This window comes from Eutrigla gurnardus (assembly GCF_963514095.1).
Source record: "Eutrigla gurnardus genome assembly, chromosome: 1".
Taxonomy (NCBI): domain Eukaryota; kingdom Metazoa; phylum Chordata; class Actinopteri; order Perciformes; family Triglidae; genus Eutrigla; species Eutrigla gurnardus.
The window spans coordinates 33,116,027-33,404,384 of record NC_139915.1 but is presented as its reverse complement, the minus strand read 5'-3'; the positions used below and the strand labels follow the sequence as shown (position 1 = coordinate 33,404,384).

General features: G+C 44.4%; 13 protein-coding genes across 32 annotated transcripts in view; 7 read left to right on the top strand and 6 right to left on the bottom strand.

The window, feature by feature from the left end:
* The window catches only part of adamtsl5 (ADAMTS like 5), a 23,515-nt gene extending 15,944 nt beyond the window's left edge, over positions 1-7,571 (bottom strand). For all 4 annotated transcript variants that reach the window (XM_084010869.1, XM_084010870.1, XM_084010871.1 and 1 more), the window contains exons 1-3: positions 7,491-7,571; positions 6,942-7,460; positions 1,053-1,131 (exon numbers count right to left, since the gene is read on the bottom strand). In XM_084010869.1, the coding sequence (XP_083866995.1) occupies positions 1,053-1,131; positions 6,942-7,108 (246 nt within the window). In that variant the 5' untranslated portion in view covers positions 7,109-7,460; positions 7,491-7,571. The remainder of the gene's footprint in view (positions 1-1,052; positions 1,132-6,941; positions 7,461-7,490) is intronic.
* Positions 7,572-19,270: 11,699 nt separating this feature from the next.
* Positions 19,271-54,680, bottom strand: crtc3 (CREB regulated transcription coactivator 3). 4 transcript variants are annotated; one of them, XM_084010782.1, is made up of 15 exons: positions 53,383-54,680; positions 50,101-50,208; positions 47,844-47,972; positions 41,863-41,924; positions 33,995-34,057; positions 32,647-32,750; positions 27,638-27,688; positions 27,462-27,547; positions 26,810-26,859; positions 25,940-26,160; positions 24,107-24,342; positions 23,519-23,758; positions 22,952-23,035; positions 20,854-21,061; positions 19,271-20,725 (listed from the first exon to the last, which is right to left on the bottom strand). In XM_084010782.1, exons 1-15 carry the CDS (start codon positions 53,512-53,514, stop codon positions 20,520-20,522), a joined length of 1,980 nt encoding a protein of 659 aa, XP_083866908.1. In that variant the 5' UTR covers positions 53,515-54,680; the 3' UTR covers positions 19,271-20,519. The 4 variants fall into 4 exon arrangements, with proteins under 4 accessions (XP_083866908.1, XP_083866909.1, XP_083866910.1 ...); XM_084010783.1 differs by having other exon boundaries at positions 27,638-27,676; XM_084010784.1 differs by lacking the exon at positions 33,995-34,057.
* A 2,470-nt stretch (positions 54,681-57,150) lies between these two features.
* iqgap1 (IQ motif containing GTPase activating protein 1) lies at positions 57,151-93,466 on the bottom strand. The gene is made up of 37 exons (XM_084010751.1): positions 93,238-93,466; positions 91,891-91,993; positions 81,069-81,225; positions 80,526-80,603; positions 79,428-79,504; positions 78,790-78,857; positions 78,408-78,521; positions 77,217-77,395; positions 76,673-76,760; positions 76,420-76,577; positions 75,974-76,058; positions 75,655-75,818; positions 74,866-75,026; positions 74,662-74,786; positions 73,755-73,918; positions 70,646-70,736; positions 70,400-70,567; positions 69,720-69,862; positions 69,460-69,630; positions 69,288-69,371; positions 68,387-68,458; positions 67,809-67,878; positions 67,119-67,483; positions 66,878-67,041; positions 64,121-64,345; positions 63,383-63,523; positions 63,203-63,287; positions 61,565-61,797; positions 61,348-61,480; positions 61,167-61,269; positions 60,558-60,693; positions 60,384-60,471; positions 59,971-60,180; positions 59,716-59,882; positions 58,235-58,357; positions 58,049-58,157; positions 57,151-57,642 (listed from the first exon to the last, which is right to left on the bottom strand). Exons 1-37 carry the CDS (start codon positions 93,281-93,283, stop codon positions 57,529-57,531), a joined length of 4,962 nt encoding a protein of 1,653 aa, XP_083866877.1. The 5' UTR covers positions 93,284-93,466; the 3' UTR covers positions 57,151-57,528.
* Positions 93,467-95,847: 2,381 nt separating this feature from the next.
* On the top strand, positions 95,848-97,916 carry cartl (cocaine- and amphetamine-regulated transcript-like). Its single transcript, XM_084008626.1, has 3 exons — positions 95,848-96,054; positions 97,024-97,101; positions 97,664-97,916. Exons 1-3 carry the CDS (start codon positions 95,917-95,919, stop codon positions 97,769-97,771), a joined length of 324 nt encoding a protein of 107 aa, XP_083864752.1. The 5' UTR covers positions 95,848-95,916; the 3' UTR covers positions 97,772-97,916.
* A 17,313-nt stretch (positions 97,917-115,229) lies between these two features.
* cart3 (cocaine- and amphetamine-regulated transcript 3) lies at positions 115,230-116,979 on the top strand. The gene is made up of 3 exons (XM_084011578.1): positions 115,230-115,520; positions 116,061-116,144; positions 116,549-116,979. Exons 1-3 carry the CDS (start codon positions 115,323-115,325, stop codon positions 116,654-116,656), a joined length of 390 nt encoding a protein of 129 aa, XP_083867704.1. The 5' UTR covers positions 115,230-115,322; the 3' UTR covers positions 116,657-116,979.
* A 6,899-nt stretch (positions 116,980-123,878) lies between these two features.
* On the bottom strand, positions 123,879-127,570 carry cdkn2aip (CDKN2A interacting protein). Of its 2 annotated transcripts, none has more exons than XM_084005925.1 (4): positions 127,486-127,570; positions 126,854-127,105; positions 125,671-125,795; positions 123,879-125,268 (listed from the first exon to the last, which is right to left on the bottom strand). In XM_084005925.1, exons 2-4 carry the CDS (start codon positions 127,099-127,101, stop codon positions 124,697-124,699), a joined length of 945 nt encoding a protein of 314 aa, XP_083862051.1. In that variant the 5' UTR covers positions 127,102-127,105; positions 127,486-127,570; the 3' UTR covers positions 123,879-124,696. The 2 variants fall into 2 exon arrangements, with proteins under 2 accessions (XP_083862051.1, XP_083862052.1); XM_084005926.1 differs by lacking the exon at positions 127,486-127,570 and adding an exon at positions 127,301-127,406.
* A 267-nt stretch (positions 127,571-127,837) lies between these two features.
* tubgcp4 (tubulin gamma complex component 4) lies at positions 127,838-136,454 on the top strand. The gene is made up of 18 exons (XM_084011565.1): positions 127,838-128,023; positions 128,737-128,865; positions 129,061-129,183; positions 129,264-129,317; positions 129,414-129,470; positions 129,788-129,867; positions 130,350-130,551; positions 130,629-130,794; positions 130,874-130,998; positions 131,070-131,120; positions 131,192-131,297; positions 131,913-132,020; positions 132,735-132,879; positions 132,974-133,151; positions 135,072-135,206; positions 135,406-135,522; positions 135,600-135,739; positions 135,826-136,454. The coding sequence occupies exons 1-18, from the start codon at positions 127,946-127,948 to the stop codon at positions 135,830-135,832; spliced, it is 2,001 nt and encodes a 666-aa protein (XP_083867691.1). The 5' UTR covers positions 127,838-127,945; the 3' UTR covers positions 135,833-136,454.
* Positions 136,455-136,530: 76 nt separating this feature from the next.
* On the bottom strand, positions 136,531-158,255 carry tp53bp1 (tumor protein p53 binding protein, 1). Of its 6 annotated transcripts, none has more exons than XM_084011508.1 (29): positions 158,110-158,255; positions 154,768-154,982; positions 153,231-153,318; positions 153,058-153,142; positions 152,909-152,976; positions 152,689-152,817; positions 152,126-152,180; positions 151,876-152,027; positions 151,262-151,391; positions 151,080-151,174; positions 150,809-150,996; positions 148,805-149,897; positions 147,990-148,106; positions 147,711-147,902; positions 147,518-147,584; positions 146,816-146,908; positions 143,970-144,249; positions 143,429-143,497; positions 143,190-143,345; positions 142,741-142,958; positions 142,287-142,457; positions 140,972-141,369; positions 140,639-140,830; positions 140,281-140,457; positions 138,562-138,759; positions 138,388-138,482; positions 137,861-138,057; positions 136,962-137,098; positions 136,531-136,877 (listed from the first exon to the last, which is right to left on the bottom strand). In XM_084011508.1, the coding sequence occupies exons 2-29, from the start codon at positions 154,945-154,947 to the stop codon at positions 136,663-136,665; spliced, it is 5,235 nt and encodes a 1,744-aa protein (XP_083867634.1). In that variant the 5' UTR covers positions 154,948-154,982; positions 158,110-158,255; the 3' UTR covers positions 136,531-136,662. The 6 variants fall into 6 exon arrangements, with proteins under 6 accessions (XP_083867634.1, XP_083867636.1, XP_083867637.1 ...); XM_084011510.1 differs by having other exon boundaries at positions 146,816-146,905; XM_084011511.1 differs by having other exon boundaries at positions 152,126-152,177.
* A 3,930-nt stretch (positions 158,256-162,185) lies between these two features.
* Positions 162,186-195,104, top strand: map1aa (microtubule-associated protein 1Aa). The gene is made up of 6 exons (XM_084017939.1): positions 162,186-162,287; positions 183,292-183,374; positions 184,336-184,476; positions 184,582-191,560; positions 191,647-191,873; positions 192,126-195,104. The coding sequence occupies exons 4-6, from the start codon at positions 184,744-184,746 to the stop codon at positions 192,279-192,281; spliced, it is 7,200 nt and encodes a 2,399-aa protein (XP_083874065.1). The 5' UTR covers positions 162,186-162,287; positions 183,292-183,374; positions 184,336-184,476; positions 184,582-184,743; the 3' UTR covers positions 192,282-195,104.
* Positions 195,105-196,573: 1,469 nt separating this feature from the next.
* ppip5k1a (diphosphoinositol pentakisphosphate kinase 1a) lies at positions 196,574-225,688 on the bottom strand. Of its 7 annotated transcripts, XM_084010031.1 has the most exons (32): positions 225,603-225,688; positions 221,713-222,225; positions 220,405-220,600; positions 219,992-220,082; positions 219,823-219,908; positions 218,995-219,149; positions 218,458-218,559; positions 217,962-218,123; positions 217,753-217,874; positions 217,566-217,667; positions 217,313-217,399; positions 217,156-217,231; positions 216,945-217,054; positions 215,820-215,905; positions 215,613-215,738; positions 215,344-215,465; positions 214,406-214,588; positions 214,150-214,291; positions 213,523-213,746; positions 213,045-213,172; positions 212,847-212,961; positions 212,650-212,757; positions 211,799-211,927; positions 211,564-211,704; positions 211,142-211,235; positions 207,800-207,925; positions 205,569-205,631; positions 203,069-203,128; positions 202,169-202,348; positions 200,259-200,396; positions 200,062-200,175; positions 196,574-199,371 (listed from the first exon to the last, which is right to left on the bottom strand). In XM_084010031.1, exons 2-32 carry the CDS (start codon positions 221,854-221,856, stop codon positions 198,761-198,763), a joined length of 4,323 nt encoding a protein of 1,440 aa, XP_083866157.1. In that variant the 5' UTR covers positions 221,857-222,225; positions 225,603-225,688; the 3' UTR covers positions 196,574-198,760. The 7 variants fall into 7 exon arrangements, with proteins under 7 accessions (XP_083866157.1, XP_083866153.1, XP_083866154.1 ...); XM_084010027.1 differs by lacking the exon at positions 205,569-205,631; XM_084010028.1 differs by lacking the exon at positions 205,569-205,631 and having other exon boundaries at positions 211,811-211,927.
* An 8,603-nt stretch (positions 225,689-234,291) lies between these two features.
* Positions 234,292-247,403, top strand: LOC311018446 (aggrecan core protein-like). 2 transcript variants are annotated; one of them, XM_084017428.1, is made up of 20 exons: positions 234,292-234,483; positions 237,275-237,369; positions 237,458-237,549; positions 237,708-237,999; positions 238,277-238,451; positions 238,610-238,737; positions 238,843-239,136; positions 239,609-239,911; positions 240,001-240,175; positions 240,258-240,385; positions 240,463-240,756; positions 240,852-240,950; positions 241,037-242,926; positions 243,201-243,278; positions 244,183-244,296; positions 245,667-245,825; positions 245,896-245,978; positions 246,435-246,579; positions 246,720-246,902; positions 246,996-247,403. In XM_084017428.1, exons 2-20 carry the CDS (start codon positions 237,282-237,284, stop codon positions 247,061-247,063), a joined length of 4,788 nt encoding a protein of 1,595 aa, XP_083873554.1. In that variant the 5' UTR covers positions 234,292-234,483; positions 237,275-237,281; the 3' UTR covers positions 247,064-247,403. The 2 variants fall into 2 exon arrangements, with proteins under 2 accessions (XP_083873554.1, XP_083873555.1); XM_084017429.1 differs by lacking the exon at positions 244,183-244,296 and having other exon boundaries at positions 234,293-234,483.
* Positions 247,404-252,175: 4,772 nt separating this feature from the next.
* znf408 (zinc finger protein 408) lies at positions 252,176-261,916 on the top strand. Its single transcript, XM_084024897.1, has 9 exons — positions 252,176-252,415; positions 253,348-253,633; positions 254,930-254,991; positions 255,453-255,679; positions 257,157-257,770; positions 258,242-258,451; positions 258,539-258,662; positions 259,156-259,389; positions 260,842-261,916. The coding sequence occupies exons 2-9, from the start codon at positions 253,352-253,354 to the stop codon at positions 261,504-261,506; spliced, it is 2,418 nt and encodes an 805-aa protein (XP_083881023.1). The 5' UTR covers positions 252,176-252,415; positions 253,348-253,351; the 3' UTR covers positions 261,507-261,916.
* A 10,542-nt stretch (positions 261,917-272,458) lies between these two features.
* LOC311015465 (alpha-2Db adrenergic receptor-like) lies at positions 272,459-276,931 on the top strand (the record flags this gene model as incomplete). The annotated part of the gene is made up of 2 exons (XM_084012711.1): positions 272,459-272,874; positions 275,792-276,931. Exons 1-2 carry the CDS (start codon positions 272,572-272,574, stop codon positions 276,929-276,931), a joined length of 1,443 nt encoding a protein of 480 aa, XP_083868837.1. The 5' UTR covers positions 272,459-272,571.
* Between the last annotated feature and the right edge of the window lie 11,427 nt (positions 276,932-288,358).

Here is a 288,358-nt window from a genome sequence, read left to right as displayed (position 1 = left end):
TGGTCTCAGCGATCTAAAACAACTTCTTATAAAAGTGGCCGTGATTTTTCACTTTCCTCAGCTCCGCCTCCGTCTGGTTACTGCAGCCCGGCCTACAGGAAGTCCGCCTGACGCCGAGACAAACGGCGATGAAAGATGGACGCTGCAGGTTCGATGCCGGGAGGCTGCCGGCTCAGAGGAACGTCACCGCTTCCAAACGCGCTGCACAAACAATCCAATCAGCCGCCAGACCGGCTCAGGTGCACCGCCGCCGCCGGTGTTTATTATCCAAACGAGCTGGACTTTCCTCTCTGGAAGCCGAGAGCACGGCCTCTCGCTGCACAAATGAGCTTAATAGCTAAAACATTCAACTCTGCCAAACGTAAGAAGGATAGGCATGAAGGCAGGAAGGAACAGAGAGGCTGCTGGGAAACGACCTCGGGCCTGGACAGATGGCGACTAAATGACCCCGTGTGGAAACTCAGCGTGGCAGCACAGAAGGCCGACTTAACTCCTTAGAAATCTATCTGACTTCTGTTATAACGAGTCAAATATGTAGATTAATGCTCCATTTAATTTTAATTAAAGGTAAATATTCAGTGCAAACCATCAAAAATCCTAAATGTTGTCCTTTTAATTTGTTATTGTCTTCTATAGTGATTATTTGCATAAAAACAAAATAAGAATTTTTATTTTTATTGGTAAAAAAAATGGTTTCATGTGAAGATAAACGGGTCATTATTCCCTCTCTAATATCTATTTTTACTCTGAAAACATCTGGATTCATTTATTTATTTACTTTTTTTAATAAAAACTTTACAAGATCACGTTTGAACGGATCATGATAACATTATAACCCATTTTACTTACTTTATTTAGTCGAGCATGAACGCATCAGTTAGGATTAGTTGACCAACTAGGTCGAATGCACATTTAAAGTTTTCAGAATCTTCTTCTTACTTTGACACACCAACGATTCATCGATGAGCGGGTTAAAAAGGCTGAGCTTAGCTGTGATTGGCTGATTAAGGTGATGTCACAGGAAGGAGCTGTGGTTGAGGACTAGTACTTACGCTCTGCGGCGAGGACGACAGGCAGGCGGGGGCGACCAGCAGCAGGATGAAGGTCAGCGCCGGGAACGGGGTCAGCTTCCTGCAGGCGAGAGAAAGAGAAGACATCCGTCATCATCATACACACGGAGGGAAGACGCCCGGCGAGGAGAACGGGAGGAAGCAGACAGGAAAGACATCAGAGACACTTCAAACAGCCGAGGTCTTTAGGTCATTGATAATATCCACAAATAAGCCGCCACAGTGCTGTGAACCCCCCGCCAGCAGGAGCCAAGGTCAGGAATGCCCCCCCATCCAGCTAGTATCATTAATCCCCCCCCCCCAACAGTGCTTATTAACTCCCACACAGGCGGAGAGGAAGCAACCGCCCGCCTGACTGACCCCCCTGACCCCCCCGACCTTGTACGATGTGCATCAGCTCGGGACGATGTGGGATTTTAGTGCAGACCAGTCGATCGTGGTGAAATTCCATGATCAGGATTCATCGTAAATATCGTCATGACAACGTTACATTTCTGTATTTATTTACCCATTTACCAAAAGATGTTTCATTAAAAGACGTGTCTTATCTGTCACGCAAAAATAAAAAGGTTGTAGGAGTTTTTAAGAATACTTTGTTGATGATCGGGATAATATTGTGAATCGGATCATTTTGGATCATCATCCCTGACTAGTGTCACACTGAAATAAAGAATCTGATCAGCCTTGACATCCAAACCAGGACCATCTTGGGGATCACACCAGCAAATGGGACCAGGGTTATGGTGGTGCAGCTGAAGACCCCCTACTTCCAGCACCCTCGCTCGGACCAAACTCCTTCATTTTGATCTCAGCTACGCGCCTGTAAAGCTTCACGGCGGCTTCTTCAACGGTAACGACGATCAGTCCAGGTGAAACCTAAACACCTGGCAAAGTGCTCAACCCGCCTCTGAGGTACTTCCTGGTCCAGCAGGTGTCTCCAGGTCCACGTTCTGCCACGATGACTCACAAGCTTCTGTGACCCCGATGACTCCGGGTTGGACCACACACACACCTTCAAACCCCACCTGTGTGTGTGAGTCTGTGTGTCACCCGGCAACTCACAACAATACCAACGCTTGTATCGCCGATCAGACCTCGACGGACAATAAGCCTCCTGCCGCCCCCCCCCCCCCCAGAAGCTTTATCTGTCAGACCGATAGCTGATGGGTTCAGAGATCCATCTGCATGTAGACACATTGAAATCTTCCCAAAGTGAATCCAGGCCCGTTTCCAGGACTCAAGCAATCCGCATTAGAAACCAGTGAGGAGGTCAGACCTTCCGTCGGTCATGCAGCCGAGACGCTGCAAGTAAGATAAAGCATGGCGATGAGGAAGGCCTCCGACGTCAGTCATGATTTATGAGCCCATTACCTCTTTTGGTCGGCGTGACCTTCCTCCTGGATGAATCCCCCCCATGTAAGGCCGGGACCGGGAGCCGAGGTCGCCGAAGGGAAGGGCCGCTCAGCCAAGTGTGACAGATGTGTATCGTTTAATTGGACAGGGGCAACTACCGGACTGGGACCGAGCCAAGAGCCGGCGGAGCGGCTCGGCGTTTAGGACCCAGGGAGATAATAGAGACCAGAACGGACCGAGGGAGATACACGACAGACTGGAAGCACATAAAGAAGAGATTAACTTCCAAATGCAACTGGGGCTTAAATGTTTGAACCTCGGAATGATAATTCATCATAAAAGCGACCCGTAAACGTACGACACGCTGCTGTTGGCAGATCAGAGCCAGGAAGCAGTCAGAGATGGGGCTTTCCAGGAATCACAGGCACTTCTCAGAAGTTGTTTGATGAATCAGAGGGAGGGAAGAGATGATGTTTGCCCCGGAGGCAAAGGAAAAGAAGAGGAGGTAGAGCAAACACAGCAGACCGTCACCACGACCTCAGCGGAGGTCTAATCTGGTAGCACCCATAGACAGCTTTTAACCAGGGAAGGAAGTGACCATATTTGGACAGTGGAAGAGCGACGGGTGGATCTGATGAACACAAGCAGCAGAGCAGCAACTTTACTGGATCTGGATCCATCTGGATCCTGGATCCATCTGGATTCTGGTAATGCAGACGTGATGTTTAGGGTTATGAATGACTCAAAAACAAGTTTCAAAAGTCTCATGATTATGTTTTTTGTCATGAATGGAGACCAACGGAAGCCTGGAACCGCAAAAAAACAAACAAACATTGCAATAAAGTTTCTACAAACAACTTTTACATTCGGATAAAAAAGTTTGTTGATATATATAAATGCAGTGTCGTGATCCATAATCTCTCACTTTCACTTGATCTTTGTCTCCGGCGTTGCAACATGACAAGACAGCAGCTCCCCCCCTCTCTCCCTACAGGGTTCCCCACAGAGGTGAGCAGGGGTCAGGCCGCCTCCTCCTGCTCTCATTAAGACTATAGCTGCACATTAGTGCATAGCTCCGGGGCGGGGAGGGAAACGGCTCTAATCAATACGAGACGCCTTGTTTATTTTCACTGACATTAGTCCTCATGACCGAGGAGGAGGAGGAGGAGGAGGAGGAGGAGGAGGAGGAGGAAACACAAACAACTCTTATCATGAAACAAATCACATAATTAAACCAAAGCTCTTTCATCTGAACACGGCTGCTGTATTATTAAATGTATTTATATCACTATGAAACACTCAGACAACTACTTTAAATGTTAGGTTGAAATATGTAAATGGAATCATTTTCTAATAATATATATATGAACAAACTCCTCTGTAGAAATCTTCAGAATAATAAAAGGAATAAAAATGGAGAGTTTGTTTTTGAGCTGCTGAAGTGGAGGTTTCTGGCTCAGAGAGAAATCAGCCTTTAAAGACAGACTCATGTCGTTGGGATATGAGAGGGAGTTTTGTATCCATAAATCAGAACATAAAGCTAGAAAAGAAAATCCATTTCCTCCTTTTTTCTAGTCAGAAGATGTTGTATAACTGAGACTTTGAGTGATGAACAAACCTCCAGAATATAGAGAGGAATGAAACACATCCTGCATTTAGAAAAAACACTTTGAAGCCGACGTTTTTAACCCGTCTACCTCCCTGACCTCTTGACCCCGAGTTGTACGATGGAGGACGACGCAATCAGAAGAACCTTTGAGTTACATTTGTTATTTATTCAATAATAACCTAGTAGTTCCTTCACTGCCAAAGGAAGAATCACGGCCAACGAGCAACAGTTGAATGGAAATCATTTTCAAAATAAAACAACAAAATTCTGTGTTTTCTTTGTTTTCCGTATCAAAAACGTGAGCCAGAAACCCCCCCCCCCCCAGACAGGCAGACAGACAGACAGACAGACAGACAGACAGACAGGTAGCTCCCACATTCCCACCCTGCACAAATAAACACCGGCTCCCTGCTTGATTATCACGCAATTACACTGTGCACCGGCTCAGAGTGCATCGCAGGTGAGAATGTGACCTTTGACCCGCCGTGAGTCAACACAGCCAGACACCTGACAGAAGATCAACGCTCCTTTAGTTGTCTTTGTGTGGCTCCTTTAAGTGTTGCTCTACGCCCCCCCCACCCTTATTTTAAATTATCCTGCACACCCACCAAGTTTACAAAAAAAGGGGGGGGGGTTTAACCTTTGACCCCGCCGTAGATTGAGCTGTGACCCAGCCCAGCGTCTGGGCGATGCGCCCGGTGGAGGGTGTGATGGTTATATGGAGCGCACCGCTGAATGAGTTGACACGACCCCCTCGACAGATGTTTCAGCCCCCCCCTGACCCCCCCTCTGACCCCGGGGCCCGAAGCCACCATGAATGAAGCGGGCGACAATCGAAGCGCCTCGTTGAGTCGACGAGCCTCTTTGAAGACGAGAGGAGGCTCTTTGTTGCCTCGCCAGCTGCTCCACTCCAAGTTAAACGCCGTTGTTGTGTTGCGTTGCTGCTTTTCTTTTTTTGTTTTGTTGCCAAACTGTCGAGGAGACCTCGGCGCCTGTTGCTCAACTTCGGTTGCTCAACTTCGGTTTCTCTTCCCGCCGTCATACCTCAGAGATTAGGAGATTATCTTTACGCAGCCGCTCCGTCTGCAGCAGGAGCCTCTCGGTGTCATCTACAGTCGCCGTGGCAACAGGAACAGTCGCACGCAAGCTTGATGAACTTTTACATATATAAAAGAAACCAGGCATTGTGGGTAATCGCTTCCTTTAAAACAGGCAGTGGCACGCCAAACACATCACACCCAACACTTACATCAGACATTAGAAATAGTTGCAAATGTCAGTCTCATAATTACACTAATGGTCTAAGTGGCAGAGTCCCAGGATCTGGATCTGGATCTGGATCTGGATCTCCACAAAAAAAACAACAGACAGATGGGTCCATCACGTCTCGTGGAATTTCTCTTTTTTTTTTAAACATCCTGCTGACAGACGGTGAAAACACAGAGCAGTACAGCTCTTATCTGCCTGAACCTTGACTCTGACAGGGAGCAGGACCCGGGTCCACGGAGGTCTGGGACCCGTATCTCCAGGCGGAGTGTCTCTTTCACAACATCTACATGGGGTTTTGATGGGAAACGTAGTCCGTGGAAGCAGTTTCATCATCCTAACTGTATACGACTCCACTGATGAAATAAATACATTCACACCAAACAGGAAGTGGATTGCAAAGACGTGAAATAGACGGGCCCCGTAATGTGAATGATGCAAATATCGTCCACGGCACCAGAATAAGGGTTCTTTAGACGGGGTGAATGATTATTCCTACTGCCCCTGAACCCCTCTCTGTCAACGCACCACCTTGAGTTTTCCCACTAACCCTCCTTTAAAAGAAATGAGTTCTGGATGTTGTTCTCCACATCCAGGGGGGGGGATGACATCATCGCATGTAAGTCCACATTAGCGTGGTGGTTTTGAAGCTATATGCTCAGTGTTCCATGGTAAGCAGATTAAATCTGCTCATGGGGCCGATGGGCTGCTTCCCAAACAAACATTCCTCTGAAGGAGTTATCAGAGCCAAGCCTTCCTCTCCTCCTCCTCCTCCTCCTCCTCCTCAGGCTGACAGCAGAAATCATCTCTCCCGACACATTACATCAAATAAAAACACTGTAGCGGCGAGACGTCAGCATGCATCGCTTCCGCTGAGAGGAGTAATCCTGGCGAAGACGCTGTCAAGGTGAACCTAAGTTTATGATATTGAGAGGAATCCAGTTGGAGCCCCCCCCCCCCCCCCCGTGGCCCCTCGTGGTCCCCCCCCCCCCTGTTTGTGTTCTCCGTGGCGGGGATGGGATTAGATATAATGTGAGCAGGATATTTATAGCCGCTGACATTCAGGAGATAAAAAGGTAGCAGGATGGGTGGAATATCACAGATACTGTATGGCCACACACACACACACACACACACACACACACACACACACACACACACACACACACACACACACACACACACACCACAGGGTTATCTAAACTACTTCAAGTCAAGTTTCTATCATGTAAACGTCAAATTGTGCATGACTTGATCTTTCATTATAAACCTGCAGGTCCTGGGATGAAGTGGACTAAACCACTAAACAAACTGATGGGGGGGGGGGGGGGCTCAACTGTCCCTGGAATGTATCACCTCCCATCCTTCACTGTACTTTGCAGCTCCTTGCAAGCAAAATAACTCAAGGTAAATATTTAAAGCTTCCACAGACCCCCCTCCACCCTACCCCCCCCCCCCCCCCCCCCCCCCTGAAAGCAGCTCCATCTCTGCTCAAACAGTCTCCACTTTAGTAAAGAAACCTGTCTGGATTCCATCACCTCCCATCAAAACCTGCACACTTGTTATAAATCACCTTAATTCACTTCTCATGCAGGCAGCGTCATCAGAGAGAGAGAGAGAGAGAGAGAGACTACAGGTCTTACCTCGTCAGTAGAGAGGAGGGGGGCATGGTGGGTCCTCGTGGACTGGATTCGGGTTCTGTTGCATTCAAGGTGCGGGGTTTAAGTCCCGCGTCACGGTGAGAAAGGTCGCGGCTCAGATGCGCGTCGCATCCCGGCTGCAGGCTCCGACATTTCAGCCGCGACACCATCCATGTCTCCCTACCTCCCTCTCTCTCTCTCTCTCTCTCTCTCTCTCTCCCTCAATCCTAACAGCTGTTAGTCAGTTTCCCAAAAACGCATCACGTCACTTTTGAGTGACGCCCGTAAAAAAAAAAAGTTAAAAAGAAAAGAAAAAATAAATCTCAGTTTGTTCTTTATTCCAGATAGAAATCAGAGTGAGTGTAGTCCTTGGGGGGTCTGGACCCTGTTGGGGTCTACAGGTGATCTGGTCCCGGATATAAAGACGCTCCTTCCTCTCACTGAGAACGGGTCCAATGTGCGCGCAGCAAAGTCCGGCAGAGACTCCGTGCTCTCTCTCTCTCCCTCCCTCTCCCTCTCCCTCTCCCTCTCTCTCTCTCTCTCCCTCTCCACCTGCATTCCTGGGTGAACACGCCTCTCTCCTCCAATCACAGCCCAGCTCCGCTGAAGTCAGAGGTGACGCCACGTTTCCTGCACAGACCACGAAGAGGATTTATTGATCAATTTACAAAAGTTACCAGAAGAAAAGTGATCAAACTATCATTTGGTGAAGTCTTTTCTTTGAATTATATTTTTTTATGTAAAGTTCTTCCAATACATTTTTTAAATTATTATTATTTCTATATATTTAGTTAACTATAAATTTTTTCATATTTTTTCTCTGTACTAATCACTGACTGCATAAGAAGTGGAGTAGTCATGTTGACGCCACCCATCAATTTGTGGAAGGAAGTGACCATATTTGGACTGTGGAGGAGCGACGGGTGGATCTGAGCACCTTTACTGGATCTGGATCCATGTGGATTCTGGTGTGAAGCTGCTAACAAAGTTAGCTTCATAATTAAAGGTCAACTTTACAGCTAAGTGTTAAAGTCATCTTAGTAGCTAACTAGCATTGGTAGCGACCTGTCAATCAGCAGGTAAGCCCCGCCCCCTAAAGCATCCCCTGCTTTCTGGTCTGGTGGACTCTAAATGGACCATAATGTACTAAATGAACATCATGCTGGATTGAAGAAGACTTGAAACTAGAGATTGAGACCATAAACTCATGTTTACAATGTTTACTGAGATAATACATCAAGAGAGAAGTAGGACCATTTTCTCATAGACTTCTATACAACCAGAGAGGAGTCGCCCCCTGGTGGCCAGCAGAGAGAAGTAGGACCATTTTCTCATAGACTTCTATACAACCAGAGAGGAGGTGCCCCCTGGTGGCCAGCAGAGAGAAGTAGGACCATTTTCTCATAGACTTCTATACAACCAGAGAGGAGTCGCCCCCTGGTGGCCAGCAGAGAGAAGTAGGACCATTTTCTCATAGACTTCTATACAACCAGAGAGGAGTCGCCCCCTGGTGGCCAGCAGAGAGAAGTAGGACCATTTTCTCATAGACTTCTATACAACCAGAGAGGAGTTGCCCCCTGGTGGCCAGCAGAGAGAAGTAGGACCATTTTCTCATTGACTTCTATACAACCAGAGAGGAGTCGCCCCCTGGTGGCCAGCAGAGAGAATGCAGGTTTCAGGCAATTTGGAGCAAATGTTGCTGACCGTTATAGAAAATTACGTCATTATTTTAACACAAATCATCTTTTTATTTCAACCTTAGCAAAGTAGACTTGATGCCTAAACCTAACGATCATTTCCATATTTAAAATATGATTTCATGTAAACATTTTAACTTCATGTCAAGCAACTATATAGAGAGAAGTCCTCTAAAGTCCCTGTTAATTATTATATCATATCATTCTAATTATAAGTAATATTATGACCTGCTGCCTGTAACCAAGCAGAGTGCTGCTGCCTGTACGATGCAGATTTATGGGCTGCAGACTCGAGTCCACATTTGTTGGCGAGTAAATCACTCCGTTGGTATTTGTGTGGACGTCAGACGGCATCCGGTGGTCGGCATAATATTTACCCCGGCTACATATATTTACCCCGGCTACATGTACTTATTTACCCCGGCAACATGCACGGATACACATGATAGTTCAAGGTCGCGTGTTGAAACCGAAGCTGTGATGAAAACACTTAAAGGGACCGAGACCCGCTGAAGTGGTTCGGCTGCTCCAGGGTCACGGAGAGGTCACGTGGTTACCGTCGAGTCGTCTCTGTGAACACTTGCGTGTTACTGCCTCATACAACATATACAATTGTATAATGTTTACCGTAGAAGTACATCTTCTCCAGTAAACTACGGTCTAACTATCAGCATCTCAGAAATTCAGTTTGCTGTACAAATAACATAGTAAAACAGTCAGAGATATTGTAGAATTTACAAAAATGTCATAAATTCAGACTTCCTGTACTCAAGTAGAAGTACACATACTTGTGTTCTAAAATACTCTGGTGAAAGTAAAAGTATTTATTCAATTTCTTTACTCAAGTAAAAGTAAAAAAGGACAGGCTGTGAAATCTACTCAAAAGTATCCCTATGAAGGATATTTATACTGGCTTATATACATTTTAACAAGGCAAACTGAATATCGCATCATAAATAAGAAAAATAACAATCCATAAATCTCCTCAAATGCGTTCAAATAAAGTACTTGCTGTGTTATGAAATACATACTAAGCAAAGTACACCCGAGTATACCTGAAAAGACACTGAAGTATTTGTACTGTGCAGAGAGCCGTTGTACTGCAGGTGTAAAGCTGCAGCAGCCTCGCTGGGATATCTCGTAAAGTTAGCGTGACATTCCTTCTTTGATGTCTGCGAGGACACTTCGTCCAGGGAACGGAATCCTCTCATAAAGGCAGCGATAAGGGCTCTCGCATATTTGGGGTTGTTTTTGGTCCGACACTCTGAGACCTTTTACTTCTTCTTGCTGGGTTTTTATTCCCAGATGTGTTGTAGTCAGATGTGAAACAACTGTGATATATCAGGGCCAGGCATGAGGGGGAAATGAGGAGGAATAAAGTAAAAAATGTCAAGAATAAAATCTAATTTCCAGAATTAAGTCGGAATGTTTGATTTATTCCCAGACGTTCTTGAAATGTTAACTTTAATCACATTTCAACTTTATTCTCGAAATGCAACATTAAAAACATTTTCTCCTCCTCATGTTTTTCCCTTATACCTGGCCCTGATACCCTCTCCTCCGATACTCTCTCCCCTGATACACCCTCCCCGATACACCCTCCCCTGATACTTCCTCTCCTGATACTCCCTCTCCTGATACTCCCTCTCCCCTGATACTCCCTCTCCTGATACTCCCTCTCCTGATACTCTCTTCCCTGATACTCCCTCCCCTGATACTCCCTCTCCTGATACTCCCTCCCCTGATACTCTCTTCCCTGATACTCCCTCCCCTGATACTCCCTCTCCTGATACTCCCTCCCCTGATACTCCCTCCCCTGATACTCCCTCTCCTGATACTCCCTCTCCTGATACTCCCTCCCCTGATACTCCCTCCCCTGATACTCCCTCCCCTGATACTCCCTCTCCTGATACTCTCTTCCCCTGATACTCTCTCCCCTGATACTCTCTCCCCTGATACTCCCTCCCCTGAAACTCTCTTCCCCCGATACACCCTCCCCGATACACCCTCCCCTGATACTTCCTCTCCTGATACTCCCTCTCCTGATACTCTCTTCCCCTGATACTCCCTCTCCTGATACTCCCTCCCCTGATACTCTCTTACCCTGATACTCTCTTACCCTGATACTCCCTCTCCCCTGATACTCCCTCTCCTGATACTCTCTACCCCTGATACTCTCTTCCCTGATACTCCCTCTCCTGATACTCCCTCCCCTGATACTCCCTCTCCTGATACTCCCTCCCCTGATACTCTCTCCCCTGATACTCCCTCTCCTGATACTCTCTCCCCTGATACTCTCTCCCCTGATACTCCCTCTCCTGATACTCTCTCCCCTGATACTCCCTCTCCTGATACTCTCTCCCCTGATACTCTCTCCCCTGATACTCCCTCCCCTGATACTCTCTTCCCCTGATACTCCCTCTCCTGATACTCCCTCTCCTGATACTCTCTCCCCTGATACCCCCGTCCTGATACTCTCTACCCTGATACTCTCTCCCCCTGATACTCCCTCTCCTGATACTCTCTACCCTGATACTCTCTACCCCTGATACTCTCTACCCCTGATACTCTCTACCCCTGATATTCTCTACCCTGATACTCCCTCTCCTGATACTCTCTACCCCTGATACTCTCTACCCCTGATACTCCCTCCCCTGATACTCCCTCCCCTGATACTCCCTCCCCTGATCCTCGTAAACAACAGTGTAGTTAGTTGAGCTCAGAAATGCGTCCGTGTCTACCTGTACGTATATAATGATTAGTTAAGTGGTCCCAGGTCTTGGCGCTTGTCTCGGCCTGCAGAGACGTCCCTCCTCCCTTTCCTGACAACACCTCGCCGTTTAGAGCTGCATGTGGTTACCGAGGACCGGAGACTGTTTACAGTAATCATCACATTCTCCCTCTCTCTCTCTCTCTCTCTCTCCCTCTATCACTCTTAAACGTAAATGGGGGAGGGGGGGAGTTACACCTCCTCCTCCTCCACTCCCCTCTCCTTCAGAGGTTTTACTGGGCTTGGCAGCGTGCCAGTGGGAACGGTGGAACCTGATGGGAGGACTGGGTTTCTCACACCGGCGCTGATGAAAGACGGCCGGCGCTGGTGAGAAGAAAACATCACGGCGGCCGGGAGAGGAAGCTCCATGAGACATTAGAAGACGTTTCTGTTCTGAAACCCGGATCAGCAGTTATAGATTATTATGTAAACATTACATCTGGTCAAGAGTGCATTAGGACTTGTTGAAGACACTCAAAGAATAGGAATTTCATGTGATGAAAATCACATGAAAAATGTCTTACTTTCAGAAATGCATTGAAACGTCTCTTTCTGGTCCCGACTCAGAACTTAATGTTAAACAACGACACGATCGGCTAAAGTTTTAAACCTGAAGCTTCTGATTACCGTTCACTCTGCAGCTGTCACTCATTTACACTAACGAGCTCGTTAAGAGCAGCGAGTCACAGCAGGTGGTCGACTACGTAGATTGTTTATGGAGAAGGACTCGCCACTCTGTCGGGTTTTTGTGAACAACAACGGGGGCAAAGTTACAGAGACTCTTTTTTGGACTAAACTCGGTTTCGCCGCCTGACTGCAGGTCACCTGGTCGTCTGAGCACCTGAACCTGGACCTGAATCTGAATCTGAACCTGGACTTGAACCTGAACCTGGACCACAAACTCAGCATTTCTCATGTAAATCAAGTTGTTTGACTTGTTTCCTGTCATGTCCCTCCAACTTCCCCCGTAGTAAATTAGGAAACCTTCTTCTGCAACACTGACATGAAATAATTAATACAATTAATCATTTAACAGGAACAGATGAACAAAGCCCTCCAGTGTGATGTACCTGTCAGCAGGTGCTCAAGTCACATGACTTTTTAAATACTTTTAACTCACTTCACAACAGTTTGGGACTTGACTTCTGAATGTATTTGTCTTGGCACATAAAGACGGTATAAGCATTAAATATGAGTATCATTATATTGGAGGATCCTTTGATCGTATTACTGTGTTTTTTTAATGCACCTGAAAGCAGAACAAGTTAAATCCTTTCACTTTCACTCCCAGAAGGCTAAAAGCGCGTCTGCAGCAGGAAAGCATGCAGGTCTGGGCAACAGACGGGTGATTAAAATCTGGACGTGTAATCAAGCATCGGGGAACGAAGTCGTAATAAAAACATCAGAGCAGCATATCTGAGGTTTCTGATGAACACGTGTGGATGCATCGTCACCAAATCAGTACTGGATTAATCCATTCTGTTCCAGGTGGTTCAGCCCAAAAAGGTAGCAGGGTGTTCTAGTCCAACGCCATCCCAGCATGCATCATGGGTGGCATTTTAAAGTGGATGACCTGGGAGACCCTGCAGGCGCTTCCTGCTTTCATCTCGAGCTGCCGTCCGTCACCGGGGGCGACGCATCGGCGTATACATGGGAGCCGTGTTATGACATGTTTTTGGGATGTTGGATTTGGGATTCACGGCCGGCAGGAAGGTTTGACAGAACGACGGCGTTTCCCCGAGTCATGGAGCCGCGAGAGTCACGAAGCCAAAGTTCCCCCGCGGAGAAAACAACTCATGCTAGAAGCCACTTAAAGCCTCCAGTAAATACCATCCAGAGGGTTTACTGCAAACAAGACCGACGTCTGCAGCAGGAGACCCAACAACTCGGTCTCGTTTGAGCAAAAAACATAAAAAAAAGCTTTACAAAGGAAAAAATTAGCACCACAATCATATAAAATTCATAAAAAGCACAATTAATAAAACGTAATTATAAACTCCCAAATACAATCGGATCAGATGAAAACTGGATTAAAAAAGGTTCATATAATATTCAATCATTTGTAACATAACCCTGGGACAGGTGAGCCACATTTCTGCTGCCATGAAATGCTACACACCGGCCCTTTAAAAGAATTCTTTGAATGAGAATCTTCGAGATTATTATATGACAGATGATTGTCTTGTAAACGTTTAATCGTTAATCCATAAGTGTCTTTGCTCCGAGTGTTGTGGAGGTGAGCTGCAGACCTACACATCTGTAAGATGGGAGACATTCACAGACCTGTAGACCCGTAGACCCGTACCCCCGTAGACCTGTAGACCTGTCAGACTCAGTCTAAACAAGGAGTCTGGATGGGAAACATCTGTCCTGTTCCACCTTCATCTCAGCGCCTCCCCCTCGCGTGTGAAGGCCAGTGAACCTCACACTCGGCCCGCTGGATGTCACTGAGAGTACAATAAATCTCACACACACACACACACACACACACACACACACACACACACACACACACACACACACACACACACACACACACACACACACACACACACACACACACACACAAAAATAACTTCACATCTGAATGACAAACAAAGTCGTGCGTGACTTCGCTCGTTTCCGACAGATGTTCCAAAAGTGAAACGTGCTTCGGACTCGTTGGCCGAGAACAACTCAAACGTACAAAGCATGTAAACAAAAACCGGGAGGGACCGGGTCCAGGTCTACATTCACAAGGCCGACCGCAGACATCCTGTTCTGGGAGCTGGTTTTATCTGAGCCTGATCAGCTCTGGTCCGGCTCCCGTTGTGTTGGATTAAAACTATTTCAGTCGCAACAGCCGCTCCTAAAGATACACAAGCACGATGTCACCGAGGTGTTTTTGTTCTTGAAATCATCTCTTCCTTTTCATGTCACATTATTCATCAAAATTTACTTTACGATGATTTATGATGATCGCTGAACTTTTTATTTTTAGTATAATTTTTTTATTTTTAGTATTATTTATTTTTTGTTACTTATTTTATATTCCTTTTTTACGAATTTATTTTTTTAGTAAACAAGTTGCTTGACCGGATGCTGTTGCTATGACAACAAGTGAAAGCTACCACTAGCATCTTAGCCCAACCGCCCTGATTAATAAACACCCATAAGATGACAGTCCTCATATGTATAAAACCAACAATAAGCATCAACATCATCACCCTAAGGACCTTAATGAGGTTGACGAGGCGTTCGGATGGATTCATTAGAAAAACGTTAGCATCGTAATAAACTGCGCCTTTTTTCTCAGAATGTTGCCCCCCGTCTCTCGGCTCATTTTTTTTTCCCTACAGTGGCACTAATAAGTATTATCAGAATAATATGGAGGAAAACCAACAATATCACTTATTTTGTAGTATCATATCCCAGCTGGGCTACTTAGTTTACGTACTTTTTCTCCCGTCACGTTAAATGTGAACACTAAGGTGAGTATAAGTGCTGTAGGATGAGGACTCATCTTTGTGTTTGGAAACGCGATCTCAAGTAACCCAGAGACTCCGGAGTCCCGAATCCGACAATGCTAGCCGGAACTCTGATCGCATCCTGGATTAGCTTCTGAAGTGCGGAAGTGTTTTTCGGGTCGTTTGAATCGTACAAATAAAAATGCAGATCGTTAAGTAAAGTGTAGTCCGAGCTGGTTATGGTGAGGATCATTTCTGACAAACACAGCGAAAAGGTCGACCAATCAGAGCAGACTGGGCTTTTTGGGGAGGGAGGGGCAGGATGGGAGAGAGGCTGAGAAGAAATAAAGTGTTTTTGGTGCGTTAGAGCACAGAACATGTTCTAGTAGGAACCTGAAATACAAGTATGAACCAGAATAACAGCTCCTTTTAACCCGACTCACACTTTCTTTATTTAATCGATACCAGAAGAGCTCGAGAGTGACGGAGTATTAATAACTTCTTTGTATGTTTTGTTTCTCTCTGTTGTGAGAGTTTTCTCTGCACTGAATAAATATTTAGTTGATCCCAGTCTTTCATTCCATACCAGAACTGAAAACAGGACAACGTGTGCAAATAACACAACACAAGCAGAAATCCAATCTGGAGATGTTTTGGGTTGTAGCAGGTTTCCTCAGAGGGGGCGGAGTCAAAACACACATCAGCAAAACGGAGAGTAGATAGAAAATAGTGAATATCTGATCGAGTCAGTTTGTCGCCCACAGTTTAATTTACTGGTTATTAATGAATGAATATGACCCATGAATGTTTAATGTCTCACTTTAATAACTGAGGAGTTAATATCACTGTGAGAACTTGTGTGCCTGGCTTCCCTGCCTCGTGTTTACTGCTCCGATACATTTGCAGGTTAAAGGTCATCGCTGGGAGTCACACGTGGAAAACAAAAATACAAATAAAAGCAGTTTGCTGCGACGCTGTTAGCCGGCTTAACGGACCTCATTAATTACTTTCAGCTCGGTTCAGTTCTCCTTCAGGTTCCCACCAGCTGGACACACAAGCACCACACACACACACACACACACACACACACACACACACAGACGTACACACAGAGACACACACAGACACACACACACAGACACACACACACACACACACACACACAGACACACACACACACACACACACACACACACACACACACACACACACACACACACACACACACACACACACAGACACACACACACACACACACACACACACACACACACACACACAGACGTACACACAGAGACACACACACACACACACACACACACACAGACACACACACACACACACACACAGACGTACACACAGAGACACACACACACACACACACACACACACACAGACGTACACACACAGACGTACACACACACACACACAGACACACAGAGGAATTTGCGGCTGGCATCCTGACCTGCCCAGACTCACTTTGTGGACCAACTCCAGCTTTCCTTCTGATGACTGTGATTATCTGTTCAGCTGTGTGTGTGTGTGTCTGTGTGTGTGTGTTGTTTTGGGAACTCACTCCCAGATTGCTTTCCGTGTTCGAGGTTTGGCTGGTTTCCAGCGGCCCACACGGTCCATCTGCCAGACTGCGCTGCCCTCACACACTCCTGTGTGTGTGTGTGTGTGTACACAGCGTCAGTGTGTGTGTGTGTGTACACAGCGTCGGTGTGTGTGAACACACAGAATTCCCCCCCGCTGGTCACCAAATGTCACGTTTATAAATGTGGTGTCAAGCATCGGGATTGGCGGCGTAACTCACCGGGGGCCGTCGTGTGGAGGGCAAAGGTCATCTCACATCCTGAGAACGACATACAGCATGCTGGGAAAACGACCAATAAATATGAATCAACATAACGCCAATCTTTCTTTAAAAACGGGCACTCGGTCTGTTCAACCGACCTGAGGCAACTGGTTGAAATTAACCATTTCTTGGTAACATAATTTAAGTATCCATCACAAGTCTCACATGTACATAGAAATATGTTTACATATGTTAATGTGTTGCTACAGTGAAACTGATCTTGATCCTAATAATAATAATAATAATAATAATAATAATAACAACAGACCCTTTCTTCAGGGCAACATCCACTTTGGATGGTGTTGACTGTAGTCAGAGTTCAAGTGTGAACAAACCCAACGTCTCGTCGTCGTTCCTCTGCAGCTCACAAACACAAGGAAGGAATCTGGTAGTAAAGTCTGTCCTCCGTCCATTAATCTCCCAGTAGAAGGTCTGCAGGCCGGTTGGCAGCAGCAGCAGCAGCAATCATCCCATTGTTACCATCTGACTTCCATTTGGATCTTGGCAAATAAACTACACTTGAGTATTACTTCCATCATTTCACCTGGAAGGATTTCCGGGTGCTTCTCTGATGAGCTGGAGCAGCTGGAGCTCCGAGACAAACCCGGATCGGCTCAGAGATCTTTCACTTGAGAGGACAGAAACATGACGGGGATTTTCTCCAAAATATGACATTTTAAAACTGGAGTAAAACATAAACCTCTTAATAAATCACCTCTTATTAAAAAATAAACCTCTTATTAAAAAATAAACCTGTTGTTTGCTGATCAATGAAACCGAAGCGATGGTCAGAACTACAGAGCTGCTTTAAAAACAAATAAACCACCGACTTTGTTGAGAAATAACATGAACGTGGGGGATGTTCTGCTGTCTGGACTCCACCTCTTTGCTGCCATCTACTGGCAGGATCAACCACCACAGAACCTTTAATACACAGTACAGAGTTTTATTGTTTATATTAAATCAGAAAGATAAGCACTATAACATACGTTACAAACCAAGAACATTTTATATCTTGGGGAAAAAAACCCTCAAATGACATAAAAAAAAAAAAAAAAAAGTAGTAACACTAGTGGACAAAAACATTCTTTAAATAACAGAACTGTACATTTTTTTAATATGCAACGAAAAAAAGTAAGAACAGACAGAAGAGGAGACAGAAAAGGACAACGGGCGGTTAGTACCGAACACTGCTAAAGCTAAATGGAGGTGATTACAGGCTACTGCTGGAATATGAAAAGTCAAAATGACAATAAAAGTAAGGCCGCAGAAGGCAAACGTTTAGACAGCGAGGGGAACGAGGAAGGAACCGGACGAGAAGAAGGAAAAACATCAACAACTAAAGTGGCTCCATCGTTCACCCGCAGACTTACAACAGAGCAGCTGAAACATGGAAAACATTTAGAAATCAAATCTCATGACGACCCGACAGCCCTCTTCATTTTGTGGTTGGCATAAAAAATAAAAATAATAAAAAACTCTTTCAGAAAGAACCCACAGTCCAAAACAAGTGCAAGAGTAAAACACCTTCAGACTGAGAAGTCAAACAAACACATGCAGTCAAAAAAACAAACTCACGATAAACGCTCCTCGTTCTCACGTGCGCTGTGGACACTGGACTCATGTAATATTGTGATTTCTAGCTAATTTGATCCCCACGTCGTGCACATCAAGATGAACGCTGCGTCAACCTGTTCAACAGGTTTCTATTTACTTGAAAACAAGTTGCATAGCTAAAAAAAGGAGCCAAGTAAGAAATATGCTCCAAATCTCTCTTTTTTTTCCAGAAAAAATATTAAATATAGCTCTGTGACTTCATTAAAACACTAGGGGGCGCTCAATGCCCTATATGGCAGTTATTACATCATCACATGTAAAATATGAGCTCTTTTACAAAAAAATAAAATCTAAATTAAACACCCGTTGCTGGTGTTTTGAAATGTGTGCATGTGCGGCGACTCAAGCATATTTAAGTCACGTAAAAGTCTCACTTTCCTTCGTAAATGGCTTCATTCAACTTCTTTGGGTTGTCGGGTAGAAAACACAACATTCTTACCAGGTGGAACAAAAGTCTGAGAACCAATTAGTGCAAAAGAGGTTTAAGTGCAATGTTACATGATGTCCGATGTCCACGTGATGACAGTCTGGGGGGGGGGGAGGGGGCAAAGCGCCGTTACAAGTCGGTACAAAATGTAAAATAAAACGTATGCAATGAATGTAAGTATTATAAAAACACAAATGTTAAAGAAAAGTGAAGTTCTTTTTTTTTTAAGTGGATTTTGAAAGTTCTGCTGGGGGGGGGGGGGGGTCCAACCAAATATAGCATTTATACAATATATCATAGAATTGTATCTCTTAATTAGAAATTAAAAAAAATCTATACTCTTAAAGTAATATGTACTTATTAAAATCTCATCTTTGTAAACAGTTTGCCCTTTTTGTTTCTTGTTTGAAAATACATATGGTATCAGATGATATTCAGGCATATTTATATTTTATATATATATATATATATATATATATATATATATATATATATATATATATATATATATATATATATAAATATATATATGTCAATTATCTCAACATTATCTGATACCATATGTAAAGAATTGCATTTAAACAGGTCAAATCTCTAGTCTTCATTTCTACCACGATTGTTCAAGAGCCTGAAGTAGCCACAACGGCATGGCTGGTTTTCACTTCACCTGAAGAAAACTGGGCTTCCAGATGTTTTACCACAGACGTGTCACTGCTCCTGGTCTGCCAGATGTTCTACCAGACATGTCACTGCTCCTGGTCTGCCAGATGTTTACCACAGACGTGTCACTGCTCCTGGTCTGCCAGATGTTCTACCAGACATGTCACTGCTCCTGGGCTTCCAGATGTTTACCACAGACGTGTCACTGCTCCTGGGCTTCCAGATGTTTACCACAGACATGTCACTGCTCCTGGTCTGCCAGATGTTTACCACAGACATGTCACTGCTCCTGGACTGCCAGATGTTTTACCATAGACATGTCACTGCTCCTGGACTGCCAGATGTTTTACCACAGACATGTCACTGCTCCTGGACTGCCAGATGTTTTACCACAGACACGTTACTGCTCCTGGGCTTCCAGATGTTTTACCACAGACATGTCACTGCTCCTGGACTGCCAGATGTTTTACCACAGACACGTCAGTGCTCCTGGACTGCCAGATGTTTTACCACAGACACGTCAGTGCTCCTGGACTGCCAGATGTTTTACCACAGACACAAAGGATCTGGGTTCCCATTTCCCTCATTTACGGGAGCTGTGACCAAAAGGAAATGTGTGTGTGTGTGTGTGTGTGTGTGTTGGCATTCCTGCTGCTCCTCAGCAATTGCAATGGAGTTGCTATGGTGTGTAACCATGGCGATGAGGTTGCCATGGCTTCAGGGGCGCTGTGTGCTGGTGATGAAAGACAGGAGGGGAGAGACGGGATATCTTGTCTTTTTCCGGCTTGAGGAGGGGAGAGCGGTCTGGAGGAGGCGTCTGAGTCTCGGACTGAAAACCTGATCCACCTCCGTTCAAACGACGGCCGAGCGATGCGAGCCGGGGGGGGGGTCTGCATGTAAACAGTGTTTGTTCACACGTCTCCCCTTTAAAAAAGTGTCACTTAGTGGCAGTGAACGCACGCACAGTGGCCCTATAGAGATCGTTTGCATGCATATTCAGATTTGTACACTAGATACTGCAAGTCTGTGTGTGTGTCTGTGTGTGTGTGTGTGTGTGTGTGTGTGTGTTCTCTCTGCTTTCACGAAACACGCGGCGCTCTGTACGTTCAGAGTCTGTCATGGCGGAACGTGTCCTCCACGGACGGGTCGGGCAGCACCATGTCGGGGTCACTGAGCATGCTCAGACCGTCCAGGCTGAGGGGCTCGATGCGCAGCTCGTCCTCCAATGGGAAGCCTCCCTCCGAGTCGAAGCATTCGGGCACCGTGGAGAGTGCGCTGCAGATGTCCTTGGACAGACTGGCGTTGGAGTCGTCTGAGAGAAACAGAGAGACGATGTCGTATTTAAACTGGAGTATCGGTTAAAGTATCTCTGAAGAACAACACACTAACACTACAGTTGACCTGTACGATACCAAAAGCCATTCATCTGCGAGGTCTTACCCGTCAGGATGATGTTGGGCAGTCCTCCGCTGCAGTTGGAGTACAGCATGTTGGACCTCATGTGCATGGGGTCCTGCAGGTTGCCGTGGCTCCCGCCGAGCCCCGAGAGGGCGGCCTGGGAGTAGTAGAGCAGGGAGGAGGAGGGGTCGAAGCAGGGACCCCCCACCGTGGAGCTCATCACGTTCTCCAACAGGTTCAGCTGGTCCAACTAGACGGCAGACAAACCAAGACTCAGGCGTCACGCTGGCAGTTTCTCTGTGTTTCCTCAACAGTCACAGTGCATGGAAAACTTTATCAACACTACAACCGATGACAATGACACATTCTGTTGAGCTCTGACAAAAAAAAAAAACCTGACTGCTAGCCATTGTGTGGGCCAAGTTGTAGACGCAGCCAGCTGGAAGAAAAACCTCGGACTCATGAAGCTCAGCGGAGAGGATTCATCCAAATAAATAGTGAAAGTGTTAATTATTACATTAGAATTTGAGAATGATTATAATCCTCTTTTATGTCTCATAAGTTGTTTGAGATGGTTAATACCGTTTATTACACATTTGGTGCTAAATGTAAAAAAAAAAATATATAAAAATGATCAAAATCCCTTCAAAATCCCACATGAGGACACCAGGGCCCTGAGGAACACCACGAAGAAGTCAGGCTGTGATTTGACATTTAGACATTTCTTCAATCATTGCATAATTAAATAACACATTTATAGTAAAACTGGAGCATTATTCAGTCCTCTTCCAGATAGATGGATCAGTGATAACTGATCCTGAATCAGCCTCTTACAGAACGCCATGGTGTCCAGAACGTGGTCACCTGATCCATACCTTTGCTGTTCAACGTCACGCTATGGACGTGTTGTTTAAACGTGTGTGTGTGTGTGTGTGTGTGTGTGTGTGTGTGTATGTGTGTGTGTGTGTGTGTGTGTGCGTGTGTGTATGTGTGTATGTGTGTGTGTGTGTGTGTATGTGTGTGTGTATGTGTGTATGTGTGTATGTGTGTGTGCGTGTATGTGTGTGTGTGTGTGTGTGTGTGTATGTGTGTGTGTGTGTGTGTGTGTATGTGTGTATGTGTGTGTGTGTGTATGTGTGTGTGTATGTGTGTATGTGTGTATGTGTGTGTGTGTGTGTATGTGTGTGTGTATGTGTGTGTGTGTGTATGTGTGTGTGTGTGTGTGTGTGTGTGTGTGTGTATGTGTGTATGTGTATGTGTGTATGTGTGTGTGTATGTGTGTGTGTGTGTGTGTGTGTGTGTGTGTGTGTGTGTGTATGTGTGTGTGCGTGTGTGTGTGTGTATGTGTGTGTGTATGTGTGTATGTGTGTGTGTGTGTGTGTGTGTCTGTGTGTGCGTGTGTGTGTGTATGTGTGTATGTGTATGTGTGTGTGTGCGTGTGTGTGTGTATGTGTGCGTGTGTGTGTGTATGTGTGTGTGTGTGTGTGTATGTGTGTATGTGTGTGTGTGTGTGTGCGTGTATGTGTGTGTGTGTGTGTGTGTGTGTGTGTGTGTATGTGTGTATGTGTGTATGTGTATGTGTGTGTGTGCGTGTGTGTGTGTATGTGTGTGTGTGTGTGTGTATGTGTGTGTGTATGTGTGTATGTGTGTGTGTGTGTGTGCGTGTATGTGTGTGTGTGTGTGTGTGTGTGTGTGTGTGTGTGTGTGTGTATGTGTATGTGTGTGTGTGCGTGTGTGTGTGTATGTGTGTGTGTGTGTGTGTATGTGTGTGTGTATGTGTGTATGTGTGTATGTGTGTGTGTGTGTGTATGTGTGTGTGTATGTGTGTGTGTGTGTATGTGTGTGTGTGTGTGTGTGTGTGTGTGTGTATGTGTATGTGTGTATGTGTGTGTGTGTGTGTGTATGTGTGTGTGTATGTGTGTATGTGTGTATGTGTGTGTGTGTGTGTATGTGTGTGTGTATGTGTGTGTGTGTGTATGTGTGTGTGTGTGTGTGTGTGTGTGTGTGTGTGTGTGTGTGTGTGTATGTGTGTGTGTGTGTGTGTGTGTGTGTGTGTGTGTGTATGTGTGTGTGTGTGTGTGTGTGTGTGTGTGTGTGTGTATGTGTGTATGTGTATGTGTATGTGTGCGTGTGTGTGTACCTGATAAGGGTGGATCTTGTTCTGGTGATTGGAGAACTGTTGCTCCATGAACGGGTCGTTGAAGAGCGTCGCCATGTTGTTGTGCTGTCGGGGAAGAAAAGACAAAAACATGAAAACCTGTTCCCTGTACACAAGTTGTAAATAACTTTTTATTGTTATTCATTATTATTAAACATCACCTTGGACTATGATCAATAGATGAATAAAAATAAACTTCACTGGTTGACTTCTAATCATTAACGACCCGTTAATGATTCAAACTGAACTATGACATGCTGTCCAACATGAAGGTACTACAGAGGTTTTCTTAGACTTTCTCTGAGTTTTTTTTTTTACAGTGAGGCTGTTTAAAGGAGGATTCTGTCATTCTAATCTAATACAGCGGTTATCTTCCATATCGGCTCCTTTCTCCGACGACCGAGCATTTCAATACGTTCACGGTATTTTTTAGAGCACCTAGACCTGCTGCATAATAAAACTAAAACAGAATATACATATACATATATATATATATATATATATATATATATGTATATATATGTACAGACAGACAGACAGACTTCTTACTTGGCTTGTGTTGAAGTCCAGTGGGATGCTCTGAAGGGGCGAAAGAGGCTGTTGCTGCTGTTGTTGTTGTTGCTGCTGCTGTTGTTGCTGTTGCTGCTGCTGTTGCTGCTGTTGCTGTTGCTGCTGCTGCTGCTGCTGCTGCCGTTGCCGGCCCTGGTCCACTGCATGCTGGGATTGCTGGTAGAGTGGGTAGGGTGGGGGCGGCTCTCTTGGCATGTTGCTGGTATCCAAAGCTACTCCCTACACAGAGACATCCAGCAGGAGTCACTAAAGACTGACTGAAGTGTGTCTATCGTGATGTAACAGAGTCTCAGACTATTCAGATTGATAGAAGCTGCATTTAAAGTGACAACCCTGAGGATTTCCTCCCTTTAGATTAGAAATTAGAAATGTTATACGAGTGAAAACTACAAAACTGCATGTCTTGTTTCCTTTTTCCACTTTTTTGTGTAAATAAAACAATGTAAACTCTTAAAAATGGCAGGTAAACATCCTGGAATCCCTTTTTAAGGAAGGTAACCGCGTCCTCCATGAACATCCCTGTCAGTAAACAGACCCCGTTATCGGGGGGCGTGGCGGCGGGTGTACCTGGGTGATGGGGGACAGCGAGGGCGACATGGTGGGAGACAGCTGCTTGGCCAGGCCTCGGCGCTGCTCGCTGCCGGGAGACAGGGTGAGGGGGCTGATGGGAGCGGGCCGCCGCCGCGGGGAGTTGCTGGACAGACGCAGGGACGAGTTGATGGAGGGGTTGCTGAGCGACGACTGCAGCTGGCAGTTGTTGAGGGACGCCTGGATGGAGGGATTGCTCAGAGAGGAGGAGAGACCTGCACGACGATGAGACATCCATCAGCAAACCAGTGGAAATGTGAATCTCATAAAAGGCAGCTGGAGATACGGGGGGGAGTTATGATGTGGTATGTAGTCTATTTTCCAGCATGCTGGAACACAAAACACTACACTTGATTGTGCGACCGGCGAGGGAGGGAAAGATGCAGAGGGAAGGAAAAGGAGAACGAGGAGAGGGGGAATCTGAGGGGAAAGAAAAGAGCTGATTGTAGCGACAGAAACGGGGTCAGAGTGCCCTCTTTCACTCGGCTGCTCCGCCAAACTAAACGACGCAGCTAAACGGAGAGAGGGAAGGCTGGGTGATCGGATCTCACACGGAGGAAGTCGGACACAGAGAGATCATTCAACGTTTGGTCGAAAACCTGGACTCCTCAAATAACTCAGGATTTTTAAACTACTAGGTCTACAACTCACTAAATGGGACTTTTCTTTTGTCCCGACAGTCAGTAGGGACACGATAAACGTATTTAAATTCAGATAACACACTGAATGACAATGTATACTATGATTAGAGTTGCGTTGCTAGGCAACAACCCCAAAATCCTGCAAGGACACAAATCCCTGTTAGTGACAGTCCCAAAGCAGAGATAGACATTGCTTAAAAACAAACAACTCATGTCTTATTCATTTCCAGTATGACACACACACACACACACACACACACACACACACACACACACACACACACACACACACACACACACACACACACACACACACACACACACACACACACACACACACACACACACACACACACACACACACACACACACACACACACACACACACACACACACACACACAAAGGCACAGAAACAGAGGAGGAAAAAAAAAAAAGAAGCCAAATTTGGATAAAATGTTGGAACAGCTCTTCAGTGACGGTCGGAGGAGAGTGAAGTTGATGTGAGTGAGGTGATCGTCAGGTCAGCTGACGAAACACTTTCATCTTCTTACTTTCCCTTAAAGACACACGTGTGTCTAGAATGTTATCCTATATTTATATCTGATATTTTATCCCAAAAATGTCCCAATTTGGGATCAATAAAGTGCATCTGTCATCTATGAAGACACGAGAGACAGAAGCATTCCTTTCCATGCGTTTACATTCAGTTAACCTTCAGTAATTAGCGTAGCATAGAAGTGCTAACGCTAGTTCATAATGTACTAACGAACTCAGATATTCTAACGTAGAAACGCAATATTCTAGAATGAAACCTCTGCAGGTAACGAGGATCACGATTACACAACGTTTAACCAGAACGAACACCGGATCACCAAAACCAGTCTGAACAGGACACGACCTGCAACCTTTGCATGAGAAGAGCAGAGTCCTATGTTCTACGCTGTGATTGGCCAGTCTGCGCTAGAAGGGCGGGACTTAGTGAAGATGGCGCCATTATTCTACTTTATTATGCTAAGTTAAAGCAACAGAAGTCTATTATCACTTTAGTTTTTTACTTTGCTTCTCCCCCATGAATAATCCCTCATCATGAAAACAAACACAGACCTGTAAACCAGTCTGTGAGGAGTCTTAAGGGTTTACACACTAACACAACGCGGCGCTGCACCCACCCTGGGAGTTGCCGATGCCGAGGTGCATCATGGCGGCCGGCAGGTTGCCGGTGCTGCTGCCCCCGCTGAGGTTGGGGTATCCCCCGCTGTCCTCGGGGTCCAGCGGCGTGGACAGCGGCGAGGTGAAGTGCAGGTTGCTGAGGTCGGGCAGGGAGCCGCTGGTGTTCAACAAGCCCTGGTAGTGGGACAGACCGGGGTTCTGCTCCGGAGACGGGAAAATACTGCAACAACAAACGCACCACAGAAGCCATCGCATTAATGTAACATACATGATTAACGTGGGGTAATTAAACGTCTCTTTGACGACCGTCCACTTGTTCCAGCCTCTCCTCTCTCTACGCCCACTCTTCATTTCCTCCATTATTGTCTCTAATTTCCATTTCTGCTCATATGCTGCATTAACAGATTATGAGCAGCAACAGTGACTCATTGTTGTCCGTCACACAACAAACACACACACACACAAACTGGCACACAGCACAAAACAATCAACAAATGCTTTGCCTCCAAAAACCCCAGACAAACACACTCTCTCTATAAAAGAGATGCCGTGAATAAAAAGAGCTCCGAGCAGTTGAATGCAGGTCATGTTGGTTTTTCTTTTCTATCGACGGGACATCTTTCTAAGAATCTTAAACCTCTTCAGAAGACTGAATTATGCCTGAAGACGTACCGGCAACATAAAAACACGGAGACAATCGCCTCTAAGTCGTCACACCTGAGACTGACGGCCGAGGACTCAGATACGTGATAACTCTTATCTCAGAACGCTTGGAGGTGATGAGAGTGTCATGACATCACATTAATGATGATTCGGCACAATCAAATAACAAAAAAGATAAATGTTTATTTAAATAAAACAAGACTCACTTGATTCCAGGCACTTCACATGATTTTGGCCGTGATGCCAGAGACTGGACCTGCAACAGAATCACAGTTAGATTAAAAACGAGCCGACGCTGCATTTTAAATCGTCAGTTCAGCGTTGCATGGTTTACAGATACTAGAAAAGGATAGAAACTGTACAATAAAGCTACAAAAAGGAGTGCGTTGTTCTTTTGTTTCCCAGATCAACCAATCACACCTCTTTAAAAGGATGTGTCATACCTAACAACCACACTTCCTCACTAAAGCTAACTGGTTTTTTTTCCTAGTTTGACGTCCAAGATTTCCTCTATGAATGTTGTGGTTCTGGAGATTCCGGATCCCAGATGTTAGACTGTGGCCCATCCTCTTCCTCCTCCACACCACCGGGTCACAGCAGGATTTAAAAAAAGGTGTCAAGATCCCCTAATCTGACGAATCGGTTCTAATCGCTGTTCAGTTCCCATCGTGCCAGGACTGGCACCGGGATCCGAAGAAGAAGCCTGGCTCGAGTCTGGATCATTTATCAAACGTAGGTCTCGGATCATGATCTGGATAAAAACACATTCCTGATCCCAGCCCTTTTCACAGTCGGCATGGCAACCACGCAGCCTGCTTCCACAATCAAGCAGGAAGTGATGAAGCGACTTCCTCTCACCTTCTTGGCCTCCCACAGCTGCTTGGGAAGCGGCTTGCTGACGCCTATGAGACTCTCCTCGCTGGTCAGCGTGGGGAAGGAGAACACTGCGGACAACGACGAAGAAGAATTAGTAAAAACGCAGACAGAAAACCAAACGTTGGCCACATCTTAACGAAAGAGAAGGTGCGACTCACCGTTCCCGGAGCCGTCCACCTCCGCCTCGTTCACGCTCGCTGCGTTCCAGCCTCCACCACACAAACAAACAAAGGGAGAACGGGTGATGATTGATGGAGAAATAAAACAAAATAAAAGCTGAGGCGCCTTAGAGGATATCTGATGTCAACCAGCTGTTTGAATCATCCTCTTGGAAAAAGGAACAGGCAATTACTGCGTAGTTTAATAAACACAACAGCTGGGGATCTGGCATGGTGTTATCAGTGAGATGAGGAGGAAGGGAGCTGGGGGGGGGGAGTAAAGAGAGCGCCTTGTTTCATCCTCACGCCACCAAAGAGCTCCTCTCTGTTAACCCCATGCCAGATATACATGCCTCCCTTTAACTGCTCCGTGTCTCACTCTGGGGTTCAGCCACAACACTTCCAGTCCGCTCTGTTACTTATTAGGAAAATATTTGGGGTTTGTCTTGGTGTCTCTTTCAAGTCCATGTCATCACCCAGACTCGGACTCAGCCCACCCAGTTGTTCTCGTTCTCCCCTACAGGCCTCAGCACACTGTGGGCATTCTGGTTTTGGAGTTTATTTGCATGTTTTTGTCATGAGCGTTCATATAAATGCATGATATTTCATATTAACACAGAGGCTCTGTAGTCTGAACCGACCTCGGCGAAGGCAGCGGAGATCCACTCCTTCTGTTCTTGCTTTTCACAATAAAAGCCCCAGACATATACCGTATATACTCGTAACTGTTTTATCAGAGGGAACTCAAAATCACTCGATAAAAGAGCTTTATTATATGATAATTGACCTCAGATGGTGCTCCTCTGGCTCAGTCGGATCGTGGTTGATGTTCCCATCTATCTTTCTTTTTTTTAAAGTGATGCAACTGTTGCAAATCTGCATCGCTGCCGGTCCAAATAGTTATGACACACGTCATTTTTGTTTTGTTATGCGTCACGCCCCTGGTGCGTCAAGGCCTCGCAGCTCATTCATTCTGAGGGGCACATTTTTTCGGCTGCTGCTGTAGCAGATTGAACAATGAGGCGACACGACGGCCGGGCATCATTTACATCTGCTCGCCTTTTGCTCAACTGGGACTGAAAACGGGACAAAGCGGGATGGAAAATGCTCAACATGAGGGTTGTAAATGATAAAAAATAAATAAAAAAAAGAGTCACGGTCTATTCCTAAAGCAATCGTAATGGGATGCCTTTTGGCTGCAGAGGTAACATTAGATCTCTTATGACTGATGTTGCTCATTTTCCACTAACAATTGGCAGCAAAAGCAGATCACAGCAAAACAAGACTGCCTGAACTCCTCTGCTCGGAGTGTTTCCACCCCGGCGCTGTGACTCACAGCCGTAATTTACAGCTAGATGCATCTTTAAATCCGCCGGGTCTCAACGGCACTCGAGAAAACCCACGGAAAGCTTTAGACTTGTCGATGAGACCCGGGGGGGATGTACAGCCTGGAGAGCTATGTGTAGCATGAGCTGGTGGACTATATATGTAGCAAGAAGACCGTAGTGTACGTGATCATGATAATCATCTCTTTATTATTCAGCTTAACTATGACGGCTTTATTCGCGATGTGCTGGCAGACACAAGGGCAGGGCTGAAACAAACGGCAGATTCAATGATATTTCTGATTCTCAGAGCCTTGAGGAAACGAGGCTGCATCCACGCGGCTCCCGAGGCGTCCCTGATCAACGTTAACTTAATCAGACACATGCTGAATAATTGATCAAGTAGTCCTTCCAAGCAAAGAAACCCCCACTGTCTCCCGAAAGGAGAATATTAAATGGTTTTCTCAGTCTCCTGTGATGATAAACAGTATATCTTTCAGTTTCTGCACTGCGGCTTCGGAAGCCTTGAATTTGGCATTTTTGCCACCAGACATGACATGAGACTGAATGTTAACACTCGGAGCGAGAGAGCAACAATCTACAAGTCATTTTCAATGGAAGCCAGCGGCACGAAGCTACAAATAAAACGCACCCGCCATCTTTCTGCTCATCCAGGGCAGAGGTCACGGTTGGCCTGGGGCGTAGATTTACTGAGATCGAGAGCGTTCCTTTTCCTACTCAGCTCCCTCTCTTCACCATCAACCCTCTGGTACGACGCCTGCATCACGGCTGACGCCACACCCAACATCCTGTCCATCTCTCTCGTGAAGAAGACCCCGAGATACTTAGAAAATCCCCTCATCGGGGGCAGAGACTCACACCAGTTTTTCACGGCAGAGAGCCAGTGACCTCCGACTAGGAGGTACTGACCGCCTCACACTCGGCTGTAAACCGACCCCCGGTGTGTGCTGGAGGTCGGGGTCCGAAGGAGCCAACAGAAACCACAACGGGTTTATTCCAGAAAGCTGGGAAGCTCTGAAAACCTCCACCCAATAAACTCATGTTCACTGAGGTAATAAATCAAGTGAGAAGTTGAGTCATTTTGCTAGACTTCTTTTAAACAAATCGGAGGATTCGCCCCCTGATGGCCAGCAGAGAGAATGCAAGTTTTAAGGCGCTTCACTTTCATTTTCAGAACCAAAAGATCGCTGCCTCGACAAAACATCAACGTGGGCTCTGGGAACTTGTGATGTAGGGCTGTAGCGATACACTAATCTCACGATACGATACGATATTCAGCTCACGATACGATATATATCACGATATTCAGTCAACGATATGATTCGATACGATTCGATACACTTACATCATTTTCTGAAAGATTTAAAAGGTACAGTGTGATTTTGGTGACATCTTGTGAGTGTTCCATTTACTTGGATTGAATTAATTGAACTGAAAACTAAAAACGTAAATTACACAAGATGTGTCTGACTGGACAGAGAGTCTACAGCTTGCAAATGCTGGACAAAATGAATCAAAGATGTGTTGAGAAAATTAGTTCCATTTATTGAAACAGTGCAAACTGTATCTTACAAGCCTTTGAAAAGTGCAGTATTACAATTAACAATGGAGAGTTAAAAAGTGCAGCTTTTTTAGCTTGAAACTGAACATATGAGGTAACCAGTCTAGCCACCAGGTAAGTAAACATAGTACCATGGCTTCTCCAAAACATCCAATAATTCAAGTCACTAGGAAAACACAGCTTGCAAACCGCGATGCTTTTGTCTAAGTCGTCACTTTCCTTCTTCCTTTTAAGCCCAAAGTGCTCCCACACGTCTGCTTTTAAGCACGAAGGTGCTGGATTTATATTCGCCGCCATTTTCTTGAATCTCCTCGCTCTGACTCCGCAAACAGGTAGAGGTAGACGTCGGCGTCTGTGCAAAGGGAGTATCTAGACGGGTAACTTGCTCTACAGCGACACTAGTGGCTGGCGGACCAAATCGCTCTTCCTGCAGAGCGAACGGGGGGGTAAACACGGGGGATATGAAAGGGATTTATGTATCGATACTAGCGGCTTAAAAATCTATACTTTATTGGGAAACAAAATATCGATTTATATAGCAGAATCGATAAAATTGCTCAGCCCTATTGTGATGCATCACGAAAAATAATCAATATATTACTTACTACTAATAATAATACACATGAAATACCTGCCATGATGTATTGTTGTAAACAACGACACAGGCACAACATTTCCAACTGGGTCTAAGGTGAGTCACTGGAAGCCGGCAGCGTGCTGTAACTCATGTTTCTGCACCGGGCTCATTCTGTTTGTATTTCAAACTCATACTTGGCTCCCATCTTAAGGCAATATCCTGTTTAAACTTGTTGGCTAAACACAGTGAGGAGTCTCTCAACCGCTTCACACTTCATGACAAACGCCGTCAACACACCGGGCGCTCACATGGAAACAGCTCAGCAGAGCTTTTTGGACCCATTTACTATTCAACTGCACAAAAGGTATACACTTTTTTAAACCAGCCAAAGGTTTGAACTGGATGCGTGCAACCAAGTGGCTTTATGAAACTGAAGAAGCAGCTGGACGGACTGTTTTCTCTGTTAATGAATGACCAGCAGGACAGAAACACAAACACTATAAAGAAGCATGATTACTACGATATTGGGCCCGGTGCAGGAGCAGCACGCTGCAGCTTAAACAAGAAACAATAATGCAAGGCTGCACCTCTTCAACAAAAGCACAATGTGTTTGAGTGGATCCGAGACAGCAATGTCACATCCGGTCTGCAAGACGTGCAGAAATTCAAATATATAGAATATAATCATAAGCAGGGAAGTAAGTACAAAGACACTATGGAATTTGATTCATCCTTTTTAGATAAACATAGTTCAGTATTACGAAAACTGTGACTAAAAATGTTCAGGACAATTTCTTTCCATGACGGATACGAGAGGATGACGAGGCGGCGCCGACGTCATTAAAACACAAACTGCTGACTTGATCAACATGAAATATTCTTGAGAAAAAAAATGTTTCCTGTTCTGCAAATGCCAGTTTCGTTTCAATCAGGACTCCAGCAGAAAAAACATGATCACTTATTTAAAGTGAGGAACTTTTGACTGGTTATGAAACCGTTTAACACCGAAGCCTCGATCTGACTTCATGAGTAAACCAGACCATCAACCAGCAGGTTGGCTGTCTCTATAGAGTTATTCTCAAGGCTCGTCATCTGGTCCCCCCATGGGAGCCAACACACACACCTGGAGGCCCAGGTTGCATTGCTGGGGCCCACTGGAGGGAAAGGGGGGCTCGGGAGAACCAGAACCAGGACTGAGAGGGGCCTACCTTCAGACCAATGACATGGTAAGATTTTATACAATAAAAAAAAGAAAAAGGGGACTCTTCCGCAGCACTAACCACCAAAAATCCACCTCTCAGATAAAGAGGTGTGTACAGGAAGTGGTATAAATTGTGCAGCTATTTATAAAACTTCTATACACAGAGTTTTATAAATTGTGCAGCTATCGTAGAGAGGGACAAGATCCAAGCTGACACGGATTTAAGGACACCTGAATAAAGAAACTGTTTTCTTTAAAGCGAGGTGTGTGTGTGTGTGTGTGTGTGTGTGTGTGTGTGTGTGTGTGTGTGTGTGTGTGTCTCACCATTGCGCTGGGGGAGACCTCGACCCATCTGCTGGTTCGTGCCAAAGGGGTCCTGAGGGTTTGGGTTCATAGCGCTTGTATGGAGAGCAGAGTCTGAGTTGGTTCTGTGTAGGATGAGGAGGAGGAGGAGGAGGAGGAGGAAGAAGAAGATGGAAAATTATGCAAAGCGTTCCAGCACCTTGGACAGAGGCAGAGGATTTCTCCGGGCCGTAACGTCAGTGAGTCATTCTGCTTCCTGTTCTGCCTCCACACAGGCTGCAGTCGTTGGCGTCTCACGCTGACCTCACTGAGAAACATCCTCCCGCTCTGAACGGTCTGAGAGGGAAACACATCTGCAGCTCGCTGAGCCCCAAATCATCACACGCTCGTTATCCATAACTGCACCCATGCAGGGAAACAGGCAAAATATGACTCAAGGTCAAATATCGTTTATAAAGTCTGACAAAATGTTTTGTGAAGATCAAATTTAAATGGGCAGCTAGTGATGAGTTGCACTATACTATATATTTGAGATTTTTTTTTTTTTTTTTTTTTTTTTTTTACAGTTTTAGAACATTTTAAATTACACTTTAAATGTGTAAATGTAAAATATACAAAAATATTAGGCTGTATCACATTTCTGATTACCGGTACCGCATTTAATTCTATATGAAATTTATATTTATTATTTATTTATTTATTTATTTAAAAACACAAAAAGGGCAAAGAAGCATGTGCTCAATTGTAGATTATAATAATAATAATCCACAATTAAAAGCCGGAACCCTATTAATTTACGGTGCTGTGCAATGTGACATATTCAACAGATTTATAAAATAAATTCCTCCACATACCCTCAAGTTAACACAATCAGTACAGTTCATTTTAAACAAAGCAATTATCAATGTCAATCATCTCTGTGTGCACTCAATGGTCAACTTAACTCAACCATTTAAAAAAAAAAAAGACATTCACAAAGACGACACTTGGATGTTAAAAAAGGCTGCAAGTAAGAAAATGAATGAGGAGCGTTGATGTTAGAGCGCCTTGAATCCTAAAGCTGGGTTAGTAAGAGATTGCTTAATGTTTCAGGAGAAAGAGAGAAAAAAAGAATTAATAAATCAACCATAACAGTCTTAAACTGAGATTTGTGGCCTTCTATCTCAGTGCTTCAAAGGAAGAAAGGATGGGGGGATTATTGAGATGTTACGGAGATTTACAACAACGAAAGGATTGAAACCAGGACGCAGTGTAGCCAAGGACAGATTGCAACAAAAAAAAAAAGAAAGAGACAAAGAAGAGAATTGTCGGCGTCTGCGTGAGCGAGGGATGAAGTGGTAAAGACAGAAACGGAGGGGTCAAGGGTCACCTGTTGAGTTGTGATATTAATCTCAAACCAGGCCGTTTTTCCTCAGTCCATGGCTGCTGTTCCCTTCAGAGAGAGAGAGAGAGAGAGAGAGAGAGAGACAGAGGGAAAGAAAGACGACAGACATTTACTGGTTGAAAGTAGAGAGACCCCCTGGACCGTTCCTGCCTTGAAGCTTGTGAAGAAGAAAACATAAATCATAATCAAATAAAGGACGATGAGTTGTTGTGGGAGAAAGAAAAAGAGCTTGGAAAACAGCGTATATACCGGCGTTTATGAGGGGGAATTAAAAGGCTCAAGTTAAAAAGCAGAGCCTCTTGAGTCCACGTTGTATAAAACCTGCAGAGCAGCGTCTCCGTGGAGGAGCAGCACAAGCAGCTCTCTGGGAAAAACACTCCATGTGAAGGGTCATTGTCCAAAGCCTGAATCGATGGAGCGCCAACAATGACCAAGTGGATGTTTCTGAAGCGTTCAGCATTTAAAAAAAAGAAAAAAAGGGGACCTGGACTCTCCCTCAGGCTGAAAGCACACAGAGGTAACCACAGCTCGGTGAATTTCCTGTTGGTGCCAGACCACTTCACTTTTCAGCCGAGGCTTCATTTCTTTTGCTTACGATAACATTTGTACTGAAAACAAACGCAGAGATCTGGGAACACAATGACATCTCCAGGAGACAGACAGAAGACAAGCCCAGATCTCAGCACTTAACTTGGTATTACTGATAGTTATAACAACTTTGAGTACAATGTTGTTATGACTGATGGGAATGTTGGGTTCTTTCCTCCCCTCTGTGTGGATTTGATTATCCATCAGGTACTATATGGACCTGGATATAACCCCATATATTAGGGTTTATTGTGCTTATTTTGGGGGGGAAGTTTACATTATTTGTAACAGCCTGAGTACATCTTTACAAACTGTATGTTTACAGTCCGAGTTGTAGTAAAGAACAGTAGAAGACATCCCGTTGCATCACTCTCCATAGAACATGATCACACCTGTGATGACGGTAGATGGACCGACATTGATAGTCTTTACGACTATTCAAGGTTCAGTCCGTTTCCCCATTCACACACATTCATACGCCTATGGCACAGCCTTCAAAAGGTAACTTTGGGTTCAGTAACTTGCCAAAGGAAACTTCAGCTGGAGGAGCCGGGATTCAAACCACCGACCTTCCAATGGGAGCCACACCTGCCCTGATAGTGCCTTCGAAATTTAGATTATATTACATTCAATTAACTCTGGAATCGTAACAGAAATAGTTTCACTCTCAAATGGATTCATATTTGTTAGCTTCTTAGCCTTCAAAGACACCAGAAATATACAAATCCGACTTGTGCTTGAGGAGCTTTTCCTGATTCATTTTGCAGGTGAAATAATAAGTCGTTTATAGACGGTTTACTGTGTGCTCAAACGACCACCGGGTGGCACCTGTGAGCGATGGTGCACCCCAGGAACTCCTCTCGGGTCCAGACCCTTTCATACATGCACCGCAACCACTGAACTTATCCAGACGTTAGCCAGCGCCAGAGCTGTATGGGAAAATGCAAATATCCAAAATCAGGCCGACTTCATGCTAATCCTGAGCAGAGACGCTTTGGTAAACAATGAAAATGTTGCCATGGAGTTTTGAGCAAAGAAACATTGAGTTTTTGGCTCCAATTCCAAAAAAAAATGGTCTATTTACATATTTCTGCGTTCTATCCTAAACACTCTTGAATTGAATAAAGTGGGTCTGACTGGAAAGCAGAGACTTTCGAGGATCCAGCGACCCCGGTTTCATTCATGTGTGATGATGTTGGTCTCCATAGTAGCCGCTTCAATGTAGCGAGAAACAAACACGTCACCGTATAAAAAAATGAGGTGTTGTGACCTCCAGGATAATCACAGCCTCGTGAAACTTTACGACCACAAACTGGAGACAGAAGACGTTCAGGGGATGCAAGAACTTTCCTTGGTCGGTTTGACAACAAGCAGTTTCCAGAACCAGAAAATGCTCGCTTTTCAAATCAGCGAAAAATGCAATTCTTGCAGATATCTCCATACAGTTTTATGAACCAAATCCCATCCTGACTTCTTCTATGGTGTTCCTCAAGGTCTTGGCTTTGAAGTAGGCTTTTCAATTATGTTTGATCAATTCTCATTAAATGAGACAAAAACAGGTCTATGTTGGTCTCCAAGGGTTCTTTTAAAACATTATACTTGTGTCTTCCTAACGTACCATGTGAGCATGCAATCAATTAAAACCATGAAGGTGCTGGACTAGATTTTCTCGGAGTCCCTCATCAATGAGCAATTCATCGAATAACTACGAACTGATCCCGGGGCCCCGAATCTTCTCAATAAACCAGAAGTAGCACTCAAAGCGAGACTCTGTCACTTCTGATAGATCAAAATAACACATTCCTTCTTCCTGCATATTAAAAAGTTGAGATCATAGGCAATAAACCCCACCCCTTCTAGATTCAGTACACTCGGGAGCCTTTCGCTGCTTCAGCCTTACTTGGTCTGGTATGACCCGCTGCTTGTGTTGGCTAATGTTAGATACAGCTGTTTATCTGACATTACAGTCAGTTCAGCCACTATTGTCACTCGAGGCCACGGTTGCTGTTAAATCAGGAAAAGTTGAACAGTTTTGCTTTTTAAAAACCTTTGAAACACCTTTGCATAAACACGCTACTAAAACCAATGCTATAATAAAGCTAAACGTCCCACATGATGCAGCATTAAAGCCTGGGTCTCTACACAGCCGTGTCCTTTCATATGACATTTGATGAGCCGTAGACAAACTATAAAGCGTTAAATTACCTTAATTAGCCTCTTGGCCTAACACTGTAGGGTGTAATAGCCTTTTCACTCTATATATAGAGATATATAAAGTTGAGCTGTGGCACTCTGCCCAACCAACACCCCCCATGACATAATGATTGGTGTTTTAATCAGTTACTGCCATCAGCCCTTTCCTGCTCGACTCTCTGATGTCGAGAACGTGTCTCTAATCTACGTTGAATTTAAACACGCATTTAATTAAGGATGTCGGCTAACAAGCATGTAGTACACATTTAGAATCCAGGCTCAGCTACTTTAGAGTGGAAACAGACAACTCGGCCTTCCTCGGAGCCCAAAAACCACCAAAGACTGCAAAGAACTTGCATTCTCTTACAGTAACGAGCCTGAATCATAAGATCTGCTCGACTACGTGATGTTTGTGTCAGGTACGACGGTGGTGATTGTTAGTCGTAAAGGCTGTGACTCGGCGGGGGCTGCTGTTGCCACAGTAACATCATCCCTCTTTCGTTCTGTGCTCCTATTGGTCAAAGTGATGGCCGACATTAAAGGAAAGTAATCTAAACACTAACTTTCCTTATCCTATAGTCGTTACACTGGGAAACTATTCATTTTGTAATGATATGTCAAAAAACAGGTGGTTTTGGACGCAAGACTGGTCGAGAACCCAGTTTAATAACTTTGTACAGTAGGGCAGTGATTGGACCACCTGGATGGAGGACCAAAGCCCTCGGAGCATCATCACAATGAGCTCTCTTAAAGAGAATCTATTAAGACCTCTCCTCCCTCCCTCTCCAGGGAACCTCGCTGGACATTTCATCCCTAGGGAGGCTGGTATGGGAATAGCAGGCCAAAAGCTGGGTGAATGGTAGAGGAGGAGGAGGAAGAGGAGGAGGAAGAGGAGGAGGGCGTGGGACTGGATTGAGGCTCTGACCCTGAAACAGATGGTCTAGGATGCCTGGAGGACTCCAGGAACCAATCCCCTACAGGAAACCCTCTTCCCAGAGTACGGCGATGTTCTTTGAGTTACACTTTGGGACCAGAAAGGTGGGTCGTTGGAGATTGTATTCTTTGACATATATGTACAAAAGTACGTTTATTTACATACACATGTGCTCTGCTCATGATTTACAGGCCTTTGTTTATGTTTTTCTAGTCTATTAGGTTGTGATGGTTTGTCTTCTTTAAACAGCGTGTTCATAGAATAAAGTTTGGGCCAAACTGCTCTAGAGGACAGATGGTGGATGTATAAAAAAAATCATGGTTTGACACACTACAGATGGACAAAGTTGGACTCCCAGAATCCAGAGGGATAATAAAAGGAGCCAGACTGCTGGCCACAGAGCGGGTAAAGGCTATGTGAACTACATCCCGGGCAGGCCCTGATGATCCTTCAGCGCCGGCCCACTCTGATCTATGGGAGAACGGGATGCTCGGCGTGAGTCATCTCAATACAAACACGCAGCAGTTAAAACAAATATATAATGTGATCTCCGCCTTCCCAAACACGCACGCTTCCTGCTGCGAGCCCACCGCCGCTGCCGCTCATGGGGCCGGGTGGGCGGCACATAGCCGGCCGCCGCCGTGATTATTAAAGCACCGAAACGGTTAAAGAGGTCCGTGGCTCCTCTCCAGAAGCCGACCAGCTGTAATGTAGTGCAGATGTGGTCGCCGTCGTAAACACTCACCGCCCCGCCCCCCAAGACAGACAAGGAGGGGATCTACCTCTCGCTGCAAGACCATTTAGATGGATGAATACAAAAAAAAGGAAAATTCACCACTTTTTTATGTGGACGTCCAATCAGCGTTGATGGTGCATGTAGTCGTTTCTCAGTGCATGTGCTATGTTGAGTTTCTAACCGCAAAACCTGTTCTTTCTGCTCCCAACGATGTCATGTGACCCGGGAGTGACACAGTTGGAGGTGAGGAAGGACTACAGGTCGCTTCCAGTCTCCGCCTCCGAGTAGCCAGGGGGTGTGGTCTATATAGAACATAGTTAGCATTTAGTTAGCATCTAATGTTCAGTATCTTTGAATTATAATTATCATTCTCAAGTTAAATAACAGAGGTCGACTGATTATTGGTTTGACCCATTAAGCGGCAGCAATAGCACATTTTACAAACGTTTTAGGTATCGATTAACCGGCTTTTTCCTGCTCCAAACTATTATTGTATCGGCCTTTAAATCTCTCTAGTAAATAAAGTAAAGCAAAAACACAGCAAGCTACATTTCCAATAGCAATAATAGCATGTTTTGGATATTCAATCTTATGCATCGATGCCAGAGTACACGGCCGAGCGAGGCCGAGGCCGTGGGGTGCATTAGTGTGAAAGAGGATACGGTCGGCGGGACAGAAACTCGCACGCAATGCATGCTGGGTACACGCAGGCACGGCTGGCACGGCTCCGAGGGCAGGAGAACTCAGTTTTCTGGGTCAATATAGCACACACACTGAGGGGAAATTAATACTTCAATTGACTGCATTTAACCGTCATCGCTGATTGGACGGCCACATAAAAGCTGCACATCTTCCCTTTAAGTCGAGGCAGCGATCAGGAAAATGTTTGGTGTTTTTTTTGTCTCCTCTTGGACCGGTGTCAAAAGATAATTTTATTCAATTGGATTTCCCCAGCAGGCTACTGGGAACCGAGAGCCTCCCTAAAAAGGACTTGACTTGTCTCCGGACTCTGATTCCCCGTCTCCAACAGAGTGTTATGTCTTCATTTGAGACGCTCCGTCAGGAAGCCACAACACAGATTGTGCAAAAAGGAACCTTATTCATTTTGCTCACATATGCAGGTTAGAGGACAAGGACACTTGAATATTAGATATTTCTGTTGTATCATGATTTATGAAATCAAAACGACCCTGACCGTGATACAATGTTGAACTAGATATTTAATTGTGGATTTTAATCTGCCTGGACACCCTGGAATTATGCAACTATTACACATCAAAAAGTGTGTACAACAAATTTGCGCTTGCATGAGAACACGCCTAGAATGATGGCGCCGCTGTGCTGCTCTACGACGGTGCAACACCACTGCAAATTATTTTTAGGGGAAATCCGGGATTGTATTTCTATATGACCTTTGGCTTTAAAATGTTCTGCGCTGCTTTTCTACGACGATAGCGGTTGTTAGAAATGTGAGCTTGTTGTTTCGTCTGTGAGGGCTTCCTGTTCTGATTTCCAGGAGATACCGTCTGCCTCATGTCACACCTCAGCTAACACATCGGCATCCTGCTGCTCCTGCTGCAACATAATCGCCTCTTTTACCCGTTTCTACTCTTTCAAATGCTCAGAGTCGGCTTATTAAGCACGAATCATAAAAGTCTAATTCACTCAAGATATCCCTCCAAGGTCAGACGGCAACCTCCGGGTCTAAAGAGTGAAGCCAACGCCCTTAAACTTGCATTCTCTCCGCTGGCCATCAGGGGGCGACTCCTCTGGTTACAGAAAGAAGTCCGATTGCATGAAAGACACAATTTAAGGCTTCAAAACTGAGAGTATGATGTCACTGGGACTCCGTCCACTTCCTGTATACAGACTTGGTGCCAGATGCCTACATTTTACGAGGGTTTTACCAGCCAGCTTTTTTTTAAACATAGCAGGAGCACAGTGAGTGAGCTACTAAACATAAGCTGAGAGCTTTGGTTTGTCTTGGCTGCACCTTTAAAAAAAAAATACAAGCTATCACATCAGAGCTCTTACATTATCAAAACTAAAGAGCAACTCAAAAGCTAAGAAAACTAAAAACTTCCTTTGAAAGATCGGTGTTGATCCAGCAGCTCTTAAAGCTACGACTAGCAGTAAAAAGGGGAAACTGGTATATCTGCCTCCGACAGTACAGCGAATGAGCCAAAATCCACCGCTGAGGGGGAAGTTCATCCCCGTTACACACTGTGACAACAATCTGCTGCAGGTTGGAGCAGGAGGCTGTAGACTCGGCCTGCAGAGCCTCGACAAGAGCTGATGCCAATCACACAAACAAGGTTTATCTGTAGGGAGGGGTGGAGGAGAAACGTTCAAAAGATGAGCAGATAAACGCTGCGCCATCTCACAAGGTGACATGAAAATATTATTGTCGATTTCTGAAAAGCAAGGGGGAGCTTCCGGTCGTAGCTGTGAAACCACAAAGGAGGACGGCTTCATGTCTGCAGAGAGCGTGTACGGCAAACAATGCAAAACAGGCTCCAGGTTTACTTTACAGCGACCGGAAAATGCTAATTATTGTACAAAAGTACAAATGCTTGTCACACTTTTAGCTGACATGACACTCAAATGTCAAATCGGGAAACGCAGTCTGGAAAGTGAAACACGACATGAACGTCTGCACACACACGCCCACTCGGGGAACGTCTGGCTGCTGTGTGAGGATGTTGTCGGCCGACCTGTTTTTTTTTTTTTGCGCTGTCAACGATGACGGGAGGGCGTGGAGCCTTACTCACGTCTTACAGAGAAAGAGTACGCTGGTGTACGCTGTGGAAGGAAGAGCAGGCAGGGTGACTGGCAGCTGGCCAAAGCCCGCGCTCACACAACACACAAGTGTGGAGAGCAAAAGGGGGAGGAGCTTGGCTGAGCCAGTTTTATCACACTCTTGTAAAACAGCGAGGAAAAAGCCGTCTCTTCTACGTTGAGCTGGGAAGAAGAGCTCCTGCAGCTCACATCAAGGCGAGTGTTTGCATCGTGATTTTGAAGATGCAACGTGGTGCTGTGACAACAACAAGCCCTGAACAGTGGGGCTGCTGCTGCTGCTGGGCATGACCTTTAAAAGCAAAAGACTATCTGTCAAACATGTTTAGGTAGAGGGGGGGGGGGGGGGCAACACAGCACCTGAAACATTTGTGCATGAACAATGAAGGTCAACAACCTCACGTCTGCCCCCTGGACATCCATTAGATTGTAGATATTTCTGTATTTGTCGTTTGATCAAAAATGGCTGGATGTAAAAGAAAAGACAAGAGGCTTGATACAGGAAACGTCAGCTCCTGTTGTGAAATAAGCGAGTTAGGGTGGAAGGAAGGGGAGGAAGACAACGGCCGGTCTGTCAGCAGCACAACAAGAAGCTGGTTTACTCACCTTCTCCAGTTGTTGTCCAGAGGTGGGGACAGGTACACCGCTCCGTAGGGAGAGCTCTCCATGTAGGGTTCAGTTAAGGGAAACACACCAACATCACAGCGACATGCAGCGTTCACATTCAACGGCTCTTTGATTCTGGATATTTACTGGATACGGCATGATACTCATTTACAGTCAAAAAGACCAGAAAGCAGCGTATGCTTTAGGGGGCGGGGCTTCCTTGTGATTGACAGGTCGCTACCACGACATCGTTACAACTTAAACCCGTGTTTTCAGTTCAAAGTTAATTAAGTTAAATAAAATAAATGTCTCATCCTGGCTGCAAAAAAACAAAAAGAAAAAGGAGGAGCTGATGTAACGGTGACTATGTGCAATGAAAATAAGAAATACAATAGGGATCTAAATTAAAAGCCTTTCACATTTGATTGGACTCCTTTAAAAGGGGCGGGGCTTAGAATGTCACTGATAGTTGCAGGTTGATTGGTGGATGTGATGATTTTACTGGTACTCCTACAGGAATGTTGATCGGATCGTGATATAAAAATATATATTTTTGTCATTTATTTGTATATATTGTTAAATAGGTGAACAATATGACTGGGGATCTGATCTAAAACATATATTTATAATTAAATCTCTGCTTACTAAACTACTTTTTTTGTCATTATTAGGGCAGAATCTGGTGAATGTGATTGTATGTGATTTAAGAAGTGAAGTCTTGAAGATTTTGATTTCATGGGAACTTCTGCATTTCAACGTCATCAGAAAACGAAGACGACGTGTCTGTGGTCGGACTCTTTTCTTGTCATTTAAAAATGAAACAAAGACTTCTTCTAACTTCACACGTTCGGCAGCTTGACGTCACATCTCAAGATGATGAGAGTTTAACAAGACGACGGCATTCATATCGTAAAGCACAGTCTCATCAAAGGCCCCGTAGCGGCGACAAGACGAGTGTGAACAATGGAGCGGCCTTTTTTTTCAAATCCTTAATGAAACAATGGCGGCATTATTGGATTTACTACTGGGACGCGGAGGCAGAGTTCCTGGCTTTGTCTGTGGAAGGGCAGGACTCCAGCAGGGCGGCGTTTGGTCCTGACAACAGTCGGCCTTTTAGAGTGTGTTGTTTGTGGGGGGGGGGGGGGGGGCGTCGGGGAGAAAGGGTTGACCAATCAACACTAAACAAAATGAAAGCAGACGCCGAGAGCCACACAAGGACAGCCAGTGTTTTCAGGCCTTGGACAGAATCATTATCAGTGGTGAGTGAGACAGATTTACTGGAGCCCGGCTATCAACCCGTCTCACACAAAACATGTGATACGCCCCTTTTCAAATACACACAACTACGAGGTTCATGTGCTCATTCAGCAACTAGAACAGCAGCAGGGTGAATGCAGAAACTACACGGCACTGATATCACTCAGACATCTCCTACTTCCGTTAACCGATCAGCAGCCACAAACAACTTTTTAAAAAATGGAGCGCTGTGATTGGATGAGCCACACACGGCTCTACCACATGTCCGTGTTGTTTTCCAGGACGCTGTGCTGTTCCTCGTCATCGTCACTTAAAGCACTCTGAGCAGCAGATAACGGTTCCGCTGCCAGGCTTAATTGATTCTGTTCTGTGGAGAAGGCTGCTGGGAACGCCGCTCCCTTTTATCCGTCATTTTATATGATTTCACAAAAAACATAAACACAAACTTTTCAAACTGGGCGGGGTCCTACTCTCGAAGCAGCAACGTTCAAGAAAAATCATTGCGTCGTCGCCTTAGAAGTGAAGAAAAGCAGCACCAGAAGGTGTTTCTCATTAACAGGTGAGATTCTCCACATATTATCCCCATAATTATGAAAATATAAGTAAAACTCTTCAAGTGGCATTAAGGCATACTGGCATCACTTTAGTATTTAAAAAAATGCATGCAACCTTCTTGAGCGAGCGTCCTTTTGAGTGAACGATCTTAAATAAGGTAAATCATATATAATAAAATAAAAGATAAATACAAGTAAAATAAAAGCAACACAATGTAATTCCTGTATTTTTCTTTCGCCCCACTTCTCCATCATAATAACGAGCCTTTTCGGTTCCCTCGTGACGATATTCATGATTATCCCGATACTGGAAATTCACTACAATGAACTTCGTGTGTTGTTTAGTGTTTGTTCCCTTTTCTCCACACCCACGGACACACAAGTCCATTTAACAGGCATAGTATGTTAATCACATCGTCATGTTGCTTATTGCCACTTAACCACAACTTGTTACCGCCAGGTTGCAGATGCAGAATGTTTTTTTTTCATTTGCCAGAATAAACGTTATAATAGTCAAACGCCAGATTTGCATAAAGTCAAACCGGTTTAAGCCGGAACGCCTGACCTTCAAACCTCAGAACTTGAACCTAACTCGAGCCTGTGCTTCCGGATACATTTCTAATAGTTGATTTTAGTTCGAACACTTTTACATCCCTTTGAGAGGGCTTGTTTGTCGGAAAACGGAGGACGTGCAGAGCTAAATTACCCAGGGGCCCCAAAAAACAGAGCTCACTAACATTGACAGGGAAGCGCCTTCTGCAAGACTTTTTCCTCGAGGCGCCACTGAATACATAAAGTATGTCATTATGTTTATGGGGCAGCCTTGAAATAAGAATTTATCCTCCGTCCAGACAGTTAGAATATTTGCACAAGGACTATTAGTGATGCTACGGCATCACATTGTGTGAACATGGGACACAGTGACCCATTTTTTAAAAAAATGCATTTTTGACGGCGCTTCCATATTGTACAATATCAACCCGCATCATTTGTTTTTTTAAATCACACAAACATGCCGCTGTGTGCATGTTTTCACCTTATTAACCACGTCAGCACTGCTTGCTGGAGGCTCGCATTCCTTGGGTTTCGTTACGGCCGATTCCCCTCAAAGCGCTGTCGATTTCTTCCCGTGACGCCACCGTGACCACTTCTTTTGGTCCGGCTGCCGAGGAGACGGGCCGAGACGCTGGGCGAAGACGGTGTGGATTGGATGAAGGGCTAACGGTTATGTCTCGCTTTTCTGGGGGGGGGGGGGGATTCCCAGAAACACACTAAAACTCATTGTGTGAGAAGTTGTTGAATAGCACAAGAACTAAAAATACTCCCAACGTCAGACCTTTTGGATTGTCATACTGAGAGCCGGCCTCGATGATGGGATGAAACTTTGCTTCTTTCATTTCAGGAATAAAAATGTAAAAATCTGTTCTACGCGACTTGCATGCAGTTGTTAAGAACTTGCAGGGTCGTGCGTTTAGCGACGCTCTGACGCATCTATCTGCTAATACTGCAGGAAGGAAGAGTAAGCAGCAAACATACAGAGGGATTCATGGTAAATTAAATATGGTTTTATTTCCTACCACAAATAAACCCGATCGCTATCTGATCAGACCGAACCGAAGCGCCAAGCGTGGACGCTCAGATCTCATATCAAGCGTAACCGCGGCCTAAGTAATCACATTACATCCATATTCTTTCTAATCATTTAGGTTTTTGTGTGCAAGCTACTGCTCACTTTAAATAACTATTGCCATATAAAATAAAGGCATTTTCGGTTTGCGTTATTTTGACACCATTACATATTCCACCAAATGCAATAACGTATACACTTTTATCAGAAAGCCCCTGATTTTATCTGAGTTTCTTGCTTATTTTACCGTTTTTATTTTATTTCTTACGATTTTAATGTTGTCATTCATGTTTTGTTTTTTTTATCATTCACCTTGATATTTTATTTTCTCTCTGCTGGTCAAACTATGTAATGACACCATTCATGAATGATTCTATTGGTAAAGAATATTACGTTTTAGGACTACGTTGCGGTTCTTTCTGCTAACCCAATGGAATAAACAGCTGATGTAGAGCACCGAGTTCATCTACTTAAGATGGATTTCTGCCAAGCAGACCTCTTGTCTCTTGTGGTCAATTTCACACTCGCTATATTCGTACCATGACTGCTGTAAACACACAGGCCTGCTCCGACAAACGTCCATACGCTGTTCTCAAAGGATGCAATTAAATAAATACAGTTCATTCTGGAGGTGAAGAGAGGGCATCGTTCCCTCTGCAGAGCTAAGACAAACGCACTCGTGACTGAGACACCGCGGTGTCCACTCTGACCTGCAGTCCTGTTTATTTTGGCACCAACTACCTCTCCCACCGGTGACCTTTACAGCAATATGACCACATCGTCTATAGGAACACACAGCATGCACACACACACACACACACACACACACACACACACACACACACACACACACACACACGTGTTACCAACACCGCCCACTTCACACTACACGAGCCAACTACAGGATTGCCTCCACCCACGGCACGTACATTACAGCGTGTTCTACATCACAGGAACGTTTAAGAGATCACCTGACCTGATTAAATAATGACCCTGCTGCTCAAGTGCAATTAAAAGGGTCAAACATCCCACTCAGGGTAGGTCACCTCAGTCTACATCCACATCAACGCTGCCCACGCTTCACAAACGCGTAGAAACCAGCGAGCTTCATCGATGATGTCATAGCGCACCGACGGTGTGAGAAACACTCGTGTGGATTTGTGGAATGTTTCCCTCGAAATATGGCATGCATCATAACGGCCGTCGCGTTACGCATCCGTGGTGCTCCGCGGCGGGGACGGGGGACGGACTCTTCTGCAGCATCACACGCCATAGTGACGGGTTCGTCTGTGTCTCACGGCGGGGAATCGACAGATCGGCTTGTTCACATGCCATCATGGATCAGCAACGCAATGGAAATGAAACATATTGGGTGTGAATCCAGATCGGGGATGAAATTCACAAAAAAAAGAACCATATATTACATGTTTTACAGGGATGAAATGACTACTAATAGCTATATTATAGACGTAGGAGAAGAGGAACGATAGAGCATTTTATCACAGATCCAGATAAAAAACACGATACGTTTATCACGGTGAATTTAAAAAAAGAAATCGGTCTTTCTCACTATCATGTAAGTGAAAGTGAAACATAGAGCTGGATTTTTAAAAACAGGATATAAACATATATACATTTTAGTAATATATATTTAATTTGTATCTATAATGTATCTATTCAGGGAGACCTTATGATTGCTAAGATTTTTTTTTTTAAACTAAAAAGGATGTTGCTAAAAAATATTTATTTATAACAAAATGTAAAGTGATTCCAATGTTTTAGTGCCATTTTAAGAGTTTTTCGTACCGCCCCGTGCCCTTATGCTCACACCTACACAGCACTGCTGTAATGTTCAGGACGGTATTTTAAATTGACAGAAGGTAATCCATTACTTTCCAACTTCAAACAGCTACTGAATCATTCTGGACTACGTGAGACGCCGCCGTGATGGATTCCGACACAAAACGCTTGTGTGACAACGTTCACGTTGACTAGAAGGTACAAACCCTGGATTATATACACAACGTGTGACCAAAGCAGCAGCAGGAGGAGACGAAGTGACTCTGGGAACGTGGATTTTAAAGGGTGTAGCTGAGAGCTGTGCAAACACTCACACTTATGTTGCTCACTCTGCATGTCATCACCGCTACAATTAGACCCTTTGGCAGCTTCCTCATAAAAAATAAAACAAATAAAATCACATCTGGTGCTGCACTAACATGCAACACACACACACACACACACACACACACCCCCTGAGTGCGTATTCAGAGGATCTCCTCCTGTCGATGCACCTTTAGGCGTAAGTAAAGCGCACTGCCTCTGCGTCACAATTCAAAACCACCACGATGACTAAAGACGTTCCCGAGGCTACGGCCGCCTGCGCCGCTAAAAGTGTCGTCACACCACACAAGACCAAAAAAAACGCCATGGAAAAAGAAAGAAAGGAAAGGCCAACCACCTGGAAGCCACAACACCCACTTCCTCATCAGCGATTACCCTGAGGTGTCCCACCGTGGGGGGTTTAAGGCTGGGAAGGATATCTGCCGTCCGTGCTTGTCCATGGGTCGGCGGTGGGGGGAGTTGATGCGGTTGCGGTCCCTGTGGACCCTCTCGACCAGCCCATGGTGGCGGGTCCCTCTGGCACAGTCCAGTCCTGATGGAAAGCCACCCTGAAAAAGACACGTCACACGCTGAACATTATCTAGAAAGGTTGGCAGGCGAAGATATTTTATTCCTATTCAAGCCTCAACTCAAGTCTTTTATAAACCACTTTACTGCATTCTACCGAAACAATCACTCGCTATTATCATAGTCATGTGACGGCCGCTGCGTTTAAAAAAAACAAAAGTGTCGACATCACGGGCACAAAAGGTACAATTAAACGCGCCGTTTAGAAACACTGAAAGTACGCCGTGAGTCACGGCCACAAAGACGTTTTCTTTCTCTCGAACGCTTTCAATCCAAAATGCCAGCGTTGAAAGCCACAGTAGTGCATCGGAGCGGAGAAACCGGATGAAAAGACTCAACACTCAGTGTCAAGAGTGAATAGATAGATTAATAGAGCTCTATTTTACAGTTTGCAGTAAATGATGATGTGTAGAAGTGTTACGCAAGAACATTAAAAACACAAAGATGGAGAATGCAGCCTAAACAAATGGACTTCACCAGGTCTGAGTGTTGATGAGATGAATACGTTACATAGATTATTCACAAACACGGACACTTAATTGACTTTTAAAACGGGAGCTACAAACACTCGTTTAATTGCTTGCAGCCGGCCCGCCGGTGTTCCGGTTTAACGAGTGACCGTGTTAACCGGTGACTCATCCCACGGTTGCTCGTAGCGACGGCGGCACCAACAGAACATGCAGGTGTCCTCGTAAAAAAAAAAAAAAAAAGCCTTCAATCACTTATCTACGCTGAGCGTTTTAACGTATGTAAACTACGAGCAACCTATCGGGGCTGAAAGTCACCAGTTAACACGGTCACTCGTTAAACTGGAACACCTGCTGCTGTGAAACCGTCGTGATCCCGTCTGAACTGTGTTGGGATGTCGGTTTGGACAAACGATCGAGCAACAAGCAGACTTTTTAATGCCACTCACAGTTTTAATTCAAAGCATCAACATTTGCATGCATTAGATCACGCCGGCTTTAAATTTGTACTTTTTTCCTTTATGACCACGTTGAACCCACCACACGCTTCACACTTTCACTGCTGCCGATACAGACAACAGCCTCTGACTTTGCATATATGACCCACATTTGATGGATGATCGTGTGCACACTTGCACACGACCTGCAGATCGGAGATTTAGATGAACAAAAATACCAAACAACAGTTCCTGTGAGTTTCAGCGGGCTGCATTAAGAACTCTGCGTGCAGCAAAACCAATGGTTACCATGAAGTGGAATCTAGAAGCCCCCCTCCCTCCCTCCCTCCTTCATGTGGGGGATTGATTTCTGCTTTCTGACCGCAGTGCTGCAATTACTGCTCCGCCTCAAAGGGCCATTCTTTCAAGTTAACAAGAGCACTTTCACCTGGGAGCCTCCGTTTCCCAGCATGCACCACTCCTTAGAGAACGGACAAAGATACAGGCCCTGCACTGCTTGAAGGAGAACTATTGCACTTGAACTTTTTTACTTCTTTCGAGTGTGCAGCTGAGTTATTCTCTCTCCGGAGAGGCCCGTCTGGGCTCCTTAAGGTCCAGTATGGTGGTTTTTAGTTAGACAGTGCTTCGCTAAGTGGGCGCCTTGAGGACGGGCTACGCATGCCACGAGATATAATTGTTATTCATGCATTTTAAATTACCTTTCACCGGGGATTGGACGATATTACTGTATGCCAGGGTAGCATCTCAAATATGTCCTCACTGTAAGTACGATATTTGAGTGAATTCACCCGGTAACATTCCATCACTGATGGTTTAATATGACAATAATATAATAATCCATGTAATAATATCAGGGGCTCTGGGTGCCATGACAAAAATCATTTGTGAACCACGGGACTAGACGACTTTAGAACTGAGGGTTATTGTGCTCGGGCCTTGAAAACCCCTGGAAGAGAAGAAGACCTTGAGTTCAAGGGAGGCGGCGTTCAAACGAAACATTTAGTTTGACATCAAACGTGCTTTTGCCTGAATGAAAAGCGTTTTCACACAAATCTGTAAAGGTTCAGACTGAAACGCTGACAACGAATGCCCCATTTGATCTGAGATTTCTGCTACGTGTCAAAGAGTTTGTGCGTTCTGAATTCCAAGCACGCCGCGGCGTCGAGGCCGTGACGAGTTCTCACCTGGAATTCGGCGCTGGCGTTGCCGATCTGATTGACGTTTGGCAGAGAGCCATAGTACTGCGCCCGGGTTTGAGTCAAACGGAGCTGCTGGACCTTCTGAAACTGCACCTGTCAGTCAAAAAAGAGGGGGACAAAGACAAAACGTGAAGGGTTATGGGTTGTGGACATGAGAAGGACATTCGGGATAGAAAATCTCAAATAAGACATTTCAAACACAACGGGCAGCTTCGGATGGCGAAGCAGCACTCGATGCCACAGCGATCACCTGGCAGCCGACAGACGGCGGCTTGTTCTGCCAAGGTGAAGTAAACCCAGCCAATCGGCAGCTTGTTATCAGGGAAAACAGGCAAATCAGAGGGGGCATTTCTTCCTTGGACCGGCGAAAGGGCAAAATTTGAATCTCAAAGAGTGACCTTATTCGATTTTATCCCCAGAGATTTACAGCAAACGGACAGAGCTCTCTCAAAGAGATTATGAATACGACAAGATATTAAGAGAACGGCTTTATCCTTTGGGTGCAACATTTCTCAGTTTGTGTGGAGTTATACGGTGAAGTGTGGCAGTCACATTCTGGTCATTTCTACCGCTGTTTTTATCTCGTAGGCCAAAACCATCATGTCATCATTAATGATTCTGTTCCTGTCTTTAATTATATAATACCCATTTATATTCCAGCGTATAAGTTATTATATTTCTCTCTTTTTTCCCTGTTTTTCTAGGTTGGTAATTACTCTTTACTTTATGTATCCATTTATTACTTTTTATACCATTTTCATGTTTTTTCATTGGTAATATTTACATTATTATTGTGAATATTAACATTATTATTAAACCCTTACCGTGTATGCACAACAAGCCCAACAGTGAAACCCTCTCATCCAGCCATCACGTTATTAATCTAAAATAAACATAATCACGGTATGTGTGAACCGTGTCAGGCCCGGGCCTCGCCCCGTCCCCGGATCCTGGAGCTCCGTCGGGTTTGTAAGTAATCAGGCCCTCAATGGGCCGGACCCCCCTCCTGTAAGGGTCTGAGGTGGGCCGACCAACCAGTCCCAAAAAATACTAAATACTGAACGCAACAACACAAATCCAGACAAACAAAAACCTCCCTGATGTTTTTCCCCGAAGTGCTTCGCTGCCAGAGGACGAGGCGGCGCTACCCATTATTTTTGTGAATTATTATCATTATTATAGAAATTTGTTATTAGAATTTGTCTCACACAAGCTCAACACCACCTTGTCCACTCATTAACTGGTCTGTAATACACTGTCCCTGTTGTCCTCTTGTTGTTTTGGTAGTCTTAAAAACAACAGTTCCCAAGACGCCGCGGCTATAAATCTGATTACCTTGAAGAGCTGCACCCAAACCTGCCAGCTGACTTCCAGGAGGCAAAAATCACGCCTTCAAATACAACATAAGGGACCCTCAAATGTTCATTTAATTCTCCGTCAACCGATATCCGATCACAACCGTCCCCGCTGGACCGAAACCGAGGGACACGCCTGTCCAGACGCACATATTTCAGACATTAATGTGACTCGTTTGGATGCAACATTCAATTTTCCACACACACACACACACACACACACACACAGAGAGAAGAAGATATTAAAATAAACAAAACTAATCCCCATATAAACCTCTTACTCCAGTGTTGGCGTTGGCTATTGCATAACATCAAACATGCTTTACACGTTTAGGGTTCACGCGGATGCCAACTCGCCGCAGCACAGCGGCCGAGAGAAGGCTGGATCTGTTCATGGACTCGGGGACTACAGAGACCCTCAGGGTGGGGGGGTGGGGGGGTTATACTCGGTTCTTCAGGGTTGCCGGTGTAAATGTTGAGGCTACTTCTAATTCCAGCTGTTTGCTGGCAGCGTGTCCTGTGCCAAGGCGGGCCTCGGCCTCGCTGACTGCACCTTTCAGTCCCTCAGGGTCACTGACAGTTCATACCTTGTGGCAACCTCCATTCAGCGTCGCCTCAAAACCTTGAAAGAAAAAAAGAAAAACCCCGTGCTCCTCGAAAACGGCAACTCAGGCCTCTCCATCCCCATAGAAAGCACACATTGTGAGCCGTTGGCATGAGGATGATAATGTGAAAGGGCCTTTATATCCTCCCAGCGATCGCTAGTTTTATTTCTTGGAATTTGTACTACATGTTTGAAATGGTCGTGAAAAGTTGATTTTTTTTAATCTAAGAAATAACAGGTCCACAAAAAAGCATGGGGATAATTCAATAATAATTATGGAATTATATCATGACGACATCATATATCGAGATATTGTGATACACAATTAAATAACTGAGAAAATCTGATCAAACTTGGTGAAAATCAACTTTGATAAAACTTCAGGGGACTATTTTATGTGTTTATTTGTTCTTCTTCATAAAGCTGCTGATAGCTCCCTGCACTTTTTCGTGTCACGGTCACATTAAAAGGCTCTGTGACTTAAACAGATGCTTTAAAGAACAAAGTTTTGAGTGTTACTCTAAATTCTGACACTTTTTTTTTTTAATGCAGACAAATATCGGTTTAAAATATCGGTTATCGGTCTCCTAGATTAGTAATAAGCGTTATCGGCCCTGTCACGGTCTCAGCGATTAATTTATTCATCCAAAAAATATTAAATTTACAAATACCGACAGTAATTGTTAGTTGCCGCCCCATCATGAAGTTTTTAACGCTACATGCTGCTTAGAAAACAACTTTAAATTGGTGAGCTGAATGTGGCCATAGATGAGAAACGTCAAGGCACACCTGTATTAATGTTACCTGTCCTTCAGCCGCCTTAAATGTGACACAACAAAAGCATCTGACTGTGTCATTTAAAAAAGGAGCACAATAAGGAGCGTGTGCATTAACAGAGCCATCCTCCTGGGCTGGTTTCCACTCCTCTGTGATCCAGGATGTGCATGTTATAAACTCGTGGGAATTCATTAAATACGATGGAATAACAAGGTGCTCATGAAAACAGGCAAACTGTGGCATCACAGGCTGCTTCCTTTTGGGTATTCACAACCAGGGGAAGTTCAGAGGAGCTACTTTCCCCATTTCCTGTTTCAGAAAAATTCATTTAAAAAAAAAAAGGGAAAAAAGTAGGTCTTGCACGGTTAATTACTGCAAATGCACTGAATTTAGAGTCTAAATGCGTTTTTGTTGTCGTTAATTACACTGATGTTGTCTGCAGAGAAGAATCTCAATCAGACTCATCACACACAAGAACAATTATAAACTAGCTGGGGATTAACTAACTAAATAAATGCATGTTTGTTTTACCCTGGAAACGGTGAGGTCGGTCATCAGCTGCTCGAAGGCCCGCGTCTCCTCTGCCTGCTTCTGGTTGTGCAGCGCGATCTTCTCGCTGAACTTCCGGGGGTTTGAGCCACCTGTGCCCGGGGAGCCGGACATGGTGCGGGCCGCAGTTTTACAACTCTCGGGGAGGAGGAAGGAAAGGAAGTGGGGAAGGAGAAAAGGTAGATGTTTCTTGGGGAGGGAAGCCTAGTGTCCAAAGTCTTCCAGTGAGCGCTGCGGTGAAGCCATCGGAGTTTTAAAACACGCAGCACACATCGCTAGCTGGCTAAAAGTTACTCCAAGAAGAACTCTGTTATTGATAAGCCGAGCTAACGCAGCTAAGCTAACGCAGCTAGGCTACCGCAGCTAAGCTAACGCAGCTAGGCTAACGTTAATGTATATAAAAAAGTTGTCTTCCTGTGTCCCCGGACAAGCGGAGCAAACGAAGCCCCCTTCAATTATTTATTTATTTTCACCAACAAATTCAACTAACAACTTTCCGAGCTGAAATAAACGCAGTTGACGACACCACGCAACTTCATTTTGACGCGATTTTCCAGCGAACCACTTGTTTGAATGCGGGGCTAGCCGTGACGTTAGCCGGCATTGCTAACGCGACGCAGAACAGCTGCAGCTACCTAGCCCCCCGAGCTAAGCTGCTGTCAGCGCCATCTCTCAACTAGTGTTGTTGTTATTATTACATTAATTGTGTATTTTTTTTGACACACGCACTTTGACCGACTTGCTTGACCCGGGTTAACATCTAACACACTGAGCGAGCCGTAGCGGATTTAGCGACTGTTTGTTGGAGAGAGACAAAAAAGTTGTTAGCATCGACAGCTAAAAAACGTTAGCAAAGCTTGTTGGGGCAAAGGTTTGCTCGGTAAATTCGTGTTTTCAACAAGTGTCCGCTGGTCTCTGGTTTCGCTTTTAAAAAAATGTCTTGAGTTTGTTTAAACACACAAACTAAAAAAAGGGGGGGTGAAAAGCTCCAAAGCGGACCCGATCCAGGAAACGTAATCCACAATTTCACACTTTAAAAGACTGATATCGCAGCGCTTCTCCGGCGAGTCTCTCTGCGCGTTAATCCACGAGACGAGCGGACAGATTTCAGACAAACTCCCAAAAACGAGTCCAGTCGAGACAAACAAACAAGACGACAAGAAGAAGAAAAAAAAAACGTCGCTGCGGAACCACGATTCCCTTCTGCGATATGTTTTTTTTTAGCCGTCGGTTGACAGGACTCGTATCAGCGACTCAAATCCGCTGCTGGCTTGTTATCCTCCTCGTAACTGCTGCGAGAAAAACATTACCTCGTTAAACGGCGTCGGTACCCGCGGTGACCACAAGGGGGCGACAGAGTCACTGCAGGGTCCCCGATGTTATCAGCTATGGATCAGCTGTTGTATTCAGATGTTTTAAAAGCGATGGAAGCCCATTAATACAAATCTTGTAAATTAGGAGTTGTTTTCTTTTTTTTAAATAATGAGTAAGCATCTCAAAAATAATAAGAAACCTTCTCAAAATACAGTCTTAGTATCTCAAAATAATACCAAACATTCTCAGTGTTTTGACCTAGTGTCTCAGAAATAATGAGAAAACTTCTCAAAATACAGATTTAGTATCTAAAAAAAACATTTCTCAAAATAATGAATTACCTTTATAATATAATGGCTTAAGTGTCTTAAAATCATGTGAAACGTTCTCAATTTTTTTATTTAAAAATAATGAAAAACTTCAAAATAATAATAAAATAATATTATTTTGTGTCTCAAAATAAAGAGAAACCTTAAAATAGTGACTTCATACATCAAAATAATAGGAAGCCTTTTCAAAGTAAAGACTTAGTATCTCAAATACTGAGAACATCTCTTAAAATAATTGGTATCACAAAATTATGGCTTAGTGTCTTAACATAATGTGTATTTTTGACGTAGCATCTCAGTATCTTACAATATTTTGATTTAGTATCTCAAAATAATAGCTCCAAAAAATGTATTTAGTGTAATGAATGTGAAACATTTGCAGTATTTTTAATTTAGTGCTCAAAAATAATGAGTACATTTCTCAAAATAACTAAGTCGTATCTCAAAATAAGTAATAAGTAAGTAATAAGTTCAAAATAGTAAACATTCTCAAAATAATGTGACATTTTCTAAAAAATAATCCCGAGAATCTCAAAATAATGTGGAACTTGATCAGTATGGGAAGGTGCTGCAGAGTGACATCTGCTGGACCACAAGAAGTCGGACTCTGCTCATCCTCACATGCAGGACATCAAATATAAATTATAAAATATAAAAAGGGCAGCTTCTCACTTTCCAACAAAGACAGCATGAAAACCTCAGTATTCATTCATTGTGTTGCACATCCAAATGTTTAGAGCACTGATGGATTCAGAGAAGTCTTCTTCTTCATACGGCTGGAAAGCAAACATCTAAAATACACATTTAGGTGTTTATTTTTAATACTTTTTGCATCTGTGGATTTGTTCTCTAAATTCACCATTAGATTATGCCTCATTTGCATATTTAAACATACAATTCCAGAAAACTTCATGTAAATAATCAACTAGGTTGGTGATATCTTCATATATCAGTCAGATTTATTTATTGTTATAAAAAAACACATTAAGAAAATTGATTAAATCGCTGTATTTTTTTATGGCTGTATTTTCTGATGCAAAGAGATCCTCCTCCTCCTTAAAAACCTCTAATATGTCTCACAAAGCAATTAATTTGAACCCGACTTCATCCAATGTCTTCCATGTCACGTGTGTTTGCACAGATTTAATATCACTTATGTCATTCATCAGCTCAGATTCAGTTTCATATTTCTGAAACTGTATGCAAATTAGCACATATCTGATAAGAGAATGCCTCATTTGCATATTTAAACATATTTCAGACAAATTGTAAATATATATATATATATATATATATGAATAAATAATCAACTGGAGAGTTTTCATGGCAATATGTATTTGTTATTTTATATTTTATTTCAAATTAATTAAAATTAAAACTTTTTTAAACTCAATTTCTTTTGCAATTTTTGTCAAATAAGTCTGCCACCATCTCTTTGCACAGATATCAGAATATTAGAGTTAAGGATGAGTTGAGATCATATTCATAGCAAAATATGTGAAAATTAAAAAAATAAAATAAAAAATTCAAAATAAAATACGGCATCAGTAGCCTCACATCTCAAAGACGCCTTCAAATGCAGCTCAGAAATGTGGCCTTCTCATTCCAGATTCAGAGGTTCCAACGTTTCCCACAATTCATTGCACGCCGGAGACGACTGGATCACCTGATTGGATCAGATGATGCTGCAGAAATACTCAGCCTAAAATATAATAACCAAGCAAATCCTCCATCATGACGTGAAATGAAAAGAATATTATGACCGTTCTCGGATTTAATCATCAGTTATCTCTTCTGTGCCCCGTCTTGTCAACCACAGCTGGTTGCTAGGTAACGAGAGCGCAAACAGGAAATCCTCCATCATGTCAGGGACCGCTCAGTTACTCAGCTACAGTGAGGAAACCCCCAAAATGTAAATATTCATAACTGTGGTCGTTTTTTTTATGATGATATAAATGTTGGATCCATTCATCATTTCTAAGCACGTTCAGAGATGATGTCATCGAGAGGGGGGGGGGGGGGGGGGACTTACACCAGCACTTCGTCATGTCGGCGGAGGAAACCATTATCAGAAACCAAACAGCTAAGAAAGACACAAGACGCCATCTCTTTACATAAAACATACATTTTCTTTTTATATATATATATAATTAATCAAGGCCCATGCACAAAATATTCAGAATATTTAAAGCAAAACATACAAATGTCAAACCTCTGACCTCTAGCCGCAGTTACAGACAATGAAGACCGTAACAATGGACCGATCCATTAAAGCACATATGGTGATCCACATAATAATAATAATAATAAAAAATAATGCACATAAATCTGCATAGGCACGTGAGAGGAGGAAGTGCAGTAGGGAATGTGTGGAGAAGCTGGGCTGGTTCAGGTCTTTCTGCAACCCTCAGTGGGTTTTGTGGTTTAAATCAGTGTCTCTAGCCCTTTTTTCTCTCTTTCTTTATATATAAATGTATATTCATTTCTATTTCCCATAAAATTTCTTGTTGAGCAGGAAAATGAGCAGGTTGACGTTGATGGTTGCCCTGTCGAAGAGCTTCATCACGGCGACGCCTTCATACTGCAGCTGGAGGAGGTCCTGAGGGACGACAGTGTGTTGTTTAGAACAATTCAAAATCTGATTTATAGAAGATTTTATACATTAAAAAACATGGCGAAAGCTGATAATGATTTATGGAGAAATTATACATATATAAAATTATATATACAATATAATATATATATTATATTATATATATTATATAGCAGGTTAGCCAACTAGCCGTCTCTGCTAGTTAGCTAGCTAACTTGCTAATTCCACCATGGTTTATTGCTACGAATGGAGTTGTCTCAGCAACGTGCTTTCCTACGCGGTGATTTAAGTGTTAAATAAGTTGTTAGATACATTTATTCAGGCTCTCCGCGCTTCGTAAGTTCAGGAATCGAGAAGGAAAGAAAGCAGCGTTTGTAGTAAATAAAACCCAAAGTGGTGAAAAAGAGCCGACCTGGTACTCCAGCTGTAACGTCTCCAGGTGGACGCCCATGAACTTGGCCTTCACCTCGAAGACGCCAACGGTCTCTGACGGGGAAATCTCAAAGATAGCGTTCTTGAACCTGAGAGAGAGGGAGGAGCCATCAGGATGGGAAACATCAAGGCGATCAATGAGGACTTGAAAGGAAGCCGGACTCACTGGTTGGGCTGCAGGTCCTCGATGGCGATCAGCACGCCCTTCTCGTGGAGGCGGGACGCCGTGTACTTCTGAGAAACCTGCTTACTCTTCTTGGTCTTGTTGTCTCCGGGTTTCTTTGACAGCCTGAGAGGAAAGTTAAAGGTGCATCATGACATCATCGCGGACAGTAGCGGTGTCGATCCTCAAACCAGAGTCCGTTTACGACGTGTGATCGTGGGGTGTCTAAGGGTCTACTTTCTGTGGAGGGATATCTGGGTAGAAACGCCCATAGACAAGAAGTTGCTTCTGTTAAACTAACACCTGACATAGGAGGACCTCTGCTCTGGTGGTTTAGATCCTGATCCTGACTCCCTACAGTACTCTGGTGGTTTAGATCCTGATCCTGACTCCCTACAGTACTCTGGTGGTTTAGATCCTGATCCTGACTCCCTACAGTACTCTGGTGGTTTAGATCCTGATCCTGACTCCCTACAGTACTCTGGTGGTTTAGATCATGATCCTGACTCCCTACAGTACTCTGGTGGTTTAGATCCTGATCCTGACCCCCTACAGTATTCTGGTGGTTTAGATCCTGATCCTGACTCCCTACAGTACTCTGGTGGTTTAGATCCTGATCCTGACTCCCTACAGTACTCTGGTGGTTTAGATCCTGATCCTGACTCCCTATAGTATTCTGGTGGTTTAGATCATGATCCTGACTCCCTACAGTACTCTGGTGGTTTAGATCCTGATCCTGACTCCCTACAGTATTCTGGTGGTTTAGATCATGATCCTGACTCCCTACAGTACTCTGGTGGTTTAGATCCTGATCCTGACTCCCTATAGTATTCTGGTGGTTTAGATCATGATCCTGACTCCCTACAGTACTCTGGTGGTTTAGATCCTGATCCTGACTCCCTACAGTATTCTGGTGGTTTAGATCATGATCCTGACTCCCTACAGTATTCTGGTGGTTTAGATCCTGATCCTGACCCCCTACAGTATTCTGGTGGTTTAGATCCTGATCCTGACTCCCTACAGTACTCTGGTGGTTTAGATCCTGATCCCTGATCCCCACAGTACTCTGGTGGTTTAGATCCTGATCCCTCACAAATTAAATTAAATTGTATTTATTTTATTAATAACTCACTTCATTGTATTACATTTTATTCTGTCTTCTGATATTCCATGAAACTAGTTTTTATTTCACACCTTTTGACTACTATTATTGTTGTTAAAGCTGATATTTTATTCCATTTTATCTGTTTATTGTATGATTAAAGCTTGTTTAAAACATGATTCCTCTCCTCTCTGTGACTCTGCTGACATTTAAGACTTCCGTCTGCGTTTTAATCACGTATGCATGTGGATTTCCTGCATGACTCACTTTTACAGGCAGACCTGAACCGGCAGACCTGAACATGTAGACCTGAACATGTAGACTTACTCACAGTGAAACCACATCAGATGAAGTGTGTGGAATAAAAGCAAAGGTCACTCACTTGCCCTTGCTGGCCAGGTTGTCCATGCAGGTCTTGATATACTGGTTGTACGAATCAATCTGAACGTTGAAAAAGGTGGTCTTGGAGTTCAGGGCGGCGTTGGTCTGCTGGAGTCTCACCAGCTCGGCTTTCCTCCGCTGGCGATACCGCCTCTGATTCCTGATGTCCTGTAACACACGACGCATCCCGTTCAAGTAGAACTCGGAGAGGGTTTTTTAAAAGCACCTATGCAGACGATGACGTGCTGATCCCGACCTTGGCGATGTCGTTGATGAGGTCCTGGTAGCGGTTCTCGGGGTGGACCTTGCCCAGCTCCGCCAGCCTCTGCAGGTTGCTCTTGATCTTGTCCTTCTTGCCCTGCAGCGTCAGGCTGTCGTCCACCACCGGCTTCACCTGCTTCATCTTCTCGGGGGTCTTGGCGTCTCGGATGGCCCTCCTCTGCATGGCGCGCTGGTACTCCGCTTCCTGTTGCCAGGGAAACCACATGGTTTACACTTATTGTAATAGTGTCGTTATTGTAAATTGCTCGGTCTCTTGAAGACAGACTGCATGCTGGGTACGGCTCGGTCTCCGTCGCTCGCTACAATGTAAAGTGTTACGAAGACAGACGGCATGCTGGGTACGGCTCCGTCTCCCTACAGTACAGGCCCTAAAGTCGTATTCCTGACCTGTTCTGTGCCAGCTGTTGAGTCCAGGATCTCAGTCAGGGTCTCCCCAGGCTGGAACCGGATCACATCCACAATGAGCCTCTTGGTGCTGAAAAACAAACATTTGAAGAAATGGTTAAAGTTTCCGAAAGCAGAACCCCAGAATGGATTCATGACTCTCCAGCGTGGACGTACTTGAGCAGCAGAGTGCGGGCGTCCATCTCAACGTTGGCCTGGCCGGCGACGTCAAACTTGTTGGTGAGCGTGAGCGAAACCTCGGTCTTCCCCATCTGCTCCTTGGTGGGGTCGTCAGGGGGAAGAGGGTTCTCACCTGAACCAGACGGACAGCCAATCAGATCAAAGCATCACGTCATTAAATACTCTTTCATGATTGCTCTCTACGGCTGCAACTATTATTTATTTTTCCAATAATTTTTTTCTAATTTACAATTGATATAAAAATGAATTAACCCCCTAAAAATATAAAGAGATAAATACAGTTATTATTAATTTATTAATAAATAAAATCTCAATATTTTATTCAATCATCTTCTCTTAAAAACAAACATAACAAGATATTTTTCAGTATAAATACTTGATATGAATCTTTTTTTCCCATCAGGAGTTTCTGTGGAGGGAGTAACTCTCTTTGAACTTTAGGTTTTGAGATATTTTACTTGAGCAACAAACTATAAACACACTAAAGAAAGACATTCATGACAGATTAAAGCTATCATATGATATATTGCAGTTTTGTTGTTGGACTGGAACCACAACGACAGAAGAGAGTCTCCCTCCACCCACCGATGAGGGACTCTACAGTGGGGACCTCGCCCAGGTCCTCCAGCAGCTCGTGGATGGGGTCGTTGTGCTCCGGAGCGATGGCGTCCTGGTGGTCCAGCAGCAGCTGACGGGACATACGGCGTGTTAGTCACAAAACCTCTCAAAAACCACCAGAAGGAGGAGACGTGAGGTCCAAACTCACCGTGTGGGTGTTGATGATCTCTCCGATGGAGATGTAGATGACGGGTTTGGTGACGGTCACCAAGTCCGAGTACTGATCCACGTTGAACTTGTCTTCCAGCGAGGGAACGTCACACGCCGCCAGAAAGAAACGCCTGCGATTGGAAAGGCGGGAGAATAAATGTCAGACAGGAAACTGAAGAAAGTGAGGAGTGTTTCCTGTCTCTATGCAGACAGACCTGAACTTCTGGTGGGAGGCGCTGAGATACTCGTTGATGGGGTTGAGGTGGGCGTTGTCTCCCAGGAACATCTTGTTGGAGGCGGCGTGCTGCAGCATCTTGGCGACGGAGCCCAGGTTCCGCCGCTGCTCCGTGGTCAGCTGGCCGCCGGCCGACACCTCGATGATGTCGAAGGCGTCGGGGGCCACGATGGCCGGGTTCATGTAGCGGTAATACAGCAGGTTCCCCACGATCTGGAGCGCCCAAATCAAAATGAGTCAGTCGCTTCAAATTATTATGAGGACGTTTTCATGCTTTTTATAATCATTAGTCGTACTATAATAAACTTTATTTACACTAACATATACAAGCTCTTAAATTTGACACAGAAGGAAACGTTAAAGTTACTACGAGGAACTTTCATTTATGTCGTTTTTGGCGCCCCCTCTGGACAAAGGTGGTAGTGTGTTTCCAAATACTAATCAATTTTGAAAGAAAATATATGTATAAAAGTAATCAAAATAAGTAATTAAAAAATAAATAAAAAAACACAAATGCAACACCAGTCAGTAGTAAAATGGAAAATAATACAAAATAAATCAATAAAAATCAAGTCTGGAATATCAGTGAAACTTAGTTTCCTAAATAAATGAAAAAAAAGTTTCCCAGATTTGTTTGAAGACCCTCGTAAAGAAAACCTTTCCAGTTTTCGGAAATTATGAACATCTCTGATCCGATGAAAAAAAGAAGGAGAGGGAGATTTCGGCGGTCTGGTTTTCTTGTGTAGCTTCATATCGAGGCATCAGAATTAAACTGGAACCGGTTAAAAGTTCCTCACAGTAACTAGAGGTGCTGATACAACCATAAAGATAAATACTGGTATTTCCAGCGCTGAATTATATCAGTAAACACAGAAATGCAAAGAAGCAGACATCAAACCTACGATTATGTTCATTTAACTGAAGTCGTTAGGGACTAAAATGACATCTTTCTATTTTAGAGCTGTATTCAGACGAGGAGGTGCTACCGTAAAGAAGAAACAAGAGAGGAGGAAAGGCTCCTGACCATGTCAGGACACGGGCTTGTGCAGGAAGGAGCAGGAAAGCCACAAGAGAGAAGGCCACGCCCCCAACGCCACAGAGAGGCTGCAGCCGGCCGGCGAGGCGAGGCGGGAAGAGGCGGAGCCACAGCAGGAAAAACAGACAGTGTAAGAAACGGGAGAAGAAAGAAAACTCTTTGAGAAGAGGAGCTGAGTTCTGACTCAGCGGGATTTAAAGGGTCAGTTCACATGATGTGGTGGCTGACTAAGACTAATTAACTAGCTGATTTATTTCTCCACAAGTAATTACACTAAAACATCTCTTTAAATCTCGTGTTTCCCAGAGATATGCTCAGAGGTTTCTTGGAAGTAATCGAGCATGAAGAGGCATAAAAAACAACTGATTAGCTGATTCAATTAAGTAGATTACATGAGACTAATGGAGTTAGGAGGGGAGTAGGAATGTTATCTATGCAGATTCAGGGGCTTTTGTGCTCATAAACAGAGTCAGTATCACAGACTTCCACTCATATGTCAAACTAAAATGATCCGTTTATACGATTCAGTGATTTTGGGTGAAATTACCCTTTAAATAGACGGATACAGTAAAAGAGGCAAACCTTGAGCAGCTCGTCTTCTGTAGCGTCCGGGAACTTCTCATGCAGGGTGTCCTTCAGCACCCTGGAGACGAACCGCATCCCGTATCTGACAGACAGAAACCACACAGACAGGCAGAGTGAGACAGGCAGAGTGAGACAGGCAGAGGGAGACTATCAACGAGGACGCAGCGAGGGACGTACGGGATTTTATCCACCGACACGATGATGGCGGACAGGAACTTGTCGGTGATGGTCTTCATGTTCTTGATGGAGGCCTCCAGTCTGGTCCGGACCTCCTCGTGGGCCATGGCCTGCTCCGGAGTCACGTCGTAGGGCAGCTTACTGTCGAGGAGGACATGGAGGGACCGTTAATGACATCATCACTGAGAACACTTCCGTCATATATTAGTATACACAAGCAGTAAAACACAGCAGCAGTACCGTGTACTCCAACTCCATGAATACCATTAAGTGTCTGAATGATATGTGGTTGTTGCCTATTTTAAATGGATTATAAACTCACGCAAACAAATTTAACTTGATTTGCTTTATTTCTGGCTTCATGTGTTTCATTTATTTCTTTATATTTTACTCTATATTTCATAGATTTCTTCTTTCTTTCTTTTTTAATTGTGTTCAAAACACCTGTGTGTGTTGGTGTACATAAAATAAAGTACATTCAAATATTTTATTGTAACTCCATTATGACAATATGAAAGTTACAGATTCCAATTTAGAGTTTTTTATGAAATCTTACTCAGAAAAATGTTAAATTAACTTATTTATTATTAAAATGTAAAACTTCATTATTATAATGTATAATTAATACTAATATTTATACAAAATGTTTTTACTTTATTTATTAAAATGAACTTTCGACGACAGTATTTACCATCGCTAATAAAAACCAAATGAAGCGTGTTGGATATGGAAGCTCACCTGGCCTCTCCGGTCTGCGTCTCCATCTGGTTCACCCAGCTCTTGTAGATGTCCACCGGGTCCGTCTTGATGTTCAGACTCTTGTCGTCCATGATCTCCTTGACGACGGGAGCGAGGATCTGCCGCAGGGCGTTCTGGCCCCGCGCCCCCCTGTGGAAGCTCACCACCATCTTGATGACCGTCGGGTTTCCCGTCACGATCTCCTTCATCTGGTCCACCTTGGACCTGCAGACGAACCAATCACACTCAGTGAAGAGTCTCCAAATGTTAAAGAAACGCTCATCAGGGGCTGTGAAGGCCAAACCGAGCGGTCTCTAAACGAGATGCCACTCCCATCACCTAGCAACCAGCGGATTAAAATGGAGCCAGAGATCATATTCTCTTCTTTTCATATCATGAAGGAGGATATGCCTCATGATAATATTTCAGTTGATTCAAATCCCATCGTCAGAGACACACTATGAATGTTGGGATGAGTTGTGAAGGATCCGAATCAGGAAATTGCTGCATTTGAAGGAGTGTTTGAGATTAAACAGGCCTTTCACAGCCGCTGTGATGCATCATTGAATGCAGCCTCAGAAGGATGCGGCTGCTCACTAACTACTATACTAACTGCTCACTAACTACTCTACTAACTGCTCACTAATTACTATACTAACTGCTCACTAACTACTATACTAACTGCTCACTAACTACTATACTAACTGCTCACTAACTACTATACTAACTGCTCACTAACTACTAACTGCTCACTAACTACTAACTGCTCACTAACTACTATACTAACTGCTCACTAACTACTATACTAACTGCTCACTAACTACTATACTAACTGCTCACTAACTACTACACTAACTGCTCACTAACTACTATACTAACTGCTCACTAACTACTAACTGCTCACTAACTACTATACTAACTGCTCACTAACTACTAACTGCTCACTAACTACTATACTAACTGCTCACTAACTACTATACTAACTGCTCTCTAACTACTAACTGCTCACTAACTACTATACTAACTGCTCACTAACTACTATACTAACTGCTCACTAACTACTAACTGCTCACTAACTACTACACTAACTGCTCACTAACTACTATACTAACTGCTCACTAACTACTACACTAACTGCTCACTAACTACTATACTAACTGCTCACTAACTACTACACTAACTGCTCACTAACTACTATACTAACTGCTCACTAACTACTAACTGCTCACTAACTACTATACTAACTGCTCACTAACTACTATACTAACTGCTCTCTAACTACTAACTGCTCACTAACTACTATACTAACTGCTCACTAACTACTATACTAACTGCTCACTAACTACTAACTGCTCACTAACTACTACACTAACTGCTCACTAACTACCATACTAACTGCTCACTAACTACTACACTAACTGCTCACTAACTACCATACTAACTGCTCACTAACTACTATACTAACTGCTCACTAACTACTAACTGCTCACTAACTACTATACTAACTGCTCACTAACTACTAACTGCTCACTAACTACTATACTAACTGCTCACTAACTACTAACTGCTCACTAACTACTACACTAACTGCTCACTAACTACCATACTAACTGCTCACTAACTACTATACTAACTGCTCACTAACTACTAACTGCTCACTAACTACTATACTAACTGCTCACTAACTACTAACTGCTCACTAACTACTACACTAACTGCTCACTAACTACTATACTAACTGCTCACTAACTACTATACTAACTGCTCACTAACTACTATACTAACTGCTCACTAACTACTAACTGCTCACTAACTACTATACTAACTGCTCACTAACTACTATACTAACTGCTCACTAACTACTAACTGCTCACTAACTACTAACTGCTCACTAACTACTATACTAACTGCTCACTAACTACTAACTGCTCACTAACTACTAACTGCTCACTAACTACTATACTAACTGCTCACTAACTACTATACTAACTGCTCACTAACTACTACACTAACTGCTCACTAACTACTATACTAACTGCTCACTAACTACTATACTAACTGCTCACTAACTACTAACTGCTCACTAACTACTATACTAACTGCTCACTAACTACTATACTAACTGCTCACTAACTACTATACTAACTGCTCACTAACTACTAAACTAACTGCTCACTAACTACTAACTGCTCACTAACTACTATACTAACTGCTCACTAACTACTATACTAACTGCTCACTAACTACTACACTAACTGCTCACTAACTACTACACTAACTACTATACTAACTGCTCACTAACTACTAACTGCTCACTAACTACTATACTAACTGCTCACTAACTACTATACTAACTGCTCACTAACTACTACACTAACTGCTCACTAACTACTATACTAACTGCTCACTAACTACTAACTGCTCACTAACTACTATACTAACTGCTCACTAACTACTATACTAACTGCTCACTAACTACTAACTGCTCACTAACTACTATACTAACTGCTCACTAACTACTATACTAACTGCTCACTAACTACTAACTGCTCACTAACTACTATACTAACTGCTCACTAACTACTATACTAACTGCTCACTAACTACTAACTGCTCACTAACTACTATACTAACTGCTCACTAACTACTATACTAACTGCTCACTAACTACTATACTAACTCAAACCCCGAACCCTAACTTTCCACATATCTTTTCCAACGCGCTACTTCAAACGTGAGAATGAAAACGGCTCTCACTTGATCTCCTCCTGCAGGGCGGTTTTGAAGAGCTTGGTCAGCAGGTACTCCTCCCTCTGGTTGGAGGCGTAGTTGTACAGCGTGAAGATGACCGAGTCCATGAACTTGGTGGACTTGTTTTGGGGCATCTGGAAGATCAGCTTGGCCAGATAGGTGGGGTTGGTCTGGAAGAGAGGAGAAGCTTAATGCCATGTGTTCAGGTTGATGAGGAGTCTAAAAGAGGTCAGAGATGTGCGGTCACCTGTAACAGGTAGAAGAGGAACTGGTAGGCCTCCAGCTTCACCCTCTTCTCCTTGCTGAGGGCCTTCAGGCCGCCGCGCTGCTTGTTCATCATCATCATGTCGGACAGCTGGCCCTTGTTCTTCTTGGTCAGCTTCTTGCTGTGGGACACCACCTCCTGCAGCGTGATCTTGTTCTTCACCAGCAGGCCGATCTTGATGTCCATCAGGTTCAGGTCGTTCTCCAGCTGCTGGTTGGAGCGGATGTTGGTGACCACCTCCTCGCGGAGCCGCATCAGCTCCAGCTCCTCCTGGAAGTCCTGGTCGCTGTGGTCCAACAGGTGGACGAACTTCCTCACCACCGCCATCGGGGGGTCCTCGGCGCTGACTGTGGGTGGGGGGGGAAGCACGTTTTTGGTTAGGAGGCAAACACGCAGGCTAATCGGTGGTGAAATCTGCAGGAGAGCTAGTTAGCGTTAGCCGTTAGCATCCGGTGGCTATATAACGGAGCTAGCAGCTAATGCTAACGGAGGTTGCACTGAGTTAAATTATGATGCATTCATGCTTTATTCAGTAAAAAAATAAGTAAATTATATAAAGCTATCAGGACTTGATGTATATAAAACGTATATATATATATATATATATATATATATATATATATATATATATATATAATCCTATTAAAAGACCGGTGATGGGATGGTACTCACTCAGCGTCTTGTAGTCGTCTCTGGCCTTGTTGGCTCTAATGAAAGCCTGAATCTTTACGATCTGATTGATCTGGAAAAAACAAAAAGGCAATCACATTGAGACCGGCAATCAACTCGGCTGATCAATAGTCCTCATGATAAACCAGCACTGCAGGAATCCAGGGGACGTGTCGGGGACATTCAAAGCTCTTTTCTTTTAATTAGATTACTCCACAGTTAGTTGTTGTCAAACCCAGATGTTTGGTTGATTTACAACGTTTGTCTTGGTTGCTTCAAATGATCCAAAACCTGATAACCAGAGAAACCCTCCTCCTGGTCCCGAACAGAGCTGCATTGTGGATCTGTGAGGTCTTGTTACTCCCATGGCATTATTTAACTCTCTCCACACGTTTAAAAATACTTCATATGGAACAAAGTGGCCGTTCTGTTTTACTTGGAGAGTAAACTTGTTTATGATGCTTCCTATCTGGACTTGTATCGGCTCTCTTTGACCTCAATGGGACTTTTCTGGTTACATAAGGATTAAAAAAAACACCTAATTTTTGGGCTCAACGAGGTTTGAGGCTGTGAATACTCACGTGGTCTCTGAAGTACTTTAGACGATCCTTGTACTTCTTACGGGCCTGGTACATCCGAACCATGGACTGGATCTGAGAGAGACAAACACAAATACTTTATTCTTTATTTCTACTAGAAGTCTATGAGAAAATGGTCCTACTTCTCTCTGCTGGCCACCAGGGGGCGACTCCTCTCTGGTTGTATAGAAGTCTTTGAGAAAATGGTCCTACTTCTCTCTGCTGGCCACCAGGGGGCGACTCCTCTCTGGTTGTATAGAAGTCTATGAGAAAATGGTCCTACTTCTCTCTGCTGGCCACCAGGGGGCGACTCCTCTCTGGTTGTATAGAAGTCTATGAGAAAATGGTCCTACTTCTCTCTGCTGGCCACCAGGGGGCGACTCCTCTCTGGTTGTATAGAAGTCTATGAGAAAATGGTCCTACTTCTCTCTGCTGGCCACCAGGGGGCGACTCCTCTCTGGTTGTATAGAAGTCTATGAGAAAATGGTCCTACTTCTCTCTGCTGGCCACCAGGGGGCGACTCCTCTGGTTGTATAGAAGTCTATGAGAAAATGGTCCTACTTCTCTCTGCTGGCCACCAGGGGGCGACTCCTCTCTGGTTGTATAGAAGTCTATGAGAAAATGGTCCTACTTCTCTCTGCTGGCCACCAGGGGGCGACTCCTCTCTGGTTGTATAGAAGTCTATGAGAAAATGGTCCTACTTCTCTCTCGATGTATTATCTCAGTAAACATTGTAAACATGAGTTTATGGTCTCAATCTCTAGTTTCAAGTCTTCTTCAATCCAGCATGATGTTCATTTAGTCCATTATGGTCCATTTAGAGTCCACCAGACCAGGAAGCAGGTTTGATCAGCTCCTAACGAGCCGGTTTCTGTGCATCAATGATTAGAATCATGTTTCGTACCTTGACGGCGTCGTCACTGTGGTCTTTCAGATACTCCTTACGCTGTTTGAACTTCTTCCTCTGCTTGTGACCTTTCCAGTGGGCCTGTGGGAGAACGACACAACAGATGATCAGGATAAGTCAGAGTCCTGCCAGCGGACCTCCATGGCGGCCGTGTGCAGGCGGGTCTCACCTGTATGCAGGTCACCGCCGGGTCCTGGGATTTCAGGAAGCTGATCCGCTCCTTTTGGCCGTTTCTCACCAGGTAGCCACGGCAACGAGCTTGCAGCTTGGCAATCAGCGACTCGTTGGCCAACCACAGCTGCTCTCGGTTGTAGGCCGTGGTTACCCCGGAAACCACCGACTGACAGGGAGCACAAAACAGCGTTAAAGCACGGCGTTAAAGCACGGCATTAAAGCACGGGTTAAAAGGCTTAAAGGGGGAGGGGCTACCTGGATGTCGTCCTTGTTGAGCTGGGTGTTGTTCTGCAGGAAGCCCTCTGGCTCCACCCAGGTGCCCTCCTTGGTCTGCAGGTTAAAGTAGTAGTTGTGGCCTCCCTTCACCCAGTGCTTCACCCACTCGCTGCCGTTGTCACCTGGACAGACGACGGCGTCGCAGAGATGACATCATCACAGACAGTTTACATATTTCTGCCCAATGGGGTCCCTGAATAGTGCTGGAACTACAGGAACCGGGTCTGCCTGGAAAGCTGAGACTCTTGTGGATCCAACAAACCCGACTGTGTTCATGAGTGATGATTTTTGTAAATTAGAAGTGTGAGAACTTCTAATGTCGAAATCTACAAATGTCAAAGGTTTTGGACACCTAATCACAGCCGGACTACTTCTGTGGTGTTCCTCAGGGTCTTGGTGTCTAAATGTTTTGACAAATTTACTTATTGTAAGTCGCTTTGGACAAAAGCGTCTGCTAAATGACCTAAATGTAAATGTAAATGTAAATGTGGTATTGTGGAGGGATTTTTGATCATTTTTAGTCTCGAGTGGATAAAAACAAGTTCAATTTAGCATCAAACCTGTGTACTTGAGCATGAGGACCTCAATCATAATGTTCTGAAATAATCGATGATTCGCTGATGATGTCATCAGCTACATCTTTAAAACCGTCTCCTCACCCTCCGCCTTCTTCCCGTCTTTGATCTTGGACAGGTCGTCCTGGTAGGTCTGGGCACATTCTGATGTGACCCCGTACAGTCCAGATCCAGGATTACGCAGAGCGGCCAGGGTCTGAGCCGTATCGCCGCTGTCCACCGCCTCGTTGACCGCCTGGATGGACTGGGCGACTGCAGACACAAGCAGTGGTAACATCAGGATCCCGGGTTACTGTGAATGTGACGTATGAAGTAGGGATGGAGACTCACACTGGAAGGCCTCCTGTGTGTCCTGGTTTGCTTTCAGGACCGCGTCCTGGATCTCGTCCAGCCACAGCACAGCAGACGGGTCCTGGGTCTCCTGGAAGGATGCGGATACGTTCAGAAACCAACCAACTAACATCATGGCTGCCAGGCTTTCAGCTGTTTTATGGTTTGAGTAAGAATAAAACTCCAAAGGTCAGTCTAACAGCTCGATAAATACACACAACAGACCTTAAAAAGACAGATTTCTTTCCTTTACGTCACTTGATTCCATTGGCTCACCAAACCTAAAAACCTCACTGCTGAATTCAACAGATTTATTAAAACCTGCAGTGACACATAACTGCCTCCAGAGGGCGCACTCTGTCTCTGAATAACACTCGGGCAGCTGGAGCTGCCAACTCATTGGGTTTAGGGCCTCTCCCCTCCCGTGTGTCCCGCCTCTTCGGGTTGTGCTTCAGGGTAGACAAGAGCAGGGGTGTGTGTGTGTGTGTGTGTGTGTGTGTGTGTGTGTGTGTGTGTGTGTGTGTGTGTGTGTGAGAGAGTGTGTGAGTGTGTGTGTGTGTGAGTGTGTGTGTGAAAGAGGTGGGCGGGTCCTGCTGATACCCGATCTTGGAGGAAGCCTTCTTATGCGAGGGGAGGAGGGTTGGTGCACCAACATGGGAGCCGTTACTGTACCTGAGTGTGTGTGTGTGTGTGTGTGTGTGTGTGTTCGGGGCGATGTAATTGGTGTTTGTGTGTAGGTGATGAGACTGGGCGCGGTGGAACAGCGGGCGGAGCTCGGCGTGGTTCATCACATGTAGAAGAAGAGAGGAAGTGAAAGCAGGCGGACGTTTGGAATTCAACCTTTTCTGCTGTGTGTGAACTTTTTCTGTTTTCCTTTTTTTCTTTCACTTCCTTAGAGGCCGTGAGCTCATCGTGTGTTTGTAGACACACGTGAGAGGCTTGTAAAACGGTTAACGGGCCCGGTCGGTGCTTCTACACACCGGGGAGAAGCATCTGAAGACGACATGCGGAGGCGGGACTTCCTGCTGCTAATCTGGACTAACTTCTCTGTCTGACTCCAGACCTCCTGTCATCTGTAACCACTGCAAACCGGCCGACATCACAGCTTCTATACTTACAATATAAAAATAAAGTAATGAAAGGTCTGGTTTTATTTATATTATATCAGAGGGATAACGTCAGGAAACTCACATAAGACTTCACACAGACTTGGTGGGGGATTACATACTGCTAATACTAATACAACTACTAATACTTATACTAATACAACTACTAATACTTATACTAATACAACTACTAATACTTATACTAATACTAATTAAATACTAATTACTAACACTAATCCCTTTTGAGTCGACACGGCAGAGTCGGGCCCCTCTAGACCCGTCCCCTCGAGACCCGTCCCCTCTAGACCCGTCCCCATTAGACCCATCCCCATTAGACCACTCTCCTCTAGACCCGCCCCCTCTAGTCCCGCTCCCTTTAGACCCGCCCCCCTCAGCAGGGGGACTCATGGCGTCGGCACCGACCTCCAACAGGAAGCTCACACACCACCATAACTACTTCCTGTCTTCAGCTAATCGCCTCGAACAGCCACACGCACCAATCACCAAGCAGAGACTGGTGTGTGTGTGTGTGTGTGTGTGTGTGTGTGTGTCTGCCCCATTTAATATAATGGTCAGCTTTCTGCCCTTTTATGGCAGCAGAGCCTGTTATTTCCTGTCTCTGTGAAATCGTGTTTTTCTTCCTCTCCCTCCTGTTTCTTTACTGGTGTTTTTTATTTGCGGGTCCCGTTGTGTGACGTCGTGTCCCTGCGTGATGCATTCAGGGGCATTTAACTGCGGCGGCTTGACATTTAAAACAGGGGGGGGGCGGCGGCGGCTTGATAAAGACACTTCCTTTATCTGTGTTTAAAAACAGACTTAAATACACAGAACGGTTCTATTTGCAGAACTTGTTCTGAAGGAACCGAGAGCAAAGCGCTTTAAGCCTCGAAGATCTCACGGCTCCGGCAGTCTGACCTCTGACCTCACCTACAGCAAATAAAAAAACCCCGACCCAAACATGGTTCGTCTCCACGCGACTTCATATGCAAACATGCTGCACGCTACGTCTACAATCAGCGGCCGAACGGCGATAACAGGCAAATGAGACAGGGGGGGGGGGGGAGGGGGGGGGGGGGGGAGACACATGTGAAAGTAGGACATACAGGTCAAACCTCAGAAGAGAGAGAGGAGACAGACAGATAATGAGAGAGACAGAGAGAGAGAGCAGGCAGACAGACAGGAAGTGAGTGGGTTGGAAGATGATGATCTCACTATGACATCATCAGTCTGGTCGGGTCATGTGGGATCAGAGTCACATGGAGGTACAGTGATGTGGATGTTTATCTTCATCTTTCAGAATTCAGCTGGAATACTTTCAGCCCGACAAGAAGAAGTAAATTATTAAAACGTGACGTTCCCTCGTTATATGATTTTATATTGTGATTAAAAACAGGAAGTTGATTGGTGAATTTATATTGTCACAAGCTCTGTTTTCATGGTTTATTCAACCTTTTCTACATTTTCTTTACACAGAAGACTGAATTGTGAATTTTGAGTACCGTTATGTCCCTAATATATATGCACATGTATATATTTATGTGTACATGTACATGTATGGATATGTATGTGTATGTACATGTACATGTATATATTAATGCGTACATGTATGGATATGTATCTTTATGTATGTGTATGTTTATGCTGTATTTTGGAGGCGGGAGCAGAACTCTCATCCAGCGACTTCCTGCCTGAACTCAACCAGATACTGAAACTCAAGCAGCTGCAGATTTTTGGTGCTTCACGTCTTCTTAAAGCAGGAAACAGACGACCTTTAACCTTCACACTGACCTCATTCATCAGAGCCCTGAATCTGCACCTACATGTGCGATCCGTCCTGCCGTCTGCGTGTAACTGGCCAGCTGCTGTTTGCATGACGTGTTTGCATAATGCTCGCCTGAAAGCGGACACAAAGGGAGGGACAGCGAGACGCCAGCCGTGGCGTGGCATCCCGACCTCAGAGCGTCCGTGCATGGCGTGTGTGGCGTGCTGGTTGCTGGTCTTACGTGAGCCTTCTCCCTGCGCGCCTCCAGCAGCTTGTCGTGGTAGTGCTGAGCCACGGACGGGTCCACGTCTGTGAGCTTGGCCGACGGGTTCTGGAGCATGGACAGGGTCTTCGTGGGATCCCCGACATCCAGGGCCTCGTTGATCAGCCCGATGGCAGCGATACCTGCACGGGGGGGGGGGGGTTAAAAGACAATTAATGATTACTTTTTGAATATGAACTACTACAAGCTTTTATATTAGGACTGTGGATGAGTGATTGATCTGTCAATCAGCAGGTAAGCCCCGCCCCCTAAAGCATCCCCTGCTTTCTGGTCTGGTGGACTCTAAATGGACCATAATGTACTAAATGAACATCATGCTGGATTGAAGAAGACTTGAAACTAGAGATTGAGACCATAAACTCATGTTTACAATGTTTACTGAGATAATACATCAAGAGAGAAGTAGGACCATTTTCTCATAGACTTCTATACAACCAGAGAGGAGTCGCCCCCTGGTGGCCAGCAGAGAGAAGTAGGACCATTTTCTCATAGACTTCTATACAACCAGAGAGGAGTCGTCCCCTGGTGGCCAGCAGAGAGAAGTAGGACCATTTTCTCATAGACTTCTATACAACCAGAGAGGAGTCGCCCCCTGGTGGCCAGCAGAGAGAAGTAGGACCATTTTCTCATAGACTTCTATACAACCAGAGAGGAGTCGCCCCCTGCTGGCCAGTAGAGAGAAGTAGGACCATTTTCTCATAGACTTCTATACAACCAGAGAGGAGTCGCCCCCTGGTGGCCAGCAGAGAGAAGTAGGACCATTTTCTCATAGACTTCTATACAACCAGAGAGGAGTCGCCCCCTGGTGGAAGAAGATGTGGTCTATTTAACAGAAATGTGGGGTTTTCCACGCTGGGACTCTTACGTTCGTGCTCCTCCAGCACCGTCTGGTTGACTTGGTCGATGCTGGCTTGGATGTCGTTCCAGGTGAGATAGTCGCAGCCGTCCTCTCTGGCCGCCGCCTTGAGACGCATCAGTTCATCCATGTACCTGAGGAGCAAACACCAGATTAACATGAACATGCAGTGGACCGGGCCGTGTGCGAGTGTGTGTGTGTGTGAGAGCTCACCTCTGTGCGTATTCATCCTCCACGTTGCTGAGTCCGGTGACGGCGCTGGACAGCTGTCTCCAGAGGGCGGCTCGGTCTCCGACGTCCATCGCCTCGTTCATCAGCACCACCGACGACAGCATCTCCACGGCAACCAGCAGCTCCGGGTGGGACAGCGAACCCTGCGGGACACCAAGTTCACCTCGTGTGTCAAAAAGTGAACCACAGAAGACGAGCGGAGGCAAACGTAACGTCGTAACCGATCTGCCTGAACAGAAAAGTATTCTCTGTTGATAATTATCTTCATAACTTTTGACTTTTCCATTTTTTTTTATGTTTTTAATAGAGATGGGATGGAAAACACAAGATTTTCCTGCCAAAATAATTCACATTATTATAACGAGAATCATCAAAACTCTAATTAAACTTATAATGACATTTAAACATACATCACTTTTAGATAAGGAACACATATTTGATATCAAAAGAATAAAATATATTTGATTTATTTTGCATGTCAAAGCCCTTAAAGTTATGAAAAAAAGTCAATGAAACCCTAGCTTTATTTAATTATTGTTGTTATTATTTATTCTCTCTCTTTTGTCATTTAGATAAGATTATTATATTTTGCTTTATAATTCTGCAGATAATTTTGAGTCATATTGTTTGTATAAGAATGTTGTTAAATAAAAAAAAATAGTTTTAATTCTCATGTTAACTCGTCCCGTAAAGCCACACGATCACGTGTTGTTTTTTGTTAAAGACTGAGGCGGCGTGTTGTTGCCGTGTGCATCCCGTTGCCGTGGTTACCTCGGCGCTCTGCTGCTGCAGGCTGGACAGCTCTCTCTGGTAGAGGTCTGCAGCACTCGGGTAGACCTCCGGCAGCTGGGCCTCGTGGTTCATCAGCTCCACCACCGTCTTCTCCGGCACGCCGGCCCTGATGGCGCCGTTGATGCGTTCCACCGCCTTCAACACTGTCACACACACACACACACACACACACACACACACACACACACACACACACACACACACACACACACACACACACACACACACACAGTTAGCTATAAGAGCAGACACACACATGTAGAAATAGGAAAGAAGGCTTTGTGTGTTGTGTGCATACTCTTTAAGTAGCCTTCTGCGATGTCATTGGCCACGTTGACGCCGCTCTGCAGCTCGTCCTTCGTCAGCGCTTCTCCTGGAGACGCCTGATAACGAGGAAGTGACTTTTTTAATATTATTCATTAATATTTAACCAATAGAAAATACACAACCAAACAGATCCCAACCCTGACGGTGACAAAAAAGATATTTTGAGCTTATTATACGGACAAACAATGTCCAAGCACGCCTTATTCAAACAGCGAGGTAATAACTCTACAAACAGAGACAGCATGCAAATCCAGAGGTGGAATCAACACGTGATGTTGTGCAGGATGTGGTGGATGGATGTGGAAATGATCATGAAATCCAGAATGAATGTGGTTTACAGTAGTTCACCCTGCAGGGTGCTCTGTATGTGAAAGGTATTTTCTTTTCATGAACCCACAGCCCAGTCTGATCCCCTACCTGGTCTTTGTTCTCCCGGTCCCCCTGCAGCTGCTTGAGGTACCAGCCTTTGTTCTGGGCCTGCAGGTTCTGGAGACCCATGGCTTTCAGGGCCTCGAACAGCTTGTCCTCGTCGCCGCTCAGCAACGCCTGCTCAGCCGCACTCAAGGCGTTGCTCACTGCGGGGGGGAGGGGGGGAAAGGTCGACATTTCACCGCTGCGCCGTGGCAACCGAATGAACGGTGAATCAGTTCAAAGTGAAGGCGTGACTCACCGTTGACCTTGTTGACGTTGCCCTGGATCTCGGCCTGCGTGAGGAGCTCGTCGTAGATGTCTCGCTCCGCGTCGGCGTTCTCCATTTGCTGTCGGAGCAGAGCGACAACATGGCTTCAGTACACCAGCGGTCAAACATATATCTCTTCTCAGGCTCTCTGTTCTGATTTCAGTCATTAATCAGCTTTGCCTTTTGGCGAAAACAATCTTCTACGTTCTAAACCATAAATCTGACGTTCGTCTCTAACTGCAAGGAAGCGTTGGCAGGACTGCCGAGAGGATGGAGGGATTTAATTCCTCTCCCTGGTCCACCAGCCGCTCCATCATCCATGTTTTTGCCACCTCAGCATTTTATTCTATCCAATGCCAAAAGGTTCTTCTCCTTCAGGCTGTATGTTCAATTCTTTTCTAATCGAAGTGTGGACATCGGCTCATTCCGTTTTTAATTATATGGCCTGTTATGGTCTCCTTCGAGGACAGCGTGCTCCCCCCCCCCCCCCGACACCCGGTCACACGGCGTTCGCCGGAGTCTGAAAGCGTCGTACCCGTTTGCGTGACGTCGCCACCTTGGCTCCCTTGGCCTGGTACAGCGTGTCGTGGTACTGGCGTGCGGAGACGGGGTCCAGGTTCACCAGCATGGCGTTGGGGTTCTGCATGGCGGCCACCGTGCCCTCTGGGACGCCGTGGTCGATGGCCTCGTTGATGGCGATCACGGCGGCGTGCACTGAGGACGGAACAGGAGGCGGTGAGGAGCTGACAATGTTCACATTATACTCCACCTCGTCCGGACTTAAACGTGTTTCCAAAAATGTCAAAATATTCCTAAAGTCTATTCACTTTAAACCGATAAACTAAAACCAGAGATCTGGCTGAAAGGTCGCGACCCTGGAAACAGCACATTACGAAATTGAGTGTGTGGATGGAAGTTTTACTCATGTAGTGGCTGGCTGGCTAGTTAGCTAGCTAGCTTGCTAATTCCACCATGATTTCATGCTACAGTTCCAGAACGTAAAGAGCGGATAAACTACTGGGCTTCGCATCTCTCTTACTATTAACATTCAGCCAGACTTGACTGTTTTAATTGCTCATGACACATAGGCATACCCATTCAATTAGCGTAAGCTAATCGCTAATGCTAACCGCCAATGCTAACCGCCAATGCTAACCGCTAGCATGCCTACTGTTGTTATGAATTATTGTTCGCTAGGTAGGGGCTCTAAAGGGTGTGTTATGGTGACAAATTACAGTATAAACTATTTCAATCAATTGTAAATGTATATGCGTATGCTACCATTAGCATTAGCGCTGTCAATGTGTGTGCTGGCGATTAGCATAAGCGCTTCACAGGCTAACTGAAAGGCTAACGGCTACTGGTCACTAATTGGGTGCTGCAGGAATTATTCTAAGATTTAAAGTGATGAGTTCACTAAAAAAACAGCACCAGAACGCATCAAGTTGGATGCAGTTTGTCGGGGATTTTGATGAATTAACTGCTTTTAACAAAAAAAGATAAATCAATGCCTAAAGTCTTTAGACGGAGTAGAACTGAAGCCGTTATCTTGGGAATTTGGAGGAAAAACCGATGCAGGAAAATATTACAGAAAGGGTTTCTTAGGTAAACAGCTGATGGATCACAAAAAAACTATGATGGCTTCCAGAGGGTTGTGGGTATCAGTTTCATTCTGAACACATCATTCAACTAGATTATATAATCTCTAATCCCCCCCGAGTCTCACATGCAGCCTCGTCCACCGAGAGCTCGTTGGCCAGGATCCCGCCGATCTTGCTGAAGGCGGGCATCTGGATCCCGTACTTCTCCAGCTCACTCTTCATGTTGTTGATCTCCTCCTCTGGGAGACAAGACAGAGCAGAAGGGAACAGATGAATGGAGGAGGAGGAGGAGGAGGAGGACGGATCATTCCTGGCCTCATGTGCGATAATCACATTTGAGCCAAGGAAAAAGCTCACGCAATTACTAAGGACTTCCACATTTGCAGCTCCTCCACACGGTAGCCGGCCGAACAACAATAAATAACCCTCCTCCTCCGTTCGGCGCTGCTTTCAGGGTGCAAACGATGGTGAAAACGCAGGTAGCACCAGACGCGTGTTCAAGCTTACCTGTGAAATCTACTTTTCCATACAGGTCCTGGATCTGGGGGGCCAGGCCGAGCTTGAACAGGTACAGGCTGTAAGAGAGAACGGATGAAGGGAGGCGACGTGAGGAGCAGAGGGGAAACAGATCCTCCTTCTGTACAAACTCAATGACAACAATAAAATCGTAGAAAGACTAATATGTGCAGGAATAATTCAGTTATTCAGTGTATTTATTCTAAGAATGAAGGAGAAGGAAGAGAGCAGCGGAGGACAAGCTGAGTCTGAGTCACGTCTCAACCCGAATCCCATAAATAACGATGAAATATGGTTTTCATTAAACGCTGTCAATGAGTCGTCCAAGCTCTCTGCCGCTACAGCTGAAGCCACTAGAATAAATATATCATTTTTTTCTTTCTTTTTTTAGATGAAGCTCGGGCCTCGGCTCTGTTCCCAGCATCCATTTCACCTGGAGGTGTATTCCTCTATTAAAACCCGGTGGCTTGAGTACCGCTGAATGCCTTTCTGCTGAAAAACTGCACCGTTCACCTCATAAAAAAGCTGGAAAACCTGCTCAGACCACAGCGGGGCGGGGGGGTTATGGGAGCCCTTTGCCATCCAATAAACAAGGAACTTTTCATACAGTAATATCCAGAGGGGCGTACCTGAGTGCGTGTATGCAGTAGATGCAGCGCGGCATGTTCTTCCTGTCGTATATGTCTGTGGTTTCGGGGTAGAAGATCTGAAACACAGAGGGGGGGGGGGTCAGAGCGGCGCGGTGGAACAGCGGCATGTCGTGGCATGTGGGTGCAGGTCGGTCGAGGTCTCCGATGCTTGATGACATCATAGAAACGCCCCACCATCGTTTGACATGAACATGACTTAGACTTTCTGCTAGAGTTGCCAACGGGTGACAACTTCCTGTTGAAGCGGCCAATCAAAACACTTCTCTATTTCTCCGTTCGTGCCAAAGCATTTATGATGTTTCCAACAGAGTTAACGGGACGGAACGTTTTCAGAAAGGCACTTCATGTACGAGGGCTGGAATCACCACCCAACATATTATCACAGCACTAAGTGACCTTTTGCATATATAGTGACTTTTTACCTACAAATGATGGCGTTTTTATATAATATTATGTTTAAAGAAAGTTTTCTCAAACAATTTCAATCATTTTTATTGCAGCTAAATGTGTTTTTATCAACTTCGTGCAATAACACTAATTTCCCACGAGGACACCTGAAAAATAATCATCGCCATCTAGTGGCCAGAAAGGTTTAACTTGAATCCAAAAAAACTTTATTTTAATTCCGAGTAATTAACTCGTTAATTCAGAAAACAGCAAATTTTTTTCTGACCAGTGAATGCAAAAAGCTTCCATACCCATCCAATAAAAATGGGATGTTTTCACGTTCACACAGTCCCTGTTATACGTAGCTACAAATATTAGAATACGTACATTCAGGCTCCCTCATGTGGCTAAAAGGTGTACTGCAGCCATCATGCTAAATTATGTTTGCTGACCTTTTGTATTCATTGCCTTTAAGGGAGGAAATCATGCAAAACTGACTTCTTCAAGGCAAGAAGGCATATTTATATTTCTAGAATTTATTTGCACAAGGAAACTATTTCTCAAGAGGAAACAGAATAAACTTAAGGTTTTACCGACTAGGAACCCCAAGTGGATGTCTGATATTTAACAAAGATAAAGTGTATCTCCACTAGTTGTAATAATTGTATGTCAGAGTTGAGTGATGCTCACCTTCGGCAGCCCCTTCTCCGCCATGGCGTTGAGCCACTGGATGACGTTGTCCGTGTGTCTGAAATGGAGACCGGTCGCCTGAAAGACAAACACCAAACATCAGGAAACAGACGGAACAGAAGGTAAATGACATCACTGCTATATATATATATATTGAAAGTATTTGGTTGCGTTTCCTCTCATTAAAATGTGGTGAGTGAACTGAAGTTCCACTGGTGAGCAGTGATGCTGCATATTTAAATCTAGGGCTTTTATTGTGAAAGGTAAGAACAGACGGAGAGGCTGCTGTTTGTTGGATATTGACATCAGATCTATGCAGATGATAGTGGATATATATCAGATTAAGGTGATGTCATCATCCTCCGGTGTATAAATACACAATATAATAAACTTTATTTGTATCTAACCTTTACAGACAAAGCATAGACACATCTTTAAGATAGTGAAATAAAATCAAAGATAGGATTAAAAGGACAGTACAAGCAACAAATGAATAACTACAAATGTAATGAAATTAACAAATAAAACGATGCGTGTCTTCACCTTGTAGCGCGTCTGCTCGCGGTCGTAGATCTTCTTGAGCGAGACGGTTTTCGGGGCGAAGAAGTTGCCGAGTTTGGCCAGATAGACGCCGTTCCTCAGCCCCTCCTCCAGCTCCGTGGTGGGAGGAAGCTCCTCGTCCAGACAGGCCTCCATCCACCTGCAGGGAGACGCAGCGTCAACATGCATTCAGACTGACATGTGCAGCTCAGCTGGAACCTTCTAGCATTTCATTTTAAAGTAAGACTAGCACTTGGAAGGTGTTGTTTCTGCAGGAGGGCGTCCTGGCTGCAGCCGTGTGGGTGATTGCATTTAAAGGTGTGTTCAGGTTCAATTAGTCGCCCATCGTTTACGCCACACCAAGCGTGACTCTGCCTCTCTATGAACTCGGCCTCCCTTCTTTTAAATCAAGTGACTCAACACAAGTTACCAGAGAGACGATGACATCACATGTGGAGGATTAAAAAAGAAAAAGTGATGCTCAATGGAAGAAAAGCACTTTAGCAACAGCAAAATATCCATTATTAGTTCATTAAAACTCACTGCTTCAACTGTAATTATAGTAATTCAGCCCAAGGTGAGGAGCAGGCTTGAGACTCAAAACGGTGTTACCACGGCAACCTGCAGTAACAACAGAACGGGTGGAGAGTACGGGTTGCAAACATAATGCCACAGACAGCACACAGCCAAACAGGAGTGTGCTGCCGAACGGCTGCTAGCAGCTAACCTGAGCCAGCTCTTCTCCTGCTGATTTCAACACACATTGGTTGTTCACAATGTAGACCCATCAGGGAAATCCCCCGTCATCACCGGGATCCCCCACCGCGATGACATCACACCCTCCCTGTGTGGGACCGACCTGACATTTAATAAGGAGGCACAACGTTGTTGACATAGTTGTGTTTCCACCGGAGCTGCACTGCTTTATTTTAAAGGGAGGGTTTCATCTCAACGCCCAACTGACCCTTCGCTAAGCCCCGCCCCCACGCCGCTACTCCGTGAAGCTGTCAGAGCTAACGTTAGCACGGAGCCCACACTGTCACCAACTGCACTCCCGGAAACAAATATTATCTCATTTTCACAGGATTTCACGTAGAAATGCAACGTTCTGGAAACGTAACGTTCTAGAAACGCAACGTTCTAGAAACGCAATGTTCTAGAAACGCAACGTTCTAGAAACGCAATGTTCTAGAAACGCAACGTTCTAGAAACGCAACGTTCTAGAAACGTACATCTCCTTCCAGCCTCTCTGGGTAACGAGTATCACCGTTACACAACGTTTAACCAGAACTAAGCTACAAATCCACCAAACCAGCCTGAACACGAAGAAAATCTGAAACCTTTGCTTGAGAGTCTCTGGAGTCGGATAGCTGTCGAACCCTGCTGCGCTGTGATTGGCCAGTCTACGTTTAAGGGGCGGGACTTAGGGTAGCAAAAGGGTGGATTATATCTAATAAAAGTCACTGAACAGCATAGATTTGGACTCTTCCACTACTTTTTATTCCACTTGATCTGCACCACGTGTGCTCTTTTCCCTTTAATGTTATTTTTTTAAGATCAGAAATGCCTTTTTTATCGAACGCAGCCTGTTGTTCTTGAATCAACTGTAAACGTCCTACATCTCCCTTTAAGAAAGAACACATGGTTTCCTCCTCTAGGACGGACGCCGGCGCCTCCAAAATATCAGCTTCGAGTATGAAAACCTTGAGTTTATCATCTGGAATTTCACAGTATGGAGTGAGGGCAAACAAGAAAAGGCAAACAAGTCTCTCTCTTCATCTGCTATGAAAACACTCCCGTAACTAAGGTCTTTATCTAGCAACAACAAGGTTAACTTTATCCCCCCCTCTCTTACACACATATTTGTATTAGTAAAGCTTGCAGACTCTTCAGTTCTTGTTCAGGCATCGGGTTTGTACATGAAAACACACTCACACCCACACCAGGCCAGCCATCACGCAGCTGAAACAACTTCCCCGCCAGGAAGTCGTGACACGGGGCTGCAGACAGGCCCGCTATTGAGTCAGAGGAGTGGGCCGAGCCGGGGGGGGGGGGAGCCGGAGCGGAGAAAGGCTCCATAAAGACGGCTCACTAATGGCTCCTTTATCACGGCTACACGCCCGTTTTTCCTGGCGAGCACAAACACAGACACACCCTCCACCTCCAGAACGAACACAGCAGCCATGAATGGGATTTCTTTCTCGCTTTTCTTTTTTTCTTTTTTGGAACTGGATCCAAACCACGGCGGAGAGCAGCCCAGATATGTCGTGTTGTCACAAGTATGACAGCGACGGGCTCGTCTGCAATCGACGAAAAAGCCACAAATATGAAAGCACCGTCTGGAATTACACTAAACAAACAGGAGATGAGAGATATGAAGGCCAATAACAAGCAGCTGTTTGCCGCCTCCAAGTTTACATCCAAAGTTTCAACATTTCATCCCACGTTTGTGTGAAACCACCAAGATTAGAATGTGAATTCTTCAGTTCAAAGCCAAAATATGTTTTGTCACCTTTGACCGTCAAAACATTATCTCCTTTATCTTTGTGTCTTTGTGCAGAAATTCCCTCCAGGCGTTAAGTGAGACGTCACAAGAATTTGGATGGGTGTGAGGTCACAGTAGCCTTGACCTTTGACCTCCAAAGTCGACTCAGTTCACCCTTGAGTGCAGGTGGACATTTGTGCCAACGTTCCCTCCAGGTGTTGCTAAGATGCGTTCACAAGAACGGGACGGACAGACGGACTCACAAAACAAAAAACACGTAATAATTATATTAAAAAAAACTGGCTGCAAATCGATCCAATTACACCGGATATCAATCAAACTAGCCAATTAAAAAAAACTTTACACTGTCTGTATTTGGTTTAGTTTGTTGACAAACAGGCGCAGGACGATATGATGTCATCTTAAATAAAGGGATACATTCTAAAAAGCCGATTCATTTCACTCACAATATGAATTTATGAGTCACGTTAAGAATAAGTTCAGGTGAGGATTCGCTTCGAGGGATAGTATTTACTAAAGAGCCACTAATTTCAGGTACTTATGAATCACCACAGACAGGATGTGTAAACACGCTCCAACGCCCTGTCATTAATGAAGAACAGGGAGGAGCAGCCTCGTATCCATGGCAACAAATCAAATGGAGGGAGCAGAGCCAGAGTGATTAGTTAGCAGCCACCAGCATACCACGTACACTGCAAACATTTCTGGATTCATACAGCAGCGGCTAATATAATATATATTTATTAAATAATATAATATATATATTAAAAATATATATTTAAAAAAATATATATAATAAACATAATAAAAAAAAAATATATATATATACACTTTACATAAAAATATATATAATATCTATAAAAATGTATATCATATTTTTATATAATAAAAAATAAAACGGGATCACAATCTGGACCAACATATATTTTGGGATCGGACTCTGCAGACTGACAGGCCGCATATTTAGACTCGAGCAAACACAGGAAACTGTGGAAACGCCAAGGATCACTATCTCATCCCTCCTGTGTGCCGGCAGGAAGCCAGAGTCAGTGACAGAGGGTCAGAGGTCAGTCTCATAGGAAGAGGTCTGCTACTGACCGCTGTCTCTCCAGGAAGACGCACCGACACCTCGCCGGTCCTCTGATCTCCTGCACGGGTTTAGATCCGCCTCCACTGGGATGACTCATCATTCATTCAACGTTAAAGTCCATGGAGATGAAGAAATGTGTGATTTCAGTTATTACTTCCTCTTTTCCCAGGGTTCACTCTGAGTCACAGTATTTAATAAGCGCTAAGCTTAAACTAACGGACACGCGGCAGGTATTGTCCTCTTGTCTGAGAGTTTCATTGACTCATTGTTGAACCGTTGGACCAGGACGATAAAGAAACAATGGCATCCTGTGTGCAACCCGCTGGCTGGCAGTATGTTGTGTCCACAGTGTTTAAATGAATTAATGTCATTATGTAGTATAGTTAAATACACTAGTTAAATACCACATAAACCCGCTAAGAAGAAGTGAAAATGTTACAGTGGTCACTTCTTTTTCACTCTCCAACCAGAGTCGGTGAGATTAAACGTGTGTTTCCGTCAATGGAGTCCGGTGGCTGTGAGAAGCAACAGAATGTTGGTGAGAAGAGGACGTCGTCATGGTGACGTCACCTGTTGGCTTGTGACCGTATTTGGATGGTGGAGGAGCGACGGGTGGATCAACCTTACTGGATCTGGATCCATGTGGATTCTGGTGTGAAGCTGCTAGCAAAGTTAGCTTCTAGAATTCAAGGTTCAGCTGAGTGTCATCTAGACTAGCTGGAAAAGCAGCACCACAACGTCAAGAAGGCATTCATACCCCCCCCCCCCCCCCCCCCCCTCGTTGTGATGATGAACGGCCGTCTAATTAAAGAAACGTTTGTGCGTCTAACAATCCAGAGCCTAACGTCAGGAAAGTGTTTCTGAACACGGCGCCGTTTCACCAGAACAAAGCTAAAAAGGAAAGGACGGAAGAAAACAAGGACACACACACACACACACACACACACACACACACACACACACACACACACACACACACACACACACACACACACACACACACACACACACACACACACACACACACACACACACACACAGGGACAAAAAAAAAAGATAAGCGAGCCAAGTTGTCCATTACATGCTTTGCTGCAACGCTGGAATCTGTGCACCAAGTGACCTCGTCCTGCCGGCGGTGAAACGAGCCGGCAGCAGCTGGACGGACGCTGAGTCACCGTGGGAGATCCACGCTCGCCGCGTTGGAGATCCGCCGGCGAGAACACGCTGAAAACACGTTTCATGGGCCGACCGCTTCGTGTACGCTGAGGAGAAAAACCTCCAAAACTACATATTATACTGACCTGCAAATCCCAACTCAGTGTATTGGAATCCTGAAGAAAACTGATGACATACGTCATATAAAAGCCTCGAGACTGGGAGAATTCATGTAAGTTAGGAAGGTTTGAAGGTTTGACTCACACAAACAGTCGGAATGAGTTCACAGTTTCCCTTCAAATAGCAAAGACTATACATACTGCAAAACTAAAGGTATGAAAGTATAAACATATGTAGAAAAGAACATGTTGAGGTTTAACTCGGATCCAACAACCCAAAACGATTCGCTTCACTTTTTTTTCCCGTAAACAAAATGCAGAAATAAGTTAATAAATCCCTAAATCTGATAAAAAAGAAAGTCCAAACATCAAGGGGTGGAACGAAAACTTAATATATTAAAGTGAGTCATTCATTTCCAATTAGTGACATTATACTCATGTATTATTATCAGTAACCCTTGCTCTAGTTTCCATTAGGGTTTAGTTTAAGACTGCACAGCACTTTCAATGGTTGTGACCTTTGACCTTTCAGACTGTCCATCATATCTGACCCACGGCATTGACGCTGTGCAAATACCAGCCGGCTGAAGTACGAAGCCGGAATACTAGAAAGCCAAGCAGGTCTGAGATAGTGAGAGTCTGAGCTGACCAGGTGGAGGGGGGAGGGGGGGGGGGGGGGGGGAGTGAAACTGCTGTGTCAGCTCTCTGCTACGGACAGACAGGTTTCATCACCGTGACTGTGACGGTGATCCAAACCGGAAGAGTAACTTGTCACCTCGGGTTTCACAGACGGCCAGGTGAGAGGAGGAGGGGGCGGGGCTTGGAGGAGGCACACCTGGAGGATCAGCCCTGATCCCTCTCCCTCCCTCCCTCTCTCTCTCCTTCATTCCCACGTCCTCCCTCGTTGACTGAGTGAGTCAGAGCGTTTCCCGCCAGGTAAACGCTGACTCATCAGCAGAATAACAGCCTGCAGCGCTGCAGACGTGGACCTCGAAGGCATCGCTGCAACTCCACCATGCTACCTTCTGTACTACTACTGGAGTACCAGTACACACACTAGAAGTACACACACTAGAAGTACTGATTCAACTTCTTCACTCAAGCAGAAGTGAGAAAGTACAGGCTCTGAAATAAATCTCACGTTTTATTAATAATTAAAAAAACTCAAATACATTAAAACTAAAGTAATAAGCCTATTTTTATTATTATTATTATTATTATTATTATTTCTCCATGCACTGTTGTTTTTTTTGCACCATTTGGCTTCCATAACATTAGAACTACATATTTCGGTATTGATTTTCCTACTTTGTCTGTTTGAATCTGGAGATTTCTCCTAAACTCGCTCTGCTGCCACATTGTTGTCGCCGTGGCAACACAGCGTCGCCGCCTGACGTAACGGCGTTGTACACAAGAGTGTGCTGGGAAACTGTTTGAAAACAGGAAATTACAGGCGAGCGGCCGGCGCTGGAGGAGGAACTGGGCTGGTGTCGCTTTGAACCAGATGTGGCAAGACGCTCCTCAACCTGCCGGGACCTTCGACAGTTATGATATTCAAAATGATCGTTCCTGGACAGAAGAAGTCATGATATCATCCCAATAAATCACTTCATCACCATCCTCTTCTTCTTTCTGAATCATAAATCATGTTTTCTTCTAAGTGAGCGTCTCTTCTTTGCTTAATGATAGCGAGCTAGACATCTTTTTAACTCTAATTAACAATTAATAATCTACTCGTACATACCAGTTCTATATATTGTATCTCTATTTATTTATATTTATCCTCTATACAGTTCTCTACACTTCATTTTATTTTACTTGTGGTCTAATCTCAGAGTTTACTTTATCTCTAAGTCTAAGTGGTGTGAGGATACTATACCATTATCTGTATAATGGAAATCCACCACTTGACTGTGAGACTCTGCGTGACGGATTAAAGATAAACCCAGAGATCATCTTTCTGTTTCCTGCGTTCAGATTATCTCGTCGTTGGCGAGGAAGGATCGGGCTCACATAGCTGGAGGAAGGAGCAGCGATGTGTTGAAACACGTCAAACTAAAACGGCGACGAGCCGGAAGCTTCCATCGCTCCGTCTGCAGCTGGAAGGCTGATCCATGGATCACTGTGAGAACAACTCACATCTTTGCATTGACTTGATTGAACGCACCTTTATTCTAGTGTTTCATTTGGAGTGTTTTTACACAGAGATCCCACAATAAAGCCAGAAAGAAGACCCCCCCCCAATATGCCGGAATCACACCTTTCATACTGAACTCTGGTTTGAGCATCCTGGCTTTGAGGAACCAGAGACCACGTCTGCATCGGTGGTAGTGTGAGTATTAAATACAACACCTCAACGACGTTCTTCTGCTCATCGTGCACATTTACACGCATCATAACGTGAAACTTCTCCTGAGCTTTCTAAATCGCCATCAAAACGCCACCTTCTGTTGCGGCTCCCCCCCGTTCACACTGAGGTGGTCTCTCCTGGTCTCTCCTGGTCTCTCCTCTGACCCCCGTCTGTCTCTGGACCTTTTACACCAACGACGTTGTGGGAAAAAGGAGGGATAATCCCACAACGAAAACAATAACATTTTATTTCTAATCTATTCTCATTCAAAATAGCAACTGAATTAAAATAACATGTTTTGCTTGAATCTAAGGATTTGGGTCTTATTGTCGGTTTTGGCTAAATGTAAATTCAAGAAGTGGATTCCCAAGATCATCACTGGAACCAGTAGGTCCAGTAAGGCTGCTACGACGAGACAAAGGAGGTCAAACGATCCCACACGGGACGTAAACAACCCCCCCCCCCCCCCCCCCCCCAAACAATCCTCCACAGTCTGACCATTATCATGTTAGACACTGATGTCAGATCAGCACTCTGCATCTCTAAAGAGCAGGTTTTGGTATCGGGACTGAAAGAAGTCGGTTCAGTGCATCTCTAGTAAAAACGGGGGGTTTGTTTGCAACATGTCTGCTTAGAACTACAAAAAATAAGCAAAAACATTTGACTTCCATAACATCCAAAACACACATTTAGGTGTTTAGTTCACTACTTTATCCATTTCAAAATGCAGAGTTCCCCTAAATTCGTTGAAAGTTATCATTAAATAATGCCTCATTTGCATATTTAAAGTATACTTGGTGGTATCTGTTAGTTGGTTTTTAACTATTCATATCTTTGAAAGGCCAGAACATCCACCAAACGTTACACTTTGCTTCCTATGAAGGTTTTCTAGAGACGGATTTAGACATTTTATCACTAAAATCAAGGAGATAGATTTTGATCCAAATGGCTGTTGCAGGTATTTTATGTTTTATGTGCAGTCGAGCATCGATCCATTAAAACACGAAGCATCGTTGAGGGAAACATGTCCGACCGCATTCCCAGAGGCCGAAGCAGCGAACCGAACGAGTGAGAGGAGGAAAGAAGTTTGCTTCCTCTGGACTACGTCTGCGTTTATTTATATAAAACCAGCCATCATAACGGATTCATCATATTTCACGGAGCGTACCATCTCGTATTTGAAAAGCCAAAAAAGGGACCAACGGGTCACCAAGCATTCAAATGAGGCTCCGATAGAACATGAAAACGAGAGAGATAATAACGTAGTTTGCATCTCAGAGAGAGCGGTGATGTACGAGCCGTCCAGGTGCACAGGTACACTCTCACACCCTGCTGTGCACCTGTCAAGTGCACCTGCATTCCCATCATGCCTCTCTGCATCAACACACACACTCCAAGCATTCCTCCCCCCCCCCTCCAGCGTTCCCCACTTCAAACTCAAAAACAAGCTGCAAATGTTTGTTTTCTCCTAAAGCCCCGAAAATAACTCATTTTGGTGCCCTTGGTCCTGAAAAAGTGAAGCCAATGCCGAAACGCCTTGAACCTCTCGCTAATGTCCATCAGGGGGCAACACCTCTGGTGCAGAATAGAAATGTCGTGACCAATTTCTTCTTCTTCTACGCGGATTACCACCACATGTTGCTAACAGCGACCAAACGACAACGTAGCAGAGTTTATCCACTTCAAACCAGTCGGTGGATTGAGACCTGGATGGAAAACGCCGCTCGTGTGGACATTTATATTTTTGAGTTAGGAGGAACATAATTATTAAATTTTTTATGTTTCCTCTTTTTAGCCCCCCTATTATGTGCTGCCCTGGTTCCTCTTATACCACTCATTAGCCAAAAGGAAGCTAACTCAGTAGCCATTAGCCAAAAGGAAGCTAACTCTGTAGCCATTAGCCAAAAGGATGCTAACTCAGTAGCCATTAGCCAAAAGGAAGCTAACTCAGTAGCCCTTAGCCAAAAGGAAGCTAACTCAGTAGCCATTAGCCAAAAGGAAGCTAACTCTGTAGCCATTAGCCAAAAGGATGCTAACTCAGTCGCCATTAGCCAAAAGGAAGCTAACTCAGTCGCCATTAGCCAAAAGATAACTATATTAAGACATTAAGTTTCAAATCCGCCAAGAGGAAATCAGCTGCACCAGACCGCGACCAAAACTCTTCCTCTGAACAAATCCACCCTGACGTTTGTGATGTGGTGAAAAGGCCGAGTCACGAACACGAAGAACACGAAGAACACGAAGAACACGAAGAACACGAAGAACACGAAGAACACAAAGAACACGAAGAACGCGAAGAACACGAAGAACATGAAGAACACAAAGAACACGAAGAACGGTGACAAAAATAAAACACTTTTTAAATAAATGAGTGTAAAGGTCGAGGTTGACAAACGGGTGCAGACAAAACAACAAGTCATTTCAGAAATTTCCTGAAGGAAACGATCATCATCATCATCATCACTACCATCATCATCATCACCACCACCATCATCATCATCATCATCATGAAGCAAACTACTAATCAGAGTATCGCAGCAGAACGGACTCACACCACTCGTACCGGAACCGGTCGCCATGACAACCGCAGTGTTTCTGTGGCAACAGTGGGAACCACTCATAACTAGAGAGGGTGAAGGAGGGGCTGAGTCACTTCCTGTCTCGCGTGGCGGTCCTTCCTCTTTTGAATCTGAAAGTCTGCAGCGACTTAAAGTCACGTAAAAAAATCTAACATGCACGACTGTCAGGAAACACACACACACACACACACACACACACACACACACACACACACACACACACACACACACACACACACACACACACACACACACACACACACACACACACACACACACACACACACACACACACACACACACACAGACAGACACAGATACACACACACACACACACACACACGTGACAGGCCTCAGCTGCTTCTTCGTAGAGTCCATGACACGGTGGAAGTTACGTCCACATCTGTTTTAGTAAAACGTCTCGTCGAGGAAATGGCGACAATCTCAAAAAGCTCTCAGGAAGTCGTTTCCTTCCATCTTCACCTCTACGAGCTGGATTACATCATATCATAAAACCCTTAAATATTATTTCCAAAAGAAGCCAGAGTTCTGAAACGTTCAACGCCGTCTGATTTCAAACAGCTGGACGAGGATTTAACCAAACATAAGAGATGATAAATGTGTGGAAATGTCAGAGAGGAATACGAGTCAAACCACGTTTCTGTGGGAGCCATCAATCCTTCAATGGAAGCATTTAACAATAAATGGTGGATTAAATAATCCTGTTGACGTCAGATTACTAGAATCTGTCTGCTGGAGGAAACAGAGCTGGTCTGACATCAGCGCTCACTTTTAACCACATTTCAGATCTTTCAGAACCTTTTTTTGGCGTGTAAAGAAGTCGTCACTAAAAACAGATCAGTGACTCAGATCGAGTGAATTTAATCCGGATTAATCCCGACACTACGCAGCAGGGAGGGATTTAAAAAACACATTTGGAGGATTTAGCCACATAATCTTGTGGACAACGATGACGGGCCGTTCCTCGCACCGTCCCACGATGCACCTCTCCCCCAGCCGTCTTACCTTTTGGCTTCCTCCAGGTGACACAGGTACTCGTAGGCCATGTTCTGCTGCCGCTGCTCGTCCATCTCCTCGGCCGTGAGCCGCTCCACGCCGTCCAGCACGGCTGCAACGGGAACGCGACACACACGTGAATCCATGTGGAAAACGACACTTCATTAGTGGTGTGTGTGTGTGTGTGTGTGTGTGTGTGTGTGTGTGTGTGTGTGTGTGTGTGTGTGGCCAGATAACGTGGGTCTGATGAGGCTTTTGTCTGGATATAGCACACACACACAAAAACAATGCAAGGGGGGAGATTCCACGGCAGAGCGGAGCCTCCGATTCATCCCGGCTGCAGGGAAAGTTTTCTCCCAGATTATGGAGGGGGGAGGGGGGGAGGAGGGGGGAGGGAGGGGGGGGAGGGAGGGGAGGAGGGGGGGAGGAGGGGGGGCCGATACACAAGGAGGCCTCAGTCCAGCCTCCTGCTGTCATCAGAGAGGTGGGAGAGTTCATCATCAACAGGTAAATCCTGATCGCAACAGAAACATTACCCCTCATATGCATTTAAAATAACATTATATACACACACACACACACACACACACACACACACACACACACACACAGACACACACACACACACACACACACACACACACACAGACACACACACACAGACACACACACACAGACACACACACACACACACACACACACAGACACACACACAGACACAGACACGCGCGCGCGCACACACACACACACACACACACAGACACACACACACACACACACACACACAGACACACACACACACACACACACAGACAGACACACACACACACACACACACACAGACACACACACAGACACACACATACACACACACACACACACACACAGACACACACACACACACACACATACACACACACACACAGACACACACACAGACACACACACAGACACACACACACACACACAGACACACACACACACACACACACACACCAGCACAGCAATCTAACTTCAAGTTGTTTTTTAAACCTATGGGCGGTGTCTATATGAAGAACACTAATATATGTGGAAGAAGAAGAATAAAGTGTAACCTCTAACCTCTACCCCCCCCCGCCTCGCGATACATTCTTATAAAGACGCGGAAGTGATAATTAAGCTGCAGCCATGCTGTGAGAAACGAAGCGCGAGCGCTTTGGTCACAAATCAAACTTTGTCTCAAGTTTTTTTTTTTTTTTTGTGTTTTTAGGAGGGGTGCGCTTGCAGAGTTGCCCCCCCCTCCCCGCCCGAGCAGAATGAAGGCAAGCCGCCCGCCTGGCATCTCAAGGTGAGCAGAAACAACGAGTGTGAACTTACAGCCATATCTCGGCCGGAGCCCGTCTGCCTCGTCAGAAGTTGACATCCTCCTCTTGAGAAGAAAAAAACTCAGCGACTCTTAAAAACAACAGCGTTGACGTACTTTCCCCCGAACTCTCTGGAAGTTTAAAAGCAGCCGACAGAACCCGGGAAGACCTCTCGGTCCTCTTGTTCCTCCTCTGCGCTGCTCGAGCGGAGACTTTTCTTCTTCTTCAGACCTCACTGATGTCACTGGGTGTGTTCTTCCTAATCCTGAAGTATGCGTTTCAGGAAACGGAGCTCGGCAGCCTCCAGGGCGGGCGCAAACTGCTGCCGCAGCGACCCCTGCGGGTCGACGCGGGGACTTTGTTTTAAAGCGAAACCTGGAGGAAAAACAATAAAAAAAAAAAGGTTTTAAATAAATATTTATATATAATATATTGATCATTCTCTCTCCTCTGTTTTATTCATTATTTTTATTTAATATATTTTTATATAAAAATAAATTAAATAATTCTTACATTATCTTATTTGTATGCGCTGTATATGATTTCCTAAAATAATTATGTGGATAATTTAAAAAAAAGGTTTTAAATATATATTTATTTGTGTGTCATTCTCTCTCCTCTGTTTCATTTTATTATTTTTATCTAACCTTTTTTATATATATAAAAAAGTCTTGTATTTATTTATTTGTATGCGCTGTATGTGAAAATTATTTTGTGTATTTTACAGTTTATAGTGGGGATTAGAATTTGTTTTAAGTCAAACCTGGAGGAAAAAAGTTTTAAATAAATAATATTTTTGTGATAATTTTCTCTCCTGTTTTATGTAATCGTTTTTATAAAAATAAAATACAACTTTTTTATTTGTACCTGTATTCATCTGAAAGGTGAAAAATAGTCCTGCATAATATTTTATGCTGAATACAAAAATGTAATTAAATATTGCTCAGTTATTTTTAACATTTTCAGTAGACTACATGCTGGCAGGGGAGAGAGTGTCTTAAATGTATTAAAACATTAATCATAAGTAAGAATCACGATTCATCCGATTAAATGCATTAATATCGATTATTGGTGAAGCCAAAACTATTCATTGTATTTATTTATTTTAGCAGATCAATTTAGTAGAATCTATAGGACTGACAATCGATTCATCGATTAATCGAATGAATCGTTACACCTCTAATCACCACCTGGTTTCTTCTGGTTAGCACAGTTACATTCAATTGTTCTTTTATCTCGTGGTATCACATATAAACTCAGTTTGATTTGTTTTGTTCTAAACTTCATGAACAAACAGAAGCAGCCACTCGGTGACCTTGAGTTAAGATTACAATCAAAATGGTAAAGTTTTTACAAAAAACAACTTACATAATTATTTAGAAAAAAATACGTTTTTCTCCCCATCACAGGTTGAAATGGGCTTCCATAGTACAATGAAACCATGACAACCATGACTGTATAAAACACGGACATCCGTCAGATTCTGATCCGCCCGTCGCTCCTCCACACACCAAATATGGTAATTTCCATTCACTGGTGGCAAAAAGATGACGACGGCCAAAATCCAAGATGGGGACGGTTAAAACGAAAAACTGGAGGCTTCGAGACCAGTGTCCACAAAGTAACAGGTGACGTCACCATGACGACGTCCACTCCGTGTAAACGTCTGTGAGCCAGCCTCGAGTGGCCATTTGAGGAACTGCAGCCGTCATTATCTTGTTGTATCTACATGGGCCTATTCTAAATGTTTCTATATATAATTTTCTGAATATTGTTATTTAATAGGATCTATTGATCTGATCTAACGACTAGAGATCAGTAATAGTGTGACACATTTGGAGGTATTAATGTCAGTTTATTTTCCTGTCATGGCAAGACCATTTTAACTTTCTTTACTTATATCTTGAAATATATCACAATAAAATATTCTCCCACTCAAACTGTGTGATTGTATGAGTTATATGTAAGACCGTCAGGATTATATCGATACTGTCCTGCTTCAGATATTTTTGGAGATTATCAATCTGTTTTTTAATTATTTCCACAACATGTTGTGCCTTTTTTTCTTAAATTGAAACTAAACTGTTTTTTTTATGATTAATTGTACTATGACTTTTATGGCCTAATAAACTATTATTTTCTCATGATATATTTTTCTAATTTTACTGAAAAAATACACTAGAATTGTTTTTATTAACTTTTATTCACATGCTATATCTCTATGCTTTCTAGTTGTGTAATATATTTTTTTTCTGTATGACAATTTCTAGTCATTTTGACATGTTTGAAATAAAAATCAAAGTAGAAAGTACAAAGTATCCCTATGACATTTCAGTCAGTACTTCTACTTTTACCAGTCTTTTTGAAGCTTAATTATTAATCATGATTGACAGATTGATGACAGGTAATGTATGGATTAACTGAGTGTATGAGCAGTTCATGGTGCCATCCCTACCTGACAGAATGTCACGTGACCAGGTGGCTCCTGTGTGTTTTCTTTCTCAGCATTAAACTGAAAAAAGAAGATGAAGGGTTCATCCAGCCGTGACAGCCTGTCGGGGCGGGGCTTCACGGAGTGGATAAAAGAGGGGAGCAGGTCCGGTGGGTGGAAAGAGAATCTCCTGGACCCTGCTGTGACCCCTCTCTGCTCCTCCAGACCTGCTCCTCCTCCTCCTCCTCCTCCTCCAGCACCATGGACAGCTCCGGGACGCTGCTCGGACTGCTGCTCGCCGGCCTGCTGGCCGTCACGTGTCACGCTCAGGTGACCCAGGAAGTCTCCGCGGAGGACTTCGGGGCGGACAAACCCGAACCGGCCGCGGACCGAGACCTGGTCAGTACCGAACCTCTGGTCTCCTCGGGGATTCAAAGGGTTTCATTGACACCTTTCAATCCCTGATGCTGAATTAATATATATGAATAGTTCAAAATGAATATATATATTATATCTCGTTAGTTCAGCTTCAGTGCAACTCATAGAACTTGCAAAAAGTATTTGTGTTTTTATTACACAAACAGTTTAAAGGGTGATTCTACGTAAATAGTGTTTTAAAGAAAAGTCCACAGTTGATCACTAATATTTGTTGTATTACAAGTTTTCTATGTTTAAATATACAAATGAGGCATTATGTTATCATGTATTTGTTCATTTTCAGAGCAGAAATCTGAACGTTGAAAAAGTCAGGTTTAAAATTCTTGTTTCATTGTGTTGACATGTTAGAGTGAAAGGTTTTTACATAGAGATATCTTTTGGTTTCACTTCATAAATCTGGAAAAAAAAACTGTCAACAGTCATTAAAAAAATGTATTTTCTCCATGTTTTTAGTAATAAAATGTATAAATGGGTGATATATGAACAAACCCCTAAAAACCTTCAGAATAATAAAAGGAATGAAAGAGAACGACACTAAAGGTGAACAGGGTAAACAAAACTAATAGATATCAGCATAAAACTTCTCCAGTTGATTATTTACATTAAGACAAATTTGTTTTGGATTACAGGTTGTCTGAAATGTTATGAGGAATATGCAAATGAGGCAGCATCTAATGGTAATTTGAATTTAGGAAAAGAAAATACAGACATAGCAGTAAAATAAACACCTAAATGTGTATTTTGGATGTTTTCTTTGGTCTGACAGAAGAAATAGAAATGTTGTTTTTTTAACATTGTTACGTTCTTTATTCATATTTATTTCCTTCACAGTGATTTGACCTTCTAGTGGACAGAATATTTTACATGATAAGATCTCTGGTTTGACCCGTTCTCCTTGTTTGTGTTGTTCTGATGGTCCGATGGGAGCAGATGGAAGCTCTGGAGGCTCTGCTGGGTCGGATGCGTAGTCGGGTTTCCTCCACCGAGAAGAGAGGAAGCATCCCGCTGGTAACTTCTCCTTCTTCTCTCCGTCCACGTAACGCAGTATTCACACATGATGGGAAGAAGCAGAATGTCATTTGGTCATTCTCATTTCACAGAAGCTCCACTGCTGTTTAATTAAACCCGTTAGTGAAAGATAGCCGCCGGTTAATTAAAAGATAACAAGAAAAGGAACAGCAACACTTCTTTCTACTCGGTTCAATTACAGGCCAATCAAGATCACTGCCCAACTCTAATTAGCTTAGAGAGAGAGAAGGCATTTCACTTCTATAATATAATAAGACAGAACCAGCTAACGAGCAGGACTTCATTATTTCACCCGAAAAAGAGAAGGTTTAACGCCAAACACTCGTCAAATAAATCAGGAATGAACTGAAAATGGAATTAATCAAAGTCATTAAAGGGACTTTAATCAATGAATTAACTGATTTCACACATTCAGAAATACAAATCCATTCAAAGGAATGCAAAGAGAGCGTGGTTATATATTATTATAACATCATCGTACCTTTTATTTGTGAATGGAATCTGGGTTCTATGTGAGTAACGTGGCTCCGCCCCCTTTCAGTGTGGGATGGGCGACCGCTGCGCCATGAGGTTCGGGCCTCGCATCGGGAAGCTGTGCGACTGCGGCCGAGGAGCCAACTGCAACTCCTACCTGCTCAAGTGCATCTGAAGACCCGACGACCTTCACGACCTCGGCAGACTTCCCATGATCCATCACACCGTTCACGTTGTTGTCGAGCATGCGTTTTTTGTATCGCTGACGTATTATTTGCTGTCGAATGTAAATCTTTCATGTTCAATAAATGCATTTATAGATGGGATTTCTTTCTCCGTGTTTGTGTTCAATTTCATCGATGAAACAATATTTAAATGCATCCTAAACTAAGCCCCGCCCCCGAGCTGTCAGAGCTAACTGACTAAATATGGTCTAACTTTGGGAAAGAAGCCAAACAGGTAACAAGTATCGCTGTTATACAACATTTAGTCTCCAAATCCATAAAAACCTGCCTGGAAATGAAGCCGGAGAGTCAGAGCTGGCTGATGCTACGCTGTGATTGGCCAGTCTGTGTTCAAGGGGCGGGACTTAGCTAAAGATCAACATCTTCAAGCTGTTACTTGTTGGGCTTTAGCCTATGGCGGCCGGTTTCCTGTCTGAGTAATAATTGGAATTTAATATAGTAAACAATAACAACTGTGGCAAATTTGTTTATCATCCTCGTTCACATATATAAAATATAACTTGTGACTTAAATGGGAAGTGTATTTATATTTATATTATGGGAGCTGTCCAGCACTGACATACATCAGAGGTCACATGAAGGTTTTCATTGTTTCCATGACAACAGAGGCTTTTTATTCTAACGTCATTCTAATTCTAATCGTTTACATTTCGTGTATTTAGCAGACGCTTTGTCGGAAGAAAGAAACCACAACATATCATCACCGATAAAGTAAGAGCGAAAAAATAGAAACAAGAACAGGGCCGGCCCAAGCCTTTTGGGGGCCCTAAGCAGAATTTGATTTGGGGCCCCCCTCCCACCACCGCGGAGTCACCTGCGCTTGTTGATTATTGACACAAATATAATGTTGCTTATATAATGTATTAATACAGTGAAGGATTATGAGCTAGTGTTCCCCCTGGGCACAGACGCATAAAGACCCCCCCATCCTATTTGTACAAAAGTGGGTTTGGTAGATATGATTTCCTGTATTCTGGTGCATTTTGGGGATGACCAGCTGGAGAATGGTAATACCTAAATTTGTTCAGATTCATAGCCTAAAAACCTCCACACACGATTGGGTCAGGGGGCCCCAAGCAGCCGCTTAGTTCACTTATTCCTCGGGGCCGGCCCTGTAGTCCTCATCTGAGTAAAGTAGAAGCTGGGGGGGGGGGGGGTTGTTAGCTTTAAAACAGCTGCCTGTTACGTCTGGGAAACTAAAACAAACAGTTAATGTGAAATATGAGCTAAAAGATCATCACAGTGTTGATGAGTGGAACTTCTCTGTCATTATTTATATCACAGTCGACAATTTAGAACAATTTTAAAAGGCTAAAACATACAAACACCACTTTTTTCTCTCTAATTGTTCTGGAAACTCTTTCAGGAAGTGACCTTTGTTAAAGTTTAAACCACACACAGAGTCCTTTCACAGCTGTGACTGAATGAAAGCGAGGCATCCAGCTGTGACCAAAAAAAAAAAAAGCTTGTTCCAAAATAATTCAAGCACATCCGGCTCGCCCCACATGTGGCCGCCGGCAGATACCAGCTTTACATTTGGTCCCAGACGTTAATCCGCCGAGCCGTGGAGACTGAAGAGCTGGTTTAAAGGTCTGCTGGTGTTTCAGGGGACGAGATAGAAGATCGACGTTTCCCTCGTTGAACGCCTGGAGCCATTTAGACAGCATTAAATACAGCAGTGGATGAAAAGTGTCTTTGTTGTGGAATTCTGCTCGGCTCCAGCTCTGTTGTTGTTGTATATCACATATAGTTTCAGTGATGTCTTATATAATACGCCACAGGATTTGTATCTAATAATGTACTTACATGACATACACCGTTGCCAAGTTGTCATATTTTAGTTTTCACACACAATCCTCTGTTTATTCCTATTGAAATGCATCAGTAATCACCGTTGATCAGGTGCAATGATTACATTATGTTTCCCAATTCATGCATAACATTTAGTTATTAACCGTTTTGAGCTATACAAGACAATTATTCCAACTTTATGGACGACTCTGTATTTACATTTACATTCTGCAGGTGCAAAGATTTGTTGCATTTCAGTTCATGGAAAATAAAACGTGACTGAATTGGTAGTATATAGGAATAAAAACAATATAATAACACATATAAAACATTTTCACTGTTAAAAGTTAAACTTTAATGTGCAGGAGTGATGCTTTCTTGTGTGATGCTTCCTTGCTGCTTTTGCTGCAGCCAGAAGCCCAGTGAAGTGTCTCCACCCTGTATGATATTTAATAATGTCATTGAGATGAAAGCCGTCTAAAGTCGGAGCTCTCCCATCGATGCCGCTGAAAGCAACAATCAGCCCCGGTGTTTGAACAAGCGGCTCTGTTGAAGCAGCTGGCGTTTCCTGGCAGGTCATGTGACGCCAGATGTTATTACAAGATAGTAAACTATGAAGAGCATGAACAAGCATATATAAGTATGACAGCCGGACTTAGTGATTACACTGTGGATGTTCAATGTATTTATCTCTTCCATTCATATTCAAAATGATTTCTGTTGTTTAAATGTTGATGTTAAACTGAAAATCTACACTCGGCCCGACAATAACTATACATCGTTTATGAGCAGTGATGGAAGAAGTACAACAATATTTAATATAATAATTTAATAAAAAAGTTAACAATAAGGTGACCATATTAATAATAATGGTGAATATAGTAAAATGATGATAATAATAATGGCAGAAATAATATTAGAAATCTGATTACTACGATAATAATAACAGCAGCAGTGGACAAAATAACAGAATATTATGTGGATTGTCTCTAAAGGGAGTGTGTGGATGATTCTGAGCTTCACACACACACACACACACACACACACACACACACACACACACACACACACACACACACACACACACACACACACACACACACACACTTTGGTGGTTCCTGATCACTTTTTGAGGATGGGTATTGATCGTTGGAGGTCTTTATTTTTCCCAAGAGATACAGAGATGAATGGAGCAATTACTGTTTGAGATCCTCCATTACTTCCATGGGAGCGACGGACTCAGACAGACAGGCAGACAGACAGGCAGAGAGTCATTTAGTGAGCGCCCAGAGGGTCAGCTGTTAACCTTTGACCCTGGGATGAAACACTTATTATTGATTAGAAATTTGGTCCCAAAAAAATGAGCTTACATTTAATTGTACCCTGTGATGAAGAAGAAACAGTGAACCAAATCTTCCCAATTTAATTATTTATCAGGAAATAAACATGAATGTGGTCCAAATCATTCTGTTTTATTATAAAACTTTAATACAATTGATCTGACAAGAGTAGATCTGTTTAACCGCCTAATGTTGGAATTGGAAAGAAGAAGATTTGTTCAATGTGCCGTCTCAATGACATCAACTGTGCTCCTAGTTTTATGTAATGTCTGTTTTAATGGGGAGCATCAATATTCTTCTAATAATATTTTTAATAAAAAGGGAAACAAATGAAAAACATTTTTTAAAACAAAGAATGTGTCTATTCACATTTATTTATTTTGTCTTCTCCTAATTGCTCTCCATTGACATTTTGTTCACACACTTAGAGGAAAAGGTTGCCACCTTCCACGTGGTTGACCAATCAGTGTTGATGATAAATGAAGCAACACGTTGCTCTGTGCTGCTGTATTGACCCAGAAAGCTGAGACATTTGCTTCATTTCACTACATTTAACCAGGCGACAACTTCCGGATCTGAAGAGTGAAGCCGATGCTCAAGTGCCTCAAACTCACATTCTCTCTGCCGGCCACCAGGGGGCGACTCCTCTGGTTGCAGAAAGAACTCTGATTGTATAGAAGGAAGTATAGAAGCACAAGATAGTTAACGATCTGGGGGTTGTCCATGTTTATCGTGTTAAACACTTTACTTCACTTCATGAAAGTTAATTTGAACATGGATGTACTTAGCTCCGCCCCTCTCACTTCTGGTTGCAACAAAACAAAATGACAGTGAAATGCCAAACTCAAGGTTTCAAAACCGAAGCCCACGGATCAGGGAGGGACATCGACCAGGTTTAACGTCATCTGAAATGACATGCATGTATGAACAATGTCATGTTTTCTGCTGACTCATCAGAACGTCTTCATGTATCAACAGCAACGTCCGACACTCATTCCTCACAGGATCCCATGAAATGGGATTTCATTACACCGAGGTACCAATTAGACCACGCGGTGATACGGCTCTCTTCTTGTTAATTAGTGACGCACCAAACTCATTATTCGTTACTGAACAAATCTAAACACAATCTTGCTCTATCTCTCCCCAGTGAAAGAGCTGATCAATACTATGGATCCTCTGTGATGACTCATACAGACAAGATGTTTGCATGTAATATAAAGACAACATAATGGTTTAAACCCCCTTTATGGCAAACACTGGATAATGAAGCATCAATCAAGTACAATAGATTTTTTTCCTGCCATGAAATGTGCGTATTATTATAAAATCAAAGACGACTGACGCCCAAAATTTAACCCTAACCCTAACCCGTATATTGTACTGATACCAAAGTAATAGTAAATAGTAAAGTAATAATAAATATCAGGTATGAAGCAGCTTACATGGCATTGTTGCCCATTACTAACTTTCAGGTTGTCAGAAATCCTAGTGAAGCTAAAGCCGAAGTGCCTTACACTTGCATTCTCTCTGCAAGAGAATGCAAGAGGAATATGTGGGATCTGTTTCGAGAGATGTAAGTGGGTGAATCCAAGTGAAACTAAAAGTGTCAAGAACATGATTTCTGCTAAATCTGTGTATTTTTTCAGTTTTAAAGTAAGTAAAAGTCAGGTGACTTTCGGTTCTTCATTGAGCTTGTGTGTTTCTAAATCACATTAAAGCTCCGGACGTCGAGGCAAACTAAAACAGCGGCTCCATTCAGATTCTGCGAGCTCCGAAGCTTATGAAAAGCATCCATCATGCATCTCTCCGGGCAAAACGCATAATTGGGTGCTCCGTTCTCGATACAAACATTTTCCAACGTCGAGCTAACGCAGCGAGGATGGAAATCCTTTAGATGGAGATGTAATTCAAACGTAACTCCGGGCTAAAAAATGTTTAGCTTGTGAACAAGAAGGAAGATTACTCTTATCAGGATAACCTGCAGGGACGGAGGGTAATGAGATTCCTGCAGCCTAAACACTCCTAAACGACAAGGATGGATCAAATGCAGAGGTCAGAGTTCATGTACGTACCTGTGTGGATGAGACTGAGTGGCTGATGAGGGTTGAGGAGGACCAGGTGTGGAGATGGAGGCTCAGCTGATCAGAGAGTTAATGATCAGGAGAACCCAGGATCCTTAAAGGGGAGACTCGCGGCAGCATTGTTTGTCTGCTAACAAATTCCATTTACCCTTAAAATTCAGTTTTTTCATCACTTCGACCTGAATTGAACTTCATTAGTCAGCTCTTAAAATGTCCTTCAGCCTCTATGTTTACAGATCTGGATCTGACACTCAAACAAACAAATGATAATAGACTGAATAATAAAGGGAAAAAGGTCATATGTAAGGGTCGAATGTAGAGAGATTGCTATGTAATTGCACAGCTTCACCTTTAACCTTTACTGAGAGAGGTGCAATAAGTGAAAACACCTTGTCATTGTCTCTGATTCTGGGACGATGTCACTGAAGTCTTTTTTTGTTTGCTTGCTTCTTTTGTTCTGTTTCGGTTGATTTAGTTGCTTTTGTGAATTCATCTTTTAGCAATCTGATGTAGTATTATTATTATTATTATTATTATTATTATTATTATTATTATTATTATTATCATTATTATTATTATTATTATTATTATTATTATTATTATCATTATTATTATTATTATTATTATTATTATTATTATTATTATTATTATTATTATTATTATCATTATTATTATTATTATTATTATTATTATCATATGCCAGAACTGTAGGTGCATTCTGTTCCCATGGCTCTAAGTTGTTTCTTGGCTTCGCCAGGAGATGGCGCTGTTTCGTCACAAATCCCCACTGAAGCTCTGTGTTCCAGCTCCTGCTGTGTGGAGGCTCTGGTCCTGCTGGTTCCCCTCTAATCATCTGATCATCGGACCACCTGGGGGCGTCGGGTGAGGGGAAGCAGGGCCGAGAACCAGCAGGATCCTGAAACCATCACGAACCAGGACGGTTTGTTTCCCTTCCAGTCAAACATTTCAGCAGGTGATTTCACTAATTAGTCCTCTGAAATCACACGACAGCGTTTGAGATGAGCGGAAACACTTTGATCTCCGGATCACACGTCTGTTGATTTGCATATTAACCGCGTGACTCTCCAGAGGAAGGCAGCGCAACATGGTCGAAAGCTCCGGAACAGCTTCTAAAGTGGACATTGTGTAGTGAGACTGTTTTCTCAATTACCCTCGACGATTTTAAAGATCGGAAAACAAGTCGTACAAAGTGATGAGTGGTAAGAAACTGTACGTAAAGTTTCTCTTTAATACCAAATAACAGGTTGGCGACTACGACGGCAGCCATATTAAAAAGTAAAAGCGACACATCTGTTATATGGTTAAAAACATTTTAGTCACCACCTTGACATTTTCTAAAAGCAGTGATGAAGAACGCGGCTCATCATCACTTCCTGCAGTCTGAATAATCAAAGGTCATTTTCACGTTTTGTCATGAGTTCGATTCTGCGACTGTTTCTGTTAATTCTGTTCCAGTTGGACAGAGAACAGCCAGAGATTAAAGACGGCCACTCGTGACCTTTGGACCCGGACTAATTTCCCCCACGGAGACATTACTCCAGTTTGACTGTCGAGCAGAACGACGTTCCGTCGCTCCGCCAGCAAACAGAGAACCAGCTGAGTGACTAATGTGAGTCATTACAACGACTCCAATAACCGCTGCTTAATTATTTAGGAGCCGTGATTAGTTTTGGATGCTCGTTGAAGAAAACGTTAGATTATCGCTACATGTTTAGTGGTTGTTAATGTCACATGACCACATCATCTGTTTAGATTACATTTTTTTGGTAATGAATTAAACTGCGTAACTCTTAGTGGCACCTGTATATGAGAAGGATGCTTCGAGTTCAGCGTTTTGTGGAAGGAAGTGACCATATTTGGACTGCGGAAGAGCGACGGGTGGATCTGATTTACACAAGCAGCAACCTTACTGGATCTGGATCCATGTGGATTCTGGTGTGATGCTGCTAACAAAGTTAGCTTCTAAAATTCAAGGTTCAACAGCTAAATGCTAAAGTCATCTTAGTAGCTAATTTGCATTGGTAGAGTAGTTGTGACCTGTCAATCAGCAGGTAGCCCCGCCCCCTTTCTTGTCTGTTGGACTCTAAATGGATCATAATGTACTAAATGAACAATGTTTACTGAGATAACACACCAAGAGAGAAGTAGGACCATTTTCTCATAGACTTCTATACAACCAGAGAGGAGTCGCCCCCTGGTGGCCAGCAGAGAGAAGTAGGACCATTTTCTCATAGACTTCTATACAACCAGAGAGGAGTCGCCCCCTGGTGGCCAGCAGAGAGAAGTAGGACCTTTTTCTCATAGACTTCTATACAACCAGAGAGGAGTCGCCCCCTGGTGGCCAGCAGAGAGAAGTAGGACCATTTTCTCATAGACTTCTATACAACCAGAGAGGAGTCGCCCCCTGGTGGCCAGCAGAGAGAAGTAGGACCATTTTCTCATAGACTTCTATACAACCAGAGAGGAGTCGCCCCCTGGTGGACAGCAGAGAGAAGTAGGACCATTTTCTCATAGACTTCTATACAACCAGAGAGGAGTCGCCCCCTGGTGGCCAGCAGAGAGAAGTAGGACCATTTTCTCATAGACTTCTATACAACCAGAGAGGAGTCGCCCCCTGGTGGCCAGCAGAGAGAAATAGGACCATTTTCTCATAGACTTCTATACAACCAGAGAGGAGTCGCCCCCTGGTGGCCAGCAGAGAGAAGTAGGACCATTTTCTCATAGACTTCTATACAACCAGAGAGGAGTCGCCCCCTGGTGGCCAGCAGAGAGAAGTAGGACCATTTTCTCATAGACTTCTATACAACCAGAGAGGAGTCGCCCCCTGGTGGCCAGCAGAGAGAAGTAGGACCATTTTCTCATAGACTTCTATACAACCAGAGAGGAGTCGCCCCCTGGTGGCCAGCAGAGAGAAGTAGGACCATTTTCTCATAGACTTCTATACAACCAGAGAGGAGTCGCCCCCTGGTGGCCAGCAGAGAGAAGTAGGACCATTTTCTCATAGACTTCTATACAACCAGAGAGGAGTCGCCCCCTGGTGGACAGCAGAGAGAAGTAGGACCATTTTCTCATAGACTTCTATACAACCAGAGAGGAGTCGCCCCCTGGTGGCCAGCAGAGAGAAGTAGGACCATTTTCTCATAGACTTCTATACAACCAGAGAGGAGTCGCCCCCTGGTGGCCAGCAGAGAGAAGTAGGACCATTTTCTCATAGACTTCTATACAACCAGAGAGGAGTCGCCCCCTGGTGGTCAGCAGAGAATGCAGGTTTAAGGCACATCAGCATTAGCTTCCGTTCACTGGACAGCCAAAATGCTGAACTCGAGGCTTCAAAACTGTAGTCCACAAACCACTGTGTGACATCACCATGACTACGTCCAGTTCTTATACACAGTCTATTATTTCAACGTAAACTAATTTATCGATTTTGAATTTGCTGAAACAAATAACACTTTGACAGCAGAGGGTGTTTCTATCAGTCAGACTGCCGTAAACACAACATCCTCGGATTGAATCCACACTGTTATTTGGTCTTGAATCTGGGCCGTCTAATAAATGTAATCTACTGTTGAAAACTTCTTCTTCATTTCTCTCCCTGTCTGACCTCACACACCGGGAGCTTAAAAACTGTGAAATGAACACCGGATCTGAAATTCCAATAGGCCCATTTTCATATCTTTCATGTGTAAATGTTAACATTAACATTTAGGCGAGGAACGCTGCAGAATGGTTAAGCAGCAAGAACTATTTCGTAAAGGAGAAGGCAACGATTGATAACGCTCCTGTCTTTGAAAAATGCTTCTCCTCTGGCGGACTTCACACCACAAAACTATAACAAATATCTCATTTCAGTGTCAGTAATTTGTTTTTCACGTTGCTGCCTTTCTCTGGCTGTGAAACAAAGAGCTTTGAATCTTTTAATAAAACAAAAAGCAGCTTTTTTTTATGTATACCACCAAGCTGGTCATTAAGCATCACTGATTGCCTCCATTGATTCCGGAGTGATGCTGTTAGGCTATTCGTCTTTATGTCATTTATGAAATGCGTTTCCTCCCAAAAATGGTCCCAACAGTGGAGCCTGCTCAGGTTCTCTTGTGGTGAAAAATATTAAATTACTATAGAAATTGAACACAGTGAAGAATTTATTTATTTACCTCCTCATAAAAAATGAAGCCTGGTTACTATTTCCAGCCTGCTTCTACCTTGTTCTTCCATGTGACCTGCCTTGTCACTTCGAGTTTCACAATATGGCTGTGAAAAGTCTGGAAAAGTTCAGACATTATTGATTTTCTTTTCAGCCCCTCTTCCCATCGAGAGTGGCAAGCATGGACTTAGTTTCTACCTGCGACGGCTTCAGAAACTTCAGATTGCTATTGATTGAAGCCTCAGTCACATTAGAGACATTCAAGATGCCACAAGGATTCAATCATTCATCTGTTTGTTATGTAACATAAAGCAAATTGTGCCCGTCTGTCTGAGGAACTTAAACCACTTTCACACTGTGTTTTTCACAGTGATGGACAAAAAACAAGATGGCAACAGCCAGAATGCTGCAATAGAGGCTTTCAATAGAGTCGACAAACCCTAAACACAGCCAACGGTTGATATCCATGTCTTTCATGATGTTTAAAAGTAGCTGTTTCTCCTTCTGACCAGAAATGTGGGCTTTTTCTTTTGGGATTGTATCTCTTGCATGTGTCGGCTAGTTTTCCATAAACTAGCAAGAGGCCGCCATGTCTTAATCAGATGCTAGGTTCATAAATGGAAGGCCTAATTTGGAATATCCAAATGGAATAGGCAGTTCACACGACTGATATCACATTCAGAATAACATAACAGTGTAAACATAATCGACTTTTCCTCTAATGCCATCATGAGGTCAAAATTGTAATTGTTTCCCATACTGGTTTATGACTACATGCCTGCAAAACTAATGGCATTCCCGTCAGCATCACATGTACATGCCTACCCGTAATTAGCTGAATATTAGCGTGCTAAGACACTAGATACTAAGAGTCATCCACATTCATCACAATCATCCAATTTCACTGCTACGCAGACGACACCCGGCTCTACCTGTCCACCAAAAACCCACATCCATGCTTCCTCCCTCTTGACTCTGACTTTACTTGATTCAACTGTAAGGTGTCCTTAAATGTTTAGAAAGGCACCCATGAATAACATGTATTACTATTAATAAGATGATGAAGTTTGACCCAAATCCCAAAGCAAATTAAGTGTCCTCACTCTGAAAGTCATTGGTCCCCACAAAGATAGCTGCACAAGCATCTTCACACACGTGCAGAGATGAGGAGAAATTCTTCATCATTGCTGCAAAAAAGAAAAAAAAACTGTCACCAGACTGTTTCTCCACACTGCAATTACCAGCACAGAGAGCAGCGTGCATTATTTAGGAACAACTGTAAGCCGTGTAGGCAGACAGAACCAGAAAAGGTCTCGAACCGGCAACCCTTAATTACCTCCCAGTGACGCACCGGAGCGCCCCTGAAGTGTATGTTATTTACCGAGCCAGTAGAATTCAGATCTGAGCCCCTTTTCTTCCTTTTTAATGAATGAACAGCTTATTATTCAGAGCAAAATGTCATTATTATTATTATTTCTCTTCTTTGATATTCTGCTCTTTAAACATTCTTGTCTTTCAGTTTCATGAAAGTTGAATTATTAATCCCAGCAAGGGGAAGATCAAAGCTGCTTCATCATCGCCTTTAAACGTTCCAGCAACCTGACAGACGGCTTTAAAAAAGTAAAAACGGACTCCTGCAGCCCACGCCGGAAACGTGTGCCGGGGGGCAACCGTTCAGGGGCTTAGCGTTAGGATTCAAACAGTAAAAGCAACTTTATTAATCATCTCCTCACACCCACAGATGAAGCAGATGCCCCCCCCCCCCCCCCCCCTCCCTTACATGTTAATGATGCAGATTGTCTCAAACAAACCAGGAGATATCTGGCAGATCAAGTGAAGGATTCATCGTGACAGGAGGCGATCGGCAGCTGCTCCAGTGCATTAATTGTGCCGGGAGGAGTTTTATCTACAAATCTGGTTAAGAGTGAAGGAGGCATGTTGTGAAGTCTAGAAAAAAACCTGAAGATTATGTTTCGAGGCTGACCTGCCGGACGTTTAACGCCTGGTGCGTTCTTTTCGGTCAGGTCAAATCGGAGTGTTGTTTTTATTGTTCAAGGTCATCGATGTGGAAAACATCGCCGGCGGTTCAGTTAGTCGGTAAATCAGAGAGAGGATGACGAGCCTCCCGCTGCGTTAAACACACCTCGTTACAGCTGGACGCTCCGCTGATTGACTCCAGTCTGCTCTCATCGTCACAAACCTCACAGCCGCACACTCGGCCTTTAACATGGGTTTCTCATGGAAAAATCTCTTACTTCCTGTTAGTGTCTGTCTTTGTGTATGAATATCAATCAAACTTACAAGCTTTCCTCGTTGACAAGATGAATAAAAGACAACAGCGTTAGTTTATGAAGGATGTCTCATAGCAAGACAGACTTTATTAGTCCCAGCATTTAAGTTAAATTATAACATCATCTAACAAAAGCTGCAAAAAAGTGAAGTCACTAACCAACAGGTTCACAAGTCAATTTCCAAATCAAGTATCGAGTCAAGCCCCGGATCAAGACTGACAAGTCTCTAGTCAAGTCCCAGGTTCAGACAGACAAGTCTCAAGAAGTCTCTAGTCAAGTCCCAGGTTCAGACAGACAAGTCTGAAGTCAAGTCCAATGTCAAGACTTGATGAGTTTCAAGTCAAGTCCCGGGTCAAGACTTGACATTTCTCAAGAAAAGAGTGACAAGACTCAAGTCAAGTCGCGAATCCGGACTGACAAGTCCCAAGTCAAGTCCCATGTTAAGAACTTTGAGTTTCGAGTCTTGTCTTTCAAGTCATACTGCGATCTGGCGACTTGTTGGGCATGAATATCGTTGACGTTGATGATGAAGGGAATGAACTGATTTGGGGTACACTTTGTAAATAACATACTTTATCATCTTTGAACTTGGGGAAAGTGTCGAGAAGTCAAAAAGCTCAAGTCCGAGTTCCATCACAAGTCAATAGTTAGGTCTTTGTCGACATCCATGCGCCTGATGTGTCCAACTAATAGAGAAATCCTCTTTTCTGGAGGCAAAGGTCACGTTATGTATGGAAGACACCTGAAACCACACAGCGAGTTGTTCAGGATGAGAAGCAGGAAGCTGCCATGGAAGTTGGCGTGGACGTTGCCGTGGAAGCTGTCGTGGAAGTTGCCGTGGAAGTTGCCGTGGAAGCTGCTGTGGAAACTGCCGTGGAAGTTGCCGTGGAAGTTGCTGTTGAAGCTGTCGTGGAAGTTGCCGTGGAAGTTGCCGTGGAAGCTGCCGTGGAAGCTGCCGTGGAAACTGCCGTGGAAGTTGCCGTGGAAGCTGCCGTGGAAGTTGCCGTGGAAGCTGCCGTGGAAGTTGCCGTGGAAGTTGCCGTGGAAGCTGCCGTGGAAGTTGCCGTGGAGGTTGCCGTGGAAGTTGCCGTGGAAGTTGCCGTGGAAGCTGCCGTGGAAGTTGCCGCGGAAGTTGCCGTGGAAGTTGCTGTGGAAGCTGCCGTGGAAGTTGCCAGGGACGTTGCCAGGGACGTTGCCGTGGACGTTGCTGTGGAAGCTGTCGTGGAAGTTGCCATGGAAGTTGCCGTGGAAGTTGCCGTGGAAGTTGCTGTGGAAGTTGCCGTGGAAGTTGCCGTAGAAACTGCGTCCTCACATCGATGAGTCACTCGGCCGTGAAAGTGGATGAGACGGATCCTGCTGGAGTCCAACTCGGAGCCGTTAAAGACACGGCTTTACATCATTCACCGGGACAGGACTGATGCTCGTTTAATTGAGCTCTTATTTCACAAGGATGACTTGTCAAGATATACACCAATTATTGATGAGTCACCACAGGAACTAACACCCCGACCCCCGACGGCTCCTCGCCGTCTGTCGACCAATCAAAGACCAGCACTGGGAGGACACAGCAGGGCTCAGATGTAATCCTCATATATGTCATCTCCCTTTTCTTCCCTCCTCCTCAAGTCTCCGTTTGGTGTGTTTTTAATAAACACTCTCTGCTAACAAGACGGCTCAGCAACAGTCGGTACGGTTGGCGGTGTGATTAAGGCTGAAAGGAGGCGTCGCTCTGCCTCTTGAGGCATCCATAACCACCTCATTTACCCCCAAAACCAGATATCAAGCCTGCTTCTAGGGAAAGGTTGTGATTATGCTCCAGAGATGTGATGGAGAGATGGATAGTAACTTATAGATATTCTATTCTTTGTGCATGAGGCTCATAGTATAAAAGCACTTACTTTATGTTAAATGGAATGATTGGACACAGCTTCAGAAAATACCACCTTAAGTAATTTGGGATTTAGGATCTTTCAAATAAAGATCGATATGAACCAGAAAAATCCCTTATTTATCCATATTCTCCTACACATGTTGACCATAGACTGGTATATATGGATGAAATAAAAGGTAAAGGATTGCTCGTTGCTTATCACCTGACTTGCAGCATTCAAAAACATTTAATTCCCTTTTTTTATCTGGGGATCTATCGGTGTCATTCTTCATTGAAAACAATTGATTTTAGGAAGCAAACAACATCAAAACACTAAATATGGAAGAAATGCTGTTCAGACCTCCAGCAGAGTTCAGACGCTTTGAGAATCTGTGAAAAGGAGCTTTGAAGCTGCTCCGGAGGCTCATTAGCAAACTTAGCATTGTTGTTGTTTTTTTAACGGACTCTCCATCTGCATCTGATTTTTGATTTTTGATCATTCTTGAAAGCACAGAGAGAGCACATGACTCCTCCGAGGCTTGATGTTCTCTGCGATCGTGTGTATTGATGCGTCAGCTGAAAAATATTAGCGTATCATATGACGACAAAAATCCAGTTTTCTGTGTTGTGGATGTTTTTGTTTAATTTGACCTTTCCTGTTGTCATGGTGACCAACTGGAATGTAAATGATTGTTTCACACTTTTGCTTCACAGTTAGAAGTTCTGTTTGAGTCCACTTTGTCTTCGTGTTATTTCCATTAGAGCAGGGCTTTCTTCTGGGTTCATGCAGGTTAGGCTACATGGAAATTTTGGAAAATTGTATTTTTTTGTTTTGTTTTTTGCCAATAACTCTCCTGCTGCGTCTGACATTTTTTTTTCTTCCTCCAGTTAAATAGAATCTCTAAAATTGCCTGTAGGTATGAATGTGGTTTCATTATAATTCTTTGTCGGTTTCTGCAAAGGTGTAAAAGAGGACTCTTTGTTCCCGTGTTTTTCTGAATATTAATCAAAAAGTTTTAATGACTCATGAAGACGTGCGTATCTGCAGATGTTTGACGACCGTCCTCGCTGGTGGAACGGATCGACAGATCAATAAACTCTTTCGGAGGGACAAAGCTGCAAACTCTTCTTTCTCTTCGTGTTTGGACTCCGCTGCCTTCAGGGCAACAACTCCAAATTATTTTTTGCTAAAAATAGAAAAACATCATCAAGAAAGAGAGCTGACAAAACCCAGAAAGCCTCAACTCCATTCATTGTATTTCTCCAGTGTTAACGCGGCTTTAATCTCTGTGATTATATGAACAATGAGGGGAATAACGTCTTATTATTACATATTATGTGAAGTTCATTCGGTGATGAACCCGCAGAAACCCGATTCTGCAGCTCCCTTCAGTTCTGTAAGGAGTGTTTTTTAGCATCTTCCAACTCGTTGTTTTGGTTCACTCTCACGGCTCTCATTAACCTCGTCTTTAAGCCCCGTCGCCGGGGAAACATGTTTTCATCGTACATTTCTTCATCCTAAACACGTTGAAAGTTGAAGTTTGGTCTGAACAAGTGACGTAACGTATCAAGCGACTGTTGAAAGTTACGTGGTATAATAACAATTGGGTCCAAAAATCAACACAGGACTTTCACACAGGAGACCCCTACTTCTATCACGTGACGTGAAAAGTCAATGTTGACTTTATGCTTGTTTCACAAAGTTCTTCTACGCTTGTACGTAACGTTAGAATGTCCACTGGGTGGTTGTTATTTTTTATGGTAGTTCTTTTGTTGCGTTACATTGCGTTGTAACGTTGCATTGTTACGTTGCGTTGTTATGTTGCGTTGTGACGTTGTTTTGTTGCATTTTTATGTTTTTACGTTGCGTTGTTATGTTGCGTTGTTATGTTGTGTTGTTATGTTGTGTTGTTGTGTTTTTATGTTTTTACGCTGCGTTACGTTGTTGTGTTACGTTGTTGTGTTACGTTGTTGCGTTATGTTGTTGCATTACGTTGTTGCATTACGTTGTTGCGTTACGTTGTTGCGTTACGTTACGTTGTTGCATTATGTTATGCTGTTGTGTTGTTACTTTGCGTTGTCACGTTATGTTTTTACGCTGCGTTGTTATGTTGCATTACGTTGCGTTACGTTGTTGCGTTACGTTGTTGCGTTACGTTGTTGCGTTACGTTGTTGCGTTACGTTGTTGCATTACGTTGTTGCATTAAGTTGTTGCGTTACGTTGCTTTACGTTGCGTTGCGTTGCGTTACGTTGCGTTACGTTGCGTAACGTTGCGTTACGTTGCGTTACGTTGTTGCGTTACGTTGTTGCGTTACGTTGTTGCGTTACGTTGTTGCGTTGCGTTGTTGCGTTGCGTTGTTGCGTTGCATTTTTATGTTACATTGTTAGGTTGCGTTGTTATGTTACATTTTTACGTTTCCTTGTTACCTTGTTGCGTTACCTTGTTTTGTTAACTTCTTATTTTACTTTGTTACGTTACGTTGTTGTCGATATACAACGTATCTGTGTTTGCTGAAACGTACAATGCAAACATCTTTTCTGGCGGCTCCGACGGTTCACGTCCTGCTCAGCACCAGACACAGTTAGTTGGAGTTGGTGAAGACCAAACCGGAACAAAAACAAGAGTGAAAAAGAGTGAATATTGGTGTTTCATGCATCAAGTCATCATCAGCTCCATATGAATGCTAGCGTTGCTCTGCTGGATGTGTGATGTGAGTCAGTGTTATGTCAAGCAATCGGGGGTTCACAATCTGCAGAGAGATCGGAGCCGGGGGGGCGTCTCCTGCAGAACTAAGCTGACCCAACAGAGTCTTGGCCGGTTGTTGTGAATGAAATGGTAAATCGGCGTCTCGGTCATTAAAAGTGTGGAGAGAGAGAAACATGAGTCATGCAGCCTGGAGCCCAATCAAAGCCTCCTCCGGATCCCAGAACAGCGACGCCGATGAAGAATATCTTCACAGAAATATAAATATGCGTTGCATTGTTCCGGTGGTTTCCATTAGAGGTCAAACGGTGAATTAAACACTAAAAGGGAGTATTGATGTTTGCTTCCGTTTGCTGCATCACCAACATGATTTAAATCTCTGATTTGATCTTCATGGTAATTACTCCTTTAATTTGCAGGTTAATTACGATGTTAGAGTTTGATTGCTCGCACACAAACAATTAGATAATTGTTTTTTCAAACACTCCAAGTGAGAGAAGTGTCCAAGAAGCTGTTATTTTAAATGAATATGTGAGTGTTTGTTAATGAAATGACCCGCTGCACGTGAGTGCTTCAACAAAACACCATTTCCTTTTCAATATAGTGGCTGGAAATAACAAATACAAATAGCAAAAAAACAGAAATAAAAAAGTGGATTCTAAAACGACTTTCAAAGTGATAAAAGCTGAGTTTTATATGGATGGGAGGTTTATCTGCTTTGGTATCACTGAAGACAGAACAAAAGGAGCATTTGGCTTCTTTTTTTTCTTTTTTTTCTTGATCATTTGCAGAAAAATGGACTAAACTGAGTCATCAAGTTGAAAAAGCGGCAAAAACGCCATTCTGGGGTGAGAATGGATAAATAATGTCAATATAGATTTGCAACCAAATTAGTCAATCTTGTAAAGTAACATATCCAGACATCAATATGTAATCTAATGGCTGGAATATAATTAAACCCCCCTTCCAATTAACGAGTAATCCATTACTTTCTAAGTATGGAAGCTGCTGCTTCTGTTGTTGTTGACTTTTTTTTGCTTCTCTTCTTTTTTTTTGGCAGATTTTGCCCAGCAACTTTTACGCGATGACTCACCCGAGGCAGCTGTTACGCATGACGGAGAGAAAAAAGGAAAAGCACAGGATGAGGTGGAGCGAGCCGATGGAAGGAGTCACATAAAAAGGTGTTTTTGCGCGCGGGGACGGGATCTTTTTTTGAGACGCATAAGAAGAAACAATGACGCGCATCGGGACCACGACCACCAGGCAGACCGGGACCGGGACCGGGGCGCTGCTCTGCGCCATGCTGCTGCTGCAGGTGTCCAGCGCGACCGGAGCCGACCTGCTGGACGCCGAGTCCGGGGAGGAGCTGAGCCCCAGAGCGCTGCGGGACTTCTACCCGAAAGGTCCGAACCTGACCAGCGAGAAGCAGCTGGTAAGACCTGCTCACTGAAAACAATAAAATAATATCCAAAATAATAATAAATAAACAGACGATGCAACTTCTAATATGTTCAACAAACCTTCAAATATTCTTTTGCGCCTCACTTTGACTTCCAGTTTGTTGTGTTGAACATTTTTAGTGAATGTCGACTTAAAATAAACCAAACTCCATTCAAAAAAGCGTGAATTTAAGATTCACTTCTGTGCAGGTTTAGGTCAGAAAACTACAAAACATTTGATTGTTTGATGTTTGAACGCAAGGAGATTGTATTTGTATATCACCTGTCAACATCAAGGTCATTCAACCTGCTTTACATGAAACATTTTAAACATTTAAAGCATTAAGAAACTGGTTATAAAATAATTATAATAAATAATATATATAATAAAAAAAGCAAATAAAACAAAATAATGCATATTATAAGCTAATTCAAGTTGATTGAATTCATGTATATAATTCCTTTGTTATAAGCTATAACACAATTTGACATGTATATTTTTTATCAAATTTAATGTTGTCTGTCTTCTGCAGCTCGGAGCTCTGCAGGAAGTTCTGGAGAAGCTGCAAGCCAAACGTCTGCCGTCATGGGAGAAGAAATTTGGCCAAGTCCCCACGGTATTGTTGCTGTGTGGTTGCTGTTTAGTTGCTGTGTGGTTGCTGTGTGGTTGCTGTGTGGTTGCTGTGTGTGTGGTTGCTGTGTGTGGTTGCTGTATGTGTGGTTGCTGTGTGTGTGGTTGCTGTGTGTGGTTGCCGTATGTGGTTGCTGTGTGTGGTTGCTGTATGTGGTTGCTGTTTGTGTGGTTGCTGTATGTGGTTGCTGTATGTGGTTGCTGTGTGTGGTTGCTGTATGTGGTTGCTGTGTGTGGTTGCTGTATGTGGTTGCTGTATGTGGTTGCTGTGTTTGGTTGCTGTGGTGTTGCTGTGTGGTTGCTGTGGTGTTGCTGTGGTGTTGATGCATTGATGATGATGTAGGGAAATGAACGTTGCCTCTGCTGTTGCCCCCCCACCCCCACCTCCAGTGTGACGTCGGCGAGCAGTGCGCCGTGAGGAAAGGTGCTCGGATCGGCAAGATGTGCGACTGTCCCCGGGGAGCTTTCTGCAACTTTTTCCTGCTGAAGTGCTTATGAGCCCGGAGGTGGATGTACAGAGCTGCTGGGGAGGAGAAGATCAACCGTCACTCGATTCCTTTGTAATTACTGTCATATTTTTATGATACAGCTGAGGAGCAGGTGAGATCTAAGATTACAAAGTGTAAATTTAAATTATAATCACAGAAAAATAAACTCCAAGTGAAATATTCAATAAACCTTGTTGTGACGTCGCTGAACACACTGTAACGTTTACAGCAATATCTTGGGATTATTAGTGATTCTTCGTCTGCAGGGCAAATCCAAAAAAATGTTGTCTTTTGATCTTCAACTTGTTTGTTTCTGATGAAAGTTTGTGTATGAAATCATCATCATCATGTAATAATAATACTAATAAATATAATTATTGTTTTGTAAAGCAGTGGAGTGAGCACTTATTGTTGTCATGTAAACTTTTGTATGAAATGATGTGAAGGAGTTCAGTCAATACAATTTGTGATGTCACACCTGGGGGGGGAAAGATGGGGGGGGGGGGGGGGTCAGACTGACCTCATAACTATTACATATGGAATTATATTGAAGCTTTAGGTTTGGTTTCAACATAAACGCAACAATGGTTTTACTTTTTTAGGATTACTTGAACATTAAGGATTGACTTTGACCAGAAAGCAGGGGATGCTTTAGGGGGCGGGGCTTACCTGCTGATTGACAGGTCGCTACCACAAGTTTTCATCTGACAACTTTAACCTTTTCAATGTGTTTTCACTTCATGATAGTTATATTATAATATTGGGATAAGGGAACAAAATGCCCAAATAATGCTAATTAGAATCATTTAAATAATATGTTTGAGGTCAGTTTGAACCACAAATAAATAAATAGTTTTTTTCTTCTCCACTTCAGCAGCTTTTAGATAAACCAAACTGTACACTTTCATTCCTCTCAATATTCTGAAGGTTTAACAGAGCGGTCTGTATTTCATAGTCTGATTTATACAACAATGTATTACTCAAAACATGGCAAATCTTTATTTTTTATTGGCTGCTGACAGTATTTTCTGATTTATGGAGTGATACAGAGAGTAATTCAAAATTGTGGTATTACTTCTTTTATTGAAGCGAGGGATCTGAATGCTTCCTCCATCACTTCTATGTGACCTTCTCACATTTCACTGAACTGAACAAAACAACCACAAGAACAACAATAAGATTCATCCAATAAACTCCTGTCATCCTCGTCATCGTCTTCATCACTGAGCTGACGTTTTATTCAGATATGGAGCCCCCTGTGGTTTTTCTGCAGCCTTCGTGTTCCACATCACTGTGTTCGTCACCAAGCCACCCATCACTTCCTGTCAGCAGTCGTCAATAATGCAGAGTTGTTGACTTAGTCTAGCCTTTCTTGGCAGTGTGTGTGTGTGTGTGTGTGTGTGTGTGTGTGTTAGTGCAGTCGATCAAACTAATCACACCATTTTACTGTTTTCCTGAAAAAGCCATCGCCTTCATTAATATTTCACTGGCTGTTTGCAGAGATGTTTCTCGGAGGATAATTTCTGCCTTTTTCACTCATGATTTTGTGTCCAAGTGATTAATGGGGACAAATATTTTTTAAACTGGTTCTGGGCAACAAAAAGTGTGTTTTTTATGTTTCCCCTGGCAAGCTCAGGTTGTTATGATAAGAGCAAAGTCCCTACTGAGAAATAAATATTAGGGGTGAGTATTGGCAAGAAACTCACGATACGATACGTATCACGATACTTTAGTCACGATTCGATACTATATCGCAATATTGCAATGTAAATGAAGATGAAAACACAAGTACCTGTATATGTACATCAGATGATATTGATCAGAGGACAAATTGAGTCAAAACTATTTCATTCAAAACAGCCTCTCCATTTTATTACAGTTTTTCTCCATTGGTTTGGCTCTTTTCTTGAAACAGAAATTACATTCTCAAAACAACATGGACAAATCTCCAAACCACTTGGCAATTGTCCACAACAGAATTGCATTTCTCATTCATTAATCAAATTGCAATTGTCTTAGTACATGTCTCAATATCTCATTACATCTTTGCAAATGATTAAGTACAGGTAGCCTACATTTAGCACAATTTCCAGGTGAATAGATCTTGTTGATCTAAACTGATTGTCGATTCTCAGTCGAATGGTTGTTCTCTTCAAAACATGTCAGCATCATTTCATTGTGTAAGTCATCACTTGCACAATAGTCTGATCAATTGTCAAAATTAGTCAAGAACATAATACCATGAATACCATATATGAATCTCTTGGAACATTTGATAAATTGAGTACAGTCATTGACAGTCAGGTGAAACTAGAACTTGACTAACGAAGGAGGAGTTTCACTCATCTCAGATGACCAATCAAACCGTATGTTTAGTTACCTGACAGGTGCTGTCTATGATTGTGAATGCTGCCAAACATATACAGTATATATATAAAGGTTGACCAGGACCAGTACCATTTCTGGCCAAGCAAATGAACAAGGGCAACTGCCTGCTCCATGAAGAAGAAGAGGAAGAGGAAGAGGAGTAAGGGTGCGTGGGGGTGGAATAGGGGGAAGAGGCCGAGTAGCACGAAGACACCATGTTGTCCCGGATGAAATTCGGGCCACAATTATAGACCATGTTGTCAACCACCGTCTCACAATGGTGGAGGCAGGTCGCAGAGTGCAGCCTAATGTGCCTCGCTCTACAGTCTCCTCCATCATCCAAACCTTTCACAGGGAAAACAGGTCTGTACTCATATCAGTCAATAATTGAATTATATGTTGTATACTGTAGGACTGGACACTGTGCATAAAGCAAGAAATGTGCATTTACCTATTCATTTAGTGTGTGTGTGTGTGTGTGTGTGTGTGTGTGTGTGTGTGTTATAGCCCTGCAGTAATGTACCTCAATGGGATACAGTAGTATTCCAGTCACTGCTCAGTGATGCATTAGAATAATGGTAAAAAGTAAAGCAACAATACAATTTCATTGGTAACTCATTCTGTAAGAAATACATAAGACATACATTACGAATGGAGTGTTGTCTTTTGAATTCTATGTTGAATGACAACCTGGCACGGGTGGCTACTCTTACCGTAAAATCCTATTTTTTTTTTCAGTTTTACACACAATTGTATTCTGTTAGCTAGACAAAAGAACGAGTACAGTAACCATTGTCAATGAAGGACTGGACTAAGACTTAGTGATGGACATGAGGGATATTTCAATGGTCCTCTGCCATAGTGACAAACCGTCTAAACATTTTGACTTGCAGTGGTTACACAATGCCAAAGGGATGATGCATTTTGGGGGCACTGACTATTTATATGAGAAAGGAATTTAGATTTTGACACATGAGCGAACTGTTTTGGGAGAGATATGAGCTTTTGCAGGTGAGCCATGGTGTTGTGCTGAACCATCCAGGTTATTTTGGCAAAAGCACCAAGAGTGTTGAGAACGTCCGGTCTGTTTCGAGAAATGAGCCAAAGCAATTGAGAAGGATCTTTTGTCTTTTGGGGGCACTGACTATTTATATGGGAAAGGAATTTAGTTTTGAAGCATGAGTGAACTGTTTTGGGAGAGATATGAGCTTTTGCAAGTGAACTATGGTGTTGTGCTGAACTGTAAGACTGTTTTGCCAAATGATCTTAGAGTTTTGAGAATGTAATTTCTGTTTCAAGAAATGAGCCAAACCAATGGAGAAAAACTGTAATTCCGATGAAATTCACTGGAATAAATATTGAAAATAAAATGAAAAAGGATAAAGTACTGCATTCACAACGCGTCTAAACATGAATCTTTTTTTTTTTAAATCGATCTTTGGAGTTGAAAAATCTATATTGTATTGGGGGGCAAAGTATCGCGATATATTGCTGTATCGATATTTTTACCCCAAATAAATATAATTAACTCAATGGTATAAGGGACTATGTTTCCTGGGTTTTGCTGCAGCCAGTGGATATACTTCCTTTTTCGGTGCACTCTGATTGTTCACAGTCTGATTAAGAACTTGAGAGATGACGTCTACAACCGGATTGTTTCACAAGTTTCAGGACCATCAGACACCCAGACAACTATATAACTGTTGATCTGACCAATATACTATCTGTCTTAGTTCCCGGACGGCAATCCTTCGTCCAGACAGCGAGTTTGTCACGAGGATTTGTTATTGATTTTTTTCAGGGAATTGCCGCTAATTCCCATAAAGATTGCATGTGTGGATAAGGGCCCTTTGTCACTGGCTGAGACAGTTCAAAACCTGCAGCAATCATCGATCGGGATAAATGTTGTTTGTGTGTGATAATTTGACGGGGAGGTAAAGAATGACAGATAGTCATCAGAAACAGGAGGAGAGAAAGGAGGCTGATTGAGAGCGTGACGGATGGCAACTCGGAGTCGGTGACGAATGATACAGTCTGAAATGGAGATTGCTTTCTGAGAACGACATTGTTGGGTCTAAACCGCTCAATACATCAGCAGCAGACAGAGCTGGAGGCCGCCACGTTGATTTACAGCGCTTGAACGCGGCGCTCTACCTGAGATTACATTGCTCTTCTTGTGTGTCATTACGGTACAAACTCCATGTAATGTGATGAAGGCGGGGATTCCTATTATCGCTGCTCATAATGTAAATCATATAAATGCTTTGGATTCCAGTTGGTGAGTTGTTGAATGTTTTACCTCTCTCCCCCTATTTCTGTGACTTCTTCTCTCCCTGTTACTCTGCAGTTGCTGGTGGACTACCAGGGTGGCCACTGACCCCCATTGATGTCACTATGAAAGAAATGCTGCTAAAGTTCCCTCTTGGATGCCCCCAGTATAGATAAAACATGAAGTGTCCTATAGGGTGACCTTCCAAAAGAGAAAACATATTAAAAAGTCTACTTGGATGCCCTCCCAGAAGAGAAAACATGATAAAGTTCCTTCTAGGGCGTCCTTCCAGTGGAGAAAACATGATAAAGTTCCTTCTAGGGCGTCCTTCCAGTGGAGAAAACATGATAAAGTTCCTTCTAGGGCGTCCTTCCAGTGGAGAAAACATGATAAAGTTCCTTCTAGGGCGTCCTCCCAGTGGAGAAAACATGATAAAGTTCCTTCTAGGGTGTCCTTCCAGTGGAGAAAACATGATAAAGTTCCTTCTAGGGCGTCCTTCGGGTGGAGAAAACATGATAAAGTTCCTTCTAGGGTGTCCTTCCAGTGGAGAAAACATGATAAAGTTCCTTCTAGGGTGTCCTCCCAGTGGAGAAAACATGATAAAGTTCCTTCTAGGGCGTCCTTCGGGTGGAGAAAACATGATAAAGTTCCTTCTAGGGTGTCCTTCCAGTGGAGAAAACATGATAAAGTTCCTTCTTGGGTGTCCTCCCAGTGGAGAAAACATGATAAAGTTCCTTCCAGGGTGTCCTTCCAGTGGAGAAAACATGATAAAGTTCCTTCTAGGGTGTCCTCCCAGTGGAGAAAACATGATAAAGTTCCTTCTAGGGCGTCCTCCCAGTGGAGAAAACATGATAAAGTTCCTTCTAGGGCGTCCTTCCAGTGGAGAAAACATGATAAAGTTCCTTCTAGGGCGTCCTTCCAGTGGAGAAAACATGATAAAGTTCCTTCTAGGGCGTCCTCCCAGTGGAGAAAACATGATAAAGTTCCTTCTAGGGCGTCCTTCGGGTGGAGAAAACATGATAAAGTTCCTTCTAGGGTGTCCTCCCAGTGGAGAAAACATGATAAAGTTCCTTCTAGGGTGTCCTTCCAGTGGAGAAAACATGATAAAGTTCCTTCTAGGGAGACCAACAGAGTACCACAAAGATGGTGGTTTGTGATATTTCGACAGTGCGTTACAATAGTGATCTCCTCAAGTAAGTAATTTTACCCTGATGTATTACTACTTTTACTTAAGTAATAGACCTGAATACTTCTTCCACCACTGGCATTTACATGAAGTGCTCCGACTGATGGATCGACAAATAAAGGGTTCTGCTTTATATAACTCAATATTCCGCTCAATATAGTGAAAAAGCAAAAGGTCAAACAAAATCATTTTCTACATTTTATTTTTATCGTCTTAAATGTTAAACTGGCAAAGTATCTCTCTCTCTCTCTCTCTCTCTCCAGTCCAACCGTGAAGATCAAATTCACATACAAGTACTGATGTCTCAGTACAGCAGAAACAGGAGGACGAGGAGAAACAGGAGGAAGAGGAGGCTGATATGGAGAAATTATACAGTGACTAGAAAAGGAGAGGCACTAATCATGGCAGCACAAGGCTGGGGTCTACCACACCAGACGGGACCCCAGGTACACATATATATATATATATATATATATATATATATATATATATCTCCTGTCACAGAGTGCCAACCTTTAGCTGGTGCAGGATTTGTACAATCCCAGAGTATGATCCACGTAGCAGCAGCATCCAGACTCAGCTGACCCTCATGCCTGGACCACGTTAGGGATCACATCGGCTCATGTTGGCGTCTAATGAAGCGGACAGAACGGCGGTGCAGTCGTGTGAATGGAGTCCGGTGAACTGTGGTAATGAGGCCCGAGGCGTCCCGCTGATGTAAACAATGGTTTCTACTGCGAGGTCAAAAGGGAATGTCACTCAAATCCCAGAGTTTGTGATTATTTATTTATGTATTGGCACAGCTATGTAACCGAAATGAGTCATGAACTCGCCAATTACCGCTAATTAGATGTAGTATGTGACACAATTCATCGGATTCAATAGTTTTCTCTAGGCGTACTAGTCAGAAATCCCCAGTGTGATGTGGATAATTAAAATAAAATCCTTATGTCACCAAACAGCAACCAAATAAACGTGGTTTAATCATGTTTATTTAAAAATATATATAGAAACAGGACCACTGGAGTAAACACACATACAGGAACAGTGTGGTACCTCACACTTCAATGCAACCCTGTTCACCTTCAACCCAAACCGGGAAATAAAACAAAACCACGCATCACAACAACACGTTACCATCATACATAACTGTACACGCTGTATCCAACTGGGTTCAAAAATCCTCTAAATAAAATGTCAACATCGTGTGGCTTCTCAGTGTTGTTGTTTTTTAATCAGTTCAGTTAAATAATGAAATAAAACATAATTATAACGGTTATGACAGGTACTGTAAATGGTCAAGTAGTCAGTCAGTCTCTGTAGCATTACTTAAAAAATCAAAAATCAAGCTGGAAAATAAGAATTAAAACATGGCTGCCACTAAATAACTTCAATGACGTCCTGTCCTACTTCTTTAACAAACTGAGTTCAATCCCAACCTTTAACAGAAACAATGCAATGGTTAATGAGAACATTTGTAACAACAACAAAAAAAAAAAAGAGAGAAAATTGTTAAAAATTGACATCTGACATCCAATAGTCACTTATGGCTGTAAAAACGTTCAAAATAAAGAAAGAATATTTCTATACATCATATTTAGGTATATGTTGTGTTTAATTGGTAAAATCCTAAATGCAAATCAATCATGTTTAGAGAAATTTAGTTACAGCATTAGTTTACCATCTGTTTACCAAATTCTGAACTCTGGTAACGTAACGGGTGATTATCAGGTTATTGGTTTGTTCCATGTGACCTTTGTCTCCCTGTAACTGAGCCAAGCCATGAAGTAAGGGGGGTTTGGACTGCACCAAGTCACACTAGTGAAATCACCAGATACGAAACCCACCACGACAGGAATGAACAAAGGGGGGAAATGTTTACACGCTACTTTAATATGACGTTGTTGTGACAAATAATCAGTACGATCCGTGGACTTTTATCCATCCTCTTGTTTTAATCGCTTGTTTTTATTAAAATGGCACATGCTCCGACTCCAGTCCCCTCACTGTGTTTCTGAGCTGCATTATTTTGGTGATGGACCACCAGATGTTTTCACTGACATTACGATACCAAAGTATTGTGTTTGATGATCTATGTCACGCAATGATTCCCAAGTCTGGGAAGACAGTCTGGTCCCGACACGGTCATCAGTCCCTTCAGTAGCTCCATGAAGTCGATGTCACTCCCTGTGTTTGCTCCCAGAAGCCCTTGCAGCAACTCGGCCGCTCTACGAGGAACCCTGCTGCTCGTCCTCAAACGGGAAGCTGAGCGCCGGAGGGAAGCCCTGATTCCGAGGCTGTTCGTCCAACAACATCAAATCCTCCACATCTCTCCCCTTGAACCTCCGTCTGCAGATCTTTACTGTCACTTTGCGCCCCTGAAAGACCTTCAGGGCCTCTTTGGAAGCCATGGCTTTGGCGGCGGACTCGTCGCGGCCGTATCCTGTCCCCATGTAAACAGTCTGGCAGCGGATCTCACACACGTGGCCTTCCTTCTGCGTGCGAGCCGCCGGGAGGCCAGCGATGTCCTTCAGCGGCACAAACACCGAGGTCAAGCTCTCTTTGCACGACTCCACGCAGCTACGGAGGATTTCAAAATGGTCCAAGTTGGGACCGAAGCCGCCCGCCGACACCAGCTTCCAGGCCACCGCCTTGTAGAGGCGGTTGAAGAAGGGCTGGCGCTCCGCCGGAGCCTGCGGAAGAGGTCCCGATTTCTGACTCACGGACCACGACGCCGCTCTGCCCGCGTGCTCATTAGCTCCGCATTTGGCTCTTTTCACAGAGCCGTCGGCATCACCCTCTGCAAAAGAAGACACGACAGGCAGGACAGTGATGGCTGCACAAAGAAAGACAATTTAATGAGGACTCCAGTCTCAGGTGTGGGTGTGGAAAGAAAGGCAACTATGTGGAGGCAATTACACCGAGACCCTGCTGTAAAGGAAAATATCACTGAGACACGTCGGTGGTCCACATAAAGACACACAAAATCCTTCCTCTGACAAAACTTATCCATAGCTCACTCACATCAATTATGAAGGCTATTCAAGGTGACCAGATCCTCTTAAATAACGTGTTTAAATCAGCTCAAATCCAAATAACAAAACAGCATTTTACCATAAGACAGATTTTCAGTTAATCATAAAACTCCTTCTGTCTGATAATAAACAGCAGTCTGCTTTATTATTTAAAAATAGTTCATTACCACCAGTGGAAGTCCGCTTTCCTCGGGCCAGAATTCCATCTTTGGTGGTTTTGTAAACCGGGGCATCCAAGACCACGATCCCCTCACCCATCTCCTTGATCTTGTCCATCACAGCCTGTGGATAGCTGAAAGGGGAGAACAGGTTTTTATCTCCTGCTTTCCCGCGTTTATTATTCTCTGCTCTGTCTTCTTCTTCTTCTTCTTGTTTAACGGCGGTGCCAACTATCGTTAAAGGTGCATTACCGCCGCCGACTATAATGGAGTGTGAACCAGAGTACTCTTCCCATTAACTAAGAAAAAAAGAAAGAAAATGTAATAAATAAAACATAGATAATATACACCAACATAAAATGAATAAATAAATCAATTAGATTCACTTCATTTATCCAGTTTCTCGTAAAAACTCAAGTACGGTCTTCCTTCTTAAGACTTATTGTCCTCCGAGACGTTTCTTCCTTAAACATTCCCTGTTTCTGATGTTCAGCTGTTTCTTCTCCTAAATTACAGTCACATGATCCTGACATGTTTCCCTATAAGGTGCATTGTACTATTCAAGCCTGTATGCCATAATCTCAGTCATGGCTACTTTGTTCTCTGGATTTCCTTATTTCCATTCTTTAACTTTATTTTGTACAGATGGCGTCCTCTCTGCTCATCCTCCCGTTTAGTGCCTGAGGGTTCAGGTCTGTCCCGCGGTCAAATCATGACGTACACGAGGGCTCGCTCGAGGACTTCTTGAGCCCTTCATGCTCACTTTCCCTAAGTCAGCTGACTTTGCCTGAGGGAATTACCCACAGTTCATAGCGTTGCGACGTGGGTTACCAGAAAGCCCGGAGGAATAAAAAAAAAAAAAGAAGGTAAACAAAGACGGACCTGGTTTAATGATCAACAGTTATTTTAATTTAGCTTAGAGAAGCCATCTTAAAACAAGTAAATAAATGATTTGACAGGTCTGGTCTGGGATGATACGAGTCTGGAAGACGTTCAGGCTGTAAAACATGTGATAGATAATATATTTAGTGTCATCAAAGTAAAGTGACATGCTGAGATCTGTCCTATTTCTACCATTTCAAGCCCTCACAGCCTCTCACACTCACCCATCTACCAGGTGAGGTCAGGTAAGTCCCCGAGGGGTCAGGGCTTTGACCTGAGGGGGGACACTGGGATGTGTCCTGGTTTTTACCTGCAGCCGAGGAACACGTGATTGGCCCAGACCATGGACATGGAGAGCAGTCTGTCCAGGCTGCTGCTGGGGACCCCGGGCTCCACCGTGGGGAAAGCCTCCATGTTCCTCAGGATGAACTCCCTCCGAGCCACCCACTGCTTGTTGGTCTCACAGTAGCTCCTGCAGGTGTCGACCCACTGGGCCAGGTGCGGGTTCTGGTCCAGGTACTCCGAAACCACGTCCCCTTCGCTTCTCTCCCCCGCCATCCCCCTGCAACAACGATACCTTAACTATAGTTGTGTTGACGTTTATATACACACACACACACACACACACACACACACACACACACACACACACACACACACACAGCTGGTGTTTTGCTTTTGTCGCTAACAAACAGTAGCGTCAGATAAATTAAGCTAATGTTGTTTTTTGTTTTACTTTTTGACTTTAGCAACTCACAGTTAAGTTTAGCCCAAACGGCTAGCCGAGTAACGACAACAAGCTCACGCTGGAAGCCACGCTGGCGACTAAAACACGCTATCACATGTAATACTGACACTAACGCGAGTCACGTGCTATCTGTAGTTCGTACAGTCTACATGTGAGGTACCGTTAATCATATTTAACTAGTAACTACGACATACCGAGCTGTCTCCGTTGCGAGGTGTTGCTAACTAGCTACATGACCGAGTGATGACGCAGGATTGACGCGTCGACGCTGCCTTTTTTCCCCCTTCTCCTTTTTTTGCGGGGGGAACTACATTTCCCATAAGCGCTCGAACTTTACTTTATATAAAAAAAACAACAGCGGATGCTTTATTTTTGTCTCGTAGCTCAGAATAACAATACACACTTTTGTGACATTAAAAAAAGCAACGACAAGCGACTCTGTTACGTTACACCCATGGTTACTGTTGGTTAGCAACCGCGCGTGCCCCCCAGAAGCCCCTCCCCTCCATGATGCTTTGCGTCGTTACGTAGTCAAGCTGCGACACAAGCGCGGGCGGCGGTCTGTTTGTGTTTTGGTTGCCGTTTTCCAAACTCCCGAAGAGATGCTCACGGCTGTATCTCACCGTTTAATCGATTAGAAACCGATCGATCAACATGATTCACGAGCTGCTGCTGGCGCTGAGCGGATATCCGGGGACCATCTTCACCTGGAACAAACGGACAGGTTTACAGGTACATTTACCCCGACGACACAGCGGTTCACTTTCAACGTGGACGTCATGGAGTTAGCTAGCTAGAATACGTTTTTACACCTTTTATTTAAAAAACAAAACACCGAGCCTCACCGAACACATAGACATTATATTACTTTATTGCTGGCGTTTAGTTTAACGTTTGTGCTAGCATAAATTATCTATCTATCTATCTATCTATCTATCTATCTATCTATCTATCTATCTATCTATCTATCTATCTAATATGCAAATGAAGAAACATATAAAAGTGAATAGTTGTTAAAAAAAATGGGGTAGAGATAATAAAGTAAAGCCTATAAATCGAGTTAATAATAAATGTGACATCTTACATACAAGCAGACATGGGAGGATGTAAAAAAACATCATTGAACATATTCAATATGTTAAACATCCTTTTTTTTTATGAAGAACAAATATTCTTAAATAAGTTCTCACTGCATAAATACATGATAACTAAATAAAAAATGTTTTTGTATCCTATATTTTAAAATAATTAACTTCAAGACACTTGTGACAATATTTACGAAATTCACCACGATCAATTATTGTGTTTTATCCCTACCCATACTTAAAATGCTCACATACAAACAACCCTACATGAATGTGTATATAGTTAACGTTTCACACGGTATTCCTTGACCTCATTCCTTGTTTTGGATCTGAAATAATGTTCCTCCGTTCCTCCCTCAGGTGTCCCAGGATCTGCCCTTCCTTCACCCCAGTGAGACCAGCGTCCTCAACCGGCTCTCCAAACTGGGCTCAGACTACATCCGTTTTACAGAGTTCATAGAGCTCCACACCGGCCATGTGCACCAACAGGTGAGTCGAGTCACCTCGATGCCATAGAACCATTTTAGAGACGCACACTTTACCTGAATACTAGCTGTTCAGTCAACGTCCGTATCAGGTCAGATCTTTACTTTTCGTTATGTTTCAGGAAGATATACAGAGTTTGTTGACTTCCCGATTCTCTGTTAATAAAAATGATAAATCATGCTTTTTTTTTATCTTCAGGAACATCACACGAACCAGCCCAACCAGACGGGACTTCATGGGATTTACTTGCGGGCTTTCTGCACAGGGCTGGACTCCACCCTGCAGCCGTACCGGCAGGCCCTGCTGGACCTCGAACAGGAGGTAAAACCACGTCGCACACATAAACCAACACATGGTGACGCTCGATGCTCATTTATCTTGTGTGTGTTTGTGTGTTTCAGTTCCTTGGAGATCCACATCTGACAATATCTCATGTGAATTATAAGCTTGATCAGGTAACGCACTGATTCAACTACGTAAGAGATTATTTTAAGATGTATTTAATGGAAAGTCTCTCTACATTTTGATGGATGTTTGTATTTTCCTTTCAGTTCCAGCTGCTGTTTCCGTCTGTGATGGTGGTAGTGGAGTCAATAAAATCACAGAAGGTAAGGATTGTTTATCCAAGTGTTTCACCCAGTGATGTAAGTCCAGTGTTGAGGACTAATTGGTCAACAAGAATATTATGACAGACCTCCACACATATTGGAGTCCTGGTTGAAATGCAAACCAGAACCCTTGTTGCACTTTTCAATCACATTTGATTTGCTATTGTTAAAGGGTCCAGCTCATCTCTCATTGTAATTCATACGAACCAAAAGAAGACACGTTATGTAAAAGCAGAGGAAGGACCGAGACTTACCTAATGGAGCAGCAGGATAACAGCAGTGACATCTGTGCTCCTTGTCTTGTCTTGTGTGTTCAGATCCACGGCTGTCAGATCCTGGAGACGGTCTACAAGCACAGTTGTGGGGGGCTTCCTCCCGTACGCATGGCCCTAGAAAAGTAAGTGGGCTCCCTTTCAGGGAAGACTTGAATCCACGTCAGGGTGAGCTCTGCTATATACTTGTCTAGCAGCTTGTTCTCCAGATGTTTAGATGTTAATCTCAGCTGTTTATAAGATGCATTTATTGACACTTCTTTTGATTGTGGAATCTCAGCTCCCAACCTGATTGGTTAACTGTTTGACTTTGTCACCACTGCATTTAATAAACGAAGGGCTACAGCGTTCATGTAACGCCTCAAACCTCCAGCAGTTCAACAATAAAAGGACTCAGCATTAAACTAGATCAACCTGTAGAACAAACAGGATAAAAGGTAGAAAAAATGGCTCCACGCTCAATATCTTCTGTTCTGGTGTTGGTTGCTGAAGTCAAGATTGATATCCCATTTCATAGCTGAACCTCATAATTCATATGTTGGAGTTTTACCAGGTGGAGCTTAGATATAGACGTCTTTGTGATGATGTGGTTTCCTACACGCTGCAGGATTCTGGCCGTGTGCCACGGTGTGATGTACAAGCAGCTGGCGGCCTGGATGCTGCACGGTCTGCTGCTGGACCAAAGCGAGGAGTTCTTCGTGAAGCAGGGGCCCAGCGCCGGAGGAGCCGCCGCCAACCAGGAGGAGGAGGAGGAGGACCTGGGGCTGGGAGGCCTGAGTGGGAAACAGCTCCGGGAACTGCAGGACCTGGTGAGAAGAAGACTCCGACGGGTCAGTATGTTGTACGGCCGAGGCGTCCCGCCTGACTCGTGTGTGTCGCGGTGCAGAGGCTGATCGAGGAGGAGAACATGCTCGCTCCGTCCCTGCAGCAGTTCTCCCTGCGGACGGAGATGCTGCCGTCCTACATCCCCATCCGAGTCGCAGAGAAGATCCTGTTCGTCGGGGAGTCCGTCCAGATGTTTGAGAACCACAACCACAGCCCGTCCAGAGCTGGTAGCGTATCTGTGAGCTCAGCACATTCTTGTATTTCCATCACAGAGAGGATGCGACCGGTGGTTTGTGTTCCCGCCAGGCTCCATCCTGAAGCACCAGGAGGACTCGTTTGCTGCCGAGCTGCACAGACTCAAGCAGCAGCCTCTGTTCAGCCTGGTGGATTTTGAGAACATGATCGACCGCATCAGGAGCACCGTGGCGGAGGTGAGCGTGGTTATGCTGCGTTCTTTGAACCCTGTTTCTCCACACTAACATGTGACGTCTCATCTCTGCAGCATCTCTGGACGCTGATGGTGGAGGAGTCGGATCTGCTGGAGCAGCTCAAGGTATTCAGACTGGGCTTCGTTGGGATTATGAGTCAGAGCAACACGTGTTGATGTTTGCTGTCTTCATCCAGATCATCAAGGACTTCTACCTGCTGGGTCGAGGCGAGCTCTACCAGGTGTTCATTGACCTGGCTCAGCACATGTTGAAGACGCCGCCCACAGCCGTCACCGAGCACGGTACCTTTACAGTTCACTAAGCTGACCTCAGGTCTGGGGAGTTTATGTGCTTACGCTGTTACTATTTCACAGAGCATTCACACTCCAACAACCACAAGGATGAGACTTAATATGATTATGATTAGGACTTTTTTCTACTCTTTAAAAAAATATAATAACATTACAAAAATATATATACTATACTATGACATTTCAGGTTATTTGAAGACATAAAATGACTGTTTATGACATTTTTAATTAAATATTTATGACATACAAAAATAAAACAATTATTATGTAATTTCTATGACCTTCTATATTATGACTTTTTTCAACTTTTTTATGATAAACTATAACATTACTTTTCTTTTACATATTAGTTTTTTTTTGTCATTCTATGACTTTCTATGAGATTTTTATGAAGTACTATACGATGACTATTTATGGCATTTTATAGCATACTGTATGGACTTTTTATAACATCTATTTTAATTAGATTTATTATTGTTTCTCTTAACCTGTTATAATACAACAGCAGCAGCGTGGCTCCATCTCCATCACAACGTTGTGTTTGTCTGCATCACGTCTGCAGTCGTCTTCAGTAGTTTCCATGAAACCGTGTGTTCTGGTCCACAGACGTGAACGTGGCCTTCCAGCAGGCCGCTCACAAGGTTCTCCTGGACGACGACAACCTGCTGCCTCTGCTGCACCTCACCGTCGACTACCAGGGCAAAGACAGCAAAGGTGTGCTGCAGAGCTTCCTGCATGTTCTCTGTTTGGATCCTGTTCAGGAACCTGAAGGAGGAAACCTCCTGATGATGATGATGATGGCCTCCTTTAGTCGGTGTTTGGCGCCATCCAGTGGTTTTATGGTCAAACTGCAACAAAATATAGAGAAAGCTCTTATGTAGTTTCTTTTGACTGAATTGCTGATTGAAAGCATCTTCTAGCTCGACATTTAATTAACTACATATTTGAGTAGCTGCAGCGTTTCTCTGGTTAACATCATGATACATTTAAATATATTGGGTTTATTGTTTTTGGACTGTTGATCAGACAAAACAATAAGAAAATGACACATAAGGCTCAAGGAATCTGTTTTAATTAAATTTTACATTTTTGTTCATACCCTGAATACAGGATAAGCGGTAGACAATGGATGGATGGATGGATGGATTTTTGTTCATATTATTTTGAAAAACAGTGGTAAAATGCTAGAATATCAAACAATTAGATTTTTTACCACAACATGCTCTACCTCCCCATGTCTACCTCCTAGGGGTTAGAAGGAAAGATGATTTTAAACTATCATTGCATCAGGATGCTCAATACTGGACAATTTGACTGACAAATCATGAATCGGGTACTTAAATGTGTCATAAGTATGTTTGCAGCCTTATTTCTAGATAACACACACTTAATTAATGGTTGTTGTCTCTTTTTGGTGTTTTTTCCCAGATGCGACAGGACCCCGAGACGGAGCCACGCCTCCACAAGAGACCTCGCCCCGTGAGGCCCCGCCCACAGGTTGGGCGGCTCTCGGCCTCACCTACAAGGTTCAGTGGCCGCTGCACATCCTCTTCACTCCCGCCATCTTGGAGAAGTGTGTGCCGGCGCTGACTGCGTTTCCTCAGTCGTCTCGTTCGTGTGTTTGTGTTGAGTACGGCTGCTGAGCGTCCTCTCCTCTGTGTGTGCAGGTACAACGTTGTGTTCAGGTACCTGCTGAGTGTGCGGCGGGTGCAGTCGCAGCTGCAGCATTGCTGGGCGTTACAAATGCAGAGGAAGCACCTCAAGTCCAGCCAGACGGACGCCGTTAAGTGGAGGCTACGCAACCACATGGCCTTCCTGATCGACAACCTGCAGTACTACTTACAGGTAAGAGTACAGGAGAGGAGGCATCAGGAGTCAGGGAGGGAGGTACTAGATAGGCAGATACTAGGTAGGGCTGTAGGTGGATACTAGGTAGGTAAGTAGATACTAGGTAGGTAGATACTAGGTAGGTAGGTAGGTAGATACTAGGTAGGTAGATACTAGGTAGGTAGGTAAATACTAGGTAGGTAAGTAGATACTAGGTAGGTAGGTAGGTAAATACTAGGTAGGTAGGTAGGTAGATACTAGGTAGGTAGGTAAATACTAGGTAGGTAGGTAGGTAGGTAAATACTAGGTAGGTAGGTAGGTAGGTAGATACTAGGTAGGTAGGTAAATACTAGGTAGGTAAATACTAGGTAGGTAGGTAGGTAGGTAAATACTAGGTAGGTAGGTAGGTAGGTAGATACTAGGTAGGTAGGTAAATACTAGGTAGGTAAATACTAGGTAGGTAGGTAGGTAGGTAAATACTAGGTAGGGCTGTAGGTGGATACTAGGTAGGTAAGTAGATACTAGGTAGGTAGATACTAGGTAGGTAGGTAGATACTAGGTAGGTAGATACTAGGTAGGTAGGTAAATACTAGGTAGGGCTGTAGGTGGATACTAGGTAGGTAAGTAGATACTAGGTAGGTAGATACTAGGTAGGTAGGTAAATTCTAGGTAGGTAGGTAGATACTAGGTAGGTAGGTAAATACTAGGTAGGTAGGTAGGTAGATACTAGGTAGGTAGGTAAATACTAGGTAGGTAGGTAAATACTAGGTAGGTAGGTAGGTAAATACTAGGTAGGTAGGTAGGTAGGTAGATACTAGGTAGGTAGGTAAATACTAGGTAGGTAGGTAGGTAAATACTAGGTAGGTAGGTAGGTAAATACTAGGTAGGGCTGTAGGTGGATACTAGGTAGGTAAGTAGATACTAGGTAGGTAGATACTAGGTAGGTAGGTAGGTAGATACTAGGTAGGTAGATACTAGGCAGGTAGGTAAATACTAGGTAGCGCTGTAGGTGGATACTAGGTAGGTAAGTAGATACTAGGTAGGTAGATACTAGGTAGGTAGGTAAATACTAGGTAGGTAAGTAGATACTAGGTAGGTAGGTAGGTAAATACTAGGTAGGTAGGTAGGTAGGTAAATACTAGGTAGGTAGGTAGATACTAGGTAGGTAGGTAGATACTAGGTAGGTAGGTAGGTAGGTAAATACTAGGTAGGTAGGTAGGTAGATACTAGGTAGGTAGGTAAATACTAGGTAGGTAGGTAGGTAAATACTAGGTAGGTAGGTAGGTAGGTAGGTAGGTAGGTAGGTAGATACTAGGTAGGTAGGTAAATACTAGGTAGGTAGGTAGGTAAATACTAGGTAGGTAGGTAGGTAGGTAGATACTAGGTAGGTAGGTAAATACTAGGTAGGTAGGTAAATACTAGGTAGTTAGGTAGGTAGGTAAATACTAGGTAGGTAGGTAAATACTAGGTAGGTAGGTAGGTAGGTAGATACTAGGTAGGTAGGTAGATACTAGGTAGGTAGGTAGATACTAGGTAGTTAGGTAGGTAGGTAAATACTAGGTAGGTAGGTAAATACTAGGTAGGTAGGTAGGTAGGTAGATACTAGGTAGGTAGGTAGATACTAGGTAGGTAGGTAGGTAAATACTAGGTAGGTAGGTAGGTAAATACTAGGTAGGTAGGTAGTTAGGTCGGTAGGTAGATACTAGGTAAGCAGGTAGGTAGATAGATGGGTGGGTAGGCCATGGGTGTCAGTATTTCACTACGTTTTTAGTAACGGCTACATCTTTATGTGACGGTTGCTCTCGTGTTATTGGAGGACTTGAACAATGTCTCAAAGACGATCATTAAAATTGTGCCTCTACTATTGTTGCCACTAACTTTAGGTCCAGATGTTAGGGCTAATGGTCCACATGTACTTATGTTGTTGCGTGTCTCCAGGTGGACGTGTTGGAGTCTCAGTTCTCACAGCTGCTTCAGCAGATCAACTCCACCAGAGACTTCGAGAGCATCAGACTGGCCCACGACCACTTCCTCAGCAACCTGCTGGCCCAGTCCTTCATCCTCCTGAAGCCGGTACGATCCCTGAGCCCATGTTTTCACTTTACAACCTACTATACTGGGACTTCTCCCCCACATACTATACTTATTTTCTTCATGAAAAAAGTCACAGTAGGCTATAGTATGTCAAAGAAAGTAATTGTATAGCGTGTTGAAAATTCATGAACATCGTTACCAAAGGTTTGCTATAAATCATAGTATATACATGTCGTAGGTCTTCCACTGTCTGAACGAGATCCTGGAGCTGTGTCAGACCTTCTGCTCGCTGGTCAGTCAGAGCGTGGCGTCGCTGGACGAGAGGGGAAGCGCTCAGCTGGACATCCTGGTCAAGGTGGAGTCTCCTTTCTGCCCATTCGCCTCCCGTCACAGTAGATACACATTTAGTAACAGACACGTTTTCCATCTCAGGGCTTCAGACGACAGTCTTCCCTTCTGTTTAAAATCCTGTCGAGCGTGAGGAACCATCAGATAAACTCCGACCTGGCTCAGCTGTTACTGCGACTGGACTACAACAAGTACTACACCCAGGCTGGAGGCACGCTGGGCAGGTAGGACGCTCAGTACGACCACGTCTTCTTCTTGGCTTGAAATTCTGATCGTTGCGTCTCAAATCTAAAAACTTGTTTCTTTTCAGTATTTAAGACGAGCTTAACGAATGAAGATCTAAGCTACACTGAACAGAAGAAACATCGGTCTCCTCGTTTCCTAAGCAAAGTTAACCTGCCTGTTAAATGACATTTAAAAGGTGTCGGATTTCACACACTCCCATTTTTTTTACATATGGATGGGATTTTTGTTTGTGGAGCTCACAGCGCTGAATAATTATTTTCTTTCCAGACACAGTAACAGATTTCAGTGGAACTATTTCTTCAGTAGAAAGTAGTTCCGGTGATGGCTGTTCAGTCAGAAGTGGCTCTTTTGTAATATTTAATTTCAGAACTGTCTATATGTTTAAAATTAAGGCATAGAACATTTTAAGGAAGTCTGTTTCTATGCTGAGAGTGAGATTTATACCACTAGCCGTTATGCTAAGCTAATGAGTGCTATGAAAGAGCTAGAAATCTAATAAGTACGTGTTTTTCCTTTGGAGTACTCGAGTAGTTTCCCTGCAACACTTTTACCGTAGTTCAAACTTATTTAACCCGATTGGTAACAGAATTATTGTTTAAATAATCAAACGTACCTCGGGATGTCGCTGTGAACTTTACAAACGAACCCCATTCACTGACTCTTTCAACCTCAGCAGGAAAGTGTCACGTCCTTGTATAAACTGTAAAAAATGTAAACCTTGCTGCATGTACGATGTTCTGTGGACGAAAATAAACTTGAATCGTTTTAAAATGAAACAAGAGTCACAATTTATTATCCCATAAAAACAGACGGGGTAAAGTTATATACAGCAGAGGCATGCAACAGAACTAATGCTGAACATTGAACGTGGTCGAAGGCATTTTGCACGTGTGGAGTTGGATTATGAGGAGGAGGAGGTGGTGGTGGAGGAGAGGGAGGAGTAGTCGTGGCGGTACTGAGGCTTGCTGTGGAAGCCCAGGCGCTCCCCACGGATCACACTCTGGATGAGCCACTCGGGAGACACCAGGGGAACCTCCTGTGATGTCACGTTCTTCTCTACCAATGGCGGACAGGCACAGTCTGTCACCACTACGTCATACTTGCCAGCAGGAATGTCTGCGGGGGGGAATGACATGTCAGTCACAAACGTTCCAGCACCATATTTGGACATTGTGTCATGGGGGCGGGTCCTTCCCGTACCTGAGGAGTCTTTGTCCACCTGGAACTGTCTGACAGAAGAGCCTCCCCCCATGGTGAGCAGCTGGGCCCACAAGTCCACCGGCTTCTGGAAGACCAGCAGGACCCGCAGAGCCTTGAAGGGGCTGCAGCGTGGATGCCTGAGTGGAGAGGAACAAGGGAACGACTGAGCACCAATAATAATGATATTTCATATTGTTAGATATATAGTTTCCAGAGGGGCCGGTTCTCCGTTGCATGGTTATGTCAGGTGGTCATAGAGCTTAAAGAAGTCATAGTACAGTATGTTGTAGGAGGAGAAAAAAGCCATTTAATTAGTATGGGATTTAAAAAAAGTAAAATGTCAAAAATATTAAAGTGTAGTACGCTGTAAAAAGCCATAATAAGTTCATTAAATTGTGGGAAAACAGCATAGTATACCGTAAGCCGTAGAAAATGTTAAAATCTCATAAAAAGACATTGTATGTCATTAAAAAAGTTGTTAAAATATCATAGTATAATATAGTATGTCAAAAAATATCATGAAACAGGCATAAAAAGTCATAGTAGAGTATAGTATGTATAAAAAAAAGTCCCAAAAAGTAATATGTCGGTGTGTAGAGTAGTATATCATATAAAAAGCCAGTGTAGTACTCCAGAATATACTAAAACTAAAAAAAAATACTAAAACTACAGGTTATGGTATAACTTCATAAACATATCAACACAAAATAATTTTAAAATCTACAGTATAATTAACCATAAAAATGTCACAGCATAGTACGTCTAAGAAAATATCTCAGTATAGTATGCTGTAGATAAGTAAAAATATTATCTATATAATATAATTCTATACTACACGGTCATAACGAGAGAACAACCAGAGACTGTTTCTAACAAGAGGAGGAGCAGTCGGGGCTCACCACTCCACCATGGCCTCGTCGGGCCCCACGCCGGCCGGCAGCAGGTAGTTCCTGTAGTTCAGCAGCTTGTTCTCTTTGCAGCAGTCTCGCACCCAGATGTGGGAGACGCACGGCACGCCGCTCGCCAAGCACAGCAGGTACTTCCTGGTACGGCAGTGCTGGTCCGCGATCAGCAGGCTCTGGTAGGCCGCCTTGCACTTTAATTTAAGAAATGTTTGCATTTTAAAATCAGGCATTAAATGAGGAAAACTTAGTGCACATTTAGATCAAAGTCGTCACATAAACTATTGAATGTGTATTTTTATGTGTTTTATCGACGTGCTATATTATATATAGCTCAGGCTCAAAATGTATCAGAAATTGTGTTTTTACCTGAAGTTGATTAAAGTATAGGATTGAATATTAAACAGTGATATTCAGTGAGAGCCATATGAATGTGAGAACAATAAAACAGTAGTGATGACCTGATGGAGTAATACTAGATTACAACAGTGACTGATTCTAGCTGATTATTCTGAGACTCTCACCTGCTCCTCGTTGAAGTCGGGCAGGATGAAGCCTCCACCCGCCTGCAGCTGGGACTCGGTGTACACTTTGTTATACGGACCCGTCTGCACGTAGTCTGTTATGAGGAAATAAAAACACATAGAATCATCATCTCCCATCGAAGCGACGCCGGCTCTCATGAGACTCTTCCTCACCGTCCTCCTCCTCCTCCTCGTCCTCGCTGTGCTTGTTGGTCAGCCGGTCGATCTCCGACGAGGCGGTCAGCATGAAGGCGAAGCCCATGAACAGGGTGGTGTTCTGGGGCAGCGGGCCGTGGGTCTCGGCCACGTCGCCCGGCTGAGCCGGGAGCTCGCTGCCGCTGCCGGACGTGTTGCACACTCCTGGCCGCTGAGCTGCAGGAGGAGAGACGGCAACACGGAGGGGTCAAAGTCAGAGTTCTGGAATAAACAGGGTCGGTCACCCGAATCACACAAACATGTCACCTCAAACCAAGGAGAAAGAGAGAGACAGGTAGAGGTAGAGAGAGACAGGTAGAGATAGAGAGAGACAGGTAGAGATAGAGAGAGACAGGTAGAGGTAGAGAGAGACAGGTAGAGGTAGAGAGAGCCATGTAGAAATAGACAGGTAGAGGTAGAAAGAGACAGGTAGAGGTAGGTAGAGAGAGAGAGAGAGAGAGAGAGACAGGTAGAGGTAGAAAGAGACAGGTAGAGGTAGAAAGAGACAGGTAGAGGTAGAAAGAGACAGGTAGAGGTAGAAAGAGACAGGTAGAGGTAGGTAGAGGTAGGTAGAGAGAGAGAGAGAGAGAGAGAGAGACAGGTAGAGGTAGAAAGAGACAGGTAGAGGTAGGTAGAGAGAGAGAGAGAGAGAGAGAGACAGGTAGAGGTAGAGAGAGACATGTAGAAATAGACAGGTAGAGGTAGAGAGAGACAGGTAGAAAGACAGGTAGAGGTAGAGAGAGACAGGTAGAAAGAGACAGGTAGAGGTAGAGAGACACAGGTAGAGAGAGACAGGTAGATGTAGAAAGAGACAGGTAGAGGTAGAGAGAGACAGGTAGAGGTAGAGAGAGACAGGTAGAGGTAGAGAGAGACAGGTAGAGGTAGAAAGAGTCAGGTAGAGGTAGAGAGAGACAGGTAGAGGTAGAGAGAGACAGGTAGAGGTAGAGAGAGACAGGTAGAGGTAGAGAGAGAGACAGGTAGAGGTAGAGAGAGAGACAGGTAGAGGTAGAGAGAGACAGGTAGAGGTAGAGAGAGACAGGTAGAAAGAGAGAGCAATATAGAGAGAGAGAGAGAGCGACAGCATTGCCCCATGAAAGTGGAGGTGAGACAGGTGATTCGGCTGATCCAGACCATCACATAGATACCGATGAGCAAATCCACCCGTGACTCTCCAGAAGAAGCCCCTCCCTCCACCGTGACCATCACCATGGTAATACTGGTCATTAATTACCAGGTCGGCCTCAGCAGCAGCAGCAGCAGCAGGAAGGCCACGCCCTGTCCTAATGTCTGAACTAAGCTCATACAAACGTTACTGAGGAGGAGACGCTCCATCACTTCATCAACATGGAGGACAATGAGTGGACGTGAACAACATTTTACAAAACGTTAAAACAAAAAAACACGAGTAAAATCATCACAACAGGTTAAAAATCATTCTAAAATCATTTAAAATGTGCTTTTTACACATGATACGATATTATGTTTAAAAATCTAAAACTAAATTTAGGCTATGTTGATGTTTATAAAAACGTAGACGACTTAAAAAAATACATGAAATATACGAAAAACCTGGTAAAAAAACCTTAAAATCTCAATTCCTGATGTTAAAAGACACGAGAAAAGGACAAAATGGAAGCCCCTCCCCCTTCCCCCTCTCCGTTCGATGATGTCACGGTTTCGGCGAGCGTGTCTCCGTACCGGCTCGGCCGCCCGAGCCCCGGCGGCCTCTCTTGGCCGGCGTCCGGCTGTCGTCGGAGCTCATCAGCTTCCTCTTGCCGGAGGGGCCGGGGGTCCGGGGGCTGCCGGAGGAGCGGTTGGGGGTGTTCTGGCCCTCGGGGGCCCCTCGACGCCTCCTCTTCCCCTCCACCAGGTTATCTGGAAGGAGGACACCAACACCGCGCTGGATTAAAGAGGGCCACCAGACTGCATTAACAAAACCACTCATTTTAGCTCTAAGAAGACAGGAGGCTCTATGGAAAAGCACTTCATTACACCTTAAAAAAACATCCAAACTGTCCCTTTAAGAGAACAAGGCCGGCGGGGGCGGGGCTCTCACCGAGGCTGATGTCGGAGGCCTTGGCCAGGGGGATGGAGGGCTCGTAGGGCCCGAGGCTGTGCTGCTCCCTCAGCTTGTTGCCCTGCTCCAGAGACAGGATCACCGCCGTCCGGTTGTACCACTGCATGCCGCCGTCCTTCTCCACGCTGTAGAACAGATCCTGGCCCTCGGTTTTGTGGCCCCGCACCACACCTGCAGACAGACAGGAGACTCTCAGGATCCTTGTTTAGCATTCTCAGAATCTCTGCCCCGAGCATCGGACTGGATGTGATGCCTTTGATGAAGTCCCATAGTAAAATAACCTGAAATACATAGATCTGGCTGGAAGCTCACCGATGCTGAAGTACTCGTCTTCCAGCAGAGCGGTGACCTCCGTCTCCAGGGGGATGGGGTCACACAGCAGGATGTCCTTCCCCGCCACCTCGCACTCGTAGCCGTCGTCGAAGCGCAGGCGGAATCTCCCCTCGCCGGCGTCCTTGATGATGCGCCCGGAGTAGAAGTAGCCGTTGGACGACCACTTGGCCACCACCCTCAGGCCCACGAAGCTGCTGCCGGCCGAGTTGGCCTCCTCCGGCGACGAGCGGAGGGAGTCGGAGTGGCCGGGCAGCTCGCCGTCCGTGGGGCTGGCCGGGAGGCGCGGCGGGACCAGGCGGGTGAAGGGCTCGTCCTCGGAGGACGAGTGCGGCTGGCCGTGAGCGCCGAGCCTCTGCAGCGAGCCGACGCCTCCTCCCCTTAGAGCGCCAAACGCAGAGTCGATCAGACGGTGATTTAAAGGGTAAGAACTTTCCTCCACTTCTATCCAGATCCATTTAAATATAAAGACGTGATCAGCTGGATGGCTGAGTCCCAGGAAACGGATCAGATGGGTTGTGCTTGCCAGCCTTCGATACATAATTACTTTTTTTAGATTATTTTGGCCGTGTTAACTCAAACTGCATACATATTGGCAAGGCTGGGAGGTTTTCTTTGGCTTGAATACACTGCGTAGAATAATTACAGACACTGGCCCTTTAATCGAGCCGAAACGACCTTTCAATACGATCCATCTACCATATGGTGAAACCGGATCGACAGGACTTTTATTTGATCGTGGGAGATTATCTCACAGTAATATCGATGGATGTCGTGATATTATTGATTATATTTGGTTGGGACCAGCTGAGAATTCGTCAAACTTAGTTTTTTTCCAGGAAGAATATAACATCGGACTGTTAGCACTGTTAGCTGCGAGCCGCCGGCTCAGCCGCTGCCTTGTTGAAAGCCATTAATAGGCCTATAGATATGGTCGGACCTTTAAGAACATCAACGTCTCCTTTGAAACCCATTAAAACCACAATTTTTGGGCGAAAATCATGCATCTATTCTATCAAGCCCTGGCTTCAAATAGTAGATTTGTTACTATATATTATTATATTCTTCATAAAAATTCAAAAAAGGTTTAAAAAATGCACGTTTCTTTGGCGAAACTAAATGTGATGGATGTGTTTTCGCTAGTTTATGAAATTTAAAAGCAGGAAACGGGTTAAAACATCACGACTAAAGTGAATCATGAAGATTAAGTCGATAGATTAGTGAAAAGTGAAAAGTAAAGTGTTACTGGAGCTTCTCCCCGTGGTTTCTACCTGGCTGAGCCTCCCCGAGGACTCACCTGGACATCGAGGAGCGGGACGGGGGCCGGCCCCTTCTAGCCCTTCCTCTGGGGGTCAGCGGGGCGAAGGCCCGGGACCCCAGGTTGCTGTAGCCTCTGCTCATCGTGACCACTGACCCTGCCCTTTGACCCCTGTGACCCCTCTGTTGCTGCCCGCCTCCCCTCCTGGGACTGCAGACACACAGAGGGGACGAATGGATCCGGTCAGGTTGCACAGGCACCGATCTGGGGCCGCTCTCAGAGTCAAAGGCACCCGCAACCCCAGATCCATGCCTGCCAGCAACGTGAACCTGGAGCAGGCAGGGATCAGCGAATCACTGACAGATTAGGGTGTTAGAAAGTCAAAGAAGCTGAAGGAGTGATCGGCATGCAGCTAGTGAAGGCAGACGAAGCAGAAGAGGTTTTACTGGCAGGACCGAGGAGAGCTAGTGAGCGTTTCGATCGGCGGCGGTACCTGAACGGTACGGCTCCCCGGCTGGGCGGCATGATGAAGTCCGGCCTGGTGAAGCCGCTGCTGCTGGTTCCCCCGGAGCTGTGCTGCAGGCTGGAGGCCTTGGACGACAGGGAGCTGATGTCAGCCAGGTCGCCGGAGGTCAAGGAGCTGCTGCCGGTACGGCACGGGGAGATGTCGCCGTCCAACACCTGGCAGTCCACCACCGGCTCGTCGTTCTCCTGGCAACGCCAACAAACAGCATGTCAACGCCAACACATCCACCCGTAGAACATGCCAGAAAACATACAAAAAGGTGTTACTGTTGATTTATTTTGCGTTAAACTGAGAAGGTGCTTCTAATATTTGGTCTAACAAAGCTAGTAATTGGGGGATTTTTAACGTCTTGTCTGAGAATGTCCAAATATTGACATTTTTGTGTCTAATGGGGACAATAAACATTTCGGGCTCACCTCTCTGACTTTGCGGTCCACCTCCTTGCCGTCCTCATAATAAACGTCCGTGATGATGCGGGTGACGGTGGTCCGCACTTCCTGGATGGTGCGTACGTGTCTGCGGTGGGCGGGGGGCGCCGTGGCTTTCCTGAAGGACGGAGACTCTGGTTCACCCTTGAAAAGACAGAATCCAAGCGTCAGTGTTGTATAGGAGTACGGAGCGTCGTCCCTCCTCATGAACACGTGCATGTCCCTACCCGGCCGGCTGGGGAACGCAGCCCTGGTGCATCGAAGCTGGTCTGCTGGGAGACCGTCCGCTGACGGGGCTGAGACACACAGGACACAGCCATCAACACCCGCCGCCATGCCGGCCATCACTCTGGCCTCACTTCTCACAAATAAACGTATCAAACACAAACTCAGCTGCTTGTTGGAGTAGAAGACGTTAAAGGGCCAGTTCGGATGCTTTGAAGTGAGGTTGTAAGGAGGTAATTATCGATATTTGATGCATTAACCAGCCGTTTAAAAACTGCAATAACACAACCAAACTAAGCGATGGAGGCGGCGTTGGACCAGCAGCCTCTCAGAAAGTCAGGTGATCATACAAACACCACCTCAAAACTACCTCTTTAAACATTTAAAGCCGTTTTAACGCGGTTTGAAATACAAATTCCAAGACCTGAGATGATATTTAAAACCCCCAGAATCAACCAAACATATTTGGGACTTTGTGATATTAAATCAAAGTCAAATAAACTGTTGACTCTAATAAAAGATTAGCATTATGAAGCGACTCACCTTGTTGGACGGAGTGGAGGCGACGGCGTTGTCGAGGGTCTGCTGGGGAGCCTTCTGTCTGGCATTGGTCCTGTTGGTGGCGGGCGGCGGCCCCGGAGCTTGAAGCGGTCCTCCTCGCCTCTCCTCGGACTGGCTGGCGGGACCGGGAGGATCCTTACGGGTCTCCTGCGGTGCTGCTGACGCTTCCTGCTGGGAAGGCTCTGATTGGCTGTTGGGCAGGCTGTTGCATCCCAGCGAGGACGCCGGGGAGCTCCTCTGTGGTGAAGCGAACAGATCCCCTCTGGAAAAGTGGAAACGTTTTGTTTTCAGCAGCTACAAAACGTACTTGGTGATATGGAGAAAATCAAATATCACAATATATTTTTTTACCAAATAACTGATATTGTAGACAATAGAGAACCATCAATAATTTGGATAGAAGTGGGAAAAGATCAATAATAAAAGGATATCGATATCAATTTATTGGCCGGCCCTACCTCGGGACAAAAGCTTTGTCCACAGATTTCTTTCAAAATGTAACAACTTTGTACATTTTGGGAGAAAAATAGAATAAAAGTCAATGAGGGTTTGCTCAACGTTTTTTCATATTCATCCACTCACTGCCCACAGCAACATCTGTGGGTTATCTTTAGTAATCGGGTCATTGTTTCAGAGAGAAGTAGGACCATTTTCTCATAGACTTCTATACAACCAGAGAGGAGTCGCCCCCTGGTGGCCAGCAGAGAGAAGTAGGACCATTTTCTCATAGACTTCTATACAACCAGAGAGGAGTCGCCCCCTGGTGGCCAGCAGAGAGAAGTAGGACCATTTTCTCATAGACTTCTATACAACCAGAGAGGAGTCGCCCCCTGGTGGCCAGCAGAGAGAAGTAGGACCATTTTCTCATAGACTTCTATACAACCAGAGAGGAGTCGCCCCCTGGTGGCCAGCAGAGAGAAGTAGGACCATTTTCTCATAGACTTCTATACAACCAGAGAGGAGTCGCCCCCTGGTGGCCAGCAGAGAGAAGTAGGACCATTTTCTCATAGACTTCTATACAACCAGAGAGGAGTCGCCCCCTGGTGGCCAGTAGAGAGAAGTAGGACCATTTTCTCATAGACTTCTATACAACCAGAGAGGAGTCGCCCCCTGGTGGCCAGCAGAGAGAAGTAGGACCATTTTCTCATAGACTTCTATACAACCAGAGAGGAGTCGCCCCCTGGTGGCCAGCAGAGAGAAGTAGGACCATTTTATCATAGACTTCTATACAACCAGAGAGGAGTCGCCCCCTGGTGGCCAGCAGAGAGAAGTAGGACCATTTTCTCACAGACTTCTATACAACCAGAGAGGAGTCGCCCCCTGGTGGCCAGCAGAGAGAAGTAGGACCATTTTCTCATAGACTTCTATACAACCAGAGAGGAGTCGCCCCCTGGTGGCCAGCAGAGAGAAGTAGGACCATTTTCTCATAGACTTCTATACAACCAGAGAGGAGTCGCCCCCTGGTGGCCAGCAGAGAGAATGCAACTTTAAGGCACTTCACAACTAGAGGATGCCACACTTGATGACTGTAAAAAGTATAAAACAAAACTCCCTCCATAAATAGTTTGGCTCCAGACTTTTAATCTGGTTAGTCTCTTATTTCTACTGACATTCTTTAAACTGCAAGAAACAAGTGGATTAAAGAGAGAATTCAGCTGCAGACTGAAAACATTTTTGTCAAACAACCTCCCTTTATCCAAGTTGGAGGACAAAACTACACCTCATCGCTCCTCGTGTCCCAGGAGAATATGTGAAAAATAACCATCCATCACCCCTGCAGACTCCCAAAGTAGGCCTCTCTCTCCCTCTCTCTCTCCCTCTCTCTCCACACGAGCAGCCAAAGTAGACCCATTTCTGTCTACTGAAATACATTACAACAGGGAAAAGCTATTCACAGTCATGTGCAGCTCCTGCAGGTCAGATTGCTGCAATCTAAGGAGAAAAGTGTCTACACAAATAAAATTAACCTTCCTCACAGCATCTTTTACAGCAGGTAACAAAAAGTCACCAAAGTCAGAGGAGATGAACTCCTACCAACGGTTTCATTTAAAGACTGCAGAGCAAACACTGCTGTGAGCATATGGCAGGTTTTTCCCTCCCAGACGTCTTTTATGTCATAAATCAGATGTAATCTTGGCAGCTGTTTTAGATTTAGATTATTTCAATTTAAAAGTTGTTTGTTTGTCGTCTTGTTGGGAGACCTAAAAAAAACCCCCACATTTTCAGACTTTTTACAATTCTGCATCATCATGACGTTATTTTGGCTTCATTTTAATCAGTTTATTGCAATTAATGCATAAATGTTCTTTGCTTTCGGTGTGAACACATTACCTTTAAATGCTCATTAGTTTTAGCCACATTTTTTGTCATTTTCATCCTTCATAGCTTTAGTCAGCCAAACACAAAAGCATGGTGCAGTGTGACAGAAGCAAGGGGAAGAGAAGGTGGAAGTTTTTATTTTTAACTACGTTCTAGTCTAGTCAACAATACTGCATGTTGGTAAAGTCAGTGTTTAATGACGTTGGATTAATCTTAGACATATTTCATTGGAGTTGTCATTATCAGAATGAAGACACATCTGGGTTCATTTGGTTAAAATATTAGTGGAGACAAATTCTGCCATTTCTACTACGTTTATGTTGCATGTCTGCTCTGCCCTCATGCATGTCCATGTTTTATTTGTCTTTGCTTTTATTGGATCTCCAATCATGTATAAAAAGGCTAATTCTGGCACATTTCCAATCATGTTAATTGACGTGCACTGTCCCTGTTCAAATAAACTAAACTCATCCTCACGTGTCTTGCTCTGCAGCGGAGAGTGTGTTTACCTGACAGGTGTGGTGTTGCCTGCAGCCTGGACGTCCTCCTTCGCCTCCTGCGGTCTGTGCACCTGTCTGACTCGACTGAACACAGACGGGCTGCTGGGACACCAAACGTTAGTGTGAGACACCAATCCAGTGGAAATTGATTGGAAATCGACTACAAAATGTTAGTCGGGTCTATTTTTAGAGAGAGGGAGATAGCTGGCTGATGCTGCAGCTTTTTGTAGCTCGTGTGATAAATAACAGGAAGCTGTCTGTCTTTCTCCCCTGGAGTAAACATGAAACGTTTACTTTAATCTGCAGGCAACTGCTGATAATTAGCTGAAGAGAAAGAGACAGTACTTAGATAGATAGACATAGATAGAAATGATCATCTCAAACATAACTCAACATACACACAGAAATGTATAAATATATATCTGATCATCCACACTGATGCATCACAATCCTCTAGATGAATGAACAGAAACATTGTTTTCCAGTTCCACCGCGAGTGCAGGTGCACTTTTCATCAGTCAGACTTTAAATAACGGTCCATAAATCCGACAGCTGACTGAGCTCAGACAACAAAGACATTTGTAATCATCTCAAAACCTCCGCAGAGGCCGATGAATGTCCTCCATCTGCTTTTCATTCCCCAGAAATTGAATAAAAAGCCACTTATGAAAGAATTCAGTTAATGTGCATGAACAGAGTGTGCCAGGTTACCTGGTTACAGCCTTGGCAACAGTGGTAACCTTGACGACGGCTGCATCCTCTTCAGACAGCGTTGGCTCTGGGGTGGGATAGAAATTAGAAATGTATTACTGGGAGGGCGATGAGTACGTCCCACGTCATCACCAAGACGATGAAGACGAAGGGTTCAACGCCATGTAAGCGTGAGGAAGGGGGGGGGGCTCACTCTGCAGGCTGAAGCGGTCCGAGCTGCCCTCCTCCACGGGGGTCACCAGCTTCATCCTCAGACTCAGCTTCCCGTCGCCCTTTTCCGTCGTGTCATCCCCGCTTTCCCCCGACATGATGTCGCTGGCCGCCATCGCCGCGTCTGCCGAGACATCGCCCGCCACGCCGGACTTTTCAGAAAAGGAAGTGATCTCTGGGAGGAGAACAAAAAGAGGAATGAGATGACGCTACGCTCCTCGACATTCAGTGGACGAGTGGTGGAACCGGCACCAGAACCCACCGATGGGGGTGCTGTGTCTCAGCGTCTGCTTCAGCTGGCTGATCAGAGGGGGCGTGGCTCCAACGACCGGACCAATCAGCTCGCCTTCTTTAGGAAGGGTGAAGTGGAAAGAAATTTCTGTCGTAAACAAAAGAGAAAAGCATCACTGGAATCAGACGAGATGTATTTCAGTGCATGGTTCCTGTTAAACGATAACAAACCTCTCATGTAAGACAGCAGAATAACCCTCAGAACACATCAGGGTGGTGAGAAGTCAACAACCAGTTTTGTAACAAACTCCTCATCAGTTCCCTGAATCACGAAGCATCGGAGTGGAGAATCTCAAAAATGTTAACACGTTTAACAGCGCTGGATTCTTGTGTGAGGCATCGTTGTAGTCAAGATCAGGCAAACCGAGACCAGTTCATGAGACTGAAGGATCGAGACCAACAGACTAACCGTTCTGCTAAAATCACTGTTTCTTACAATGGAGTCTGGCGGCCTTGAAGAGAGCACAGATAACGGAAAACAAAGACTGTATCGCTGTCTCGTAAGTGAGGCAAAGTGGTAAAAAAGTGGTGTTTTACGTGTCTAAAATACTTTCTACTACTTCCCCCGTCCACAGCAGTACATTGTTCTCATTGTTTCCTCCAAACTAGGGGTGTGCCAACCAATAAGTCTATCTGTTTAAAGAGTAATGTTCCACTCTGAAAAAGCTTGGGTGCAAATAAAGTATCTCTCAACAAAAAGCAACTATTCAGAGGGTTTCGAACCCCCGGGGTAAAGAACCATTGTGTTTAACTACGTTATGGATATTGCATCCGTGACCAGCTTACCTCCCGAGCTATCGCTCAGGCTCTTGTCTTTGAGCCCCTCCGGTTCAGGCCCCGCCCTCTCGGTCTGGGACAGCCTATCAGGAGCCACGTGGCCCTTCTCCGCCTGAGCCTCGTGGCCGTTGGTGGAGACGGACACCTTGCCTGCGATTGGCTGGGAGCTGTTGCTCTTCGATGGCGGCGGTGTCGGCGTTGCGCCTTTCTGGGAGTCTCTCTCGCTGTCGGTAACCACGACGACGCTGTCCTCCCCTCGGTCTTGGCTGTCCTCCTCCATGGGCTCGGGGGTCAACAGCTGGCTCTGGGAGAGGGCCAGACCCATTGCTGAGGCCTCGCCCCCCAGCGTGCTCTCCTCCATCACCTCCTCCTCCTCCTCTTCTACGTCACCCTTCTTACGCTCATTCATCTCGTCTTTCACCGTCTGACTGTTACCAACCGCTCCACTGTTCTGTGACGACGACTTCACGGACGGACTTCTTCCTCCTTCCTTCCTCGAGTCTTGGGAAGCCTTGGCCACATCGGCAGCAGACGTCTGGGAGATCATGGACTGCGAGGGCGACTGGAAGGCTCCTTCGTCTGCAGGAGGAGACTCCTTCACACGGCTGTTCGCCGCCACGTCGGGGGAATCGCACTTCGGTTGCGAGCAGGACACCGCGTCGCCAAGGCCCGCCTCTTTGCCGTCACTCTTGCGGTCGTTTACATTCACGTTTTGTACATTCACAGAAGTCTCGTTGTGCACTTCGGACTTTGGCACCGGATTGGACGGCTCGCTCTCGGCACATTCGCCGCGATGCTTCGGCGAAGCCTTGGAGCCGGCGGCGGTCTGCGAGTCCGACGGGACGCCGTTGCTCTCGCTCCGCCGATGCGAGTCGCTGGTGTCGACGCCGGGCGGCTCTTCCAGGGCCTCGATCTGCGTGGCCTGGCTGTCCTCCTCCACGCTCTCGGAGGCCTGCTGAGGCGGGCTGCTGCACGAGAGCTGCAAAGGCAGAGTGAAAGGAGCCGACTCCCGGCGTTGAGACGGCGTCCCGCAGGGCAGCGACGGCGACTTCTTATCGGACTGCCGTGCCGCCTCCTGGCTCTGTGTCGGGACGAACACATCCTGAGATAAGACAAACACAAACATGCCATGAACTAGGGCTGAAAAAGGTCATTTCATATCCGTATAACCATATATAATCACAATATTGTTTGTTTTCTGGTAGTTCAATAAATAACTAGTCTATTTGAATAAATAACACATGGTATGTGAATTGAAAACTTGACAAATGAAAAGTATTTTCTCATTTAATCGAGAACTTCAGTGCAAAAAGAACAGAACTGTTTCAATAAAGAATTATAGAGAAATTATAAAAATGTTTCCTGATGTACAAACCTAACATGCATGTACACAAATAGAGTTGACTGTTTTAACTGACGTCGACTGAGATTTACAGGAAAATTTGAGCCAGATTTGTTGTCAATTTAGACAATGTAATTGTGTATTACAATATCTTGATATATAATTTAAAAGACAAATTATAACCCAGCCCTTTGATTAACCTGCTATATATTTATAACATTAAACTAACAGGACATCTTCAAATAACCTGTTTTGTTCACCCAAGAAAACAAAATACATTGAAGTTTAAAATGATGTAAAAGCAAAAAAGTCTCATAGTTTGAAAGCAATGTTCCTGATGAATGACTTAATATGAATAAATGATCTAAACTGGTGACAATTAACTTTCTTTTGATTGATACACAAATTATTGCTGAAACAAGCAATTAGCCAACTGAGAGATAGTGAATAAAAAAAACTAACAATCTTGTTATAGATCTGCAAATGTAGGTTTTTAGCTGATTATTTCTGATTCATATCATTAACTGAATATCTCTAGTTTTCTTCTGCTGGTAAATTGTGAGCGACATTTTTCTGACATCTTACTCAACAATTAACTGACAAGTTAAAACACAACTATGTAAATGAAACAGCTAATGGATTAACATGAGTGAATGTGATGAAGTACGTACATGAGAGAACTCTGGCTGCGAGGGTAAAGACAGCGTTCGCTCCAACATAAAACCAGGGGGATTCTGGGAGACGGGAGTCGAGGCGGTCGGGTGCGGTTTAGAGGCGGCGTCCGTGTCCATCGGCTCCTCCTCCTTCTCTCCCGCTACGTCTTCTGGGGGCAGCGACGTATCCATCGGCTCATCGGCACCTGACAGAACACATTACTTCAGCTCTATTCACCCGCTGACCTGCTGTCCATTCAAATCCATGGAACGGGTTCAAATCGTTTACCGTGTTCGTTCTCCGGTCCGGTCGGCGAGCTGGGGACAATTAACGGGGTGCCGGGGAAGTTGTCTTGGGTGGGGGCGACGAAGTCGATGGAGCTCCTGGAGAGAAATACAGAGAATCAGAACATCTTTTCCCTACACTGCTCTTATGTGTGTGAACTCCATGAGAGCGCTGTGGTGACTTACTGGGACAGACTTTCCTGCACCAGCGTTCCCTGTCCAGACAGATGCAGCAGCTGCAGGCTGCGGGCCGGCGTCGGGGTGGGATGACCCGCCGTCTCCGGCTCGGACACGGTGCTGTCCACCGCCGCGCCGCCTGAGAGCCAAGGCACAAAGGCAACGTGTGAGCTTTCACCTCGTGTAAACCACTTCCTGTTAGACTCGGCTGTAAAATGGGAAGGTGAATCTTATAACCTGAGACTAAGTAACCCTTTTCTACGGTACCACAGGTGAAAGTAGGAAAAAGGAGCAGACGATCAGGTTCTTTTGCTGCCGACACCAAACTATCCGTCGTCTATGAGCCAATACACTGTTGTTTTGTTACAGCTGCTAGTATACAAGCGTTTCCACTGTTCCTACAATCATTTCAACCTCTTTGAAATCAGTGTAAACTGTCAAAAATACTAAATGTTACGTGTTATCGTCAGCTGGTGTGGTTATTTGCATAAAAATGCACAATTTAAAATGATTAGGAAATAAAAAAACAGTATTTTTATCGATTAAATAAAAAACAAATTGACGACTACATTTCTGGTATCGTGACATCCCTAACGTTGCTTAACTCCGGTGCGTGTGCTCACCGGTCTTGTCGGAGTCGAACATGTCCTCCTGCGAGGACAGGATCTCTCCGTCTCCGTCCTGGAGGCCCTCCGAGTGCAGCAGAGCCTGGATGCCCAGCTGCCTCCCCGACTGACCCGAAGACTCCGACGAGCTGCTGGAGCTGACCTCAGATCTGGAGGAGACAAAAAAAACAAAAAAAAAACGCTGCTCATCCCAGACCAGCGTGTGGCGCTAATGAGCGCAGGGTTTGAACTCCACGCGGAGTCTTACCTCACTGCTTTGTTGTCCCGGCTCTCTGAAGTCCTGGAGCTGAAGTTCTGCTCTGCTGGCGATGAAAAGAAAGCAGATTGACTCTTTGAAGTGAACGCTCTGATCAGGAGCTAAATAATGAACTACTACACCCAGCATGCATCTGTGTCCAGAGGGAAATGTATTTCTACTCTAAAGCACACACACACAGTACAAACTACTGTTATAGCTGGAACTTTGCTACAATGAACTCTAATCTCTTTAGTGAAAAACAATCAAATAATCTTAAATAATATCAATCATAAATCATAAGGTCTTCCTGCATAAAACTTCTTATATCTTATATATCCTTTCCATAAAATTGCACAGCACAAATAAACCAGTAGGGTTCTGCATAGAAGCATCTGCAATTGTAAAGTTACTCCTCTTGTTTATTCAGGATTTTCCCCCGTCAATAAATTCTAATTGAATTTCTTTAATCGCCCAGGAACCGGCTCTGACTGCAGCCTTTTAAACGTCTAAGGGATTCTCTGCATCACATTCAGGAGGAGGTTTGATATATCTATAAATAAAAGTCTTCATACCTAATTTTGTGCGTCTCTCGCCGTCTTGCTGAGGTACGACGACGACGTCTTCCTCCCGACTGTTCACCGCTTCACCGCGCAGATCCTGACTCTGGGAGAGCTCCAGAAAACCGAACTGAGAAGCTCCCTCTGAAAAACAACACAGATGTTTCATTAATTCTATACTGAACTGGTGTGTGTTCTACTCGTTAATTCATCAATAAGAGAGAAGAGCAGCTACCCTCAGACTGAATGCAGTGTGTGGTAGAATCCGCTCCAGGATCCATATCAGCGTCCTCCGATGCACACCTGAGAACAGAAACCAGAGTGAAAACACACCATCTTCATCATCATCATCCATCAGTGAAGGGGTCTCTGCTCCCCACATACTTTTTCTTGTTGGGAGGAGGAGAAATGTCCAGAACTTGACTTTCCTCCTGGAATGCAGAGCTGGGGTTGGCCGCCATGAGAATGCCTAAATAAAGAGTTGTTGTTTAATTGTTTGTTTTAATACAGGATAAGTGAAGATCATGTTCATGCAATGTTGTTGGAAAAGCTCTGACCTGGTTCGGCTTGGTTGTTACTCTGTGAGCTCTCTGATTGGCTGTCGGACTGAGAGTATCTGCTTCCTAGCGGGGAGGAGATCAGTTCCTGGAAAAAAAAACCCAAAGAAAATAACAAGTTAGTGAGATCTTTAAAGAAACATTTCACACCAGAATAAAACAATACTTATTTCCATCTCACCTGCAGTGCTTTTTAATCAACTTAGATTGTTTGTGCTTAGATATCAGCTCCAGCACTCTGCTTGTGGTACTCAAAGCGCCAAAAATAAACATTTGAAAAAAAACGAACAGCAACGTCTGCATCTAGAAAGCATGACCCAGTTACTCAAGATAATCCAGTCACATTGTTACGGAGTTTCATTTGAAGAGGAAGTTTCAGTACGAGATGACTTTGAACTGGCGTAAAGTTAATTTATCAAACAGATCGGGTTCTTCCATCGCTGGCTCCTCCAGCCCGCATGGCAAAGTGCAAAATGCTCAACGCCAAATTGGTCCCGATGGCTTCTGTACGAGTTTGAAAGAGCATTTTAGATTAAATCCTGATGCGTGTTGGCATCTTGTATAGCAGCCTCTGCCATCAGAGTGCAAATGTGTGTGAGAGATGGATGGATGTTGGCGTAAGATGCTTTGAAAGACACTTCATAAATGGAAGTCTATCTGGTAATCATGGAGGAACTTTGGTTGAAGGTTCCTACGTGTAACGTCTGTGGATTTTCTTGAATAACCGGCTCGTGATTTTGCTGTTGAATTTTTCAAATATTTCAAATATTTGTAGATATAGGCAACACACATCAAAACAATAACATCAATAAGTATAAAATGATAACTGTATGGTTGAATACAATTTATTTATCCAAATGTTATGTATTTTAATATTCTTTTTTAATATTCTTCTTTCTGTGTACCATCATATTAAATATAAGTAAAAAAATAAAAATAAAGATTGCAAAAATGATTGCAGGAAAATAAATGTCTATTTTACAAAAGAAAATCAATTGGATTATGTTATCAACATTTATGTGCTAGTTATTACCATACAGAAGTAATTATTTCCTTCTTAACATGATGTAAAATGATGACCATGCAGGAACGCAGAGGTCTTTCAGGGCCAAGGACCCCCCAGGGTGATAGTGACCCCTCCCCCTTACATATCATATAAAAGTGTCATATTAAACCAGGCCAATAATAATAATAATAATAATAATAATAACGATGATAATCGTGTGTATTGCAGCCTATAGTGCCATGGATAATGTGTATTTTTGGACATATTAAAAAAAGTTTTGGATCAAATCGCTTTGCGGACCCCTGTTCAACATCTCTGCAGTAATAATGTATAAACATTGGCAAAACTCACGGGGATGTTTACTTATTAACAGTTTACATAATATCTTCGTCGTTTCAGGCTGGAAGGCAGAAGAAGGGAGCCCATTGTGCGGACTGAATACTTCCATCTTCGTTGAGAAATGCAGCCTAACAGCAAGGCACATAAACCAGCCTCGGATGTCTGCTAAAACAAAATGAGTTAGCATCTCACCAGAACCGGGCTGCGGGCGGTGGGCTGCAGGTTGGACAGGCGCCGGGCCAACAGGGCTCGGTAGCTGCTCTCCGGGTCGTCCTCCAGAGCGACGCTGTCCGGCTGGGAGTCCTCCACGATCAGGCACGGGTTCTCGGACTGAGGCAGGCTGGAGTCCAGTTCACTTCCGCCGGGATCCATGAGGTCAGGGCGTCGGAGGGGGAGGGGGGCGTTGGCTAGTTAAAAGACAACGAAGGCATGCATGTGAGTCTACGGCCGGTTATTGTTACCTGCAGCTAGCCGGCTGCTAACATGTTAGCTACCGGCTAGCAGCTAACGACTAGCAGCTAACAGCTAGCAGCGAGCGGCTAACGCTCCGCCCAACAACAACAAAGCGTAAAGGGACCCTGCCCACTTCAAGAGTCAGCGTGGCTCGAAGAAAACCCGTCAAACACACATATTATCATATTAACGTAACACCGTAACCGACACGTTAGCAACGTAATATCTCCATTTAACCAGCCAACGGCTAGTATCTACAGAAAACACACCTTCCACAGCCACTCCGGGTTCACCTCCGCTCCTCGCGGCAAAACTCGCCACAAGGGGTTTCATTGGTCAGGCTGTCGCGGTGACGTCACGTGAGAATCCTGATTGGTTTTAAGGTTGCAGGACTTTTTTTCCTTTTTTTCCAGGTTGGCAGAGGGCATGGGCTTTTAACATACACATCCTGTATCGACAATAACGATGACAGAAGTACACGCCAACATTTGACACAATAAATATAATTCTCACAATTCTTAGATTATTTTAGTATTTTTAACGATGAACAATAATCTCAAACGCATTTATTTGCTTCTTTCTAGACTTGAATAAAATATTATTTATTGTTGTAATGACGTGTAAAAATGTCATTTAAAATTTTTTGGGGTAAATTCAAAGAATATATTCGGACTCTCAAACATATAAACATGAATATAAAATTGCCAAACTGTCTAGTAGAATGCATTTTTTAAAATTTATTTATCAAAATTCTATTAATGTTTTATTAATTAATTAATTAAAATTCATATTCACCATTATATTGAGCACATTTTTTTCAATAAAAATTTCAAAAAATGGTTGCATGATTTAAAAATGTTTTTTATTTGGTACACTTATTCCTCATATTAATTCTGTATTTACTCTTGGAATGATGGATGCACCTTCTATCCAGTTGCTGAATTATGTTTACTGACACAACCTAAACAATTTATTGTATTTTATAATATGTTTTGCTTTTTTATTTCATTCACTCTATTGTGTTTTTATACACCGTGTAAATCATTAGCACCCCATTGATCCCTTCAACAACAACACTTATATTAACATTTGAAATAAATCCATTGTCTTTCATCAATTCAATTTGATCTATAGTATCAAATCACAACAGAAGTCATCTCAGAACACATTGAGCAGGACTAGAATACGCTCAAGATTTCCAGAGTCAATACAATTTCAAAGTCCCAACATCACCAAGGGGCGTTAAAGCAAAAAAACCTGCCTTCATGTCATACAGACTGAAATCCTTTTTTACATTGTGTTTTGCCCCTTTGACTCCACAATGAATACCCTCTTGACTATTGATATTTCCTTGTATTTGTAATCATAAAGACGCTTCAAGGTTCTACATGATATATTAATCTGGACTTTTACACCCTGTAATGATAAATCATATGAAAAAGAGAAATCTAGGACACTGAGTCCCACAGCGGGATCTCAGAGACCTTCAGAGATCCTTGAGATGCTTTCAGGGACTCCAGCAAAATAAGATAACTTCCCCAATCAGCTTCGACTCAGCTTGACTTCACGTTTTATCTGCAGATTTCTTACTCCCTGCCCCAACTCCTGCAGCTGTCTGATTTCATATTTTAATCATCACAAACGCAAAACGTCTTGACAAAAAGAGAAAACCGGAACGTATCAAATAGTTTTCTCAAATGATATGTTTAAATATGGAATTGAGGGATTATTTAATGCTAACTTTTGGTGAATTTGAGGAGAAATCTCCAGATGCAAATAGGCAAAAAAAAATGAACACCTGAGTGTGTATTTGGGATGTTTTCCTTCCACTAGTCTGACAGAACACACGTTTGATCTTTAAAAACCATTGCATGAAAAACATGTTTTTGTCTTCCTGCATTTAAATCAGATTAATTTTGTTCTTTTTTTCTTTTTCTTTTTTTCTGGTGTGATGCTCTCGGTTGTGAAAATCAGTTGGTGGCCTTTGAAATATTAACATGGCTTTGTCATCATCTTTTGACAGCCTCAGTTTCCATGGCGACAACATATTTCCTGTAACCGTGCAGCCATATGTGAATGCAGATCACAGGAGGATCGGCAGCAGAGGAAGTGTAAAAAGCAGCGTTTTTACTGGAATGAGGCTGCTGGAGAAAAGTCAGACCGGATGCTTGACTCTCTCCTCACCCGAGAGTCTCCAAGAGTCAAAGCCCCCGAATCCGGGTCACCTCAGGTTCACCTGAAACCTCGCCGGTAAAGACTCGGCTAAGTAAGGATGCTGCATTATCTCATAAAGCACATTTCTCATTCCAGAGAAACTCAACTTCACATTTTAAAAGAAAAAGAAACAGGACGGTTTCTTCTATTTAACACAGATCACATTCCACATGGTCCCCGGTCAGTGAACGCACCGTTTCCAGCTCCAGACCTTATTCTGGGGTCAACCACAAAGCCACTATCTGAGGTCTGATGGGGGGAACGGAGTGATTTGATGATGGTTTCGATAAAAAGCATCATCACACATCAAGCAGGATGAGGTCACTCGTCCCCGATTCACCACACCGACTCGGACTTCCTCACAGGGATCCTTCAGAGGGTGAAAATGCTGGGGGGGGGGGGGGGCTTTTATAGCTTTCATGCTCAGGCTGAAGGTGCATCCTTGGGGGAGCCTGACTGACTGAGTATCTGGCTTTTACAGGCAGGCAAGGACACCAGTGAGCAGCATCTCAATATGAACACACCGAGGTGGAGTAATCCGACCCAGCGACGATGCAACAATGAATATTCCGCAGCTATATACACACACACACACACACACACACACACACGAGGATGCATCATTTCCAGCCTGCTGCAAGTCAACCTTAATCAACATGGCACCGCGAAGTTCAGCGTTACGTCGTCGTTTGGAGAAAAATGCGCAGCCACAACCCCAAAAAATGTCTCCTACATACACACACACACACACACACACACACACACACACACACACACACACACACACACACACACACACACGTCGCCACCATCACACGTCCACATCCGCGATGCAAACAAACAAACAAACAAACAAACGAGCGTTACCTTCAGGGATCAAGGTGCCGCGCTCCGGTCCTCTGCCCGTCTCCGTCACGGTGAAGCGCGTGCAGCATCGCTCGCGCCGTCCTCGCCTCTGTTTCCTGAGAGTCAGGGTGTGGAGGAACACACACGCATGCCACGTAAAGATGCAAAGGCATTTCTTTTTTTTTCTTTTTTTTTAATGTAGATGCCAGTTTCCTCTGGAGTCACACACGCACGCACACATGCACGCGCGCAGGTGCTACACGTGCACGACGATCAGGATGGCTTTGATTTAAACACAAAAAAAATAGGGTTTAAAGTTTAAATGTGGTGGAATAGCACAAAAATACATGTAAATATATTATTTCTATCATTTAATCAAAAGCAACTGGAAGATGGTGCATATGCAAGAGTCAATACTAATAATAACAATAATTATAATGATAACAAAACACCCACCGTGTTATTGCATTGGAACATGTGTGAATGTGGGAGACAAAGAAATGAAGATGACTGATGAGATTTCTTTCTAAAGTATGTTGAAAGTAAACCAGTTTGTCAAATGAAGGACTTATAAGTTATTATTGAATAATTATACGCATAGAGGTATTTGAGTGAATGCACATTATAATGTCAGATTGAGGGATGTATCTACTGCATTTATTTGATCGTCTTCATCGTTAAACTCACTTTCTTTTCTTTGTATTCATCATTTCCTCCCTTCATGTGACTAAATTCATCAAATAACTTCATTATCTTTATCTCTTCTGCATCTCTAAATAAAGTGAATGAATTGTTTGAAATAGCAGTAATTTAGTTCACACACGAGATTTATTAGGATTATTATTTTTTTGAACGTGCTCTTGTAGCTCCATTTCCTGCCAGCAGAGGGCAGCAGACACTCTGGAGCGTCCGAGACTGGAGTGCTGACTCACTGCCTGTCACTGTTCACGCAGAGAGGATCCACATTAAAGTCCACAGTGATCCGTCACAGTCCAGCAGCCCCCACGGCCCCCCCTGTGGAGCTGATGGGGATCCCAGGGTTGACCTGCGGAGGAGGATTACAGACCCAGAACAGGAAAACCACTAGAACGTGCACTCAGCCCCCCAAACCACTAATAAATGTGCATAGTGACGGCCCTCTGCTTGTTGGCAGCAACCTCCGGGCTCTGAAGAGTGAAGCCAAGGCTGAAGTGCCTCCAACCTGCATTCTCTCTGCTGGCCACCAGGGGTGACGTTATTACATATATCATTCATAGTCGGATTTATACAATGTTTTATTATTAAAAACAGGGCAAAAATAATTTATTTTATTGATTTAGTGAGTGATATAAAGATATCTTCCCTTTGATTCTAATATGTAATCAAAATTAAACCAGAATCTTTCATTTGGCTTCATATTTCTGTTTTTTTGCCCTATTCACCTGTCTCCCCATCAGATGTAATAGCATCATCGGGTCACTTCCCTGTCTGTAGCTCCTTCTGTACTGATGTGAATATTTAAAAAGAGAGCAAATAAAGAAACATAAACATGCTAAATCATTTCCTTAAACAGCTGGGAACTGTAGTTTTTAGCGGGCGTGACTCAAACAGGAGGAAGTGGTGAATTTGTCGGGGATTATTTTTAGTGGCGCATTAATATCCATTTGGTGTCAGCAGAACGGCGTACGACGTGGGAGACAAAATCCACTAAAATGTGTGTGTTCATGCTAATGAAGGAGCATGTCAGTGTAACAGTATAAATATATATATATATATATATATATATATATTCTTCCTTAATCGATATATCTGGCATTTTAGTACACAGGTACTACAGAAAGTACTATAAATATTAAGTGTCCTTTTAAATAACGTGTTGCCGTCTCACAGCCTTTGTGCAGAATGAGCTCATTGGAATGTCTCTCATGAAGCCTGAAATAATGTGTTTTTCTCCCTTTGTGCTCAGTGTTGTACTCTCTGCACAGTCCAAGCCTGTTTCTTCGCCACGGGAACAAAGAGGTGTCAGTTTAGTAACCAAAGCACATTGCCTGGTACTTGCAGTGACACCGATATAAATAGAACCTTTGTGTCTCATTTTCAGACCCTTTTTGTCTGAAATTCAATAAAAGCAAATAAACAACATGCGGGATACTGTAAGTGACGTAGATTACACTCAATAACTCCAGATGATCAAGTTTAAGGAGTATTACTTGCTTGTGAGGATTCACGATAGTGAAATTAATGTTTTTTTTAAACATTCGAGCAGCTCGTTCTTGACCTGCGACGCTGCTTTTGGAAAATACATAACATACTGTAGGTCTCATATCATGTAGAAAAAATATGATCAACATAAATCCTCACGTCCCTTTTTTCTGTTTTTGTCCAATGACATGCTGAGACATCAAATAGCCACACCACCCGCGCTCCAATCAGATCACACGCCACCCCAGGGAGGCCACGCCCCCCCCTCCTCCCCGTCCTCCCAGCTTCATCCTGCACCGTCATGGTGCTTGCTCCGGATGCAGTTGTCATGGAGATGGAAGAGGGCTCTGCGTCCGCTGGTGGCACTGTTACCATGGAGATCCCCATCGCAGCAGCAGCTGCCTCGGCGGAGCGAGCGCAGCCGGAGGAGTTCGGTGTTCAGCACCACGGACAGCGCAGAAACTATCGCATGCTGATTGTGATCGGAGAGATTTGTGCCGGCCATCACCTCGACGCTGCCAGGAGACAGATCACAGAAGGTGAGACGGGTGGAGGGGGGAGGGCGGGGGGGCAGAGAGCTGCAGGGTCAGGTGGTCTCACTGCAGCTGTTCTGTTCAACCTGAACCTCTTTTCTAAACCGTCGCTGTCGTTTACGCTCCGATATCTGCACATTTTCATATCGATGCAAACTAAAACCAGCAGTGAGTCAACATTTAAAAAAATGTGAAGGTGCAATTCTTTACTTTAAGTAAAAGTACAAATATCACAGTCTAACAAGTACACGAAAGGAAGTACTCATTATGCAGAATGGCTCTTTTTTTGTTTTATACATACCTGAACATGTGAGCAGCATTTCTGTGATGTTACTTTATACACTATCGGTTTAATAGTCAAACTTTGCATCATATTTCATAAAGTCATAGGTTTTACAATTTAAAATCTGAGTAAGTAAAGCAGTGGAGTAAAACGTGCAGTATTTCACGATGAAAAAAATGTGTACAGTAAATAGAAATAAATGTACTTTCACTTCTGCATGATACTGCAAGATGCTGAAAAAATCTCCCACATAACTTATATATATATATATATATATATATATATATATATATATATATATCTGTCAACATTATTCCTTTAAACGATGTCAGAATTTCTACAAACACTGTGCAGTCCTTAAACTTTAGACGAGCTCTAAAAGTTATGTCACTAGTTTAGAGCCTTTAAAATGAAAAAGGTTTCATGGAAATATACGACTTTCGTTATGCAGCTGGTTAGTTCGGACATTAGACTGCTTTTATTATTATTAATGTAACTTGTAATAATAATAATTTGTAGGATTTAATACCATAAAGCTTTTCATCGAGGCAAAAAAGTAAGAAAACAAGACATTGCTCACATCTACATAATTTAAAGGAAAATTAAAAAGAAACTCACTTTTTCAGTGTTTGTGCTCATATATTCAGAGTATTTTCCAACACCAAGTGTGAAATTAGTTAGTTTTTTGTCGGCTGCCGAGATCAGAAATCACGTGATTAAACAAGCCAATCAGATTTGTCACACTCATTTCAACATTACTGCCAGTGATCTGAGTAACAACACACGTTTTCATGATCTTTGCATTTTTCTCACGAGCCTATCAGAGCAGACCTGTTTTTAGGGTGCGGGATCTTAAAGAGACAGGCACCAAAACGGCGCGTTTCAGAGAGAAGGTGAAAACAGCTAAATTCAGACACACGGTACGAGAAAAATAATGTGTTTTCTGAAGATTAAAGTATGTTCGCATCTTCCGAGTATGAGCCTGAAAAGTAGTGCGACATGACCTTTATAATGAACGTGTCACCTTTAATCAGCTGTAAACGTTACTGTTGGTGGAAGCAGAAAGAGAAGAGCTTCACTTTCTTCTCTTTTTTAAACAGGTTTACGTTCCTGGAACGTGGATCTGACCGCTTGTGACCTGAACAAGGAGCTGCAGCTGTTTGAGGCCAGACACACCGCTCAGTTCTCCTCACAGGTCAAAGGTCAGTCTGAGTTCATTGTTTTGGCGTATACCGTGGAGAAGAAAGCCGCTACCATGGCGGCATGTTGCAGGTTGGATTACATTCACGTCTTTTCAGTATTTCCTGCGTCTCCTCTGCGCCTCCTTTGTCCCGGGAAGCTGCAGCCTGTATTGATCAGACCCTCCTCGTATGCCGACTGCATGTCAGAGTGGGAATCAATGGCCTGAATGAGCACTATAGCTGCTGGGGGTGGGGGGTAAGATCAGGGCCCCTGTGTGGTGAATGGAGCCAGTGTTGATGTGGATCTGGCCGGGATGTTACTGCTGTGACTGGGGGGGCATTCTGTAGTATTCTACTGTAGTATTCACAAAGAAGAGGCTTGTGTCGCTTCAGCGTTTCCTGTGGGTGAACTGCGATCTCTCCTCCCACACGGTTCTCTGGCTGCACCGTGTTACATAAACAGTCTGTCACATCTCTTTGGTGATGTTTCAGCACAAGTAAACCGCCTTTCACCATTTTACAGTCAATCAATCGTTGATGGAAATCTATTTTAATAGGTAGAGTCCAGCCATTTAGTGTTCCATAAAGTTAAAGAGGACCTATTGTGCTTTTCTCCTTCTTTCCTTTAGAGAGTTTATGGTTTTTTTGTTCATGTAAAATGTGTCATTTCGACTTTTAAGCACGACTGAATTTGGAGAATTCATTTCAAACGTGAGATGAAACCTTTGATGAAACTTTTTTGCTATTTCTGGATAGCTTTGTAGATCGATGAAGCTCTGAGCGATTACATCATCGCGATCCAATCAGGTTGCACTGCCACACACACACACACACACACACTCGACACGCCGGCGCTCTGCGGCTGGAATAATTAACGGTGTCATCACCTTCCTGCTGAATCTGTCAAACGGAGAAACCATTCGATTCGACGTTGTGTTCTAAGTTTCCTCGCATGAATAATTCAACGTTCCCCATTAAGTTTCCTCTTCTCTGTTAAATAACGATTATCAGCAACACCGTCTGTCTCACCTCCGTCACAGACTCACCCGTCTCCCTGCTTCTGTCTGAGGGAGAATGAGTTCATCCTGTTGGTGGAGCTTAAACCTGCCCGACCAATGTGACTGGAACACGCACCTGCTTATACTGGTTCCCATGGTTACTGGAAGGAGCTGGGAAGCGTTGCTGGGGAGGGGGACGTCTGGTTAATATGGCTAGTTAAATATGACAGAATATTCCCTGACATTAAAACAATAAAGTAATAATAATGATCATTAAAAAAATACAGAAATAATGATGAGATATATGTACCCATATATACACACACATATATACGTAAATAATTAAATTAAGCAAAACAGAGTCAAGTGTTTGCAGTGGAGCAGGTTCGATTATCCATCCATCCATTTTCTACCGCTTATCCTGTCTTTAGGGTCACGGGGAGCCGATCCCAGCTGTCATTGGGCGAAGGCAGGGTACACCCTGGACAGGACGCCAGTCTATCACAGGGCCGACATGTAGAGACAAACAACCATTCATACTCACATTCACACCTACGGGACATTTAGAGTCACCAATCAACCTATCCCCATCCTGCATGTCTTTGGACTGTGGGAGGAAGCCGGAGAACCCGGAGAGAACCCACGCTCACACGGGGAGAACATGCAAACTCCACACAGAAGGAACCCGGGCCGACCCGGGAATCGAACCCAGGATCCTCTCGCTGTGAGGCGACAGTGCTACCCACTACACCACCGTGCAGCCCCCAGGTTCGATTATATTAAAACAAATAAAAAGAACATTAACAAATGTTGATGAATGATCTTTTTGAGGGGTTTTCTGTTACACCAATATTTGTCCAGACACTTTAATATTGTGTGACAATGAATGAAGGTGTCCATTTTCAGTTGTAGATTTGCCGTTGTTTCATGTATAAACTCTTTTCTGGGAGTTCTGCAGTCAAACGTCACATAAACTAGAAGCTCGATATCTGATGAAGAGCGAAATGACATCATCCATCCATAACAAATACCCACATATGTTTGTAATTTATACAGAAGCTATTTGTCAGTGATGCCACGTCTATGTCTAGGGCTTTTATTCTGAAAGGTACGTCTTGACCGTCTGTGTTGATGATGCTCTGCTCACATTTTAATATACTATCTTCACTCATAGACCATCTGTCTGTTTTCCTTCAGTGCAATGCATGATGGTCTGTAATGCTGTTCAGCTACGCGATCGTGTTTGCAGGATTTTTATTTAGATTTTTTTTATCCGTCCACATTTTCCCATTTCAGTAATTGAATTTGCTGTCAGAGATCATCCAGCCAGTGTTCCTGGAAGGTTGCATTAAAGCACATTATAGAATCCACTCTGCACTGATCATTCACTTCATCATATCGTAGGTCATGTTAATAACTATTATTTTAGACGTATTATTTTCTAGGTGGTAACAAACAAAGAGTAAATATTTAAGCAGGATGATGGAGGTTTGAGGTTGCAGCCAGCAGCTCTGTAGTTTAGTTAAAGTTGTGATTGAGTTCAGCCCTGTTTGCAGGTGATGTCATAGCAATTAGTGGCCAATCTGAGAGGCTTTTAGGTTAACACTTGAATCGACAATTTTGTTTATGTTGTTTCCATACTTTTTGATGCAAATGATAAATGAATGAAAACAAAAACAGTCTTTCAACTAGTGTAAACTAGTTAAAGGTTCTCTAACAACACAGGGGGGGGCAAATTGATTACATTTGGTGAAACCAGCCTGAAAAGTGCATTCTCTCTGCTGGCCACCAGGGGGCGACTCCTCTCTGGTTGTACGATGTGCGTGTGCTAAATGCTAACATGGTCACGATGCATCCATCGTAGTTAAAGGTTCTAAATTCGGAGCGTATCTTCGGACGTTGACTTTCTCAACAAGGACACGGCTGAGCCGGCGGCTAGCATCGTTTTTGTTTTTGTTTTTTTCCAGTTGTTTCCAAATCGGTGGTTTAGTGATTTGACATTCCAGTGAGTGACATCAGTGGTTTAAATGAGCCAAGACGATGATCTTTTATTTAGTTGTTGTTGTTTTATTCTATGACAGGAGGCGCGGTGGAGAGAGTGCACTGGATGTGGCGAGAGGTAATTGTGGAAACTGAGAGGCGCCACGAGTAAATGTGTGGTGAGACGGTCGTTATCACAGTTTAACTATTTCATCCTGCGCTTTCAAGAAGGGGGGAGGGGAACACAGATAACAAGTATAGATACTGTAACTGGTGGATGCAGCCTCTTCTGAATAGAGGTTGCATCGTGGAATGGAAGGTCAGTGGAAGGTCCGATCCTCCAGCGGTTCAGAGACCGACTCCTGATTCTCACATAAACCTGGTACAGCAGACCGGCCGGCTGCCGGCTGCCGCTCTGTGGCTTCTCCTCGTCTCTGCCTTGAATATTAATACGCCGCCGGTGGAGGAGTGCACAGTCATCATGGCTGACAGCCTCAGACACAATCAGAAACAATGTAATCACGTGAAAGATCCGCTGGTTCATCAGCGTTATTTACTGGAAAATATCAGATATTAGAGAGAAAACGTTATCGTACGTTATTATTCAATTGTTTTGATACCACAGGCATGCCGGGAAAAGAAAATGTTCCATCCATTAATGATGGTTGGAATAATGGGTTTGCTGCATTATTATGTCCATATACTTAGTATTGATTTAACTATTACATTTTGGGATGGGGGGGGGGGGGGGGGGGGGGGGGGGGTGTTGGAGGAGAGAGAGCTGAAACCAGATTATAGTCACAATAAAAATCAACAAGATTCACATTCATTACCACTATAATTATAATACACGTTGACCCACACTTTCTATGAAGGGCATGTATATAATGCACCATAAGCACATTTCTAACACATTGAAATGCATTCATAAAGCTTTATAAAAGTTGTTATAAGTGTTTATAATCATGCAAGACATTTTTATAATAAGGTTTTAAAGTATTTTAAGTGGTGGACATCATGTATTATATATTATATAAGTTCAGCATTCATAAGGCTTCATACCTCCGTGCCCAAGTGACTCCAGCGTAGTCACAGCACATTATAATACAGATTATGAATTCTATTCTATAAAGCGTTATGAATGCTGAACTTATAATACATTATAAACCTTGTTATAAAGTGTCATGCATGATTATAAACATTTATAACGACTTGTATAAAGCCTTATAAATGCATTAAAATGTGTTAGAAATGTGCCTATGATGCATTATATACATGCGCTTCATAGAAATGGTGAACTGTTGAATGTATGACCAGCAGTTATGAAGTATTATACTTCTTATAACTATGATTATAGTGATAAAAAGATTATAAGGCATTAAGACATTTTTTAATAAAAAAAGGAGTGTTTTCTGAAATAACTTAATGCTCACTAACTAACTAACTAAATAATAAAATTGTGACTCTAAGGGAAAAAGTCTCCTCTTCTTCATCAGAGTGTCGCCTGTAAACCCGACCCTCTTGAAACCCTGAGGGTCTACTTCCTCCGGCTCCTGCATGGATGTATGGACACTCTTATGTTGCGTCATGATGAAATGGATACAGTTATGACACATAGATAATCAGCGCATCCATCACTGAACGCCCATTAGTGTCTCAGCACCCCCCCCCCCCCACCGGGTCCTGATTGACCGATGAGGATCAGGGACAGTCTGGCAACATGAAGGATCAGGTTTCGTCCCCAGGGAGGAGGAGGAGGAAGAGGAGGAGGAGGAGGGTGGCAGTAATGGCCCACACGGCCGCAATTAATACCGACTCGGCGGACCCACGCTGCAGACTGATAGATGATAAACAAGAAGCGGTGGCATCGAACGCCCTCGGGGGGGAACGGTGGGCAGCAGCACCCGGTGGCCATAATTTAATATTGTTGTTTATTTTCTTTCACGGGAGTAGATTACAACAGTTGATTTCCCTGAACAGCTGATTATTATCTATGAGCAATTTTACAACACACAACGATATTAGGAATTCATTAGAATTGTAATATTGATTTCAAACATTTAGCTCAGCCCTGTTTACAGGCGATGTCATAGCATGGTGATGCAAATGATAAAGTAATGAAAACAAAAACATTCTTTCCACGAGTGTAAACATGGGGGGCAAATTGATTACATTTGGCAAAACCAGTCTGAAAAGTGCATTATCTCTACCGGCCACCAGGGGGCGACTCCTCTCTGGTTGTATAGAAGTCTATGAGAAAATGGTCCTACTTCTCTCTGCTGGCCACCAGGGGGCGACTCCTCTCTGGTTGTATAGAAGTCTATGAGAAAATGGTCCTACTTCTCTCTGCTGGCCACCAGGGGGCGACTCCTCTCTGGTTGTATAGAAGTCTATGAGAAAATGGTCCTACTTCTCTCTGCTGGCCACCAGGGGGCGACTCCTCTCTGGTTGTATAGAAGTCTATGAGAAAATGGTCCTACTTCTCTCTGCTGGCCACCAGGGGGCGACTCCTCTCTGGTTGTATAGAAGTCTATGAGAAAAGGGTCCTACTTCTCTCTGCTGGCCACCAGGGGGCGACTCCTCTCTGGTTGTATAGAAGTCTATGAGAAAATGGTCCTACTTCTCTCTTGATGTATTATCTCAGTAAACATTGTAAACATGAGTTTATGGTCTCAATCTCTAGTTTCAAGTCTTCTTCAATCAAGCATGATGTTCTGAAGTCAAAAGTACAGCCGAGGCCGATTGGAATGCCATTCATCTTGCAGGTATTGTCATGAAGCAAAAGTGTATTTTAACCTGATGACAAAGTGAGAGGAAAAGTCAGAGGATCACCAAAGTAATGATAATTCATCCTGAGGGGATTATGAACGTCCGAAACCAAATTTCCTAGCAAGCCATCCAATCGTTTTTTGGGCCATTTCACAAAATACCACAAATGGGAACTTTGCGGTGGTGTGAAAAGAAAAAAGGCCAGAGGGTTATTTAAAGCCATTAAGATGAATCCTCTGGGAACCATGAATGTCTGTGCAAAACTCTGTATACCCAGTAGACGTTGATTTATGACGACGGACTGACATTGCCTCCTGTAGATGCTGTAGCATCGCTAAACAACGTGGAAAATTCATTTATGCATTACAGGAGCTTGTGAATAAAGGGAGTGTTCTCACGACTCGGTTCCCCCCCACACACACTCTCTCTTTCTCATACACACACACACACACACACACACACACACACACACACACACACACACACACACACACAAAGGTTGAAGCTGACAGACAGACAGGTGTGAGTGATGGCGACAAAACATAAAAAAAAGAAGCTGTCAGGGAGCTGAACAGCAATATGGCAGTGAGACACAGGTATAAATATCTGCTGCCATATTCTCCTCATGTACACACAGGATGCTGGCGCGGAGGACCATGATGCATCATGGGTGGGCCGTTATATGATGTTGCACCGTCAGCGGGGTGTCGCCGCATTACTGCATTATTTATAACTACACTTACAACTCTGGTGATCTCATGCAATATTTGTGTTCTCTCTCTACGATGGGAAAAGTTCTGATTTCGGTAACGATGCTGAACAAACAGAAAGCCCCGATTATGAGTTTCCTCTCCCACGCTGCACTCACATAGCTTAAAGTAATCCGCTTTTATCGATTTATGCCCTGGAAAGAAGAAGAAAAAGAAAAAAAAAGGGCTCAAATATACCAGAAAATCACAGAGACGTGCTCTGAAAAGCAATAAGTGCAGATGTGGTTCAGATAAATAGCCCCAGTTATCTCATTTTAATGACACGCCTTTAAAGAAATGTCCAGCATTTTGTGCTGGGTTGCTTTCTTTTAGCCAAACGTGTGCCGATTAATAATTCAGCAGCCGTTATTGATCTGAGCGCTTCGGCTTCCCTGCAGTCACGGCTGTACATCAAGGAGGAGGGTCCGCGGCTCTGGAGCCTTTCATCTGGACCTGATGGTACACACCCACATACTGACAGACACACACACACACACACACACACACTAAAAGATGTGAAATGCCTGTAACCTGAGCTGCCAATGAGAGAAGAGAGTCCTGTAGGGACGTCCTTGAGGTGGAGGACAAACGCATTGATTTACTTCATTCATTAGGTCCAACTATCTGCTGCATTCCAGTGCAATGTTGCATTAAAGCCGATCTTCTTAAAAATACTAATGTTCAGTTTATGTTGGAAAAAAATGGGGTCATATAGCCGTTTATGGAGGTTGAATTCGGTGGCATTGAGATCTAGAAAAAAATAGAAATCTGTTCAAGATTCTGTCCACCTCCATTCACATACTACACAGAAAAAGCAATCATTACGATAGATATATATTTGTGGGCCAGAACTCACCTCTGAAAGTGAAGTCAAAGCCGAAGTGCCTTAAACTTGCATCTCTCTGCTGGCCAGTAGGGGGCAACGCAAAAAGAAGAACGAGATGAGAAAGAAGAAGACTTGAAACTAGAGATTGAGACCATAAACTCATGTTGTTTACTGAGATAATACATCAAGAGAGAAGTAGGACCATTTTCTCATAGACTTCTATACAACCAGAGAGGAGTCGCCCCCTGGTGGCCAGCAGAGAGAAGTAGGACCATTTTCTCATAGACTTCTATACAACCAGAGAGGACTCGCCCCCTGGTGGCCAGCAGAGAGAAGTAGGACCATTTTCTCATAGACTTCTATACAACCAGAGAGGAGTCGCCCCCTGGTGGCCAGCAGAGAGAAGTAGGACCATTTTCTCATAGACTTCTATACAACCAGAGAGGAGTCGCCCCCTGGTGGCCAGCGAGGGAATGCAAGTGCTGCTGATCAAATACAATCACTCAAATGTAAACTATCATGGTGGAAATACTCCATAACCTTTCACAGTAAACATGTGACCTTGAACCGGCTGCTGTGAGTGTGTCTTTCCATGTGTGAGAGAGCTGAGAGTGATGTCAGAGGAGAAGGAGGAGGAGGAGGAGGAGGAGGAGGAGGAGGAGGAGGAGGGCTGGAAAATCTGAGACATTCAGGAGGAGAGAAAAGCGACGGGTCTGGAGAGAAAGGGCGCGGCCGGCCGGCGTCCGAGTCGCCCGGCTGACAGCTGTCTGACATTTAGAGGAGACCGCCAGCCATCTGAGATGATGCTGCATCAGTGCTGCTTCATCAAGTACCTCATTCCAGGATGCACTTAGGTTTCACTGACAGGCTTTTTACCATGGCAACCGCTGGCAAAGCTCTTCACCATTTCCTCCTCAGACCCGAAAGGGTGAAAGGGTTTTTTTCCCTTTTATTTTTATTTAAATTTTGGCATGTTTTTAAGTTATTTTTATATCAAAAGAAATCAAATCTGTGTGATCCCAGAAAAAAGTTATTTAAGGGACAAAGTGATAAACGTCTAGACTGCTTCTGACAGGGGAAGGTAACTGAAACACTGACATCCAGCTCTCTGAATTAGCATCAGTCTTTTTTGTTTGTTGTTTTTTTACGATTGTGATTCACGGTTGAGGAGTGGGTCACGCTGGCAGAGCTAACGCTCTATTTTAGTTCCGTCTCCGTCCCGCCCAGCAGCTGCTTGTTTGAGTCACAGCAGCTCGGAAAAAAGTCCCGTTTCCCAAAACAGAGCATCCACTCCGCTTCCCACTGACTCCATTTGTTTAAATGAGATAAATCTGGACAGCATTCATGGTCACAGCAACCCCCACATGGCCAACCTACCGATAATATCAAAATAACACTGCAATTAATCCAGCCAATCAATTGCTTTTGTATTATTAATTTAAGGAACGACATCATTTCGTTGCAAATGAAGGAGCTGCGTCAGGCGTTATGGGTTCGAGAAGGCAAATTAACGAGCAGATTTACATTTAAACGGGACACAGGATGAAAAACTCTATCAGCACTTGTGCACATACATTTGTGCCTAATTGCTACTTAAACCATCCAGGTTGTGTCTGACTTAATTTAGTCCTCCCTCCTCACTATCCAGGGAGTTTTATAGAGGACTATATAATGAGCTCATCATTAAAAAAAAAAAAAAAAACACTCCGGGATGCTACTCAATTTTCTCCGCTCTGTTAATTACGTTAATACAATTAAAACATGTCAGGTCTAGGGCTTTTATTGTGAAAAACTAAACAAATAATAAATAAACTCAAAGTACTTTGTGGCCGTCTGCTCTGTTTACATTAAATATATTATTTTCATGGATTTGCCTCGATCACTCTGCTCTCTCTAATCTTGCCCGTCTGTCATTTTTCCTTCAGTGCAATGCATGATGGGATATAATGCTTGGATGGTGACCATTGGCTGTTTTTTCAAGATGAATTATGGGAAACTTTGAATCCACTAGATAGATCTAATTATCTCCACCCGGCTTTCAAACTGCCTTTGCAAAGGCGCTCCACACATTTTAAATCACAAGCCAATCAGAGCAGACTGGGCTGTTTGTGTCATGGAGGGCGCTCTTAAAGAGACAGGCGCTAAAACGGAGCGTTTCAGACGGACGGTGAATACAGGTGTAAAACTCAAATGTTTTTACGAACATTAAAGCATGTTAGCATGTTCTTATAGAGCTGATAGACCTTCCGTTGTGTCCTGAACAAAAGTAAAAAATAATACAAGTATGAACCTGAAATTGAGCGTGACCCCTTTAAATAAATGACCCCTTTAAACAAAACGTAAACACGGCGATACTTGAGTGTATTAGAGTATTTCGTACACGGCATTTTTTCCCCTTCAGTGATTGAAAGACACATTTAGATCATCAGAATTTGGTGAGGTGTATATCCACTCATCTTTCTCCGATTCGCGTGAACGCTGCCGGATCGCTTTTCTTGCAACACCCGAAGCCAGAGTGTCCCTGAATGCAACACGAGCTAGAGAGTAGGTGTGGAGTCAGTACCAGGCCGATCCTTCCTTCATCCTCCTCCTCCTCCTCCGCCTCATCCGCAGCAGCAGCAGCAGCAGCAGCGGCAGCAGCAGCAGCGGCACCGCCCCTCCCATCGCTCCATCCACACCGCCGAAGGACGGTAAGACATCACCCGCCTTAAGACACTCACATCCCCGCAGACAGGCCGGCGGAGAGCCGCCGCTTCTTCTGCTTCTTCTCTTCTTCTTGTCGGTGCTGCAGACGGACGGACGGACTGCCGGTGGTCCGGCGCTGCTTCTGTTCTGTAACGGCGTTAATCCGGAGTCAGGGCGCGTGCGGATCGGTCACCGGTGGAATGCGAGCGCGTGCGAACAGGGATTAATATCGACGTTATTAAGCGGAATATCGGTGTTTTTAACGGTAGAATCGGTGTTTTCGGAGGACGAGCTGCATACGATGTGAGTAACGTCATCATGGCTCCTGATAATCGATCACACACACTGCGTGTAGTTGTTTACATGCACCGTTACCATCTGATCAGATTACCGGTATATCATCTACAAAATCATCTCATACCGTAACACGCGTGTGGTGCATTCAAGGCACATTGTGTACTTTCTGCTGTACTTTCAGGGTAATTGCAAGGATGTGTTTTTAGGTCATCGTGTCGTATTCCCAGCTGAGATATGCACAGCGTTTAATTTTAAATATTACAAATATATGTTCTTTACACTTTCTCATACTGCTACAAAACCCCCTCATTTTGTTGGTTTAACCCTGAAAACAGTCAAATCTAATCAAATTATTATACCTAATAAAGCAGAAATGTCCTCATGTCCACAGAATAATACAGATGACCTCTGTGGCCTCCAGCTGTTCATGCTCTTACTATCATACAGGAGCCGGTAACAGTACGAGAGTAGTTCAGGCCTTAACAGTCCACGTTGTCAGCATACAACTGTTCAGTAAATATGGGTCACCTGATTTTTAAATAATTAAAAAATGCATCTTTGTGGACCTGAAGGCAACAGCTGGTCTGCTTGGGATCGCAGCAGCTCATTGGCTCGTGTGAAACCTGTGTAGGAAATGTGGTGGATTAGACTTCACTCTCTCTATAAGCCCAAAAGTTACGCAACAGGCTGGATAAAAAAAAAAAAAAATGTCCAGAAATAGAAAAGGTACGCACAGACAACATACATTTTTCTCCAAACACCTCGATATTTCAACGATATTGGAGGGTTGTTATTAGTGATTTTACGCCACTTTACTGTAATTCAGCCTTTAAAAAGCAGCCAACGTTTATGTCCCATTAGGAAATCAAACATCTAAGGCAATATAATCTCATAACGCAACGTCAGCATAATATTGATCTGCTGCTCAGCTCCACAACACGATGAAGGTAACGTCTTCATTAGAGCCGAAACAATTTATCGATTCATTAAAGCAAAAATGCTCAAATGCTATTTCTTATTTCTTAATGAATGTTCTAGTAAACTGAATATCTTCAAGCTGTTCAGACAAAAGGAACGATCTGAAGACCAGGATTAAACCTACCAATTACATTCATTATTGATTAATCTGTCGATTATTTTATTGATTAACCATTTGGTCCATGAAATGTCAGCAAATAGTAAAAACAGATAAGAAAAAAAGGCTTGTTTTGTCCCAGCAACAGTCCAGAACATAATACTTTTATCTGCTCAAGTTGGGATATTGTATGATGTTATTTTCAGATAGATCGATGGAGCAGCTACAGTGTTAGCATAGCCTAGCTCTGCTCGATCCAGACTCCATTCAGAAAACAAGCATTTTAAAAGTGCAGACAGATCTAGAAATCCATGACTACGGACTTTTTACAGATTATCGTCATTATGTCGTTACTTCAGCATCCTTTTATCCATTTATTGCAATTAAATCACAACAAAATTGTTAATTTTGGTTTTTACTACCGCTGTAGTAAACCAGCTGAAGTGTCATTGTTATTCACAGAGGTTACAGCTCATTGAAAAATACCTTCAACGATCAGTCGACGTTACCGTCACCCTGATGTCATGGAAATGATGACATGCAATATTTCACAATATGATGAAATGTAAATAACCATTGGTTGCACGTCTGTTGCTTCTAAATCTCCCCCAGCTAACCCAACTGACGGTTTATCATCATTTACTGTTGTCTTTGAAATGTCCTTGAGCCGGCTTGGGTTGGACGTGCAGGCCGAGCTGGAGGACGGAGCAGCTCGGGTCATCTTTAATAACGTTTCTGTGAAGGACCATTTCATAAAGTCTACTGAACGAGATCAGATCGGAGTCTGTATTATTAGATTCTCCTGTAGACAAACACATCCCCCCCTTCCCTCCCTGCAGTGTGCTCTGTGAACTCCCAGAATGCCTCGGGGTGGGTGAGGCAGAGTGCTGAGCTCAGCGGGATCAGGCAGGCTGGAGGATGGTGGTTTGTGTTGGATCGGTAGAGGTGTGGTTCCCCCGGGCCGACTGGTGTTACATTCACTCCTCCGGCGTGATGCGTAGAAACCACACGGGCTGAATCCCGAAGGAAACATTCAAACCAGATGTGCTGCTGGTGCATCCTTTCTAAACCTTCCAACCAACACATAGAAATCTATGGAAAAAGAACAATTTCTACTATGGCTGAGATCATAAAAACATACTTTCTCGCTTGGTTTATTAATCAAATAGCGGTTGTTTTTATAGTGACTAGTGGATAGTAAGCTAGTTGGCTAGTTAGCAAGGTAGCTTGGTGGTGGGACCGTTGAACTCAATGCTGCTGCTGTTCGCCAGCCCGCTTCCTGGCTCATTTTCTTTTCCCAGTGTGGCATTAAAGAGTGACAGAATTAGCAAGCTTGCTAACTCACCAGGTGTCCGATAGCTAGCTAGCTAGCTTGTTCTTCTTCCAGTTAGACCGTTAGACCCAACGCTGCCGCTGTTCACCGGCACACTGCTCTGGAGCCTCACTAAACCGCTGCTCCAGAGAAGGACAAGCTAACTAGCTAACTAGCCAGCTGCCCGCTAGCTAGCTAGCTAGTTTGTCCTTCTTCCAGTTAGACCGTTAGAACCAACGCTGCCGCTGTTCACTGGCTCGCTGCTCTGGAGCCTCACTAAACCCGCTGCTCCAGAGAAGGACAAGCTAACTAGCTACCGAGCTAGTTGTCTGCTTGTTAGCAAGCTAGCTTGCTAATTTGTACTACTTTCAGAAAATGAGCCGAGCAGCCGCTTTGTGAACGGCGGCAGCGTCGGGTCAAATGGTCCCGCCACCTCACTCATTTGGCGATAGCAATCTGCTTTCCTACATTTATCACTGCTAGTCATCACTGCAAAACCTTGGTTAGTCCGCGACTCTTCGTAAGTCGGTTTATGTTCTACCGTGACAACGGCCTGAAAATGTTCCTCGTTATGACGTAGCATTAAAGCTGAAAAAACCCACTGAATATCATCTAATTTTATGAAAAACAAAGAAGCAATTTCAGAGAGAAGCAGTCAGGAGGATATAAAAGTGATTTAGCTAAAGATACAAATAGGAAATACAGTGTAAAAGTGAACCATGACGACCAATGAGCATCCCGTGAGTCTAAACTTAAACTAAATACTACCGTGCAAACTCGGCTTCTGTATGTGAGTCAGTTGGTTGCAGCAACTGCACATTAATGTCGTTTTTAAACTCATGAAGTGCTGCTGAACCAGAGGCTGTAATCGGGTCCATAGACCCCGTTAACACTGACGCTGCGTTCAGGTGTTCAGGTGAGTCTCGAGGGAAATAATCAGGTGGTGAAAGCAGCAGGAACAAATCTCCCGCATGTCACAGTTACGTCCCTCCAAGGAAATGTACACTGGCGTCAATCTTTTTATGTTTTTTATTAGCTCTGTCCCTGTTGCTTCGAGTCGTGATTCACTTTAATGTTTCATTTCCTGCCAGTTACATTAACGATGAATCTGGTGTTTTTAAGCTAATTGTTTTGGTTTGATGGCAGCCTTCTGGTTCACTATTACGATGCGATTAACCCAACATACAAGATCTGCTCAGCGACAAACAGCAGACGTGCACAGTTCGAGAGCATTTAGCTGCTAAAGTAACAGATAGTTCCCTCAGGAGTTGGTAGAGACCAAAAACAGAGCAAAAAGAGAGTGAATATCGAACTTCAAAGTCAAGTGTTGTGTTGAAGCTTCCTCTGCTGCCACCAAATTGCCAATTAAATAATAATTTTACCGTCACTCCATATTGATTTCATTTTCATTAGTCAGAGCAGGTGACGTAGCATATCGAGTGACTGTAATTGAAAGTTACATGGCATAATAACAAGCAAAAGGGCGGAGTGAGTGGTGGTTGATAGGTCAAACAACCACAGGACTTTCACCCAGGAGGCCGTAGTTTGTGTCCCACGTGACTTTATGCTTATGTTAGTTTACGTAAGAAAGTCCGATAAGCGCTGCTGTTATTTATTTACGCTAGTGACGATTGTTACACCACATACATTATTATTTGAACACTAACCGTGATTTTAACCGATACGCAAGTACAGTATGCTAGGCTTCATACAAATACACAAAGTACACACCTGGTTTACTTACTTTTAAAGACAAGTGGACAAAGTCAGCAGGATTCATCCTCTGGGGAACATGAATGATGATGAAGTTCAATGCAATCCATCCAATTTTTACTACTTTGGCAGTGTGGCTAAAATGTAAATTAATATTAAAAATGATTTCCAGTCAAAGGAACTGATCATGTCAGTATGTCGTTATAACAAACTATAATTATAACCACTTTTTATGTGGTTTTAATCACTGAGACTAATAACCCTCCCGATGCCTCAGGTCAGCCATTAGCAGGACAACCTCCTGCCTTGGTTATGAAGGGAAAGGTATAATTTATCTCGCTGACACTCTGAATGGATCTTCAGGTTAGGAACAAAAAAGCTGCCGAAACCAGCAATCGACCTGTCAGACAACAGCGACGCCTAATTAGCTCCTTTTCTCTGGAGACCGAAAAAAGTGTCTTTAATAACGCGACGCTATCCGCTCACAACAGGTTGGCTTTCATAAATCATCACCGCTGGATGTGTTGTGTGAGAGTCGCTTATTTATTTGGGATATAAGTCATAATTCATTCAAATGAATACACATTTTCAAATTTGACACAATTAATGCATTTCTACTGATATCTACTCATTCATACATTCAGATAGAAACTCCATTCAAACTTTAAAACGTTCCACATCTTTCATAAATTCTGGATATTAAACTTACTGTTAATTAACAAATTGAATTTGACCCAATTCAATGTTTAACGTCTCTAAAAAAAGAGGGTTAACTATTATTTGGTTCGCTTAATATACAATGACTTTTCTCTAATTTAATGGGGCAAACGGGTAAATATAAAATGATATGTTTTCAATGTCCTGTACACACTTGGATGTATTTACATGTATTTAGGTTGTCAACAAAGAAACATGAAGTACCTGAAGCATGAACCTGGGAAACAATTTTGATAATAATATTTTTCTGAAGGTTTAAATTGCTGGGATCTAATTGACCTGAAGGATAACAGATGTTTGAACATTTGAGGGTGACAGGAGGGTTAAACTTGCGTAAAACTCCTGTTATCTGACATTGAAAAAACAGAAATATTTCTACTACTTTACTTTCTTCTGCTATAAAACCAGCAATTCAGCTTTTCAGCATCCAGCATTCACACCGCAATCCTTCATAAACAGCCGTTTTCTAGATTCTATTCCACGTTCTCGCTGATGAATGTGTCTGTTTGAGTCCAAAGTTGGCGCTTCCTCTTTCCCGACGCTATCTGAGGAGTGGAAACGCTGAAACCACCGCGGGCCACATTTCCCTCCCGTATTTTTAACCAGCGTGGGTCGCCTAGCAGCGGGATTAAAACGTGGAGACACGCTGACGTGTACGGGACCTTTTACTACACAAATAAACACACACACACACACATCTCGAGGTGTCATCATGTGGTGCTGTGGCAACGAGTCTGTCGCTGGTATAATGGCTGCAAAGAACACTTTTCCCATCATGCACCAGTGCATGTGTGTGGGCTCGCTCTGCTTTCCGTTTTATTCTTTAATGCTATGAAACACCCACACACACCATCAGACATCGCACTCAGATGTTCAAGTGCAGAGCGAAGCTTTTCTTCTGCACCATCTCACTTCTTGTGAAGATCGTGTGTGTGTGTGTTTAAGTGTGTGTGTGTGTTTAAGTGTGTGTGTGCTGATATAAGACAGCGATGCAGGATTGCAACACTAAACATCTGCAAACAGTGAAATGCATCTCTATATTTAAATGATATGCAGACATTTGGTGCCTCATTGCAGAAACAGTCCGATCCGGCTTTCCTCCACTGCGACTACTAACTCTCCCGATGACTCAGATCAGCAATTAGGAGGACAACTTCCTGCTTTTGTTAAGAAGGAAAGGTATCATTCATCACAAAGATCTGCATTATGGCCACACATACAGTGACAGTGAAATGAATAGTGAGTATAGAAGTGTAATTTAAAGAATGAAAATGACAGGTAATCCCTTCAAATGACCGACAGCCAGAAAGCTCCAGAAAAAGCAAGTGGACCAGGAGTCTGGATGCTCAGTCAACCAGAGTGATGTAGTTCAGTATGTTGGATTGCATCTGTACAGCCATCCCTCCCTCCATCACAGCAACACCGACCAGTCGTCGTCGAGGCAACGGTGCCGATCGAACGCACCAACGAGAATCTCACGCTGAGAGGGGTCACGATATTAGGATCACGCATCCTCCCTCTGTTCCTCCTCCATTACGAGAGGCTGAGGCCCCGACGACGCTCATTTCCATGAGAACAGTCTGAGTGATGCGCGGGCGTCGCAGGTGATTGTTCTTGGACCGCTTCAAATAGAGAACGCCAGCAGCGAGGCGAGTAATGGCGTTTTTTAAAGGTTTTAATTAGTTGGCTGGAGCGGCAGTGTTTCCTAACAACGTGTAGCAGCAAAGCATCATGGGCCATGAGCCTCCCTCGTCCGCACACAAACATGACTTCATTTACGACAACCTCCGATTAGATGAGTGGGATTCGTGGGTCGTGGTTTGTAAACACATCGTTCAAAGTTGGCTCCTCCTTCTCTGCGGCGGCTCAGCGAGAGTTAGGTGATATTTCTTCAGGGTTCCATGGTAGCTTGTGGACTGTTCCTGTTCCTTCCAGCTTCTCAATTTTACTGTTTCATATCATTGGAAACTAAATAGATTTGAGGTTTGAGATTGCTTGTCGGACAAATCAAGTCTTCTGAAGAGGGTTAGTGGAAGTTTTCTGTCTTTCCATACGAATGGTTTGGTTAGGAAAATAATCCTTAAGATCAAACAGTTAGGAAACCAGTGAAGGAAGTGACCATATTTGCTCTGTGGAGGAGCGACGGGTGGATCTGAGGAACATAAAGCAGCAGAGCAGCACCCTGACTGGATCTGGATCCATCTGGATTCTGGTGTGAAGCTGCCAACAAAGTTAGCTTCTATAAATCAAGGTCAACTTTACAGCTAAGTGTTAAAGTCATCTTAGTAGCTAACTAGCATTGGTAGCATTGGTAGTGACCTGTCAATCAGCAGGTAAGCCCCGCCCCCTAAAGCATCCCCTGGTTTCTGGTCTGGTGGACTCTAAATGGACCATAATGTACTAAATGAACATCATGCTGGATTGAAGAAGACTTGAAACTAGAGATTGAGACCATAAACTCATGTTTACAATGTTTACTGAGATAATACATCAAGAGAGAAGTAGGACCATTTTCTCATAGACTTCTATACAACCAGAGAGGAGTCGCCCCCTGGTGGCCAGCAGAGAGAAGTAGGACCATTTTCTCATAGACTTCTATACAACCAGAGAGGAGTCGCCCCCTGGTGGCCAGCAGAGAGAAGTAGGACCATTTTCTCATAGACTTCTATACAACCAGAGAGGAGTCGTCCCCTGGTGGCCAGCAGAGAGAAGTAGGACCATTTTCTCATAGACTTCTATACAACCAGAGAGGAGTCGCCCCCTGGTGGCCAGCAGAGAGAAGTAGGACCATTTTGTCATAGACTTCTATACAACCAGAGAGGAGTCGCCCCCTGGTGGCCAGCAGAGAGAAGTAGGACCATTTTCTGATAGACTTCTATACAACCAGAGAGGAGTCGCCCCCTGGTGGCCAGCAAAGAGAAGTAGGACCATTTTCTCATAGACTTCTATACAACCAGAGAGGAGTCACCCCCTGGTGGCCAGCAGAGAGAAGTAGGACCATTTTCTCAAAAGTTCTACACCTGAGAACTACAGTATAAATAAAGTAGAAGAGTATTTCTCTCTCTCCCCAAGTATTCAGTTTGTCATCCATTCATGACATTCACTGATGAAATTATTTGATCGTTATTGTTTTTTTACGACTCTGGTGGTCATCAGTGAGTCGAACAGAAACCAGCTTCCTACCTGATCTCCTTTTTCATCGTACAGCGTGAAGGTCGTAGAAACCGCGTCGTCTTCTTTCCAGACACATTTTGTCTTCCAGATGTCTTTTCTTTCGGGGCGTCGGTGCTCAAGTCAACGTCATGTCATAACAATCAAAAGGTGCTAAAAACAGATGAGATCATGGAAAATGTGGTTAATGAAAGGCTTCCATGTGAGGTTTTCCTGAAATAAAGCTTGGTTTAAAACCAGGCCTTGAATTCAATAACAAACATTACTGATAAAAATTTGATCTATAAATGCAGCGGCCATTCCTTCCCTCTATAAGCTGTTTTCACGTCTATAAAAACGTCACAGTAAATTCCAAAAAAGTTGTTATTTGGATAAACTGCCGAATCTAAACGGTTACTTTCTAGCGTGAAAACACAGTAAAACACAAAAGCATCGTGGCGTTCTTGGCATCCTGCGTTCGGCTTACTGTGTGTTGGGAAATACTAAATCTCTCTTTCTTTTACGAGGATTGGAACACAGTCGATCTCTAGGCACCCAGATGCATTGTGGGTGCAGTTTAATATGTGCATAGGCTCACAAATTCCTTGATTTTGTGATTTACTTGTATTTTCTGCTGACATTGCAACAGAATGTTCACCGTTAACATTTTATTTTGCTTGGTCCTTTATGATCTCTTTTTCTTATATTTAGTGATAAAGAAGAGCAACCTATAAATATGACGTCTTGCTACCTTCAAAGCAGTCTGGAAGTCCAGCAATGTAGCAACGGCAACTATTTAATCATCCCATTCATCTCTGCATCCATATCACAGGTCTGCAATCCCTGGGAACCAATCAGCTGCCACTTCAGGTTAATAGAACATCGCCAAATAAAGGTTGAACATTTGACACAGTTGGCAGGAGGAAAGTGGCAATCAATCAATCAATCAATTAATTAAGCACGTGTCCAGAATCTCATAGCAACTAATGAGCTCCAGAAGAAGAAGAAGAAGAAGAAGAAGAAGAAGAAGAAGAAGAAGAAGAAGAAGAAAATCAAAGAAAGAAAATGTGCTTTCGTGTTAATTCCTGCTCGTTGTGTGGGTTGTTGTTTTTACGGTCTCCTGGGCTCAGAGAGAAAACATAAGTTCTGCTCGTTTGATCACACTGAGCCTTTCTTTCAGAGGAGAATGTGACCCTAAGACGACAGTAAAGTGGGTCACGGCGAGTTCACGCCGCTGATCCAAACGCCGGCTGTCGGCCTGCACGAATCCGCCCCGTGATTCGGACGCGTTTGATTTCCTCCAGACTGGTGAAACGTTTGTCAGTGACATGTTTATGAATCTCCAACACACGACCCCTAAATACTACAGCATCTGATGTTCTCTCTCCACTCGTTAGCGCTGCCTCCTCCTCCTCCTCCTGCAGCTTCACCAGGCGGAGGAAGAGGACATGCCAAATATAGATCCCCTGATGAGGCGCCTGCATGCTTCTGATGCTGCTGCTACTCGCCTTCACCTCCTCTACGATGTGATGCTGCGTGCATACTCTCATGCAGCACCCGCCTCCCCTCCCCTCCCTCCCTCCCTCCCTCCCGCAGAAATGCTGCAATGCGTCTCCCTCGACCAAGACTGGGTCAGTGTAACTCAGCTAGCAGGGACAGCCAGAGAGGCGTCCCCATAGCAACAGCCAGTGAGGATTATGGCTGAAGGATTGCTTTCTTTTTGCGTTATTGTTGTGATTGTATATGAAGCTTATTTCCAGGATTAAAGTCATCGGGGGGAGTTAAGAGGGCGAGTGTGAAAGCGGAGCCTGGGCGTGGTGGAGGATGCTCCTGCATTGCCGCCTGCAGAGTTGCTGAGTTGACAGATGCTGGACCACACTGCATGCGTTAAATGATGCTCGTCAAACAGTATTTTCATAGCGTGAAACCACAGAGCTAGAATAGGAGTGCAACGGACATTGAAATGTTTCAGTGGTCATTCATCAAGAGAACATGGCGACTGTTGGTAGTTGTTTATGCGACACCGAGAACAGAGCGGATGCAGCTAACTGGCTAGCTAACTTCAATGTGGACACGACATCATCAATCATGGCTGAAATAACCACTGCTGCTTTGTACATGTGGTGAAGTCCCAGATACCAAACAGCGTCCTGTCTGAGTTCATATCATCACCCAGAGGTCCTCGGTCATTTTCACTGAGCTGTATTCAGTGTTTCTAGCAAGACACACATCAGCTGGTTTACTAAATACCAAAATAAACTATTTTGTTGGGATTTAATTGCAATAAATAGATAAAAAATAATGCCGAAGTAATTACATCATGATGAAAATTTGTAAAAAAGTCTGAAGTTATTGTTTGTTAAGTCTTTTTGCAAAAAGATAAGTACATACGTTTTAAAATGCTTATTTTTTTTATGGAGTTTGGATCGATGGGAGCTAGGCTATGTAGCTGCTCCATCAAAATAACTTCATCTAGACAGAAATAAGACAGAGACCTTGTTGTTTGGACCACAGACAGTCTCTGGTTTCTACACTGGTCTGGTCTCTGGACTTATGTGGTCTACTATCTAGACCTCTGGGGGACCACAGACAGTCTCTGGTTCCTCCACATAGTCTGGTCTCTGGACTAATGTGAGATTTTATCTAGACCTCTGGGGGACTGTGTTGTGGATTTGATCCTGGAAAGCATCAAGCAGCCCCATCCTGTGTAACTGGGTGATTGCGTGACCTTGGTGTTACCTGTGTTTCCTGCAGGCCAGCGGATTCTCCAGTATCAGAGTGATGTCCTTGAGACCGTGGTGTTGGTGAACCCATCAGAGGAGACCGCCGCCTCGGAGGTGAGTCACACCCGGACAACGCAGACCACAGGTGGACTCCTGCATCACACACACGCCATCATTTAGTTTCAATCACGGTGAATCACAGAGTTTCAGGCCAAAGTGTTCAATTAAACTTGGTTTCACTGAAGAAGAACGGCAGCACCTCTGTTCACCGTCCGGCCCCGATGGGAGGTCCGTGTCCCTGCTGCTAGCGATCATCACTCAGTGTGACACATTTCTTTGTGTTATAAATAAACCCACTCAGATGCCTCACATTTGACCGTTAGTGTGAAAAATAGTCAGTTCTTAGTTAAGCCTCTGACTGCTGCTGGAATGGAGAAAATATTACATAATATATTCTGAGATGATGATTATTTTTGTCTAGAGTAGAATGACAATTTATTTGTGATACACCAGATCCTTGAACCTGAACCTTCAAAATAAACTTTAGTTATAGCATTAGAACAGAAACAGACTGAAACTATTCATCTAATTTTAGACGGTACATTTATATCTGGTGCATAATCTGTTCTTTTAATGGAATGTTTGATCTTTGGTCTCATTGTGTTGCAGAATATACATATTCTTTTTTCTTTCGCTTTTCCATTCGTCATTATAATGATTGACACGCAACACAGTGTCTCTCTGCTTAGAAAGACATCAATCAAGACGAATCGTGCATTTTCCAAACTCAAATGAAATGAAACATTTATTTATGATCAACACATTCTCCTCTCTCAACTCATCAAATAGACTGTCCTTTCAAAATAAACTTTGTTGCATGACTATGCTACGTAACCAGACTTCCTCCTGTACGGCCACGTAGAGCACCACAGTTTGACGCATACAAAGATTCTTCTCATCTTTCCATTCTAGTAGCCTACATTTGCCTTTTTTGTTGACGATGTATACAATATGCATTATTAAAAAGCCTTAAAGTTTGCATTTGTTATAGTTGCTCATTCTGTTCTCTACCCAGATTCGCTCTCTGATCACTGACTCTGCTGGGAATAAGTTGCTGATACTGAGCGGCCAGAGCTCTGAGCAGGGAGGCGACGTTCTGCTACAAGGTGGAGCCTTCACCTGGCAACACTTCTCCGACATCATCTCCAACCCTCAAGTAAGCCAAATCTTCAAATCTGACCAAAAGGTCTTAGGGGGTCATGGATCAACTTTTTTGAAGACACATTATTTAGGCTGTTTTTCACTCTTACTGTGTTCGCAGGTGATTGAACTCCTGTCCAGGGCCTCTTCAGAGCAGCCGTCCAAGCTCACTGTTTCCTGTCAGGGAGACGGGGGCTGGAGCTCCCTGGGCCAAAGCCAGGAGCAGCAGTCGTTTCAAAATCTTCTGGAATACCGCCTGAACCCTGAACCTCACCTGCCCGACATGGACGGAGTCACGGAGTTCACCGACTACGTCTCGGAGACGGTAGATGTGCCGTCGTCCTTTGACCTCCTGGAGCCCCCGACTTCCGGAGGTTTCCTGAAGCTGTCCAAACCATGCTGCTACATCTTCCCCGGAGGCAGGGGAGACTCCGCTCTGTTCGCCGTCAACGGGTTCAACATCCTGGTGGACGGAGGGTCCGATCGGAAGTCTTGCTTCTGGAAGCTGGTTCGCCACCTGGACCGGATTGACTCTATCCTGCTCACCCACATCGGCGCGGACAACCTCCCCGGCATCAACGGGTTGTTCCAGAGAAAGATCGCGGAGCAAGAAGAAGAGCGTAACCAAGGGTCTGGCTCCAGTAGCAACGGCGAGTGGGTGAAGAACCTGATCTCCCCCGAGCTCGGGATTGTGTTTTTCAACGTCCCGGAGAAGCTTCGGATGCCCGAGTCAACACTGAAAGTGAAGCGGAGCATCGAGGAGGCATCTCTCACTTTGCAGTACCTCAACAAGCTCGGCATCACACCGGAGCCTCTTCACAGGGTGGTCAGCAACACCATTGAACCCATCACGCTATTCCACAAACTCGGCGTGGGAAAATTAGACATGTACGTCCTAAATCCTGTGAAGGAGAGCAAAGAGATGCAGTTTCTGATGCAGAAATGGGCTGGCAACAGCAAAGCCAAGACGGGGATTACGATGGCCAATGGCAAAGAAGGGGAAATATCCGTCCCCTATTTGACGTCAGTTACTGCTCTCATTGTTTGGATTCCTCACCGTCCAACAGAAAAGATAGTCAGGGTGCTTTTCCCTGGAAACGCACCGCAGAATAAAATCCTTGAGGGCCTCGAGAAACTGAAACACCTGGACTTCCTGCGATACCCAGTGGCTACCCAAAAAGACATATCATCCGGTGCACCTCCTCCCATCATCAAACAGACTAAAATGAGATCAAGAACAGACAGCAAAGAGAGTCTAAAGTCTTCACCCAAACCACACTCTAAAACTACGAAGAAAGAGACCAGTGGACAGGAGGAAGAGTCCAAGAGCGAAAACACTAAAGAGAATAAAGTGGAGAAGAAGGAAGAGAAGAAACCGAAAAGTGAAAGTCTGAAAGCCACCAAACAACAGAAGAACAGCGAGGTGGCCCCTGTGGCGGGCAAGACGGAGAAAAAGAAAATCTCCAAGGAAAAAACAGTCAAGCGTGAGAAAGTGTCCAAGATGGATGAAAAGAAAGATAAAGAGAAAAAGGAAATTAAGAAGGAGAAACGTGAAGTAAAGAAAGATGAAAATATAAGGAAAGAGGAGAAAAAAGAAAGTAAAGCCAAGGAGGATAAAAAGAAGGACCCGAGTAAACCAGAGCTGAGGAAAATCACTAAACCTGACCTGAAGCCGCTCACCCCTGAGGTGAGAAAGACTCTGCATAAGGCCAAAACTCAGGCGAAGCCCAAGATGGACAAGAATAAAGCCGTTAAAGAGGAAGCACCTGAGAAGAAGCCGGTCCCAAAGAACATTCCTGAGGAGATTGCGGCGGCAGCTTTGGCCGACAGGTCCATCGTGTCCTCTCCGGAGGACCTCACCGAGGACTTTGAGGCTCTGAAACAAGAAGAGCTGTCCAAAGTTAAGACTGAGCCCATCCAGAATGATGTGATGTTTGGGAAATCGCTTCACACAGATATGAAAGTCCCATCCTTGGTTTTCCCCGATGAGAAAATCATATCCACAGCCGCCAAGATAAAATCGGATTCACCCCAGTCCCCCGTCGATCAGGCGGATGACGTTGCAGCCACTGAAAAGCAGGAAGTGAGGGCAGGCTTTAACAAGAGCTATGAAGAGGAAAAAATGGAGGAATATGTGAAACACCCCGTGAAGGGCGACATGAGAGACAGATCGAAGAAGAGTGAGAGCTCAGAGGAGGAGGGTGACGTCATTGAAAAAGCTGACCTCGAAGGGACGGAAGACGACGAGGTCCTGAAATGTAAAACAGAGGAGGCGAAAAGGGAAAAACCTGGAAAGGACTGGGACACCAAGCTGGCTGAGACAAAACCTTCATCAACCACAGCCCTGTCTGGGCAAGTGGCAGCCTCCGCCTCGGAGCAGTTCTCCTTCATCCAAGACGAAACCATCCCCGGCTACTCTGAGACCGAGCAGACCATCTCTGATGAGGAGATCCACGAGGAACCAGAAGACAGGATCCCACAGCTGCATTATGATGTGGGCTCCTACGACATCTCCGTCCCCGACGTCCCTGGCACCTTTGACTCCATGCATGGTATAAAAGAGATGAAGTGCCCCGCCGTGTCCGATGTGAAACCCAAAGCCTTCATGGGGAGTCACGAGCATGAGCTTGCACCCTACCCCGCTATCATCGCCGCTCCTCTCGCAGAGGAGGAGCACATCTCCTCGGCGACATCCATCACGGAATATGACAAACTGTCATCCTTCGCCACGTCTGTAGCCGAGGATCACTCGATAACCTCGGCGACGGCGCCCCAGACCGAAGAGGCGGGGAGGAACTCCCTCCTGCTGGACACCATCAACAGTATCCCCTCTCGCGCAGAGGCCGCCCAAGGGAAGGACTACCTCCACTCGGCGGGAACCATCTCACCCACCTCCTCTCTGGAGGACGACAAGTGCTTCAAGTCTCCTTCCTCTGACGAGTACCAGCCCAACATTGCCGAGATGGAGGGCGATGCGAAGAGCAAGGCAGTCCACGAAGAAGAAGACGACGAGGAAGAGGAGGATGAGGACCAGACTCCAAACGTGGAAATCCCTCTGGGGAAACTCCAAGAGGGCTACGAACATGCAGCCTTCGCAATGCTCCAGGAGAAGCAGAAATCTCCTTCGGCCCCCTTTTCTCCTCCTCCTCCTCTCTTCTCCACCATGCAGTACTCTCCCACACAGGCTGTCAAAGAAAACCAGTCTCTCCTCGGCTCAGAGGGATTTAAGACGGACATAAAGCCTGTTTCACCCCCTCAGTCTTTCTCCCCCGGGTTAGAGTTGGATTCCCATTCCAGGCACGAGAGTGAGGAAAGATGTGTGAGTCCAGATGACAGCACCATGAGACTGGCCTCGCCCACACAGTCTGTGCCCACAAGCAGTGGCTACTCTCCGACAGAAGAGAAAGCCTTCAAAACGGAAGACGAAGCTGCGATCGATGTTAAAGCCGACACCCAGAAGTCAGCCATCATCTCAGGCAGTGATGCTGTTATCGGTCTGGGAGGTGACAAGACGGCGTCTGAGGAGTCTGAAGAATCCAGCGAAGACAATGAGGAAGATGACTATTACGCCAAGAAGGATCTACAGCCCACTGTGAAGGCCAAGCTCATGGAGGCAAAGGAGGGGTGCTTCTTGGACGACGACTTTGCCTCCGAGACAAAATCGGCAAAGACAGAAGCAGGAGTCGAGGGCTCGGACAAGACACAGGTGTCTTTCAGCACAGGAGAGAAAGCAATACCTCAAGTGATGTACTCGGATGAAGAGGAAGATGAAGAGGAAAAAGATGACGATTTCCAAAGTGAGGCCGAGTCGCTGAAGCCCTCATCGACAGATCAAAGTAAAGCAGACTCAAATAAAGAGAGCACAGAGGAAACAGAGCCTGAGAAAAGTGTTCATTTCAGTCTCTATAATTTCCCAGAGAAGGAGAGCAAAGAGAAGGCCTTGTATATCAGACAGGACACGCCCTATGTGCATGGGAAGACATTCTCTTACAGTGACATTTACGGCTCAGTGGACTCTGATTCATACCGTCAGGAGTCCTTAGATAAAGCGGAGAAGGATATTGCAAAGGGTGAAGGGGATTTGCAGAAACCCAAGCCTCCGGCGATCGCCCCGGCGACTGCCCCAGCGATGGCCCCGGTAACGGCCCCGGTGACTGCCCCTGCAATGGCCCCAGTAACGGCCTCGGCGACTGCCCCGGCCATTGGCCCGGTTACAGCCATGGACAAGATGTCAGAGAAGGAGGGATTTACTGCCTCTTATGGAAAAGACTCCTTCTCTGCCTCTTCCTGGCTCGACTCCAAGAGCCCTTCTGCTGTACCTCCGTTTGAAGAGGTCAAAGCAAAGGAGACATTTGAATACAGCACAGGGAGCCGATTCCCTTCAGTGGCCGATAGACCCGAGGCCTGGTCTACCTCTTTGTCATCGGAAAAAGACGCCTCTTTTAAAAGCCAGACCGACAGCATGAAGCCCCAGACGTACTCCTCAATGACGGCGTTCGATGCCGCCCCGGGCTACGGCGACAAAGGAGCGTGCCTGGAGGTCGATATGCGAAAACTAACAGCGAGGGACGAGGAGGACTACGACGATGATGTGGTTGATGAAGACGATGAGGATGAGGAAGAGGAAGATGAGGAGGAGGAGGAGGATGACGACGAAGTCACTGTTGATTCTGATGTAGAGAAAGGTGCCAAAGAGAGGTCAGAGAAAGAAGCGAAAAGCCCGATCAGTGAAATGTTTGGCTCAAACAGGCCTGAATTTATGGTTTCTATGGCTGGATATGGCTACAACAGCCAGGGAACGCCGAGCACCTCAAGCTCAGTCACAAAGTCCGAACAAGGAGCCAAGATCGAGTCCTCGTCAATCAGTGGGAAGCAAACGGATTTAGGAGCTACAGGTTTCTCTGGCTACTCCTCAGGGTTCGGGGGCTCATATGGAAGCGGGGACAAAGACTCATTTTTATCAAGTCAGATCACAAGCAAAGGTACCGAGGAGTTCACTTTGAAATCAACAGAGGACAGTTATTACCAGAACGACAGGGCTGATCCTGATTTTGAGAAACAGAAAACACCAGACCTGAGCAAGGCATCCCTGGACACAAGCTTTCAGTACACGACCACCGCCGCCCCAGGGTACTCCTCCTCTTCGGCCTATAGCTACTCCTCCTCCACCTCGGGCTCCCTCTCCACCAGCCGTCAGTTTGGCGAGGAGCTGGAGACGCCCGCTGAGCCCCTTTTTGAGTACTCCTCCTTTAAAGATGAGCACTCGCTGGTCATGGACTCTTCTTTCAATGCTGGCACCAAAGACGATTATCTGGAAGTGTCTGAAAAACACGTCGCGCCTACGACCACGGCCGAGTCCACTTCCAGTTTGGCGCATTTCTCGCCCCTCAGCCCATTCGAGGAGGTCAAATCCTTTCCCTCGCTCTCATCCACCGCCTTCGCCGAGGACAAGAAGGAGCACAAGACTTCATCGGTTGGACTTACGGACAACAAAGGTCCTCAATCAGACTGCTTCTATAAGCCTGAATGGTCTGAAGGTTCCAAGCTGGACAAGGCTATTGGGTTTGCTCCACCCGCTGAGCTCTCCAAGGACAAAGAGGCCGCCAGTGCAGCTCTGTTTGGCGTCACCTCCTCACCACGGCCTGACATAGAAGGCAAACATTACTTTGAGGAGACCGACAGCAGTGAAGAAGAAGATGAGGAGGCTTACATGCGTGAGATGACCCGGAGGTCGCCTTCCAGTGGCCTGGCTGGTGGCCTCTCATTTGCCGACAAGCCCGTTGCACCAGCTGCCAGTGAAAAGGCAGCTGGTGCACTCCCAGATGTTCTTGCCTCCTACATGCCCTCTCCTCTCCAGGCCAGCAAGCCAGATACGATCAATGGCCCTACGGAGATCAGCTCAAGCACCATCCTCCCCACTGGAGCAGCAGCAGCCGGTGGTGCATCTTCAGGCCCAGCGAAGGTGGAGTCCAGAGAGGGAGCAGCAGCTTACAGGAGCTCCTTTGAGTGGGAGATGTCAAAGTCCCAGATGAGCATGGTGCCCGGTGACTCCCCTCCCCATTATCGTCACGACGATGAGTTCGAAGAGGAGTGTGAGACGGAGCCGGAGCACCCGGCCCGCCCGCTGTCGCTCTCCTCGACCGATCAGCCATTCCGCTCTCCGTTCTACGCTGAGGAGTGCAGCCAAGGAGGGCAGGATGATGACGACGATGACGACGACGACGACAGCGATCCAGATCTTTCTGGTAATTTGCCAATGGGTGCTGCCTCCTCTTACGCCAGCCGTGGCTCTCCTGGATATTCTTCCTCCGAGTACAGGCAGCCCAAACAGGACCTTTCGCCGTCCTTCATAAACCCATGCATGCGACAGTTGTCCAGCGACGAGGATGACGAGGAGCACGAACGCAGGAGCGACCAATCGCAGGAGGGCGACGGGCACGACCTGTCGGTCAAGAGAAGGGCTCACAAGCAGCCCCACCATCACAGCAAGGACAGCAGCTCTCTGCACCAAGCCGGTGGCCTGGTGCCGCAGCTGGGTCTGGCCACGGAGGACACACCGCCCACCTCCGTCAGCGAGTCGTTAGGCTCTCAGTCGGACTCCGATGTGCCTCCAGGCACTGAGGAATACCCCTCGGCCACCGGCGAAGGTAACATGGACTCAGATGAGGATGCAGACTATATGCCAGTTGATAAATCATCTGCCACAGGAGGAGGAGGCACCCATCATTCCTCTACGAGGAGCAATGACCCTCCTCCTGCTCCCCTCATGGACCCCTACCCCCACCCCCCACGTCCAGACGTTTGCATGGTGGATCCCGATTCTTTGGATAACGGCTTAGTCAAGAAGGAGCCAAAAACCAAGGGTTTGAAGAAGACTTCGGGGAAACCCAAATCAGCATCCCCGGCCAGGCGCAAGAGATCCCCCATGCCTGTGAAACAGATGCCATCTCCTCGCAGTGCCTCAATGAAGAAGAAGGAGGCGGACAAGAGCTCACGCATGTCTCGTCTGTCGGACGGACAGGGCTCCAAAGACGACGATGTCTCCAGGTCGAGCTACAACCCTGGCAAGGGGCTGACCAACGGTGTCAAGAGCAGTTCGGGTGAGAAACATAGATAATATAATCCCGGATGTTTAATTCTACAAAAGATATTTTTGCACATACCGAGTTTCCGTTCTCCCACTCAGGTTCTCAGAAGTCCGGCTCTGCAGCTGTTCCCGGCCTCCCTATCTATGTGGACTTGGCCTACATTCCCAACCACTGCAGTGCCAAGAACGTGGACCAAGAGTTTTTCAAACGCGTCCGCTCGGCGTACTACGTGGTGAGCGGGAACGACACAGCAGGCGGCGAACCCAGCCGAGGAGTCCTGGACGCGCTGCTGGACGGCAAAGCTCAGTGGGGATCGAACCTGCAGGTAACCGTTTGGTGCCGTTCTCACGCGATCACACTTATGAACGTGGGTTTCAGGGTTGACCTCCTGTCATGTCATGTGGGTTGCTCTTTGCATGAAGATTTTGAACCAAATGGAGGCAGCAGTTCTGCGAGGTAAAATCACTGTTTTTGTCAAAGGAGTCTGGTGGCGTTAAAGAGAGAATACAAAACGGCTTCAGTGTGGTCCATCTGTGGCAATGTTCTAAATAGAGCGTACACTTTTTTTGTTGCCCAGGTGACGTTGATCCCCACCCACGACACAGAGGTGACCCGCGACTGGTACCAGCAGACCCACGAGAGGCAGCAGGAGCTCAACATCATGGTCCTGGCCTCCAGCAGCACCGTGGTCATGCAGGACGAGTCTTTCCCCGCCTGCAAGATCGAGTTCTAAGACCCTCGTCTCTCTCCCTCCTTACTGGCCTCCCCGGTGTAGATCTGGTTTTAATTGCCTCCACTCTATAGCCTGATATGCAAATCTGCCTCTGCTTTGGGCACTCGGCAGACCTGGATAACTCGTCTATAGTTTTTCTAGATTTTTATTCATGTGTAAGCTTCACGGCGATCACCGTTTGTATTACAAAGGCAGTTTACTGACAACTATGTCCTCCACGACATTAGTGTTTATTTCTCCGTCCTGTGAAAAGGTTTTTTTTTTTGTTCCTTAGGACAATGGAGTCTATTGTGTTAAAAAAAACAAAAAAAAACAAACGTATCATATAGGAAATAACGTCAAATTTACTGCTTGGTTGCTTTTCTTCTAATTGGCCAAAATCAGAGCACAATTTTTGCGCACTTTAAAGCCTGCGACACGATTCCAAACATCGAGATTTTCACAATAAAAGGTGATCAATTCAATCCATTTATCCTCGCTACAGGCAATTAACTGCAATCAGCTCTCCTCAACGTTCCTTTTTTTCCGTCGTTCTTCTGAAACTACGACCCAGTGTTGAACTTTGTGCCTCCCGCTGACATAGTGAGATAGAAAATATGTCTTTTGAGTATATTTGCCGTAGCATAGGGACGATCATATTCAGAAATCTGTCTCGTTGTGAATTATGATACATTTTATCTCAAAGTTAAAAAAACAATCGTAAGTGGCTGTAATTTCTTACGTTTCCGTCTAGAATGGTTTCTGTAGTCTTTGACGTATCTTTTCCAGTGTTAACATATCGTTACGGAGGATCGTGAGGAGAACTGAAGGCAAAAAAATCACCATCCTGATCTTTGGATTCCTGCTTGTTTATATATATACATATAAATATATTTACGTACAGAATGGCGCTCAAAGCTCATTACGACAAAAACTGCCGTGTGTCAAAAAAAGGTCTTAAATACAAAAAGCTGCGTAGGAGAACGAAGAATGTATTTCCGCAACGACGACTTGTGGTTTCGAGGAGAGATTGAATGAAGATGGTTAGATGGTTAGAGGTTAGAGGTCACCCACATGTGCCTTTCTGTCCTGCTGTGCCGGAAAGGGAAACGTTTTCATCGTGGACTTTTGAGCTGGTTGTCACAAGAAAAACAAACTAAAAGGTCAGAGTTGCACATAACGAGCGTGAAAAGGCACTTTTTTAAAAAAGCACCAACTCGGTTTCCTCCGGAGCTGCAACGCGAAGAAGCACAAACTGTTACCGTTGTGCAAAAAAACCGGGACAATATCGGATTTCATCGGGATTCAAAGAATCAATAATCGATCGTGGTGAATTTTCATTCAGTCACGAGTGACTTGACAAGCTGTTTAGTGATAAATAGTGGGATTTAAACAAATACAGGATACAAAGGTACATTTTTAATATTTATTTATCTTTAATTTATGCAGGCGTTTGATTCGTCAGCTTTGAGATCGTTTTGTGAGTTTGTTAACTAAATGTAAAGTGATTCCAGTCAGTTGTTAAGAGTTTTAAGCACATTTTTGATGATTATCGGGATAATATGATTTTCGCCGGGATAACCGCAACATTAAAATGTTTGTATCGTCCCATGCTGAGTGCAAAACTTAAACAAACAAAAAACTCTTACATTTAGCAACATAAAAACGTGTATTACAACATTTGCACTGAAAATGTTTAATGATTGCAGAAAATCTAATTTGTTGAGTTGGCGAACATTTTCATTTTAGCCACGATCGCCTGCATCACGGTTTCTATTAAACGATTTACCTGGCGACTAAAAATCAGTAGACGTTTATATTAACTTATCGTGCTTTTTAATTTGATATGGATGATTTTTTTAGTATTTTGATAAGTTTGAACTACTTTGAATAGATTTCAACCAGGAAACAACTAATTAGCCAATAAAACTGCAGGACGCCTCACCAGAGTTGCCGTTTTATGATTCCAGTTTAAACTCCGGACATTCCTCCGTGTGACGTGCACGAGATGACGTGCACGAGATGACGATCGCTCGTTAGAAACGCAGCCCCGCCCCCCACCCAAAAAACCCTTTAGTGGCTCCAGTTGATTTGAATGTGAAGATGCAGATTTACCTTTACGTTCTCCGTGGAGGACTTTCATCTCCTGGTTGCCTTGGTTACCGTGCATCATATGGTACACCGACTCGTCTGTGCACGCTGGGGGGTGCAGCTTTCAAACCCACCAACACAGTTTGACAGAACGTACGAGTTCTGTCGGGACAGGAGGAGACGATGACGTTTCCGTGACGACACACTTGGTCAGCGACTGCGTGATCTACATTCCTGTTTAATACTGCATCACCGTGAACAGCTGATCACAACAACAACAACTCACACATGAGCAGCTCAGACTGCCAGTCGCTCACGTCGATACCTTTTTATCTAGAGGATTTCCTATTATTCACACTCTTTTCCAGACAAAGCTTAGCACACACTCACACATAACTGCTGCATTTTTCGTATCGTCCAAAAAAAAAAAAGGTTAAAAATTAAATATCTGTGGGATTCAAGACTCGTCCGCCGTGAAACACATCCTCATAAAGACTGAAGACTGCTTGTTCGTGCATGTGTACCCTTTGAGTTCTCCTGTATTGTAATAGCTGAAGACAAACTGACCTTATATAGAAATGTTATTTTAAGAAGATGTATATTGGAGAAGCTGAGCTGTGCTGTAAAAGAAAGCCTAGTGACCCCCCCCCCCCCCCTTCTGCTTCATCATTCTACTTTCATCTCGTTTTAAGTGCAATATTCTCTTTATCGCTCTCTTTAAACGCTTCAAAATAAAAAAGGTAAAATAGAAAACAGATTTATTGTGAAAAAGGGAACAAGTGTGGTGAAGACCAATAAAAATGTCATTTACTGAAGAAAAAAAGTATTTTCTCTCTTTGTTCCATCCGTCTTCTGACCCTCTGTAGCCATGGTAACGGCTGTGTGAGGTTTAAATTATAGATTCAATCAATTTAATTAATTCATATTCATCCTCAGGGGAACACGAACGTGTGAACAGAATTTCATGGCTGATATTTGTGGTATTTCTCTCAAAACTACAAATGTGAACTTCCTGCTGGCACTAGAGGAAAAAAGTCAGGATTCATCATCTGGGGACAACGAATGTCCGTTCAACATGGTCTTCCTTTAGATGTTGAGACATTTCACCAGTTGGTGTGTTAAAAGAAAGGTGAGTAGATCACTAAACTCATTAGGGTTCATCCTCTGGGAACCATGAGTATCTCAACTTTACTATCCATTAAATTGTTTTTAAATAGTTGACTAGATGTTTCACTTAAAAGGTGAGAGGAAAAGTCATGAGGATGCATCCTCCCGGGACTAGGAATGTCCAGTGAAAAGAAAGCAGCCCCTCAGATTGGGAACCGATGATCTCATCTCAGACTCCGGTTCCCTTCCTCGGCGTGTTGTGATCCGGAACAGTGCGGCTTTGTTCCGACCCGGTGGCGTTTAGAGCGGCGGGGACGAGATGAACGGAGACGGCAGCGATTGGTGGAACATTTCCCGTTCAGCCTTTGTGAAACCGACAGTGTTGGAGAAAGGAAGCGGAGGGCTGAGAGGAGAAGCTGAATGGATGCAGCGATGACATCACACGGCCGCGGCAACAACGGACGTGACCTTGTTTCTGTTTCTTTTCTTCAGAGGTGGACACGCACGCACGCACGCACGCACGCACGCACACACACACACACACACACACACACACACACACACACACACACACACACACACACACACACACACACACACACACACACACACACACACACACACACACACACACACACACACACACACACACACACACACACACACACACACACACACACACACACACACACACACACACACAATTATTTTATTTACTTGTTTTTTTTAGGAGAAGCATGAAACCAAACATTGCAGTAGTTGTATTTTTTTTGTAACATCGTTAGAACAGAAGATTGCGGATGTTTTTATATGATAGTTCTAAAACGGTACGATTAATTTCGGATCGGAGGAAAACGTGGTTTTAGTTGACGAGGCGCTCCACAGGGATCTTTGTGGGTTTCCAAACGGTTCAAAGGTTGAAGGTGGATTTCTGAGCAGGTTCTCTTTTAAAGGGTCACTTCACCCACTTCAGGAGACAATGAACGAGATCTAACCACAAACACAACTTTGGTTTTACTCGACCAGGTGTTTGAGATCCGTTACTGCTGACCTTGCTGCAGTGATGTCATCGGCACACTGTGACAAAGCACCCCAAGTGAAACAGACAGGAAGCCTTCAAACAGAGAAGATTTTAATCGGAAAGTAGCACAAATCAACAGAAAATCACAGAAAAGCACTTTTCCATCCGGCACGGTCATGGTTATGGGGCACTAATATGCTGATTTTAGAGCGAAGCATCGTCTCAAAACCTGAACAAATAAAATCCAAACTCATCAGCACGGCTGGACACCAACAGTTCAGGCTTTTATTTAAGATTTAGTTGGTAATTTGAGTGAAATGACCCTTTAAATCATCACCTGCAGCACAAAATCCAGGCTGATTATCTGCACAGAGAGAGAGACAGAGACAGAGAGAGAGACAGGTACAGTACATCACAATGTAACCCCCCCCCCCCACACACACACCTGCTACATAACTGCTCGCCACAATAAAAGCACGTTTGATGTGAAACTCTCCTCCCGTTTGTTCAGTGATACGATGAGTTTAGCTTTCAGGTTTTTCCACATCGTGAGGTGATTTTACAAAAAAATACAATAGCTATGATACAATTAAATATCTGACGTGGGTATCAAAAATACCAGACATTTTCTCCCCCCCCCCCCCCCCCCCCCCCAAGATGCAATTTCAAAATAAATATTTTTTTCTTTCCATCAACCTCTGCTGACCATAACAAATCCTCGATGAGGTTTAAGGACTTTGGCAGTAAGCAGTGCACATGTATGTGGAACACTAATTGTATTTTACTGGCAGTAACGAAGATTCAGCTTATTTTTAATTTTTTCCCCAAACAATCTAAAAAGGTGCTAAAACACGTAGCAGAGAGACGGAGAAGACATTGCCGGGTTGCGATGATTTGAAAGCTGGTGATGTGAAAGCAACCGCAGCCGCCCAAAAGGTAAGAAAAGCTGCGAGACGGATTGTCCACGATCTAAACTCCATGAATCGGTCACAAGGAATCGACTGAACAGGTGAAATGGGACGAAGCTCATCTCTTCTAGCTTGTTGCTGCATTAAGTCCTATATGGTTAAGACTCACGGGACCCTGATAATCCCACAGACTGGCAGACAGACGCCGACCTCCCGCTCAGAAGAAGACAATATTCCTACCTAATGAAACGTTCCTGTTCAAATGGAGCCATGCATATTTGTTGCCGTGTGGCCAAATAATGCTACAAAACCCAGAATAATATCGGCACCCGTCGTAACCAGAAAAATGCTACATTCTGGAAATATCCAAAGAGAATATGTCCGCTGGCGAGACCCGTATCAAGAATATCGTTGTGTTGGAAATCACGTCCGTCCGGCTCATATCGATCACTACGAGCGGATCGTTACGATAGATTATCATCTAATAAGCAGCGTATATGTCTAAGGCTTTTATTGTGAAAGGGGGGAACAAATCAAAAAGGGGGATGAATGCTAAACTGTGCTCTGCTCACATTAAATATATATTATTCTCTTTGATTTGTCTCAATCACTCTGCTGTCTTTACTATTTTCTATAGTGCTCGGTTAGAGAACATTGATTGGAACAAGACTTTTCTAGATGAATTGTGGGACACGGAGTCCACCGTACGCTGAAGAACAACTCTCACTAAACAGCTTGATTTCAGACACGAGGCCAAGTTTCTCTTGGTGGGCATTAAGTGACATCATCGATCCACTTCAACCACGGCTGCTTTCCCCCGTTAAAACGAGTATTTCACCGTGCAGCACCAGCATCAGGTCGCCACGGTTACCGTCAGGCAAAGCAAGAATGTTATAAATGTATGAAAAGACCCCAAAAAATTAACACAACCCTGATGATCATTTAGTTCTGTGTCCGCTGGATCACCTTCAGTACAACAGCTTTAGAAAAAGGTGCTAACTGAGCGTTTCTGCCCCCTAGTGGCCAAAGATCCACTAATGCAGCTTTAAAAGGAAAAGGTGCAACAGCATCTAAGTGACAGTTACAGAGAGCTCGACAACAAAGCGAGGCTCCCAGCGTCTCTACGGGCCGAGGATCTGAACCAGTGGACTGCCACTGGTGCCACTGGTGTCACTGGTGCCACTGGTGCGTCCTGGTGCTGTTTACAGGAAAGGCAGTGAGTATGGCACAGTCTTATAGTTCTCCAACACAGAGCGTCAGCGGCCCAGTCATCGTCACTCAACAGGCTGTGGAGGAGGCGGGAGGCCGCGGTCGGCTGGAGGATGCTCTCGTTGCCGCTGACGACGACGCTCCTGACGGATCTCCTGAAGTCTCTACGGCTCCGCGGCGTGAGCGGCTGCCACCTCCACGGGCGTCTCGGCCTGCGGGAGGCTTTCCGGACTGTCCATCCACAGCTCGATGGACTCCTGCGTGTCAAAGAACTCGTCGGGGCCCTCGGGGGACTGCGGCGTCTGGGAGCTGGAGCCCGCCTCGCTGCTGCTCTCCCTGAGCTCCAGCAGCACCGGCAGGGAGCCGGGGAGGCAGTAGCCCTCCATCCGGGCCAGAGTGAGCTCCGCCAACGCCGAGCAGGGCGGCCTGGCGGTTTCTTCGTCCACAGAGGCCACCTCGGGCCCTTCCTGTGTGCGTTCGGCGTCGTCCTGCTGGTAGCCGGTAGCGCAGAGCTCGCCCTCGTCCTCCGGGGAGTTGTTTGGTGTCAGAGGGAGGTCGGCGGGGGGTGGAGCAGCGGAGCATGCTGGGTCGAGGCCTTGTGACCCGGCGGCGGTGGCGGCCGCTGGCTGGGTGGAGACGTTCTGGGAGGAGTGCGTCTCCTCGCTGCTCTGAGGGGTGAGGGAGATCTTGTCGCTGAAGCTGAAGCGTGGCGAGGTGTCGGCCGTGGGGGACGAGGGTCCGGCGCTGGAGACGGTGCTGGACGGACCGCTGCTGTCTGCAGGAACACAACGCCAGAGAGGGAACGTTTCATTCTGTTGTCTCTCACATGAATACAATTTCAATTAAAAACTAGGAATGGCGCCTCACGGTGGTTTGATTCATACAATCAGTTTAGTCCAAAATGTCATCACGTTATCCGATTAGAGCAGAGGTCTTCAACGGTTTTTAAGGACCCCAAGGCCTATAGAGACCCGGTGGAGGGACCCCTTACTACATATCATATAAAACTGTGTTGCTTATTAAACCGGCCAATAATAATGTGTAGTGCAGCCTATAGAGCGATGCATAAAACTACGTTGTAATGATGGATGTATACGATGCTAAGCCATTAAAATGGTTTCATATATTTACAGAATTTCACCTCACAACATTGGACAAATAGGAAGGTTTTCATTTGCTTAATATAGGTTGGATTCATGTTTATGTGTATTTTTGGAAACAAGAAATAAAGTTTGGGATCAAATATTCTGGGGACTCTCTGCAGTACCTCTGTGGACCCACTAGGGGTCCCGGACCCCCCTGTTAGACATTTGTGTCATATAATTAGCATAGCATAGCATAAAGGAACTAAACTGAGAGACTTTAAAGGTGGACTTGGAGTCCATAAATGACCCACAGACGTCCGACACCGCCGAGGGAGGCCAACCTAGAAATGTCAAATCACTGATGGAACCAGGAGACTCACACCAAGGCGGTCTGTCGGACCGGGACCGGGAGATGTTGGACGACGACAGGACCCTCTGAGGGATGTACGAGTCCACCGACGGCTGGTTGTGTGTGTCGAACATGGCCGTCAGCGCTGCGGAGACAAAGGGTGGGGTGAAGCCACGAGGATTTACAGCCTAAAACAGGAACTGGTTGTGCTGGGGTTTATCTACGAACCTCTGGTGGTCCTGGTGTGGGGATCCCCGGCGCTCTCGCACACGCTGGTGAGGAACTCGTTGACCTGTTTGAGCGACAGCGAGTTGTGCAGCGTCTCCAGAGGATAGATGGAGGGCACCATGGAGCAGCCTTCGAAGCCTGCGGCAGAGGAGAGACGGAGGCCCGGGAGTCTGGGTTAGACCGGCCGGTGGAGAGGAGGAGCAGGCAGAACCACTACACCCCCCCAGTACGCTACACCTCCACGCCGGGCCCTGAGATCCTGCTCCCGTTGCTGAACGGGGCCCTAACCTGCAGCAGACTCCTGCCCGCCTCCACCATCCACTTCAAAAAAACAAAAACCATGCTGGACACCAAGACAACATGTCACACGTCTACATCTCAGAAGGTCTCAAAGAACACGTGGTTAAGTCTGTCCAGACCGGAGCTCCGACACACAACTCCTCTGTTAGTCCACGACCAAGCTGCATCTCACCAGAGCCAATCAGAAAGCTTCAAAAAGCCCACGGCCTCGCCGCCACGGTCTGACACAACAAACCCCTCATAGGAGTGTGAGTACGAGCAGGAATCACATGCTGGTTAAAGTTCAACTACAGCAAACACAGCAGCGGATTCCAAGAGATGAATGTAAAAAACCAGTGATACCAGTTTCTGTACCTTTAGGAAACATGGAGACTCGGGCTAGCCATGATAGATAATCTGCTTAGAGCTGGAAGTATACAAGAAACACCTTTAATCTCCGCTTTGTCACCTAAACACGGACATATTCATCATACAGCACGTCGACCCAGAACACAATGTGCTTGTTTTTTCTATTTCACGTCGACCGTTTACTGCATGTAGGTTATATACGGAGAGCTTTGAGGAATACAAACCTGACTTCATCATGGAAATAAAACAAGAATATGAGTTTCATTCAGTAACGCTCGATATTCAAAGGTCCTCGAAGGCCGAACCGTCTGCTCCGCCTCCATCGTCGCGTGTTTGCTGCTCGACATTTTGTAAAAACGTAATTATCGTGTCCGCTCGTCTGTTGCTGCTGTAATTACATTCCCTGCCGGGACAAATTATGTGTCATTTTCTCATCATCGAGTTGGCCTCGATCTGAAACCGAGTGGAGTAACTGGAAACGATGTGTGTGTGTGTGTTTAGTGGCTGGTTTTGTTTGATTTTATTATTAATATCATTTGAGAGGAGAAATGAACACAGTCTGAAACGTGAATCTGAAAATGTTGAACCCTGGAATATATTTAAAACGGACTGATTTTAATGGCGTTTATCCGTCTAAACATCAAATAAAAACTCCAAAAGGACCAAAATACAAATAGATAAAAAACACACCAGAGACAGAAAGTAAGCTGACAGGTTTCTCCAAAATCTCTATTTTTAGCATTAAAATGATCTTTTTTTGAGGAGGTTGTTTTCAGTTTGGTTTGTTTGTCTGTTGTGAGAATTTGGTGGAAATGTTGTACTGAAATGTATATTTACTGGTTCTTTTGTCTATGAAATCAAACTTAATTTATTTGGGGACATAATTGATAGAAATATTGGTTTGTGGCAGCCCTACTTTTTCTCTCTCGTTGCATCTAAATTTGTGAAATAAAAAACATGTGGCTTTCATTTGCTTTACAAAAGAATAACTACAATCTGAGGATTGACCCGGCGGTTGAAAAGATACGGACACCGCTGCAGAAGAGAAGGAGTCGTAAAAATGCCCCCCCCTCAAAAACCCAGCTCATCCACCACTCCAGCTTGCGATCTACGTCACCACAGAAACAGGCAGGCATGCAGAAACACCACGAGGCGAAGCATGACAGTCAACCACTTCACCGGGAGCAGTGGTTGGACGGGGCATGAGGCTAGTGGGGGGGTATGGAGGGCGGGGGGAGGCTGGGGGGGGGTCAGGGGCTGACCGTGGAGGTACTCTAGGGGGTCTTGGCCGGAGATGAGCCAGTTTCGGAAGAGGCGGAGGTGGTAGGAGCACTGGTGGAGGTGGTGGGCCAGCGCCCCGTCCAGGGAGAGGTGGCGGCCCAGGCTGAGGTCGCTGGAGAAATGCCTCAACAACTGGGCCACACGGTGCTTCTCCGAGGGCTCTGAGGAAGAAGAGGGAGAGCGAGGAAGGACAGAGCAGTGGGGGGGGGGGGGGGGGGGAGGACAAAAGACACAAAACAAGAGGATGCAAGCCAGGAGGGAGGAAGAGAAGAGAAGGACTGATGCATACAGATGAATGGGGTAGAAGAGATCAGACGGGAAGGAGAAGTGTGTTTGAAGATGATGCTCATCCAACCGCTGATGAAGCAGCAAACCATCTCAAGCAACTTTTAGAAACACCACCCAGCACTTCAGCCAAGCTTCGGAAACAACCAACCAATCACGTTGCTCCTCTGGAGCATCTCCATTTGGGAACACTTTACATTAGGGAACACATATTAACCATGAAACTCACTCAATAAGCAGTGATTAGGAAAACTCTCACAGTAGTTGCAGAATATGATCATGCAGAATAAGGCATTAATAAGTGATTTATAATGGCTAATAATGGCTATACCAATATGCATGCTAATAAGAAACTAGTTAATGGTTAATATGTGTTCCCTCATCTAAAGTGTTACCAAAAATAATAGAATTTATCCAATTAATGAGAATTCACGAAAGGAGCAAGTGTGACAAAAAAAAAGGGTGTTTATGAGAAAATGATGTCACAGCCACCTCCCCCCAAACACCCTGCAGAAGCTTCTTTAAAAAAAAACACACACACACTCTCACACACTCACACAAACCCCTGCATGGCCGGGCGGGGGGCGTGGTCGTACCTGTTGCAGTGCACCAGAGAGGCGGAGCCACTGCTATGGCGGATGTGTCGTCTTGTGTTCCTGTGGTGAATAATAGAGAAGAGCATTCCCATAATGTGTGCGGACGCCGCGCTGACGGTTTGACCTCGACACGACGCGTTCACATGGTGTGGGATTTTACAGCGACGCTGCTCCGGTCGAGGACACGCCTCCGAGAACACTTCGGCCCGGTCAGACAACAGAAACCTCCTCGTACGTCCACAAACACAACCCAACTACGACTCAAAATCCCAGCTGACCAAAACTATACAGTCCAAACCAATAATCCAGTTTTCTTTCTGCAGACGGAGGAGTTATACTCAAGAAATGATCCAAAAATGTATAAAAATAGCAAAAGTGGAGACATCCAGCTGCAGCCACAAAACACTGTAATAACACTTCTTTATTAATGAATTAGGGCTGTACCGAACAGTCGCAGCTGCATTGATAACGCTGATATTCCAGATCAATGCTGCAGATAAAGATCAAGCAACATTAATATTACTAGTATTACACCATTTATAGATTAAAAAAAGCACTGGAAACGATAAAACCATCTAAATATTCTGCATCGATTCACACTTTTTGGCGTTTAACGTTTCAAAAACATTTTCACAGCCGTCAAAAAGTTACGTTTTATTCATTTATTCAAGTAAACTTAATATTCATAAGACATTTGATTTAATAAAAAAAGATTAATTCATTCAATCTACTGAATCCCTTTCTTAAAAATGAAGATTTTAATATTTTAGAGTGATGACGTCGAGATACGACAACAGATTCAAGCTTTGCATATAAAAAAAGAGACATTCAGTAGAGCCCAATCATTAATAATTTAATATATTCGCCCGTCACGGACACACTGACGACCACATCCGTGCACGGAAACACTGAAAAGCATAACGTGTGCTTATGGATCAACAGAAAAACTGATCGATGTCTCGTGAACAGCTGTTTTCACCCTTCCTCTGTTTACCATCAAACAACAGCTGATCCTGGTTCAGGCTCTTTACAATGATGGTGTGTATTCTATGTGATTACTGTGTACACACACACACACACACACACACACACACACACACACACACACACACACACACACACACACACACACACACACACACACACACACACACACACACACACACACACACACACACACACACACACACACACACACACACACACACACACACACACACACACACACACACACACACACACACACAATCACCGGATAATTGGATGATGGTGATTGGTTTGCGGTTTCTGTACGCAGGAAGTTAAACAGGGTTCCCACCCTCCAATCAGAAGGCTCTTTGCTTTGTTAAAACATGAGGGATGAAAACGTTAAGAAAAGTTTACAGAAAGGAATGGTGACTGGTTGCCATGACGAGTCCGAGGAGAGGCCGGCAGGCTTCCCTCGTTATCTACGAGTATGACGGACGTTTAGTCACATGACGCCGTGGTTTATAGCCATGAAGTCATACATTTGTATGACAGAAAACACAAACTCTCAGTGTTGGACGGTGGCATTAAATCTCATCCATTTGCAAGAAAAATCTTTTTTTTTTCAAGTAAATTTACAATCAAATCTCGACAATCAAAAGTTTTTTAAATAATCCAACCTCTCTCCCTGATGATTTTTAAACCTCCAATGGTTCTACTGTGCAGTTTTCTAATGTGTGTGTCTCTGGTGGAGCAGGACTTCCTGCCCGGAGACTCGTTTGTAACAGAAAGCCTGCGTTGAATTAATACTAACGAGCTCAAACACCTCGGCTTCTGCCACTTTGATTCTCAACCTCCTTTGTCTCTTGCAAGTCTCCAAACTAAACCGAAGCAACCCTTTAATAAATCCAAGGCTGATATAACGAAAAAAAACCCTTTAACATAACACAAAAGTTTGCAGATGTCCGTTGCGACTTCAAACGGAAAATCCCCCTCAATAAAGCACAAACGGCACAAACATGAAACATCTACACTATCTTATTGTGAAAGGTAAGAAGGGAAGTAGTGGATCTGTGGTCAAAAATCACTCACTACTCACTAAATAACTCACAACATGTATTCATAAACAAATTATGTCAGTATTTATTATGGATATGAGTGATTGACGCCTTTGTTCGCGGCGTATCCTCAAAACAATGGTGTTTATCTGTGTGATATTAGCGTGTGAAATAAAAAAATACATTTCTGCTACACTACTACGAGGCCTCCTCCTTACTTCTACTCTCTTTTACAAATTCACACGACCAGTGGGAACCCTGGGTAGAAGAAGGTAGTGTTATCAAAATAAAAAAGTCCAAAAGCATATGCGTAAACATTTTGTTTTTAAATAATTATAAAATTATAATGGAAACCTGGAATGCTGGAGGGCCATGTGGGAAAAAACAACAACAACCCAAGGTAAAAAAAACAAGTTTGAAGACATGCAAGACAAAGGGAGGTGAAGTGGAAAAATACTTGAAAGAAGCAGACGTACCATTAGTCGGATACTTTGCAAACGACACAGAAAATCGTTTTACTGCCGGCATAGACAACAACTCTGAGGAAAAAAAAAATAATAAAAAAAAAATCACTAGTGTTACTATGAGCCACAGCAACTTGTATAAATCATGTTGTTGTTTTTAAATCATTTCCCTGCTCTTCTCTAATGTGGACGCAACGATGGGAACTCAACCAGCACCTGAACTAATGGTGGAAGAAGGAAGGTGGAAGTGACGGTGAGAGAGATCGGATGATGGATGGAACATCAAGTGGGATGGAAATGTTTTTAAACTTAGGAGGTGAAGAGAGAACACACACACACACACACGCACACGCACACGCACACACACACACACACACACACACACACACACACACACACACACACACACACAGAACTAAAAGAAAAACAAAAAACAAGCCCAATATTCAGTCCTAACACTGAGCCTGCTCGAGGTCTAACCACCACACAAGATCCACAACAAGCCTCTCTGTCCGACAACAAAAGGGAAACCAGACCGGAATTGAGATGCGTCGCCGTGGAAACACATTCACCATTATCATTACTTTAATCTCGACTGCATCGGGACTCGAATGCTTCCTGTGATTCTGGGAAAAGGAGGTGGAACAAGATGGATGACAAAAAGACGGACGGCGAGGGCGACTGCGTGAGGACGACAGCTGAGAGGTGAGACAGCGTGTCTGTGTGCAATACCACAGCGACACCTAGTGGACGACGTGGCGATCAGCGACAACAAGCAGCGGTGGCCATTATGCATCATTCAGCCCCTTGAGTGTAATATTAACCGTTCCTATCCATGGATATTAAAAAAAGTACTTTGAATTATATTTGAACACAGTTCCCCGAGCTGTCTAACTCCATCAGCAGAGGAAACATAGAAAAGAAGAGTGGATGATGAGAATTAGACATGGGACGATATGAAAATATCATGTCATGATTATCATGGCCAAAATTATTGTGATTCACCGTATTATCCACATAATCATCAAAATATGCTTAAAAACATACTGGAATCACTTAACATTTTCTTAAGAATTAAATATATTTATATATGTATCACAGATAAGACACTTTTTTTTGTGAATTTTTAATTTAAAGAAATACATCAAATCTTAAATAAGATGATCATGAATCATAAGAATTCACTGCATTAATAAAATAAACATGATTTTTTGTATCCTGTTTTTATTTATTTGTTATATTTATCTCTACCATGACAGTGAGTGAGTCACTTTCCTTTATCGTCCCATCCCTAATGAGAATATTAAATCTGCTATTAAATCGAACAATATCGTGAGATGATCATATTTTTCTCTGAAGAATCGTGAATCTTATGTCAGCATGCCAGCTGGGATATCAAGACTCTGCCGGTGGTTTGACTTCTGGTAATATCCGTGTTCAGAGCAGCCGTGGACGATGCAAAACAACTTTAAAATGATGATTTGGAGAATGAGGACACGCACTGATCAACAGTTGCTTCATACATGCAGTAAAAAATTAAAATCATATTGTATGCTGCTGCAGAATGAAAATAGCAAGCTTTCACTAAAATCCCAGACGAACACTCAAAATGCCGACTCGTCTTAAAATCTCTCCGCTGCAGAGTTAATGTTGCAGTCGACAAAAACAACCAACCGGAAACGAGCCCGACTCCTCGAAACCCAGCGCACATTTACAATCCTCTACTCAACACTGATCCTGAGCCTTCACCACATACTACACATCTAAACTGGGCCGGAGGCAGCATGTACACAAACTGCTAGAAAAATAAAAATAAATACACCAATTTTACCCAAAAGTGGTGTGGAGGAGAATAAAAAATTAAATTAAATTAAAAAAAAGATGAAAAAAAAAATCCTGTGGTTTTGGTGGCTAGAATGAATATGAGTCTAAAAAATACAGACAATAATAAAACTATAAAATGCATGTATGGGCATACATGACGTTCTTAATTCTCACTTTTTTCTGGGTCCAAATGAGTTCTCAAACTTTAATAAGCAACACTTGTTCACAGTAAAACCTAAATCTAGACATTGCTAGCTAGGTTGCCCAGTCTCCCCATCAGCATCATCATCATCATCGCATCAGGTTGTCATGGTAACGCTACTTGTTTTGCTATGTCAGCGCTAAGAGGAAATGTGTGGGACACTGATCTGCTGTTGCCCTGTGCAGGTTTGTGAAGGAGCGCGGCATCAAACACGTACCGTCTTTGTAGGACAGACTGCCGCTGGAGAATTTTTTGCGATGTGCGCGAGCGTAGTCCTGCAGGTTGGGGGCGCTAGAGGACCCCCCTAGGACTGTGGTGCTGAAGAGGCCGGCGCACTGAGAGCCTGCGAGGGGGGGCAGGGGGGTGGCGGGGGGGTGGTTAGTCACCACTACATATCATGCTGTTACTCAAACAACTATCCAGAGAGAGAAAGAGGAAAAAAAGAGACAGAGACAAAGAGACAAGATAGGCCGACACAAGGACCCGAAGGAGACCATGCAACTCGTAAACAACATCGCCCTCCGTGTGTGTGCTCGTCGCAAACAGGCTCGGAGGCAAGTTTTAATGTCGGGAAACGGGGCTAAAAGGAAAAGTTCCCCCTGAAATCCTTTCACAGTGTTTCAGAGCAATTTGTGACACGTTAAAATGCATTAAGAGTGATTTTAATGCTAGGTCTGCCTTTCATAATTTTTACGTATTCGACTTATCGTACAAATATTGACATGATATCAATAATTTTTATGTTATGACTTATCGTACAACACAGACATGACCTTGACTATTTTTACATTACCAACTTATTGTACCACATAGGCATGACCTCTACCATTTTTACGTTAGCGACTTATCGTACGACAAATAGAGATGACCTCGATCATTTTTACGTTACCAACTTATTGCACAAGATATAGACATGATCTCAATAATTTTTACGTTATCCACTTATTGTACGACAAATTTACCTTATGGATTGATCGTATGACAAAAAGACATGACCATGATCATTTTTATATTAGCGACATATCGTACGACAAATAGACATGATCTCGATAATTTTTACATTAGCGACATATCGTACGACAAATAGACATGACTGTGGTAATTGTTTTAAATGATAAAATTCATGGCAGTCTTTTTAAGTGCATGACTTTCCCTCTCATTTCACTACTTTGACATTAGTATGTCCAAACAGAAAACTAGTAGCATAGAAGGAGAAAGTAGAGGCAAAAGCAACAGAATTAGACCAGGCTCGGTGATTTGTCTCAGAAAAACGCCTTCTTGTATGTCTGTTGAACAACAAGCCGAAAACAGCGGCTCTAATGTGTATCGTTGATATCTCACACAGCTGAGGTTGCACCGCTGTATGAGTGCTTGATATAAATCAACACACATCCAATCGAGAAGACGAGTGATGAGAAAAGAGTAATTCTATCGGGATTATGTCGAAGGTGCAGAGTAATTCTATCGGGATTATGTCGAAGGTGCAGAGTAATTCTACTGGGATTATGTCGAAGGTGCAGAGTAATTCTATCGGGATTATATCGTAGGTGCAGAGTAATTCTACTGGGATTATGTCGAAGGTGCAGAGTAATTCTATCGGGATTATATCGTAGGTGCAGAGTAATTCTACTGGGATTATGTCGAAGGTGCAGAGTAATTCTATCGGGATTATATCGTAGGTGCAGAGTAATTCTATCAGGATTATGTCGAAGGTGCAGAGTAATTCTACTGGGATTATGTCGAAGGTGCAGAGTAATTCTATCAGGATTATGTCGAAGGTGCAGAGTAATTCTACTGGGATTATGTCGAAGGTGCAGAGTAATTCTATCTGGATTATATCGTAGGTGCAGAGTAATTCTATCAGGATTATGTCGAAGGTGCAGAGTAATTCTATCGGGATTATGTCGAAGGTGCAGAGTAATTCTATCGGGATTATGTCGAAGGTGCAGAGTAATTCTATTGGGATTATGTCGAAGGTGCAGAGTAATTCTATCGGGATTATATCGTAGGTGCAGAGTAATTCTACTGGGATTATGTCGAAGGTGCAGAGTAATTCTATCGGGATTATATCATAGGTGCAGAGTAATTCTATCAGGATTATGTCGAAGGTGCAGAGTAATTCTACTGGGATTATGTCGAAGGTGCAGAGTAATTCTATCAGGATTATGTCGAAGGTGCAGAGTAATTCTACTGGGATTATGTCGAAGGTGCAGAGTAATTCTATCTGGATTATATCGTAGGTGCAGAGTAATTCTATCAGGATTATGTCGAAGGTGCAGAGTAATTCTATCGGGATTATATCGTAGGTGCAGAGTAATTCTATCGGGATTATGTCGAAGGTGCAGAGTAATTCTACTGGGATTATGTCGAAGGTGCAGAGTAATTCTATCTGGATTATATCGTAGGTGCAGAGTAATTCTATCAGGATTATGGCGAAGGTGCAGAGTAATTCTATCGGGATTATATCGTAGGTGCAGAGTAATTCTATCGGGATTATATCGTAGGTGCAGAGTAATTCTATCGAGATTATGTCGAAGGTGCAGAGTAATTCTATCGGGATTATATCGTAGGTGCAGAGTAATTCTATCAGGATTATGTTGAAGGTGCAGAGTAATTCTATCGGGATTATATCGTAGGTGCAGAGTAATTCTATCGGGATTATATCGTAGGTGCAGAGTAATTCTATCAGGATTATATCGTAGGTGCAGAGTAATTCTATCGGGATTATATCATAGCTGCAGAGTAATTCTATCGGGATTATGTGGAAGGTGCAGAGTAATTCTATTGGGATTATATCGTAGGTGCAGAGTAATTCTATCAGGATTATGTATATTATGGATAATTATAGATATTTAAATAGACTCATCTTCCGAACAGAGATTTACCAAAAGTTCAAATGGAGATTCTCCGTGCATGATGCATGTTTATAGGAGGAGGAGGATAATCTCAGTCCTGGAAACAGGAGCATGGCACTGCCTTCAAATTCTGGATTATTGTAACAACACTGGATTATCATCAGACGTAAAAGGTCTTTAAGACCGATTTAGATCCCAGAACAGGTATAAAATGTAGACACCATTTTGTCATTTGTCAGTAAATCGATTGGGACACTAGATTTCTTCTTTTTTTGTACAAGAAATAAAAACATCCATCAGAGTGTATCACAACATCCTCCCAGACCAAAATCATTGACCCTGTCCCACCCGTCACCATCACTCTGAGCCATTTCACACACATCATTTGTGTAACAGCCATTCCCAACATTCCCAATGTGTCCCCGTTTATTTCCTGTTGCAGCGAATGGCAGCTGACAGGAAGTCAACATGGAACCAAGCTGTGGCCCAACAAGACCATTCAATAGAAAAAGCTTTACGGATCGTAGAAACAATAATATTCTGAATGGGCTTCCTTTGCATTTCCTGTTGCAAAATAGTCCGTAATGCGGTAGCTGACAGGAAGTAAACTTGGGACCAAAAAGATGTTGCCCTAGCAACAGAGTGGCAATGACACGGTCTCTATGCAGACAGTTGCCAAGGAAACGGTGTATTATGACACGTACCTAATCCGCTTTGTTTCATCTCGGGGGATTGACGCGAGCACAACGAGAAGAGGCGATAACTGCCCACTTTGGAGGATGATGTCTCCGACAAAACCTAGAGGGACACACACACACACACACACACACACACACACACACACACACACACACACACACACACACACACACACACACACAATGATACTAATAATATTAGAGCAGCCTAATCTTTATCTGCAGAAATATGTCATTTAAACGGAGAGAGATAGAGAGATATAGATAGAGAGCTAAAGAGAGAGATCGATATCGATAGATCGATACTTTATTGATCCCCTAGGGGAAGTTTGGGGATTAACAGGCATGCAAAAGAAAAAAGAAGCGCCGCAGCCTTTCAATGTTGACAGATAAAGTTATATGTGATTCAGCCCTAGACTCTGGGTCACCTCCATGGATCCCGTCTTGTGGTTGCGTATGAGCGGGGACTTCCTCTGAATGGTGATTGGCTCGGACAGCGGCACGGCGCGGTCCGTCTCGTCTCGCGTGAGGTCCTCCATGCTGCCGGGGTCGGTCTGCTTCTGCCCGTTCTGTGTGAGAGGAGAGACGAGAGCAGAGGGAGGATACGTATGCTTCTCTGGGCCGGGCGTTTCCATGGCGACCACGCTCGGGGGGTGATTCTACCTGCCGTGCTACCTCTGCAGAAGCCGGTCTGAAGCCGAAGCCGGTCGGCGCGTTCTCCTCCTCCTCCACACCTTTGACCCCGGGGCTGAAGTGGAGCTCCACGTGGAAGCGCTCCTCGGAGGTGAGCTCCTTCAGGAGGGGGCAACGCAGAGGGGAGACGTGTTGCTTTGCAATGTTTCAAAACCATTCTCCTGCTGCACATAATATCACTGGATATGTCTTTGCATAAAGATACCTTCCCTTGTGTTATTTATATAAACACGACTCTGTATTATTCTCTGCTTTTACACTTCAAAGACTTGCACCTGTACTCTGGTCAATGAAATTAAAGATGCAATTAATCTAATAAGTTGAAGGATGATGTACCAATTGAGAAATAATTTGATATATCACTCAACACAGACACGAAAGAAAATCTGCCGGTTTAAAAGACATTCTAACTGACAAAATTAGGATTTAAACCAGAATCTGATCAAAGAGTATAATTATGAGCAAGCATTGACTTCTGTTTTCATCTCATATTGAGGTAAAAGAAAACTTATCGAGGTTCGATACTAATACTGAATGTACGTAGCAGGTTGACATGGGACGACTATCCTGGCCAAAATAATTGGGATTCACGATATTATCCCGATAATCAATGGAAATATGCTTAAAAAGAATAGCACTGAAACACACTGGTCGCCCAGCATAAATAAAGGACACATACATTTGTTTCCCAAAGTATTTCTGTGTCTTGTATTCTCACTTTCACTCGATATCATGGTCGACAAGTGAAGAATAGAGCCTGATTTAATAAAACAGGAAGTATCATGAAATTTAAAAACATCTAATAAACAAACAAACACTACCTTGTTGTTGTCCTCATACAGCATGATGACAATCTGAGTCATGTAGTTGAGTTCAGAGACAGCGCTGAGGTAATCCATGGCCCGCCTCCACTGCTGGTCCTTCTCCTCCTGAAGCAGAACAACAACCCGTCCATCAACCCCCATCCTGATTGATAAAACACTCACATGCTCTGCAGGACTCATGTGGGACGGCTTACGTCCAGCAGGGCTCCGTAGCGGAAGATGCTGAGCAGGGAGTGGACGTGACTCTCGCTGGTGAAATACAGACGAGTCCTGACATGTCGCCCGGGAGACATCACCCCCCGGGAGTACCTGCAAACAAGACACCACCTTACTGGATGCTCCAATAAATACATATATCTATCTCAGTCACTCTGCATCACGTATTCACTCACAGAGGGTGCAGCTTGTTGACGGACTCGTCCTCGTGAGTCCTCTGCAGGTCCAGCTGGATCTTCCGGACCAGCGGGAGGCAGTGGGCGTACGCTATGTCCAACTTCTCCACTCTATTTATGCCATATTCCTACAAACACAAAAAGGTATGAACAATGCAGCGATCGTGTTCTAGCACATTTTCCTGATAACTAACTAGGGTGTGAATTCCTCGTTTAACAGGATCAGAACAGCTCTTTGGTCTCGAAGGAGGTAAAAATCACACGCTAGAAAAATAATGTTTATTTTGAGATACAAGGGGACAGTTCAAATGTGAAAACATCCCTAATTTTAACTGTAAATACATATTACTATTCGTTTTTCATTCCTACTTCATTATGGCTACATTTTCATGCATCTCTTAACGATTTGTGCAGAATTAAAGTATATATTTATTAATCTAGCAGCTGTGCTTTCCTTCTCTAAGCTTCCCCCCCTCACCTGCGGGATGACGATGTCGGCCAGAGCTCGAGACAGCCTGAACAGCTCCAGCGTGTCCTCCAGGCCCAGAGTGGCGTTGTGGATGACGTCGTACTTCACGCAGTCGTAGATGTCGGGTATCTTGCTGATGTCGTAGCGGCCGTTCTTCATGCGGAAGTCTCTCTCCAGCTTGGACCAGCGCTGCAGCATCAACTCCAGCGTCTCACTGTGGTACAGCTGCAGGTCTGGGAGAGGGAGGATGAAATACGGCATTTAGTAGAGCTGCTCAAGTATGGCAAAATAAATCATTATCACGGATTCAATCAAGATTGAGATCAAGATTATTATTACTTATTGACTGAGGAAAAATCATGCATTTATTTAACATTTAAAAAAAAGACTTAAGAGTGGATTTTCTCTCTAAAACAGGTGTTGTGGTTGTAGCATAGTGTAAATGAGCAACACTGCTCATGAAAATAAAAAAATATAAAAGCTGGCCTCGTGAATAAACGCTTTGGGGGACACGGCTCAGAGAAGGGGTCTACAGGAGGGCTCCAAATGTTCTCTTTGCAGTGATTCTGTTGCTCCGATCACACAAAAAGCTTAAAACCTCCAGATCGTCCAAAGACAGAGGATTTTTATGCTCACCGGCCGACTTGGGGTCCTCCATCCTTTTGCGGATCTGAGAGGTGAGGCTCTGAATGAGGGCGTAGACCTCGTCACACGTGGCCACTGGGTTCTCCACGATCTTCATAGAATTCACCAAGGAGGCACTGCAAGTCGGGGCCAGCTGTCAAACACACACAAACAGGGTAAAATGAACATTAAATTACATAGAACGAATGGATACAGACTACTATCACATTACAAAGTAAGCCCAAGAACTACAATCCTATCTCGTCACCCTGTCGAAGTCCTCGTCGGTGAAGTCCCGGTCCTTCTGCAGGATCTCGTGGAGGCGGGCCTTGACGCGGTGCTGGCAGCTGCTGAGCGAGTCGCTGTCGTTGTCCAGCAGCCCGTTCATGTTGGCGCTCTTCACCATCTGCACCAGGATGGGAGTCAGCTCTCCTTCCAGGGCCAGCAAACCCTACAAACACACAAGTGACCATTAGATCGTCTGGAAGACTTCTGATGTCTCACAGACGGGGACTAAGACTAAACCACTTTTGTGACAGGACTGATCTTGTCGATCGTTGATTGAGTGTAAAATAGCTGAACGGCTTATTGGTGGTTAGTTTTCAACCCAACGGCAAACCTCCAGGTCTGACGAGTTAAAAACAATGCAGATGTGCCTTAAAGATGCAGTCTCCCTGCTGGCCACCAGGGGGCGACTCCTCTCTGGTTGTATAGAAGTCTATGAGAAAATGGTCCTACTTCTCTCTGCTGACCACCAGGGGGCGACTCCTCTCTGGTTGTATAGAAGTCTATGAGAAAATGGTCCTACTTCTCTCTGCTGGCCACCAGGGGGCGACTCCTCTCTGGTTGTATAGAAGTCTATGAGAAAATGGTCCTACTTCTCTCTGCTGGCCACCAGGGGGCGACTCCTCTCTGGTTGTATAGAAGTCTATGAGAAAAGGGTCCTACTTCTCTCTGCTGGCCACCAGGGGGCGACTCCTCTCTGGTTGTATAGAAGTCTATGAGAAAAGGGTCCTACTTCTCTCTGCTGGCCACCAGGGGGCGACTCCTCTCTGGTTGTATAGAAGTCTATGAGAAAATGGTCCTACTTCTCTCTTGATGTATTATCTCAGTAAACATTGTAAACATGAGTTCATGGTCTCAATCTCTAGTTTCAAGTCTTCTTCAATCCAGCATGATGTTCATTTAGTATATTCTGGTCCGTACCTTTGCGAAAGCTGCGGCCGTCATCTGCACCCGGCCTTCATCCGACGCGTAGATCTTCAGGTCGTGTCTGTAGGTGCTGTGTAACCGTAGTAACCCGCAGCCTGGAAATCCAGCATAGTCTCCTGCAAAAACACAACAACAACAATTTCAGCACATTGACCACACAGGGTCCAGGACAGTACACATGCATGAGGCTGCACATCATCATCACCTCCGCCTCCTCCTTTTGAACCAGGAAACTCCATCACATTACACCACTGCCGTCTCACCTTGACCTCCAGGGTACATGCAGCGGAAGGCCCTCCCCAGCTCCTCAGCCTGAACTCGGCCAGCGGGCGTCAGCTCTCCTCCCCACTTCAGGACCAGCAGCAGAGACGGACCCTCCTTACGCGTGTCTGAAAACCCAGTCCAGAGGTCAATGCTGGCTTGAACTTTAAAACATACTATTCTGAGCATCATCATCGTCATCATCATACCTTCTTCCTCACTGGAGGTTTTGGGCTGCCCATGGGGCAGGTAAGTTAGTTGCACTTTTCTGTTGATCCCAGAGAAATGGCCGTACCTTCAAAGAGGCAAGAAAAGGAAACACATCTGGAGTCACTACAAAGTATAACCTGTATAAACATGACTGTACACCTTCTTCTACCTAACGTGCATGTAATCATGGAAACACAATTCCATATTGAGCTGTGAATAGAATATTTTAGGTTATTTTAGTTGAATTTAATGCCATCAGGCTGTTTTCTAAGGGGACCTCTGGGAACAGTCTCATCCGATCAACAGCATTTTTACGGGGATTTGGATGTTTCTCATCAATCTGAGTGGTTTTATGTTCCACATTTTGTGTGTAGGACTCTGGTCTGGGTCTTGATTCTGTCTCACCCTGCCTTGGTCTCAAGTCTTGGGTCGTGTCTCGGTCTTGATTCACTCTGGTCTTGGTCATGACTTTGCTTTTGACTACAACACTGCCTGCAGGAAAAGGGCTGCTTGGTGTGTTATTAACTCTCCTCTCACCTTTGGGAGGTGCATTTCCTCAGAAAGTCCCGGGTAAAGGTGTCTTTTTTTTTTACTTGTGGTTTGCAGAGAAGTTTTTGGGTAAAATTCTGCATTCACAGTGGAGGAGCGGAGGGACCAACTGAACCTAGAACAGCGTTTTTAAGAACGCATCACTCAAGTTGTGCAGAGATTTAATCAGACACGTTGTGGCGTTTTCCATCGGGACGAATAAAAAGACAATCGTCCTCGTGTTTCTTCTGCGTAGCGGCTGTTGACAGGATGTACTTGGCAGCTTTAACAGCCACAGACGGATCAGAGGCTCTCTGAATAGTGTACGGCAGATGGTGACCTTTTAAACACTCGTTTGTCATGAGCACGGCAGGAAGCCAAAACCAGACCACTTTTAGGAAACACAATAGGAAGGTGAGCAACAGCAAGTGAGGCTGTGCATATCACCAAACTAATGCCAAATCACCTGATACTCGCACAATGTCACTAAACAACCAGTGTGGATTCATATGTATTTTTTAAACTATCAACGTTCTGAAATGACCTAGAAATGTGTCTCTAGAGGTCAACAACGTGAGCCAGGTCACTTCGCTCACATTTCCAGAACAGTCTTCAGCTGCTCCAGTTTGGACTTCTTCTCTTCGATCTCACAGTCGTTGTGCTGTCCCAGCTCTGCCAACAACTGCCGCGTGATGTCCAGCACCTCCTGTTGAGAGTTCAGAGTAACACAGCCGTCATCCTACAAACAAAGTTACAACACACAGGCGGGGAGACATGGGAGTTAGGGACTGTCTGACTTAATGTTACCTGCAGCTGTTTCGGCTTCTTCAGCTTCAACTTCCCCGTTTTGTATCCTCCATATTTTTCAAATAGGTCGAAGAACCTAGAAAGAGAAACTTCAGACTTAATCTTTAAATCGACCTGCAGTGAATAAGTAGAAATATGAACAGACTGTATAACCTACATGGGGTTGCGGACTTCCATCTTCATCTTCTGTTTAGGTGTCCGGTCTCCGTGTCGGATGACAGCGATGACGCATCGCAGCTCCATCCTAAAGAGTGAACGAGTAACTTAAAGGTTCTCTTTATTGATTCAGAGTATTAATACATGTAAAGATATGTACACGTACTTCATACCAACACACACAAAAACCCAATTTAACTAAACACTTTAATTCCTTGGAAGCACAGCGAACACAGTAAACAGGTCTGACTCACATGGTGCCTGAAGTCGTGGGAACAATGGGGATGTCCTCGGCCTCGGTGGGGATGGACCAGGGAATCTGAAACTGAGGAGCCAGCTCACGCATCACGATGTTCCTGAAGAACCGGGAAGAGTCACAAGGTCAACGAGAACGAAGGGGAAACCAAACCAAAGCAAGCTACAACAATGAAGGAGGAATACCCGAGGATCTTTGCACAGTCGTCGTAGTACTTCATGGAGTTCTTCACGAAGCTGAAACCGTTGACGTCGCACACGTAGGAGTGCCCGTTGGCTCGGAGGAGATCGAAGCCGCACACGGTTTGCTGCAGTGAGACGAGACGGACGACGCAGATCAGCATCAGCAGTTCAACGCCGCAACAAACGATGGAGTAAACTGGGAGGAACCTTACCTTGAATGCGAGGCAGACCTTGCGGGCCACCAGCTTCTCCATGGCCGAGAGCATGACGGGGTAGCGGACCTCCTTCCCCTCGCTGTCCCTCTCCACCTTCCCGTCCAGAGCAGGCGACTTCCGGGCCTCGGCGTGAGCGTAGTCGGGCCCCACGGTGTACACCTGAGGTTGCACGAAACGCCGTCAGTGATTCTACGTTTCACCGGCAAAATAAATATTCTTGTCCCAATATCTGGGTGTTTGGAAAACTACGCCATCACAGCTTTTGACGGTCCTACCCGGTATCGAAAGGATCATTTTTTAGGATCATTCTATTGCCTTGTTAGTAGAGAAACAATAACAAATCAAAGAAGCAATATTTTGTAAATGCACTGGTACTGATGATTTGTGCTGCTGATTCCAGGGCAGTTTCATGTCCATCGAACGGGGGAAATGACTTCCAGACTAAGCGGTGCCTAAAATAGCGTCTTTTCTTTGATTGGAATCAATACTCCACCTTAACGTCGGTGCCATCTGTCGGCATGAACTCTTCGTAGATGTAAGAGCCCGTCTTCCTCACGCTGCTCTCCGGTGAATACACGCTGCTCCGGCTCCCGATCTACGAATAAAAATAATTATAATCAGACAGCGATTCTGAAAACACTGATTTCTGCCACAGTTTGTGTTTGTTGTGCATTCAACATCCATCCCAATCTGAAGTAAAGGCTGCAGCTCTACATTGAACAGTTCATGTACTAATACAAGGAAATGAATGAAGTGGTGCAGGTTACTGCCCGTTAAGCTGATTCTGGTTTCCGTTAATAGAACGGAGATAAAAGGACCAAATATCGGGACCAGGCCTGGGTTTCCAGAAGCCAGATCAAAGCCTCCCGACTCAATGGTGTGTCACAATAACTCAGCACACGCTTACAACACCTAACAATGAAGCATTAATATCGTGCATGCAGAGAGTGGTCACTATGGCAACAGTGCTCCGGTGTCGACGGGGTGAGTTTCATGGCTGTGGAGCTATAGAGTGAAAAGAGTAAAAGACCTTTCTGAAGAGCCGCTGGCTGCCGCCTCCGGCCGAGGTCGGGTAGTAGATGTAGACGTTGTGGTCCTCGGCACAGACGGGCTTCTCCACGAAAGGCTTCTGGAAGATCTCTCCGTTCACCTCCACATGGTCCTCTCCTTCCACCAGGTTACACTCTGGGACACAAACACGGTTCGTTAGGCCATAAAATACACACAGATGACACGAGTCCCCCTGTTTTACCCTTAACAAGGATGGCAGAGGCGTTAAACATCTAATCAGTCCAAGGACTGTCTCTAGAGCCAGGTAGCAGCGTTTAAAAGGGACGGTTTGGATATTTTGAATTGGTTCTGTATGAAGTACTTTATCCATAACCAGTGTATTAATTCCCGATCAGACAGGGCTGTCTGTCAGCAACTTAATGTGGTAAAAATATTCTAACTATAGCATACACTTAAACTGATATTGATTTTTGTTTTTGTTACGTTTTGCTGCTTGTGCAACCTTTTTTTTAGTGAAAAACAATCAAATAATCTTAAATAAGATGAAAATAAGTCACTATTATCACAAATAAAGGATGAATAAAATGTATTTTTGTATCCTAGTCACTTGTTAGCGTGAGTGTTTTGTATCACAATCCTATATCTCCCCATCCCTAAAGGCACACACTGCTTCATGTGATCCTATATTCATCCCCAATCTGAATAAAACCAATACAGTCCTCCATTAATAGCCTCAAACGAGACTCAAGGAGTGAATAATATTTGTCATGTTTATCTATCGTAAAAGTAAAAAAAGAAAGACAAATAAACCGCCTCATGAGTGTCATTAATGATGCAGCCGACTCACCGTCCGGTTTATCTGGGTCGCGGTTCAGCACAGCGTAGCGTGGTAAATCGATGCCTTCCTCCTGCAGGATGCGATACACCTCTCTCCTGTTAAAACAAGTACATTGTAAATACACGACAGGTGTACTACCAGATACTGGAAACGTTCAGTGAAGAGTACGTCTGAGTACCTGTCCTGTATGTAGTACTGCATGTTCAGGTCGTTGAGGAGCAGTGGGTTCCTCAGTTTGGCGTAGCTCACCGCCTTATCCAGCGGGAATCCTGGTCCACAAGCAGAGACAGACTCCATTAGATCACGTCTACAGATGTGTTCATGACATAATAACACTTGAAACTGTTGACTAGACTCAGAGAGGCAGAATGCTGACGTTGTGCTGCATTTGATGAGAAGCTCATGTGATCACACAGAGCAGTGTTTCCACTGCCAACAGCAAAATCTTAAAATAAACACACGAAAAAAAAGTTACTGGATGTAACTCCAGTTCTACGAGTATGAGAACTGCAAGGAGAAGACTTGGGAGTTAGACGGGGATGCACATTCAAATGTGTGTGTGTGTGTGTGTGTGTGTGTGTGTGTGTGTACCCTTGGAGTGGAAAGAGATGAGGCAGTCGCACAGAGGCCATTTGTCCACGGACTCGTTGAGGATGGCGTCCTCTGGGAAGATCACCACGGTGATGAACTCAAACTTGCACAGCCTCTCCAGGATCTGGGTCATGGGCTTGGACTTGGACTTCTTCATCATGCAGCAGATCCCCACCACGATCTGTCGCTCCGGGGGCTGAACCAGGGCGAGAGAGGGAGGGTGAGACACATTTCAATGATGTGCACGAGGAAGCGGCAGACGCACAACGGCAGCTTTGTCCCAGAAAACATCAAACCGAAGAACCGACTGAAACCTTCTTCTTCTCAGACTTCATCAGTTTGACCAGCCACCATCTTTAACGGCTGCTTTAACCCTCGACTCTCTGCTGTGTTGAGATACTATCCTTCCGATACCAATACAGATACCGATACTTTCTCCATATTGAAATCCTCGTATAATGTTTTTCAACTTCTTCAAGTGTAACAAAGCATTTTCCATGTGGGGATTATTAGTTTTTCTTATTATTCCGACTCTGTACCCAGAAAAGGAAAATAAAACGTAGGCTACACCCATGTAAGAAAAGAAAATGTGTTTCTTGTGTTTGATGCGTTTTCTTTTTTTTTATTCCAGTAAAGAACCGTAAGGAAGCATGTGGAACATTTTTTAAGACGCCTCCCTTCATGTAAATTAGGATTCTAATGCAAACAGGTCTGGCAACCTTCTTTGTTGGACTGTATGATAGTTAGTAGTTACTTTCTGTTGTGTCACCTTTATGATTAAACATTTACCCCATTACTGAGTTGAGATATGCATGTTTTAATATGAGAATCAATCAAAGAAGAAGAAACATCTGGATCGGACGTACGAGGTATGTCAATGGTTAAAAAGGACGCCGGGACGATTATGCTGGAAAAAGGTTATCCCCATACAATAACGATATTATGTGGATGATCGTCAAATGGCACTAAAACATAATAAACAAACAAAAAATAAATTGTAATAATGGTAAAAACTACCTCACCATCATAGTAGATTTTAGAAATGCACTAAAAAACATTATTTTTAAATGCATTTATATTTTATTTATGCAGCTAATTAAAGATTATTTGATTGTTTTTCACTAAAAAGGATGTTCACTTAACTAAATGTAATGTGTGTTTAAGTGCCAGTTTTAAGCCCATCTGAATTATCATCAGGATGATGGATCGAATCACATTCTCATCATTAAATGACTCGTGTGCATCTAATTAACATCCACTGATAATGTGATGCTGGTTTCAGGCAGAGAGGTAAGTCTGACATCCCACCGAGTCTGTGTCTTCGTCGTCCACATACAGCTCCATGTCTGTCCTCATGCTGTCTCCCGAGACTTCGCTCTCATCGTCCTCGCAGCCCACGAAGAATCTGGGAGCGCCACGCCGGCTCTCGCCCGGGCTGTTGGGCTCTGACATCACAGTCCCCCGCGGCAGCCTTCAGCGTCCCACCACGCCATCGTTCACCAACACGCCGCCGGAGCGGGCCGCCGATGTGGGGGTGCGAGGGGGGGAGGGACGGGTCCACTCTGCCGGTGCTGTTACAGCAGAGCTGGTGGGTGACGATGGCGGTGCGATGAGGGTCGCTCAACACCTGAACGGCTACGTGGGGGAAACGGCGGTGCTGCTCAGTCCTCTGCAACGACGACGCTACGTTCTCATTCTTCACCCGGAAAATTCACATCTCGTAGAGGATTTTCTCAAAGAGGCTTCAGCCGCTCGGGAGGCTGCAGCTCCGGTTATCTGACTGCCGTGATGTCTTCCATTTTGTATGCAAGACTGACGGTCCTGCAAGAGTAACAACACTAATTATTCATGGCATTTTCATTCATGGTGACCCGAATCAAAGTTAGAGGCCGTGTTCAAAATGGAATGACATTATTTATATCCTGTTATACTGATTTAGTGTTTTTGTTATGGTTTTTACTGATTTCAGTTTTTACCATGTGAAGTGCACTTGAGAACCTTTTAAAGAGCTATTCAAATAAAATGTATTATTAGTAGCAAAATTGCAAGGACGCACACTTAAAAGCAGTGTTTTTTATTATTGTGAACTCTTAACAAATGTCATGCAATGTCTGGTTTGCTTCTGATTTCATTGAGATTTTGCAGCTTTCATGTAGACGTTGTATAACTTGTTATCACTTAGTTGTGAGTAAAAAAACAAGCTGTGAATGTAATTTTTTCAACTATAAAATGAAAGAATACTATGTCTTGCTCGTACTCCACTGTTACACATTTAACCCTGATGTCTGGTGATGCAAAAACACACAGCAGGGGAGTCGGCTGGGATGTGCCTTTCCATCCCCACTAAACATTAGCCAGGCACGGAGACCGAACCACGGCTACTCATTACTCCCTGGCACGCTACGAGACAGCCGGCTGAACAACAAACCGCGTCACCATCGGCCACAGTCGCTCCAGGGTCAACGATTTGCAGTCAAAAATACTTTTATGAGGACAAGCAGCTGAGAAAGGGGGTCCAAATGAGATAATAAACAAACACACAACTGTCCCAAAGCCTGAAGGGAAGTTCAGCTGAAAAATCACAAGTAGGACTCCAAAAGAAATGAAGGATTTGCCTTATTCGCTCATGATCCCGGTGACCAAACCACAGCTCATCTTTCTGGGATTCACAAATAATAGTATGATTAAAAACTTTATGAAAGTCAGTTTAGAGAAAATATTATTCCAACTATTTTGATGATAAAATACAAATATTGTGTATTTTGTTTCTTTAATGATTTAAGTTGAATATCGGTCAGAAAAAAATAAGCTATTTAAATTTAAATTGATAATTTTGATGGGCACTATTTTTTAAATGATTAATCAAGACAATAAGCCACAGATTAATTGATAACAATTTGAACATGCAGGCTGAATCAGTTCAAAGGAGCCTTTGTGTGACTGTGATTATTAAGCTTACTGCTGTCTTCCACCAAATAAATGTTGTTGGGGAGAAAAGGTCATTAAAAAAGCTGTAAAGACGATGTGAAAAAGACAGATTTGAATGTTGGTCATCCATTTAAGGCAATGGGAATAAGAAAACAGGAGTCTGTGGCTGTTTAACATTTCTTTATAAATGTTTAACTGTTGCCTGGTACCCACACACAGAGACATTTATTCTTACTGCCGCTTTGGCACGGACTTGATTTAAAATAAACTCTTTCCATGCCTAAGTGGATTAGTGTTTCAGAGCTTGAGCATAACAGTTAATCTCTTCTATTACACCTGCTTACGCAGCCATAGCTCCCGCTGAGGACGCCGAGGTCGCGTCCTTTTTACTCTTTATGGGTCTCTGGGGGGGTTTGGGCGACCCGAAGGTGCACTTTACACTTGACATGTTCATGCTACATTCCTCTGCCATGGGGGTGAAAAACAACGTATCGTATGCAAATATCTCATCTCCTTTCAAACTCCCGACACAATCCGGTTGGTTCTGACACCGTTTTCATACACTAACGCCTATTTTTACTGATTATTCTTCCCTAAAATGTTTATATACCAACGTAAAAAAGCCCAAACAATTAATTGATTATGAAAATAGCAGCAGATTCATTTTCTGTTAATTAGACTAATTAATTATTCAACTATGTTGCAGCTCTGGGGCAAAAAAGTTGTAAGTAAACTCCAGTTGACAAGCAGAAATGCAACAACGAGACGGGGACACTTCTGCTTCTCCCTTCTGACCGCTCACTTTCATATCAAACACAATAACAATCACCGGCTGAGTTGGATCGTTATCACCCTTTCCTCCCTTTTCCTCCCACAATCGATGCCACTCTGGTCTCATAGCGTCCTCTACCCGACCTTGGACCAGATGACTCAGGACACCTTGCTGTGACGGGCTCAGACAGCTCGTACAGAGCGCTGTGCCCAGATCTGCTCCGGCCTTTAACCACGCAGACGGTGGAGCCCGAGTCTGCAGGTTTTAAGCCACAGTGATGTTCATAACCTCCTTTTATTCTTTTAAATGCTGACACCAATCATTTCTATAACGTGTCTTCACATTTGACTGTTTTGAAGAAGAATAAATAAAAGGATGCAGCATTTTAAAAACCAGAACTTCATTTAAAAATATCTGTAATTTCATTTTCCAAACGGACTTGTTACTTCAACCTCAATGCATTTATAAGGGGAATTATTGATGATTTATTAGTATTTTTTATGACTTGAGATTCAGTTAACATTGCAAAAATACAGCCAGTAGAAATGTCCTTCATACTTTATACTTTGAGTACATTTCAGAGCCTGTACTTTTTCACTTTTACTTGACTAAAGAAGTTTAATCACTACTTTTACCACTGTATTTTTGGACACAAGTATCTGTACTTCTACTCGAGAAGAGTACGTCTGCACTTATGTCTGAAAACATATTTTCAGTGTAAATTTTTACCTAATAATAAATAAACATTTATTATTAATCAGCTAATTATTTTCTGGTCTTTAAAACGTTGAAAAACGTTGAATAATTGCTGATGGTCGTGATACATGTTCTGCTTTGGTTTGGAGTAAAATCGAGCAATAATCCAGATTATTATTAGATTAGATGTCAACGTGAGAGACGGGAGGGTGGGGATTATAGAAGAGGAGGCTTGGACCAACTGAAGTCCTCACAACAAACATCACACAATTAGCTGAGGAACGAAAACACAAATCTCCCAGCTGAGCCGAGGCAGGATGTTAATCTGACCCATAAGAACCAAGCCTTCGTTACATCGCTACTTTACGGCAACAAGTCAAATCACGCGATGTAAAACAGTATAACTTAGCAAATGGATGCTATAAACGAAAAAGACGTAACGTTAGATGTGTTGGGTCGTCAACTAAAATAATACAAATACAAAATAAAAACTCTTCTACTGGCATTAGTATATACAACACGTGTCTGGACTGCCCTACATGGTTAACTGATTTATTTTAAATCACGTTATTTGCTCTTTTTAGCAGCGCGAAACACAGTTAGCTAGCGTTAGCTTAAGTTAGCATCTAGCTAACCGCTACCCCCAGCAGGCTCGGCGATGTAAACAAGTGTCCCCACTGCCATTTTGTCCGCATTTGATGCTAATTGCAACGGACGTCTGCGCGATTATTAATTATAACGACTGAAAACGCGTCGACGATATTTCATATCTAACGAGTAACATTGAAAACAGTGAACTTACAGTGCGGCCGGGAGGTTTGTATGGCTGCCATCGGCTCGCTCCTCCTGACAGTTTGCATGTGAAACCAATCTTCTTCTTTTTTTTTCCTTCCCAGTTTGACGCACGTTTGATCGACATCTAAAACAACCAATGAGAGAGCAGGAAACATCGCGAAGGCGTTAGGCTTGGTAGCCAATCAGGAGTCGATAAGCAACGAACAAACTCGTCTGGCGGGGCAGAGCGTGACTGCCCCCTAGCGTTTAAACTAATAAATAAATAAATAAATAATAAGGATAATCATTATAATTATATTAATAATAACATTAATAATAATTATGCTAATAAAATATAAAAAATATTCTTCTTCTTATATTATTATAATTATTATACTATTATGTTGTTATTATATTTTAATAAAACTAAATATAAAAAATAACAATGATTTTCATTTAGAAAGATTTTACATATCCTTCGATGACCTTGAAATATATATTTATTTGTTTATTTATAAATACACAATGTAAATACGTTATAGAGTAAGCACAATGGCTTGTTTTCATATCTTGTCCCTAGGCAGATAACATAGAAAACAAAAGAACAAAGTAACATACATACAACACCCTCATATTTAATTTGAGGGGCAGACAAACACTAACAAAAACAGACAAGACAATGTACAATACAATGTAAACACAGCATTTTTTGAAAAGGTGACCTTCCGTCAGTAGAGTGTCAGCAGAGCAAACCGCCCGCCTGCTGCTGCTGATGTAAGAGCTAATACTGACGTCAGCGTGTCTGAGTCCGCTTGACCACCAACGCCACCCTGACCCTTACAGAGCTGCAGCATGCAGGCCTCATAGGGCTCTGCAGGGTCATAGTATGAAAAGAGCGCTTTATAAACAGCATGTTTCTAAACAAGGCTCTTCTATAAACCATACTCAAGAAGAAGAGAGCATGCACTCTCTTGCGCAAATATTGTCAGTACGGAAACAAAATGAGCTTACACTAAAACTCAAACATGGCGTTGCATCACCTCGGCTTGTACGCACACGAAACAGAGTATAGCTTGTGAGATTTTCAGCCAGATATATCCTCCACTACAGCTCCTGTCACAAAGAGTCTCTGTGAGGAGGCCCTCCGCCGCCCTCCGCCCTCATATGGCTTCCATTTACCCAGAGTGTTACGCTCTCTGTGACTTACAGCAACAGGTCAGACTGGGACAAGGAGGCTCATTATGAATGCATGTTTCGGTCTCTGTACACCTCTGGTCTCTGGGCCCCATACAGGACCTGGCGGGTTGCTGGCTGGCCGTTAAATACAGAGTTGTTCCCTAAAAACGGCCCAACAGATAAATGTGGAGGATGAGGCAACGCCGAGCTCGTACAGGTCGAGGTGTGGCTTTTTGGAAATTTCCACATAAAAGGTCAAGTGAGGGCTTCATGTCATTCTATTCAACGTGCACTTTTTTTACACTCTGAGAAAAGTATACAAATCATAATGTGAAGGGCTTATATACCTTAAGAACCTTCGCTAACCCCACGGAAACTTCCATTTCATCTCAGAGGGGACAGGCAGACATATTCTCAAGAACAACTTTTCTCATTTTGACAGTGTAATGGAACATTTCTATATCCAATTGTAGTAATTGTTTCTCTATTCATTGTATCACTACAACAGATTTAACACCACACAGTATTTCTCCATCTAACTAACCAATATTTAGACTTTGCACCACAGATAAATGTGGTGCTGGGAAACTGTTAGTCCTAACAGTCGACCCGGCTGGACGCTGAACAACAAGTTACCCTGTTTTCATCCTGCTTTGGTAGAAAGAAGTCTCACTTGTTTTTCTAAACGATTCTTCCTCCATCAGACTGCGTGCACTCTGACGATTTATCTTCTCTCTAGACATGATGGTCTTTAAACCCGTCTTGTTTTTTATGGATCATCTGAATGCTTTCACTGGTTTGTTTTAATGGATACGTAATCCTTAATTTGTACCTTAAATAAACTGGACATTTTAATGAAGATGCAAATTTGATTTAAAGCTGTGAAACTCCACAAATATGGAGGAACCCCATAAATGTGCACGTTAGTTCACATATTTAAACTGTCTTTCAACCTTCACTTAGCTCAGCTGGTAGAGAAACTGCTCCTCAATTAGGAGGTTGATGGTTCAAATCTCATGTGTTCTGTTGTATTTTCCATCTGTTGACTCTCAGAGGACTCTGGTGTCTCTTTTTGTGAAAGGGTTAGTCTTGGATTAGCCTTTTAAACAATTCATTTTAATTAAATTTTAACAATCGTTTAAAGGGACTTCATTGTTTCATTTTTAAAGAAAAGATGCAACAAAAGCTGGATTCAAACCAACAACCTATCAGTTACATGACCTGCACTTCAACCATTGAGCTAATGCTCAAACCTCCAAACTGTGATTTAAATCAGGCTCATTAAAGACAGGCTTCTAACAGAGAACCTTAATGAAACAGGCAAACACAAAGAGCAGAGGAGGGAATTGACCCCACAACCTTCAGACTGTGAAGCAGTTTCTCCTCCAGCTGATCTGCCATCTACCATGGAAACACTTTAATGGGAGGCAACAAAAATACTTAGTTTAGGGAAGAAAACATCACGGTTTGAGTTTAAAATATCTCCATGTTGGCTTTACATTTCTAACGGGACTCGAACCTCCTCCGTGCTCACGTCCTTTCCCCTCGGTCTCACATCGTCTCCCTTGTTTGGTTTTATTTTATTATTTCATCTTTTCCATTAATGCATGTGGCGATTTGAGAGTCTGATGGGGCCTTAGGCAAAAATTCCTAACTTCCAACCAACATTCATCACCATTATGTTATAAATAATCTGCCCAAACAGTGTCTTGTCCAAAAAACGTTTTATTTTGAATATAATATGAAAGAACAATACAATCTAAACTAACTTCAATAAAGTGGAATACTGAACTTACTGTTGTCATTATCAGCATTTGGAGGGAGCCCTTCATCCTTATCTTTTGCTGCTATCAGGAACGTCCTTAAAAGTCCTGAGGAAAGTTAAGAAAGTGATATAGTTTAGTAGGCTACATGATACTCAGCATGTTGTAGGTTAGGCTCTATACACAACATTAAATCAACCACTAGATGGCGCACCAGACCACAGAATGTCAGAAGAAAACAACGCCTGCCTGCCTGCCCCTCCCCCCACGCAGCTAAGATTTTTAAAACTACTTGATGAACGAGCGGCCAAACCAAAATGAACCTAGCACTGAACGGAATGTGGCTTCATTCTAATTCATTGTAAATACTTACATAGCAAATTGGTGTTTGCTACGTCCTTCATGTTCTGATATGTCATATATAGCTAAATAAATTCATTTGCATTCTTTCAGCCTGCTAGCTAGCTAGGTATTCAGCAGCTGTAGGTAGCCTCATCTCAGTTGTCAAGTACTGATCGTGAAAAACGATATGACTTTCTCAACCTTCACTTAGCTTGGCTGGTAGAGAAACGTCTCCTCATTCTGAAGGTTGCTGGTTCAAATCTCATGTGTCCTGTTGTATTGTCTTTCTGTTGACCCACAGAGGACTCAGGTGTCTCTTATCGTGAAAAGCCTATTTTTGAATAAGCCTTTTAAACAATTCATTTAAATTTAATGTTAACAATCCTTTAAAGGGACTTCATTAAAAGAAAATGAAAAGGAGCCACAATTATCCAAAGCTGGATTCAAACCAACAACCTATCAGTTACATGACCTGCACTTTAACCATTGAGCTAATGCTCAAAACTGTGAACTTCAAATTAAATCAGGCTCATTAAAGACAGGCTTCTCACAGAGAACCTTAATGTAACAGGCAAACACAAAGAGCAGAGGAGGGAATTGACCCCACAACCTTCAGACTGTGAAGCAGTTTCTCCTCCAGCTGATCTATCTGCTATCTACCATGGAAACACTTTAATGGGAGGCAACAAAAATACTTAATTTAGGGAAGAAAACATCACGGTTTGTCACAGAGTTTAAAATATCTCCATGTTGGCTTTACATTTCTAACGGGACTCAAACCTCCTCCGTGCTCACGTCCCTTCCCCTCGTTCTCACGTCGTCTCCCTTGTTTGGTTTTATTTTATTATTTCGTCTTTTCCGTTAATGCGTGCCGGGGATGGACCAGTGGTTCAGGACTCCGACAGCCGACGTTGACTCACTGACACCTGCGGGTTCGATCCCCGCCCCAGGTACGCCACACTGGAGAGCATGTGATGGATGAGTGTGAGGTTTCCGTTCAAATAAACAACAACCTACCGTTTCAAACTTGCGATCAAAACCCCGTTCGTTGCGCTTGCGTTCATTTCAACTTGCGTTCATTTCAACTTGTGAATTTCCGAATTTCATCAACATCAACCAAACGAGGAGGAAACAGAACAAGTAAGTGAAAGAGAGCCCAGGTGGTTGAGCTAGCTAGCTAGCTTGACGGGTACTTTTTTTTAAGTGTGCTTTTTTTAATCTCTTTAAATTAATGTCTTTTAAACCCATCTTGTTTTTTATGGATCATCTGAATGCTTTTAGTTAAAAACTGGTCTGTTTTAATGGATGACAAATAAACTTAAAATGTAAAAACTTACAACTCAAAATGTAGAGAATGACATCACAGATATGTAATCCTTAATTTGTACTTTAAATAACCTGGACATTTTAATGAAGATGCAAATTTGATTTAAAGCTGTGAAACTCCACAAATATGGAGGAACCCCATGAACGTGCACATTAGTTTAAATATTTACATGCTTTTACATCCTTCACTTAGCTCAACTGGTAGAGAGACTGCTCCTCATTCAGAAGGTTGATGGTTCAAATCTCATTTGACCTGTTCTATTTTCCATCTGTTGACCCTCAGAGGACTCAGGTGTCTCTTTTTGTGAAAAGTCTGTCTTGAATAAGCCTTTTAAACAATTAATTTTTATTTAATTATAACAATCCTTTAAATGGAATTCATTGATTCATTGTTTAAAAGAAAATGAAAAGATGCAAGAATCTTTGCCTCTACGAACCAAATAACCCAGAGAGGGTGTTCAACTTTAACGGTTACTGAAGAAACTCAAGCTTTTAAACAGTTTCAACACGCCACGTGAACGCCTCTGGTTAACCCGGCGCCGTGTGAATGGTGTCAGAAAAGCCATATAAAACATGCACAGGACCTCTTTGAGAGGGTGAAAGATATGCGAGGTAACGTGGCGGCTAATGAGTCCAGGTGTGGAGCAGACCCAGGCCGGTGGACGTGTATCAGCTGTTTCCAGCTCTGCTCGGCGAGGAAGAACGTCTGTTCTGTTCTCCACCCAAAGGAAGTCAGCCTTCCAAGGGTCGAGCGTTCCGTTCTCCTCTCGACGGGGGAAAAGGTCACGACGCGCGATCAAGCAGATCGTGGTCAAACCTTCAAGTGATGGACGATGTGAGCGAGAAATGCTTGGTCATCAAAAAACTAGAATGACCACCAACCAGTCAAGTTGGTGGAGCCAATGTCTGTATATACTTGGCGCTCTGGTTTTCAGTTTCATATCCTGGCCTGCATATAGTAGATTTGTTTCCTCCCATCTCTAATGTGATTGGGCTTCTAACCCTCAACAGAAATGCATCGATTGAACACAACTTGAGCTGAAAATCTTGAGCTCCAAAATGTCTCTACACCTACAAAATGTGTTTTCTAAACTCAACACCATGCAGCAAGTTTGACCTGTTTTATTTGACCTGTTTTATTTGACCTGTTTAATCTGCAGACTCCGATAGGAGGCACGTTGCAGATTTATTGTCTCACCTGCAGCCGGAATCAGAAGCTTGTTTCTGATTCAGCTGAGGCTGCAGAGAATGAATAAACCACGTGTTGCTTTCAACACACGTCCTCCCGAGAGGTTTTTAACAAAATCACCTTTAAGAAAGCCGTCCTGGCTGCAGTGAAGCTCCTCAGGTCTGACAAATATTAATGAAAGTAACATGCCCTTCCATAATTCAAGGTCACCTTTACAGCTAAGTCTTAAAGTCATCTTAGTGGCTAACTAGCTTTGGTAGCATGATAGCGTCCTGTCAATCAGCAGGTAAGCCCCGCCCCTAAAGCATCCCCTGCTTTCTGGTCTGGTGGACTCTAAATGGACCATAATGTACTAAATGAACATCATGCTGGATTGAAGAAGACTTGAAACTAGAGATTGAGACCATAAACTCATGTTTACAATGTTTACTGAGATAATACATCAAGAGAGAAGTAGGACCATTTTCTCATAGACTTCTATACAACCAGAGAGGAGTCGCCCCCTGGTGGCCAGCAGAGAGAAGTAGGACCATTTTCTCATAGACTTCTATGCAACCAGAGAGGAGTCGCCCCCTGGTGGCCAGCAGAGAGAAGTAGGACCATTTTCTCATAGACTTCTATACAACCAGAGAGGAGTCGCCCCCTGGTGGCCAGCAGAGAGAAGTAGGACCATTTTCTCATAGACTTCTATACAACCAGAGAGGAGTCGCCCCCTGGTGGCCAGCAGAGAGAAGTAGGACCATTTTCTCATAGACTTCTAAACAACCAGAGAGGAGTCGCCCCCAGGTGGCCAGCAGAGAGAATGCTGGTTAAAGGCATTTCAGAATTGGCTTCACTTTTCATAACCGGAGGTTTGCCACCTGCAGACAGCAGGCAATTAACAATATATTAACTCCTCTCTGTTAGACTGTGAGAAGCACAGCAAACAAAATGTAAGTGATAGATAATGAGTTAAAACATTAATCATCGGTTATGCATTATTACAGAAAATATGCGCAAAAGCAAACAACAACCTTAATTGTTTGTTATCGTTCTCTCTTTCCTGAACAGAAAATGGCCTTTTAATTTGAATGAAAGGAGCTTATGAATAAATAATATCTGCTGACTCCAGCTGTGTGGATCTAAGACAGAAAACTACAGACACAAATATAATCATGAATCACTCACAGTTCACCGTTATTCTGATGTCATTGCAAAATGGGTTGCTGAGGTTCATTTGGAGTGGAAAATGTCTTGAGTTAATATAACATTTTTTTAAAATAAATAACCCAGTTTTGTAGCCACACCTTGAATCCAACTCTCCAGACAAATAGTGGAAAAATACTAAACATGGGCAGAAGGGAATGTGTCACAATCAGGCCAGAGACCCTCCCCTCCTCTCTGAGACCTCCAATTACTGCTCACTATTCACATTCAAATCCAGTGAAGTCGAACCCATGTGGCATTCTCCTCTTTCCATCCCTTCAGCCGCTCATAGCATGAGCAATAACGTACGTAAATCTTTGACCGGCCCTGAGTTCAACTTGGCACATAAAAATGGCTGAAAGCTGCCTCGTTGATTTGAATGTCCTTTCTACTCTTATTCTACTTCTGCGGCTGCACGCATCTTTATCCAGCCTATCCAGGCGCAAAGCCACGCCTCTTCCTGTGTTTCCGATGGGACTTCATTACATGTGATGTTTGTCGATTTCAAAGATAATTCTGCAAGTCAAGCAAAGCCGCAGCTTGTCATTCATGGCACAACTCAAACGGGATGAAACTATTCTTTTTTCTCTCGCCATCGACAGCAGTATATATGTATTCTTCCGAAATAAAGGTCCACTTGAAGGGGCGGAGCTTCGCCTTGCACCATTAGGTCCATGGTCTGATGAGTGGAATCAGTGAGCATTAAAGTAATTTAGATTCCACTAATAAGTACAAAAGTTGGAGGTGGGAATGAAGCACAAAAAACAAAACCCAACTTAAGTGGAACAGTGGCTGCTGTTGGAAATGGAGCATTACTGTCATTATGTCCCACTTAAGCTCAATCTGGCCTCCCGTTATAAGTTAAGTGGGGCTCATTTGTATCCGTAGCAACAGCATTTTTAAGGCATGTTGCCGTTTCCTGTCCAACAGGCTCTCGGTGGTACCCGAGTGAAAGCAGCTTTGTCTTCACGTTTCTCTTCAGGAGTGAAGGCGAGCCGATGGAGGGAAGTTTGAGTCCGGCGGTGACAGCAGGAAAATAGAAATGTGGAAATGTGTCACAGTTGATCATATTTATGGGACTCGGACCCGGCAGCAACCGCCGCTTCTGAAGACTGAAGCTGAAGTGCCTTAAACTTGCATTCTCTTTGCTGGTCATCAGGGGACGACTCCTCTGGTTGTTAAAAGAAATCTGATTGCATATGAGTTTATGGTCTCAATCTCTAGTTTCAAGTCTTCTTCAATCCAGCATGATGTTCATTTAGTACATTATGGTCCATTTAGAGTCCACCAGACCAGAAAGCAGGGGATGCTTTAGGGGGCGGGGCTTACCTGCTGATTGACAGGTCGCTACCACACTACCAATGCTAGTTAGCTACTAAAATGACTGGGATTGGGATCAGTGATGTTTGGTGTTTGAGGTTTATTACGGCCTTACAGTTATCATAACTTTTAAGCTCATTAAAAAGTCAAGAAGGTGGATTTAAGGTGGATTTAACCCCCCCCCCATCTGATTCCAATTGACCAATCTGATTATCCAAAAGACTAGAGGATCAGGATTAGAGGATCATTACCTCATTTCCACCCAGCGGTTCGAACAGAATACGCCCCCACCCCATCCAATAAGGGGAGACCAGTGTGACCGTTACGTTTCCTTCAAAACTAACTCGACCACCTCTGAGGAACTGTTTGAAGCTGCTTTTATTTTGAAGGCGGTATTCATACAGGGAGCCTCATACTTTGGCGTGAGCAGCTTGACGGACGGCGGTATTCCCCCTCAGAGGTGTGACCACCAGACCTGGTCCCAGTCCCCTTCCTTTGCATCTGCATCTGCTGCTGCTCACTGGGACTTTTAAAACTCACAACCCGGAGCTCAGCCGACCCCAAACATACACCACAGAAGAAGAGTTTGAAGGTATTTCTACAAACAGGTGGGCAACAACTTTGATTTATTTATTTTTGGCATATTTTATGAAGAAATGTGGAAGTTGCGAAAAGGATGTTTATAAACCATGTGCCTGTGTATTAAAACAGCATTTTAAGAAATATAGTTCTGATTTCTTATTTTCTTAATGTATAATATTTGAAGTCACATCCTTGTTATTTTATTTTAGTACACTTTATATTGAGTTTGAGTTTAAACACCATTTATTTTGTGGTTGGTATTAATTTTCTTTGCTCAAAGCCAAAAACAATATTATAAAAAATAAATAAAGGGATTGTATTTGTGTTTTGCTTTTGAAAGCAGACATTTTTATGCAACAGTTAGTATCTTGCTATCTGTGTCATTTATAGAATAAAAACAAGAGCGGAAAAAGGGGAAATAAATAAACTAAACTTGTGATACCAAACAATGTACTTTGATGGGATATAATGTTTCCATCTATTATCAAGTCATTTTTCCGTTTTTTATTCTATAAATGACACAGATATGATAGCGAGATACTGTCCGGTGCATAAAAAATGTCTGCTTTTAAGTGAAAAACACATTATTTCTTTAAGTTTAAATCACTACTGAGTACCACAGACTTGTATGTTTAAGTTGATTATATTAGATTCAGCAGATTCAACAACAGCTGATGAAAGATCTACAGGAAGTCAATAAATCTTTCAAATCTGCACCAAATGATTCTGCATCCCACCAGGGAGGCGTGTCACTGCATCGGACTGTAAATGATCGTACGTGACCCAACTGAAGTGTTTGAACCAAACTGATCGTATGAGAAATGTTCCTCGTGTAGAGAGCCACACCTTCCCCATCGTGTTTCCCCGTCCTGCTGCCTGAATGTGGCCAGTGTTGAGACGTGATGGAAAGGCTGCTGTTGACATAAGCCCCGGGTGTCGTCAGAGCTGCCACAACACAGCTACAACAGGGTGGGGGGGCAGATCTGGTCTTATGGTGCCCCGGGTCTCTCTGGGAGTGGTGGACCTCAGCGAGCTTCTGAATGAGCTCAGTGTGGAGCTCGGCCACCGGCGCGGCTCAACACACACACGCCTCGGCTGCTAATGAACTGTTACACAGTGGGGAACAGCACAGCTCAGTCCTGGAGGGTCACTCCCTCCGTGGTTTCAAACACGTTTCACTGTTTGGAGAGAACGTTACGAGGGGACCTGAAATTCTGTAGTCAGGTCGGCGAGAACGTGCACTCAAAAGTTTGGAATCAGTTGTTGGACTGATGTTATTTAGAGAACAACGTATTATGTATAATTTAAATAGATTTGGCCTCAAAGGGAAGAAGAATTAAAGGCTCAGTGTGTAGGATTTTGGGCGCTCTATCAGAGAAAATGGAATATAATAATCACAACTGTTATTCATAGTGTTCAACTGCCTGACCAAAAAAAAAATCATTAGCTTCGAAATGAGCCCTTAATATCTATATTGGGAGCCACCAAAGCCACTTTCATGGAGTCCAGACGGGCTCTGGTTCTGAGAAGTGAAGCCAATGCCGAAGTGCCTTAAACTTTGCATTCTCTCTGCTGTAACGTTTTGAGTTAAAACATCTTAATTTGGCGGCTTTTCCGAACAAATATAAATACATTGTTGATATGCATATGCGATTGTTTGCAACTAAGTCAGCATATATTTATTTCTGCCAACCCTTAAGGTCTCCATGGCACCCTCTAGCCATCCCATGAATACGCTTCTAGATCTGCCACTGCATAGTAATAAAGGATAATACCTGCATTTTAAAAAAATGAGTTTGTTTTACACAAGGGAGATAGAAGAGATGTTGAGCAAAGAATGTATTATTGTGCTGAGACTGAAATAAGACATTTATAGTTCATGTGATCGTACACGTGATGCCTGAAGTTTGCACGTGCAGCCGAACAAATACACAAAGTGAAATTGGGGAAGTCTCAGGGAGGAGATGGAATAACGGCAAACATTTACCGTTGAAAGAACTGGAGCTCGTTGTTCCAACACTGTTGTAATCACTCAACCGGCATACGGACGTCACAGAGATGTGGCCTTTGTAAAGGAAAACTGGACTCATGTCTGTTTGAGGCTGTAAAGGTGGAGGTTTTGGACCAAGTTGAAAAACTAAACGACTCACTCGGGGTGTTATGATTTTAAGGATGTGAGCCTCCCTCCTCCCAGGGAGGAAGAATGTTGTCAGGACCAGAAGCATATTCATAAAGACAGAGTGGGCATTCAGGTCCACTGTAGCTCGGCATCACGTGGTTCCAATGAATGGTTGGAAGGGGACTTTGTTTGGCGTGAATCTGAACAGAGAAAGACACTTTTGTTTGAACTGCTGCGTATTTAAGGTGTAACTTCACCTGAGTCCACCAAAAAAAACACAAACAAGGCAAGGGGCTGAGAGATGAAGCCACGCCTACTTTCCGTATGATGGAAGCCTTGGCGCATCGTCGCCAAACACGACAGATACAGTAGCGTGGAAAATATCAACATGGCATAATCCACAGTACGGGACATGGTTTTCTGAAAAGGCCACTATGAAAGGATTAAAACATGGACAACTGTCACCCTGGTAGCGACCTGTCAATCACAAGGTAGCCCCGCCCCTGCTTTCTGGTCTGTTGGACTCTAAATGGACCATAATGTACTAAATTAACATCATGCTGGATTAAAGAAGACTTGAAACTAGAGATTGAGACCATAAACTCATGACGACAATGTTTACTGAGATAAATATAAAACATCTTAAATTACAGATTTTTTTTAATTTTTTTGGCTAATTTTCCTCTTTTATATTTCAGGTAAAACATGATAAGGTGGATTGTGTTGCTGTCTTTGTGTCTACATGCCAACTTGGCAGAAACTGATTACTATTATGATGAGCGCTTCATCATGGGTAAGAAAACACTTCTCCTACATGCATGTCACTGCCATAATCAGCAGCCTAGTGTTTGGAGTTCATTCACCAGGTCTCTCTTCCACAGACCCGGAGGATGTGCTCAGTGTGAGCATTCCTCTGAAGGAGACACAGCACCCTCTGCTGGGCGCTACCTTGGTACTACCCTGTTACTTCGATGTGAGTAGTAGTGGAGTTGTTTGGACTTACATGGACAAAACAATGTTCTGAATGAATGCTAGAGCATGCTAGATGCTTTTTTGTCTGCTGGGTGTGTGAGCAACCGTTTGATCGAATTAGCTTATGTGCAATAAGCAGACTAATGTTTCCCACATTAGGACCACACTATCCCCGACCCCGGAGCTCCCACCATCGCTCCCCTCGCTCACCGCATCAAATGGAGCCTCGTCACCAAAGAGAACGTCACGACCATCCTGGTGGCCTTGGAAGGACAGGTGCGAGTCAGCGAGGCCTACCTGGACAGGGTTCATCTGCTGGGCTACCCCACGACTCCTACTGATGCCAGCATCCAGATATCTGAGCTGCGGTCCGGCGACGCGGGATACTACCGCTGCGAGGTTCAGCACGGCATCGAGGACAGCCACGACAGCGTCCACGTACAGGTCCAAGGTGCGAAAATGAGGAAATTATTCGTTCATTCATTTCTTTGCAATATTTCCTACAGTTTTCCTCTAATTGATTGCAAAATTCTTAGCCTTAGTAGCCTTGGCCTATTTGACACAGAGTCACTTGACTCTTGAACTCACAGTGCAAATGCAACTAAATTTAGAAGACATGTGAATTTAATGTCACGATTATCCTGGCCAAAATGTGAGTGGACGGTGGTATTATTCACCAAAAGATGTACTTCTCAGTTAATGATGTACTTGTTTAACTCTCTATCTAGGTTTGGTGTTCCACTACCGGGCCATCATGGGCCGCTACACTTTGACTTTTGAAAAGGCGAAGGCAGCGTGTGCCCAGAACAGTGCGGTCGTGGCTTCACCCGAACAGCTTCAAGCGGCGTACGATGATGGATTCCACCAGTGTGATGCTGGCTGGCTCTCTGACCAGACAGTCAGGTATGATTATTAAAAAAACACATTTACATGACAACTGAATGGATACATGGCTAGCGTTTGCTTTAGAGCACCAACAGGAAGGGCTTTCAAAATCATCTCGGTGTTTTCAAGTTCATATTCTAATTTTGATATTGACGAACATTTCCATCTGACCAAAGGTACCCAATCCGTGATCCCCGTGTGAACTGCTATGGCGACAAAGAGGACCTGCCCGGGGTCAGGACATATGGAGTAAGAGACCTCAATGAGACTTACGATGTCTACTGCTTCACTGAGGAGATGACAGGTATGAGATCCACACTGCTATGTCTCCTTTTGTGTTTCTTGTGGGAATTCTTTTATGTTGTTAGGTTTACCCTTAACTTTAACGAACCTTGCTCATCTGCTACAGGCAGAGTTTTCTACACCGCTTCAGCTGAAAAGTTCACCTTCTCTGAGGCTGTGGTGGCATGCTCCAATCAGGGAGCTCAGTTGGCCACCACGGGTCAGCTCTACCTGGCCTGGCAGGGCGGGATGGACGTCTGCAACGCCGGCTGGCTGGGAGACAGGAGCGTCCGCTACCCCATCAACATCCGTCGGCCCCAGTGTGGAGGGGGTCTGCTGGGGGTACGAACGGTTTACCTCCACACAAACCAGACAGGATACCCACTTCCTGAGACTCGCTACGACGCCTTCTGCTACACAGGTACGCCACCAGTTAGAAAAAGAGTGACACGGAAAGCATTGTCCTGTCCATTATTTTTCACTCATTCTTACGACAATACACTGTATTGTGTGATTGATTGAATACAACCCCCAATTTGCCAACCACCCACTGAAACACTAGTATACTCAAAGGGGTTGTAAAACACATGCATTCAAACTAAAAAACAAGTGTTATGCCCATGCAATCGGCCACTGGGGAGTGAAAAGTCAGCATGGCAGCATAAAACAGGCAATAAATCACAGCAATCATGAAAGGTCCTTGAGCATGCAGCCATAACTGGCTATCCAAAAATTAGGCAGTTTACTGCAGCATAATTTTAGATTAACCAAGGACAGACACAGAGGTGCACAATCACTCACAAACGCACGCAAGAAAGCCCAATGTATGAAACAACAAAGCCACAGCTACAGCAAAGATTTCCTCACTAAACACTCTCCTAAATCCCCTCCAGACTCCCCTGATGAGGAGGGTTCAGGTATTATAGAAGAGGGAAGTGGTGTGCTGAGTGTTACCACGGTGACACGGAGCCCAGATGTGTTCTTCAAGAGGATGACGACCGAGAGCGAGGCCGTGGGAGAGGTGGTGACTCACCAGCCTACCATTGTGGACTTCACCTACACAGAGAGCCCTATCGAGCTGCCGCTGCCTCAGCCGCCAAACGTCACTGAGATCGCCATTGACCTGATTGAGCCAGCCACTGCCCGGCCAGACACAGGCAGAGCGCCCGGCAAAGGCTTTGTGACGCACCCAACTGGTCAGTGACACTGAACTGCATGTTGTGATGTTTGTATTATCACATAGAAGGTGTCCGTAAATAATAGTGTCCCTTGTTCCTCTGTGAAGGCGTGGTCTTCCATTATCACTCAGGCTCCAGCCGGTATGCCTTTACCTTCGTTGAGGCCCAGCGGGCCTGCCAGAGTGTCGGAGCCTCCATCGCCACGTCAGAGCAGCTTCAGGCGGCCTACGAAGCTGGATATCACCAGTGTGACGCAGGATGGTTACTGGACCAGACTGTAAGGTAAATGTGAAAGGTTTTCCCAGAGCAGGAAGTGAGAGTAATGTCCCGAAGACGACACGTCATCATGATTGTTCTGTTCTAGGTATCCCATTGTTTTCCCTCGAGACAAGTGTGCTGGAGATCTGGGGGATCAACCCGGAGTTCGGTCATATGGTTTGAGGCCAGCAGATGAGAGATATGACGTGTACTGCTACATTGACGGGCTCAAAGGTAAGACAAAATGTTTTGCTTAAGTTACGCATTCCTCTATGCAGCCCAAAAACATTTCCTCTTCATTTTCTCCACAGGTGAGGTCTTCCACGTGGGCTCCGCTGAGGGTTTCACCTATGACGAGGCTGCTTCTAGCTGTCAAGAGCACAACGCCATACTGGCCTCAACGGGAGAGCTTTATGCAGCTTGGAAAATGGGATTGGACAAGTGTCGTGCTGGCTGGCTAGTGGATCGCAGCGTCCGCTATCCCATCAACGCCCCCCGCGCTGAGTGTGGAGCTGGGAAATCAGGAGTGCACACTGTGTATGCTGGCCCCAACCAGACAAGCTTCCCTGAACTTGATGCCAGATATGATGCGTACTGTTTCAGAGGTAAAACGCTTGACCGTTATCTGTAGGGCTCATTCAGAATGTTTATTGCTGTCATTATCCATTCATCATTTTCTCTTATTGTTTAATTCTTACAGCGGATATTCAACTTATTGCGAATGAAACTGGACTGAACATCACAGATATCCAGGAGGCCCTCATTAACCTCACATCAATTACTGACTTGTTGAGGCCTGGTAAGCTGAACAAATGACTTTCTTGCTTGCGCAAATGTCCCTTTAATTTCCAATGTCCCTCACTCTTTGTTTCTCTCTCTCTTTAGCTGTTCCTTCCATTGTTGCTCCCATTCCTGTGGAGTCTTCAGGTTCTGGCTCAGGCTCAGCAGACTTCGGCTCAGGGTCTGCGGTTGATGGTGCCTCTGGGGATCACTCGGGAGACTTGTCTGGTTCTGGAGACATGTCTGGTTCTGGCGACAAGGTCATCTCTGGCGACCTGCCTGGCTCTGGAGACCTCTCTGGTTCTGGAGATCAAGTAATCTCTGGAGACCTGTCTGGCTCTGGAGACAGGGTTATCTCTGGTGACCTGTCTGGCTCTGGAGATCTCTCTGGTTCTGGAGATCAAGTAATCTCTGGAGACCTGTCAGGCTCTGGAGACAGGGTTATCTCTGGAGACCTGTCTGGCTCTGGAGACCTCTCTGGTTCTGGAGAACAAAAAGTAATCTCTGGAGATCTGTCTGGTTCTGGAGACCAAGTAATCTCTGGAGACCTGTCTGGTTCTGGAGACCAAGTAATCTCTGGTGACCTGTCTGGCTCTGGAGACGCTGTTATCTCTGGTGACCTGTCTGGCTCTGGAGACAGGGTTATCTCTGGAGACTTGTCTGGCTCTGGAGACGGGATTATCTCTGGAGACCTGTCTGGCTCTGGAGATTTGTCTGGCTCTGGAGATCAGTTCACCTCTGGAGACTTGTCTGGTTCTGGAGACTTGTCTGGGTCTGGAAACCTGGCCGTCGGTGCCGTTGCTGAGCTGCCCAGTGGGGCATCAGGTCTCAGCAGTACAGATGCTTCTGGATCAGCTGGCAGTGGAGAAGGATCCGGCATCACTGTTGTATTTTCGGGCATTGACAGCATTTTCACTGGAGAGGGCTCAGCTTCAGGAGGACTCCAAGAAGCTGGAGAGGGAAGCACAGGAATCTTTATCTTCCCTTTGTCTGAAGCAGGCTCTGGAGTGCTCAGCGGTAGTGGGGACCTGTCCGGATCTGGCTCTGGCTCCAGCTCTGCAGAGAGTGGCTCTTCTATTGATATCTCTGGCGAAAGTGGTCAGTTCTCTGGCATGTCGTCCGGTTTCATCACCAGCCAGGACTTTTCTGGGTTCAGTGGGTTCCCATCAGGATTCTCCTCTGGAAGTGCAAGTGGACACTCAGGAGAGCTTTCGGGAAGAGGAGAAGCTCAGCTCTTACTCATAGATGGAGAACTAATCGATATGTCCACCCATACTACCCACAAGGAGTACGAGCTTGGTGGAGGCCTACTGGAATTCAGTGGCTCTGGGGACATTTCAGGCTCTGGGATTCTCAGTGGCTCGGCTTCTGGAAGTGGCTCTGAGTTCTTCTCAGGTGTGACCTTTGTGGGGTCAGGGTTCACTGAACTTACAGTATCATCATCGGGAGAGCAGGAGGCCTCCGGGTTTTTACTCTACAGCTCTGGACAGGGAAGTGGTGGACATTTGTCTGGATTTGGAAGCGAAAGTTTCATCTCTGGGTCTGGATCGGGCATTTCTGGTTCCTCATCCAGCGGAGAAGAAGGCAGTGTTACATTTTTGACTGGGGACTTTTTGACAGAGGTATCTGGAGACACTAAGATGTCTGTGGAGCTTGGACAGGGGTCAGTGGAGTACAGCGGAGAAGGAAGCAGTAGCGGTGGTGGCTTCTACTCAGGCAGCGGAGACACCAGCTTCTCCTCAGCCAGTGGCTCAGGATCTTCCTCTGGAGATCTGCAACAGGTGTTGCTGCTTTCTCCATCTAGTGAGTGGGCACCAACAGAGAGCACCACAGGACCAGAAGAGGTCCTGAAGGGGGACGAAATGTCAGAGACCCCTGTTGACGTCAATGGAACTCCCCACCCTCTGCTGCCCCCTGCAGGACTGGCTGCTCCTCCCACTGCTGCTACACCAGTTTCTGCACCGGGCGTTGTTGAAGAAACCGATTCAGTGGAGGGTAGGTCCAACTATTCTTATTTTGATTTGTCAATAGTTGTAATATAATATAATCTTTTTGACACTTTATTGTCCCACATTCTGCAAAATGGAGTGATAGCGTGTTCTGGGGGGTGGAAAGCAACATTTGATCAAACTTAAAGGACAATGCATTGTTACAGCATTTGCATCTGGTCCTCCTCCCCTCAGGACAGAGTCCCAATGGGCAATGATGCATCTCTCTTTTGGAAGTACTACCAGTGTATGTCGTTGGCTAATTTCACCTGTTCTTCTAGGTGGTTTGAACCCATGTGAACCGAACCCTTGTGGTGACGCTTCATGCACAGTAGAGAAAGGGGTTGCTCTCTGCCACGGTAAGTCCTAAAACGTTCTCCTTTCTTTCTCTGAAAACTACTGAATTCAATATTGTGTGATGATGATGTCACTTTGCATGTTTTATATTGTTGATCTGCGTTGATGGTCGATACATATTTGGTGTAATTATAGTTGCCTATCATGAATAGGTACTAGACTTACCAAAAACATCTGTTTTTTCTCTCCCTGCTGTTCTGTCCTGATGTGTTTTGCGTCGTTTTTTTGCTACGTTTTGTGTTCTTCATATTTACTCATGTTAATGATCTGGCTGTGGGTGTCTGTGTTTGTGCAGCATACTGAATGCTTTGGGTGTTTGTCAAGTATGCATCATCTCTGCCCTGAGGTATTAAAGCCTCTGTGTCACACGTGTTATCACGATCGTCTTCAGTCTATATGTTGTTTTTGGTTTGCTGTGCCGTTACGCCGCCTCCTGCTCTGCTGTATGCATGCTAAACCCGGGCAACATATGTGCTTGCTGAAAACATATGGGCGCTCTCATCCTGCTGCAATGTTAATACTGATCTTCTGCTGCAGCTGCCCACAGATTCAAACATAAACTTACTGCACATCTTACACATATAAGTTGTTCTCCTTGTACAAATTTGGTAGATTTCAGTGAATATCATATATCATCATTCGGAAACCTGAAAGACCTTGAGATAATACGATTGATTAAAAAGAAAATCAAAAATTATGATCAAAAAGGAAGTAAGACGATGATTCAGTGTGCAGTAAGTCAGTTTGCATCAGAGGTTGCAGCAGCTACAGGATTGTTGGCTAACTTGTCAGTCCTGAGGTGTGATAGTCCTTCTATCACGGCTTCACCTCCCTTACCTTCCTGGCAAACCCCCCATCCCCCACCCCACGCTGAAACAGTAGTGTCACCCGCCCCCTTTTTTGCAGAGGTGGATGTGTGCCATCCCAACCCTTGTGCCAATGGAGCCACCTGTGTGGAGAGTGCAGACTCTTACAAATGCTTATGCCTGCCCAGCTACGGAGGGGAACACTGTGAGATCGGTATGAGATCAGCTTCAGCTAATCAATACTAACAACAGCCTTTCAAAAACAACTGAAAAGAGACAGAGACATAGAGAGAGATGCTCAACGTCACCAGTTGATAGCATCATCGCTCGCTGTGGCTCTGTGAGGATTCCTGTTGGCCCAGCAGTCAAATGCCGGCATCCATTTGAACTGGGAAGTCGGAATTTCTGAGTTTCCAATCGGAAATTTCAACTGGGATGCCATCTGAAGATGACTGGGGAAGTTAAACAAACCCCACCCTCCCTGAGTGTTAAATCCAAGATGGCTGCTTCATGCTTCAACAGTAAAAAACAAAAAAAAAGCTGTAGTTTAAATGCTGTTTTGTGGCAAAATCAGTCAGTACTGTCCAACTTTTCACTTTGGACATGCTGCTACGATGTTTGTTAGCGCAAACTACCGGCGTAATGCATTGTTTGTAACTGGTATTGCTAACAATGGCTAGCGCCTGATATATTTCAGGCAAGAGTGTATCTGCCGCTGCTGATCTGCTTGTATAACGCCATGTTAGTTAACATACAGCCTTGTTGCAGCCACTTTGATGCATTTGGTCTCCAAATGCAGCCTCCGAAAGATGCAGCTGCTGGATTGGGGACATGACTAAAGACCTGGGGAATTAGCAAGCTAGTAAACTAGTCAGCTGTCCTCCAGGAAGGTAGCTAGTGTGCGAATACCACTGTTTTTATCGCTTGCTACAGCAAATGAGCCAAAATGATCACGTTGACGATAGCAATGTGCTTCCCTACAGTGTTTGGATGAAGCATTAGGCTGTTAAAATGGTTCTCTTTACAGACAGAAAGTAAAGTAGGTAAATATGAAAATACCCTTTTATGACCCTTTAGATCAGGTCATTGATTTGAAGCCAGAGCATGAATGAAGCCTTTGAATGTTACAGTAAAAGGGGGGAAATTCACAATTAGATCACCGTTAGGAAAAGCCTCTCCCAGCTGAAGCGAAGCATTGTGTCTAATTTTCCATTCAGCATTTGGACGTTTGTTTCGTACGTCACGATGGAAACGCCGTCCTTCGTAAGTCTGGATGCCAGACTGACTGACTCCTCAATGACTCACGAGACGAGCCTTAAAAACTGAAAACACTACAAGGGTTGTAAAAATTACCAAGCATTTTATCTAAAACGCAGGAAGAATGATAAGAACACACAAGAGCTTCTCATCATCGGATGCTGTGCTTGAGTTTTTCAAACCCATCTGTAGTCGTTATCCGAGTCTCTGAGACATAAAAAATGTCACTCTAAAAACACTAAACATCTGAGGGTATATTGAGGTGAAAGTGCATTCAGAACGCCTCACATTGAATGAACGCTGACTCATTGGTGTCGCTGGCTGCAGATGAGCAGCAGTGTGAAGACGGCTGGACTAAGTTTCAGGGGAACTGCTACCTGCACTTCTCCGACAGAGAGGTGTGGCTGGACGCCGAGCAGCGCTGCCGGGACCTGAACGCCCACCTGGTCAGCATCATCACCCCGGAGGAGCAGGACTTCGTCAACTGTGAGTGCTGCGATGCGAGTTTCGTTAAGAGATGGGGACGATGACAAATAAAGACTTTTCTCCCCTGCAGCTAACGCCCAGGACTACCAGTGGATCGGACTGAACGACAAGACGGTGGAGGACGACTTCCGCTGGACCGACGGGACTCCTCTGGTGAGTGAGGACTTTACTCTGGTGTGCTGCTCCTGTTGCAGGTGTGACTACAGGTCTGTTGTGGTCTCAGTGAACTACATCTGTCGACTAGGAGTCACGTACGTCCACCGATCCAGCGTTGTGTCTTTCTAATGGATTTTCAGTCTCATACAAACGGCAACTTTCTTGATTTGTGAAATTATCTTGTAAATTGAAAAATATTATACGTGTACTTCAAATCAGAATAAAAAAAACAACAAAGAAATGCACCTTTTTTCGGGAATGGATGCACAATGTGACTGGGGGTTTGAGGCACTTTTGACTCCATCTCGACTTTCATGACAATGCATTAGATTTGACACATGAAAGGTGACAGAAGTGATTGTGTGAAGAAGGAAAAACAAGTGTGTCAGCATTTACTTTGGAATTTGTTGCGGTTGAAGTACGTTTCTACCTCCTCCTCCTCGTCTTCCTCAGCAATACGAGAACTGGAGGCCGAACCAGCCAGATAACTACTTCAACTCCGGCGAGGACTGTGTGGTGATGATCTGGCACGAGAACGGCCAGTGGAACGACGTGCCCTGCAACTACCACCTGCCATTCACCTGCAAGAAAGGCCCAGGTACGCTTGTTTACAGGCCCTGAAGTGTACTCAAAGTATAAAGTACAAAGTATCCTTATGAAGGACATTTCTACTGGCAAGGTTAACTGAATCTCTCGTCATATTAATAAGTAAATGCATTAAAACTGTGGTCTCCTCAGTGTCCTGCGGTGCCCCGCCCGAGGTGGAGAACGCCCGCATGTTTGGCAACAAGAGGGAGGAGTACCCCGTCAACGCCATCATCCGGTACCAGTGCAACCTGGGGTTCAGGCAGCGGCGCCCTCCGGTGGTTCGCTGTAAAGCGGACGGGCAGTGGGAGGAGCCCCAGGTGCAATGCACCGCCGGTGAGCCTTGGCCGAGTCGGGGGGCTAGCTTGTAGAAAAAGGGTGTTATGTTTTTTGGCTTCAAACTCACTGTGGTTTGTGTTTCTGTCGCAGTGAACGCCACACAAAGAATAGAGCGCAGGAGCAGCAGGAGCCCGGCAGCCGGCAGCAAACGTCTCTAAAGGGCGGATGAAAAAGAAAAAGGGAAGAGGAATGAATTATTTAAGAACATTTGCAATCCATTTTCCATTTTAGTGAAGATGAATCGAAGGGTTTAATTGTTGGAAAGGCATCCTGGTTCGTTCCTCCGGATATATATATATATATATATATATATATATATATATATATATGATAATTTTATTGCTCTGAGTTGATTTGCATCATGTGTATTGTAATATATTTTGTTTGGTGAAGTCATTGTTGAGATACGTGTGTTTTATAGAAAACAGTCTGGCCGTGGATGTTGGTGGACGTTTTTGCTGGTTTCTGGTGTGAAATATCAAAAAGGTTTTTTTTTTACCCCCATGGCAAAGTCAAAGGGAAATACGTTTTTTTTTTCATTCGCAAGTTACAACGAGCAACCGCGGACGTCACCAGTTAACACGGTCACGTGTTAAACTGAAACACCGGTTGTGATCCCGCCTGAATTCTGCAGAATTTGAGCCCGATGATTCTGGCAACCAAACACATTAATGCTGTCAACGTCACGACCCTGTGAGTTGATGATATTCAGATTTATTTAGCCAGAGAGAGAACAAACACATAGCCTGCTACAGTTTAAAGCATTCTGGTCAATGTGAAAACTCCACCTTTTATTTATTGATCTCACACAGTGGCCGGGTCTCTGCCGGGTGTTTGAACAGGACACATTCATGTCGTGAGGATTTAGCAGCATCAGAAAGCCACAGACAAGCTGAATAAATGTCTCTTCAGAGGATCAACTGAAACTTCACGTAGGCTGGTTGAGTTTTTTTGTTTTCTGTGTTGTAGTTCTCATCCTCCTCCACTAGGGGGCTGTGCAGTGCACAGTGTTTGTGTGGAGCGACCTCAGAGGAAAATGACCTCACTGTAAACATTACAGTGTGAAATACTTGTTGTTGTTGTTTTTTCTTCTTCTTCACGTTTGACTGCTTTCATTTGTGCATTTTGTTTTTGTGTGTTGCTGTCTTGGGGGGGCTGTGCCCCCTTTAATACACGCCGTCACTTACATGCGTGATGAACCAGAGACGCCCGAGGATTTAGGTTAGCAGCCGGACAACGCGTGTCTGCGTTAGCAACACGTTGTCATGGCAACTCCTCAATCTATTTCAAACAAGTCCAGGGACGTCCAGTAAGTGTCCCGTTTGAACCGAGTACTGTTATCGCCTTTTTTTTTTTTTTTTCAATTTCATAGTCATTTTAAAACCAAACCATTATGTTTTTATTCATCTTAACTAAGTACCAAACCACATAGTTAGTAATTTAGGAAAAAACATCATGGTGGGGTTAAAATAAGTTGGTCTATCATGTCAGTTCTGTCAATTCTGTAAATCCAGATTCTAACACCGCGTGCACCACACTGGTTCTTTGCACACGGCAGATAAACGCAGGGAACTTGATGTAAAATAGAGAAATAATATATGATTTATGAGTCACGCATTTGTTTGCCTCATCCTCACTTAATGAACTCACACGTCTGAATGTTTGTATCGATCAATGCCCAATTAAAACTCTGTGTGTTACCTTGGCTCTGTTCTCTTTTCATGACTCGGCTCCTTCAGCACAGGGCAGTTAGACTGGTAGAGGGTGGTCAGACAGACAGGTAGAGAGGGTGGTCAGACAGACAGGTAGAGGGCGGTCAGACAGGTAGAGGGGGTCAGACAGGTAGAGGATGGTCAGACATGTAGAGGGCAGTCAGACAGGTAGAGGATGGTCAGACAGGTAGAGGGCAGTCAGACAGGTAGAGGATGGTCAGACAGGTAGAGGGCAGTCAGACAGGTAGAGGATGGTAAGACAGGTAGAGGGCAGTCAGACAGGTAGAGGATTGTCAGACAGGTAGAGGGGTGGTCAGACAGGTAGAGGATGGTCAGACAGGCAGAGGGCGGTTAGACCTGTAGAGGATGGTCAGAGAGGTAGAGGGGCAGTCAGGCAGGTAGAGGATGGTCAGAGAGGTAGAGGGGGTCAGACAGGTAGAGGGGGTCAGACAGGTAGAGGATGGTCAGACAGGTAGAGGATGGTCAGACAGGTAGAGGGGGTCAGATAGGTAGAGGATGGTCAGACAGGTAGAGGGGGTCAGACAGGTAGAGGATGGTCAGACAGGTAGAGGGGGTCAGACAGGTAGAGGATGGTCAGACAGGTAGAGGATGGTAAGACAGGTAGAGGGCAGTCAGACAGGTAGAGGATTGTCAGACAGGTAGAGGGGTGGTCAGACAGGTAGAGGATGGTCAGACAGGCAGAGGGCGGTTAGACCTGTAGAGGGTGGTCAGACAGACAGGTAGAGGGGCAGTCAGGCAGGTAGAGGATGGTCAGAGAGGTAGAGGGGGTCAGACAGGTAGAGGGGGTCAGACAGGTAGAGGATGGTCAGACAGGTAGAGGATGGTCAGACAGGTAGAGGGGGTCAGATAGGTAGAGGATGGTCAGACAGGTAGAGGGGGTCAGACAGGTAGAGGATGGTCAGACAGGTAGAGGATGGTCAGACAGGCAGAGGGCGGTTAGACCTGTAGAGGGTGGTCAGACAGACAGGTAGAGGATGGTCCGACAGGTAGAGGATGGTCAGAGAGGTAGAGGGGGTCAGACAGGTAGAGGATGGTCAGACAGGTAGAGGGGTGGTCAGACAGGTAGAGGATGGTCAGAGAGGTAGAGGGGGTCAGACAGGTAGAGGATGGTCAGACAGGTAGAGGGGTGGTCAGACAGGTAGAGGATGGTCAGACAGGCAGAGGGCGGTTAGACCTGTAGAGGGTGGTCAGACAGACAGGTAGAGGGGCAGTCAGACAGGTAGAGGATGGTCCGACAGGTAGAGGATGGTCAGAGAGGTAGAGGATGCTCAGACAGGTAGAGGATGGTCAGACAGGTAGAGGGGGTCAGACAGGTAGAGGATGGTCAGACAGGTAGAGGGGGTCAAATAGGTAGAGGATGGTCAGACAGGTAGAGGGGGTCAGACAGGTAGAGGATGGTCAGACAGGTAGAGGGGTGGTCAGACAGGTAGAGGATGGTCAGACAGGTAGAGGGGTGGTCAGACAGGTAGAGGATGGTCAGACAGGTAGAGGGTTGTCAGACAGGTAGAGGGCAGTCAGACAGGTAGAGGATGGTCAGACAGGTAGAGGGGAGGTCAGACAGGTAGAGGGTGGTCAGACAGGTAGAGGATGGTCAGACAGGTAGAGGGGGTCAGACAGGTAGAGGGGAGGTCAGACAGGTAGAGGGTGGTCAGACAGGTAGAGGATGGTCAGACAGGTAGAGGATGGTCAGACAGGTAGAGGGCGGTCAGACAGGTAGAGGATGGTCAGACAGGTAGAGGATGGTCAGACAGGTAGAGGGCGGTCAGACAGGTAGAGGATGGTCAGACAGGTAGAGGGGGTCAGACAGGTAGAGGGGCGGTCATTCCTGGCACTGCTCAGGAATTTCCAGGTACAAACACGTCTTTCACGTCTCGGTCAGTGAGCTCAGTGTTTCCGTGGCAACGGCCGAAAAGGTAAACATGACGCGGCGCTGACTCACAGGAAAAATAAAATTACGGTAAATTTGTATTTGCTCAGCAGGGTGGGTTCCTCATGGTGTCAGCATTCCCTTATGACTGAATAGGCTTCTTTTAAGGATCCTCTGCACCCCACCCTCCACACACACACACACACACACACACACACACACACACACACACACACACACACACACACACACACACACACACACACACACACACACACACCGGTTCACCTCTCTGCCCCGGGCCTCCGGATGAATCGTCCCTCTCTCACTGCTTTTGGTTAAACAGAAACGGTTTGTGACCTAAAATCATGTCGCTGCTGTTTGTGAGAACGTTAAATCACATGACAGCAATCTAAACCTCAACTTCAAATCTAAACCCAGAAATAAAGGATAGCACTTTATCATGTTATAACCAAAGCCTGTATACAAGAAGTGGACGTCGTCATGGTGACGTCATTTATCTACTCTTCTGACTGTAAAACAAAACTGGAGCCAATCAAATTAGACTTGTTCTTCTCTGTCATCAGCTTGACTGGTAACGGTTGAAGGATTCCAACGTTCGTTGTCTGGAACTAAAACCTCTTCAACACCAGCGCCATGGTTTAATCTGCACCTGGCGTGGTTTAATCTGCACCTGCCGTGGTTTAATCTGCACCTGCTGTGGTTTAATCTGCACCTGCTCTGCACCTGGCATGGTTAAATCTGCACCTGGCGTGGTTTAATCTGCACCTGGCGTGGTTTAATCTGCACCTGGCGTGGTTCAATCTGCACCTGGCGTGGTTCAATCTGCACCTGGCGTGGTTTAATCTGCACCTGGCGTGGTTCAATCTGCACCTGCCATGGTTTAATCTGCACCTGCTGTGGTTTAATCTGCACCTGGCGTGGTTTAATTTGCACCTGCCATGGTTAAATCTGCACCTGCCGTGGTTTAATCTGCACCTGCCGTGGTTTAATCTGCACCTGCTCTGCACCTGGCGTGGTTTAATCTGCACCTGGCGTGGTTTAATCTGCACCTGGCGTGGTTTAATCTGCACCTGGTGTGGTTTAATCTGCACCTGCTGTGGTTTAATCTGCACCTGGCATGGTTAAATCTGTACCTGCCTTGGTTTAATCTGCACCTGGCATGGTTAAATCTGTACCTGCCTTGGTTTAATCTGCACCTGCCGTGGTTTAATCTGAGCCTCTTGAACCCTCTTGAACCTGAGCGTCCCTCTGTCCATCACCACAAATACCAGGTGCCATGTAGCAAGCCGATCATCAGCCTTCCATGTGAAAACCGAAACATACGTATGAAAATAGGGTCTGTGTCGCCATCTGGTGGATAATTGAATCTTTAAATGGCAACACGTGTAGAGATTTAAAAACAAAAAACTGTATTGCTTCATTTCTTAATTCTTAAATTAAATTAAAAAAAGAATAATGCGGGTACTTTTTTAAAATATGTGCAAAATATATAACCATATATTAATAAAGAAACATTTACATCATACCATGACTACAACCTCATCATATGCAGTTTATTAACCGTCGGCGGAACTAAAATGCTCCCATCTCTGTTTCCGGACACTTCCGGTCGGACCGTAGACGACGCGGACTTCCGGTGGTGCCTTTTCTCGCTGGATAACGAATGGCTTTCCCAGAGTTTACGTCGGACTGATTGAAGTTGCATGCTAATGAGCACTCAATTAAAAAGGCTCACGCGCACGTCAGAAGTACGAACACGCCTACGATGATCACCGACACGATCGATAAAGTCGTCGTTTTGCGAACAGATTAGCATGTTAGCTAACTGATGCTAACTTAACACAAGTTGCTGTAAAACATCGACAGAGGCTGCAACGTTAACTTTGGTGAGTCATAAACACACTTACGATCTTTTTTAGTGATTAATCAATAATCAATAACATGCTCGGTCAATAGGCGGTGGGCGGTCCTTCAGTTTAGTCAGCCCGGACAGTTGGGAGCTAACGGAGGGAGCACCGCTGTCGGTCAATGTTGGTCAGACATGCGTTTGCCCTGCGTTAAAAAACAATACGGGAGTCGGATTGAAGGCTTGTTAGTACAGATACTCCGGTAAAAGTACAAGTATTAGTTATAGTATTGATTCTACTTCTTTACCCAGGTAAAAGTAAAAAAAAAGTACAGGTTCAGGTTTAAGTAAAAAGTATCTCTATTCATGAAATTTCTCCTGTTTTTTTTTTTTTTTTTACAAAGTTAATTGAATCTTACCACATGTCCATAAGAAATAATCATCTATAATTCCCATCAAATGCATTAAAACTAAAGTGTCTGTCTTGAAAATATGAGGAGTAGAATACATTTTAAATCAAGATAAAGTAGAAAAGAAAATAATAAATACTCAAGTAAAATGATACTGGAAATTACAACATAACTTCTTTCCACCTCTGGATCGCTGTTAAAACCATTAAAAGACCTTTTTTTTGTTTGACCTGCTTGAACATCTAATTCTCTGTGATGTAAAAAAAGAGTAATAATAATAATTATAATAATAATAAAACTGTTTAATTGCTTTTATTCTGCCAATTCTCTTAGGTTTTCTACATTAACTGTACTGGCGACCAACATTTGAACAGGAATGCACATAGTACAGTTAAATGTGTATATTATACACACACATTTAAGGGGATTTTTAGGGCTCTACATGAGCCATTGAGAAGCCAGAATAAAATGACTCAGGAATAAAAACAGAATGTAGCATTAATTTGACATCACGGATATATGAAGGAATGTGCCTGTAACCTGTCTGTTTTGGGGGTTTCAGGTTGATGGCCAGTCCCGCTCCCCCCGTCCCGTCTGCTGTGGCCTCGCTCCTCTCCACGGTGCTCCCCTGTGGCTTCGCCGTGGGGCCGTCGCGGCTCCGTGCAGGCAGGATGGGTCTGTGGTGGGTCGGCCGCTCGCTGCAGGCTGGATCCCTGCTGGGGCCCGACGGGGACACGGAGTGGGCCTCCGCGTGGCATGCCGACCCGGGACCTCGGAGCCCGGACGGCGAACCCACCATCGAGTCCAGATCCAAGACGTGCTGGACCGGCGCCATGGAAGCAGAGAAGGTAAATGTAATGCACATTCATCTGCCATATGTTTGTATGCCTTTTCCCATTATCCTGTAATGATAACTGTACTATGATTTATTTATTTTTAGGGGTGTTTAAGGGTGGGTAAAAATATCGATACGCCAATATATCTGATTCTTTGCCGCCCAATACAATATCGATTTTTCAACTCCAAAGATCGATTAAAAAAAAAAAAAAGATTCATGTTTAGATGCGTTGTGAATGCAGTACTTTATCCTTTTTCATTTTGTTTTCAATATTTATTCCAATGAATTTCACAGGTACTTGTGTTTTCATCTATATTTATATCGTGATACGTATTGTGACCAAAGTATCGTGATACGTATCGTATCGTGAGGTTCTTGCCAATACTCACCCCTAATTGTATTTCAGGGTGTCTATAACAGGCCGGGGGACTCCAGCTGGAATTAGCCATTGGAAGAAGATTAAAGATACCTGACGACTTGTTGTTACTCAAAACCAGACATTTCAACCTCATGGTGGCGCTAGAGGGCATGTCAGGGGATCACCAAAGTCTGTAGGATGCATCAGCTGGGGACCATGAAAGTCAAAAACGGTGCCATCATATCAACCCACAGATCCTTTCATTAACATTACCGTCCATCGAGCCACTCCCTGATGCCCGTTCAGTGCTCGTACTCGCTACACGATTCTGTTTGAGTCGTCATGATTGCATTTTGAGTTTAGAACATTTGTGCTGAACTCAACCGAAGACTTTCTTTTTTTCTGGAGCTGCGAAAAGAACAAATGAAACCTGCAACTATCAGACGTTTGTACCTGAATCCTCCAACATCCGCCCGGCTGCAACGATCCAATTACCCCAAAACGCTAACGAGCATTCTGCAACAAAGATGCAGTCCTTGTCAAACAAGGCATCGACGTTCCTCTTTTCTTTTTTTAAAGCGTTTATCTGGTTCTGTGCTGTCAGTCGTCTCATTTAGATTCAAAGCGTCTCGTGATTTCTTCCATTCAGCAGCCTCCACTTTAGTTGGAAGCCTCTTTATCTCTGCAGACAGAAGAAGGAGCCGAGTGGATTCAGGCCTTTCGGCTTCGTTTAGAGTCGACCTTGTGCGAATCAGATCCTCAGACACGATGAGAGCCGCAGCAGCTTCACGGAGGAGGAAGCTGATAATATTCAAGGCCACTTAATGGAGTCAGACGCTGCCAGTAAACCTGTCGGCTGTCAGCCAATCACTGGGACGCGGTGATGTCGTTCATCTGTCAGCAGCTTTGTGAATAACTAACTAACTAAACTTCTATGATGTGTTTTAGACACTGATGGAGACGGCGGCACTTAAAGAAGACTCCTTACGAGAGAAAGCCGTCTGGATCAAGTGAGTTAACTCGCTGCTTCACACAAAGCTTACTGGGGATTTTTCTCCTCTTAATCCACATTTATTTACTGGGAATAAACACCTGGATTAGTTTGATTTATTGTAATTTATTGCCTCTGATGCCTGGAGGGTTCCCCCTCTTGCAGGGCTAATGTAAACCCAGCCTGCATCTCATTGGCCACATTCTCCGTCCAAAACACTGTCAAATGTATCCATAACATCCTATGCACTCATATTTTTCTATCAGTCCATCAGCAGTCACAACACAGCGTGTTTGTCCTGGGAATGACAAACAGGCTGCTGATTGGCTGGGGGGCTGCAGGCCAGCGTGGGGTCCAGACGAGTCCTGAACACAGTAGAATAAAAGAGCAAACAGGTCTAGATAGAAACCACACACATCATGGATCATGAGTTATGAACTCTTAATATCATTGTTGCATCTCGCATCTTTTCCCCCCCAGATTCGCCTGCCAGGCTCGCAGCCGAGCCCAGCAGAACGTGGCGGTGCGGTGCTCCTGCGGCGCGGGGGCGTGTGCGGGCGAGTGCGTGCACGCATGTCTGAGGGTGTGTCGGGACGTCCGGCCGGGAACGGAGCTGCTGCTGTACGGAGACGCCAACGCCGCCAACGCCGCCGCCACAGGGAAAAGTCAGACAGCGGAGGTACAGGACGCCACCGCCAGACAGACAGGTAACGGCTGTAAGACAGGCACACATACGGGCACACAGACAGGCACACAGACAGGTTAATCCTGCAGGAAAGTGATGTTTCATTTCAGCCTCCGTGGTGCATTAAAGTCCATCTTGCAGTTTAATCAATGACAAAAACAGAATCCAATATATATTTCTATAAATATTATTAATTATATAAAATGCATAATTTCAAGCAACTTTCTAAGTTACACTTAGAAACATGAATTAGATTTAGCATTTTGATTAAAAAGTGAATTAGAGCCGACAGGAGATTTGTGAACAAACTCGTCTTCAGTGAACAAATAGTTCCAGTTTTCTGCTGGACTTTAACTCCAGCAGAGTTTAGTGTGTGTTTAGTGTGAGTTATGGTTAAATGGAAACACAAAGGTCTCAGCAGACGAATGATCCGTTATCCGTTAGTTCCACGTGAGAGCTTTGTGAAGAGAAACCTCTCGGATGCTCCGACATAACCTTAAAAAGCTGAGATGAATAATTACAGATGATGAAAACAAACTCATTGAAGCACGTTGGTTATATAGAAATAAACACCTCCTCATTAAGGAGGAGCTTCATGCAGAAAAAGCACCAGCAGCAACAGAGTGAGACTCCACTGCTGATATATTATCTTATTAATAATGCTGATTTAAAGAGCTCGGGCCTATAAGTCACGAATGCATCGGCATAACAATTATGAATGCTAAATGAAAGATAATAAGATGAGAAACAATTGATCCCTGCAGGGGAAATTACATTGTGGGAGCAAATATTAATTAAAAACAGAAAGCTGTAATATCGGAAGGAAGTACAGCAACGAGGGGTTCAAAGAAGCTTTACGGTGAATTCTTTTTAAAATAGCAATTAAATGGAAACAAGTGGGAATATTTCCAGAAGGCAAACATTTAATTGTTTAATCTAAATGAAAAACAGTATTTAAAAAAAATCCAAGTACAAAGTTAAGTGTTTTTGCTTCACAAATGAATGAATTAATTATACATGAAGAATGTATAAAGTAATTTTTGGAAAAGATTTTAAACCTCTGAAAACTTTCACTCCAACACACACGATGTAAACGTGTCTTTAACAGCCTGAACGTATGGAGGATGTGGAAGGTTTAAAAGTTGGAGTTTCTATGTGAATGTACCAATGAGTAGATAATACCTTAATAATATTAATTATAATTATTATAATTATACAAGAAAATGCATTTATTAAAAGGTTATTATTAGAAAAATGTTAAAATAATCTACATTAAATAATGTGGGAGGAGATAGAATAGAATAATAAATGGAACATTTGCATGTAGAAAAACAGATGTTGTGAAATAAATAAAGTTTTAATAATAATAATAAAACATTTAATTTGTATAGTGATTATCAAACCCAAAGACACTTTACAGAAAAGAAAAGAAACAAACAAAATAAGACAAAACAGCAACAATCAGTGGAAATCGGTCAAACTAACCGTTTCACACACAGATGTCCAGCTGGAAAACAACAAAGTCTCAGAGACTTCGGTTGCCGAGGTTTCCATCCGTGAAGAGAAGGGAGAGGAAGAGGAGGAAGAAGAGCAGCACAGAAACCTACGCCGGTGCATCAGGAGGAGTCACCTGAGGAAGAGGAGGGCCGAGGGCCGTCACACAGACAGCTCAGACAGACAGACGGGCTGTGAACCTCCAGACAGACAGGCGGACCCTCCTCCCCCCCGCTGCAGCTCCCGTCTGGCTGCCAAACCCAGACGCGTTCACTGCCTGCCGGGCCGGGGGAAGCAGCCCTCCCCCGCCTCCCCCGACCCGCCCGGACAGACGGGCAGACGGAGCCGGGCCGACGCCACGTCCACCGCGGAGGAGGCGGTTCCCGAGGCGATGTCGGACCCCGAGGCTGCCACAGCGGTGGCGGGTGTTGCCGGGGCGACCCTCCCATGGCGTCCAGAGATCAGAGAGAGGCGTTACCGCTGCTCCAGCTGCGGGAAAAGGTTCTACCAGATCGGCCACTTAAAGAAACACCAGTTCAGCCACACGGAGGAGAAACCCTTCAGCTGCCAGGACTGTGGGAAGAGCTACACCTCGGCAGAGAGCTTCAGAGCCCATCAGGTACCGCACGGCGACCAGATCCACCTCGTGGTCCTCCAGAGGGTCTTCTGTTGAGTTCAAAAGTCTGATATTTAAACACAGATACATAACACAATCACACACACTCTGTGATGAAGACAGGTTTTCTAAGTTACCACAAAGATATCATCACCATCTGTGAGCCGACATCCTTATTAATCAACATTTACACAGATAGTCGGATAGGATTTATTACTTCCTTCTGTCTCTGCTGCTCTCTGTGTCTCCTGTCTCCCTGTGTGATAGGTAGGTAGACAGACGGGTAGGTAGACAGGTAGACAGACAGGTGGGTAGGTAGACATATTGATTGCAACAATGAATCTTTGTTAGCAGCATCTCTAGTTCGCAGCTCCGTCACCGGTGGTGTTTGTTTGGTACGGGAGGTCTTTTGCTCTTTACTGGCTGTTCCCTCTGTGACCAATAATGCTGAGTCATCACACATCTGCTCGTTAGATGAGTCACCGCGGCGAGCGGCCCTTCTCCTGCCCCCACTGTGACAAGTCCTACGGCCTGAAGCGGGACCTGAAGGAGCACCTGGTGCTGCACTCGGGGGAGAAACCCTACGGCTGTGAGCACTGTGGCAAGGCGTTCGCCCGCCGGCCCTCCCTCCGCATCCACCGCCTCCTGCACTGCAGCCGGATGGTGTACACGCAGCCGCCCAAGGTAGGTGGTGGGGTCGGATACACACAATAAGTATAAATACAACACAAAATACACGTTTCTATTCACTCATTGGTTTCCCTCCGTCAGGTTCAGTGCTCAGTCTGCCCAAAGCTACTGGCCAACTCCGGCTCCCTGAGGAACCACATGAAGCTCCACACGGGGGAAAAACCTCACATCTGTCAGCACTGTGGGAAGAGCTTCAGTCAGAAAGGTAAAGTCTGATCCTGGAGCTGCAGCAACAGCTGGTGTAACAGGTGTGCTCATTCTGATTACGTCGCTCGGGTCAGATCTTTGTCCAGCAGGTTCTTAACTATCATCATCTGAGCTGAACTGAAATGTTGCTTATGAAATGATTATTGTCGTTAGCAGTTTTAGTTATATATAAGATAAGATGATCCTTTATTAGTCGCACAGTGGGGAAATGTACAGGGTTACAATAAACAAGCAGGCGTCTAAATAAGACAACTTTCTAGTTAAAATGTAGCAGGACACCTTGCTAGCTGTCTCACTCCCCCGAGCTAATTACGTTAACGAACACACGAAGACTAAATCGATATTGATCTTCTCATTTGGCCTGAAGTATCTGGTTAATTATGAAAGACAGCTGGTTGTCATCGCGCTGATGAACTTACTTGACTTCCGTTGTTTTTGCAGCCTATAATCCCCCGACTGCCCGTCTATCTGACTGTCTGTCTCTCTCTCAGGCAACCTGGAGTCTCACTTGAGGATTCACAGCGGGGAGAAGCCGTACCCGTGCTCCGAGTGCGACCAGACCTTCTCCCAGAAGCCGGACCTGCGTCGGCACATGTTCTCCCACACCGGCGGAGGTTTCCTCTGCAGCTTCTGTGGGAAGTCTCTGAGGGATCCGCACAGCCTGAAGTCCCACGAGAGGCTGCACACCGGAGAACGGCCCCATCGCTGCCCCGTCTGTGGGAAAGGTCAGAGCGGGACGGCAGGAATTTAAAAGGGAAATGAGATTCTGATAAAGAAAAAAAGGTGGAGACGAAAGCTCTTATCTCTCCTCCCTGTTGCCAAACCTTCTCACGGGGATCGGAGCCGCCTGTCACAGACTCCTTTTTTTCTTTTTTTATAAGAAAAATATGATAAGATAAAGATTCGACACATACCTGCTTTAAAACCTGCATTTTACGACAACAGCAAACTGCAAACACAGCACGTGGAGTTTGTGGCTCTCCGTCAATGTTTGTTAGACCATAATGAGATAATAAGATAGTCAAGATAGTGTCATACAATCATATAATAAGATGAAGTAATTGTTATACATTATATCAGTATAATGCTGAATTTCTACAGAATTTTATTGTCTGAGGTAAAAAAAATTCTCAGTGTAACAATGTCAGTCAATCTAGTCGCACTTATATTGAATGCCAGTAGGGGGCAGTCACAACTCACCATCATGTTTACAACGTTTACTGAGATAATACATCAAGAGAGAAGTAGGACCATTTTCTCATAGACTTCTATACAACCAGAGAGGAGTCGCCCCCTGGTGGCCAGCAGAGAGAAGTAGGACCATTTTCTCATAGACTTCTATACAACCAGAGAGGAGTCGCCCCCTGGTGGCCAGCAGAGAGAAGTAGGACCATTTTCTCATAGACTTCTATACAACCAGAGAGGAGTCGCCCCCTGGTGGCCAGCAGAGAGAATGCATGTTTCAGGCACTTGGCTTGGCTTCATGATCCTCCTGGTGGAGATAGTAATAATAATCTCCATAATAATAATAATAATAATAAACTTCAGACATTCTGAATCATTCATTGGAGTGTTTCATGCATGAGCTCTTAACACGTCATTAAAATAAGAGGATTAAGTTGCCTTCTGCTGTTGGCTCAATTAAACTGATGCTCGTGACTTTGTTCTTTTGTCAAAGAATAATAATAATAATCATAAAAAGAGTATCAGAGTGAAAACAAACTGCAGCTGAAAGGAAAGAGTGAGAAATGAGTCTGAAAAAGGCCGCCAGGGACACGACGAACAATCAGCGTGGTTCTTCTGCAGATGTTCGGTTCTGCTGCAGCCGACAAACATATTTTCAAAATCTGATTACAGTAGTTAAATCGTTAAAAGTCACACAGACGTTTATTTCTAGTCAGTTTACATACAGTTTAACTTCAGATAAGATACAATATAATAAAATAAACAAACTGTTAACTTACAAATGATCAAACAATATAAATAAAGATGCTTTATCCTTTAATTAATACAAATAATAAAATATGGTTAAAAAACATGGTTTAAACCTCTTAATCCCACAGTTCTAAGATCATGAATAATAATAGCTCTAAGACTTGAGGTCAAGAAAACTCACTGAAGCAAACAAGATTTTGGGATCCAGATTAGATTTGATTGTTATTGTTGTTCCTCTTCAGGCTACACGTTGGCCACCAAGCTGCGGAGACACATCAAGTCGTCCCACCTGATGGAGAAGCCGTACAGCTGCCACTGCGGCGCCTCCTACACCGTGAGACAGAGTCTGCTGAGGCACCAGGCTCGCCACCGGACCGAGGGAGGAGCCCGGGAGGAGGAGGGGAAGGAGGCGGAGCCAGAGGGAGGACACGAGGAGGAGACCAGCAGCAGCAGCAGGGCGGAGGAGTCCAGTCACCCGAGGCCCATCAGAGGCCGACCCAAGAGGACCTCGCTGCCTCGGGGGGGAGGAGACAAGGAGGAGGGTCGGGTGAGGCGGAGAAGAGGGCGGGGAAAGGAGGAGGTGAAGGAGGCGGGGTCAGCTGAGGGGGCGGAGACCTCCGTGGCGATGACGGGAGGAGAGGAGGCGGCTTCAGGTGAAATCCAGCACGTGGTCTACGTCCACGCCGACGGCCTGTCCTCGCCGAGCTCCGCCCCTCTGCTCCTCGCCTCGGAGAGCACGCTGCCGGCGGGGGCGGGGCAGGAGCTGGTGGAGGTGGTGATATCAGAGGGAGCGGAGCAGTGCATTGTGGTCCACGGGCAGCAGACCGTCGGGGAGCTGCTGATCTTACAGGAGGAGGGCGGCGGACTCTGCTCCGTGGCCCAGACAGTCGAGATAAACACGGCGTAGCCCGACGGACTCTGGTGGTCTCAGAGAGACCTGGTCTGAGACCTGGTGGTCTCGTTGATCTGGTCCCGTCGCACCAGATCTATCGTGTTCACATCTCGCTTTAATTTAGGTCACGTCTGTTTTTTCAACGCTGCCCTCATCATGTGATCAGGACACATGAACTGGACCTGATACTGGACCTGATACTGGACCCGATACTGGACCTGATACTGGACCCGATCAGCCAGACCGCATGGCGAGGTGGACTGGCTCGCATTGAGTTGAGACAGATCCGTATTTAGCTGCTTTTATATGAGAAAATATGAACTTTTGATTGTGAAGAATTGATTTATAAGTCGTCAGTGAAAGTCTGGCACAGCAGAAACACATTTAATTCAAATACGTCGAATAAATACTTTTTAATTTGAAAAGTGACACTGGGCTTTTTGTAATAAATAGAAAAGGATGGATTTTTGAAATGGGATCACGTAGGAGGGCAAAGAGAAAACAGCAGGGAGGGAGGGGTGGAAAGGTAGAAGTAAGATCCATCAGAATGAGATCATTCATGTCAAATATATCATTTATTTACCTGATCTGACTTTTATCAGCACTCATCGTCCCAGATGTGTGGACGAGTAGGAGCCTACTCACCTACTAGAAGGACCAGGAGGCTGATCACACATTTATTAGTGAGACAATCTGGAGGACAAAGAAGAAGACAACGAAGAAGATGAAGACGAAGAAGAAATGGACATCAAAGAAGAAGAAGGCGAAGATGAAGACGAAGAAGTGGACATCAAAGAAGACGAAGATGAAGAAGACGAAGAAGAAGTGGACATCAAAGAAGACGAAGATGAAGAAGAAGACGAAGAAGAAGTGGACATCAAAGAAGACGAAGAAGAAGGCGAAGAAGAAGACGAAGAAGAAGTGGACAACAAAGAAGGTGAAGATGAAGAAGAAGACGAAGAAGAAGGCAAAGATGAAGAAGACGAAGAAGAAGTGGACATCAAAGAAGACGAAGAAGAAGGCAAAGACGAAGAGGAAGTGGACAATAAAGAAGACGAAGAAGAAGGTGAAGATGAAGAAGACGAAGAAGAAGTGGACAACAAAGAAGGCGAAGATGAAGAAGTGGACAACAAAGAAGAAGAAGGCGAAGATGAAGATAAAGAAGAAGGCGAAGAAGAAGTAGAACTAAAAATAAGGAAGCTCGGTAAGTCTTTTATTGGCTGAAGCCGTTTCAACATGAAAAGTTTCTCACGAGTCGACTCACTTTCCAAAGACAGCTATGAGCTAACGTAATGCTAGCATTTATATCGTTTATAGAACATTATCTGCGTCTTTTCTTGCTTGAGATCAAACATGGTGGCGCTTCCTCATCCAGTGTGAAGTCAGTATATATATATATATATATATATATATATATATATATATATATATATATATATATATATATATATATATATATATAATTATCAGAATGAGATAAATTATGTCAAATATAGAATTTATATCATTTATTGGAGATTATCTGTGTATTTTCTTGCTTGCAGCACGAGATGAATAATGGAGAATTTTCATCGTGAAGAATTTATGGGAAATGAAATGTGTTTATCCACCAGCTGCTGCTGTGACCAGAGAATATATCCGATCAGATCGCACTGAAGAGTCAAACATAAAGTTGCATGGAAGAGACGAGTGTAAACGCGGCCTTGGTGACCTTTTTTATTGTTATTATGCAATCCTCATATTGCCTCTTGGACGACCTCCACAGAGCAGAGCTCATTACATGTAATTAGCCGGCGGTTCCACACGTCGGAGGGAAGAGCAGCCGCGAGGTTTCCTGGATGCCGACAGTGGAGACGTTTGGTCCCTGAGCCTCGTCACTCATTCTTCTTGCTGCTTCGCTCTCTTTCCTTCCCAAATGACACAAACTGTCAAAATCGCCCCGGAGACGGAACCTGCCGGGTGTTGTGTCTTAATCCTTCTGTCGTGAAGTGATGCTTTTGTGCTACAGACCAAGTATACACAGCTACCGCACACTTTATGGTAATATTTGTTTGTTAAAAAAAGTGACACCAGCAGGTTTAAGTGATTGTTTTATTGAAGATCTTCGTGATCTTAAAAGTGACTCATTTCCTTTTCAAACGAGTGGTTCATGTGGATACGGCAAAGTAACTGAAGTAAATATCCCATCTCTCATCCGTCCTGATGAGCCTGCCAACTTGATGTTTCCAGCATGTTGAGCCCCTCCAAAAAAAAAAAAAAAGGCCATTTACTTTCATAAAGTAATAATAATTCCTTCAGTTTCATCAGGGCCTCCGCTAACCGAATGTGCCCGGGCCCCGTGATGGCCGTCCCCACATGCTTCATTCGATTTCTGTTTGCTGAAATCGGATTAGTGAAAGGTTAGGCGGATTTGAGGGCAAGCTGTCCGTGTCATCGCAACATCTGCAGATCGACCATGGCCAGGGGAGCTCGGGTTGCATCGTATCATCCCTTCATTTCCTGTCGCTTTCCAGCCGTGTGGGCACCGCGTTTGTTTTCTCCTTTTCTCACTTCATATGTTCTCTGATATCGACACGTTTCAGCAGCAGAATAACTAAACGCCACCGGAGATCTGTTACAACCGGATTACTAAAGCTGCTGGACGTGTGATGCACACTAAAGCAAAGAAGAAGAAATCCATTCTTGTTAGTTTGCACCCATGGGTGCCACTAAGCCGAGAGCAGAAGGTGCTTGTGTTGTTGTCTTCCTTTTCCAAACTCAGAGTGCATATTAATTTGAACGTTTGAGACGACGAGGTTTCTTCGGAAGTTGGGAATGCAACTTTCCGATGATGGATTTCGGACCAAAAAATCTTTCCAGTTGGGGGTTCGGAAGAACTTGACCGTGGTCCAGACCTGAGTCCCACCCAACACCTTTGGGACCCGGATCTCCGACAGTGAGACCTGATCATCCGACCTGAATGTTGGATCTCTCTGATGCTGCTGAGGCTGAATGGGAGCAAATCCCTGCAGTCAGGATCAAAGACCCGGATGAAAGCCTGAAACCAGAAGAGTGGAGGTTGTTACAGGAGCAGATTAAAGGAGTCGGAGGTGGTTTTTGTGTGGAGGGGGGAGGGATCCATTAGGTCTGCAGAGATGAGACGGTGTGCAGGATCTCAAGCTCTTATTTTTCATCCTTCACTCGATGACTTCCATCACTTTTTTATATTTACAACCAAGTGCAGCTCCATTAATATCTCATGCTGCATAAACATCAGGTGGCAACCTCTGGTTCTGAAAAGTGAAGCCGATGTTAAAGCGCCTAAAACGTGCTTTCTCTCTACCGGCCATGAGGGCGGCAACTCTAGTTGCAAAATGAAGTCCGATTGCAGTGAATCCTATGAGCGGACTTTAGCTAGCTAGCTTACCTTATATAGCACACCTTATACTAATATATACTCACTATTGATAGAGATGATGGCAGCCTGTCAATCAGCAGGTAAGCCCCGCCCCCTAAAGCATCCCCTGCTTTCTGGTCTGGTGGACTCTAAATGGACCATAATGTACTAAATGAACATCATGCTGGATTGAAGAAGACTTGAAACTAGAGATTGAGACCATAAACTCATGTTTACAATGTTTACTGAGATAATACATCAAGAGAGAAGTAGGACCATTTTCTCATAGACTTCTATACAACCAGAGAGGAGTCGCCCCCTGGTGGCCAGCAGAGAGAAGTAGGACCATTTTCTCATAGACTTCTATACAACCAGAGAGGAGTCGCCCCCTGGTGGCCAGCAGAGAGAAGTAGGACCATTTTCTCATAGACTTCTATACAACCAGAGAGGAGCCGCCCCCTGGTGGCCAGCAGAGAGAAGTAGGACCATTTTCTCATAGACTTCTATACAATCAGAGAGGAGTCGCCCCCTGGTGGCCAGCAGAGAGAAGTAGGACCATTTTCTCATAGACTTCTATACAATCAGAGAGGAGTCGCCCCCTGGTGGCCAGCAGAAAGAATGCAGGTTTAGGCACTTCAGCCTGGCTTCACTTTTCAGAATCAGAGGTCCCCACCTGGTACTGATTTGACATCTCACAAGAATACGTAAAAATCCAGCCTTGTAACGTGTTAAAACTACGTTTTGGCGCCACAGAAACAATTTCAAAACCACTTAGCTAGGGTTAGAAAAACACCAAAAACATAACTTCCAAATACCACGAAAACACTCTGAGACACAAATGATTTTCCTCCTGGTAAGTGGTCTTTCTCACTGTTTATCCTACATCATCAGCTCTGACCGCTGCGTTCATGGAGATGGAGATGGTTTCCATGGCACCAACACGTCATTTTACCACGCTGCGTGCCGCCACCACCACGTAATCACTGCACAGAGGTCGTGATCGTTTTCACGTAACAGGTTGAGCCGATCTTTGTGGATCAAACTGTTAAAACTGACTCACCAGGTACAACAACGGTCTGAATCATTTACAGCATTTCATACGAACCAAAGCTTGTAAACATAAAAACCCCAAAACATCCCCCATAAAGATGAGCTGTCCTCTTTGTCGAATATGTATTCTATTACTGAGCTGCATGAAAACACAGACGGTCCCCCAGTGTGTTTTCTTTTTGGGCATAAAGTAGTCATTTAAAAGCTCTTTTGTGAGAAACGATATTGTTATTTTGTCGGCCCGTACGCTCAGAAGATTTTGCCTCTCTCTTTCTCCATCAGAGCCAGAGATATGACTCAGAGGTCCTTAGACGTCACCTCGCACTTCAGTCTCCAGGCTATTAAGAAAAGAAAATGGAGAGTATGTTTTGTAAAGGGGGGAGGGAGGGGGTGTTGTCGTTGGGTTCTGAGCTCCATTTTTAAGTATTTGCCGTCGCAGAGCTGTCAAACTGGATTCAGGCTGTTTTTCTCTGCTGCTGCTCAGTCAAACTTCTAAAAAGTGATATAAAGGAGCGTCCCGCTGTCATGCATCTACCCGGAACGTTTCTGAAAACCTGCAGATTAAAAACCAAAGAGCACTCCTCTTCACCTTAAAACAAACAAATCCATCCACATTTACAGCAGCTGCTATTCATAATCTGGTAATTAGTCACAGATATCGTCATCTGATTATTTCTTTCTTATCTCATTGATTCAAACGTAATCTTCTTTGTATATCTTTCCCTTCCAGTCCTATTCAGTTTCATTTTATTCAACGCACTTTCACACTTCTCACTCTGCATATGATATCAGGTAATTATAATGTGAGGTTTCTTCACCGAATAGCAAAAAGAACTTAATATACTCAGTTGTGTTTTTCTTCTTCTTCCTTTTATAGGTTTGAAGTCGCAGAGAAACTAAACAAGGAGACACTTCAACACTCGAGGTGCAAAAGGATTTATTGACTTTAGCTGTAGTGCCTTGGACTCGGACTCCGGGGCCCCTTGTAGTCCAGTGATGGATCATATCTGGACTGAGTGAACTACAGGGTCTCTGAGTGATGTGCCTGCTGGGTGCATTAGATGTCGGACTGATTTTCATTGTGGTTGAAGGGGAACGTTATGGATGCAGCGTGGAAAACACCCGCAGTTCTTGCCAATATTTGTTTTCTTCGCTTGTTTCACGTTTCCGACGGCAAAAACTGCACCTTCAAAATCCGAGAGCGGATGACATTTAGTAGGAGGTTTACTAGGGGCGAGTGTTTTTCTGTCTTGGTGTAAGAATATTTCCTTCACTGACGTTCTTTTCATTTATTCATCAGACTTTACGAACCCGTGGCTCACGTGCAACGCATCCTGGTGCAAACATACATCTATTAATCACATAAAGACAAATGGAGCGTCGACGATGAAACAGCAGAAAGAGACAAAGGTTCTTCTCAGCAACAATAGAATGAATACCGTTTTGGTAAAAAAGAAATTGGAAGCTCAGCTTCAACCAGGAAGTGTTTCACAAAAGCCAAAAGACAACATGCAAAACAAAAAGAACGTATTATGCAATGCAACAGTCAGTAGAGATGGAAGGCTATTTTAGCTTCTGTCGACTAAATGGAAGTTTGAATCATCCATCCGTTATCTTCTGTCTATCTGGGGTCAGGTCCCTGGAGGGGGGGCAGCAATCCTCCTCAGCAGCTCCTTCTGGGGGGACCCCAAGGTCTTCCCAGGCTAGATGAGATATGCATAATCCCTCCCGGGGTCTCTTCCCAGTTGGATGTGGCCAGAAAACTTCTAAAAGAGAGGCGCCCAAGAGGATCCTGATCAGACGCCTGAACCACGTCCTCAGCTGGTCCCTCGCCACAAAGGAGCAGCTGGTCTACACCGAGCTCCCTCTGGATGTCTGATCTCCTCATCTCTAAGGCTGAACCAGCGCTACGAAGGAAGAAAAACATCAGTGTAACAGCTGACGCTACGTCCTGTAAGGTACTTGTATTTAGTTTGCTGTATTATTATTACAGTATTATCAATATTATTTACAATTTAGACCAGAGATTTCATAATCTGTCCTGCCTTTGGGTTATGATTTGTTTTCTATATCTCATTCACGTTTGCCGTTTCCTGTTTGTTACTTGCCTCTCTTCTTGTTCCCGATCACTTCCCGCCTTTCTGTGATTTCCCGCCAGTTTTGAATGTCCGATCCGCCCCCCGCCATCAGTTTGACCAGTCGCTCGTTTAGCCCAGCACTCATCAGACCTGAAGCTCACATGCTCACCCACTCATCACCCCCTGATGGCCAGCAGAGAGAATGCAAGTTTAAGGCACTTCAGCTTTGGCTTCACTTTTCTGAACCGGAGGTCGCCGTCTGGTCCCTGAGGGGAAACTTGGATGTAATTTAAAAGAATTTGGATGTTTTGTTTAAATATTCAATATAATTGCATCAGTTGGATCGTAGAATTCATGACAGACTAAATATCTCACAGTCTGTAAATCAAAATTAGACTTCAGTTTTCCACTTTATTTTAACATAATTAATACAAATCGCAAAAAAACCTACAAAACACAGACTGATGTTGGATCAGTCCTCCGGGTCATGTAAGATTCATGTGCCCTTGAGCAAGGCCCTTCCTTGTTACTCATTCTGTGCCGAACACACTGTCTTCTGACTCCCCCACAGCTGCTCCGTTTCAGCTGGAAACCTAAAATGTGCAGGTTTGTGTCATCACCCCGACTAAACGCATCCCAGCACAGGTAGAGTGTGTCGGTGCCATTGGGGAGCTGCCGGGTCCACCGCAGCCTCGGGCGTCACCCACACACCAGCTAAATTTGGACCAGGTACAAACTCAAATTCTAAATCCTCAAAATAAATGGGCAGAGAATTTTCTCACCTAGTATCACCTCCATGCTCTGCAGATCCGTGGTGCTTTTTTAGCCTCTTTTAGCTCAGATAAACCCACTGAACACAACCTGCCCAGCATTGACTGGAGATAAAGAGATGTTTCCTGCAGTTGGAGGAAACCAAAACACAGGAATCAGTGTTCCCCGTTAATTACCTCGAATGTAGCGGCAAACTCTGGTTCAGAGTGACACCAATATGGAAGTGCTTTACATTTGCATTCTCTCTGCTGGCCACCAGGGGGTGACTCCTCTCTGGTTGTATAGAAGTCTATGACAAAATGGTCCTACTTCTCTCTGCTGGCCACCAGGGGGTGACTCCTCTCTGGTTGTATAGAAGTCTATGAGAAAATGGTCCTACTTCTCTCTGCTGGCCACCAGGGGGCGACTCCTCTCTGGTTGTATAGAAGTCTATGAGAAAATGGTCCTACTTCTCTCTGCTGGCCACCAGGGGGCGACTCCTCTCTGGTTGTATAGAAGTCTATGAGAAAATGGTCCTACTTCTCTCTGCTGGCCACCAAGGGGCGACTCCTCTCTGGTTGTATAGAAGTCTATGAGAAAATGGTCCTACTTCTCTCTGCTGGCCACCAGGGGGTGACTCCTCTCTGGTTGTATAGAAGTCTATGAGAAAATGGTCCTACTTCTCTCTGCTGGCCACCAGGAGGCGACTCCTCTCTGATTGTATAGAAGTCTATGAGAAAATGGTCCTACTTCTCTCTGCTGGCCACCAGGGGGCGACTCCTCTCTAGTTGTATAGAAGTCTATGAGAAAATGGTCCTACTTCTCTCTTGATGTATTATCTCAGTAAACATTGTAAACATGAGTTTATGGTCTCAATCTCTAGTTTCAAGTCTTCTTCAATCCAGCATGATGTTCATTTAGTACATTACGGTCGGAGTCCAACAGACCAGAAAGGCTTTCATCAAGTCTTTGATCCTGGCTTCAGGGCAGACAGACCAAAAAGCAGGGGATGCTTAGGGAATCTTCTGGGTAGCAGACCTCCGGATCCTCCTTCCCATCCGAGGTCCAGCCCCAGTCTCACAGAAATACTGCTGAGGGGCTAAAGATTGGATTGCGATTGATGAGGTACCCTGAAACACATATCTCTCTAATTGAATGCCAATGTTGCCTGCTGTCTGTGTAAGTAGGTGCTTGTTTGCCAACACGTTGGCCGTAATAAGATGATGATGAATCCGAGCTGCGAGACTGCGAGCCGCCCTGAAAACCACATTAACACCGCAATTAAATCATCATTCTGGTGATGTGTTTTTCCCGTCGTCAACCAGGCCAACAATGAATCGAACCCACTAACATGTATTGTGTGTCTGGAAGCCTGCTGCCTCTCCTTCCTCTCTACCACGGAGCTCCATTGTTGCTCAATAACTATTCCTCACAACCGTTCATGTGACACATCATTAATCTCCGGCAACCGTTGCAGAATCTGCTCAGGCAACAAAATTCACAGGTTTAGGAAAAGCTTGTGGTTTGAGATATTAAAAAAAATATGTGCATAAGTGGAGTTCCTTAAAAATGGAAGTAACTCTTCTGGCTTCACACAGGACACGAACAACGGTCTCCTGGGTGAAAGTCTGGTGTGTTTAGACAACCGTCCTGGGTCACGATTCCATTCCAAAGTTTCTGCTGGGCTGCAGTCATCTTCTGTTTCCATGGTTACCCCGGTTCCTGACCTCTAAAGTCCACCAGAGGGGTCCCGTCTCTGTGGCTTTGTTCCGGCGTTGGACTTCCAGGTTGGACTCTGCCCTTCTGACCCCCCCCTTGAATGTTTTGCATCTCAGGCACCTCGTCAAGGGGCTGCTCGACGAGGATCATGATGACGCCCGGGGCGAAGAAGGACACGAGGCAGGAGGAGAGGCTGTACCACGTCTGGTTGTTGAGGAGGCACTCCTGCGTCTGCGAGAAGGTCATTCTTCTCAGAGACGCCGCGGATCGGGACGATGCCGTTTTGTTTGTGTGAAGGAGTTCAAGGATCGTTGGTTTCATTTGATCTTCTGTTAGTCAATCTCTCATTATGATTCAGTGGATGGTGACGTGTCGGCGTTGATTGTTCCCTGAACGCTCTTTGAAGGTTGAATAACAAGCTCTGAACAGCGGATATTGATCCAGCTCGGCAGCGAGTACAGTGGTGTATATATATATATACACACACCACCCCTTTGGTCTGTTGTTCAGTAGCTGGGGCATCATGGGATTCATGTCACGTGGTCTCTGATGTGTCACTTAAGAGGTCTTCAACCTCCGACGCCGACATAAAAGGCACGCCAGTGTCGCCGCGTTGCGTTCGGGTTCCGGAGAAACGTCAGTAACTCGGGTCGGCGCCCGGCGGCTGAATTAACGGCATCAGAGGCTGATTGAATAAAAGACAAAAACACACAGAGGTTTCTCGTTCTCCCTCCACTCGTCTGAGGATAAATGGGAATTGATTGATGATCACTGAGAAGTTGATTCTGTCGCAGCTTTCTTTCATTTACTCTCAATCTAATCCTCTCTTCTTCTTCTTCCTTCCCTCCTCCTATCTTGTTTTTCTTCTCCAGTCCAGTCTCCCTTCTCTTTCTCAACTCTTCTCCTCACCCCCCCTTCGTCCTCCTCACACTTCTTCATCTTCTTCTCCTCTCCTCTATCCTTGTTTACCCTCTCTTCATTCTCTCCCTCCTCTTCACTCTGTCTTCTCCAATCTTCTCTCATTTTCTCTAATCTTCTCTTGTCTTTCCTCCCCCTCCCTCACCCCTGTCTATCTCCTCTTTTCTCTATTTGTTTACCTTCCTCGTCCTCCTCTCTTTCTCCCTTCTCTCCATCATTTCTCCTCCTCCATCCTCCTATACGTCTTCCTCTTCCTCCCACTCTCTCCCCTCCCTCCTCTTCTGTCTAATATCTTTCTCCCACCTCTCCTCCATCCCTCTCTCTGTTGCTCTCATATTGATGGCCTTTTCTTTACCTAAAAATTCTCTCCCCTCTCACATACATCTCCTCTCTCCTCCTCCTCCTCCTCCTCCTCCTCCTCTCGTTTCCAGCAGTGTAGACGGTGAACAGCGGCGGCAGCAGCAGTGCCACTCAGCGAGCAGCAACGACTCACATAGAAGTGAGGACCTGTTTTTCTTTTTCTTGCTTCTTTTGTTTTTCTTTATTTTTTTAATTTTCCTCGTCCTCCTGTTCACTTCAGTCATTTCTCTCCTCTACTTTTCCATCCCTGCTTTCTTGCCACATCGGTCTCCGTCAGAGTGCAGCAGTATGAGGGTACCCTGCATCTCAAACAGGGTTTCTGTCCTCCAACTACAGCATCACACGCTTCTTCTTACCTGTTTTTATTTCCTTGCATCTCATTGGAGATAAGTAGGCCAGTCGAAACCTCTGTGTGATGTTTGAATGGACGTTTTAACAGGTATGACTTTTTTTTCCTTCTTAATCCGAACTTAAATCGTGCAACATCCTAGTTTCGGCGGCAGATGTTTGCAGCGGGAACGCTGACATGAAGCTCCAAGATGATGAAATAATGAGCTCCACAGCTGTGGAGGATTGTGAGACGTGCACGTGTGACGTGGAGGGATTAATAATCTGATGTTTTGAAGCTGGATGGTTTTATCTGTCACCAAAGAGACAGCTTTCTTCTTCTTCTTTTTATTCTCCCGTCTTCTCTCATTCCTTTCATTTTTCTACTTTGTGTTATTTTGCCACCGGCTGGCATGAAGACAATCTGTCTGCAGTGAACACACTGGAGTTCAAACAACGACAACAGAAAAATGGGGAACGTAACGTCAGACGTCTAACCAGGATGGACTTATCGGATGTATTCACTGTGACCACTTGGCTACCAAACTCTTCCTCGGAGAACGCCAACCAGACCTCCTCCCCGAGGACTCCCCCGCTGCCTCCTCACTCGCAGGTGGCGTCGGTGTTCATCGTGCTGGTGGTCACAGTCATCATCCTGGGGACGGTGGTGGGCAACGTGCTGGTGGTGGTGGCGGTCTTCACCAGCCGAGCCCTGCGGCCGCCTCAGAACCTCTTCCTGGTGTCGCTGGCGTCGGCGGACATACTGGTGGCGACGCTGGTCATCCCCTTCTCCCTGGCTAATGAGGTGAGGACACGAGACTCTCCCTCCCGAGAAGTGTCATGTGATGTCATCATGTGGTTGTAGTAGAACACAATAAATTCAGATATCTGGAGACAAGGATCACATCTGAGGCTGATCTGTGAATCTGCTGTAGTGATCGTTGGAAAGAAAATCAAGACATTTGACCTGATGATGGCATTAGATAAAAAGTTAAAACTCCACCAAAGTTGACAAAAGACCATGAAAGTCAGAGCATCACCATAATCGTTACGATATCTCCTCCAACCATGAATATCCCACTGAACTTAAGTCCAGACCCACAAGATTGATTATCACTGACAACTTATACATACAAAACCCACTATCAGATGCATCATAAGCAGATACAAGTACTATGTTGACACAAGAAAAAGTTTAAAAGTTACCAAGTAAAACTTTGTACTTTGACATTCTTGCATGCTGATGACAATCATCACATTTTTAAAAGTTTGAAGGACCACACCATCTAAAAAAATAATCTGAGCGTTCCTCGGATCCAGGTGGAAACCACCCGGTGTGAAAAGTGAAGCCAATGCTAAAGTGCCTTAAACCTGCATACTCTCTGCTGGCCACCAGGGGGCGACTCCTCTCTGGTTGTATAGAAGTCTATGAGAAAATGGTCCTACTTCTCTCTGCTGGCCACCAGGGGGCGACTCCTCTCTGGTTGTATAGAAGTCTATGAGAAAATGGTCCTACTTCTCTCTGCTGGCCACCAGGGGGCGACTCCTCTCTGGTTGTATAGAAGTCTATGAGAAAATGGTCCTACTTCTCTCTTGATGTATTATCTCAGTAAACATTGTAAACATGAGTTTATGTCTCAATCTCTAGTTTCAAGTCTTCTTCAATCCAGCATGATGTTCATTTAGTACATTATGGTCCATTTAGAGTCCACCAGACCAGAAAGCAGGGGATGCTTTAGGGGGCGGGGCTTACCTGCTGATTGACAGGTCCATTTAGAGTCCACAGGTCGCCACCACATTGTTGTCGAGTCTGTTCACGCCGTGTTTTCATTTCATGAAAGTGAACCTTTTCTTGGTCGCCTTAAACCATCTTACAGTTGCGTTGCGCTCAGCTCCATCCTCCCGAATCACTTCTGGTTGCAAAAAGCCAATATGGCGACAGACAAAATCCTGAACTCGAGGCTTCAAAATAGAAACCAATGCGTGGTTTGTGAAGGTCTTCCTAAACGCAGTTTGTGCTCAGACCTAAAACCACGTTCAAGACAGCCGGGAACAGATTTTAAACCTGAAGAAGCATAATACTATAAATGAGTTCATAGGGTAAGGGTTAACCCATAGTTCCAGACGATGTACCTGCTTGTCTTCCTTCCCTACAGCGGTGACGGTCTCCATGTGGAGCTGCTGTGTATCCTCTTTGATCTGCTCTCCTGCATACAGTAATAACAGCTCGCTGCCTTTCATCAGCCATTAATACTTGAAACATTCCACGTTAGACATCACACACACTTCTGGTGTCTGAAAGTGTTTCCTGTCTGCCGTCGACGGGCTCTGGCACTTTCTGTTAATCCAGAGTTTTCAGTCCTCCTGGTCCTTCTGTCTGGTTTCCTTATCATCTTACTTCCTGTCCTTTCTGTTTCCTCACCGTTCTACGGCTAAAGGACTGTTGGTTGGGTAATTCCACCTAAAAGATGGGAGTCATTACATGGAATAGCTAAAGAAAAGGTATTTCCTCTGCAGTATCATTCAGAGCTGCTACATTCCTCTACTGCTACTTTGCACCATCCATTTCCATCTGCAGCCGCTGTGACTCCAAGAGTAATTGGCTAATTATTTTTCATGAACGATGAGACAGATTTGTTAGTCACGCTGGTAGTCACGGCTGTCACATTACAGACAATCATGGTCCTCGCAGGATGAACCCTGATGATGAGGTCAGATCTTAAATAAACCTTCTTGAAACAGCACATTACTGGTTGTGGACAGTGAACACAAAGGCACGTAGCGATGAGCAATTACATAGTGAGAAGTTCAAATCAACAAAATAACCAGCATGGCCGTTAGCTTTGCTCGCTAGATTAGCTACGTTCCATCACTAATGTAACGTTATCTTGGATTAGAAGATTTATTGATAATCTCAATGATTTTAAGAAATCAGAGTGTATTTTTCTTCTGTGAGTGTACAGTATTTGAGTGGTGTAGTTTAAATCAAATCCTTCACATTTGATTGGACGGCTTAGAATGTAGCAGAGCTACGCAAACACACTTTGGTAAAAGTTCAGTTTGATTGATGGAAGGATTATATTATTGGTTGAAATATATACCAAGAAAAGATGATTGGATTTAGATATTCAAAAAAATGTAAATTCTTTAGCATATGTTGTTAAATATCTGCACATTATGAATGGGGATGTGATCTGAAAGGGCTTAAAAGTCATTTTTTTAATGGCCATCGAAACATGTGTGACGTTCTCTGGAGAATCAGAGAGATGAGTCTCCGTTGTTTCCATCTGAACTTCGTCAGGTCTTCATTTCACAGATCCAGAATACATAAACAGAGGATTAACTCAAATGTCTTTTTTGTTTAACAAACGTTGCACTGCAGCTGCTAACGTCCAATATTTGCCTTCTGTTCACCAGCCAGAGGAAAAGGCATGAAATTCATTGTGACTGTGGGGCACGTTGTTAGAATGGGACGGATATTCTACAGTCTGTGACAGCAGCGAACAGATTGTTGGTTTAAATAAATTGTTGGGGGGGCTGATGTGAAACGGCGGGAGCAAACTCACTAAAAGCTTCTCCTGCCAAAACGACGGCGGCAGTAATGAGATATTGACTGCTTTGTTATTTTGAGGGTGAAATGATCTTTAGGTGCTTCCTGTTTCCCCTCTAGTGTTCCTCAAATGAGTCATTAACATATTTTAATTGGTTTCTCCCGGTCCCAGGTCATGGGCTACTGGTACTTCGGGTCCACGTGGTGCTCCTTCTACCTGGCCCTGGACGTCCTCTTCTGCACCTCCTCCATCGTCCACCTCTGCGCCATCAGCCTCGACCGCTACTGGTCCGTCACCAAAGCCGTCAGCTACAACCGCAAGCGGACGCCGAAGCGGATCAAGGCGATGATCAGCGTTGTGTGGTTCATATCCATCGTCATCTCCTCGCCGCCGCTCCTCATGACGCAGCAGGAGGACTCGGAGGCGGAGCAGCAGGAGGAGGGGGGCGACGCACCGACGCAGGAGTGCCTCCTCAACAACCAGACGTGGTACATCCTCTCCTCCTGCCTCGTGTCCTTCTTCGCCCCGGGCGTCATCATGATCCTCGTCTACTGTAAGATCTACCGCGTGGCCAAGCAGCGGGCGTCCACCGTGTTCGTGGCGAAGAACGTGGTGGAGCGTCAGCCGTCGCAGTCCGAGACCTGCTTCGCGGGCGCCACCAGGCCTTGCCAGAGACAAGGGGGCGGCAGGTCCCGGTACGAGCTGGAGAGCCCGCCGGCCGCCGCCCACCGCAGCTCCTCCAACGTGGACAGCAGCAGCAGCAGGAGAGGCGAGCTGGACGACATCGACTTGGAGGAGAGGAGCTGCGAGGCCGCCGTCGTCAAAACCTCGTTCTCCTCGGCCCTCCGCTTCCCCAGGAGGGCCGGCGTGAAGGCGGAGGAGAGGAAGGAGTCAGAGGGAACATTGAACCGGCTGAAGCCTCCTCCTCCTCCTCCGTCCTGCGCCTCCATATCGTGGGCCTCGTCCGAGAACTGCTCCCACCACTTTCTGCTGCCGTCCCCGCTGCCGCTCCGCAGCCGGCAGATGTCTCTGTCCAAAAACAAGGTGGCGCAGATGCGGGAGAAGCGCTTCACGTTCGTGCTGGCGGTGGTGATGGGGGTCTTCGTCCTCTGCTGGTTCCCCTTCTTCTTCACGTACAGCCTCCACGCCATCTGCAGGGAGAGCTGCGTCATCCCCGACACGCTCTTCAACCTCTTCTTCTGGATCGGCTACTGCAACAGCTGCCTCAACCCCATCATATACACCATCTTCAACCGGGACTTCAGGAGGGCCTTCAAGAAGATCTTATTCCAGACTCACAAACGAACATGAAAAGCTGTGAATGTGTGTGTCTGAGACACAGAAAGTTTTAATGCTGTTTTCCACTGTGCTGTCATACCGACATTAAAAGGGCTTGCCATACGGCCTGCGTATTGATTTATTATTCAGCAACTTGATCATTTATTAAATCATTTCATCCTCATGCAGAGGAAGATGATAACGAGTGCAGGTGTTTTCCAGCTCCGCTTCCTCGACGCAATAAAGACTGCTCGGTGTTTTACGACGAAGGCTTTTGGCCTGAACTTGAATGTCAATTAGAGGGGGAGAAATGGCAGCGGGGGCTGTGATCTGCATCCCCCGCCGAGTGTCGAGATGCTGCGCTGCTGCAAGCCTGCCGACTCTGCAAACGCTAGAGTGACACAAGAGCAGCTTCACAAGGATGTGAGAGAAAACATACAATGAGATTTTTTTAATGGCTTTCTGTGCCTGAGAGTAATTAAACACCAGCAGCACCCAAAGTTTGAACTCAAATTCGACAGAAAGAAGAGAAACCAAACAAAGCAGCAGTGTTCCCGTTGACACCGCCAAGCTCGGGGGCAGAAACATTAAAAATTCATGTGCAGTTTGCAAAGCTGCTATACACAGAGGACTAGAGAAAACACCAGAGAGGGAGAGAGCGAGAGAGAGCCACTGTATAACTATAATGAACATGCAACAATAGATAATTATGCCCCGAAGCTCAGGATGAAATAAACTGGATGGGGCCGCGGTGGTGGGTTCTCTCAGACCCCTGGGCCCCTGAACCCTGACCTCACCTTGACAGAACGAAATAAATTCAAAGCATAAATATGTATTGACTCAATCACTTCATGCAGATTGTAGAAACAATATGGGACGATAATGATTTTCCTCTTTTAAAATGTGAAACGTGTCGGCGGCAGAAGGAGCGTCAAGTGTCAAAGGCCTACGTTGTGTTCCATCCTTCTGGTTGCCATGCAACACAGGAGGATGGACATCAACTAATATGTGGCGTCTTTGACCGTCTCACCTGAAGGGATACAGAGTATATTGCTGGTGATGGAACTTGACAAAAGCGTCCTCCGAGGTGGGTCAAAGATCCAAAGCGTGGTATCCCTTTACAGGAGGTATACAGATCCATACAGGCTGCCCTACAAGCTAGGAGACTTTATGCCTGCTGATGCCCGACCTTATTCTTTCAGTTTCTTGCGCCTCAGCCCCCTCAGACGGCCTGAATCTGCCACTAACAGCTAACTCGGATGCTACGGACTCAGAGGCTTTGTAGAAGAATTGGGACGAGGTCACTGTGACGCATCACATTGGTTTGTGGATTGACGATATGAAGCCTCGAGATCTGCATTTTGAGCGTCGACATCTTGAATAACACATTTTTAGGTTAAAAATATTACAATTAATATTCGTGAATTGACAACATGAAATGTTAACGGTACTGAGGTAATAAATCAAGTGAGAAGCAAGCTGCAGCCTGCAGTTCTGAGAAGTAAAGCCAAGGCTGAAGTGCCTTAAATTTTTATTCGCTCTACATAAACATGAGTTTATGGTCTCATTTAGTACATTATGGTCCATTTAGAGTCCAACAGACCAGAAAGCAGGGGATGCTTTAGGGGGCGGGGCTACCTGCTGATTGACAGGTCCATTTAGAGTCCAACAGACCAGAAAGCAGAGGATGCTTTAGGGGGCGGCGCTTACCTGCTGATTGAAATGTCGCTACCATGCTACCAATGCTAGTTAGCTACTAAGATGACTTTAACACTTAGCTGTAAAGTTGACCTTGAATTATAGAAGCTAACTTTGTTCGCAGCTTCACACCAGAATCCACATGGATCCAGATCCAGTAAGGGTTGTTGCTCTGCCGCTTTGTGTTCATCATATCCACCAGTCGCTCCTCCACAGTCCAAATACGGTCACTTCCTTCACCGGTTGCAAAAATTCCAAGATGGTGACGGCCAAGTTGTCAAACTCAAGGCTTCAAATCCGTCCTCTTCTTACAGTCTGTGGTGAGTAGGAGGCTCATTTTCTCATTAACTTCTTTACAATCTGACTTATTTTTGCAAACTCAAGATTTGCATTCCCGCTAATCATTACAAAGAAAGCAAGTTTACTGCATTCAAATCAACAACATAATGTAGATAAACAACATTAATATCCCTACCCTGCCATTTTGCCAAAGTTCTGGTATGATCTTTGGTGTCGGAACACTGTTGCATGTGTTGTATATCTGGCACAGCTGCTCTCTCTTTTGGAAACAATGACCTCGATCTGCAGTGTCGAACAGGCACTGCTGATTAAGCATTTTTGGGGGATTTTCTAGGCTTTGTAGTCCAGGCAGGCCACATATTTAATTATTTATATAAATATTTGTAATGAAATATAGTCTAACTGAGACAGAGGTGGAAGTTTGCTTCACGCCAAACCTTTTGATTTGCTAAATGTGACTTGTAGATCTGTCATGTCTCTCTGTAGAGTTTGTTTTTTGGTGGTTCCCTCCAGACCGACTCGACTGAAGCATCTACTCTGCTAGAGCCAGAGATTTCCCTAACAAATTCATGCTTTAATATTATTCATTCCAAAATTATTCCAACATCTGTTCCCTCTGGAAGTGAAAATGAAGACCCCGTTTGAGCGGTCGGCATCAGCTGTTTGCAATACGCTTCGTGATGACTGGTTCAATCACAGTTAACTCTGGCTGGTAACGTCCAATCATATTCACGGCTGTCAATCAGCCATCGGTTCAGATGCTGCAGGACAGGAAGTTTCCCTGTGTTCGTTCTCGGACCGCGACCACGCTGCCGAAGGCCCGCTCATTGGATTTCCATCAAGTATCACTGGTGGAAGAAGCTCATTTACTTAAAGGGAAAGTTACCCGCAAAATAAACCCACCCAGCAGTAAGCATTTAAAGTTAACTCCAACCGATGCTACGTTAAAATGATGCATATACTTTAATTATAACCCAATTATATATTTTGGCACTTTAAGTATATTTTGATGCTAATGCACAATTTTGAACACAGGACTTTTACTTATATTATCATCATACGCTGTAGTAACACTACTTTTACTTGAAGTTGCAGTATTTTTCCTCTTACCTGTAGTGATTCATCTAGAATGCTTTGTTGGAGTTATTGGCCATAGAGCCTTCTCTCCGATATAATGGGACTATATGACTTTATACTCTTACTCTGGCGGGTCAAAAGCACCAAAAAAACAAAACAAAACAAAACGCATTTGAAATTTCAAAAGCAATTACAGAAATCCTTAGCTTCCTTCTTAGCCGAGCTGTAACGGCATTCACAGCTTTGTGCACGTTGTTTGCTGAATCTATTTATATTCATTTTTTGCTGTGTGTGTGTGTGTGTGTGTGTGTGCATTGATTTGCATTGGTGTTATAGTTCTCGTCTCTAATGTCCAAAGTGATAATTTGAATATTACTGCGTGGGCTGAGTTGGTCCTTGGTTCGTCCCCCCCCTCAGGGTTTGAAGTTCTGCTGGTTGTTTTATCATGCGATGTAACAGTTCACAAGAGGACACTCGGTGGTTAATGTTGGTTCACATCATAATGGAATCCACTCGTAGACCACTCCACCCACATCCTGAGATCTTGGCAATTACCTCGGTGAGTACAGTGCTGCCATTACTGGTATAAACAACGGAGAACTGAAAGGGCTCCATCTCCGTCATGCAGGGACGTTTCCGTAAGTGAAAAAGAAAGCGTGCGTCCGCCCCGTGATTTGGACACGCTCTGAAATTTAATGGGTTTCGGGGCGACCTCTAGCGCCCCCCCATGAAGGCTGAGTGCATACTGCAGCAGTTTGACACCGACCTACAACCCTTTCTTGGCGCGTCATCCCCTCTCTCTCCTCCTTTCCTGCCATTATACAGAACACAGTGTTCTTCCTTTGCCCATGCGACACACTTCCACCGCGTTTCATGAAAATCAGGTCAAGAAAACCCAACAATAAACACTAACTGGCAAATTCTTTCATAATCTCTTTCATAAACCTCCAAACCACTTTTTCAAATTTTGACATTTTAGGGATTAGTATTTTAATTTGACATATTGTTATAAATATGCTTAGCGACTGCCCTCTAATGGTTGAAACTTGGCTATTGCAATTAAAAAAATGTTTTGCCACTCATCCTTTAGTGAAGATTAGCCATTACCCTTAACATTATCCTGTCAATCGCAATTCTAATCCCTAGTATGCGTTGCTAGTGCTAATGTTAATCGCTAGCATATCCCAGCCTTTGCATGTAAACCCAAATTCACTTCAATTTATTTTGTCAGCATAAATCCCTTCACAGCACTGTGACCTAACCTTAATCACGAGAATAGCTAGCATGCTAGCGATTACACCTACTGATTAGCATAAGCTAATTGAAAGTGTCGTATCATAAACAGTCATTTAAAAACGGTTAAGTCCAGCTAAATGTCAAATGTAATGTAGACTAAGCCCAGCAGGTCATGTGGTGCTTTTTTATGTTCTGTAACTGTAGCATGAAATGGAAAGTACATAGCATGGTGGAACTAGTAAGCTAGCTCGCTAACTAGCCTACCGCTAAATGAGTAAAGTACAACAGCTCAATGCTTCATTTACACACTTGCATGCTTTGCTGTGATTGTAATGTTACACTGGTCATGAAAACTAGGCTATTTATTATTATGTCCAGCTAAAACTATGGGGTTTAGTTACTTTTAAAAACTGAATCAACATTAAATTGTTTCGGCAACGACAGTTTTATCATCATGTCTCATTGCCGTCTCTGCGTTCGAATTTGTGGACCCAAAATAAATCCCGGGAGGCCCGGAGAAGCTTCACCTTGCGTCGTGTTCAGAAGCATCCATGTGATGTCTCATTGAGCTCTCACTCGGATACACGCCGATTATTTAAAAATCCGGCAGTATAGCTCGGCTCGTTGGTTTTGGGAGGCTCACAGACACCGAGGAGCAACGGTCGCCCTCCTGCCGGGTTGTAACGACGATACGAGGTCCTCGACTCAACACATTTCACCACCGACTGTCTCTGACATGAGGGTGTTAATGGGCTGCAACGAGCCAGAATTAGAACATGTTCATTTACTGTTCACATAAAAAACAAAACTGAGGGGTTAGACTGAGAAAATATAGGAATAAATATAAATATATGAAACAAATAGCAATAAAATCTCATCTGATCTGAAGGCTTCATATGCAATGTGCAGACTGAACTGATCCTCTGTTTCTTCTTGCAATAATAAAATAATTTAATTAAAAATAATCTAGGCTGCATGAGGTTGTACTTTTATCCTTTGCAGAGGTGGGAACCAACGAAGTCCAAATACTTTGTTACTGTACTTTGTAACGGCATCGTCATATCAGGTCAACAGCGTCATTAATCTTGTGTTAACCGAGAACGTCTGCACCAAATTTCCATGCTGTCTTGTTTCCGCTGCGGTTCACTTTTCAAATCAGCGAACACAATTACAGAGCTGATAGTCCTTTGTCACGCCGTCTGATCGACGCTGAAGAACGCCTCAAAAACTCAAAGCCGTTTAATTAAAATGCATTCATGTATGAACCATCCGTGATCACACTGTAAAAAAAAAACGCACACCGAACACGTGATTGGATGTTCGCTTAGATGAAGAAGTGTACGAAGAACAGAGAGGCATGCAAACAAATAATTGATCAATTCGAGGCAAAGAACAACGAAAATATCTGAACTCCCCGCAGTCCGTCTGCTTCACAAAGCCCGGTGTTCTCTCTCTCCCCGAGCATCTCTGGTGGAATGAAATAAAACATGAGGGACGATGTTTGAGAAAAGAGATAATGCTGCAAACTTTAAAAAACCCACTATAAATGCATTGTCCAGGGGAGAAGAAAGGGCACGGCGAATATTTATCACTGTTTGGAGTTTGGATGGAAAACCTGTGTGATTCCTGCATAACAGACATGAAGCTTTATGGAGGTAAGACTGAACAGTTAAAGGTGGCCAATACCAGATTCCGATCACATCTATAAGGCTTGAGTCAGCGGTTTGTAGCTAACGTAGCTAACGTTGCTAACGGTACAAACCTGACTCAGCTAACGGCATTTACCTGAGGGGGAACCGGAGCTGGGAGCTACATACCTGCAACAATAGTTTTTATCAGCTGTTACCGCCAAGCTCTAAAAGCTCTAAAGGCACGTGTATGTAATATAAACAAAGTAATGAGAAGCTCAGATAACAACGCACACAGCGAGACATTACTCCACTATATGTTTTTACAGATAAGATTAGCTCACAACCTTCTCTTTATTATCTGTACATGTAAGGTGTTCTTGAGTATCCTGAAAGGCGCCCATATATAAAATGTGTTATTATTATTATTATGGTTCTCTAGCTCTCTGCAGAGACAAAGTTGCTGTTTGATTGATGGATATATTATTGGTTGAAATTGTTTGCTACGAGATGATGTCAGCACGTGTCAGATTTTGTTTTCCCAGGAAGAAAAAAATATTGGATTCTGATACAAAATATAAGAAATTGTTTTTGTTTTTTGTCAGCATATAGGGTTGAAAAAGGCATTTTTAATTTCAGCTCGACTTTTATTTATTTATTTATTTCGGGCATGTCAGTTAAATCATCATCATCACACTTTGTTCAAATAATACAATTTAACGAACAACAACTTTAACGGAAGGTTGAGGGTTTGTGCTGAGGAGCTGCTTTCTTTGACCGAAATTGTAATTCTAATGGAGACGTCCAAGATGTGATTAAACTCACAACATTTTAAATATTTTTTCTTTTTTTTATGTTTTACATTTTTCAGTAATGACTCCCATTTTTCTCCATTTTACCTTTATTTGGGTAAATCAAATTTTTTTCCCCTGATGCTTGAGGAGAAGTGCCATGGCCAGGTGAGTCAGCTGTGTGCCACAGTCGTTTACATTTTTGGCACCATTAATAGTTGGCAGCGTTAAACGTTTGCCAAATCAGTTAGAAGAAGTTCCTTGTTGTAAGTTTACTGAAAAGAAGAAAACTTCAAACTTTGAAGAAAACTTAAAAACACGATGATTCTCAGGCGAGTTCGGGAGTTTATACTTTTCTCTATGATTTCAAATGGAGTCCCAAAGGAAAAACGAGAACATCTTACTCCTCTTAAGGTCTGTTCATAAATCGAGTAGAATAAAAAATGCATGGAGGAACATTTTGTTGTGTGTGACACACAACAAAATGTGACACGTTGCATCGATCAACCTTTGTTTGACCTTTCTGGTCTCTCTCAGCCTCGGTTGGATTTCATTCTTCGGATGATGAACACGTTGCTTTCTCGCCCAACATTTGTGCAATTTCCTCCGAGGGTTAAACTCCCGACAGCTGTGACAGAAGTCATCAGAGCCTGATGAGCTCGGCACCTCAGAAGCAACCTGCAATGAAGGTCGAGCAGCTGCGGGTCAAGAGGAATAAAAGCAGACTTTCACGCGTTTTGTGAAACATTTGAATGCTGCATGAGCTGTAGTGCATTCAGGGAAAATAACATATCGCATCAACTCCAACAGCCTTGGGTCCCAATAACACACCTGTCTGTGAAATCCACATAAACTCACAAAGACAGTTTTCAAGAAGTTTTCAGTGTCTTTTACTGAAAAGCAAAGCAAAAGTACCAGTACTCATCGTGCAGAATGGGCCGATAATATAAATGTTTTATTATAATTTCAACATCATCCTCTGATCTTTTTCCTCGAGTTAAAGTAATACCACGGTTGAGAAAGTCCTGCATTCAAAATTTTGCATCTAAATGTATTTAAAATGCCAAAAGTAAAATTAACGTAATGCAGAACGCTCCATTTCAGAACAATGAATAATATATATCACTGGATTATAATTATAGATGCATTGATGTGTTCATCGCTTTAATGTTGCAACCTGTAAATTAACCCTAATTTATACATTGATGACAATTTGGATTATTGATTTTTGTATAAATATTTCCTATACAGTTCTGGCCCCACCTCATGTATTAACTGATAACAGACACATCGAAAGGCATTTTTTTGCCAAGAAAAAAACTGGCAGCTAACAGTGCTAATGGTGTTAAAAGGGCTGATGGAGTTTTTACAATAGATCGATACAAAGCAGTACAAGTGAGAGTTAAAATATGCCGTCTAACAACTCTGCCTCTCACTCCTGAGGTTATCACAGAATTACCGCACCTTTTGTTCTACTTTGACGGTGCTTCAGTTTCATCTGCTAAATGCTTTATGTAACACAGTTGCACAACGTTTTGTGTTAACATGTGTAACTTCACGAGAAATGTACGTTTTTTTTCTGCACTTTACCCTTTGAAACGTACATAAGCAGAGCCTTTTTTTAAGCAGATCCAAGGTTCTTTTTAGTTGATTGATCGGCATCCAGGAAGAAACTCAACATGTAATTGATCACTCCTGTTTCTGAGCCTGCAGAGTGAAGCACACTTGAATGCACCACTGATTAAATTTTAATAGCAAGTAGTTTTAAAAATGTTCCAAGCCATGACAAGAATATTATATTTCTTATTATTAGATTTGGAGTGTTGTGTGGCATGTTCCTGAACAAGCTCCTTTCCCATCATAACAAGACAGTTTTCTTGTTATAATGACACCTTTTTCTCTCTCGTTATTATCACCTTATGGTGTAATATCACAAACCTGTTTTTGTGGCTGTGGTCACAGCATATAAAAACCCTGGACGAGGAAATCAATTCAATGTAATATCACCGCGATCAATGCATGTAAATCTGTAAATCTGTGGTAAGCTGTGATGGGCTTTGGTGAACATGCATAGTTGATCAACAGCAAGCCGTCTTGGCAGCGCTGACTTGTAAGAGGAGAGACCTGGAGAGTCAAGAATGGAGGCGGCTTTCAGAGCTTATTATACAGCTGTTGGTGGGCGACTGAGCATCTCCTCGTCCACCACTCACTATTATCCAATGTCCTCCGCCTCAGGACTGCTGCTTTTAAAGAGCATCGTTGGTCCAGATAGTCCAGACAGTTTTTATTCCCTTTAATATATATTTATATATATATATATATATTTGGTCTCAATCTCTAGTTTCAAGTCTTCTCCTGCTTTCTGGTCAGGTAAGCCCCGCCCCCTGCTTTCTGGTCTGGTGGACTCTAAATGGACCATAATGTACTAAATGAACATCATGCTGGATTGAAGAAGACTTGAAACTAGAGATTGAGACCATAAACTCATGTTTACAATGTTTACTTAGATAATACATCAAGAGAGAAGTAGGACCATTTTCTCATAGACTTCTATACAACCAGAGAGGAGTCGTCCCCTGGTGGCCAGCAGAGAGAAGTAGGACCATTTTCTCATAGACTTCTATACAACCAGAGAGGAGTCGCCCCCTGGTGGCCAGCAGAGAGAAGTAGGACCATTTTCTCATAGACTTATATACAACCAGAGAGGAGTCGCCCCCTGGTGGCCAGCAGAGAGAAGTAGGACCATTTTCTCATATACTTCTATACGTTCAGAGAGGAGTCGCCCCCTGGTGGCCAGCAGAGAGAAGTAGGACCATTTTCTCATAGACTTCTATACAACCAGAGAGGAGTCGCCCCCTGGTGGCCAGCAGAGAGAAGTAGGACCATTTTCTCATAGACTTCTATACAACCAGAGAGGAGTCGCCCCCTGGTGGCCAGCAGAGAGAAGTAGGACCATTTTCTCATAGACTTCTAAACAACCAGAGAGGAGTCGCCCCCTGGTGGCCAGCAGAGAGAAGTAGGCTCATTTTCTCCTAGACTTCTATACAACCAGAGAGGAGTCGCCCCCTGGTGTCCAGCAGAGAGAAGTAGGACCATTTTCTCATAGACTTCTATACAACCAGAGAGGAGTCGCCCCCTGGTGGCCAGCAGAGAGAAGTAGGACCATTTTTTCATAGACTTCTATACAACCAGAGAGGAGTCGCCCCCTGGTGGCCAGCAGAGAGAAGTAGGACCATTTTCTCATAGACTTCTATACAACCAGAGAGGAGTCGCCCCCTGGTGGCCAGCAGAGAGAAGTAGGACCATTTTCTCATAGACTTCTATACAACCAGAGAGGAGTCGCCCCCTGCTGGCCAGTAGAGAGAATTAGGACCATTTTCTCATAGACTTCTATACAACCAGAGAGGAGTCGCCCCCTGGTGGCCAGCAGAGAGAAGTAGGACCATTTTCTCATAGACTTCTATACAACCAGAGAGGAGTCAATTAGAATGTGCCTAGCAAGGCAGACATAAAATAACAAATTAAAGTATATTATTCCCAGATATACATACTATCTGAATGTGGTCGATAAAACCACAGGTAGCCTACTAATCAGTCTAACAGCATGCAACGATGTCTGTGACTACACTTAAATTCTTTGAAGGCTGCAGGAAACCGTCCGACTCCACCGCCGGATCGCTACTCTCTCTCTCTCTCTCTCTCTACTTTCTGGCGAGGCTCGGTTCATCACCTCATAACCGCCAAACATCTGAGATCCGGCGTGCTGCTGGCATTAAAAGGGAGAGCGAGATTAGCCAGCGAGCGCCGGCTGTGTTAATCAACTCGGCGGCTGCAGAAGTCAGCGGCGGATTCCGTTTAAACCCAGCAAACACAATCATTGATTTTTCATTTTCACAGCACACCGAAGGCCCTACACTTACAGTAAAGCTTCCACACGACAGTACCAAACAACAACCTGACGTTTGAAACCCTGTCTAACTCCAGTCCTTTGTACTTCTGTTTCCCACCGATGCTTCAGCTGCAGGCGTCGGATCCCGAGTGGTTTTCCAGCGCGTTCGGCAGCCTCGAGTTGACAAAAGGCTAGAAACTGAGTGGTTGGTGTTGGTGTCGGATGTGCGGAGGGTCCGACTGTCGAGATAAAAGGGAAGCAGACACAAAAGAGAGAGAAGACATCTAATAGTGAACAGAGACGACACTCTCTGTGATGTCAGCTGGCATTTCTGCCTGTTTTATTTGGGCGAGCTCCGTCTGATTTCTTCTCTTCCACCTTTGATCCCTTTGAGCCTCTTGTTCCTTTTGTTGTTTTCTGCATCATTTAATTTTATTCCACATGTATTTCTTTTTTGAAGAAAAGAGAAACTGCTTCCCAAAAGGAAAAGAAACTTGTTCACTTGTTATTCGGCAGGAGGTTGTTTATTGTCCACACAGTGGAAATTTAGCAACGATTCAGTCCATAATTGGGATTTTTTTGTCCCACGGACACGGAGCGTTTTCTCACATTGTTGGATGTTGACAGGTGGAGGCTTTGTGCCTAAATTGAGGAGACAAGTAAGACGCCGACCATTTTATGAAATTTACCCAGATTATATCAAAGAAATCACCGCCCCAGTTTTTTCGAGAACTGAAGGAAGAAAGTCTGAGCTGAAAAGCTTGTAAATGCAGTTTGTGGAGGAGGCAGAAGACTTCACTCATTTCACCTCATCGTCACCTCACTTCAAACACAATATGTC

Bases quoted from the DNA above. Each gene is read 5' to 3' on its own strand.
- LOC311018446 (XM_084017428.1), top strand. From the start codon at position 237,282: ATGATAAGGTGGATTGTGTTGCTGTCTTTGTGTCTACATGCCAACTTG. The intron at 242,927-243,200 runs GTAGGTCCAACT...CTGTTCTTCTAG, and splicing joins AGAAACCGATTCAGTGGAGG to GTGGTTTGAACCCATGTGAA. The intron at 246,580-246,719 runs GTACGCTTGTTT...TGGTCTCCTCAG, and splicing joins CACCTGCAAGAAAGGCCCAG to TGTCCTGCGGTGCCCCGCCC.
- tubgcp4 (XM_084011565.1), top strand. From the start codon at position 127,946: ATGATTCACGAGCTGCTGCTGGCGCTGAGCGGATATCCGGGGACCATC. The intron at 129,868-130,349 runs GTAAGTGGGCTC...TACACGCTGCAG, and splicing joins GTACGCATGGCCCTAGAAAA to GATTCTGGCCGTGTGCCACG. The intron at 132,880-132,973 runs GTGTGTGCCGGC...CTGTGTGTGCAG, and splicing joins ACTCCCGCCATCTTGGAGAA to GTACAACGTTGTGTTCAGGT.
- tp53bp1 (XM_084011508.1), bottom strand. From the start codon at position 154,947: ATGGATCCCGGCGGAAGTGAACTGGACTCCAGCCTGCCTCAGTCCGAG. The intron at 152,181-152,688 runs GTATGAAGACTT...TTTCATCGCCAG, and splicing joins CGAGAGACGCACAAAATTAG to CAGAGCAGAACTTCAGCTCC. The intron at 138,483-138,561 runs GTGAGGAAGAGT...TCCTCATAACAG, and splicing joins CGAGGAGGAGGAGGAGGACG to ACTACGTGCAGACGGGTCCG.
- znf408 (XM_084024897.1), top strand. From the start codon at position 253,352: ATGGCCAGTCCCGCTCCCCCCGTCCCGTCTGCTGTGGCCTCGCTCCTC. The intron at 257,771-258,241 runs GTACCGCACGGC...TCTGCTCGTTAG, and splicing joins AGAGCTTCAGAGCCCATCAG to ATGAGTCACCGCGGCGAGCG. The intron at 259,390-260,841 runs GTCAGAGCGGGA...GTTCCTCTTCAG, and splicing joins CTGCCCCGTCTGTGGGAAAG to GCTACACGTTGGCCACCAAG.
- cdkn2aip (XM_084005925.1), bottom strand. From the start codon at position 127,101: ATGGCGGGGGAGAGAAGCGAAGGGGACGTGGTTTCGGAGTACCTGGAC. The intron at 125,796-126,853 runs GTAAAAACCAGG...CTCCCCTTTCAG, and splicing joins CACGTGTTCCTCGGCTGCAG to CTATCCACAGGCTGTGATGG. The intron at 125,269-125,670 runs GTAATGAACTAT...CTTCTTTTGCAG, and splicing joins AAAGCGGACTTCCACTGGTG to AGGGTGATGCCGACGGCTCT.
- iqgap1 (XM_084010751.1), bottom strand. From the start codon at position 93,283: ATGTCAACTTCTGACGAGGCAGACGGGCTCCGGCCGAGATATGGCT. The intron at 78,522-78,789 runs GTAAGCTTGAAC...CTTGTCTCCCAG, and splicing joins TGGAAAAGTAGATTTCACAG to AGGAGGAGATCAACAACATG. The intron at 75,819-75,973 runs GTATGCACACAA...TGTGTGTGACAG, and splicing joins CGCAGAAGGCTACTTAAAGA to TGTTGAAGGCGGTGGAACGC.
- crtc3 (XM_084010782.1), bottom strand. From the start codon at position 53,514: ATGTCCGGCTCCCCGGGCACAGGTGGCTCAAACCCCCGGAAGTTCAGC. The intron at 32,751-33,994 runs GTGACCCTTGAC...CATCCTACACAG, and splicing joins TTAATATCACAACTCAACAG to AACCAACTCAGACTCTGCTC. The intron at 24,343-25,939 runs GTGGGTGCAGCG...ATCGTCGTGCAG, and splicing joins CGGCATCGGCAACTCCCAGG to GTCTCTCCTCCTCTCTGAGC.
- cartl (XM_084008626.1), top strand. From the start codon at position 95,917: ATGGACAGCTCCGGGACGCTGCTCGGACTGCTGCTCGCCGGCCTGCTG. The intron at 96,055-97,023 runs GTCAGTACCGAA...CGATGGGAGCAG, and splicing joins CGGCCGCGGACCGAGACCTG to ATGGAAGCTCTGGAGGCTCT. The intron at 97,102-97,663 runs GTAACTTCTCCT...GCCCCCTTTCAG, and splicing joins AGAGAGGAAGCATCCCGCTG to TGTGGGATGGGCGACCGCTG.
- map1aa (XM_084017939.1), top strand. From the start codon at position 184,744: ATGGACGGAGTCACGGAGTTCACCGACTACGTCTCGGAGACGGTAGAT. The intron at 191,561-191,646 runs GTGAGAAACATA...TCTCCCACTCAG, and splicing joins CGGTGTCAAGAGCAGTTCGG to GTTCTCAGAAGTCCGGCTCT. The intron at 191,874-192,125 runs GTAACCGTTTGG...TTTGTTGCCCAG, and splicing joins AGTGGGGATCGAACCTGCAG to GTGACGTTGATCCCCACCCA.
- ppip5k1a (XM_084010026.1), bottom strand. From the start codon at position 221,856: ATGTCAGAGCCCAACAGCCCGGGCGAGAGCCGGCGTGGCGCTCCCAGA. The intron at 211,928-212,649 runs GTAGTGTTTGTT...CCCCTCCTGAAG, and splicing joins TGTATGAGGACAACAACAAG to GAGCTCACCTCCGAGGAGCG. The intron at 211,236-211,563 runs GTGACCCAGAGT...GTGTCCCTCTAG, and splicing joins ACAAGACGGGATCCATGGAG to GTTTTGTCGGAGACATCATC.
- cart3 (XM_084011578.1), top strand. From the start codon at position 115,323: ATGACGCGCATCGGGACCACGACCACCAGGCAGACCGGGACCGGGACC. The intron at 115,521-116,060 runs GTAAGACCTGCT...TGTCTTCTGCAG, and splicing joins TGACCAGCGAGAAGCAGCTG to CTCGGAGCTCTGCAGGAAGT. The intron at 116,145-116,548 runs GTATTGTTGCTG...CCCCACCTCCAG, and splicing joins AATTTGGCCAAGTCCCCACG to TGTGACGTCGGCGAGCAGTG.